The 288,358-nt window shown below is 39.0% G+C and overlaps 15 protein-coding genes across 18 annotated transcripts in view; 7 read left to right on the top strand and 8 right to left on the bottom strand.

The window, feature by feature from the left end:
- Positions 1-780: 780 nt before the first annotated feature.
- Positions 781-70,124, bottom strand: smyd3 (SET and MYND domain containing 3; the record flags this gene model as incomplete). The annotated part of the gene is made up of 12 exons (XM_083900461.1): positions 781-879; positions 980-1,088; positions 7,749-7,923; positions 8,841-8,928; positions 10,870-10,980; positions 11,746-11,848; positions 16,523-16,590; positions 49,370-49,524; positions 49,625-49,682; positions 49,967-50,074; positions 51,174-51,237; positions 69,964-70,124. The coding sequence occupies 12 exons, from the start codon at positions 70,122-70,124 to the stop codon at positions 781-783; spliced, it is 1,299 nt and encodes a 432-aa protein (XP_083756587.1).
- Positions 70,125-74,826: 4,702 nt separating this feature from the next.
- On the bottom strand, positions 74,827-96,247 carry cnsta (consortin, connexin sorting protein a; the record flags this gene model as incomplete). Its single annotated transcript, XM_083900589.1, has 12 exons — positions 74,827-76,052; positions 76,575-76,725; positions 78,593-78,781; positions 79,424-79,998; positions 81,910-81,976; positions 82,124-82,145; positions 83,553-83,634; positions 84,791-84,877; positions 86,915-86,945; positions 89,593-90,178; positions 91,562-91,901; positions 96,094-96,247. The coding sequence occupies 12 exons, from the start codon at positions 96,245-96,247 to the stop codon at positions 75,844-75,846; spliced, it is 2,493 nt and encodes an 830-aa protein (XP_083756715.1). The 3' UTR covers positions 74,827-75,843.
- Positions 96,248-96,803: 556 nt separating this feature from the next.
- tfb2m (transcription factor B2, mitochondrial) lies at positions 96,804-103,890 on the bottom strand. Of its 2 annotated transcripts, none has more exons than XM_083901196.1 (10): positions 103,752-103,890; positions 102,877-103,214; positions 101,826-102,009; positions 100,874-100,965; positions 100,018-100,171; positions 99,679-99,827; positions 99,436-99,525; positions 99,245-99,307; positions 98,212-98,360; positions 96,804-98,080 (listed from the first exon to the last, which is right to left on the bottom strand). In XM_083901196.1, the coding sequence occupies exons 2-10, from the start codon at positions 103,150-103,152 to the stop codon at positions 97,891-97,893; spliced, it is 1,347 nt and encodes a 448-aa protein (XP_083757322.1). In that variant the 5' UTR covers positions 103,153-103,214; positions 103,752-103,890; the 3' UTR covers positions 96,804-97,890. The 2 variants fall into 2 exon arrangements, with proteins under 2 accessions (XP_083757322.1, XP_083757321.1); XM_083901195.1 differs by having other exon boundaries at positions 102,877-103,218.
- Positions 103,891-104,871: 981 nt separating this feature from the next.
- LOC310936902 (saccharopine dehydrogenase-like oxidoreductase) lies at positions 104,872-114,556 on the top strand. The gene is made up of 12 exons (XM_083901063.1): positions 104,872-105,129; positions 106,606-106,718; positions 108,322-108,402; positions 108,971-109,100; positions 109,204-109,253; positions 109,401-109,531; positions 109,689-109,806; positions 110,008-110,127; positions 110,254-110,310; positions 110,982-111,093; positions 112,414-112,495; positions 113,197-114,556. The coding sequence occupies exons 1-12, from the start codon at positions 104,931-104,933 to the stop codon at positions 113,285-113,287; spliced, it is 1,284 nt and encodes a 427-aa protein (XP_083757189.1). The 5' UTR covers positions 104,872-104,930; the 3' UTR covers positions 113,288-114,556.
- A 636-nt stretch (positions 114,557-115,192) lies between these two features.
- On the bottom strand, positions 115,193-122,500 carry gcfc2 (GC-rich sequence DNA-binding factor 2; the record flags this gene model as incomplete). Of its 2 annotated transcripts, none has more annotated exons than XM_083900976.1 (18): positions 115,193-115,347; positions 115,818-115,954; positions 116,063-116,206; positions 116,299-116,365; positions 116,524-116,600; positions 116,930-117,051; positions 117,753-117,897; positions 117,986-118,185; positions 118,914-119,011; positions 119,126-119,177; positions 119,317-119,440; positions 119,686-119,869; positions 120,016-120,146; positions 120,317-120,417; positions 120,601-120,855; positions 120,994-121,206; positions 121,631-121,732; positions 122,173-122,500. In XM_083900976.1, the coding sequence occupies 18 exons, from the start codon at positions 122,498-122,500 to the stop codon at positions 115,215-115,217; spliced, it is 2,613 nt and encodes an 870-aa protein (XP_083757102.1). In that variant the 3' UTR covers positions 115,193-115,214. The 2 variants fall into 2 exon arrangements, with proteins under 2 accessions (XP_083757102.1, XP_083757101.1); XM_083900975.1 differs by having other exon boundaries at positions 119,248-119,440.
- A 1,666-nt stretch (positions 122,501-124,166) lies between these two features.
- Positions 124,167-156,126, top strand: itsn2b (intersectin 2b). Of its 2 annotated transcripts, none has more exons than XM_083900670.1 (40): positions 124,167-124,348; positions 131,267-131,342; positions 132,606-132,698; positions 132,866-132,929; positions 133,543-133,730; positions 134,185-134,421; positions 135,318-135,366; positions 135,506-135,642; positions 136,600-136,663; positions 137,048-137,185; positions 137,326-137,414; positions 137,953-138,215; positions 138,328-138,477; positions 138,574-138,714; positions 139,231-139,318; positions 139,436-139,575; positions 140,274-140,431; positions 140,539-141,386; positions 141,483-141,604; positions 141,787-142,065; positions 142,161-142,357; positions 144,094-144,146; positions 144,424-144,590; positions 144,730-144,760; positions 144,866-144,987; positions 145,366-145,462; positions 146,143-146,337; positions 149,789-149,910; positions 149,996-150,102; positions 150,898-151,081; positions 151,871-151,969; positions 152,071-152,154; positions 152,246-152,329; positions 152,419-152,481; positions 152,651-152,800; positions 152,898-153,016; positions 153,334-153,416; positions 153,500-153,583; positions 153,929-154,102; positions 154,186-156,126. In XM_083900670.1, the coding sequence occupies exons 2-40, from the start codon at positions 131,336-131,338 to the stop codon at positions 154,332-154,334; spliced, it is 5,619 nt and encodes a 1,872-aa protein (XP_083756796.1). In that variant the 5' UTR covers positions 124,167-124,348; positions 131,267-131,335; the 3' UTR covers positions 154,335-156,126. The 2 variants fall into 2 exon arrangements, with proteins under 2 accessions (XP_083756796.1, XP_083756797.1); XM_083900671.1 differs by having other exon boundaries at positions 142,164-142,357.
- Positions 156,127-168,269: 12,143 nt separating this feature from the next.
- On the top strand, positions 168,270-170,418 carry eva1ab (eva-1 homolog A, regulator of programmed cell death b; the record flags this gene model as incomplete). The annotated part of the gene is made up of 3 exons (XM_083900862.1): positions 168,270-168,342; positions 169,473-169,847; positions 170,306-170,418. 3 exons carry the CDS (start codon positions 168,270-168,272, stop codon positions 170,416-170,418), a joined length of 561 nt encoding a protein of 186 aa, XP_083756988.1.
- Positions 170,419-173,654: 3,236 nt separating this feature from the next.
- Positions 173,655-181,633, top strand: xkr5b (XK related 5b; the record flags this gene model as incomplete). Its single annotated transcript, XM_083900472.1, has 13 exons — positions 173,655-173,763; positions 174,680-174,769; positions 175,659-175,764; positions 176,256-176,422; positions 177,278-177,411; positions 177,509-177,587; positions 178,299-178,468; positions 178,581-178,692; positions 178,792-178,959; positions 179,298-179,488; positions 179,587-179,670; positions 180,597-180,780; positions 180,978-181,633. The coding sequence occupies 13 exons, from the start codon at positions 173,655-173,657 to the stop codon at positions 181,631-181,633; spliced, it is 2,250 nt and encodes a 749-aa protein (XP_083756598.1).
- Positions 181,634-185,866: 4,233 nt separating this feature from the next.
- ctsba (cathepsin Ba) lies at positions 185,867-196,502 on the top strand. Its single transcript, XM_083900487.1, has 11 exons — positions 185,867-186,110; positions 191,227-191,354; positions 191,448-191,533; positions 192,024-192,138; positions 192,384-192,499; positions 194,176-194,261; positions 194,352-194,498; positions 194,726-194,842; positions 194,983-195,111; positions 195,391-195,473; positions 195,957-196,502. The coding sequence occupies exons 2-10, from the start codon at positions 191,232-191,234 to the stop codon at positions 195,462-195,464; spliced, it is 993 nt and encodes a 330-aa protein (XP_083756613.1). The 5' UTR covers positions 185,867-186,110; positions 191,227-191,231; the 3' UTR covers positions 195,465-195,473; positions 195,957-196,502.
- A 1,055-nt stretch (positions 196,503-197,557) lies between these two features.
- adpgk2 (ADP-dependent glucokinase 2) lies at positions 197,558-201,758 on the top strand (the record flags this gene model as incomplete). Its single annotated transcript, XM_083901194.1, has 7 exons — positions 197,558-197,753; positions 198,991-199,150; positions 199,724-199,914; positions 200,082-200,178; positions 200,520-200,656; positions 200,828-200,964; positions 201,195-201,758. The coding sequence occupies 7 exons, from the start codon at positions 197,558-197,560 to the stop codon at positions 201,756-201,758; spliced, it is 1,482 nt and encodes a 493-aa protein (XP_083757320.1).
- A 3,171-nt stretch (positions 201,759-204,929) lies between these two features.
- Positions 204,930-226,569, bottom strand: drc8 (dynein regulatory complex subunit 8; the record flags this gene model as incomplete). The annotated part of the gene is made up of 7 exons (XM_083900590.1): positions 204,930-205,048; positions 205,187-205,253; positions 205,341-205,383; positions 205,673-205,745; positions 205,849-205,925; positions 226,321-226,417; positions 226,545-226,569. The coding sequence occupies 7 exons, from the start codon at positions 226,567-226,569 to the stop codon at positions 204,930-204,932; spliced, it is 501 nt and encodes a 166-aa protein (XP_083756716.1).
- Positions 226,570-227,968: 1,399 nt separating this feature from the next.
- Positions 227,969-234,324, bottom strand: cgref1 (cell growth regulator with EF-hand domain 1). The gene is made up of 7 exons (XM_083901259.1): positions 234,201-234,324; positions 231,987-232,092; positions 231,772-231,846; positions 230,793-230,863; positions 230,166-230,290; positions 229,934-230,035; positions 227,969-228,855 (listed from the first exon to the last, which is right to left on the bottom strand). The coding sequence occupies exons 1-7, from the start codon at positions 234,208-234,210 to the stop codon at positions 228,619-228,621; spliced, it is 726 nt and encodes a 241-aa protein (XP_083757385.1). The 5' UTR covers positions 234,211-234,324; the 3' UTR covers positions 227,969-228,618.
- A 12,669-nt stretch (positions 234,325-246,993) lies between these two features.
- On the top strand, positions 246,994-254,823 carry kcnk2a (potassium channel, subfamily K, member 2a; the record flags this gene model as incomplete). Its single annotated transcript, XM_083901103.1, has 8 exons — positions 246,994-247,095; positions 247,178-247,290; positions 248,406-248,496; positions 249,522-249,639; positions 250,200-250,360; positions 253,094-253,280; positions 253,367-253,506; positions 254,485-254,823. The coding sequence occupies exons 2-8, from the start codon at positions 247,193-247,195 to the stop codon at positions 254,821-254,823; spliced, it is 1,134 nt and encodes a 377-aa protein (XP_083757229.1). The 5' UTR covers positions 246,994-247,095; positions 247,178-247,192.
- Positions 254,824-261,661: 6,838 nt separating this feature from the next.
- cenpf (centromere protein F) lies at positions 261,662-277,421 on the bottom strand (the record flags this gene model as incomplete). The annotated part of the gene is made up of 37 exons (XM_083900591.1): positions 261,662-261,736; positions 262,696-262,817; positions 263,146-263,757; positions 264,358-264,487; positions 264,578-265,642; positions 265,817-265,858; positions 266,131-266,228; positions 266,319-266,508; positions 267,069-267,212; positions 267,341-267,559; positions 267,635-267,840; positions 267,954-268,062; positions 268,153-268,394; positions 268,683-268,773; positions 268,957-269,089; positions 269,189-269,327; positions 269,417-269,628; positions 269,776-270,680; positions 270,776-270,949; positions 271,139-271,726; positions 272,067-272,345; positions 272,495-272,624; positions 272,870-273,078; positions 273,220-273,426; positions 273,539-273,818; positions 273,908-274,037; positions 274,118-274,253; positions 274,374-274,496; positions 274,577-274,705; positions 274,827-274,952; positions 275,331-275,533; positions 275,650-275,923; positions 276,025-276,116; positions 276,212-276,348; positions 276,510-276,580; positions 277,040-277,165; positions 277,260-277,421. 37 exons carry the CDS (start codon positions 277,419-277,421, stop codon positions 261,662-261,664), a joined length of 8,310 nt encoding a protein of 2,769 aa, XP_083756717.1.
- A 2,024-nt stretch (positions 277,422-279,445) lies between these two features.
- Positions 279,446-288,358, bottom strand: part of smyd2a (SET and MYND domain containing 2a) — a 9,662-nt gene continuing 749 nt past the window's right edge. Inside the window, exons 2-12 of the mRNA XM_083900881.1 lie at positions 287,215-287,278; positions 286,586-286,696; positions 286,385-286,445; positions 284,809-284,936; positions 284,480-284,547; positions 283,214-283,316; positions 282,974-283,084; positions 282,374-282,494; positions 282,061-282,235; positions 281,824-281,932; positions 279,446-281,331 (exon numbers count right to left, since the gene is read on the bottom strand). Coding sequence (XP_083757007.1) covers positions 281,248-281,331; positions 281,824-281,932; positions 282,061-282,235; positions 282,374-282,494; positions 282,974-283,084; positions 283,214-283,316; positions 284,480-284,547; positions 284,809-284,936; positions 286,385-286,445; positions 286,586-286,696; positions 287,215-287,278 — 1,135 coding nt within the window. The 3' untranslated portion in view covers positions 279,446-281,247. The remainder of the gene's footprint in view (positions 281,332-281,823; positions 281,933-282,060; positions 282,236-282,373; positions 282,495-282,973; positions 283,085-283,213; positions 283,317-284,479; positions 284,548-284,808; positions 284,937-286,384; positions 286,446-286,585; positions 286,697-287,214; positions 287,279-288,358) is intronic.

Consider the following 288,358-nt stretch of genomic DNA (forward strand, 5'->3'; position numbering starts at 1 on the left):
ATGACAAACAAAAAATACAAAGGTTTAATGTGACAATAGCCGATTTGTTTCATTTAGATTTCCCAGAAAAATGTTGAAAATTTAAAGGGGACATATTATGCAATATCAACTTTTTAATCACTTTAATACTTATATTTGGGACTCTGGAGGCCCTATGAGTAGGCAAAGTGTGAAAAAAGATGACTCACTCATGTTTTTGTGGTCCGTCTCAGTCTAAGATAAAGGAAATAAAACATGCAATGTTGACTTCCGCACTAATCGCTACGTCACAATGAGACGTTCCTGGAATTGTTGCTCTGCTTTGTCCCTAAAAAAACGCAAGATTTCAGGCGAGGGCAATAGTATCCGAAAGAGTGGAAGTCCGTGAATTGTTCTATTCTTGGCTCCACAGTGCAGCACAGAGTTCTACACAAACTTCCAGCCTCAGAGGATTTACCACTTTGTCCAGTGGATACATTATAAATGACGGCAATGTGCCGGCTAGAGTGGGCATATGATGACTTTTCCAAATGCTAACTGCTGTAAGCTGCCGGAGCTTCAGTGACGCTGACGTAGTTTCCTGTGTCTCATTTGCATTTAAAGAGCGTTCTGAACAGGGCTGTTTTGGGAGGGTGATTGAACTGCTGTGGTGCTTCATCCTTAAGCTATTTTGACCAAAACATGTCACAGACATGTTCGGTAGGACACCAGGGGACTAGGTTAACTTGTAGAAATAGGGTATAGCGTACTCTGAGACATATGTACGAGGACAGGACAGTGAAGCAGAGCAGTATTTTTGTGTCAGTGATCCAGCTCTGTGCGACATTCTTCCATCTTCATCAACAAGTCAGTGGTTATCGGGTGATCTTCACCATGAGTGAACTTTATGATCTGAAAGGCCTGTGAAAGACGAGGAAAAAATCACACATTTACTGAGCAACATCTTAGCTGTTGGAACAACATGACAGCAATGTTGGACAAAACTTTCACCCCCCCACACCTGTTTGAACGTGTCCAAAGCTTCGTCGATATGTTCCAGGTAATGCTGCAATTTTCCCACTCTCATCAGCTGGACTCCGTGGACTGGATGAGGATCAGGGAAGTATTGTCTTTATGGAAGAGAGAGAGAATTATGACACAAAAATCTCCTTCTTACATCTCTATGTGTGTCTTCTCTTGACAGACTGTGTACATCAACATTTCAGGGATAGATTTTTACCAAACTTGATTCACTTTGATGATTAACTTTTGACACAAATAATAGGATTACAGACAAAACATGAAGCTGAAATGGATGAAAATAGAAAATAAAGACCTCTCAAAAATAGCATAAAACCATCACTGTGAAATTTCATTTTAAAGACTCAGGTTTTGCAGTTTCACCAGTACCATCTTGTTTGTGCTTGTATTCAAACAGAAAAGAAATGAGCTGGGGAAGATTTGAGAGTGTGAATACCATCATGTCATCCGCTGTCAATCAAACTATAACCTCCTTTTTTTATCTAACTGACTCTACACGAGACCATAGTTTACAAAACTGACACTATGCTGTATTACAGAAGACCTGAAACTAATGATTGAGACCATAAACTCAGGAAAAAGTTTACTGATGGTATAAATAAAACTTCCACATTGGCTTCACTTTCCTAACCTGGAGTCTCAAACAATTTCTGATACTCAGTCTATGGGATAAACCATTGATTCTTCATCATATGGAATGACTTACATCTTAATAATGTCATTATGAAATGACAACAGTTCCTTACCCATACATGAAAACGGCCTTTATACTGATCACACAAACACGCCACATAAAAACATACACACACGTGCTGTGAAGTTCAAACAAACACATTCATCACCCCCCATTCAAACAAATAAGTGGAACATTCCTGGCGCTGTAAACATGAGTGCACACCAGGGGATCTTAAGAAGCAGCTTTGTTGTAGGTAAACACCGGAGTTCTCAAAAAAACTCATTCATCCAACTCAGCTTGGCATTTATCCTCTTTTCTTCCTCTCTCTCCTAATCTCTCTGTTATCTTGCTATTTCACCTCCTCTGCTCCACTCCTACTTGTTTATGTTTGCATTTATTTTTATTTTTTCTAAACCCCAGGGATTAAAGCAGGTGATATCAGTCGATCAGTCAGCCAGGCGTCGTCTCTCCTTTCTCATTCGTCTTCACCTGCCCTTTTAATTCTCCCCTGCATTTCCTGTTCGCGCTTGTTTACCCACGTTCGTTTATTAATAACATAAAACCACTGTACGACGGCCCCTTAATGCTCAGTGTGCGAAGCACAAACCAATCTCCGCTTCCATCCTCTCACCTCATTTAAATGTCTTGTCTCATGCAGTTACTCTCCCTGACAAACACAAAGAGCTGTAAGTAAACACAGAATACACATGAATACACAATCAGCGCTGGACTGATGTCTGAGGATGCAGCGACACTGAGATAAGGTCAAATTGAATCCACTTCACCCTTCAAGTGTGCACAGACAAACAAGAGGGCTCGATATGCTCTCAATCCAATAAACTGTGAGCAGAGCCAGCGCTGCATCTGCTATCAACACTCTAATTATATTCTTCATGAACTAAAAACAGGGAGGAGCCTTGGTTAGCAGCAAGCAACAATATCACAGTCTTTTTCCTTCCTAATACTTATTCAGATAATTAAACTCTATACCATATAGCTACCAATCCAATATCGTAAATAAAAACAAGCTACATTTAACAGTTGTATGGAGGTGATTATTATTATTAGGTGTGGGTCAATATATAGATTTGGTGATATACGGTCGTCGTCCTTCCTCGTGCAATATGATAATAGATAAGCCAGGGAAAATATCCATATTTTAATTAACAAATGAAGGCGCTCTAAAGTAAACAGTCCCTGCCTGTTTCACTTCGCTACTTGATGTCTCCTCACGGTGGCGCTGCTCAAATGAATGAGGGAAACTTGGATGGAAGTTACCTGGCCGAAGAAGAAGAGGCATAATGATGGAGGAAGCTATGTTAAAAGATGCACTTTGTTCTCTTTGTTGTGAATAAACACAGATATCCTGCACTTTTTAACTTTTCACAGACATTGTTTTCTTCATTATTATGTATCGCTATACGATTGTCTTACAATATTGATAACAACAGAATTGCTGTATCATGATGTTATTGGTACTGTGGATCATGTATCGGGTATCCTAGTATTGTGAGTTACTCTGTGATTCCCACCCCTAATTATTATCAATGGCTCAGATAAAGCCCCGTGGAAATTAAACTCACAGTGTGTAATTTCTGCCACAACAGTTATGTTTTGATGACTTCAGGAAGCAGCGTGGGATCGTGGGAATTATTGTCTCGCTGTTTCGTTTGGTCCCTCATTTGTTCCTCATTTCATCTGCATTTGTGCTTCACAAAAGAGCTCTGACGGAAGCAGAACATGCAGAGGAGTCATGATCCATTAGTGACAAATACACACAATAACGTTAAAGAATATTTCCTTACTCACTCTGGCGTTCCATAGGAGGTTATAGCAGAGGCGGTAAAATGAATGAATATGTATTTCATATTGGTTTCATCATTTTGGGATATTTTAATGTAGAAATATGACATGAGATCACAGAGATCGACGTCATATAACTTATGTTCTTATCTAGTTTGAAAGTGTTTACTGAAGAACAACAGGTTTGGTCCCAAAAAAATAAAAGTCCCTCTTATTTTTAATTGAAAATAATAAGGTTTTCTGAATCGAGTGAAATCCAAGTCAATTAATTAACTCGTAGCGATGAGTAATTTAAACCTCTGTTTCTTCGCTGATCATTTTCCGGCTGCTTTCTCTCATTTAGCAGCTCATTTGTTCATACCTTCAAGCCTTAACTGAGTTACCAGATACAGCGATGGCCCCCATTTCTGTGGTTAAAATGGAATCATTCAAAAGAAAAGTTCAAGCACTAAATCAACAACATTAGTCCTCCATGAATAATAACAAGTTACAATATTGATTTAATTATCAGGCCACTGATTAAAGTAGCTGCAACATGCAAGCGCTCGCATCCAGACCACACACCAATTATATTTCCTCTTTACACATAAAACTGCACACAGCCATTAAAATAATTTCATTAACTTGCCGTCTCCTGGCATCCTACCTACTTTTCCCCCCAGAGAATGAACTGAAGAGAAATACAGACGAGCCGTACGTAGCTATTTACAAAGCCATAGCCATCAGCTATAAGTAGGAGAGATGGCATGAAGGGAAAAATTAATAGTTGTGGAAAAAAGCGGAACATTTCAAGACAAATGCTGTGAAACTAATGAGGGCCTTGTTTGGAACAAAAGATCCACAGCCTGCTGTTTGGTGAGGAGGAGACATGGATTATTTTACCATGCACAAAACCAAGGAAGGGGAACGAAAACAAGGGAGGAGAGATTAGTATTCGCCTTAATTGTATTTTGTTTTCTGTCAAATGCAACAGTTCAGCTCAGCACCACCACCATTAAGCAAACACAATCGCCCTTGCATATGTCACTATATAACGTTTAAAGATATAAATTATTGGACTGAACCCTCTTTGCAGAGACATGCTGGTTTTCAGTCCAATAAAATATGCGCGCTTACACTCGAGAAGAGTCGTCTAACCACCAAGCAAAATCCTCCACTTACTTAAAGAATTGCTTTTTCATTACGCCTCATCCTGGGTTTTATATATCAACCAAGGGGAGGGGGGTTGTGCTCCCATTTACAATATTCTACAAAATGAAACCTAAGACTGGAAAGAAACCTGATAGTTTTACGAAGGAGAAAGGCTATAAAATGGAGATATAAATACGGACTGAAAATACATAAATGCCCAAAGAACAATATGACATCTGTGATCCACAGATCCTTAAACCACTGATCCACACACCTGCCCTCTGACGACAGCTGACTTCAGCCTCTGAGTGCCAGCACATGAACGACAGGCAAATTGGCGACGGCTGCTTTAAGACACCAGAGGAAGTGCTGCACTAAATCTTTGCAGTAGTCAAGTGTCGGCCCAGCATGATGCCACCCGGGGGTTTGTGATTTGAGGTTTGATTAGCATCATCTAGACTTTTTATAAATCTAGAGGGTCCTCACAGGATTTAGATGAGCGGTTGGAGCTGGAGAGGAAGTGAGTAGCGCCTGTGAGGACGGGCAGGTCACCTTGTGTGCCACCTAAAGCAGAACCTGTTTTATCACCTATTTGACTCTAAATGGGGCCATAATTTTAAAAAATGGACATCGTGCTGTATTGAAGGGGACTTGAAACTAGTGATTGAGATGATAAACTCTACAGGAAAATGTTTATTAATACTATAAATCAAGAGGGAAATAGACAAATTTACTCATACACTTACATGCAAACCAATGGAGTCAGCCATTAGTCTTTTTTTAACCAGGTTAGTCCTGTTGAGAAATTTTACACAAAAGAAACCAGGCCAGGACAGCAGCACCAACAAATACATAGTGAAGACCTATTCACTTAAGAGCAGAACACACTAACTAGTTTGTAAAGGATCTCAAATCTTCACCTCAAGCTGCATTGGTAAGGTTTACTTAGCATTTTCTGAATTTATTTGATTTTTTTTAGGAGACATATTATGCAAAATCAAATTCTTTTTGACTCACTGATGTTTGTGTGGTCCTCCTCAGTTTAAGTACAGGAGATAGAGATTGAATTCCGCACTTATTGCTACGTCATAATGACACATTCCTGGAATTGTTGTCGAGGTGAGGACAATAGTATCAGGAAGAGTGGAAGTCCACAAAGTGTTCTATTCTTGGCTGCACAGTGCAGCACAGAGTTCTACACAAATTTCCAGCCTCAGAGGATTATGTGTCCAGTAGATACATTTTATATATGACTGTTAGTGTGGGCAAATAATGGCTTTTCCAAATGCTAACTGCTGTTATCTGCCGAAGCCTCAGTGACGCTGACGTAGTTTCCTGTGTCTCATCTGCATTTAAAGAGACAGGAACTCAAAACAGAGCATTCTGAACAGGGCTGTTTTGGCAGGGTGATTGAACTGCTGTGGTGCTTCATCCTTAAAATTTTGACCAAAGCATGTCACAGACATGTTCATTAGGACACCAGGGAACTAGGTTTACTTGGAAAAATAGGGTATAATATGTCATTTTTAAGATATTGTAGTTTTAGAAAATTGCACACTGGCTTCTCTCTCCAGACCAGAAACTGTGTCCAGTTTTGTTTTCTACAGCAGTGCCATTTTATCTGGTTGTGTCAGGCATTACACAGAATCCCTGTCATCTTTTATCAGATAAGGGAAACCAACAGTGATGAAACGATGCTGAGGATTTTTGGGCACCGACCACAAACTATGATGCCCCTGGTTCATTTCTGATGAAGGGGCCTTTGTTGCATGTCGACATTTCAAAGGACTGAAAAAGCCTTGACAATACTTTGCATTTCATGTGGTGAACACCAGCACGTTCACACAGCCTGACACTGTGGCTGCACTTCACTGATCTCCTGAGGACACAGTCCATGCAGAAACATCATGCAACAGACACTTTTTCCTCCGAAAACCCCCCGAAAATCCCAGAGAGATTAGTCTTGGCTCGTTTATTCAGCGGGAATAACACACAAAAAAACAATAAATCACTGATGCGGTGCAGCTCCGGAAAACTTTCAGTCCCCTACAACGCGCACATATATCTACATGATTTCATGAATACATTAACGTGCGCTCGTGTGTGAGCATAATTCTAGCGGTAAAATATGTTCAGCCCGGCGCTAGCGTAGGTGCAGGGAAAAGGTCCCTCTATACATCAGGAGCCGAGCAGTGAAACTGACAAATAAGAGCAGCAGAGAGAGCGAGAGAGAAGAAAGGAATAAAGAATGAGGGGAAGGACGAGAGAAAGAGACAGAGAGAACTCCTGCAGCTATCTTACTTCTTTGTGAAGAGCCCAGAGGAAGATAGCAGATGAATATGGAGGAACCTCCTCCCACTCTCTTACTTGTTTCTCCTCAACAATTTTCTCTCTCCGTCTCTTTGATTCTCCCTTCAATTGTTGTCTCCTCCATCACTAAGCTTCAGCCCCAGCGCTTTTCTCCACACCTCTTTTTCTACATTTTCCACACACTATTTCACTTTTCACTGCTCTCCTGTTTAATATAACCTCCTCCAACTCTTATTTTAATACCTGTCATACCTCCTCTCTTCTCTGTCAGGTTGTTGATGACCTTTCACCCCACTCTCTACTGCTCCTCCCTCCTCTTTCTTTTATCTCCTCCTCGATTCCCCCCAAAACCTTCACACTATTTCCTCACCTTGGTTTTCCTTGACACATTTTTCTCTTTTTTTTTTCTTCTTTCAACTGACACCCTCCTTCTAATCATCACCATCTCTCTCTTTCTGGTGCTCCGTGGCTATTTAATTATTGATAAGCTGTGTTTGCTGTTTCCCATACATATATTGCCAGTGTTTGTGTGCGTGTTCCTTGACCAACAGAGCTCTGAGCAGATCCATCCATCCCAACATCTCTTTCTCTCTCACACTCTCCCTCAGTTCAGTTTTCCTTAAGCGTCACAACACATTTGAACAAAAATAGAACTATAAGTAAAAATTGTATATCCTATCAAGTTCAAAATAACAACACTAAAAACTGCCTCCATTTGATGAAGACATTTAACTCAGTAGATGCTCAAGTATAATAGCACAATGTTTAATGCTGTGACGGTTTCAATAAAATACAATTGCAGTCTATAAATAATTGTATTAATATTCACCTGTATACTGGAAGAGTCTTCTCTCCATATGTCAGAGCTTCCTCCCAGCGTCCCAGTTGAACACAGGCATCCAAAGCCATGTCTGTCATTCTGAGCTTGTAGAGGTTTTCGTCAGGTACGTCGTCACCGACAGTTGATAACAAATGACTACAGCTTTTCAGCAGTGCTTCCCAATCTGGAGGATCACTTAAGGAGGACCAACATATACAGTATTGTGCAAAAGTTTCATGGCACCTGCAGCTCTGTTGTTTTTTCTGTCAAATTCTGTGATCATTCAATCATACGACTTAAAGCTGTTCTCATATATTAGCGAGTTGTCAATGAGTTTAACTGATGCAACATGTGTATGTGATGCTCAAGCATGTCTTGAATAAACCTGGCGTAATAGACGTTTTTTACAGTAGATATTTCTTTAACCTGAAATAGTCGGACAAACACAGGGTTTACCAGTAACATTAATTAAGGTTCCACTCCAGTATTAACAGAGCTGTGTTATTGTTCAAGTGTAAGGGTAGATCACGCTAAATACTTGACATCTGTAGAGGAAGAAAAACTTACTTTTATACATAATCTTTAGAATCAACTAAATGTAAAACAGAAAAACTGTCATGTATAGAGGTTCAACACACTATTAGTACACAGAAGAAAGATGAATGTTTATGTAATAAGACCTACATTACAGTACACACCTTACTGATTTTTAAGAGTAAAACAATATTGCTTTATTTTACCTATACTCATATGGGCAACCGAGTCAATAAACACCTGTTAACTCAAGCTTAGAGGGGTTATAAATGAGGATGATTACTCTTCTGTAATATTACAGAATATTTTTCATAGATATGTCACAAGGGTTCTAGCATAGAAACGAAGGAGGCAGCAGCCTACTACTTTAGTCGTGGTCTTGGCATATTTTCCGATATCCGATAATACATTTTAAAAGCCAATTTCTGCCAATGATATTCTGCATCCCTAGTTATAAATAAAATCCATAAATTCCTCACTCAGTCAACAGAAAATGTGCCAGTAACACAGAAAAGCAGACCATGGCTTATGATACTTCAACTGGTGGATTCTGGATGTCAAGGATACTGAACTCTGCTTTTTGCTCCTCCAGTTTGGGAAGAGCCTCCTTCAACAGACGCCACGTTGATTCTTCACCAGAGAGCATGAGGCCATCCTGGACAAAGAGCAAAGAAAAACAAAGACGACACTTAATCTGCTTTTTCAGACAAAATGATCTATGTGTGAAGGTGTGAAGGATCTAGCCAAGGCCTCGGGCCTTCGTTTGGAGATGAACATGTCTACGTTCCCCGACATTATATATGAACCGCAAACTCACAAGCAAGTCTGGACCCAAACGTCTGAGCACAGATGCATATGCGCACAGCAACACAAACACCATTACCTAGGTTTGTTGTCATCAGTCATCTGGCATCATCATGTGAAGATTAAAGAGAAAGAAGGATGACTGCACGTGTGTGCGCGTATAGAACAAAGGTGGACTGAATAAAGTGGTTGTCCCAGAGAATCAACTGAGTGCTTTCTTTTTCCGTCTCTCGCACGCAGACAGCTGCTGTTGTATTGAGTGTAACTAAGTGCAATATACAGGATATAGAGAACAAAGCAAGCGAATGAAGGCAGAGGGGAGAAAAAAATCAGCGAGAGACAGTGAGATAGTGGAAGTAAAACTGGAGTGGAAGAAGACGGACGGAAAAGAGAACCGCAGCTGATAGACGAGATGATTTTTCTCATTTTCGGTACGCAGTCAGACAGGAAGAGAGGTTCAGAGGTGGAGCGTGACAGAGTGACAGAGGAGGAAGAGCAGGAGATAAGGCAGACTGAGAGAGTGAAGGAGGCACGGGAGGTAGAGTAGGAGAGTACACAGTAACATGTTATGCACTACTGATACTCTGTGTAAGCAACGGTGGCACAGCAGACGTGTGTGTGTGTTTGAACTTCTGGTTGAACAGTTTTGGGAAGGGAGAGAGAGAAAGAAAGAGATAAATAAAGAAGAATAAGAGACATACACCACTGAAGCAGGGACGACAGTCAGAAGCTATCGTGTAGAGTGGGTCACGTCCCAAACTAAAGGTTGTGGGCTCAGTTTATGTGTGAAGGGAAAAAGCCCTGTATATACTGTAGATTTCCTGTCTGAATCTGGTAGTTCTTTGAGTAGTCATCAAGAAAAGAAAATCACTTTATAAATATAGAGCATTTATCAAAAATGGAAGAGCTGGTCAACCCATGGCCTAGAGGAAAGGAACTTAACTGAAAGGTCGATGGTTCAGTGACCACTGCTCCTGTGCCCAGCTTGTGTGTGTTCACTGCTGGTGTGTAATAAGATGATGAGATGACAAATTCACCATCGCTAATCACCAATTGGTTTGTGTGCACAAATGACTCATTTGAATTATAAATGTAGGAACTTTACAGCAGCTTTCCCATTTTGTATCACACTGCTGTGACCCAAATGCTTGACATTCATGTTTTGGCGCTTTTCCACTACACAGTTCCAACTCTACTTTTGTTGCTTTTCCATTAGGGAGAGTATCTGGTACCTGGTACTTTTTTTTAGTACCTGTTCTGGCGCGGTTCCACGTGAGCTGAGCCGATAGTAGTTTGTGTGTGTGGCGTATAAAACAATGTCACAGCAGCCGTGCTATGACGACTCCGCCTAAGTTGAGGAGGTACTATAGTAATGGAAACGAGACCAAACCGAGTAGAGTTGAGCTGTGCCATGCCGAGTCATGCTGGAACTGTATAGTGAAAAAGAGCCATTGGTACACTGGTAATGTTTTATTACAGACAAGTCTGTGTTGTTCTACATTCAGGATACAGTATAAAAAAACACAATATGTTACCAAACAAATGTTGCAAAAATATCTGGCATTTCCTGATGAATACAAATACTGAAACATAATATGGAGCTGTTGTTCTTCAGACACTACTGAGTTGAACACAGGAATACAGGTGGAATGTGATTTAAAAAAAACAAACAAACTGGTGAACATTTAAATCAAACTAATGTTTATAATGATTGTTGGTCATAGCTGGATCATTATGTGAAATTTTAAATAATGAATTTGGGTTTGAATTGATTTTTGTGTATGAATCTTACTTTATCTTTAGAGTTGCATCTCTGGCAGCAGCAGGTAAAAAGGTACTGCTCCTGCAGCTGTCTTTGTCGATCCTCAGTCAGAGACAAGGTCTCAATGTAGCTTATGGTGAGCTGGAAACAAACAATACAATGATCACGAACAACACCGACACCAGTAAAATGAACATCTTTGGACTGTTTACAAAAAGAGTTAATTCTGAACCATTTGATTACATTTATTTATTCACGGTAGAATTCTCACCCAGAGGTAAAGAGGACAGTGGAGGCGAGTAATAGTGGGTTAAAGGGAAAAAAGTGTAGGGCTGAATGATTGGGATCAAATATTTTATTGTGACTTTTCTAAACTATATTGGTAATGTGATTTGAATTCAATGTGCTTTTTATATCATTAACCTCATTAAGATCAAAAGCATTTAAATGGCGTATAGCATGTACAGCATAGGTAATGTCATTTTGGCACTTTGGCTTTGTGTGGATGCATCTCATCAAATACAGCCATGGGAGTGATGAAGTATGGAAAATTGTGGAAATCACGTTTGGGTTGCAGTGATATTTCACTTAGTGTTACTTATAACGTCCTCTAACGCCGTTAAATTCATTACACCATTAACATTTATTATCATCTCGGACAGTAACTGCAGAGATGTGATGTACATGGCTTTTAATATGGCCGGGTCTTAATAACACATCATTAAATGGCTCCTCCATCAATAACAATAGTGATTATAAAAAACATTCAGAACAATATTGCACATAAAAAAAACATGGACATAAAAGCAGAGGCTACTTCACAGTCATTAAAAACTGTTGCTGCTGCTGCTGCTATTAATGCTGTGAAAATGCAGTGTGAGCAGTTTCTTTTTCTCACATTCATACCTCCTCCTTAGGTTTGATATCTTGAACGGCTCGGAGCTGCAGGTTTGTTCCCTCAAACACCATCACACAGTTGGGCCTGCATTCATGGTTTAACAGAGATAGACTGAGAGAGAGAGAGAGAGAGAGGGAGAGAGAGAACAAAGCAAGGGGACGGAGGGAGAGAGGAGGAGATCAACGTGAAGGCCACAATCAGGCAAAGTCATGGAAGGTGGACATTGAGTGGGTACAGGGATAGAAAGCATATATGGGGCAGTAGCAGAGAGGAGAAGACGAGGGCTAGTATGCGACTTATATACACGTTAGTAAGCACCTAGTTAATGGTGAATATGTGTTCCCTAGTCTGAATTGTTACCGTGAATTCTACAGATCTGTAACTCCTTAAACCATAACGACTGGCAGATATTGAAGACAACATATTTTTGTCGCTACTGATCAATAAAAAAAGGCTTTCTGTGAGAGGAACTTGCATAACATAACAACAACAATATGAATACACGGCTTTCTCATTTTTAACGCCGCAGTGAATGTCAAAATGAATGAATAATTTAAGAAGAAACAGGTAACCTTTGTGGATTCATGTTGCCGTTGATGTTATTGTTCTGCTTCGTGAACAAAAAAACGATGTAACGTTAATTGTGGGCTGTGTAGTGTACTTCACGTGAAAATAGGCTCTGTCAATCAGGACTATGAGACCTGACGGTGGGAGTGTTTGTGTGTGTACAGCAGCAGAGCAGGGGGCGGACGGAACGAGAAGTGTCTATCCGTCAAACTACTGAAAAACTGGCTTTTTTGAGCAGTACGAATCACTTCTGAAACGACTCATGGGCACTTCTTTGTGTCTTTCAGTCGTTCTCCAACCTGTTTGCAGACGTCTCACTTTAACAGTGCAAAGTTGCTGTCGTGTCTGTCTGAACTGACATAAAACAAATCACTTCCTGAGTGTAGAATGTGTAAACACCGCTATAATGTTAGACACAATTGTTAATATAGTAAACAGATTTAAAAATGTACCATTATTATCATCACTTCCCGTTTTCTGTCAAATCTTTTTACACCAGGTACAAGCAGATATTCATAAATACAGTGTGGGCCAGGAATGTGCACTCTTATCACATAAACACACACACACAGCTCCACATGTCAGCACATGGCAGTGAGGGTAAACACAGATCATAGGAAGAACTGCTGCCTGCTACAGTATAATATACTGATATTATTGGACCCAGGTTTCAATGCCGAAGCCTAAATGTGATGTAATGTAGTGTTGTCATTGTGAGAAGTTAACCACACGCATACACACACACGCTCTCTGGGTGATTCCCCGGCAGCACACTAGGATAAAACGAGAACTCTGTTTCCATCATAACAAATGTCACTCTTCATTTCTGTTCTGTCTGTCACTCTTTGCTATCTATCTCTCAGTCTCTGCACACAGACACACACACACGCACACAGTTACACAACTCAATGTATACTCCACCTCCTCCTGAATCATTACAGAGACTCTTTACTCTTCTTCTATATTCATAATCCTCCCACACACATATTAATTCAGTATCACGACAGAACTTATTAGTATAATGATCTATAGCAACACAGGTGCAATAAAGTGGCCTATATTGAATGGACTAATCTAGTTTTTAAGACTGTACGCCTTAAAAACTAGAAGCATAATAAGCTCAGTCACCAGGATCACGTTGCTCACTTTACATTATTTATGTGCATGTCTACAGACTTGCAAAATTAACATGACAGTGTATATTGGCACAGCGAGTAACATATGTTTATGCAAAAAAGCAACAGAACAAAACAAAAGATCACGATTTTTCCTCACAGAGTCAACATCCTCTCCATAAAAACACACCTGCGTGAAGCGGTAAGCCCCTCAACCTCCTGATAAAGAATTATGTCTCCAATATTGAGAACTACTGTTTCCCATAGCCTGCAGAAAAGTAAACCCTGAACTCTTTTTAAAACCTTTCTGACCTGTAAAAAGTAAAAAAAACATTTGCTGTCGCTGCACACATGGCTGAGAAAAAAAATACTGAAGAGGTTCATCTGCTTTTATGACCCCTGCTTTAATGGTACTGTCGTATTCATGGAGTAAAAGAAGGGACGAAAGCGATAAAGTCTCTCTCTTTCTGTGTGTGTGCGTGTTTGTGTGTGTTTGTGTGTTGAGCCTCTGTAAAACCATCCGTTAGCCTCTGGCTCCAGTGGAGAAGCTGCAGGTTGAATATCAACTAGAAATCAAACCCTCAACACAGTGTTTTTTATCTGATGCAAGAAGCTCGTTAGCATACTAATTAGGTTAATTAACTAAACTACGTCTCACATTAAGAATATCTGCTCTACTAGCTGAGGCTAAGTACTGCTGGACATGGCAGGTTGAGAGGGAAATACTGAGCATTTATCTGACATGCAGTGAGAGAAAGGTTTAAATTATTTCCTCTTTGATATACAAACCAGGGTTATTATAATTAAAGGTGCATTATGGAATAAATCTAAAGCAACTGGCCATAAAACACCCCTAATATGTCACAGAGACTGAGGAATAATGTTCATATAACAAACTGAACTCACCAACAACAACAGTAAAGCCAAAATATTTGCATTAAAAAAAATATTTTGCAGACTGCAAATCATGTTTATGTTTTGAAATCATGTTTTGGCATGTGGCGCCACCTACCGCCATCTACCAATCATTGCAGTCAGTAGAGTCTCAGCTGCCGAGCAACCACGGGTTGCCAGTTACGTCAGAAAACGAACCTAAAAGACCTCGGTATATTGAATTTGAATGTAGTAACCGTTTTTGGCCACATTCTTACATATGGCACCTTTAATAAAACTAAACCTTAAACTAGCAGTGAAAAAATTAGTTAGATAACTGAAATCAATATAAAAACGACAATTTAAAATAAAATGCTACAATGAACTAACTCCATATATAATGATAATCCATATTTGGTGTCACACATTTTTTCATCCTTTTGAGCGTCTACAAGTCAAGGCTTTCTCTTAATACCTGAAAAACTAAGACCAGGACTGAAAATAAATAAAAACTAAAGTAAAACTACTAAATCATTTGTTGAATTAACTAAAACTAAACTGAAACAAATAAAAAAACAAAAAAACTGAAAAACTAAATAAAAATAAAAACTAATGAACATTTCAAAACTATAACAACCTTGATACTAACATGAAGTCTCACTTGTAGCTGAAGTCGGTACAATCGCAAGAAAAATGCAGCTGTTGACTGTTGTGAGAACATGGCAGCAGGTGTAACATTTCAGCAAGTGACTAAAAGATGAAGGCTATACATCCCGGAGAGAGAAAAGGATGTGGAGGAGGAAGACAGGAAAAAATGGGACAGAAAAAGAAAGAAGAAATTATGGGATAGGCCTTAAAAAACAGAGGGATCAAGAAAGAGAAGGAATGAGACAGAAAGGTAGACAGAGAGGAAAACAAAGAGGAGGATGAGACAGGGACGGCAGTAAACATTGGTCAAATGAGGAAAAGATGAGGGAGAGTGAGAGAAAGATGAACGTCTCCTTGAGTGAGATGGAGGTGTAGCCTCGCCACAGAAATCCCCCCCTCTGTTTAGCAAACCTATGGTTGCTAGGCAACCCAAAATATGAATAGGCAGGGGACCATCCTGCGAACAGCCCCATCATTTATGGATGAGTTACAACAAAAATCAATGGCACTCTCTCTCACACACACACACACACACACACTTACCTACACACACACACAAACACAGACAGGCATGGCTTTGGTAAAACCACAGTGACCATCTGACATCTCAGCACCAGCCAGATTAACTGGCCAGGATACCTGCACACTATGTACTGTATGTGTGTGTGTGTGTGAGAGAGAGTCGTTAACAACATGTGCAACAACCAGACCAAATCCTAGCCCTCACTCAGGATTTAGTGGTGGGATTACTGTGTTCACCACCCCGTTCATTCTAGTTGCTTTCACACCTGCACTGAAGCCCTGATCTTGTGTGAAGGGCCTCAATGTGAGAAGGCAATCGTCCACAAAAGTTGCCTCAGGCAATTTCCCGAACTTTTCCTGCCAGGTCCCCGGTCAAATCACAAATAAACGCGGCACAAAAAGCTCCCGATACTTCACAGCGAGTGAGTCTCCTGCTGCTCACGTCAGGCTCCACTGCTCGTCTGGGTGTGAATGACAAGACAATCTCCGTGTTCATCATAATGTGAAAGACAAACTCCTCAAAAAATGTCAGGGCCTAATCACAAAATGGCTTATGTGTATTTGATTTCTGCCAGAAGAATCAAACCTCATATTTCTCTCTGACACACACGCACACACACACACCATTTAAGTTTCCTGTCAACATCCTTTTTTTCAGGTTTTTGCCTCGCAGCCAAAATTTACGTCTCCCTTCTTCCTTGTACTTCAAAGACCTGTCAAGAGGAGAGAGGAGTATTTGGGTTGGAGCTTCAAAAGTAAAAGGTAAAGGATGGGGTGGGGTTGTTGGTCTACTCCACAGCTGCATCTACATTTTGTGGCATTTTATCCTCTACATAAGGGTTGCTGGTGCTAATCCCGGCTGACATAGGGCAAAAAGTGGGGGGCCAGTCCATCACAGGGCCACAGAGAGACAATCATCCACTCTCACACTAACACCTATGGTCAATGTGTGAGTGTCCAATTTCAGACAGGACACAATAAACCAAAAGAAAAATTAATGATGCTTTGTTTCACATTTTTATCTTCAGTGTGTGTATGTGTGTGTGCGCTTGTTTGTTACCTCGGATACAGGCCAACTCCAATCTCTTGCAGCTCTCCATCACAGATGGTGAAACAATTACATGTCACCTGACAAGGAGAAAAATATATAAGGTTAAAAAGGAGTGTGTGTGTGTGTGTGTGTGTGTGTGTGTGTGTGTGTGTGTGTGTGTGTGTGTGTGTGTGTGTGAGGGGGTGATTTTTGCCTGAGGGAAACGAAAACAAAACCTTTCATCATCTACGTTGAACATTAAATGCTGAAAATCTCTGGGGCACCTGCAGAAAAAAAAAACTACCCCAGCAGCTTTTTAATTGAAACACAACAGGCTCTGAGATAAAGAACATTAGGTTGAATGTGAAATTGGGGAAAACTTTCTGTTTACTAAGTTATAAGAGTAAATGGTTCTTTTTCTGTTTACCCTTTGTCGGATGGGATCAAGTGGAGGATAATGCAATTAAAAATGAATGGATGGCGATATATACAGTCATATACAATCACTTTTAATCTATGGATGTTTTTGTTTTCCTGATGATTGTCCATGAGATTACATTTTAAAACTGTAGTGTGTAACTTTTAAATAATAAAGTAGACATAATACCCTATTTCTGCAAGTTAACCTAGTTCCCTGGTGTCTTAATGAACATGTCTGTGACATACTCTGGTCAAAATTCCTTAAGGATGAAGCACCACAGCAGTTCTATCACCCTGTCAAAACAGCCCTGTTCAGAACGCTGTGTTTTGAGTGCCTGTCTCTTTAAATGCTCTTAAAATTGAGTTTGCATAATATGTCTACTTTAATAAAATAGATTATATTTTAAAGGTGGAGTCGATAACTTTTAAATATTCACAAATGTCCTTTAGATTCAAACCATTGTTAAATGAGTTTACACAGTGCCAATTAAACCCACATGACTCTTTCAAGATTTGTTTCATGTCATTACATTACACCTGGCTCACATTACAACAATAAAGTGAGACCGTTTGGACTATGAATGAAAACATTAAGACATGTGGCCATGAAATGCTTCAGAAGGGAATTCTCCTGCTCAAAAAAACCTTCTGGAGGCAACAGAATGTGAGACACAGCGAGATGTTTCCCATCCGGGACTAAAACTCATCAAAATGATTCAACTAAAATCTGCACTTGTATTAAACACAATAAAAGTCTGTCCTCATGGGAAATGAAGTTTTTCTTTTCTTTTTTTTTTAACTAAACTCATTGACTGTGAAGCTGGGTGGGAAATGTAATTACACAAAGACAATGAATCACTGCTTCTTTCTCTCCCACACACTTTCACACACTTCATTGTTATTCAGTTGTTCTCACACACATCCATCAACGGCACCATAAAACACGCATTAAAGTGCAGGGAGACAGATACATCATACACTACAGTGATATGTTGACAATTAATAAGAGTACATCAAGGCAGAGGCACAGTTTAGTTGTTTAATGTAATTTCTTTAAAAGCATTTATCATCCTTGGCAGGAACCCGTAGATGTTTGAGGTTATGAGTCCAGGCTCAAAGAGTTCCTGTTCCGTGAGAAATGTAAAACACTGTAAGAGTAAGTTGTTATCAGAGATAAATGAGAGCGATACGATGTAAACATTAACAATGAGATAAGGCATATGAGTAGTAGGACTGCACGACACAGTCGCTGTTTTAAGTTTGTCAATATACCTGAATGACTCTTTATTAGATTTATCAATAAAGATTAAAGAGAAAGATTAAGATGTAATCTTTATTAAGAAATGACTGATTTAATTTGACAGTTTGGGATCTAACATGTAAAGTTACCTTTCATTTTTCAAAATCAAAGTTTTTCTGTTGTTTCCTGTCCATACAGAATGTTAAAACCTTTCAAATTGTTCATCAGAGATACTGTATGATTAAAATGTATTATCTGAGATTTATTGGAATAATAATTAAATATCAAATGATGTCAACATTTTTATCATATTAGCCAACTTGGCTGTATCCCTCATGCCTGATGGAGGCCTGTAAACAGAGAATTGCTTTTAAAATAGCCTTAAATAATTAGTCAGTTATCACAATAGTTTAAGATTAGGATTTTTTTGCCAACTTTGGCAGACTGTCGGCGAGGAAAATCTTCCTATAGGCAAAAATGTTGGTCATCAAGTCAATAAAACTTATGGAGGAAGCCTTTCAGAGATGGAGATTTCTTTAGGTCATCTGTCTCATATGAAATGTGGGAGGGGCTTGGGACAGAGGGCTGCCATTCCAAAAAGTTGTTATTTAACAACCTGGACATGAGACTCATCAATCAACTCTGTAGGTGTCACCATTCAGTGACTCCTAAATCTGCACATCAGGGCGCACAAATCAGTGTATTAGGAAAAAACTCAGCATCGATTGATGACAGCAGGAATGCAGAGATGGCCGCGCAGAGAGGACAGATATTTGGGGGGAAGTGAAGGCAGCGTCTAAACAAACAGCGGTGAGACACTTAGCTGGGAGTAAATCTCACTCGATCACACACACGCAAACACATCGACCCCCTCGGGGGATTAGAACCAATCCACATCCTCAGAACTGACTGGTGGAAAAGTACACACAGAAATTACTTTTATGAAGGAATTCCTGTATGTTTCATCTCTGTCTTTCTTCCCCCGTTCTTTTCTTTCAGCTTCTACGTGAAGTCTGAGTCTGATTCCATCCACCAGAGAGCTTTCCCAAAAATGATAAATGAGAAGTGGACGTAAACTGACAGCTTCCCAACACTGAACGTGAAGTGTTATCTGGCGAGTATGTGGTGCTTATCAAACACGGTCTCTGGACAGTGGATGTCATCTGCACATCTGATTTACACTGCGTTTTGATGTAATAGAAAGGTGTTCTATTGCTTTTCAACAAGGTCTCTCTTGTAAAAGAGATTTCAACCTCAGTGTGACTTCTTTGTAAATATGACAAGGGACAACAAATGAAAAAAAAAATGATGCATCCTTACACAATAGCTGAAACAAGAAAATACTCTGAGATTATAGATATTGGCACTCTAGGGTACATATGCCTGATGTTTTTCATTTTCATTTAATTGCATGTGCAGAGAAATCTGTATAATCCTGCAAACAAACACATAGACAGACAAACTAACATAGAAATGGCACAGAAGACACTGTCTTGGTAAAGGTAAAAACTTAATCAACTGATTTTTAAGACAAATACCACAAAATGGTTGTAGCTTCTCAAACATCACTATAATTACAGCCTCTCCTGAACTATTATGATATTATCCATCTATCCTAAAACAGAGAAGAAAATGTAAATGGGTATTATTCACCATTAATGTCAAAAATAGGCAGAAAATGTGATGATGAAAATCCTCAGTTGCAGAGGATGTAGTGAGAATTTCACCTTTTTTTCCTCCTTAACCTCCTTGTATCTGTTCTTTGTATCAAGTGAATCAGTCCATGAACTCAAGTCTGCTTTGGAGAAGTTTACGACTCCATTACAGAGGAGCACAGCTGGACGAACAAATGATCCATCAGTCACCATGGTGATGATGTTCCTTCCTAAGAGCCTTACTTGAGCTAACCTGTATATTTTCAACCTCCCCATTCATAAAGAGATCACAGATGTGAGTATTAGTTAATGTAAGGTAGCACAATGGAATGGTTCAAGGATCACTTAGTCGTGTTCATGAAAGAGAGAAGAATAGACGTAGTCGTAATGCAGGTATTGTGCTGGTGGTGGTAAAAGGGAGCCGAGAAGTGTCCGTAAGCTTTAAAGAACGAGATCCCAAATACAAAAGGCCAAAATAAAACAGAGGTGTGTGAGATGTTTGGCTCCTTTATGTTGAATAAAGCCAGCTGAGGAGGTTCAGGTGTCTGTTTAGTGTCAGGATTTCTTCTACGGGAGGTTTTAATGGCTCCCCCAACAGGAAAGAAATCTTAGGGTATAGGATCTAGAACTTGTTGCAGGTAATAAATATTCCACCTGGCCTGGGAATGGCTCAGGATTCCTCAGGAGGAAAGCCTGGAATGTGATGGACACTGTATGTTATGTATATTGTCGCTTTTTCTGCTTTAAATTTCCATACTTATTTATCTTGTATTGGATTTTGCGTCTAACTCTTGTGCTGCTGTATCAATTATCGTATGGAACACATTGGTTAACATGCTGCCTCTGCAACTTGGCCTTGGAAAAGCAAAGTGGATGGATGGATGGATGGATGGATGGATGGATGTCCCTGCATCTATTAATTTTTCTGCTCATTAATTCCATTCAATCATTTTATTTGGGGGGTAATAATAGCATAAATCTTTCTGCCTGTTAGTCACAGTATTGTCAGATAGTTATATGTGGATGAAATGTGAGAGAACATGAGTGAAGGGTGTGAGCAGCCAGTGAAGTGGAAAATGAAAATGAGACCAAAAGCACACACTGTATCCCAACTGCCATCTTCTGCTCCGATTAAAACACAAATGACTGCAATCTTTCAAGCTAATGGTACATTTTAGATGCAATACTGGAACACTGGAAAAAAACTAAATGTTGTGAAATCCCTGGGCCGATACAATTTCAATTCATTTCAGCAGATACTGATGTTTTATTCTTGTTTTGTGCCAAGGACACAGAGAAAGTGTCTTCATACAAAAACAATAGAGCAGTTTTAAAGTCTTTCTGTCCTTCAGACTAGGTCTCTATTAAAATATATCAAAGTTTTAATCAAACTTTCAAAGATAAGTTAAAGGAAAATGTGCATTTATGTCCGTTTCCATCTACAGCCAATGTTGAACGTTAGTTCTTCAAGATAAGAAGTAGGTTGCACCAAATATAAAATCCAATTCACCTCAGAAGAAGGCAAAGGTTGATGACATTAATAAAGAGCAACAATAGCAGTTGATATCACATGTTCTGTTGATGCTTACATCTATTACTGTAGTAATATTTCCTTCTTATAGTTTCCACTACTTTTCCAGTGCAGCAAAATGCGGAGACGCAAAGGACATTTTAATCATGTGACTTCTAAACATCCTCTTTTAATCAGTAAAGATTTTTCTATTGCACTTCCCATTAACCTTTTAACCCATCTGATACCATCCTGTCCATGATAGGAGTTGGCATGCGTACTTCTCATGACCGGAACTCCTTGACCGTTTGTGATATCGAGGAAATTCAAAAACTACCGGAAAGCAGAAGAATAAAGCTTGATAAATGTATGAATAGATCTAGATCGTCGGAACGACTGTCCAATCACAGACAAAATTCACCAGCGCGTCACACGTTTGTGATGTCAGCTTCTCAATACTGTGATTCCAAAACGAATAACTGCCAAATATTGAAAGTGAACGTTATTTTGAAAAAAGGGGCAAAAGCACTCACTAATTTTACATTTTTTGACAATTCAATACAGCCATTAAATTAAAATAAATCCAGACGGCCTGAATATCATGATGGTCATAAGCGGGTTAACATTAAGACAATGTTTCCACCTCCCTCAAGGGTGAAACTTTAAAGTGATATTCTAAGGCTTCGGATTTTCTGTGTTTCCATGCACGTGTTCTTAAGAGCAAATCATTAATATGCTGAAAAAGCAGCTGATGCAAACCACCTCGAGTCCGTCTCTCCAATGTATAATTTGTTTCAAATCTTAAATATTGGTTACTGAGCAGTGAGCGTGTGCAGGCTCTGACACTCACAGTGAAAACATCATTATCGGTAAAACATCTCCGTTTTGGAAGTGATTAAACCAAAGCCATCAAGAGGAGAGAACTGTTAATCTGTTTGAAATATAAATCTGAGCTGCACGACTGCGTTGCGCTGACATTAAGTATTCATGCAGGGAGGGGCAGATCAAAATGATTCCAGTGACATTTTGGAAACATTTAGGGGGCGGCACAGTATCTAAAAGGATGGGTGGGTGAAGGGGGGGTGATAGGGACGGTGGGGAGTGGGAGGTCCTGTCATCTCCTATTGGAGCGATTGGATTGGTTTACTTTGTCCTGTCATGTCAGCGCAAAAACTTGTGACTGGATGGTTTATGTCTTTAATGTTCCTGGAACCACTTCAATTACTGTCAATCTGCTGGAAACTACAAAGGCCATCAGAAACAATCAAAGACCGCATCTGTGTATGTGTGTGTGTGTGTGTGCATTATATGAATGCAGTATTAATGCTTTGATAAAGTATTTATGAGCTAATCACGGTTCTTTCATCTCTCAACAGACAGGCAGACAAACAGAACGAGCAAGGAAATATGAACAAAATAATGAGGCTGAACATCATCTCTTTACCCATGTGCACTACTACACAGCTGCATTCACACACTTAAGTTAATTGTTATTAATAATAGCTCTCTCTGTGTCTCTCCTTTTAGTTGCAGTAAACATTACTTATTTCCAAAATGTGCACATCCCACAACAGTGGGAATAGAATAGTTTTGATGAACAATTATATGTAGAAAATATTTATTTCTCTGCAAAGCATTTCATACATTCTAGTATGGCAACAGATAATAAAAACCAATATAATTGATTGCCAGGAGCCTCCATAATCAGGACAATCAAAGAAGAAAAATGGGTAAACTTACTTCCAAGTAAAATATCTCTTCCTTGGGCAACATATCTAATAGTGATTTGTGTGCATGTTATTATTGCACTTTGATTCCCAATATAACATTTGGTTCAATACATTAGTTACCATATTTAAAATATGATCGGGCATTAATGGGTAAGATCGAAACCCACTCTATTTTGTCATGAAATGATGAGAATTGCATCGATTACTAAATAAATTGATAACTATTTTTTATAATTGATCACTTTGTTTTTTTTGTTTTTTACAATTAAAACAAGCTCTTTTTTCATGTTTTCAGTGTCATAAATGTGAATATGTTCTCACTTCTTTGCTCTATATTACAAAGAAATCATTAAAAGAGAATAGGAATCATCATCTTGACATTTGGGAAACATTGATCGAGATTTTCTGGACCAAACAACTAATTGATTAAACAAGAAAATAATATACAGATTATTGTGTTCTGAAGCCCTACTATACTGTATCTGCATTGAGCAGGAACTTGCAAATTCACTCCTGTAATACAGCATAAGCACCTCCAACAAAATGGTTTTGTCAACTTGCAAGTCAGCAACATGAGAGGCTTGAATGAACATCATACAAATGTTTGCCATCCACCACCCGCTCTCCCTAAAGCCAAGAGCAGAATTGTGTCAGCATGCTGATGGAATGTATATCTATCTATCTAGATACATAAGGTATACAACAGAAAATGCTTTTCCCAGATATTTCTCCAGCAGTCACTGGAGGCAGAGCAATGACGTAGGAGTTGATTCATTTCAAGGCTGAATTCAGCAAATAAAATGATTCCTTTCTTTCCCTGTTGCTTAGCAAAGGAGAGGCCCTGTCTGTGATGTGGATGAAATCCTCCTGAGGCTTGATCCGGCCCAGAGGCGCGATGCTGAGCTAGTATGAATGATTTACATCGCTTACTGTGAAGTACATGGTGTCGTTTTCTCATTTGTTGCTGCGGGTTTTCTTCTTAACTGTGAAATTGAATAGAGGAATAAAGAGATTTGTGTAATGATTAGAGCTGCAACTAACTATTACTTTCATGATCGATTAATCTGTCGATTATTTTCACGATTAATCCTTTGGTCCATAAAATGTCAGAAAATGCTGAAAAAAAAAAAAAACGTTGACCAAAATTATTCAGTTTTTAATGATTTCTTTGTTATGTGGAGCAAAGAAACAGAGACAATATTCACATTTAAGAAGCTAAAAAAATCAGAAAAATCTTGTTTTAATCAACCTCAAACTGATAAATCGATTATCAAAATAGTTGACCATTAATTTAGAAATCGATTAATAATCAATTAGTCCTTTCAGCTCTAGTAATGATTGAAAGTTTTCTGATGGCAGTGTTTGAGTTTTTTAATTAATTACTTGACAAGTCAAAGGTTTTGTGAGAGTGTAGCTCGAATTTTGGGTTTTGCACAAGGCTGTTCTGAGAAAGGGAGAGGAAGTATCAGGACCAAAAAAAGGAATACAATGAATTTAAATACAGGGGGAAAAATGTATTTCAATGAACCACTGCTCTACCTGATTCAGATTGTAAAACACCCAGTGGACTGAGCTCTACATCCGCCTGCTTTATATGCAGGAAGAATAACACTCAGAACGCTACGCTGACGACCAAGGAAAATCCTGTATGTGTCCTGAAATTCTGTGGACAGAAAGCTCCACAGATCCACAACATTACTTTATGGCCTGAGGTGAGAACTTAAGTTACAGTGCAATATGGAGGTCGAGGCCTGACTAAATCAGTGTGCAACTCCCTCGCTGACAAGAAAGCTGACACTGCACCTGACTTTATTACCATCACTACTATTCTGAGCCCGAGTGAATGTATTTGTTTTCCGTTGCCTGTGTGATAGCAAAAAAAAAAAAATGGCAGACACTATTTCTGCCTTCTGCTTATTCTTTTTGAAATAATTCTGAGAAACCCTTGTGGTTTCAGATCGGACTATCAACACTGGTCCATTCCACTTTTTCTTTTTCCTCCTCTCATTTCTATTCATCTCTTTATTGTTGGTTTAAGTTTAAATAACAGATTTGGTGCATAAAGAATTACACAATTACAACACAGCAACAATGGAAAAGGTAGACCTGAGAGCTGCTTGTTGTGATGTCTTTGACCTCCGATATTTTTGTACAGTAAAAAAGAAAGAAAGAAGCAAATGTTACATAAAGTACGAAAGCATGAAATAAAGGAAACTTAAATTAAAGTAAGGTTCAATCGGAGGGAAACGTTGTTTTCAGAGCAGAATTCTTTGTAGAAAATCAGTTTTTGCTGCTCGACTGCTCTCCTGTAGAACCAATTAAAAGGTGTTTCACAGAGAGGAGTAGCTCTTCCTTTCTTCTTCACTGTGTCATTTGCTGAACCCACAACTTCCCTCTCACACTAAAACATCCTCGACATCGACTATAACCTTGGACAAAATGTAAAGGTGATCACAAGCTGCTGAGCACTGGACTTCTGGTTTGAAAGGATGAAGCCACACTTTAGTGTTTCCTGCCTCTCGCCCAACATCAACTACATTTAGCTCTGGCATCTTCAGAACCCACAAAGGGTAAAACAATGTAGATATGTCAAGATAATGGGTGAGATTAATTGATGGATTTTAAAGCGGACCTAGACCGGAAGTTCCAATTAATGCTGTTTTTTAGTGTGTATCTGCGTCATTACCTTGTTTAAGAAGCCCTGAAGGTTCAAAACAAACAGTTCAGCCACTGCTGAGAACGCTGTGTTGTATTATAATCTCGGGCTCAGCGAGATCTCTAAAAAAAAACCCGGTCCGGTTACATAAACATCGGTTCTCCGGAACAGCAGATCGTCCTGCTCCGGGCACTAGTCCGGGCACATCCGGTTGCGTACATTGAACTGCAGAAAAAGAATAACGTCCGTTGTGGAGGTTTTTCACGAGCGACAGTGTCTTCTGACTCTGGGTCTGACTCTGGGTCAAAGTCATAAAAGGGACTGCGGGACGGGGAGTTGTGAAGAAGCTATTTGTTTAATTTTGATGATGAGTAGCAGTGCATCCACCGTTTCAGAGGGGGTAGCTGCGCTTCTGAGAGCGGGTGTGCTGAATATGTCACTTCCGGGCACTAGCCAATCACATGACAGTTAGGAAGGCTCTACTCTGGCTGGCCAATCACAACACAATCTGTCTTCTGGGGGTGAGAGTTCAGTCTGAAATATCGCGGCTCAGGAGAGCGTCAGAAAACACAGATTTCTATCCGCTCGTTTACAGCAATTAGGAGGTTTTTGACCATAAAAACAAGTTAATGTATGTAAGTAGACCTCCATAACTCACATATATGTGCAACAGGACCACTCTATGTGAGCTTTAATTAATGAACAGCAGAGCTCTGACTAAATATTAATCCACATTTAAAGCCATTGATAAACACTTGTGTTCCTGATATTGCATCTTCCTTTTGAAAATTGTGCTACCATACGACATTTGAATACTAACACATCAGATTGTGCTTGGAAAAATTGGATGAGTATGTCTGAATGATTCCAGGCCTACAGAACAAACACTTCTAAATAATCAAGAAGAGAATTGACAGATTACTTGAACCTGGGGTAAATGATGATGATTGTATCAATTCCCTTGGCAGAAAAAGCCACATAAATGGGAGTTTCGTCAGCCCCCACTCTAGAGGATAAATGGCCTTTCCGACAACCGTGGGTGTCTTCCAAATTTAGGCTGATTTAAAAAGATTATCTGGCCAAATTATCCTGTAGTGTGATTTTAACGTCATCAGGAGTAACTATTAAACATGTTTGATATTCATGACTGAACAGCAATTGGGGGAAAGAAGAACCAATAACCAATGAGAGCGAGTTGACCGGGGAACGGATGTTGCATACATTTCTTCAGGACCGTAATTTGTACAAGCCGAGTTGATTCCGTCTTCTCAGCCATGACTCCATCCAGAGTTTTTTTGTGTTTTCAGCAAAAAATATCGTACACACAACAGCTATTAACCAACGTCGACAACAGTCTGTTCTGGAGTCACAATTGTTTGATTAAACATCAAGTATGTGGTCCTGCGTCTTGACTGGATCGTTTAGGATTCAAACATTGAAAATTGTTTACAATCCGTTGTGTCTGTGGTCTCCCATGTGTTTTCATATCAACTCCAGTGAACAAGGAGCCATAGTGTGCGAGTAAAAATTTAGAAAATGACTATATTGTTATATTATGAGTTTTATTTGCAAAACTAAATATTTATTGCTTGCACCCCGGCAAAATCTGGCAGCAAACATGGGGAATCAACAAACTATTACTGCTGCATGTTTGACACATGTTGTGGACTCAGGAGACTCATAAGAGAGATGTCAGGAGGGTACTGGGATCAAGCTGCATACATTAGACAGTGAGCCTAAAGACATACAAATAGTCTGGACTAGTTTTTTTTTGCCGTTAGCAGTGTGACGATTGCCAAGTAACTTGTAATTCTCCTCTCATGCATTTTCAGCACTGCTTAACTCTATCCATGGCCGCTCAGGCAACTGTGGATCTCATCCTGATTAAATTCTATCTTGTGGGCTTTTTACAGCTTCTGTCATAGCAGAGAACTGTGTCAGTCACTTATCGTGGCATAGTTCACTCACACACTCGTCGCTGTATTTGTATCAGTCACAGTGTACTCAGCTATATGGTGTAATGAGGAATCAGTGGCCATTTACAGTTTAGCAGAAACACTGTAGATATCCAGGCCCATGACTTCAGCTTTCCAAATGCTGGTGACCAACATGACACACACACACACACACACACACATTGAGTTGTAATTAAGAGATGCCATCTACCATATTGTGGGTTAATCTCTAATCTATGTGCAAATACAGTAATTACATATAAATTAAAAAGCTGACAGCTGATGCATTTCAAATACACTCTCATATCGGTGGGCAAACAAAACCCCACTCAAACACGAACCAGAAGGCTTCTCGCCACCCTAAAGTCTAAAGTAAAGGATTTACATTAAAGCGGCTGTCAGTGATGCAGACTTCGCTGGTGTTAGTTGTCCTATACATCCTCACTATATCACCTAATACATGTCATTGAGCAGAGAGAGTTGCCTCTCTGTGAAGCTTTTCTGTTTTTTGATGAAGAAAAGAACAAATGTGATGTCATAGTTAGTGAATCTTTGAATATAAACATCAACCAAATCACTCTGATTGGTTGTTTGTATACATCTGCACTGTAATGCCGTTAAAGACATGTCTCAGTGAATTTTAAATTGAGTTTATCAAAACTATTGATTAAAAAAACTATTTATTTTAAGCATCCCATAAAATTCAAGAATATTAGCATTAAAAAATCAACTCTTAATAGTGACTTAATGTCCACCTTCTCTCTAGATACCAGGCAGATAGCCTGACGAATGCTTCTCACACACACATGCGCGCGCGCAATCCCTGAGGCTGTAAAACTACAATTACCTTCCACTCCAGGATGACTGAAGGTTATAGGTCAAATGTTTCATCCAATTATCTGTGTATACCTCTCTCTGCTTGCGTGCAAGTGTGTGTGTATAGGCATGTCCACCAATATCGCCGACACAACCTTGTGCATTTATATACTTATATGTGTGCTGCTGCATTTTTGAGTGGACCAGGTTGTAATGATAATGGTATTTTTATGGCACAGATAGTGTTAAATCAATAGCTGCCCTAATGACACCATATTACAGCTGTGTTTAAGTGTGTGTGCGTGCGTGCATGTGTGTGTCTGTCTGTGTATGTGTTTTTTGCAAGTCAAACAAGATTTAATGTGGGTTTTCTAATCTGGGAGGATGTTTTTACCATCTATTTTTACTGTTACCTTTTTGCGAGAATATGGGGCTTGCCGCCATTCTGTGTTAAAATATCACTCATGGCATCAGCAAGACAACCAAAAATACAGTCCATCAGTCAAATTTTCATCAACATGTAATTTTATTGTAAATGTTTATCCCTTATATACACTATTAAAAACTCATAAACTCCTAGATTTGACGCCAAAATTGTCTATTAAACCTCAAATCAGACAACACAGAATCAGTTAGGGTAAAATATATGGGGATTTGTTGATCTGTATAAATATGTAAATCCAGGAAAAACCTTCCCAAACATTTTATCCAATCAGGAATAAGCGATGATCCTCTCTGTCTGTACACGAGGTTAGGTAAATGTCTGTGAATTATCGCCCCACCTCAACACATTATGCGTTTATGAAGCCAAGTATGCAGGACAAAAACAGACTAGATGGCTGACAGCAGCTTTGAAGATGTGATTTTAAATTCCTATCATCAAAAAAAAAACATGTCTCCCATGCCAACCACAAGGCAGACTCGTGAATGTGCTAATGTGCTTTGACCTAAAGCCTTCACCCTGTTCTCGTCTCTATTAGCTGGAGTCAACTGGAGCTGCTGAAGGCTTTGATCAATTCAGTAGCATGATGGGAATCAAAGGGTTTACTTTACTGGATAAATGTATGCATGACTTATCATGGCAAATTTGGCAATGAGAGAGACACTTTCTGAAAATCTGTTGTTTTTTGCGTGGTTGAAGGATAGTATTCCGCATATTTCTGCATCTATGAGTGTGTGCGTGTGCAATGTGCATGCGTTAGTTACATCTTTGGGACCTTTCTGGCATTAACACTGACCTTTTCAGAACCAGTAGTCCTCATGGAGACCACAGCCTGCTCCTAATGAGGCTTTATGCTAAAGGTAAAATGTCAATCGTGGTTAGATTAAGGTGAGGGTCAGGCATTAACTGGTTATGTTTAAGGTTATAGGGATTAGGTCTTTGGTTAGACTGCCAAAATGGATTCAAATCAGTGCAGAGGCAAGGATAGCTGTGCAAATTTGTGCGAGTGGGTTTGTGTAAGTAGCATGTCTAGAGATGTAATGTAATCTGCGTTTGATTTGAAAACCTGTGTTTGCTTCTCATACCAATAAAGTAGTGCCTTGGGCCATGTACGTGTATTTTCACTTGGTGTGTGTGTGTGTGTGTGTGTGTGTGTGTGTGTGTGTGTGTGTGTGTGTGTGTGTGTGTGTGTGTAATATAGAGTACTAGAGGGGCCAATGAAAATTACCCTCATCCATCTCCTACTGCACACGACCGTGTGCATTCTCTCTCTCTCTCTCCTTCTCATACACACACATACGGAACAAGATAAACAACAGGATAAGGACACACGGATATAAAAGTGGACTGAATACAGTATGAAAGGTGTCAAGATTAAAAACAAACAAAAATAATAATAAAGGAGTTAAAGAAGCTCAGCCAAGAGATGCAGCCAGTTTACCGTACCCAAAATGACGGGTTTGGTTGGGCCACAATGACTTTGACATCAAAATTCATTCATCCTAAAGTCCAAGAAAATTCTAGTTCTTCAGATATCATGTTCACAAAAATGATGCAGAGTTTAAACCAGATCTATTAGGTTGTTGTCAACCCTTTTTTTTTTACCACTTTACCACAAATAATTTCAACAAAATTATCCTTTACAGTTCTTTAATTAAGGAGCTAAAGTTCATTATTCATTTATAATACGGAAGCAGGCTCCCATTTATAACTCAGTTTACTCAATAATTAACTCATTTATCCCCATTTACTTATTAAAGTCAACAGAACAAATACCATACAAAACCAACAAATAGATCTAACCTCATAGTAATGGAAACCATGGGAGTGAGGGCGTCAGCAAAACAACAAATGCAACACACGAAGTAAACAGTTCATTAGTGAAAGTCTACATATGATATTTATATCTCACTAACAGACCATGAGCCTGAGGAGCAGAGACAATAGTCTGGGTAGACTGGAGACATCACAAAAAGAAAACAAAGAGAGGGAAGGAGAAAAAAGATAATGAGAGAGAACAGAGGGAAGCCTGGTGTTGGTCAAACTGGATACATAAAAAGCAGTGGGCTGCTTTTAATCTGCTGCTAATCTGTTACCTATTTCCTTGATTAAGCAATGATTTGTTTTGTCTATAAAATGTTAGAAAATTTGGAAACAATGTAGATGGTTGTTTCCAAAACCTTGCAAGAATGTTTTCATTCTATTCACAATGAATAACAGACAATGACTATTAACCTATTTAACAAAAATTTGCAGACATAATGTCAACTTGACCTTTTGGAAATGCGATGAGAGCGCGTCATCATCAGCCTGTTCCAGCCAATCAGAGACCAGGGCTGAATTATGAACACAAAAACAACATCTTTCCACCAGAGAGGAGAAAAAACAATACATATTAAAATAGTGCTGGGCACGTTAACAACGGTTTACAACGGTTAACAACGTTAGCGGTGTGACTCGTTTCCCTGATGACTGACCAGAAAAAAGATGCGTGGTGTCATGTTTACGTGACTCCCATTAAAATGAGTCTCTAAAGTAACGCTAAACTTTAAAAACAGAGGCACACATACGCAGTACACAGGTACACGCGCGTACAAGCGCTAACGCAGCTAAAGCAGCTATCTGGTAAACGGTGCCTGGACTCCGGTGCTGAGGCACTAAACATGACGTCACGCGCGTCTTTTTCCGGCCAGTCGTCGTGCGTTAACTTTGATGCTGCTAACAGGTAAATCAGGTAAATTCTGAGTAAAAATAACTCTAATTTCACCTATCATTTTCTGTGGCCAAACATGGTTTTAAAAAAGTACTTATGTCAGTCAGGGGAGTGTGTGATCCCACCCAACAACATATAATTGTGTCTTAAACTAACAATCAATGAGTGAAGTCCTCTGGATTAAACACAAACCTTTTTTCATTAAATGTGAATTCTCCTACTAAAAAGGGTGAAATCAGACAACTTGTTTTATCCGAAAAAACAAATTAATCAATTAAAATAGTTTATATTGGGGCCAAATACTAATCAGATGATTGTCGCATGCCTGAAGAGCAGTACAGAGACTCAAGTGAACACAGACGTACACAATGTTAGAAACAACAATGGCAGTTTTGAGAGGTAAGTTTACCAGCAGCTCCATAAAGCAAGATAGAAAAATGTCACGTACACACACACACACACACACGGCAGGGAGGGTTAGCCGCTAAAGCTTCAACATGCAGTGGTCAGACAAATAACCCGTCAAGTCTGAGATTCCATCCTCTTCCAGAAAATAAGACCATAGATCTCTCTCTCTCTCTGCTGTCTTTCCTCACCATAATGAAAGAAGCTGTCAGCTGGTGAAGGCTTCACATGACTCTAGCACACATGTGTTGCTTTATATCACGTGGCAGAAAGTAGTCTTGGTCAAGTGTATACTGGGTTATTCATAATGCACCACTGTGTTTGTTACCTCCACTGAGAAGGTTATGTTTTCACGCGTGACCATCCATTCGTTAAGTTTGTCAACAGGATGAAGGGAAAAACTGCTTATGAGATTTTCCCCAAAAATGGGGGAAGGGCAAAGTGGAAACTATTAATATAGATACACGGGTAGAATTTAAAGGGAAAAAGGTTTTCTTTAAAAGGTGAAAAATGCAAATGTGTGTGCCAGAATGTCAGTTAGAGCTGAAACAATTAATCAACTACTAAATTAATCTTCAACATTTGGATAATTGGTTAATCGGTTTAAAGATTTTTTTTTTCATTATTAAAACAAGATTTCTGATCGTTTTAGCTTCTTAAATGTGACAATGTTCTTGGTTTCTTTGCTCCACATAACAAAGAAATCATTAAAAGTGAATAATTTTGGTTTGTGGACAAAACGAGACATTCTAGAACATCTTCATTTCCAGGTTTGACAAACACTGATGAACATCTTTATATTAATAATTGAGAAATGAATCAACAGATTACAAAAATAATCCTTAGTTGCAGCTCTACGCGGCATATTTATACACAGGCTCCATTGGATCTAAAAGTATCTAAGTGTAACAGCCAGACCAGCTACCAAAAAAGGCCCAAGGTCAACACACAAACTAGTGTGATGACACTTTCTGCTTCCCGACATCTATCATTGTAATGATGAAAGTCGCATATCTACATACATACATTAGAGTATAGATATTTTTGGCTCATGAGCCCAGGCTCGACCTGTGTATGAACATGTCTGTTTTTGTTGTGCAGTGTGCTGGAAGATTTTTCTGCTCAGTGAAGCTCAAACACACCAGCTGTACATGGCAACGAGGAAGCAGCACTGGCTCACCCTGTCGCCCGGGAATGCTGGGTCAGTGGCGAGCCTGGTAGTGCCCATGTTGACCAATAATTTTAAGGTTAAAGGGCGAGGAAATGCATTTCTTCACAAGACGGACAAGCACGAGACAGAGTGTGAGTGTGCGCATGTGTGTAACTCAGTTATTGATTCATAGATCCCCTAAAGCAATAGGATATTCACGGTGACCTCTACAGAAAAGGAGAGAGGGATGGAATGTGTGTGAAAGGTAAAATGGATGTGTGTGGGGAAAAGAGAGCAAACGGGAGCTACTGCAAGACAAGATGATGAAAGGCTGAGGAAAACACTCACCTTATCACTCTAAATCCCAATGTAATTTGGAACAAAAGATGATTAATTCTCACTCAGGCTACGCTCACTTTACTGGAATGTAAAATAGAGAATATGTTTAGCAGAATGACGCTAACCACAAACACAGGTCTCAGCTGCAGTCATCAAAACCACACTGAGGATGTGAATTAACTGATGAAAGGTGAGAGTGTTCACATAACTTATAAGTCTCCTTAAAAAAACTTAAAAAACGGCTTTATGCATAGTTAGTGTTGCTAGGTGACTTTGGTGACAGTGGGACAAGATGGTGTAAAATACTTCATTGACTCAACACTCTTATCCTGGTTGAGCCTCGTATACCATGTCCTCCAAAGGAAACAGCCCCTTGATCACCCTTCTCAACTCTTGTATCTGATCCCCACTTCCTCTTCCACTTTGTCTTCCCTCCCCCCCCCTCCCCCTCCCCATTCCTTCACTTATTTTACATCTTCTTCCCCTTTATCACGTTCCCCCCTCTTCCTCTTCATCAGCTCATTGCCCATTCCTTCAGAGAGGTGGTATCACCATCTGATATCGTACAACCACGGCAAGATGAAAGGATGAGGGAGTAAAAGAAGGCGGTGGCGGCAGGAGGAGGAGGAGGAGGAGGAGGAGGAGGAGGAGGGGGTAAGCAGTGAAAAGGGGTGTGGTGAGCAGAGATTGGGCTATGGAATAGAAGATCAAAAACCTCTTATCTCTGAAATGTCTGCTAAGTGGAGGGAAGCCGCCGTGAAACGCGCACGCACACACACACACACACACACGCACACACACAGGAGCGAGAGAGAGCACATTATTATCTTCAAATCGACTGTTATGGATTTTTTATAAAATCCTACATTATTGAAAATTTCAGTGCTACGTCTCAGTCAGAAATGAGGGAATGAAGCGCGATTGATCAGTTTGCCAGACAATCATTAAAAAGATGAGATTGTGGAGTATTATTGCACATCTTGTTCAAACCGTCTTCATGTGGCTGTGGTGGTACTTTTCCCACTTTATTATAGCAGTAATGGAACACTACAAATTCACTTCAGCAAGGTGAAATATTCGTTAGAGATTGTGTTATCCTTTCTTTTTTTTTCTTTAAGGATGGGGTGCTCTGGTTTAATGGCGGCTGCTATAATCTCCATTCTTTCTCCACTTTCCCTCACCCTCCTCTTATGGCCATGGCAGAAAATAGTCTGTGTTCTCTCACCTGTGAAACTAGGAGATGTCCTTGACTTACAAGGTCATTACTTCACTCTGTGTGTGTGTGTGTGTATGTGCATGTATGGGCCTTGTAAAAGGGAGTACATTGTATAAACAGAAGGCCTTCATCATTACACTGCTTTACAGCCATCTGTCATGTCGCTCTCTCAGTCTCGGACAAGTTTGTCAATATGACTGTGTTTATATCAGCACCCTAATGTGTTAAAAACTGGGTTCATGTCGCCCGAAGCTGACATTTACACGACTGATTATTGCCCATGAGCGATTTAATGTAACTTATGTACACACACACACAGCACACACACGTTAACCAATATTTTAAAAAACAGAGCGTGTTTGACATGATTTTAACTTGATTTAAGGCATGAGAAAGAGGACACACACACACACACACACGCGCGCACACGCACGCGCACACGCACACAGTGTCTCTAATGATGACCATTCATCAACCTCTCACATTCTTTAATCACACAGTAAGGACTGGTGCATCAGCATATATTGTACATTAACAGCTTATTAAAACACATTCGGAGATAAACAAGGTTGTTCATTCATTGCCACAACATTAATGACAGCGAACAACACTTTCTTCCATCCATCCATTCATCCATCTATCCATACACGCATGCATGCTTTGACATTTGAGTGGGGGAGCTGATACTAATCCCAGCTGATACTGTCAGACCAACAGAGTAAATAATGTTTTCATCTTTATGTAGAAAATACAGACGGACAGTGGACGCTCTTAAGATCACAAGATGGTTTGGTTGTGGAAAAGCTTCATAGCAACACATAGCAAGTCTTTTCTAACTATTGTTTAACGTCCATTTTAATGCTTTAGGGCGACCTTGAAAAAGAGAGCTTGAAGGTTTGGTATTTTCCTTGTACAACAAAAAAAAGAATGATGATAATGAGCTCCACACAGACGCACTGTATACGTATATATATATATATATATATATATATACCCTATATGTGCGTACACACAAGGTTTACTCTGTTATAACACCTCAGGAGTGACACCTACACAAACACCTTGCAAACTCAGGGGGTTTTCAGGAGGAATCAATTATAGAAGCTGCCCAAGGTAATTAGTCTAAATCAGATAAAGTGGCCTAGTGAGACATGGGTGTTTGTATGTTTGTCCTTCCTCCTCATGTCATCTTCCACTCCCACCGTTTTATAAACTCCTTATCTCTACCTGGCGATGTTTTACACAGAGGCTCATTAAATACTTACCCCCTTTTTGGTCTCGCTCTAAAAAAAAGAGAGAGGTAAGAAGTTAAATGCAGAGATTGTTCCATTGCTATTATGTTTTTAACTGAGTTTGAGAAGCTAAAAATAACAATCAGAGGACATAACAACTATGAAGCCTGAGCTGCAGTTGTAGCTTCCCTAAAGGCTTCTCTGTCATAAATAACAGTCATTTTACGTACTTAAAGCCCGACTGATTTGGATCAAGGAGGGCATTTCATGAGAGGAAGTCTGAGACCTGCTCTTTTGATGGCTTTAGATAAGAACGGCAGTAACAAGGTCAGTTGATACTTTACTACCATTTGCTGGTCTGTGTAACACCTACGCTTCAAAATGTCAGTTTTTCCAGAATCATTTCCAATATTTGGCAGTTATTTACAGTTTACTCTGTGTTAAAATCGTGTATTAACATTTTAAAATGAAGAAAAAGAAAAAGTTTTACATAGAAAAAACACTGTAGTTGTACATGAGCACCAGATTTGTCTCAATGTCCAAAAACAAGCCAAAAAAAAAGAGGAAACTATGTAAAGTTTGTCCAACTTTTTAATAATTACATGTTCGACGTTGGTTTGCGCAAACGTGTCGTCTGCGATACATTATGCTATGCGGTGTTATAGGGTTAAGCCACTCAGTAGACACATGCTGTTTTTTTCAAATAAAAAAAGGAGGGGTTTTACTGGTAATGGACCATCTTAATAGGCAGCTTTTTGAACTTAGATATGTGGATATACTTAAGGTGTTTGTTGAATTTTCTGTTATGTTTCAAGAATTTTCATTTATGTTGAAAATAATTCACTAATGTTGCACATCAACAGAAATGTCTTTGCTTTATTGGCCAATTACCTCACACTGCAACAAGATATCAGATAAGTGCAATCGGTGCTGAAAGAGAAAATCAGTGTGTGACACTTGTGGTGTGAGTTAAGTGTCACGATTAAGAGTCAACCTTTATATCCACGACAACATTAGCCAGTGGGAGATGAGCCGAATAAAGTAAATAAATATGTATTTATGATGCAGTAACAAATGTGATTTACACTGGCTTCTATGTGAGAAAATATCAAAACATCATATTTGGGTGTTTTTAGAGAGGAGGAGAGGAGAGGAGAGGAAAGACTGTGAGCAGTAAGGATGACACACTGTTTGACATTACAGAAAACAGCAAACGTGGGCAGATTCTACAAGATTTCACAGTGTGTGTGTGTGTGTGTGTGTGTGTGTGTGTGTGTGTGTGTGTGTGTGCATACTGTGTCCGTGCATGCGTATGTGCGTGTGTGCATTCATGCATGCGTGGTATTCTGTTGTGTTTGCACCAATTAACTGTTTCAATCCTTGACATTAATCCAAAGCTGAAATGTTCCATTCATGGTATAAAATGAATAGCAACAATAATTGTAAGCACTGTGACAAATTGTGTGACCTTTGCTTATTTTCAGAAGATTCCTTAATAAATAAATACATAAAAAGAATACTATTATACAATATGAAGTTACAGTCAGGAGCCTATTAGATTTGCCAAAACAGGTAAGTTGCCTTTGTACAAAGGTTAATAATCAACATATCATCAAGGGTGCATTAAGGACTTCAATCAACCCGTTTAACTGATTATTATGCTAGTTTATCAATTAAATTAGTAAACTTCAGAGTCGCTGGTTAACTTTTTGTTATCCTTATTTTTGAGGGAAAATCACTTTTTTTTTTTAATGAATACAACATTAAATGAATGATAAATACACTCTATACATTGTTAATGTGGTAAACAAATATTCTAGCTGCAATCGTCTGGTTTTCAATGGAATATGTACATGTTCTAATGGTACATTGTGTTTGCTAATCGCGTTAGAAGGCTATTGGATGATTAGAAAACCCTTGAAAACCCTTGTGCAATGATGTTAGCACAGCTGAAAACAGTTTTGCTGGTTCTTCGACAAAAGCAAAGTTTCAAGGGCAAAATGATTATTTTGACTAAAAATCATTATTTATAATCTTTTCAATGTCTTGACCCTTGGCATACTGAGGACCAGTGAGGGTTTTTAACCAACAAAATGAGGTCATTTTTACGGAGTGAGGACATTTTGGCTGGTCCTCACTTTGTTTTCATTGAAATCACTTCCTTAGGTTGCTATAACATGCTATACTCAATTTGTCAAGAAAAGAAAAAAAATCTAATTTTGGACGACATAGCATAGTATGACGTTTTTGTCAAATTTGGACCAAACATTTTGGGTCAATTTTTTTTTTTCAAATTTTGGACAACATTTTTTTTTTTGCATTTTGGACAAAAAAATTTTTTTTTCAAATTTTGGACAAAACTTTTTTTTTCAAATTTTGGACAAACTTTTTTTTCAAATTTTGGACAACTTTTTTTTTCAAATTTTGGACAACATATAGTATGACGTTTTTGTCAAATTTTGGACCAAAAATTTTGGGTCAATTTTTTTTTTCAAATTTTTGACAAACTTTTATTTTTCAAATTTTGGACAAAACATTTTTTTTTTTAATTTTGGACAAAAACATTTTTTTTTAAATTTTGGACACATTTTTTTTTTTCGAATTTTGGACAACATATCCTAGTACGACGTTTTTGTCAAATTTTGGACCAAAAATTTTGGGTCAACTTTTTTTTTTCAAATTTTGGACAACATTTTTTTTTTTTCAAATTTTGGACCAAAAATTAAAAAGAAAAAATGGTACCGCAACCAGTAGTTCTTTGTAGATGTCATTCATGAAGTAGATATTTGTAATTGTGTTGATTTATAAAGTGGAAATGCTGGTCCTCACTTTGTCAGCAACCCAGTCCTCAGTATGCAGCAAGTACAATAATGTGTGTGTGTGTGTGTGTGTAGAAGACATTTCTTGAAACAATGCCATGTTTACGGAAAACCTTGAGAAATGGAAATGAAAAAGTATAGCGAAAGTTTTTTTCTCCCTGTGGATAAGGCCTTAAGTTGGTCCTTGTGTGTGTGTGTGCCAGCGTCCACACTCACTCTCAGTATTATTTGTGTTCCTAATGAGCTCTTGTTAAACAAGAGGAAGCGCAGCACGAATGCCCATTAAATAGGAGAGAGCAGTAACCACAACTACAAAACACAACTGGGCTGTCTCATCTGTGCATGGCAATTCTGTACATAAATCACAAGCAGACTGTCATTCATTTTGTGGTTGCCGGGTCTAAAAAAAATAATCCTCTTCTCAACTTTATTCTGCATCTAATATGCTCTCGATATTTCCATTTTTTTGTAAACGCACATCTGCACTTGACAAAGGACGCACACGCGGATGACTTTAAAGTAATGAGGTGTGTCTGTCGATGGAGAGATGATTTCAGGCTTGTGTGGAGTTTAAAGAAGAGGATACGAGGGGGAGAGAGAATGAGGGAATGAACTCTGAGGAGACTCATTTATATTCAGGATGGACATAAAAGGATTGATGGTTAAGCATTCTTCAGCATGGAGACTTTAGAGGATTCTGTGTCTTTGTTTCACAAGACAGCATCAATGGGAGCTTTACATAACTCGCTAATGATATGCATAGAAAGACGGGAGGACAGAGGAGAGAGAACGGGTGAGTGGGTGAACGAGTGCATGCTTGAACCCGTGGTGACACCTTTACACTGGACTGGCTTTACCTCAACTCACCGAGGCACTGTCTGGCACCAGGGAAACAGGAACTGTACGGTCGTGTTGTGTTCATGTTCGTGCAGAGAAAGCAAACATCACGTGATCATTATTTGCATTTTGTCAAGGAATACAAAGATGGTTTGATTATTTCAGATGGCACTGATAGTTCTTCACGAATATCTCCGCTTCTTTCATGACAAGTAAGGCTAACTTTGCTCTCCCGTTTCAGGGAAATTAACTGTAAATACTACACATTTTCTGAAACAAACTATTCAATCAGTCCAGAAAATAATCAACAGATACTTTACTACTAGATATGTATGTAGATATGTGTGCGTGAGTGCACATATGGACATACGATGCAAACTATTTAATCTTAATCCCACTATAGCTACGCTCCATTTACGATATAAATACATATGTCCGTACAAAACAACAACGTGGCCAATATGGGAAACAATAATTTGGTAATCACCAAGACACAAGCTGTGAAATAAAACAAATAAGTGTGATTATCAGCGGCAGGGGTGGCCATCTGGAGCGCCTGCACTTTCCCCAATGGACCAGTCGAGCTGTTATGAGAAGATTAAAAATGTCTCATGCTGTGTGATCTCGCAGTAGTTTCAGACAGGTGTGTGTGTGTATAAGCACAGCATGGGTATAAATTAGAGGTCGACGTCATTCGAATCAAATCTACAGAATAATGTTTGGCAGTTATTTTGTGGAAAATTGCTTTTGACAAAATAATCCGATATACTTTGGATTTTAAAACATAATTTAAATTGCACATTATTGGCTGTGCACTGACCGAGTGTCATTGGTTTCCCTCCGCTCCTGGTCTCATTAAGTACAAGTGTCATTTCATGGGGTCTTTAACGGTTGCTTGGATACAATCGGGGGTTAATCACATGCACGTAGATTCAAATGATCGGTAATGGCCATTGGCTTATATTTATGGTTGACATAAATGACTTCATTCTACTGAGCAACAAACACATCACTTTCACATTTATTACGCTTGTAATAAAGGAATAACCTGATATACAAGTTTAACTTTCATTTAAAATGTGTTATCTTATCTCAGATACACAATTAAATTATTTTGACAGAGTGAAGCGAGACAAAGTTAATCTCTCATGATCCATCAACAGTGGAGGCAGATGTCAGACACAGTCACTGAACTAAAATACAACGGAAGGGGTTGTGATTTGGCTCACGATCAATGGCCTTCAGCAGTGCTGTTGCTAAATACACCAGACTCTTCTGTTAAATATTGAAATTTTAGACATTTTCCTTGCTAAATGTTGGAGATTAAGGCATGTTTTCAGGATTTTTAAGTCTTTTTAACTGAGCTACAGTTCAGCATTGTTCGCTTTGATTCCTGTGTCGGACGTCGCGCTCTAGACTCTTCCAGTGAAGACACTCTCTGACCAATCAGTGGCCGGCAGTCTGTTGACGTCACATTTTAGTATTGGCTCAGCTCACTGGGAACCTAGCTAGAACAGGTACCAAAGAAGTACCAGGTACAAGGTACTGGGACTGTCAACGAATATTCTAAATTTGACAGACGAGTGGGCGGCGAGCAGACGAGCAAGCTGGCGGACGGGCGGGTGTGTGCGAGGTCTACGGTCCGAAAAGTGTTACGTTATAGGTAATGTGTATCAGGCATTTTAAAACTGGAATAAAAATGCCTATACAAGTAGTTATGTCTCCTTGTATTAGTTTGTACACATGTTATCCATATAATGCGCAAATATAAATAGTTTAACTTCATGTTTTTTTTTTTTTAGAGGGAATAGTCGAGCGTCATTTTGGAGCAATTTTGACATCCCTACCGAGTACTATCGCTAGCGGAAAAGTAAAAACTTCGAGTAGAGTTGAGCCGTGCAGAGCTGTGCTAAAACTGTATAGTGAAAAAGCGCCATTTATGCTCACTTTGAAAGTGAATATGAAAGTGCTAGTTAAAACTTGGCCACTTTTTGCGATTTTACTGTCTTCTACAGTTAAATAATAATAATTGTTAATAACTCCTTGCATATCAATAGGGTCCTCTGCACCTTTGTGCGCTGGAAATTGCTGATTGACGACATTTGTGCCACAGGGTTGACCTCAGTGGACTAACGGCTAATGGATGAAGGAACTATGAATTGGCCTTTAGACATCACTTTAGACACAGCTTTGCTATTTTTATATTTTACTTTTCATCATACCAAAAAAAGGAAACAATAACATAAAAGACCGATTCCTCCGCTTTAACTTTTAAGTCTGAATGCAGTCAGTGTTTCAGTCCAAGTCCAACTTAACAGAGCGGAGGTCCAGGTCACGTCAGGAGTCCTGAAATTCAGGCACTATTTCTGTTAAAAAGAAAAAGAAGGGTTGATCTTGATGCAGCTGAGTTTCCTACTGTAATGAACACACAGCAGATTTAAAAACTCAGAAATCACAGAGGTATAAACTGAGATTACATGTCTAATATAATTAGAAATGCACCTCTAAATTTAATTTCAAAGTGTTTCCCATGTCACGGTGAGAGAGACATGGTTCGGAAATCTTAATTTCTGGAAAACGTCCCCTCTGGAATCCTTGAAGGAAATGAGATAAAAACCCACAAACACTCACAAATTTGTATGATACGAGCGTCTACCCCTGTTTTCATCAGTGCAGAGCCTCAAAAGACCAGTAATTACTGTGAATGCAGGAGCCACAGATAGGACAGAGCAGAGGAGACAGCAGGGAGGATAAAGGAGAGAGATAGTAACTGTCGCAGCTGGAGCCAAAAGCTGTTCATTTAGCCAAACCCAACCCCCAACTCACACTCACACACATGGCACTGCAACACCCGCCATCACTGCATCAATATAATGAACTGTATACAGTATCTGCTCAAATTAAGCATCATCATTTCTACTCAAATTATTCAAAATTCCAGTCACTTCATCCCCAGTCTTTGCTCGATTTTCCCTGTTTTTGTCTTTCTTCTTGCCATCAGTCCATTTCCCTCCACCCTCTCTTCTTCCTCACTCCTCATTCTTTAGCACTTTTTATGTCCATGCCTCTTAGATATTTTCCCCCCATACCCCTTTGTTTATCCATGATTGTTTCCGTCTTTCAGCTCCAATTCCCTTTTCCTCCGTCCTTCTTCTGCGTTCTACCCCCAGTTTGCTCGTTTCATCCCCCAGGAACCCACACACACACTCTGAGCTAAGTCAATTAAACGAATGTTGTTTTTATTCGCTCTTTCTATTATACTATCTGTGACGGCACTTGTGATGGACATGAAGTCATTAAACTGAGCCGAGTGTGTGTTTGCAAAGCCTAGGCTAATTAGTTAGCTCCAATGGCAGACCAGGGAAATTTTAGCAAGAAAAGGATTAACATCTGAACATACAAACATGTACGAGCACTGATTATCATTCAGACACGTTTGCTCAGAAAGGAGAAAATACAAATGTTATTTGCACTTTTCCTGCTCACAATTATATATATGGAGAATTTTTTTTTTTTTTTTTAATTATTATTTATTTATTTAAAAACTTGCAAACGTGCCATAATACTACACATAATAGCAACAGTATGCTATTAACGCAGAGCTTTGGTCATTTGAATGCATCGCACAGCTTACTTTCAAGATAAAAGCCTCAAGCTCGACACACGAAGCCACTGCTTTTTACAGAAGGAACGTAAGTCAGAGCCGTGGAAAATGCAACTCAGTGAAAACAGCCTACAATATATTTTATATGAATATTCAACAACTCCCACAGTATAAACATTATTATACATACAAGCAATTAGTACCTGCTACTGCAAACACAAAGAAAATCATGCCAACCATACTGAAGAATAATTTCAGTGCATTACTTACTTAATAGTCGAATTCCAACTAGAAAAACTCAAAATGCTGCTTTTACCATTTGCTGAAGTAAAAAATAATTGGTTGACTGTTATTGATTGACTGGCGTGTTGATGTGTATGGTGAGCTCTCAAATCACAAACAATCTTTGCGACATGTTTTATGAAATGGCCAAATTATGGTACATTTGGCCTTTTTTTGAAAATATTGATCGTACAAATTGTACAAATACGATGGTTATCGTACATCTGGCAACACTGGTGAAGACTCCCAGTCATCCAGGTCACGGTCATTGACTGTAGTTAGCCAGCTAGACTTTGAGTTGTGTTTGAGTTAGTCACCTACAGCTAACCCCTGATAATTTAGGGGTTGTTAAAGTTGAAATAATAAAATGGAAAGGTTTGTATTCATATAGAGCTTTTATTTTGATGACCACTGAAAGTGCTTTAGACTATAGCTTTGCCATTGACTCACTCACACTCATTCACTCACACATTGATATTGTTTCTATCACAAATCTGTCACAGATTAACCAATCACACGCTGCCAGCACAGCCACCGAGACACATGTCGACCAGCAGAGACCTGCAGACCTTGGGATCCAACCCCGATCTCTCATGCGGATGACAACCCACTCTACCACTAAACCCTTTAAAGACATTTTGTCTTAAACTTGACATTATGCCGTAAAAACTAATTTCCCAGTGTAACAGCCACAGAAAAACAACACCTCCCGTGTTTACATTAATCCCTTATAAACCCCTATAAACATTGCTTTCATTTTCTAATACCCTATTCCCAGTGGTCAAAAGAACCCATTAAATCCCACGTTTGAACGGGTTTTTCACTAATGGGAATGTGTTAAATCAGCATGCGCTCCTGGGTCTAATGGCACATGGGTTTTTTTTCCTCGACCTCAGCTCTGATTGGCATCACTGGGAACTTGACACCTTGTTGAACACCTTGTTTTTTTGTGCCATTTCCAGCACGACACTATGCACTTTTTCTGGCCACTAGCTTTGCCAATAGTATTGGGATATTACTCAATATCATTTATTTCATCAGTCAAATCATCTAAATGATTGATTTCGGCAGAGATCAAAGATACAAAATAATAACCAAGATAATATTATCACTGAGTGCTAGGGTGTTGTGATTTTGTATTATGTGGTGTTTTATTATGCAAAATCAACTTTTTAATCATTTGAATCCTTATAGTTGGGACTCTGAAAGCCCTATGGGTAGTCAAAGTGTGAAAAAAGATGACTCACTCATGTTTTTGTGGCCCACATCAGTCTGAGTAGAGGAGATAAAACATGGGATGTTGACTTCTGCACTCACTGTGACGTCACAAAGAGACATTCCTGGAATTGCTGTGTCGCGGAGCTCCTCTTTGACCCTAAAAAACGCAAGAGTGCAGGCGAGGGCAATAGTATCCGGAAGAACAGAATTCCACAAAGTGTTCTATTCTTGGCTGCACAGTGCAGCACAGAGTTCTACACAAACTTCCAGCCTCAGAGGATTTATGTGTCCAGTGGATACATTTTATATATGACAGGAATGTGCCGACTAGAGTCGGCAAATGATGGCTTTTCCAAATGCTAACTATTGTTAGCTGCTGGAGCCTCAGTGACACTGACATAGTTTCCTGTGTCTCATTTGCATTTAAAGAGACAGGCACTCAAAACCGATCGTTCTGAACAGGGCTGTTTTGGCAAGGTGACTGAACTGCTGTGGTGCTTCATCCTTAAGGTATTTTGACCAAAGCATGTCGCAGACATGTTCATTAGGACACCAGGGGACTAGGTTAACTTGTAGAAATAGGGTATAATATAAGTCCTTTAACTGATTTCTTGCACAACCCTGCACATCCATGATGTCATAATTCGTGCCCGAGTGATGCAGGGGTGAAGCAAAATCACCACCACAACTTTTGCACAAGAAAATAAACTCTGCGGTATTAACTATTCCATTTCGGTGGGCTGGATTGACATCTGGTCCCATTCAGTCAATCAACAGATGGGACGATAATTATAAAGGAAAGTCATAAGAATGTATTACTCGTACACACAAACAAGAAAGCTAGACCCACATGCATAAACAATGCCGCTAAGGATCACACCTACACACATGCAAACGCTGACAGACACAAACACTTGCAAATTATAATAACAGAAGAAAATCAGAGTCAGCATGCACAAATTGAAAGTTACACAGACACCCACACACAGAGAAACAATGCACTCATATTTGCTCATGTAAACAAAGCTAAAACTGTTTCCAGCAGGAGTACAGGGTATATTAAACGGCTCCTCACAATGTACGTGTGTGTGTGTGTGTGTGTGTGTGTGTGTGTGTGTGTGTGTGTGTGTGTGTGTGTGTGTGTGTGTGTGTGTGTGTGTGTGTGTGTGTGTGTGTGTGTGTGTGTGTGTGTGTGTATGTCTCAGTGCAGTCAGTGATAAATTGACTCCATACATAGGTAATAAACAATACAACATACTTTTCCATAGGGAGATTTGCTTCCAGCATGGTGTGTGTGTGTGCGTGTGTGTTCATGATCTCATCTTGCCAAACCCAGTTCAAGGTAACAAAAACCAAAAAAACTTTGGGACTCAAAGCTCTGACTGAAACAAAGACAGCATTTTCTCCGACATAAAACTAAACAGGAGAGTACACTGATCGAGTTTTATCCTGGACTAAATTAAGTATTTAGTCTGAAATCATCCGCACAATGAGAACTCACAATGCACACCTTGTTGAGCATGAAGCATGTTATTCTGCTCATAAGGCGGCTGTGGGTTTTTTCACTTTCTGATGAGTCCCACTTTGTCTCTGAAAAACAATTTCCTGTTACATGCTCAAACTGCATATCTTCCAATAATTACCGTGTCAGACCGCCCACTTCATTCTGTGCACCTACTGTGCTTATCATAAATGCAGGCACTGCAGGAATTTTATGAGAGTAAATCATGATCAAGTGCACATGTCATGTGCTTTTAATCCAGTGATGTTCACATCACTGCAGATTTTGAAATATAAAGGCTATTTAAACGGGGAATGTGTGGTGTCATTCAAATGCTACAGAGGATATAACACACAGTTTAAGGGTAAGAGCAAATGTGAAGAAGCAGTGACAGAGAGGCGGAGAAATGATCTTCAGACGGCAGAAAGCGAATGACCAGGGGCGAGGGAGGGAGTGAGAACGAGGCACAGGAGCAGGTTTAGAGCAGATAGAGCGGCGGTGTGTAAGTGTGTGTTTTAAGGAGCCGCACGGTGGTCGTGTAAGAGGCGCATGTGAGGAATGGGTCTCGGAGCAGCTTTGGTGGGAGCAGCAGGACACTGAGAATTCACACACTGAACAGGCATACTAATGAAGAGGACACGAACAGGTTGGGAATGTATATGTAGACAGGATCTCCCACAAACACATACACACACTCACTCTGGAGAGAGGAAGTTGCTTGAGGGAAGCAATAAAATGTGTCGTGGCAAGATCTCATCTGTCACTCCTTATTGCACCACTGCAGTCTGACCAACACACACACCAAAGAGACACACACTAGACCAGATCCTGGTCAGGAAACACAGACACACACCCACACAAGTACATATCCCACAGGAGTCTATTTACATTACTGCACAGTGCTGCTCAGACACACATGCACAAGCAGAAATGTATTTGCAGCATATACGCTCTCATTGTTTCCCATGAGTCTATTAAGAGCAGTAATGATGCTGTGGCATTACATTTGTGTGCGCGTGTGTGTGTGTGTGTGCATGATTGTGTGTTTGTGTAACATTACTGGTGTGGGGGCGGATAAAGTCGCCATTAACAAAAATAATGGTTTTATAACACAACACATGTACACAAACACACGCAGAGAAAACAATACACGTAGAGTAATGAGCTATTTTGTAAAACACAGCAGAAAATCTCCTGTATCATAATAAAGTCACTTTTGTGCATTAAGAAAGGAAAAAAGGACAGAGGAAGAAAGGACAAGAGAGGAGGAGGGGGAGCTAAGAAAGAGGGGGCAGGTGGAGAGAGAGTAGAATAACCACTAGGACAGAAAACAAGTCTTCAGAGACAGAGAGAGGACAGCAGAGAGAATAAAGACAGACAGAAAGTGAAATGAAGTACCTCTTGGCTTCTTTAAAAGCACAAATGCAGTACACTAGTCAATGCAATAACAGTGCCCCCGACTGGCAGCTCATGGAACAACCGTTTGATTGAGATTTGCATTTTTGTTTTAGATATGAAATTACGGACGTTGCTTTACCTGACAGAACCTTTACATCTGACAAATAAAACAAAAATGGCAGAACTTCAGGCTTTAAAACATACATTAATGGATGATTAAGAAGTGATTGTTGAGTCTCTGCTCATTTTGATTAAATCCTGTGCTTTTAGGATAGAGGATCATTGTCTAAGCTCCTCCCAATAGATGACAGATGACCTGAGGCAATTCCTCCATCTCTGTCAGGTTCTGCCGACATTGACACCTGTTTTATTGTGTTTATTGTCCAAAATTCATGAAGACTAATTTAGAATATTGACCTTTCCCCAAGGCTGGAAACAGAGCCCATAGCTCTGAAGTCTATTTATTTTCCCTCAACTTGCTCCTTCATAGGGATAATGTGAATGCAGGAGAAGTTCTTTCTCATTTAATTCACATTATGCAGAAAGGTCATTATGGAATTATTGATCTGTAACAACAAAATATGTTACCTACCCCTCTTTAATACAAATAAGTCAAATGAACTGGTTTACAAATACATATTTTATTATCTCTCATGGCTCTTCAGCAGTTTAGTGTCTGTCTCACATTTACCCTGCAGACATTCTGTCATTATTCCAACAGCTAAATGATTCCACAGGCTATTGTTCCTGAAAGGTATCATCCTGTGACAGATGATGTCAATTGACAAAGTATCTGAGACACTTTCTGTGCATTTCTTGTTCTCTATTAATCTCTCTCTCATACTCCATCAGTGTGACCCCCCCACCTCCCTACCTCCCTCCCTCCCTCCCTCCCTCCCTTCTCCATCTTTCCCTTTCTCTCACACGCTCTTTGTCCCTTTTCATCTCTTTAATCCATTCAAGTTGTTTTCTCCTCATCGCTTACAAACTGAGGCAGAATTCCCATTGGAATCTTGAAGTGCATTAAATCAGCACTTTTCCAAGCTTCAAATCCAATCCCACGCACAAAACACTCACACAGTCTCATGGATGCCCCGTGAAATGGTGGCATCCATGCAAATGTCTCCTACAGTAAACAATAAAAGTCTGTCTATCTTATCTTATCACTGAGTTTTAAGTCAATTGTAAATAATCAACATTTTAATAATTCAGTAATAAGTATTGGTAGTGCTAAACTACTAAGTACGTTCATTTATCGCTCATTTCCACATTTCTTCTAAAACAAACACTCTTGGCTCATTTGCCTGTCTGCTTTCAATTAATGCATACACACACACAAACACACACACAGTACTTAGAATGAGACAAACACAAAAACATACACACACTATTTGAAATTCAAATCCCCTCTGAGCCACAGAGTCTAAAAGTGGAGTCAGGCGTCAGATCACAGAAATAGAGAGAAATCCTGATAAACACAACACACACGCACACACACATACACAGACAAATGCCCTATAAGATTCTGGTGAAGGCAGCTGGTGTGATTTAAGAGGGTAAGACCTGAGGTTGTTCTGAGAATACACACAGACACACAGAGATGATCTTTAGACATATGTTGGGGGTCAGTCCAGACGCAGCAGGTCACACTTAAACAATAACACTTTTTCATGTGTGTCAGTCGTTGTCTGCACTGTAGGTGCAGTGTGTACTTCTGTAGTGTGTTTGCGTGTGTTCACCTTGGCAATAAGGCTGAGCGGTTCTCGACAAGAAGGCGGCAGCGCTGATGTCACTTCCTGTGCCAGGGCAGGAGCTTCCTGTTGCAGGTACAGCTCTAACATAGAGGCCAGCTGAGACAAACCCTGCTTCCTTTCCTCGGACATTAAACTAAGGTCTGTGAAGAAATGAAAGAAACAGAGGATTCGGATTTCTTAATCAATATCTATTTTCTGCTTCAACACGGACACAATAATACACACAGAGGAGAGACTTACGTGATTCATGCTCCTCTAAAGTGTACAGCTCCTCACTACTACCTGTAGATTGACTCAACTAGAAGAAAAAAGAGGGATGGGGAGGAGGGAATAAGCATTTTATCATTTAATTAATATTTCCAGAATAACAGTTGTAATATGTGTTGTCCTCCCTGAGGCATACCAATACCATAGCTATTAGATCAAATCACTGTAAAGAAAATCAGCTTTCACAAGTGCAGGGGTGGTGTTTTTAATAACAGATCAAATTCATAAAAATCAGTATAACATCTAATTCCAGTACAATACTTGACATTACTGCATCGTTCTTCGGGTTATTGAGAGAAACGGGAAGCAACGTACCAAAGCGAAGATGAGTCTCGCAGCCAGACGGACCGAGTCAGTGGGAATTCTGGGAATCAGGCTCTGCAGACATTTGCACTCTCTCTTATGGGCAGACCAGGCTTGTTTCTGCAGGGAAATGTTCATTTTAACCAACTGAAACACACACAGACGACCCAGTGCTGTAGGATAGGAACTCAGACTCAAGTTGAATTCTAGTCTAGATTCTCAGGACTTGTGATTCTCAGTGACTCAATTTGGACCCAAACGTTGAAGATGAGGACTCTTGTGAAAGGCTATGGTGTATTAATTTAACAAACAATATATAAATATTGCTGTATTAACACAGGTATGTGTGTTTACAGCCGTTGGTGTGATAAGACATAAAGATAGGCCCTGAATTTAACTTTATACCCGTCTTGTATAAAGTACTTGAAAGCGATACTTGAGCAAAAGTACAAATATCTTACCAGAAAATGACTTTGGTAGAAGTTTAAGTCACCTTTTAGAATATTACTTGTGTAAAAGTCTTAAAGTACCTGACATTTACTGTACACAACTAGTGACAACAAACAGACATTATGTCACCAACTCAACTTTTACTTTGTAGTAACGAAGATGGTTACGGGAAATCTATCGGAGTAAAAGTAGTACACATTTTATGTAGTGGAGTAAAAGTAAAAACTGTCAGAAATATAAATAATGATACATATATTACAACACTGCTTTATACACACTGGTTAGAGTAAATAAACTCTGTAATAGTGACTTGTGTTGAATATAAACCCTTAAATTCTATGTCAGCTGTAAGTGGAGAACTGGGGGCCATCTTAGAACTTGACTCAGAGTTAAACTTGGTGTTGAGGTTCAGTGGCTCAGCTTGAACCAAACACTTAAACAAGCTGCTTTCAGACCCGCAGTGAAGTTTTGATAGTTTCCTGAAATTGTCTGGAGGTTCTGTAGGTTAGAACACAAATATCCACAACAGTCACTGCGAACATTTACCAGATCTTCTTCGTGCAGCTCCATCGTCAAATCTCTGGCTAATGTCTGAGTGAGCCCATGTGAAAACACGGGTAAGTGGTTGAGTGAACCGTTTCCTGCGTTCTAAAGCCAGGCCCTTCCACTCAACTCAATCTCTTAAACTGCTGCAAACGCTGGACAAAGTTTCACAGTTATTTTCTTGAATCCAAGGTTGAAAATGGTACTAGACACACACACACTGTACCTGGCAAGCGGCATTGCAGTAGCGAGTAGTCTTACACTGGGAACATCTCATCAAGGTCTCGTGTCTAGACAGAAGTAGAGAGAGAAAGATTAGTTCAGTCTGCGCCGACCCTAACCTCAACTCCCACAAAATACAAAATGTAGTGATTCAGCAGTAATACAAAATAAAGTGACTCTGACGGTCTGAGTCGCTGTTATCAAAAAGCACTTCACGCTATGGTAGAAAAAGTATTACAACTTTTTTCTATGACGGGGAATGGGAGCAGAATTTCAGAGTCAGACTCACTTTCATCTCTGGCTGCAGCATTTTAGATTCTGAATAACAACTGTGATAGCACAGCTGCTACATTATTAAACTCATCCACATGCTCATACTCACCCAGGAATCCTTTGAATTCCCATCACTGACATGACCTTTTCACATTTAACAACTTGTTCTTGTCCTTTTCGCTGTATCTAGCTGACCTAGCATCCATTAGATACTTCTATCTACCTGCCCATCTTTAGATCGTCATCATAGAGCAATACATTAGTTTTAATCTACTTAATCATGTATGTACTGTATGATTCCTGCCTGCAAGGTCTGCTGTGTGTCTCAAAATGACACTGCTGCTGCTGCTGTCCTTTCCCGTTTGCCTGTCAGTCTGATAACAAGCTGGCGGCATTAGTCTGCTTCACACAATTAGAGCCAGTGGACAGTGCATCACCAAAACACACTCACATACTAAGATCTGAGTTGCAGATGTGTCTTAAACCAGTCACTGCATGACTTTCAGAGTTGCCTTGTGACCTGGCGTCTTTGCAGTCTCTGTGAGCTCACACTACATGAGTGAGAACAGGTGGGGGTCACACAGTACACGATCTCACAAGGTTAACCACCAGAAATCTAATCATTTCTTCCATGCTTCTCTCCTCTCTTTTTTTCTCTCCCTCATCCCGCACCTCTCCTGTATCCTCTATTTTCCTTTCACCTCAACCAGCTGAGGCAGATGCTGCACACCTTCGAGTCTAATTTATACCTGTAAAAAGGGAGCTTCTCGTCTCCATTGCCTAGTTTTTGCTCATTGTGCGAACTTCTTTTATTCTTATTGATTAGACGTGATTAATCTGTTAAGCACTTTGTAAGATTTGTTAAGGAAAGGGCTGAATAAATAAAGTTTCTTATTATCAAAGTGCATTATAACATAATCCCCAGAAAATGCAAATAAAATCCATCATTTGGTCATGGAATGAGTGAAATTCATGTTTGTTTATTCTTCTATCTCAATTTTTTTTTTTTTCACCATTATTTGAGCATTTATTATTTTATTATCTTGTTTTTGAAACATTTTATAGTCTTGCTCATTTGCATCGACTCTAAATAAATATTTATCTTTATTTCATTTATATAGTTATTGACTCATTTTATTCATTTATTTATTTGAGTGGATATATTGCGCATTAATGACAGTAATATGTAAATATGCCAGATTACTGCCATTGGCTAATTTACATATGTAGTCCCTAAACAGGTTGATGGAATAAGACAAAAAACTCAAGTATATACACTAAACATGACAAATACAACAATATCGACAAATAAGGGGAAGCAGCGAAGGCTGATTACTAACAATATAAACCAGGAAGTAAGGACCACAACTTTCAAGGTGATCGTGGGAACACGTGACCAAAAACATGACTCCTTCAGTGGCCGTAATAATCACAGAGGGAGCACAGCAGAGTCGGGGTTAGAGGAGAAGCTCGAGGCTTGTTTGATATTGGTTCATATCACTCTCTGTGGTTAATCGTGTGACAAAGAGAGGATGATAAATCATCGCTAATTCAATGTGACAACGTGTGGTATGATGCGCTAATACAGAAACATACGACAAAGTGATGGAGAACATCGTCTCATAATGGATGTAAATACATTAGCCCAGGGCTTATCGTACCGAGACATTAATTAAACTGGATGTAGTAATGAACACTGCAGATAAAAGAACCTTAAAGGCAAGAGCAGACATAACATTAACACACAGAGTGTGGGTCTGACAGAAGGCTGCAGCCTCTCAACATCAGTGACAGAAGTTAAGTGTTTCCTCTAAAACAATCTGTCCAGTGTGTGACCAGACAGGTCTGTTGTTTTTGGCTGGAAGTTTGCACAATTTTCTCAAACACGCTCCATTCTTTCTGTTCTCATCCTCTTCATTTCTTAGTGTACAACTTCCCGCTCCCTCTTTCTCACCTCGTCCTCCCTTTCCCCCTCACGCCGCTCTTGTTATTCCACCGTGTCGTGACCTTTTCAGTGCTGGAACCCTGCATTAAATTTATCATCCCTCCCCAGGACTATGGTTCAAGAAAACACAGATATTCTTGTCATGTTGAGACCGAGCAGAAACAGAGAAGCCACCCACAGCTTTTGAAACACATGCCTTCAGTGTGAGACACAGAGCAATAACAACAGATATGACCAGGTCAGACCAAAACACAGTCTGGTTCTGTGTAGTTTCAACATATCCACTGAGAACATAACTCACACACTAAAAGTCTGGCCACGTCACAAGCTGCAGCCTCTAGGAAGTTCATCCATCTTCCCTGACCCCAGACAGGAAGCCTGATACTGACCACGACCCCATTTTTACTTCTATAGTCATTCTTCATGTCCTGGGAAATGTTGCCCCATGGGAGGTGATCACAAACTTTATGAGCTGTTTTGTAATTTTACACGTCACATTGATATTAGATAGTTCTCCAGATCTCCCACAGTGGAAAAACTGCATCTAATAAGAAATAAATTCCATCATTAACACTAATTCATTATGGAAGTTATATGAATAGTTAAAGGAAACCCATCCTCTGAGGCCAACTCTGCCCAATGCCTGATTTTGAAGAATGCCAAGAAGTGGACTGAGAGCTGAGCTGAGGGAGAGAGGACAGCAGTGCAGTAGTCTGGTAGTGAAGTCGGATATTGAGTTGCAGCTGTGTGAGATGCTTAGTGAGAAGAGCTTCTCAAACGTTCACACTGCACTTCAAGCAACAAAGAGTCAAACTGAAAAACACTTGTATTACTTGTTACTGACATGGTTGTTGGCTTTATCGCTGCTAACTGACCCCGTCTTGATCAATGGTGCTTTCATACCTAGTTTGTTGTTGCGATACTTGCAATTGCACACTGTTCCAGCACAAATAGATCACTACATGTCTCCAGAACACGTCGTCTCCTTCAGAGCTGTCTGGATGCAGCAGCAGTTTGTCTTTTTATCATCATCAGATTTAGATATATGCCGTTGTTTTTTTGCCTAGTTGCTCGCTCAAACTGCGAATGTTCATATACATATGGTATATCACCATCCTAAAAGAGCGGAAATAAATGCTATCTCGCACGCTGCTGGTGGTAATCCATATTAGTCGAGTCTAGAATGCAGTGTGAAAACAAATCAAACTCAGGTTAAGTGCAACATATTACACCATGAATCGGAACACAATACAGGTATGAAAGCACCCCAAGTTTCATTTGTAAAAGATTTTTTGTTAATCTCAATCTGGCTTTCTAGTAAAATAAAGGTTAACAAAAAACCATTAACATCAGTTTATTGCTGTACTACATACTGTATGTAGTTACAAAGACGCATTGTGTACATTTGAACAAAAGCAAGCATCTGTTGTTATGGTGACCACGTACAGGCTGATAAGCTCTTTGTATTCAGTGTATTTTCTTTCTTTCTTTTTTTCTCTCTCACACACACACACACAGACACACAATCTATATGTTTATCCTTCACTTGATCCAACAGATACTTCAGCAGGACTACAGCCATATCTTAGCTGAACATAACATCTCTTCTTGCTTAATTGGCATTTAGCATTGAAAGAAGTTCCAGGTCTGTTGAAAGATGGGGAAAGTTCTGTATGCAAAACACGTTGCAGCCTAGTAACATGATTTGAAGGTTATTTGAAACATCCATGACACACTTTTTGTCATGTTGTCAGAGGAGTTGCTACATGCGGTATGATATAGTCTAAATATAGACGTGGACAGCAAGAAAACAACAAAAACGATCACAAAAAAGCAGGCCATGACAACAAAAGATGGAAACTTAGTTTTCTCGAGGTCATTAGTGGTACACCGACTCCCCTCCATCCTCATCTCTCTCCTCATCACCCTGCCTTTTTTCCTGCTGTCCATGTCTCTGTCACATGTTGTGTGACGTGATTGTCTTCTGGATGTCAGGACCATGCTTAGTCTGCTGGTGCAGTAGGAAAACTCATGAATAACATTAAAGGGTTTTCATTATGAGCACGCGAAAGACTGAATTAAAAGACAGACAAGACTCCTCGCTCTTTCTCAGAAACCCGTCCTCTTCCTCGCAATGTCATACTCCCTCTCTTACGTCTTCTGTTTCCAGTTTCCCCTTTAACAGTATGAGTGGGTCGCAGCTATGACACTATTAAGAATATCCACTAGCAATTTATCATTTATGTTGTGTATCTTGAAGAAATGTCAAACATTTGCCATTGTGAATGTTCATCTTTTGTCTGTTTAATATCATTTTAAAAATGAAGATCTCTGGATTTTTGATTGTGAATGCGAATTGACTATTTAATAATAAAGTGAGAAACAATGTGGGATTTCAACCTTCAATAATGCCTCCAAGATTATTTCGATGATGCATCAACTGGGTTGAATGGCACCTCTGTCAAAGCCTGAGCAGATCTGCATTTTCACCTCGCAAACACACACTCACTCATTGTCTACTGCTTAATCCCTCCATGTGGGTCGCGGGGCTGCTGGTGCCAATCCCAGCTGACATGGCAAAAGGCAGGGTACACCTTGCACAGGTCACCATTAATTCACAGGGCCAACGCATAGACAAACAACCGTCCTGTCCTGTTAGCAACTGTAGGGGAATACAGCAAATCCTACATTGTGTTACTTTAATTAATAAATATCAATGTTAAGAAACTCACTCACTGATTTATACTCTTTATAGTCTTTATATTGAATGTCTGTGCTCCTTACAACCTTATCCAAGGAGGTTGTACAGTACTGTTTGCCTGTCTGACTGTGAGCAGAACAACAGACAGATTTTGGGGATGTAGGTTATGGCCCAAAGGGGAATTGGAAAGAGGATTTTGGTGCTGATCTGGACATGGATTCAGAAGTGTCCTGTCATTTACCTCCATCTTGCCCTATCCCTTGTGTCAGTTATACTAACTGTCCTAATATCCATGAACCTTCTCAGTGCTCTTCCTCTTTTGCTCCTGTCCAGTAGCTCCATCTTTTGCTGCCCAAGAGAGTCAGAATACACCTCTTTGTATTTTGAATCCTTTTTATTTTCATGTTTAGTTGTACGAGTTTTGGATGGATGGAATTTCAATTTTTTTCCTATAGCTTCCATGTCATGGACCCACCGACTCCAAACCAATGCCGAATTGGTTTTACTACTCAATGAAAAAGGAACATCCCTTTGTATTTTGAGTGTGTCTTATGTTTTATAGGATTCGCATTTTAGCGTTTCTATCATTAGGTACAAAGGCTCCCTTGTTTTGCCAGCTGTTCTTAATAGTTGACTTTTCTGAGGAAATCCACCTTCCAATGCATGAACATAAACCAAACTTGGCACATGGGTCCAGTTCCATGTCAAACTACATCAAAGGGAGTCAATGTTTGTGCTCAGAGTAGCCATTCAATGTTCAAAAGTTTGAACAATTCCAAGCAAGACATTTGTACGTGCTAGGACTTTCATCAGAATGTGCCCACTTGTGAGGAAACCTTTGCACTTCACAAATTCATGGCCCACTCCTGAATTGTTTTTTTCAACGGTCAACAGGCGCCTCATGCAGAAGAGTAATTTTACAACCAAAATAAAGAGAATAAAAAAAGAAGTTTGGGTACATGAGGGCATAAAAGACACAGATAAATTCTCTGCTTTGATATTCAAGATGCCCTCATATGTGTGAAACTGCTGTGGGTCAATTTTGTTAAGACTATGCTATCAGGCACCTAATTAGGCCTACCTCAGCATATCCCAATTGGTGTTTGTGTGTGTGTAGCATGGTAATTAATTTCCCATGAGTATTGGCTGCCACTGGAGTTAGTTGTATGTTAGTGTGTGTATACGTGCGCATGTGCTTGTGTACGTTGATAATTTGTGGCGTCCTCTTTCCTGAGCTGCCCGGTCACGCCTGAGTGAATTTTCTCATTTCCAGGCCGAGTGGCCAACCCAGCATGGTCCCTCCACACTTGACAGGTAATGGTGTGTGATTGTACTTAAATATTAACAAAGATCAACAGCGAGATTTGCGACGCCTTCAACGTGGCTCGGCAATACCGACTAAAACCCAACGAGTTTTGACTGCGAAAACACGTCAGTTGTGACATCATGAAACAACTCCTTCTCAAGTACTTTGGACAAACAAGTTTTTCCTCCTGCATCAGAGCCAGTTAGCAAGTTAGAGCACAAACCTCCTCTCCGTGTGAGCACAGACTCTGCAGCTGACTACAAAATGAATGTGAAACAACGAAAGCTTGAACGTCGTTTCCTGGAGGGACACTACTGCCATCTAGTGCTAGAGAGGGCCTGACAAGTGTGGTGCCTACACAAAATCGATGCACTCAGTACAGCAGCAACGCAGACTGGTGACTGGCATGAGAATTGTTGCTGGCTCCCTCTGTGTGTTTTGTGTGTGTGTGTGTGTGTGTGTGTGTTCCTGTACTTGTGGCATACTGAGGACCAGTGAGGGTTTTTAACCAACAAAGTGAGGTCATTTTTACGGAGTGAGGACATTTTGGCCGGTCCTCACTTTGTTTTCATTGAAATCACTTCCTTAGGTTGCTATAACATGCTTTACTCAATTTGTCAAAAAAAAAAAAAAAAACCTTTTGGACGACATAGTATAGCATGACTTTTTCTCAAATTTTGGACCAACATTTTTTTTTCAAAAAAGTTTTTCACATTTTTTTTTCAAAAAAGTTTTTCACATTTTTTTTTCAAAAAAGTTTTTCACATTTTTTTTTCAAAAAAGTTTTTCACATTTTTTTTCAAAAAAGTTTTCCACATTTTTTTTCAAAAAAGTTTTCCACATTTTTTTTTCAAAAAAGTTTTCCACATTTTTTTTCAAAAACGTTTTTCTAATTTTTTTTGCAAAAGTTTTTCACATTTTTTTTTTCAATAATTTTTCTTCAAAAAAGATTTTCTAAAAAAACTTTCTTTTTTTTTTTTCAAAAAAATTTTTTCACATTTTTTTTCAAATTGTTTGTTTCAATTTTTTTGGGGATGACAGTATAGTATGACGTTTTTGTCAAATTTTGGACAAAAAAATTTGGGTCAAATTTTGGACAAAACATTTTGGGTCCAATTTTGGACAAAAACATTTTGTCCAAAAATTGATTTTTTTTTCAAATTTTGGTCAGCATAGTATAGTATGACGTTTTTGTAAAGTTTCGGACCAAAAAATTAAAACAAATAAAGAATCGAAAAAGTTTGCTATAGCATGCTATACTCAATTTTTCAAAAAAAAATTAAATTTTTTTTATTTTGGATGACAGTTTAGTATGACTTTTTTGTCAGATTTTGGACCAACATATTTGTTTCAAAATTTGGTCGACATAGTATAGTATGACAGTTTTTTAAATTTTGGACCAACATATTTGTTTCAAAATTTGGTCGACATAGTATAGTATGACAGTTTTTTAAATTTTGGACCAAAAGATTTGGGTCAATTTTTTTTTTCAAATTTTGGACGACATAATGCATTATTATTATTATATATTATAGCATGACGTTTATGTCAAATTTTGTACCAAAAAAAAAAGTTTTCCAGCCCTTCTTGCTCTGGGGCTCCACCTACAGACATTTTATGGTACTGCAACCAGTAGTTCTTTGTCATTCATGAAGTAGATATTTGTAATTGTGTTGATTTATGAAGTGAAAATGCTGGTCCTCACTTTGTCAGCAACCCGGTCCTCAGTATGCAGCAAGTACAAGAATGTGTGTGTGTGTGTGTGTGTGTGTGTGTGTGTGTGTGTGTGTGTGTGTGTGTGTGTGTGTGTGTGTGTGTGTGTGTGTGTGTGTGTGTGTGTGTGTGTGTGTGTGTGTGTGTGTGTGTGTGTGTGTCTAAGTGAGAGAGGGGGGGAGAGAGAGAGAGACAGATCCTTGAATCCTTGCAGATTTCTTAACGGTTGTTTGGATGAATCATTGACACCTGAGGGGAATCATATGGGCCACGTTTCCTTGTGGTTTTACCATCATGACGATATGAGTAAACGTTCACACACAACACGCACACACACACATACGTACACAACACGCACACACACACACAGACACACACAAATTATGACCCAAAGGGAAAAAACATCCACACATTCACCACACAGATTTTTCTTCATACCCTAAGCCTTTTCAGACAGCATTAGGTCACTTGATATAATGACTTCAATTTGTTTCCGCTTCATTAAGTAGAAGTGGAAGTGCAACATTAAAAAATAAAAAGAGAAAACATAAAAACTAATACGGCCATGTAATTTGATCAGGATCCTACAAAAGCTTAAACCTGAGACACAAATTGAACAAAAGACTTAATCCTGGGGTAGGAAAGATAGGTAAGTGGTTTTTGATCCACATAACCTTTCAGCATAGCATTATATTATGTAGGGCTGTAACAGCTAATCAAGTAATTGATCATTATTTGATATAATTACTAAATTATTCACCATCAGAGATGGAGAGATAACCTCAGGTCGTTGTATGAAACGCATGGAACCGTCTATGCTCATCTGGACAGAGAGCTTCCATCCCAAAATGTCACATTTAACCACCTGGTGATGAGTAGAAGCAGACAGATTAATTAGCTGAACAATTCTGTCTATCATTTGTTAAAATGAAACGGTTTGAATTTAATTAGATGGAGGACGAAAACACATTGGCCGGAACATTTTCATCACATCAGCCATCTGCTACCCTGGTTTCTAAAGATCGGCCTCAGTGATATTGGTCGATCTCTAGTGCAGAGGCTTGAATCATCTCACGGTGATGTCACCCATTAGTTTGTCATCTCCCATTTTAAAGCCAGGAGTTTAGTATTGTGACCAACCTCAATTAACCTCCACCATGTGGATAAACAATGGACGTCATGTTATACTATACTCGATTCTAGTAAATGCTACAAATTCATCTGACATTGTTTTGTAGTTCTGCAGCTCGTCCATGCAGCATAGTGTGATTATGAAAAGTCTGACAGTTACACATTCCAAAGTATATGAGGATTTAAATAGGCTGAATTATTTAAGTAGAAAGGGAATTTATCGTCTGAGTGCGCTGTGTAATGTCTCACATAAGGCATCATGGAACGAGCTGACGGATCTGAACTTGGCTGACTGAGACACTTTTGTAATGTGCTGATTGAAATGCAGATGAGAGTCCAAAAAGAATCCCAAAGCCCAGCAAATTTCAAAGAACTTCAAGGTTGAAATGAAGTCGTCTATCTCATCAATATTTAACAGAACGTTAGAAATCGCTTCTCGATTAGTCGTGAACGGCAGCAATCATTCTCAATAAGTAAAATGGATAGAAATTAATCCTGTACAGATAGGGTTTTATTTGGCCTTTTGTCTTGAGGCTTGGAGGAAACAGCTTTAATAAGTAACAGATGCAGTGTCTATGACTTTCATTAATGTTGCTGCATTGAGCCAAAGCAGCTCAGACAGTTTAAACATTCATCCCCATGAGGAAGGACACAGCATTTCTGTAAAGGAGTGTGGTACTAACAAGTTAAGATAAAAATGAGTAAATCCAGATGTTTCATTTGATGAATAGAATACCAAGCATTATCCTCCTTTACAGCTATAGAGCTATATACAGCTGTGTGTGTGTGTGTTGAAACACCTGGCTATTTAACTGCAGGAGGCAGGGGGAACTAGAGGGACATGGAGAACAGAGGGGAGAAGCATAAGCAAGCAGAATAATTCCACCTCAGAAATGAAGGGAGGAGAAGGAAGAGAGGCAGGTGGGATGGAAAAAAGTGTAGATGAACGTTGAGGAGATGCCGGGGAAAAATGAGGAGAGAGGGAAAGCAGATGGGAGGAAAATGGAGGACGGAGATGTTTGAAGCAGCAGATGGGAGGATAAAGGAGGAGTGCTGACTCACCTTTTCCCTCCATTCCTCCACCCTTCAATGTCTGAAGGCTACAGTTTAACAAGCAAGATTTTTGTCTAATTTAAATGGACATCATGCTGTATTGGAGAAGACCCAAAACTAGTGATTAAGACCATAAACTATTCAGGAAAAAGTTTATCAGTGGAGTTGCCGCCTGATGGCCGTTCAGGAGATTACAGGTGTCAGATACTTCCAGATTGGCTTCACTGTGCATAGCCGGAGACAACTAACTATTGTTGTGGGATTCGAGAAAGGTTTCTCCTAGATTTACTGTCCTGAACCTAATTTTGAAAGGGCCGGCGTGTTCTAACCGAAAAAGAATTGGTTTGTAAACTTAAAAGTTGGTTCTAAGCTGGAACAGAAAAAACAGCAGTTCTTCCTCGCAAACCCTGACATCATAGGTAGGTGTGTCCTATTCTGGGTTGTGAAGAAGAGGAAAGTAGAGGAAGTATGGAGATTCTGCCTGGGTAACACGGAGTAACGTCCTCCCACTTTGGTTTCGCTTAAACCGGTGTTTATCAGAAAGCATCAAGGATTCAAGGCTCCACACTCTTAGAAATAAGGGTTCTAAAAGTAAAAGGGATTTTCAAGGGTTCTTGGTAACACTAATGGTTCCAGTAAGAACCCATTGATCCAGAGAACCCTTTAAAACCCCTTCCCTATAAAGGGTTTAAAAGGGTTCTTGGTGGAACCCTCCAAACGGTAGAACCTAGAACCTTTTTATAAAGGTTCTACCTGGAGCCAAAAAGCGTTCTCCTACGAGGACAAGCCGAAGAACCCTATATGATTCTACCTAGCACTTTTATTTCTAAGAGTATAAGGAAACTTGCTGTGACAATCTCATCTTCTGAGCCTCCATCTCACTTTTAAAGGTTGTTTACGTTGCACACGGTTGAGCTAAATTAGACAAGGGCTGCATTTAATCCCAGTGCTCCAACATATTCAGCACTAAAGATCATTCACTGTTTCTGACATTTAAAAAGATGAAATTACAAGAAACCTCTCCAGTCGAACGTCTGTCAATATTTCCGATGTTTCTTTCAAATGACAATGATCCACTGGGAAGTGATCCAACTTAGAATCAAAAGTTTCCTGTGATTAATAAGACAAAAAGTTTGTTTGTTTTGGTGGCAGAATTGTTGTGTGTGTTTAGTCCAAAGAGACAGTCAGTGAGAGATTGGTGTCAAATACAAACACATAATTTGGCAGAAGTAATGATGCTATGTCCCGCTCCTTTCATCAAATACACACAACAAGAGACACATCTTCAAAGTTCTTCTTCGAGTTGTCAAAACCAAGAGAGACAATCATCAAAGCATGTGGGTGTTTGATGTGTCATCTCTCCATCTTCTTCTGGAACTTCCTCTTCCTCTTACCGCCTTAAGATAAATATTTACATGACACTGTGAAAGCGATTCTGTCTCTCATATCCATCCATCTTAGTATTTTCAGCTGATCTCAAGTGTAAATGCAACATGCTAGGAACTGCAGTTTTGTCTCGTCATAGCCCAGTTACGTCTGCCATCCTGCGCTAATCGTGTCAAATGTGTTGATTTATTTTAAAGAGAAAGAAATGATTGCGACATTTTAACATTTTTAAATAAACGACATATTAATCGATTACGAAAATAATCGTTAGTCGCAGCTCGAGTTGTGTTATTGACAGCTTAGCCATTTAAAAGGGGTAAATAGACTGATGCATTATTTCGGACAGCAAAGTAAAAGCTCTCTCTGTGCCAGAAAATACTTTTTTTTTTATTATTATTCACAGTCCAGATGCTATTGTAATTCAATCAAAATGAAGCATAAACCTTGAGGTCACTTTCTGCCTCTCATTATAATTTTATAGAAATCCTCATTAGCTGACTTTGCAGTGTTCACAAGTCTGGAGGGGGGGGGGCTTGTGTGTGTTTTGGAGAGCTTGCACATTTGAACACATCACTTTTGACTTTGAGTGTCAAAGTCAAGAGTTCAGCTCATTCTGCACAGTTTATCACAAGCTGAAAACCACAGTGCTGTGCAAACTTGTTTTTGGCCACCATTTGTTGTTTTAGCAATACCATAACCCCTAACCCAAGACAATACAGTATAATTTTAGAAAATGTGTTGCACATGTATGCAGTTTTAAAATAATACATTCAGCTTCTACAGGTTAAAGTGTCAACTATTTCGTGTGACCTATCCTCCTGACCCTTGAGCAATAGAATGACCCTGGTTCTCTTAAAACTGGAGTGGAGCCTTAATTAATGTTACTGGTAAAACCCCGTTTCATGGCGTTTTACAACAGGTTTATTCAAGACATGTTAGAGCATTACATACACATGTTGTAGGAGTTAAATTCACTCATATATCAAACCCTAATGCCAAAGATCACAGAATTTGACAGACATGAAAACAGCAAAGTGGGTGGTGCCCTGAGACTTTTTTTCATGAGACATCGAAACAATGACTTACATACAATAATAATTTTAAGCCCTCGGTTGTAAGAACACATTACTGCTTCAATAGCGACTGAGACAAAGTAGTTACATTTTAAAGGGGACAAAAAAATCAACTTTTTAATCATTTAAATCCTTATATTTGGGACTCTAGAGGTCCCATCAGTCGTGCAAAGTGTGAAAAAAAGATGACTCACTCATTTTTGTGGTCCTCTTACTCTTGGCTCCACAGTGCAGCACAGAGTTCTACACAAACTTCCAGCCTCAGATGATTTATCTGTCCAGTGGATACATGTTATATATGACGGCAATGAGCCTGCAAATTATCACTTTTCCAAATGCTAACTGCTGTTAGCTCCTAGTAGCCTCTGTGGCTGATGTAATTCCCTTTCCTTTACTTTGCATTTCTGCCATGTTGAGTACTTCAAATTCAAAATACAGGAAGTTGAGAACCTCTGAAAGCCGTTTGTTTGTTGACCTCTACCGGGTTGAGTTTGTGTGTGTGTGTGTGCTCAGCGTTTATCACTCACTACTTACACACAGCCTTTAAGGCCTGTAATTAACTTCAGCTTTGATGCCCCCCACATCCCCTCTAACCTGGTCATTTCCTGCACACACACACGGAAACATGTGCATTTAAGTTGATACAGTCACACAAATAAATAAATGCACTCGCAGATTCACAAACCCTACTCACTACTACTTTTCTACTCCTGGTCAAACTGAGGGTCTGATTGTAATTTGGTTTAAAATAAATAAATATATATATATATATATTTTATTATTTTATTTTATTTTTTTAATCTCTGGGACGAGGTCTGTAAAAATCAATTAGTGAGAAAATGATTAACAGGTTAATTGTAATTGTAAATTGTAAATAATGCCAGCAAGCACCCTGAAATTGAGGAAGCTAATTGCAATGTGTCCATCAATAATTGTATTACTTACACCTGTTTTCCATCAGAAATAATTAATATATTTGTTATGTGGACATTTTTAGGTTTAAACTGTTTAATCAATAATCAAAATAAGTTTATCGCAGCCGTACACGTGTGCGCGCCCATACCCCTGAAATGAACGGTTTCTGCGTCACCAATACAACATACACATCTCTTATTGATATCAAATCAATAAAATATGTACAGCAGACACTCAGACAATCAGGCTGACGACTGTTGGCCACAAGCCAAACAGATGTTGCCATGACACATGTTCGATATCTCAAAAACAGGATCATACAGCAAACAACACGGTCGCCGTGTTGTTCCACACACGGCCACTTTCAGGACTCCTGGCTACGAGCCTCAACATTGAAACTTGACATATATTCAATATCTCAAAAAGACATATTCACCTTCTCATGCAGGATGATAGAGGTATAACAAGAGAAATCAATAATGAATTAGAGTTTGTGCCACCACTAAACTGAGATCCATTATTTTTATATGAGCTGGGAGCGCATAGTTTCCGTGTGTCTGACACGTATCTTTTAACCTATGGGTGGACATTAAAATCATAAAGGCCTGAGTCTGCCCTTTCTCCCTCTCTCTTTGTAATAAGAGACACACTAATGGAATCACTCTGACTCTTGAAGCAGTAAAAGCTAATATAGTGCAACGCAAGGGCTAATTATAGATATTATTAACAGCCCTGCAAATTAAATATTACCATCAGCCGGCAAAATCACAATGAAGGTAGAAGTAACACACTGGCATCTACTGTATGTTGCTCAACCTCTCTAATTTCACTTCACATCACATTTAAACTTAGAAGTTCAGCAAAGTTATTTTAGCTTGTTAGCAGGCATGAGACAATATGAAAATGCCATGGTTTTGCCTCAGTCTCCACAATAAAGGCATCATTTCTGTCTAATTACAAATGCTGTCCTCACAACAGTCAAAACAGTAAAGCGTAGATATTCTGAATTAGCGTTTAAAATGTATGTAGTACTAAAGGAACATGGTTCTTTAAAAGACAAGGCATGATGTGCTTTTTTTTATCCTGAACAAAATAATTGCGATTTACAATCAATTTATTATTTCATATTTTCTTGAATTCCTTGAATTTCGTGTGGTGTCCGACAACTATTGTGTGATTGACCGGAAATGTTAAGTGGGCATGGTTAACGCGTAAATGTTGTCATTCCAGGAGTTCTGCACTTGAGTTTCTCGTGAAGTATGAAACGTCCTGGCCGCCAGAACTAACTTTGTTCCTGCCACCTCAAGAACAAGAACAAATGTCTCTACAGCTCTTGACGGTCGCGTTCGGGGCTAGAGCCAATCTCGACATGGGGCTAAAGGCAGCGTACACACTCTGCACAGGTCACCAGTCACGGAATACACGGAGACTAACAACCGTTCACTCTCACAGTCACACCTACTTTCAATTTAGAGCATGTTTTTGGACGGTCAGAGGAAAGCACCAGTGTACCCTAACAAAACCCATGCGCACACATGGAACACAAACTTGACAAAAAAAGCACCTCGGTCAGGCTGCAAATCAAACTGGCGATCTCAGTTGACATAGGGCGATTGGCGGGGTACAACCTGGACAGTTCGCCAGTCCATCACAGGGCCACATAGACAGATAACCACTCACATTCACATCTACGGTCAATTTAAAGTGACAAATTCAACCTAATCCCCATATTGCATGTTTTTGGACTGTGGGAGGAAACCAGAGAACCCGGATGGAGAAAACCCAAGCACACACGAGGTCATCTTGCTGCAAAGGCAGGCGTGCTAACCACTATGCCAACCGTGTGGCCCAGCCACTAGGTGCACCAGGTTAAAAAAAAAAGGTCTATTAGACGATGTTTATTCATGCTTGAGCATTACATACACGTTGTATGAGATAAAGTAATTGATAGCTTGCAAATAAATAAGACAAATAACTTTGTCGTCCATTCAGAGCAGGAACATGTTCTTACCACTGGCTATTAGAAATTTTGTTTGTTTAAAAAAATATGTATATATTTATATTTACATATAAATCCTGCTACGTTGCTGCCTCAGGTGATGTGGAAGTCAAATTTACAAAAGAGGGTATTTATTAAACACTTGGTATGGAAGCAGGAAATTCACTGCAAGGATATTTCTTCATACAATATTCAGCACAGACATTAACACACACACATAGCAGTGATGTTGTGGTGACCTTTTAAATCAATGTGCATTCACTACACATGCAGCTCAAGGTAAATATTTGCTGACTGAAAGATGTTTTCCAATCTGCTTTTAAATGAGAGGCATTGTGTGAAGGGGGGCACTCGAGGAAATATATTTAAATTAGATCAACTGAATAATAATAACATTAATATCCTGCTGCTACTACAAATTTCCACATTGATATTCCTGCAGGGCATTTGTTAGTGTTTTTTTTTCTTTGGCTACAAGTTCATGCCAGTAACCGAGAGAGAAAACAGCAGAGCACAGCGAAGGTTTTCTGCTGTTGTTCACTGAGCAGTTGTTGGGTGAAGCATCACGAGAACATTGAGAGTTGAGGGTTAATTATTACTAAACTGCAAGCTCATCAAATCTGCATAAACTCATTAGTGACTGTGGAGGGTGTTTAATATCTGGAGCCTGACATGCTGTGTCCTCAGCACACGTGTAATAAAAAGCCAGTGAAGGAACAGTTAAAATGGACCGGACTGATGTAACATTTTTGGGTGCTCTCCTGTGAGGATACATGCGAGAGTCTCATCACCAAGATTTTAAAATGCTGATGTTTTGGGATGCTCTCTGTCCTGAGCCCCACCTATTGGGCACTATTTTTTTCTCCCCAAAGGATTGCAAACTTTGAGGTACTAAACATTGGTGAAAATGAACAAAAATTAACACGCAAATCAGAACTGCAGAATTTCGTATGCGAACAAACTCCTCTATAACACACCAGACACATCAAATACGAAGAGTTATTAAAAGGTGACGCAGATTCAAAAGGTTGTGGCCACAGAAATCATATATGTATATGTATGCATGTATGCATGTATGCATGTGTGTGTGTGTGTGTGTGTGTGTGTGTGTGTGTGTGTGTGTGTGTGTGTGTGTGTGTGTGTGTGTGTGTGTGTGTGTGTGTGGATATATACACACAAACAAACATACATATGTATATGTATATACTGTATAGTATACCCGCATATAGTCATTTACCCTTGATTCACCTTGCATTCCTTGCACCGGAAATCTCCAGTCTCATTAACTTCACATACATCTGTTAAGTTTAATGAAGTGAGTTTGGCTGCAGGACAGAAAACAGCAGTGCCACAAAGCCTCCAGCTGAGCCAGTAAATCAGATTAATAATGAAACGGAAAGATAATAAACTGTGTATATACTGAATCACAAGAGAGAGTAAATTAAACCACACAAAAAACCCAACAAAGTAAATTAAATGAAATACCATATTGTGTCTTATTGTTGGAAGGGGGAAAGTCTCTGGGCATTTCTGTCTCTCAAAGAAATCTTAAAAATGAAAGATCATGTTTCAATCCATAACGGGGATATCAGAATTAAATATAAAATGGTTACATAATAAAATCATTCAGTCTATCAGAAAATCCTACATTTTCTCCCTCCTGAGTAGAGCTTTAAGGCCACATTATACTTCTCCGACTGCGTATGCGTTATCCGTCTGCGTCACCACGGAGACGCCTCGAGCATTTATACTTCTGCGTCGTGGTGACGGACACTCGCTGCAATTTCCCGCCCGATCAGTAGGGGTCGCTGCGCAAGGTTGTTGTGCTTCTGGCTACAGTGAGCAATGGCGTCCGAGAAAGAAAGAGAGCGAGAGACTGTTGTTGTTGAAACAGTGGCCGTTTCTCACTTTTCTGTGTGACGGAACGCAGTTTTAAGATAATTTGAGGCGAGAAATTGGCCATTTAGGGTCTAAACATGTGCTGTGTGTGTTAAGATGTGACGTATTTATAGTTCGGCAGCGGCGTTATCGGCGGGGATCAGCTCCGCCTCTGTCAGGACGCCCGGAGCGCACTGAGAGCCGGCACAGAGCAGCTTCGCTCAGCATGTCCTGAGGACCAATCGCAGCTCTTGCCGTCTCCGTAGTCCCTTGACGGAGTGACGGACACTTAAAAAATATTTCGTGCACCCGGAGACGACGCAGAGGCTCTACGACAGGTTCTGCGTCGACGCAGAGTCTCTCCGTAGCCTACGCAGAGCACTTTACGCAGAAGTATAAATTGGGCTTTACTCACATTCAAAATTCAGAAGTGTCACTTGCAGTATTCTCCCCACCTGTGAAATCAAAAAGAGCCATGCTGCCATCTAGTGGGCAGTGTAAGAACTGAATTGTATCCTTACATTCATCTCTTACATTCATTAACTTTGTATGAAGTCTATACAAGACCAGGGGGGATGCAGCAGGGCGGGCAGGGGAGGTAACTGCCTAGTGCCCATAAGAACGGTCGATTACGACAGTCCACAGGGTCAATTTTGTTAGAACCACTTCTTTACATGCATCACACGTGGCTGAGGGTCAGTGTAGAGTGGGTTGTCTTTCAATTTGAAGGTTGTGGGTTTGACACTTGACCCCAAGTTGCTCCTGGTGGCTGTCCTGATAGCATATGAATGGGTATGACAGATGTGTGACAGCAAAAGTGCTCCACAAAAAAAGCAATGTATGATAAGTGAATTGGTCTGAATGGGTAAATGGCAAAAAAAATGTAGTGTAGAGCAGCATAAATACAGACCATTTATCATTTACCATATACAGGAGACTCACTATATGAGGCCCCACACATTGACGCAGCAGAAAATCGGTTGCTTGGTTTTCGCTACACTACTTTCTATCTAAAAAGTTTTTGCACAACCGGCAGGTGCAGGGTTTGTATTTATAGATTATCTTTAATTAATTGCCTAAATTATGGCCAGCCATGTTTACATGTGCGGTTACATTGTGTGGTACTGTATTGTTATTATTGTTATTATTGTTATGTGTCCAATTTAAATCTGACTTAGTCATAGTTCAAGTTAAACATTTCTTCAATTCCCATGTGACACGACAGGTCAGAATTAAACTGTATCTCAAACTCAGCCATAAATATTTAATAAAACACACATAAATGAAAGCTTTTTGTATCTTTCCCAATGGAGGAATGTCCTTGTGGGTTTGCTTATTAAACTGTTTAATAAGCAAACAAGGAAGAAATAATTCACAAACGTAAATACATATCGAGACTAGCTAACAGCTTGTCGTCTCACCTGGAGAAGCAGCGGTGACAGACATCCTTCGTGAGTCTGTTGGACACACAACACGCCAGCGGCTCTGCGGAGTAAAGCAGTTGTCCTCTCCTGATTCCGACTGTTGCCCGCAGACCGTTGCCTTTCCCCGGGCTCACAAAACGCTCCAGCATTGGTGCCATATTCGCCTTTTCCCTCCACTTGAAACCGAACAGTGTTTACATCCGCATTGACGCACGGCCTGCGTCGTGACGTCACAAACACGTAGCTCGCAACATCGTGGTTCCGGGAGTAAAATATATATACATTTTCTTCTTAGAGATTTGTAATGTCCGTGGTCGATACACCATACACTATAATACTGACGGTGTTATATTCTTCTTACGAAGCCACAAGTTTTATTAAAAAGCCTCTTATTTGCGTCATCTCTAGGAACTACTACATTACCCACAATCCTCTGTAATAAAGACGGGTATCGCGTTCTAACTTGCTGGAAATACTGTATACATACATCATACAAATAAGACACAAACTACAGGTGTGTCTCAGTTCGACAATACGGTTACATTTAAGAAGAACTGTCGCTAGAGAAGGGATCATTCGCGGTGGTTTATGGGATGTGTAGTTCTGTTTAAAAAAAACTCACTTCCGGGAACTAGAGTTAATGTTTGATGTGATGTTATCATGGATGTATGTTATATGTACATGTTTGTACATAATACCAGCGAGATGTTTACAATTGACACCCCATGATTGAAAAATACAATTTTTTGAATACATTTATTAATAATTTTATTTAATGGATTTAATTCGAAACATACAACTATTAGGTACCGTATATATTAGAGACCTGAAGAACACACAATGTCTTATAAAACGTACAATCACAGCTATCTAGAACCAGGCCTGTTCAAATAACTCAAATGTAATGTTAAACAGCAGACAGGCAAAGTCATTTCCAAGCAATTTCAAATATGCATCTCATGAAAAAACTTCAGACTTGTTCTACAACTTAGAATCATCCAAACGCACTCTTGTGCTTCTTATCTAATCTTAATCACACATATTTCCGGTTTTAAAATAAATACATAAATGGATAAATAGATAAATAAATAAAATGTGTGACCGTATAGTGTGAAAGTGTCAGTCTTTTCCTAATGTCTTCTACATGTTGCTTTGGTTGAGTAATGTCACTGTAGACCACAGAGGAATCTTCTCTGTATCTCAAACACGACATGAACAATGGATAAAATGTTCACAACACATCACCTGTGCAACCGTTTGGAAGACACAATGTTCTTTTCCTTTAAAAAGAAACCCCACAATTATGTTATTACGTAATTAAAAATATTGTCCTAAAAACAACTACATTCATAGTGTGACCTACATGCAACCCTCATCAGTTTATTTTCAGCTGAGCATAATGAGGCGAGGAGTATTCATGTCAGCTTCAAAATATTCAAAAAATCATCTTAATGTGTGAACAACAACATACACGTCAGTCAGTGTTGGTGCCCTGGAGACAGAAATGAGTGGAGGCTCACAAACAATGTTTTTTTAAATGGCTTTAACAGGAGACATAACAGGACAAAGAAATCATTTTCTTATTACACTCTATAAGAACAGTGGAAAATTTGTGAAAAATCCATTAAACAATTCCTAAAACAATTATCAGTGAGTTGGTATCAGTGACACACAGCACTGATTCACACACAAAAACACATTTGTCAATCATTAGCTTCAGACATGCTGTTAAGAACCATTTGGGGGGGGGGGGTTACATGAGGCTTTTACCATCCGTGAGCAAAGAGGACATGACTGACAGCTGTAGCACAAACTGACCAGTCTTCAGGAATTCACCAAATCAATACGTGATTTAAAAAAAGAAAAATTAACATTCACAACAAGAAACAAAAGTGTTCAGCAATTATATAAAATAATACATGAAAATTCCTGACAAAGCCTCCTTACAAGCAACGGCTATATGAGATGAAAAACCTATGCGACGTATAATGATAACAATCAAGCAAAATCTTTTTTTTTTTTTAGCAGTATAAATAAGTAAAATGATCTAAAAGATTAAATAGGAGGTTTTCTGAGTGATAGTCATCTGAACCAGCCAGAGGACTTGTGCAAATAAAAACAAGACTCAACCTACCATTCCTACTTCCTAGGAAAACCTCATATCTCACTTTAATTTTTGAAACTTTGTGTTCCATCTTCATCTGGCAAAAATGCATAGTTAAGAGACTCTTTGTTTTGTTTTGTGACCTTTGCAAGATATGTGGTTTTTCTAGGGCACTTTTCTATGGCATCCACTTCAACACAGAAATGACAAGGGAAAACAAACAGGACATAAACAGGACACAAGACTTCAAAATGTCAGCAGATTTGAACACATATGTTTAAGACATGTGGTAACAGCAAACATACAGGCAGACAGACCTGGACTGACATCTCAACCCATGCTGTACTGATGAAGTACACTGAATAACTGTTTCTACCTACATTTATTCCACACCCAGAGCTGATCTGTGCATAGCAAATGTACAACAAAGAGATGGAATTATATCTCATAAGTTGATTGTGGTGGCTTTAATGGGGGACATCCTGAATATTTCATGTAGGGCTGAAACAATTACTCTATTATTGATCAATTACTAAATGAATGGTCAACTATTTTGAAAATCAATTGTTTCTCCGATTTTTAGGGCTTCTTAAATGTGAATATTGTCTTGTTTCTGTGCTCCATATAACAAAGAAGTAAATAAAACTGAATCATTTTTGGTTTGTGGACAAATCAAAACATTTGAGAAACACTGATCCAAATGTTCTGACATATTTCCAACCTAACAAGTGACAAGCGACTAACGATTGTGAAAGTAATCATTAATTGCAGCCCTAATTCACTTGAAACAGCTGTTTACTTCATCAACATACAGTAAAGGGATTTATTTTTTAGTGCCACAAGGGGGAGCCAGCATTTAATAATGATGCTACATAGAAGATTCTTGTTTTCCACTTTAGATGTTTATATCCTATTCATGATGCATTGAAACGCTATGTTTAGAGCCTTTCTTACGAGTTTAAGCATATTTAAAAAATTATCTTAACAGTAACGGGAATTGCAATTCTGTAGGAGGAGACTAATCATGACACAATAAAGATAAAGATAGACTTTTCACATTAAATTTGAATGCAGTTTGTGGATATTTTTTGCATTCAATCATGTAAAACCCACATTTAGTGCAAGACCAAAAAAAAAAATAAAGCCATGTGTTAACGTATTGCAATAATTTCTTCTTTGAAAAAAAAATAAAAATAAAAAATCGTACCAGTTCCATGTGCAACATGTAAATCATTCTTCTGCTAATATATACAGAGGTGCAGTTTGTTCCTGTTTATGTTGCATATGATACACAAAGCTAAGAAAAGCTCACTGAAAACTACAAACGGTTAGTTGGGCTCGTAGTCTCCAGTGGCGGCTATGTCAGCTCGCTGTAGATCTATCGTTAAGTAGCTACACAGCAAATGGCAGCAGCAGGACACGCATGTCAAACGTGTGCAGAGGGGAAAGTACATTGTTGACATTGAGAGAGCGGCCGTAACATCCCCTGTTACACAGTTTTGTGCCTGTTCCTGTTTCATTTAGAGAGTCAGCACCACAGAGTCTAATGCAAAGAAAAGCACTTATATGTCGATGGATGCCACCACAGCCACAGAGGAAGATTTTGTTGCGTTATATTTACTGTCTGGTTTTGTGGAATATCAAATGCCCCTGATATTGCTATAAAAGTGGTGGTTAAAGCTGAGGTAGGCGAGATAATTTAGTTGTTGTTGCTGAATAATTCCACAAAAACCTTCCAGCATAATGTTAATCGAGTGATCGGAGAGAGAACCTCCTTTGGACACTTTGACCTTTAAGTGGAAAAGACTGCTATTCTAGGTGGAAAGGGCTTTGGATGGAAAAGCTAGCATCACAGGAACATTAGTAAATAACCACCCAGAGATGAGAGTTAACAAACAACTATGTCTCTAACTATGAGTTAACTATGTCCCACAAACATTTGCAGTCTCACAGTACATTATCCAATCAGGAGCCAGAATTCCAAAAGGAGGCGGTGCTCTAGGCTCGTGAGGTTAGGTTTTCTGTCTCGTCTGTGAATAAATGCTCCGTCACAAAACATGTTCACAAATTACATGGACAGATTAAGTTTATATTTCACTATACAATTGTTACACAGTGTGCCTCTCAGCAAACCCAAACAAACTAGCTAACATAGACTGTTAGGTGTAAAGGTGTTTACAAAACAAACTAGCTAACAGTCTATGTTAGCTAGTTTGTTTTTATGCTGACTTCCTGTGACACAATGTACGTCAGGTTTTCCGAAATACAACGCAAGTGTGCCAGTGTTCAATTACGGGTGAATTCCGGATCAAGTAATACCAGAGGGGAGGAGTGTTCGCAACACATGGAGGTTGCCATAGAAATAAATTCACTTTTAGGTTGACTCTCATATGAACACAGAGCTACATGGAAACAAAGGCTGAAACGTGTTCTTGAATTCTTGAGCAACTGCTCACCGCCAATGCTACATATACTTAAAATCATAGCTGTTACATGCACTGCAATGTAACCTTCAATGTAACCTTCCCCCATGGGACACTTTTGATGTTCCTGCTGTCCACGAGCAGCACAGATTTGGAAAAAAAAACAAAAAAAAACCCCACAAAAACCTGTTAAATCAACAGTAGAAATGCCCTCCACATTACACAAAGCAAAGTTTAACAATGACCCCCCCCCCCCCCCCCCCGCCCAAACATTCATTCAAAAGTTTAAGACATTAACATTTCATTCTTTTAAATTTTCATTTGTGAGTTTTTAAAAAAATTAACAATAAAAGCTACACCAGTGGTTGCAGCAGTTTGTAAAATGACCGGTGGGCCACGTCCCATTTGTGCAATATGTGGGACAAGAGCAACTCTGTGCCCCACAGGTAACAAACTCTACTGTACATTATACATACATTTCATCTTTTTTTACTTTCTCATATTCTGTCCACGGCTGAGTTCAGCTTTTGTTCACTTGATTTAATGGTTGATTTACGCAACCAGTGTTTGTTTGTTTGTTTGTTTTAATCTTGAAAGAATAGTTATCTTTTGTAGTAGGGCTGCATGAGGTACTTAACCAGCCAGTGTGTTACATTCAGGTGATTGTGCTTTTTGTGCCTCCTATGCCAAGTTGCGGTTTCACTTTTTGCGACAGTAAAATGACGTTAGTAAAGTAAACTGGCAAAAACTAATAAATAGGACTCAGAAAATGCAGAAGATGTTGGTCTAATGGTACCTCCATCACTGAGTTAAGCAGCAGACTATTTCAGGACACTAAAGCTGATATATAGATTTCATTAGGTGAGTCATTTTAGTGGCTAAATGTTTTTTTTTATGCTGCCCGTGATTGCAGCCATGATCAATGAGCTTGTGCCCACTTGCCCTTTGCTGATTCTCGAGCACACAAGAGCACAGTCTGAACTATAATGACTATGTACATGTACCTCACACAGCTCTACTTCAAAAAATGACACTCGTTTTTTAGACAAATCTCAGCTCTTATTGTTGAGGGACATCTTATCTATGACTTTCAGTATCTGAGAATCCAAAAATTATATTTACAGTGCATTAAGAAATGCCAAAAAACAGGCTCATATATGATAACTGTGTCTGATCTTAAACCTTTGACAATTAGGCAGCAAAAAAAAGCCACTTACTCCAAACAGCAGGAGGGAACCTTCTGGCACCATTATCTCCCCAAAAACATTGTCCAAGTAAGCAGCAGAGGCAGCTGCAGTAGAAAAGAGTAAGGCCAGCAGAGGCGCTACAGTGCTAACTCACTGTCTGCTGCTACAACCCGGGGCCGAACCACTGCTGGATATGAGCCATTCCGCGCTGTATCTGCCCAATGTAGAAGTCTGCGTTTCTGGAGAAGTCCTGGCAGACGGAGGAGTGGGCATCACCCAGAGCACAGTACAGGGCAGTGCCACCTACACTGATCACTACAGTGACCAGACACAGCAGGAAGAGAAGCAGGCAGGAGTCACTACTGCCGACTTCTACAGAGAGAAAGAAGCAGAGGGAGTAGATTAGTAATGAGTTACAATCCAGTGTCTGTTCAAAATATTTGAATCATGATTTCTACACTTGGATGTAAAATGGAGAGATCTAAGTTTGGGGTCACGACTATTCTAGCTACAAATGTCTGGTTTTTGGTGGAATATGTACATAGGTGTATAGAGACCCATTTCCAGCAACCATCACTCAAGTGTCTTAATGGTACATTGTGTTTGCTAATCGCGTTAGAAGGCTATTGGATGAATAGAAAACCCTTGAAAACCCTTGTGCAATGAAGTTAGCACAGCTGAAAACAGTTTTGCTGGTTCTTTGACGAAAGCAAAGTTTGAAGAGCAAAATTAATATTTTGAATAAAAATCATTATTTCTAATTTTGTCAATGTCTTGACTATAGTTTCTATTCAGTTTGCAATTATTTTGATGTTTTCCATTAAAAAGTGTGGGTTTTAATGGAAAACAAAATTGTATAGGTGACCCCTAACTTTTGAATGGCAGTGTACACACCTTGGTCATCGTCCTCAGGAACTTTGAAGCGAACTCGTCTTTTGGCAGTGGATTTCTCCTGCTGGGGTTCTGAACGTGAAGACAAAGTCACAGTGTCCACACTCACACTCCTCTTCTTCAATATGGAGACCAGGCCAGAGGCAGGAGACATCTGCAAAGTAATAACCGCACCAAAGATGTATGAAAAGCAAGTAAGTCAATGGGCTGATGAACCTGCTCATCTGGGCCAACAATGGTGCACTTCAGCAGCCACGTGGTGTAATAAACACCAGACAGTCTGACGTATTGAACTTCAAACCTTGTCCTGATCACACCACTTCCCTATGATAGGAGTTATGCACATTAGACGCTGTCATCTACTATTTTTAAATTCCAACTTACAATAAAATCTAACTTTCGCCAAGTGGTAGCATTTAACAATAATAGCTACAACTGCATAGCCTCAAAGGGCTCCTGTCACAGACTTTATGAAAATAGACATAGTCTCTTGATTAATAAACTTATGTGAAACTGTCTGAAAATCTCTTGAAAAACATGAAGCATGAAGCAACTTAACTGGCCTGCATGTCAGTGTAAAGGAAAATGGGCCAACTTCTCATTTGATTTATAAAGTCAGTCAAACAGGTCCGCGTCAACACCTCATAATGTACATTTTTAAATTATGAGTCAAATAGAAGTGATGTCAGCTGATGTCATACACGATGACCACGGTTGCCAGTCCTCATACTCTCAGTAAGAGCCACTCTACTTTTGAAAAAAAAAAAAAAAAGATTGTGCTGGACAAAATGCAATATACAACATCATGGTGGAGTCACACTTCTATAAATCGAAATGAAAGAAAATTACTTCTCTGTGTACCATTCTACCTTAGTACCTGCTGTCTCCTTCATAATTTGAATTAACTGTAAAAAATAAAAAAAAAATAAAAAAAAAATAAAGCAATCACACGATTATTACCAAATAAATCAAAATCAAATATTTTTTAATCCTAATATTAAACACAGTGATGAAAGTAAACATAGGTATCCATCTACATCCAGGTTATAATATCATAAAAACAACACACTAATCCTCCTACATACTGACACTGCAAGCACATGACACACTCTGCAACACTTTCTGTCGTCCTACTTTTCTAGTCTGGCTCTAATTTTTAAAGTAGAGTGGAGTAGAAGAGTGAAATATCACATTTCCTTTCATGCCTGCAAAACAATTCTATCATCTGGGATGGACGATATCATTAGGTCTCATCAACAGGACACTGTGGTATATATTATTAAGGGCCTGGGTGAGCAGATACTGGCAGCAGCCGTAAAGAGTAGGCAACATATTTACGATGTTATTGATCAATAATTCCATAATAACCTCTCAGCATCACGTAAATCAAGTGATCTCAGACAGATCTAGACTCCTGCAACTGCTCTAAGTTTTGTTTCCAGCATTTAAGAGAATGACACCAAACTCTGACTAATCTCAATTCAGTGAGAGAAAGGGAGTTCCTACTGGCTGCTTTACAAAAGCAGTTACAGGTACACGTCCATTCAATGGAAAGGTCACACATTCAGGAACTGCCTACATTGCAAAGTAATTCTGAATATCTAGTCTGAATAGTCTGAAAGAGAGAGTCGGACAATAAACACAAGAAAACGTGTCAATATGGGCGGAGCCTTTTAGAGATGGAGAGCTTGCCTCAGATCATCTCTTGTCTGTGAAGCATGTTCATGTGTCTGTGCTCATCTTGTGGGAGGAGCTCAGGACAGAGAGACTTGTATTAAACCACCTGGGGCTGAGATTCAACAACCAGCTGTTTCTCTACACATCATACTGACAACAGATTACAGATGTTATTAAAGCCACATTTTGAATTTGATATTTGAACTGTTACATACGTATTAAGACTGGATAGCTGAATGTTGCCTATACTCTTAGCATCAGCTCATATCAGTCGTCACAGTGACTGAATGTGCTATAATTTACATCATTTCGGTCTATGTCTCTTATAATTTGGTTTGTCTCACCTCTTCTACAGTGATGAGTTTAGCCATGTCATCCAGTGAAGCAGCTTCTCTGATGATGTCAGCTGGCTCTTCTTCATATTCATACTCCTCCTCCTCCTCTTCCTCTCCTTCTTCCTCCTGCTCTGCCTGCTTGACATGAGCCTCCTGAGTGAGGTGGGCCTCCTGATGGAGGCAGGTTTCAGTGCTCTTCTGCAGCGATAACAGAATGCAATTAAATACAGTTGTGTTGGTGCTCTACTGGTCCTGTAGTCAGGAGGAGAGGAAGTGATGCATTTTGTAGAAAGTTTTGTCAAAATATACACAGGAAGTGTGTGGTTAGCATGAGCTGCAACATCCATAGTGACTTAAGAAACCAACAACACTGCATAAAGTGTAAAACAAATAATTCATTCACAAATTCATGAAGTTAATGACAAATTACTTTCAAATATTTACTGTATTTAGGCTCATTAAGTGTTTTTGGTTGAGCAGTAACAACAGCAGGCATTAATAGCTATAACGATTGGACAAAAACAGTTGCAAAGACACATGCAGGTAGTCGTAAATCCAGTGTTCACAAAATCTTTATCTTGCCATAATTTTAAAAGGAAGAATAATTAAGTTATCTACAGTGTTTACTGTGAAATTATAAACAAGAATAAAGTTATTATGAGAGCTCAACAGGCTGCACCTGCAGTGGAGGGAGCAGGTTTGCATTTGGGAAATCATGGTTCCGTTGTCGTGTATTGCGATTTGTGATTTATCATGGTTTATTCTTCATTTTCAAAATAATTTGACCATTAGTATTTTTATCATTTCAAAGCAGCCAACACATTTGAACATACAGTATACCTGGTTATCCTCATATAGTTTCTCTTCATCCCGGGCTTCCTGGTGCAGCTGCTGTCCCTCCACCTCTGTCCCACTGACCAAAGTATCCACGGGGAGAGCTTTCTGACAAAGCACAGAGTCTCTTCCCTTACACTCCTCATCTTCTTCCTCTCCCTCATCTTCCATCTCCAAAGCCTCTGCTGCTTCCTCCACGTCCCCCTGCTCCTCTCCCCTTTTTGCCTCCTTTTCCTCTGCGAGACCTAAATCTCCTCCCTGCTGCTCTGCGGGCTTGGTCTGATCCATTTCTCCAGCTGTAGAGGGGTGCAGACCATTGCCTTTGGCTGAAATGGTATGACCCACCCCTCTCCCTGCCTCTCCTCCCTCCTTGTCACTGCTCTGCTCTTCAGTCAGCTGACAGCCAGAGAGATCATCCCTCTCTTCTACCTCACTCTCTGGGTTTTCACTGTGCTGATGTGAAACGTCAGGGAAACTGAGCTTATCAGGCAAATTATCAAAGGTTATGACTGAGTCACTGATCTGACTACAGGAGGAGGAGTCTTTGGCTATCTGCTCTGCCCCTCTGTCAACCTGGTGGGCTGGATGAAAAAGAGAAATAGAGAGAGGGTTTGATCAAGAAGGAGAAAAAAGAAAAATAAGCTAAATTTAAAGAGTGCAATGCTGCCCTGCCTGGTGCAGTTTAATAGAAGTGACGCATTTAATCCATGTGGGCCATACTTTCTTTCTTTACATCATTCCTACTCAGTGAATCATACACTTGCACGACTTGGATGACAAACAGAAAGCTGCGCCCATCTGAGTTTCCACAAGCCTTACCATAATGATTGCTTGAAAACGGAGTCTGAAGTTGTATTGAATTTTCCTACAGTAAAATTGTACACACCAGTCAAGTCTACGCAATACTTGCATTAAAAGGCCATTCTGTTTCACAAAGACAACACTGGTCCATGAAGGTGCAGTGTGTGGTCTAGTCTGTATTTACGATGTGGTTTTCTAGTCTTAATAAACACTCACAGCCTTTTACATAATAGTTTTCATATTGCCAGCTATAGTTCAAGAGGAATGCTGGTCTGAGATCAGTTAAAAAAGACTTTCAGATTAGTCTGCTGTCATTTTGGTGTGTCTGATACAACAACAGCAGCACCTGACCTAATGTTTCAGTCAGTGAGTTTGGAAAGCAGTGTGACACATATCTGTGTATACATTAACCCTTATACTTATATAATTTATAATTAACACATATACTGTGTATACAACTCCACTCTGTTTTGGTTCATCTGAAACAATGGATCACATTAATCCCCACAGACTGAAATCATACTAACTCCATGTACTAACAGGTGCAAAAATGTACAATTATTTTTTTTATTTATAAAAAAAAGGGCTGGGTATTGATGACAAAATGTTGATAGGGTATATTTTAAGGTTGAACGATTTTGAATAAGTATATAATTGTGATTATTTTGACAGGAATTGCGAGGGAATGGTGAATCTTACTAATTTTAAAGGATTACTGTCTGATATTTGTGCAAATCTGTAAGAAACAAATATGTTCTCTTCAGTCTGTAGAATAAGATGTGTATAGATCAAGACAATAATGAATCTAAAATGAAATGTTGACACACATTTGGGCTTTAACAAATATCGCCCCTCCTGTGATTTGAAAATTGCAGTGGACTGCATTGCGATTTCGATATCATTTTGATTAATTCTTCAGCCCTAGTATATTCATGAATCTTAGATACAGCAATTTGATATTGAATGACAGCATATTTTCATTAGTTGATAAAGAGGAAGTTCAATACCCAGGTGATACCACAAAACTACTGAAGCGAAACGTATAAAGATACTGCATAAACTGCCAATAAAGGGCTAGCAAACTAAAAATATCATTGTAGATTACACCTATTACAAATTTTACCGTTTATATGACAATAAAGACTCCTGATCAATCTACTCCAACCCTCTAATCTTATCTATAATAAAGTAATTGACAGCATATGTATGTTGTGCTTCAGCTTGAAAAGTGACACATAATTAAACTAGAAAAGCACTCGGAGAGCGCAGACCTACAAAATAGCAATTAAAATAGTCATAGCGTCTACAGATCGCGCCCAACATTTAATCACTTGTTCCTGGTCCCATTGTGGGACCATTGACATTTCCTGAAAATTTAATCCAAATCCATCTGTGACTTTTCGAGTTATATTGCTAACAGACAGACAAACAAACATATACCTCCTCGGTGGAGGTCAATTATAAGAAAAACTAAAATACATAGAGGTTAAAACCAAACAAACTGCATATGAAATACATGGGAAACCCAGAGCAAGAATTACATGATATACGTGCAAACAGTTTACTGCACGTATCTGTTTTGTTAAAGTGAATGTTAATTCTATCTGTTTAGTGAGTTTGGTTTGTTGGCCAAGTTTAACAAACATGTAAATCACCATCACGAGTCACACTCACTTGTCCCATTAACTCACCTGAGGTACGGGAAGAAGGCAGTGAATCACTTTCTTCTGTTGGTCTCAGAAAGTCCAGAGATGAACACTGCATTCACAGACACACACAAAATATATGACAACATTTGCATACTCTGTACAGCTTAGTTTGAACATGCCTAAAAAACAGACACAAACTACTTTCTGTCTCACACAAACACACTCAACCATACAATAAAAATAAGGGTTGTCTTACCACAGCATCACAACCACTTGGCCTAAGAAGAGAAGAAAACGGAATTAGACTAGTCAAGTCTTTGGTTAATATGAGAAAGTTGTTTGACCCTTCTCTGCTACTCTTTCACTCTAATATTAGCACCAAGACATTTCCGAAGCTATTACAACGTGTGCGTGCGTGTGTGTGTGTGTGTGTGTGATTGTGGTGAAACCTTAGCAGTGTAAAGGCTCAAGTGTCTGAAACTGCAGCAGCAGCAAAGGACCATATGTTTTGACTATCAGTGCTGCAGTGTTCACCGGGGACCACACTGCACTGACCTCCATTAAACAACCTGTGTCCCTAACCTTAACCTTAACCAGTTCATGTTTAATCCTAACCTTAAACTAACCACAATTCAAAGACTGGCCCTAAACTTAACACAAATGAAGTTCTGCCTGGGACCAGGTTTTGGTCTCCATAAGGACTACTTGTCCTGACAAGGTCAGTTTTATGCTAGAAAACTTCCCAAAAAAGTAACAAACACAAGTACAAAGACAAAATACCACACACACAAACACATTATCTCATTATTTGCATCAGAGAAATGAATTAGGAGTCAATTTATCCTAGTGTTTTAAAATTAATGTTTTCTATATTATTGCAACAATTTATATCAAATGTCGCCACAGGTTCAGCAAATGGAACAGCTTGTTTATTTAAAGAAATACTAATACTACGACAAATCATAAACATCAAGTACAACTAAAAGAAATAATCTCACAGATTCCCTTACAGAGAAAACAAGGCAATCAGAGATGGCAGACTTCACCCCATTCCTGCAACAAGCCTTTGGCACCCTCTGTTGGTCATATTGGCAAGTGCAAGTGTGGAAGCACAGACAAACAGACACACAGAGCCACTAAAAACAATACTTCACTTCAACTCTCTGGGGTGACGTGAAAATGAATGCATTCCCTGGGTCCTGGAAGTGACGCCAATGCAGTGGTGCCTGAAGCCTGTATTTTCTTAAATGGCTATCAGGGGGCGACTCCACTGGTGTGTATACAAGTCTATAGGGAAACGTGTCTACTTCTTGGTTGATTTATCAAATCAATAATCACTTTCCTGCAAGGAATATGACATCAGTCACTAGTTTTGGAGGTTTCTTAAAAACAGCATAAAATAGAATAAAGGAGCCACTGCTTTAGGGCGTGGCTGTGATTAAAAACTGATGTCTGACTCTGGTAAGAGACAATACAAACAAATACTTTATAAGCAGCTGGACTGGTTTGTTGTTTAAAACCTCAAACTATGTTAAGGTCAATTCAACAGAGCAACAGTAATATACACAGAACACATTGCAAGTTATTTTTTAAAGCAATCATAAGCATGGACGCATCACTCAAAGCACAAAGATACAAGTACACACAAAGAGTACACAAACATATAGATGTGCATGCACACTGACCGACTGTGCGTCTGGCAGATATGTGAAAGAGAGTCCAGATGTTGTGTTGCCAGGTCTGACGAAGTCCTTTCACACTGGCTCTCTGAGAGAGAAACACATTGTTAAGAGCTTCCAGAGCTCAATTATAAGCTACACAAAACATAAATACAACATCATCATCATCAATATTTCCTGACGGAATTTACATTATATGTTCAACATTAAATATACATTAGTAAGATCAAATAGAGCGGAGACAGATGACACAGTCTTACTGCTGTGCAATTTTGGAATTTGATGGAAAATATAAAGTAACCATGACTCAATCTCTACGTGTGGATACCGCATATGAATATGCAAAATCTATAAGTGTGGGATAAGATTTTGGTTTGTGGTTTTATTTTAACAAGTCGTATTGAGCAGGCTTTTGGTTGTCCACGGGGAACTGGCCCGTGTGGACAACAAAGGTTGTGGAAAACATTGACAGAAATGCATCAGATGATGTCTGTGTGCATATGCAGAGAGCTGTTAGTAAAGATCGGCTGCTTGTCAGACTGTAAACAGTGTACAGAAATGAGTTTATCACATGGGTTTAGGCTTAAATTGACTTTTGACTTCCAATTAACAAGAACACTTTTAAGAGTGCAGTATTTTATGTTAAAACCACCCTTTGTCAGCTAGGATTGTCAGTAGCAACCCTTATGTGGAAGATAAAGCTGTTAGCATTTGCAGCAAGAATACAACCTGGTTTGCGACCAAGTTGGAACAAGGTCTGTATGGAATCTGCATGTTCTCCCCATGTGTTTGTGTGTTTGCTCCAGGTTCTCCGCTTTCCTCTCACAGTCCAAAAACATGCATATTTGGGGATCTGCAAGTTGGAACAAGGTCTGTATGGAATCTGCATGTTCTCCCCATGTGTTCGTGTGTTTTCTCCAGGTTTTCCGGTTTCCTCTCACAGTCCAAAAACATGCAGATTTGGGGATTAGGCAAATTGGACACTTTAAATTGACCGTAGGTGAGAGTGGATGGTTGTTTGGCTCTATGTATCCAGGGTGTATCCCGCCTATCGCCCGATGTCAGCTGAGATTGGCACCAGCGCCCCCCCACAATCCTCATGTGGAAGACAATCCTACTGTATCTCACAGGTCTGGACAATGATATTTTGCCATATCAATATTTTGTCCCACCACTAAAGTTAAGTATTCACTTTGGTTGAAAATGTGTGCGCTGTCTAATGTACTTGTGTTGTGATTGGTTACCCCACTGCTGCTGTAGTATATTCAGGTTGTCCAGTAGCCTCTGGTGATAGAGCCTCTCTAGTTGGATGCACCATAAGGCTCGCTGGTCTGAACAACACAGGTTAAGAAACACATTACCTTAAACACACGGCACAAAAGAGGCTCTACGCGGAACTGCTGGCTTTACAACTGCAGCTACTCTAAAACCCGGGTTTCTCATCAAAAGTAAAAGAAGAAAAACTGAGACAGACAAAAGAACACAAAGAGCAACAGAGGAGGGGCAGAGGAAATCTAATGAGCGCAATTGCTTCAGGATGGTGCTTCCCTCATGTTTATGGATAAGAGCAGCCTTCTCTGAAAAGCCCCAATGCTCTCTCTCTCTCTCTCTTCCTCGATCTCACATTCTATACATGCATAACATAACTAAGCGTGCTTTCTCCACTGTTGAACTCTTTCATTACTTTCATCCCACTCTCCCGTCTCCTCCCTCTGATAATACCGCTCACAATTTCCAGTTCTTTCTCGTGCTCGCTCTCCTTCCTTTTCCCATTCAAACATTCCCCTTCCCTCCCCTCCTCCTACTCTATGTTGTACTTTAGAATTTTTACTGTGTCTCAGACTGAAACTATACTGTAACTCCTGCTTAACCACACAGTCGCATGGATGACCAGATGTGCTGTGAGTGTAGTGGTTCACATACTTAATGTGTATGTTACTGTGTACAACAGACAGTTTCACTAAGAGGCACACCACAAAACTATAAATGTTAATTTAAAAAAACAACTGCTGGAGGAGATTAGCTGTAGCAGCAACAACAACCGTAACTCCTTTAGCAAGAACATGTGGCATGCTTCAATCAGCTTCAGTCAGTTAACTTACATTCATGTTATCCTTGATAATCGATTACCGGCGCCGATATTCAGCATTTTAACACATACCGGGATCTGCCTTTTTTTTTTAAAATCCCAGCTGATAAGAGATCTATTTATTTATGTATTTGTTTATTTATTTATTTAAAATTTAAGCCAACTTTATAAGAGATGTTGCTGACCATGGGAACTCCTTGAATGTTTTGTTTGAACTTAAAACAAAGATAAGTAAAAGATAAAATAACATTTCAGTTAGATTGAAATTTGGGAAATCTTTTACTTTACTGTAGAAAACTTTATGGAGCTATTTATTTGTTTAAATGGTCAGACACGCCGCTGAGTCTGTCAGCTTCTGGCACTGTTTGTTAGAATAGAACAAGATTGTCTAAGGGTTAGAAAACTTTTAACATGTTGCAAATCTGAAAAGCTGTTTCATAAACATATGCTTAAAGGCATTTAAATATTAAAGTTAAGTGTTGGTATTTGTATTATTCAAAATTTTGCCACCAATATTTTCACTTTTACTGCAAATTAATATTGGCTCTAAATATCAGTTATAGCCTCCTTGACTACTAATAATCGGCATCGGCCCTAAAAAAACATATCGGTCTAGCTCTAATCCTTGTTACTGTGATGAGTTATGAAGTGCATTGATAATCTCACGAATCAGGGTCAAGTATTTTGTCCTACTTTCCGTACAGAATTTATCTCAGAAAAAAACTTGCAAAACAATATACTGAGTAAATTAATCCCATGAATGGCTTTTATGAGTAGTGAATTGAAGTCATTTCTGTTTACTCACTGCAATCATTCATCACCTTTCAGGTGTGGCAGAAACACAGTGAAGTGTTAATATTGCCTGACATGTCAACAGAAATAAATGTTAATCCATCTACCTTCCCTACTTTTTCCTCTGCCTCAGTGTGTTTCACCTTCTGCAGTTCTCCGAAAATCAGTTCTCTTCCTTTTCTACTTTCTCTTTTCTGATATTTCCACCTCTATCTGCTTTTTAAATAAGTGTAAAGGCAGTCATATGTGACATAATCTTCTTTACTGCAGCAATCCCTTCAGCTGGTTTGGTGGAGTGTGTTAAATAATACAGAATCAAAAAAGAAAAAACACTTGTTCGGACAAGAATGAGGCTGCATGGTAAGAACACAGGAGATGGCAACTATGACATATTTTGCTTAAATTACAATAATTTAGCAATCTCAAACACACACACACACACACACACACACACACACACACATAGTAAGAATAGTGATAAGGATACAGTCTCTGTGAAGGACAAATGCCTCAGCAATCTGCAAAGACAAAAAGATCAGACATTTTAATTAAACATGTGCTTTTATCAACTATGACATCATGTAGAGCTAATTGATTATTAATCAGACAATAAATCAACTGTCAACAAATGATGTGACTTTAGCTTTTATGTTCTGGTGTCTCTTCTCCGTTTGGTTTATGGACAAAACAAGACTAGATCTGAGGACATCATCATTTTTAAGGTTTGGGAAAACAATTGTCCTTCCATCTGACATTTCACAGACCAAACCACCGAAATAATCGATAGTTAAAAAAATAACAAGTCGCAGCACATAAAACCAGTTATGTCATTGAAACTTTCAGGAGACTTGTGGCTAAAATCCCTGACTGAAACTCTATTCATGGCTGATTAAGATCATTCAAACACAGGCAGAATCTGACACCATCACGAGATCAAGAAACAACTCTAAACAGGGCTGAAACACAGTCACTCTAATCCCACTTTTACAGCATAATCAGTCACTGTGACTGAAAGCCTTAATATGATCTCAGAAACATAAAACCAAAGTAAAGCAAGGCCACTATATTTAGAGGAGAGCGACAAAACAAATAAGCGTGTACGATTGAAAATAAACGAAGAAAAACGAGAGACCGGGTTCGACACAATACCTCTATTCTGCAAGTGTAGCTGATCACAGGACAAGAGTCTGTGTGTGTGTGTGTGTGTGTGTGTGTGTGTGTGTGTGTGTGTGTGTGTGTGTGTGTGTGTGTGTGTGTGTGTGTGTGTGTGTGTGTGTGTGTGTGTGTGTGTGTGTGTGTGTGTGTGTGTGTGTGTGTGTGTGTGTGTGAGAAAGTGAGAACGAGTGAGAGGGGGAAAGGAGGGCGCACAGGGCTCTCACATTTCTAATGAAGTCAAGGCTACTATGACGTGCGAATCACCTCTTTAGAAAAATGTGGTTCAAATAAAAGTTGGGATAAAAGAGCTTAATTGTGTTTAGTTAGTGCAGTTACACATCTATCACATGACAGAGGAGATTTGTGATTATGAGACATTATAACTGTCCCTTTAAACTCTTATGAAAGTATTTTGTTTAATTAAGATTTCGTCTGGCTGTGACGGGCAAATGCTTCTGAAAATCAAAAATCCTTCTGGTAACTTTTGTGAGGCTTGGTCCAAGGTTCATGTACGTCAAGTTTCGTGAATATCGGAGAAAATATGTGACCTGTGAAAGTTTGGTTTCGTTTTCTATTCAATACAATATGGCGGAAGAACGATAAGGGTCAGTAACACTATCTTCAATTTCCACACTACACCGGTTCCAGCAGGACGTTCCAGAGTTGGACAGTGTGTGGACAATGTGTGTATTTCCATTTAGAAGTGTAAGCTTTCTGATCAAATGAAGACGAACATATAAAATCTTTTTTTGCTATACAAAGGCCACTGTAGTTGCCCGACACACTTAGGGAATAGAAGAGGAGTTTTCTGTTTGGAGATACTTTATCCTAGATGACTGGATGACAACATTTGGGGCAGGGTCCCATGCATAAGTTGTGATAATTTACCTGTATTTTATTTCTGATGACATTTCCCTAACTTGTATTGTTTGAGCACGGATGTGTACATGTGCAAGTACCAGAGGACTCGTTGTCTCTTTTGACTAAAGGAGGTGACCTTGAGTGTCATGAGTATTATTATTATTATTTTTATTATTATTATTATTATTATTATTATTATTATTATTATTATTAATAATAACACTCGGCACATATCACTGTCTTTCTTTCTTTCTTTTTCTCCTACACACACCTGTCTAACTGTAAATGAGCATCAGGTGTGCCTGGTCACAGCGTAAATAAATCAAGTTGACAGTTAATATTCACACACCCTGTAACATACATGCTCAGTCATGCAGGGGTGGGTGGGTGTGTGTGTGTGTGTGTGTGTGTGTGTGTGTGTGTGTGTGTGTGTGTGTGTGTGTGTGTGTGTGTGTGTGTGTGTGTGTGTGTCTGTGTGTGTGTCTGTGTGTGTCAGGGTGTGTGTGTGTGTGTGTGTGTGTGTGTGTGTGTGTGTGTGTGTGTGTGTGTGCGTGCTTTGGTGTGTGCGTGTGCGCCCATGTATTACTAATGTTGTGGGGACCTAAAACTGTCTACACAGTCACATTATGGGGTCTTCCTTGTGGGGCCAAAAAGCAAGTCCCCATAATGTAAATGACTACATTGTAAGGTGTAGCTATGTTTTAAAGTAAGATTGAGTGTAGGGTTAGGGTAAGGTTAGGGTCAGGGTTAGGATTGGGCCATTAGTAATTCTGGTTAAGGTTAGAGTAAGTCTCCAGGAAATGAATGTAAGTCAATGCAATGTCCTCTGAAGTCGTGTGTGTGTGTGTACGCGCGATAGAGAGCAAAACAAGAAACGCGACAGCATGTGATTTCCATGCAGTGTGCATATTTGAGTGCACATACCCTGCAGACACCCTTGCCCCAGGGTCCAAAGTGATCTGATGATAGCGTTGAGTGGATAACAGTGATTTAATGAATTGTGCCAAAACAAGGCTTTAAACAATGACTAATGACAGAATGATGCCAAAAATGCAATTCTGAGACACATTAAAACAAACAGTTTGTACGTTGTTGTGAGTGCAGAGACGCAGCTTGTAGTGCAGTGTGTGTGTTTGAGTGACAGCTGACCTGGTGAAGGTAATGAGGAAGGTGAGAGTCATCCCCTCTCTGTGCTAACTGCTCTAGAGCCTCCAGTAGAGCAGGGCTTGGAACAATCCCAGCTGGGCAGGTAGAAACTGACAAACAAGAGGAAGACATAGGTCCTGTGGTGAAGGTGGATTCTGTCCCAATAGATGTAGGCCCTGTTGTTGCACACACAGCCATGGAAGAGGTGGAGGTGTTGAGACTTGCGCCTGGGAATGTCTCTGCAGCAGAGGTGAAAGGTCCTACATGTGAAGGGTCAGGCTCATGGTTGCAAACAGGCTCTGTAGATGAGGTAACGTGTACTCCAGCTGAGTCTGTGCTTTTTGCTTCTGTGATACACGCCGGCTCCGTTGAACCGGTGGCCTCCGTGTCTGAGGTTGTAGTTAGTGGATTAGACTGTAAAGGCCCCGCGGTGAAGGCAACTGACACATCAGGGTCCATTTTGACGCCACTGCGACTGAAGTCCGCCGGAGTGATGGGATATGAGGATTCTGGGCTGATCACTGGAATGACAGGGGATGTGGGCTCTGGACTGGTCCCAGGGCTGAAGGGATATGGAGTCTCCAAGAGACTGCCTACAGAGCGAAAGAGAGGAAGAGGAGGATGTCAGTTATCCCTTTTTAAACAACTTAACTGTTCCTAAAAGGCTTCATATACTGTATGTATCAAATATTCTTCTCCCATAAAGGAAGAAATAAATCACCATAACATGACAAAACAGATACTTTTTATTCCCTCTTTTATCTTCACACAGCTGAAACAGTTACTGCAGTGGAACAGACATGTGTACTGGGCTCAGGAGTCAGGTGGTACTTTTTGAGTAATTCCACAACACTAAATCCAGTCAGGAGCCAGGAGCCATCTCTGCTATTGATGCACAGCAGCTCTAAGATCGGGTTAAGCAATTTAAATTAACAGCAATGTCTTTGTAATACTATAAATTAAATGAATCTTTAGATTTTGGAAAACACTCGGAGAGCACAAACCTGCACTTAGGCTGCTCAATTTCCCACAGTGTTGATACACACTCTCCTACCTCACAAGGCTAGCAATGGTTTAATAAATACATCCTTATTTGTGTCCAGATCACCACCAAGGCCATAACCTATAGTACAGCTGTACATCAAACATGTCCTTTATTTTATTTATGCCGTTCACAGACAGACAAAGGTGGCAGAAAACATAACCTCCTTGTCAGAGGTAATAAAATGAGTGGACTCTGCTATGAACATTTGCTGCCTGTTAAATCACACATGCAGGTATTACTTTAAAAATGAATGGAGAACAGCCGATGGGAAAACTCTACTTGTTTACAAAAAACATTCTCCGTTTGTGTGTAAGTATAACCATGTGTGTTTGTGTACAACATGGTTTTGTTTGTGTCTCACAAAAAGTCATGTGGTGTTGTGTTACAGGTTACAATGTCTGGGCAAAGACAACCACTTTTTTGTCTAGTTCCTTTAACTCATTTCCTCCGCCTTCACATTTTGTGTCCATCGAACAACTCTATTCACTTTGTTTTAAAGTCATGTGATCAGAATCCCCCTGTTGCGCTGACCTCAGTCTAAACTGCTGACCACTTAAGAACGCACAAAAGGTGCAGTGAGTCAGCCAAAGTTTGATTGAGTGTTAACCTTTAATTACACTGGTGCATCGGGAACTATCTCCATGTAACCCAATGTTTTCATTTGAAAAAAAAATAAATAAATTGAAGAATATTTAAAACAAAGTTGCTGAATTATGAAACAGCCAATGTTAATTAAAAGTAGTTATGTACATCACATCTGGCACCATCATCTCACTTCAATAGTATACTTGTTTGAGAATCTGAATTTTAAACATTAAAAAGCAACAGCATGGTGTGATGTCAACATGCATATATTACACATATATATATATATATATATATATATATAAGTTTAATGTTCAATGTTTGCATAAAGCATGAATGTACTTACCAGTTTCGGAATATGAAGAATCAGTCATGGGAGTGTCTGGAGACTGGCAGTGGATCAGACTGCTCGATTCCTCCTCCTCTTCATCTTTCATCATCTCATCAAAGTCTTCCTCCTCTGAGTATCCTTCCCTACCCTCGTCATCTTCCTCATTCTTCCCATTGTTGCTAAAGGAGTTTTTTTGGAGGAGCCTGCCCCCTCCCGCCTCCTCGCTCTGGTTCTGTGTGAGCGTCTTTGTGTCGTTGAGGTTTCCAGATTGAGCGTTGGGAAGGTTATCACAGCGGTCAACCCCGTCCACAGGCACTTGAGACATCACTCTGCCCTTTATCTCAAACTGACCTGGAGGTTAAAAAATATTGAAAGTTGAAATCACCACGAATTCGATCAGAAATGAAAAGTAATTTCTGAAACACTGCCAGCTCCACCGCTGCCCATTTACAATAAGCATTTACACAGTCACTCAGGTTTGGCCTTATTACTATCCAATAGCCCACAACACTTCATATTAATGTCTTCTTGTCCCTGCCAACTGCTCCCTGCATGAGAGAGAGCACTCTTCACCTTCTGCTGTGCAAGAAATTAGATTTTTGTTTAAAAGGTCTGCTACATGGCCCTGCGATGGACTGGGCAACTGTCCATGGTATACCCCGCCTATCCCACCTATGTCAACTGAGATTGGCACAGCACCCCTCACACACTCTTGTGGAGGATAAAGCAGTAGAAAATGAATGGATGGATGGATGGTCTGCTATATGTTGTAAATTCATCTTTTAACATTAGGGGGGAGTCAAAATATCGTCACCCTTCCTCAAGCAATATAATTCATATGCCAGGGCAAATATCGATATTTTAACCAACAAATTAAAGTACATTTTCCATCGCCAGACTATACTACGTGATGCCTTCTTCTCTCAAATGAATGAGGGAAACTTGGGCGGCAATTACCTGCCCAAAGAAGAGGGAGTTTACAGCGGGATAATGGCAGAGAGAGCTACAATAAGAGATGCACTTTGTTCTCTATGTTGTGAATAATTTGAAAAACTGGCATTTTGTTTTCTTCAGTTAGCCAGATATTGTGCTGCATTGCTATATTATTTTCTTGCAATTTATTGAATTAACCCAGAATCATTTTATTATTAGTATTGTGGACCATGTATCCCATAGAATATTGTGAGGTATCCTGTGATTCCCACCCCACAGTAAAGATAAAGATAACAAATAATAAACATACATTTCCAAGAAAGTGCAATATAGAAAGATACTAGCAAAAAAAGAATTTACCAATGACAGTTACCAGAATAGTATGGGCTTGATATTTACAGTATATACAGTATAAACAGGGAACGCTTGATTTGATAGCGTTCTTTTAGAGGCTTGTGCATTTTCAACAATGGACTATTACATTAATTTAATCGTGGCCAAAATATTAATCATGAAATATTATTGTGCAGCCCTACTGAGTGTCCATGTTTATTTTAATCTCGTCATGGGAACTGTATGCAGCCATTCTACTTCTGCCTTGCCTCCATCAGTCCTGGCAAAAAACATGCATCACTCTGTGCAGCACGGGAGAGTCGCTGAGCAACGCGACAGCCAAACACCACTATACTGAGAAACAGAGAGACAGCCATGTGGAGCTGTTGGTGTTAATAAGTATTGTGTGAACTCATTTGACAATAGTTGAAATGAAGCAGACATTTGTTTATATTTAAAAAGTTATGCACTACAGCTTTATATGCTCACCACCATGATCCATTGGACTCCACCCTCACAGTGTTTGACCTTTCAGGCTGAATGTCAGTCCTGGCTGTTTAACGAGCCCTGAGACAAAAGACACACAGATACAAACAACTGATCTAAAAGTATAGGAGACACAGATAAAGTCAAACCTCTTTCAAAGGGAGGGACACAAAACGGGTTAGGCATGATTCTCTCTCTGACAAACCTTGGGGCTTAAACAGATAACAGAAAATGCCATCTCTTCAGCTCTACCATGTTTACTTCAGCAGAATGGTTGGACAACAACAAACAGATTAATATATACTGTACAGTGTATACAGTATATAAAAACATATATATGGTAATTAGCGATTCTAAAGAAATCAAAGCACCAACTGGATTCAAAGATGTCAAAGCACTAAAGACATCAAATACATCCAAACAGATTCTAAAGACATCAGTACTAAATGTAAACCTGATGCATATTGGATAAAGATTACATTTCTTCATAAATGTTCTTAAAAAGCTTGCATGAACGTGCAAAAAACACTAACCGGTGAAGTACAAAACGATGCAGAGAGAAAAGAGAAACCATAAGAGACATGAGGAGCATTTATGACAGAGTAGAAAACAAAGAGTAAATACATGGCAATATACACTACTTTGATATAATAAACAAATAAATTGTAACACTAGAAACTGTGGCCTCGACAATTATTACAGAATTAAATCAACACATTCTCTGAAAGCACAAATTAATCTGTCAGGGACTAGATTTATTGCAGTTTGCATCAGACTGTCCAGACGTACAAACTGGTAAATCAGTGTACAGCATAAACCAGTGTTGTGCAATAAAGTGTGGTTACATTTTGCTGCCAAACATAAAGCCTGAAGCTTTCGGTCTGATCGTACTAACTGCTTTAGAACCCATTTCAGGATCGATCCAATTCAAACACAAGTGCATTCAGGTCTGTTCTTGGTATTCAGGTATATTTTGATAAATTGCAAATATGCAACACAAATGTTATTGTTACCAAAAAAGACCTTTATAATGCAAATAAGTGCTCCTCAAACACAGTTTTGCTGGCTGTATGCATGATTTGACATGTTTTAACATGTAACAAAAAACAAGTTAACTTTCACTTATTTTGGTGATATTTTGACAAACACACAAGTAGACAGGAGCTTTTTACTGGTTTTCCGTTTATCATTTCCCCTGACAGCCACAGTTCAACGTGGGAAAGAATAAAACCGGGATAAAGCACAAATTTGGTTGTTTGTGTACATTTTATTATCTATGTACTTGCAATTATTCCTATAAATAGCCACAGAAAAATACCTTGGGACTGAGCCTGCTGTCTCCTATGGGATGACGTAATCACCTTGCATCAGAATATGTGTCATACCCCAGTGGAGCTAAAACTCTGGTTTCCTAGATATTAACGTGTATTTGAGATGGAAATAGAACCAAGGACAAAGCCAGGGTCTAATTACTACACACTAGGGGTGTCCTTCTAGAAAAATAAGCAGTCCCTGTCCATGACAAACAAGAACCTCTTCCAGATTACATGCACAGGTGTGTGTGTGTGTGTGTGTGTGTGTGTGTGTGTGTGTGTGTGTGTGTGTGTCAAGACTTCTATATTATGCTCTTTTTAAATCTACTGTTTGGTTTTCCCCTCTACTGGGTCATCTGTCCTCACCTCTTTTTGTCTGTTCCCTACTCAACGGTGGGCCATGAATAATGAAAGATGGCAGGTTTTCAGCCAAAAGGACAAACACAAAGGTGGAAGAAACAGACCCTGTCCTCCTGTGAGAGAGGCCACATGACACGGACCGAATGAGACATGCTGAAGGACGAGCAGCTTCTGTTTACATGTGCATACCGAATACATAAGACATTAGAATGTAATATTGTAGTTTGTTATGTTACATTTTGACTGAATAATTGTTTTGGGTCTGGTTCAATGGAATTGTTCAAGTTTACAGAACGGAAGGAATACATTATTTAATTTTGGAATTTTGGGGAATCATTATTCAGCAGCAATCGGTGTGGCCTTAATGGGCAAAAAATACACTAGAGTAATTAATGGTATTTTAAGTGTTTTCTGTCATTTTTATCCATCAGAATAACGCTACAGATCTGAAGAAACAAAAACTAAAAAAAAGTTTGACATATTGTCAAAAATATTTCACGTCAAAGTATGAATGCAGCAAAATGACAGACAGTGGTTGACACTTCCTCCATAACAACCTTCACCTGATTAATTCACGTTTTTCAGTGTCACATATATGATTTACAGTCTTTTTAAAGAATCAATAACATTTTAAATGTATTATTATTAATGTGAACTAACTCAATTTTGAAATACGTACGTAGGGATTGCTGCTTTGTTGCTATCGATACGGTTCAGGTACACAGTCGGGTTTTTTTAAGAGGACGCTTCTTGACAGGTTGCTTTCGTGAGTGGCACTCTAACCTCTGAGCTAAGCTAAGCCATGCTATGCTGTGCTAAAAGAATACATATCCTAAAGCAAGTGTCATACAAACTACTACTGAATATAAGAAGCGCTATAACCATAACTCAACTGTCACACATTACTTAACGCTAAACATGAGTGAGTGACATGAGTGTTCTTGTGGCTAAGCTAACGTGAGCTAGCTGTGTGGATCACATCTGGGCAGTAGAACACCGCGGAGAGAAAACCTTCAAACACACGCTTTCGTTTGCTTGCCGTAGAACGCGACAGTTCTCGCGTCAGTGAAGCTTTTCGAGGTTCCCGCGATTCACATTAACAACGAGAAGATACTCACGGCTGAAGGTCTTGTGTGAAGGTAAAAGCTCGGGCATCTCACACCACACACCTTGCTGTGGATGATGTTGTTGTGCTGTCTGTAAATCTGGCCGCCAGGGGGCAGCGTTGCTGCTAGAGCTGTCACTTGACCTACACTGTGCTGCTGTCGCCATCTTGTGTCGCTTCATTGGTAGTACCTGGATTTTGTTCCACAATAGCATGTTTCTTTTAAATAGTATACAAATTCTATGGCACAAATGCTTTAGGGGAAGACTTTTTAAACATTAAATCGCCACGTTTGACAGGTTTGGAACAGGGCCGTAGCGGAAAAAAAATGTTTTGGGGGGGGGGCTTCCACCACATCCGAGTAGCCAGTGTTTGACGATTATTGTTACAAATTAAACACTTAAAGTTGCATTAATTATAGCTGTACACCATTTTTTAACATTAAAGGGCAGTAAATTCACAAAAGGTGCCTCGTATTAATTTAGCCCTATCCTATACTTTCTATGGTACACGTTGCTTCCTCCACACAACCTAAGCTAGTCCTATGTGATGCTAACAAATCTATTGGACTGAACAGTTTCAAACGTGGAGGCAAATCTGCCGTCAAATACATTTTTTCGACAACTATAAATATACAGGTACAAAAATATGGGACCACACATTTAAATGAAAACACATTGAACATTGAAATCAATCCCAACACTGACTTGACAGTCAAAACTCTTGATTTATTCATTTGTTTAAATATTACACAGACACACAGTTTATACTCTTCTTTAGGACATACCGTTTTAAACATATACAAAGATTACGCATTCACATGGAAAATGCAAAAATTACACAAATCTATACAGTGAAAAACTTGAATTCTTTGAACAATCCTGCCAGTGGTACAGTTACTGCACTACTACTACTTCTCCCCTCGAGATGTAAGCTTGGAAAATAACCATGATATACATGTTAAATTATGTGAAGCATTTTTTAGCCTCCTTGGACATGCTGCCATTTTCTGTTTAATGATTTAGCTACTTGACAACCTTTATTTCTTTCTCATGATAAAAAGTGGATAGTTTCCAAAAGGGAACCCTTACAGAAGAGAAAGTTTTCAAAGAATCCCCCCCTGCCGTGTTGTGTTTTTTCATCTTTCATTAACACACACCAGGCCGCTGCATTACTTTAACCTAATACAACAGTGCGTCATGGTCAAGCATCCATCTCCCTGGAGAGTTGATAAAACAGACTTTATTAATTCATAAAATAAACTGCAGTCACAGCTGAGATCAAAACAATGAAAAGTATCTGTTTCCTGATACACTGTGTAGCAATAATATTCGGGTTGGCTTTATCCATGCGGGCAGCCCCACTCTCATCATCACCATCAGGACAAACAGCCCCACATTTTTCCCAACTCGGTCTCACTTTCAGTCATGAAATAATCCAGAACTCTGAATATTTCCTTCTCCGTTGTTCTCCCCGATCAGGCAACATAAACATAATTTATTGCAAATGTTTTCACAGACTGCCAAGCTATGGGTCGCAGACCCCCAGGGTTCTCTTGATGTGAAGTCCAAAAATAAACCTTGGATATAGTCTTTGACTCAAATCTCGACTCAGGGGAATCCTAGTTCATTTGAAGCTGTTTCTTCATCATCAAAAGGTTTTTTCGTGATTTCAGTAACAAAAATATTTCTGCAGTCAAGCTGTGTCAAATTACTATGCATGTCCCGACGATTATACTGTTGTTATACATATGAGTTGGTATGTAACTTTTTACGATGTAATTTCATGATTCTCTTCATGTAAATGAATTTTAGCCCCAACCTTCCCTCATTGTGTTCTCCAGGATCTCCTCATAGAGCCAGCTCTGTCTAAACTCCTGGCTCTTGTCCATTAACTGGAAGAGACGGAGGTATTCCTCTGGATAAACGTAACCCGTCAGAATGTCATCCGGCATTCCCATTTCAGGCAACAGCTTACTCCCACTATCCGGTGACCACTGGCTATGGAGGGGGGAAAGCACCAAAGAGAGAGAAGTTCAGTTTATATGACAGTGGTTACTCACTTAATTTAATTACTGCTATCAGGAAATGACACTTTTTTTTGTCTGTGTGTGTGTGTGTCTACTACTTACTTCAACCTGTCAATGAGCTTGACCGTCCTCTTAGCCAGACACTGTTTGACCATGACCATCAGAGTTGAAGCATTAGAGGGAGTGAGTCCTCCAGTGAACAGATCAGCCCGTGGACGCAGACGCACCAGGCACATGTGATCATTGGGAGTCTGAGGGGAGAAACATGTAAAGTATGGAGGCACAAGACATTGTATTACACCAATTATACCACTTCAGAATACATTCGTTTTTTTCCCCCACATTCTGACAGGATAGCATGTATTCATTTTGTGCACATCCTCTGAAAACTTTCAGATATGGACCAAACAGACAAAAGGGAGCAGAACTAATACCAGACACATAGTTATCATACGCCAAGAGGAAGAAAATTCAACAATAGCATGACTTCTCGAGGAGAGAGTTTGCTAAGTGGGGACAAAAATGAGAGTGCAATTGCTTCTGTTTTCAGCAGTGGTGGTAAATTATTTTAGTTGATATCGATGATCATGTAAGATTTTAGCACTGGTGCTCAACAGTCGAGCAGCGGTAGTGTCACTGCTAAATTAAATTTGGGGAAACAATGGGTCAATTATTACAACTTCCTCCACTGTCACTGTGTCATAAACATGAACGCCACCCTGCACTGGATGCATGAAAGAATATGATCGGTAATGTTGCATCATTTGAATCAGAGTTCATTCAGACACTTTGCTATGACACTTGAAATTTAGGTGAGATGGATTTCTCTTTGTAATATCTGACATTTAAAAATGTAAAGAGAGACCACATAATATATTTTAAAGTGAACTTGACAGATGACAACAAATATGCCATTAAGCTGAAGGAACAATCTGTAGAGTCGGAGGTATTAGACCTGGGAAAGTCTACAAACACATTTCATGGTGTCCTCTTAAACACTAAAGGAAGTTGACCAAGTTTATCAACCAGATTTTATATTTTAGCACAAGGCTGCAAAAGTGAGGGGTCTGAAAACTTTCCACATGAACTGTCCCAGTAGGAGAGTACGAAATATTGTATGATCTCTCTTCCTTACCTTTCCTTTCTGACTCGGTTTTCTCTTTGACAGCTTTGTCATCACAAATGACTCCCATGGCTCCTGCAAAGACAACAATGGAGAGATTCATGAAATGTTGAAAAGAGTGTAGTAGCATGGAATTTTAAGCTCAGCAATTGAAATCCCAGACTTACTGGTTTTAACACTTTTTTTGCCAACCTCTCTCATACCTTGTGTAATAGTTCAACATCACAGGACATCTGCCAGAGGACAGAGAAGGCTCTGTAGTTCATCATGTTACCTGGAGGTGCCGTCAATTTCTGAAAGAGACATAACAGATAGTTTGATAAAGAAGTGTACATCTGAGCCGACAGATTGTGTGAGAATAGATGTTACAACGTTATCGGTTTTCCTGTTAGAAAAGACAGTTTAACAACCCCACTTAAAAATGTAAGCGGCGGTCACTCTTTTACCTGGTATTCTCTCTCACTGATGAAGAGATTTAGCTCTATTCTTCCGAATCTGTAGGCAAACAGCCTTTCAAACAAAGCGTAGACCGTCTTGAGCAGGATGCTGCGCTCCTGATTCTGGGGCAGGATACCAAACACCTTCACTGGGATGTCTAGAAAGAGTCACACACACACACACACACTTTAGAAGAACGACACATGAGACAACACACATCATTAATTGTCTTTTTTCCCGGTGTGGTTATATGAGGTACACATAATTAATTTAGTTATGTACTATTCTTATTCTCAACCTATTTAAATGCTTGAAACAAACTTGTGTGCGTGTTCCCTTTTTCTTACCATCTGTCCAGCTGCTTTCTGATATTCCCAGATCAGTGAACAATGTGTCAGAGAGCATGACAGGGGGCTTCAAGATCCCTTGGCCAAAAGGATCCATTTTGAAGTAGTCACAGTGAACCACCTCCAGCTGACCACTGAGACGACCCTCTAACTCCTGAAAAATGAGAACATCTTTTATTTGTCTAATATCAAATATAAACACAGCTGATTGGTTGAGCTGTGCCTAAAAGCCTCTACAGATAATAGCCGTAATATTTCTTTTCTAACCAAGTTTGTTGGTTTGTTTGTTGTTGGGGGTTTTTACTGAACCAGAATGCCGTTTGTTGGCCAGAAGCAAGTGTATTCATTGAAACTGTCCCACAGCAAGCCTGAATTCCACTCTGTAGTGGTGAAGTAGATGAGTTTAATCAGTAAAATTATCACCAGCTCATCTATCTGTCCCTTACTGTGATATGTGTTTTTTTTTCCTGGTCTTTACAATATATTTGCTTAATAGCATGTAGCTGTCCACTTTTAAAACGCATCTTAAACCCCATTTTTACTCTTTGGCTTTTGACCCAGTATGAGACGTTGGTTTTTAACTTCTTTAAAGTTTTATTGTACGACCTGTGTATTTGCGTTGTTTTTATATTTTCAGTATTTTGTATTTTTGTATTGTTTGTTCTTAGGTCTATTAGGTCACACATTTGTATGTTTTATTTAGAATAAAGTTTGATTGGGTTGGACATTGACAAGGTGTTGAAATTCACCACCAAATTGCTCACAATTACATGCCATTGTTTTTCCCATGTTGCTATCGATATTCAAACACATTAGGAATAAAATAAATAGTTTGATTATTTGAAATATCTGATACCTCTAGATCATGAAGGAAGGACTTGTCTCCTTCAAGGGCCACAACTCTCTGAGCTCCAGCATTTAACAGTGTCTTTGTCAACACCCCAGGACCTGAGGACAGATGAAAACACAGCATTTTATATTTGATGTTTCACTGGCAATATGTATGTATATATGTCATATTGTGGACAAACAATCTATAATAAAAATACATACATCTTATGTGTGATAATGGCAAATTTGTTTATCAAATTGTATGAAAGTTGTCCAATAAATGAACAAAAACGCACTCAACAGAAGCATAGTTTAAGTTTTTTTAAAGTGTGGTGGAATGAGTTACTGACACAAAGTGAGTGTGACTGAGCTGTGCTCCCCCTGTACCACAAACCAGCCTGATGTCCAGGACATGGGGGAAAAACAGATTTCAGCCACTTCACTAAAGTCTCACCTAAGCGGGTGATCAGTGCACTCCAGTTTTGAGTCTGGGAAGGTTGTCTAACACTGAGTTAAAGCTGCAAACATATTCATTAATAAGATATTGCAGACTTATTGCAGCCAATGTTGATTTTATTAGGAGAGCCTTTTGTTAAAGGGGCTTAAGAAAAAGTTCTGCACTCGCTGCTCGCTACTTCAGTAACAACGTGTGGAAGTAAAGCCAGCCCACTACTGTTTTCCCTGAGGCATATAGGAGCACGAAAATCCAACCAAAATCAAATTCCTCCAGATCTACAGGTCGCTGTAGACTACCTGTAGTCATTATGCCATGACCTGTTCATTCACTGACATAAAAATTATAAATTAATTAATAATACTGCATATAACTCCCTTATAAGTGGCTAAACATGTCTTTCCGTGTGGTCTAGAAGGCAACCATGTTTTCAGTGAGAGCAAGCCTTTGTGACTCAGGCTGAACCTACATATCAAAAAACCTGAACTATGCCTTTAAACATTGTAAACAAATAAATACATACCTGGATTACATTCCAAGATAACACATTTAGCATCCTCTGGTTCTAGATGTTGGGCTACCAGTTGAGCCAGGTGTGGATCCAAAATAAAGCAACCGTTTCTTTTAGTGGACCGAGCAAGGCGCACATTCTCATCAGCCTCCCCCAAATCCAGAAGGTCATACTGACACAACCGACGACTTTGACCCTAAACAAAGACATAAACAAAACACCACACAATATATTGAGGAAAAACTTAAACATTCAGTGACGATTGAAAATGGATCCTGTGGTGTGGTGGGAACCAATGGAGGGAAGCCAGTTTATGCTTTTGAGTTCTTGTGAGAAGGCGTGGAGCAGCATTTTGAACATAGAGGAGCAATGGAAGCCAGGCTAATCCCAAAATAAAGGGCAACACTTTATTTTGGGAATCCAGTTAATCCTGCACTTCTCCTTCTTAGATGTTTTAGGACTATTTAATAATTGATTATCACAGAATCTCACCATTGGCCATGTATCACATATTGTATTGTGATATTCCCACCCCTAGACTCAGGGGTTGTTATAGGCACAAATGTTTAGAACATGTTTATTAAAATTAGGGGTAGGTCCAAATGTCGATATATCCTTGTTCTTCTTGCAATACATAATCGCTACGCCAGGGCAAATCAAGATTTTAATTCATAAATGAAGGCGCTCTAAAGTAAACGGTCCCTGCCAGCTTCACTCACGTTGTATAGGTACTTCATTACTCCTTGTGGCGGCACTGCTCAAATGAATGAAGGAAACTTGGGGCAGAAGTTACCTGGCTGAAGAAGAGGGAGTTTACAGCGGGATAACAGTGGCTAAAGCTACATTAAGAGATGCACCATCCGCGTTCAATACAAAGACTTTATGCACTTTGTTCTCTATGTTGTGAATAAATAGAGAAATCCTGCATTTTTAACGTTTTGGGTTCTTCAGTTAGATGGATATTGAGACTATCGCTGATGAATCATGATATTACTGGTATCGTCGACCATGTATCGTATCATGAGGTGCCCTGTGATTCCCACCACAAATTAAAATTGCCTACCTGTACAGCCACGGCCGACAGATTCCTGTGTGTGAGTGCAGCAGATGGGGACGTCCTCTCCGTGTACGACTGCTGTGAACTGGTAACATGTGTGGGCCGACCAGGACCAGAAGAAAGGGAGTCCAGGCTGTAAGCCCTTCTTTGAAGCGCGAGCGCTGCAGGAACACAGAAGCTAGAGAGACCCCTGTGGGCAAATGTTGCTTTGTGCAAACAGGATCTGCTTCTGATGCTGTGGCAGCATACAGGGCGCATCACCAGCACCAGAGTTCTGTACATCTTGAAACTACGCAAGAGAAAGGTCGCAGGAGATTTAAGAACTGCCCCCAAGACGTCTCAGGCTACCTGGAAGAAATGGGATGGCTTAAGTTTAGATGAAAATTAATTCACTTTGACAAAACAGCACAATAATAAAATGTTTCAGTTGTTTCAATTATGACAGAATTTGTCTCCCTCAGTTTCAGGCTGATACACTGTTAAACTGCCTCAACTTACATAATCTGAACACAGCAAACATAACTAATGTTATATCAGTGATTAATTTGCTTTTCTTGCTAAAAACATGTCCAAGTGGATCCGCATTCAATTATATGAGGAAAAACCTAAAAGTCACAGTTGAATAGTACAACTGTCTGAAATGTTAGCACGTGGGCAGGTAAAGTCCTTAATATCGTACAGTTGAGCCGTTCACTGTTCTTCATTTTGCAACTGGGACTTGTCCATAAATGTGCAAACAAAAAGTCACTCTTAATGGTGCAATAAAAGTGTTCGTTTGCGGAGACTAATACATAATCACTGTTGCTAGCCTTAGCGGCTAGCCGTGCGCTAACCTCCTCTACAAATTGTGTGGTTTCGCGGAAATAAACGTATACCCGCACCTTGCAGAATATCGCTAATGTCCTTATCTCACGACTGTTGTGGTTTCATGGTGATTCTCCGCAGTCTGCTGGCGTGTAACACTCCGTGACATTGAGCTCCGATCATCCTGACCCTTCGCTGCTTGTTTTCACAACCCTGCGCGCTCGTGCCGTCTGCTGCTGCTGCTGGCGCGTGTGATTGTCGTCACTGACACACGACATCCGCTACGACCAATCAAACGAGAAGGGTCGAGAAAACAACTGGAGGGACGTGCGCTAATGTCATGGGCGTGTGCCATGGACAACAAAAACTACTCATGGGGCCCAAAAAGCAATTTTCCCATTGACCACAATAGGTCTCCAGGTCTCCACAGGACACCTGGAGACATAGACAGGGGCTTTTATAAATCTATACATCCTATATTTTTAATTCATGGAGTTTCATATTTCAATCAAAATCTTCCTAAATGCCATAAAAAGTCTAGACAAATCTTCTTTCCGAGAGTGACGTCACAGCTGTGTACGAGCACAGTAAAGCGCGGGCATGTGGCGTCTCGGGAACGCGTACGATATGAAAACTGTATGAGAAATGTGAATAAATGAAGGCAATGAGGGGTTTTAGTTCTTCTTTTTTTTCTCAAATATTGCGAAAAAGCAGTTTTGAGTTATGTGTTTGTCGCTCATACGCATTTATTTTCAAACGTATTACCGATGTATTTTACGAGCTGCTGTGTTCATTGAGGAGACACTGATGTGTGGACTGTGGAAATAATCTGATTTTTAACGTTTTATTTTGAAAACCGGATGTTGGTAAACCTGCATGTGCACTGGATGTGAGCTGTTGTGTAATAATAATAAAAAAATAATAATAATATGTTTTATTTTTTATCAATAATTGTGAGGGCAGATCAAAGACAGTAAAGATAAGTCATACACAGATCAAAGATAACGTCACAAAATGTAAAATATCCATATACAGAAACACCGTGGACACACACACACACATACAGAGCATTCCCAACGACAGTCTTGTGTTCATATTTATTTCGTCCTCATGGTGGAGCCGGTGAGAGCGGAAGTGAGCCACACACACTGATCCCAGTGCGGGCTTACAAAGACACAATCGCACACTGTCTCTCAGTCCTCCCGCAGAGAAGTGTCGTCTGTCTCCGTCCTCCTGTCCTCTTCTAGTCTGTCACCATGGCGTGTGTTGAGACGTCCTCCAGCAGACCCTACCACCTGGTTATCTTCGGAGCTTCCGGCTTCACGGGCCAGTTTGTAGTGGAGGAAGTGGCCCGCACCGTGTCCGAGGGTCCTAAGGGGAACCTGAAGTGGGCCGTAGCGGGCAGGAGCAAGCAGAAGCTGGAGAAAGTTGTGGAGCAGGCCGCCGGAGTCCTCGGTACGTGTACATGTCCGCGTAATAGAGATAACGCCAAGTGCGCCGATGCTTAGCGGAACTTACTGTTTGTTACAGAGGGACATATTTAACGTGACACGTTGAAGATGAGCGTGAATGTTTGACCTGCTGATAATGATCAGTTTGACACGTCTTTGACCCTAAACTCTGACTCAACACATGAGGCTGCACTTGTTAAAAAGAAGACATTGCTCACATACTGCAAATGTATAAGATTTTAGGGTCCATACACACAAGAAAGAGGATTTTCAGTGGCGGTGGGAATCGCCAGAGACACCACGATACGATATTATCATGATATTTAAGTCAATATCACATGATATTGCGCATCTGCGAAATCATATATCGCGATATACACACATTACACTCACTTTCACGGTCAAAGTGAGTACTTGGTGTCTCAAAAATATATTTTGTGTAGATACAAAACACGAAATATCGCAATTTGAAGCAATTTTTTCCAGATGCAATAAAATGTTCCAACTTCAAAACGTTTATCTTCACATATAAATACAACTGCATTATTATTATGTAGCCATTATTGTTGTTGTTGCATTTAAAAAAATATATATTTATTAACATAAGCCTTTAATGTGAAACAGTTCTTAGACCACTTTCTAAAAAAAAGAAAAAAAAAGCGTGTTTTCCAACTAAACGTCACATTTGACATCAATATTGTAGGCCAAAATGAGCCATTTCAGGTTATAACAACGCACAAACAATACAATCTGGTAAGTAAATGACTAAAGATGAATTAAAGAAACATAAATCAGGATAATCAGACTCATTCTTGTCCTGGTGCAGCATGACTCGTACTAAAGTATGTGCTGGAAAAAATAAAATTGTGAAATATGTGGATTATGTAATTTACTTAGTGTCAGGCCATTTTTCCAGTATAACAATTTGTATCTAAGCAACGCTGTAAATATGGAAAATAAAGCCCATGGCCTGATCAGGGACAGCGAGCTGAGCTGTTCTGCTGCTCCTGTCAGTAAAGTGACTTTCCACAGGATTAGATGGTTATTCTGTTGTCACCCTCCTCTTTGGCTGTGCTTTCAGGGAGTGGACAACAGCTGATGGAACATACCGACTCGACTGACTGATATGTCATTACCCTCACTAACCTTCTTTTGATCCAGTTTATACTTGATGTCAAATATTTTACCTCTTCTTTTGAGGCCAGCTGAATGCAGTCATCTCAAATATTTGTTGAGACGCAGAGAATGTGTTTTAAAGATATTAAACCAATCCATCAAATCAACTTTGAAACAAGTTCTGTTTAAAACTAGGCTCTCCCTTTCCTCCCTGTGTCACCTGTTGTTTTCGCTTCCTCTGAGTCGGGGAAAAACTCATGTGACTGTTTTTGATCAACTGCTTTGCATGTGTATTTTTGGATACATATTTTAATCGTCGTGGCAATAATTGTTGCACTGTGTGTGTGTGTGTGCTCACATACAGGTAAACCTGAGCTGAGGACAGAGGTAGACATCATTGTGGCAGATGTAGCCGATCCAGATTCCTTGGCCGCCATGTGCAAACAGGCGGTGATTGTGCTCAACTGTGTGGGGCCTGTAAGTTATTTTACATTCCACTGACATTTTTGTGTGTTTTTAAGTTGTTTTTCCACAAATCAAACTCGTTTTTCTCTCTTTATCATCTCATGACACTGTCACATTGGTGTCCAGTTCAACTTATCACCATCTCTCTCTCTCACACACACACACACACACACACACACACACACACACACACACACAGTATTTTTGTTTTACACAATGAAGGCCACTGACTTGCAGCGCACAGTAAATCTCATTGTCCCAAAGCCAGAATGAGCAGCAGTTTTACAGCAGCGCTGCTTCACGTCCTGGTAGTCCGGATAAAGGCACCTTGCTTCAGACAGCGACACATGCTGATGTTATCTCATTTGTTATGGTGCAGTGCAGCAGCTGGGGTCAAAGTTTCATTCATTTGATCTTTGACTGCAGCGTGCAGTTGATAGTCTATGAAGATGAAAAAAAAAAAAGTAGAAAAAAAATTTAACATTTGTCCCAATTGATCAAACCTTGGACTTTCAACAAGGATAAGGAGTCACCAGCCAGAAAACTTATCCAGCCATCGGGGTCGAGGGCATGGCCACACCACATTTTACTGCCACTCATTTATCCTATTCACTGATCTTAATGCTCACATATTTTAATTTGTTTCTATTAGTGAATTGTTGCAAAGATAGATTACAAAAATGAAGAGTTAAAGGTACAGCTCAATGTGTAAAATGTATGTGAAATCATTTGGCAGAAATTTAGCATAAAAATAATTGCATTTAATTTTTAATAAGTGTTGGGATGATACCACTTTATTGTGTGCGATACTGAACAAAAACTAGAATATCGACCGATATTAGTCCGATACAGTCATTTTAGACCATTTTAGAGATGAACTATGAAGCTGCTAACGACACATTTGTGCTGAGTCATTTCAAAGACACAATTCTCCAACTGTGTAACAAATATTGCTCTCCTAAAAAGAAGAATATGAACTGAACTGCCCAAACATGACTCGGCTAAAATGCTTTTGCTAGTTTTATTACATATTTACAGCCTGTGCATAGTGAAGAATGCGATATATATATGATTTTTGAAATGTATCAGATTTTAATTATTGTCCGATATCCGATCCAGAATCAGAATCCGCTTTATTGGCAACGTATGAGAACACATACAAGGAATTTGCACACGCTGTACACATGACATAACATGACAAAAGAACAAGGACAACAAAGAACAATAAGTTAAAAAAGAGTGATACATATAAAGTGCAATATTGTAATTATAAAGTCTGTGGGTGGTTGGACCAATTCTGGCTGATACCGATTCTAATCCCTAGTGCAATCACTTGATTGTATGTTTTTCTTGACCCTAGAATGAGCCTTTTATATTTACAGTATATCATGTTAGATCGCCATTTTTATCCGCAATGGACAAATTAAACATCTTTTGAGTTTTGATGCTGAATAACAGCTCTGTAGGTTCAACTGCAACATGCATCTTCACCAATAAATGTTGCTAAATTGTACACACTGTAACTTAAGAATTAATATTTTTAATATTTTTTTAGTTACACACTTAAAAAAGTTAAATGTAACACCGTTCTCTCTCTCTCTCTCTGTGTATATAGTATAGATTCTATGGTGAGCCGGTTGTCAAAGCCTGTGTGGAGAATGGCGCTCACCAGCTTGACATCTCTGGAGAACCACAGGTATGAATATAGTACTGTATTTCTGTATTGTGTGTATTCATTTATTAGTTGCTTTTAATTTGAAGGTACTTGAGTGCCACTAGTTGCCGTAGTTGAACTCGCATTTCAGACCAAAGCAAAATCCATCATGAAAGCTTATGCCAGTAAGCTAACAGGTTACTGATGAGTGAGGAGGAGAAGGGTGGACTTATTTAGTTATTCTCTCATGTGATGGGCGTCTGATGCCTTTTGACCACAAATAGGGTTTTTTAAGGTTTAATTTGAATTATTTCCCTCAACTCTACTGTTAAATTGCACTGTGATCCAGCCGTCTATAATATATTTAATAAAAATGTGTGTTAATGCAACTACTTTTTTTGGGGGGTCCTTATTTTGATGTAAATATTATCATTTTAAATAATGCACCAGGTTAGAGAGATGTAAAATCCCTACAACTTGCAGAAATGAAAAAGCGGAAACTAAAATGTCTCTCATCAGATCTAATGGCGACCTTTTGACCTGGAATGTAATTGATTCAGGAAGTCGGTGAAATTGAGTGTTGCCGCTTTGTTTGTGTGGCTATGGACAGTTTCTGGAGGGCATGCAGCTGAACTACGACAGCCAGGCAGCGGACAAAGGTGTGTACATCATTGGCAGCTGTGGATTTGACTCCATACCAGCAGACATGGGAGTCATCTACACCAGAGACCAGTTCAAGGGTATGTGCTGTCTCACGTCGACACTTACGCTCACAAACAAACTGGGTTCTATAACAAATTATAGCAATACATGGTGTGTGTGTGTGTGTGTGTTCATCCACAGGTACGCTGTCTGCGGTGGAGAGCTATCTGACGTTTGGCTCAGGACCTGAGGTATGTTACTGCTTGTCTGGCTCAGTTTCTTCACCTTGTTTTTTGCAGTTTTTCTTGTTTGTGTCATCACATATTTTTCTCATCATGTAAAGTATTTTTTATGTTAATATTATCCGTCTTTGTAATATGTGTGCGTGTGTTTCTCAGGGTACGTGTATCCACGATGGCACATGGCAATCAGCTGTCTATGGGTTTGCTGACGGCCAGAAGCTCCAGAGTCTGAGGAGGAAGTTTAACTACAAACCTCTGCCATTTGTTGGCTCTAGGCTTAAACGCAGGTATGTTGTTGTTGTTGTTTTGTAGTTGTTTAGCTTCAACTTGTAATTGTTTTCTGGTGGAAAAACATGACTACCATATAGTGAGGTTCAGGTCACAGTATCAGCTAATACATAGTGGTACAATATGAAAGTAACCTCTGTGTGTGTGTGTTTACAGGGGAACGCTGTTCTTCAGTGATGATATCCAGCAGTACACGGTGCCCTTCATGGGCTCCGATCCGTCCGTTGTAAAGAGAACTCAGCGCTTCCTGGTAGACGAACATAAGGAAACACCGGTCAGTTTCCCACTAATGATCCACATGATAATTTAAAGCTAATATAGGTGTTGTTTTTTCGAGGTATCTTAGAGATATGTGGCACTGATGCCACGTCAAGAGAACACAAGTTTTGTGCATTTCTACATTGGCTGACTGTCTGTACCTGGAGACTATGTTAAGTTTTGTTTACACTCGATGATCTGTTGTTGTCAACTTTAGGTTCAGTATGGAGCGTATGCGGGAATTGGAGGCGTCGGCAACCTCATCAAGCTGATGTTCACTGGCATGATTTTCTGGTTCTTAGTCAAGTTCAGTTTTGGGCGCAACCTGCTTATCAAGGTAAACCGACATGAAACACACACACAACACAACACAACACAGTGACATAGTACAGAAAGTTTCACATTTCACAACTGACTATAACTGAATATTCCACCAATGTCTGTCTGTGTTCCCTCTTCTCAGCACCCTGAGCTCTTCTCCTTTGGGCTCTTCTCTAAAGCCGGACCAACTAGAAAGCAGGTATGTGAAACATTTTAAATTCTTCTTAAAACCCACCTCTTTTCTTTGGCTTTTAACACAACGTAGATCGTTGATTTTATGTGTTTTATGTGTTTTATGTTTTTTTGTTGTGTCACATTTTCTATTTTATCTTTCTATTTTATATCTGTTTTTATTTTTATCTCTATTTTACCTATTGTGCAGCACTTTGGAAACAGTTTGTTTGTTTAAACTCGTGCTTTATAAATAAAGTGGATTGGATTGGATAGGTAAAGTTTTGGCAGAACAGAAAATTAGAGACTTATGGATAAAATGATAGTTTTTGTTGTTTGAATTACTGACACATAGTCGGTGCTGAAAGTGCTGCATTGTATACGGTGGCCCAGTAAGTGCAAAACAATATTACAAAGTTTAATATACATTTTAAACTAAGCTTGAGACAAATTTAAATTCAAGACACAAAAAAAAACATGTACTGCAAATTTACAAAAGTTTGATCCCTCGCAGGTGGCGCTATGCTCTTGACTGAGTTTTGTGTGCTGATGTTTGGTCTTTTGTCTTACGTGAAAAAAAAAAAAATTGCAATAGGTTCTTGCACCACTGTGAGTGCTCATGCACTAAAAATGTAAAACACTTTTACAAATCCAGAAATGTATACACATACAAATCATTCACCGTGTGTACGTTTTTAGATGGAAGGCTCATCGTTCCGGTTTGCCTTCTATGGAGAGGGATACACTGAAAGCGAGGACCCTTCGCAGGGGAAACCAACCGGAAAGATCCGCACACTGGTTCAGGGACCAGGTAAGTCAAGATCCAAGTTAATTCAGGATTTGTGCTTCATTTAAATTGACTATTATGTGATGGAAAGTAGTGGCTGTGGAGCAGTGGTGTAGTGTGGGCTACTGTAGTGGGTATAATGTCAGCATGGGTTGCCAGACCAGCAGCACAATAAGCTACAAAAAGAGTATGCACATATTTAGTGTTTTTAATGAAAACGACCGTCATCATTACTCTTTATTTGCAAAAACAAATTACATGAGTATAATTTCTGTCAAAAAACAGAGTTGATATGTATGAATGCCCATTTTTTTAAGTGGTAATACTAAAATCCTGACCTTTTTGTAGTGGGTATGCTCCGTAAACCTGCAGGTTACATAGACTACACCACTGCTGTGGAGTAAAGACTGTGTGGATTTTCTTAATCGTGTCTAAAAATGTGTGACTCGCTGTTAGCACAGTTAGCAGAACTCCTCCTCAAACACTGTAGTGATATAAACACCCTCAACAGGCTTTACCTTTTAATTTATTTTTGATTGTTTTTCATCACTTTACAGCGGAGGTTAGATGGATTCATTTTGCATCATAAATACATCATTTTGGAACTATATATCGTTCCCTTTCAGCACAGGCACTTTTATTTTGAAATATCTATCATTGCAATATTGTGATGGAATATATGTGATATAATTCTTTCATGTTTTTCATTTGACTGGCCCCCCATACTGGCCAGACCCAGGGTCGCTTGAGTTTGACTCTCCTGCTTTACGGGGACTTTAACAACTAGTTTATACAGCAGTTTAAAAAATAATATATTTTAAAAAGACGCGCATAACGCCATCTCTACGTGACTCACGATTGTTAAAATGAGTCTCTAAAGTAACGCTGAACTTTAAAAACAGAGGCACACATACGCAGTACACGGGTACGCTGGTTATTTGTAGCGCTGCTGTTTTCGTTTAATTAACAGACCACTCCACTTAGACACTAGGCGCGCTAACGGCGCTAAAGGAGCTAACGCAGCTAATGGCGCTAACTGATAAACAGTGCCGCGGCACGAAAAACTGCGTCACTTTGGAGACTCGTGGGGAGTCACGTAAACATGTCGTCACGTGAGTCGTCATGGAAACGCGTCATTCGCGAATGTTGATGCCGTTGACGTGCCCAGCACTAATTTTAGTAAAGCCTTAATTAAGACAGGGACAAAACATCACAGCACCACACGTACGTGCCTCTGTCCTTTCTAGGTTGGATATTTACAGTAAATATTCGTTAGCCAGTTTGGCTGGTTTAACGCGTTCCTTCGTGTGTTTAATGAATTATTGTCTGTCTGGCTTTATTTAGAGTGTGGATATGTGGCCACACCCATTGCCATGGTACAAGCTGCCCTCACCATACTCGGTGAACCTTCAGCTTTGCCCAAGAGGTGAGTTATCGCCGTATCACAGACTGAATCTACTACAGCTCGTAGCAGCTGTACGTCGTCACAAATACGGAAACGTCGTGAATGCTGATGTAGCTATTGTACAATTAATTGTTCCAGCTTTGCTTCTGTGCAGTGTTTTGGCATTGTTTTATTGACGGTACAGTAGTTTAAAGTGATCGTTCAGGTTTTTTTTGTTTGAGGTACTGCCACATAGTCGGTACTGACTGTCGTGCCTGCCCAGTGCAATCGGCACATGTTTTGTATCAGCACTAGAGCTGAACGATTTTTTAATAAATATCTAATTTACATTATTTTTGACTGATATTGTGACTGTGGTATGATTTGTGATATTAGAGGAAATGGTAAGTTTACATAATTTACATAAACAATATTCAGTATAAAAATGGTATTTATAAATGTTTTGCATTTTTGGCTTGAATGAACATGAATTGCACCTCTTAGTTAAATTAGTCGTTCAGCCCTAGTTCAGAACCTCTTACAAGCACACTTCAAATAAAACCAAACTAGTTTATTTTTTAATTAAATAGATCAATAGCAGGATAAATATGTGCTTCAGCCATGCTGTGTTCATCATTTCAGTACATGAGTGATTTCTTTGTATGACAAAATCTTGCAGATGTTTAGTAATAGTATTAATAGTAGTATCAATTAATATTTTTTATTTCCTCCTTCATTTCCAGGGGAGGAGTGTACACTCCTGGAGCGGTTTTTGCAAAAACCACTCTCGTCGACCGCCTGAACAAACATGGCATCCAGTTCTCCGTCCTCTAAAATGTGTCCTCTCCGCGATGCTGTACTCCCAGGTTTTCTGAGCACTAACAGTAATATAATCACAAACAGTTAGGAGTAGTAACTGAGTGCACATTCAGACTTAGTTATAATGTTGTTATTATGCTTTGTAGTTGGTCTACTGTTTGCTTGAATGTATTAACCTTCTGCTTGTGAGATAAACAGCACAATGGTGGCAGCGTTTGAAAGCCGAGGACAGTTTGTCTCCATTTACATGATTATATTCTGCTTATGACAAGAAAACATTATTTTATGGCAAACATCCACACAAAAAACAGCCCAAATAAGTTTACACTTCAATGTTGAAAGTTGTGGTTTTGTAAATCATGTAAACCCTCCTAAGAACCAGTGCCTGATTTGTCCATTCTGGGCTACTGTAGACCTGTGCATAAAGGACTCTTTCTAAATTAAATAGAAATATAATGTCTCATTTTTATATATATATTTGTACACAACACAACATAGGGCTTCTAAGTTATGACCAAAACCGTAATCATAGTTGGTTTGATTAATATTGAGATTGTGATTTATTGATGAGTAATTCTAACATCTAACATATCTGTTTAATTCAATGTTGGGCTTCATTCTTGTGTACACATTTTGGGGGCATTTTGCACACTGTTCATGCTTGGAGGGTTAGATTAAATCACAACTGTATAGAAAATGTGTTGTAAGAGTAAAAAAAAAACAGCTGTAATTGTGTAAGAAAAATAACTCCTAATGTCTGTAGCTGTGTATCTTGTAGCCTACAGTCGCTCTCCAGCTGTACAAGGATATATTCATCCAGTGGAGTGAAAAACTCAATTACTATTGTGTTATTCTGCACGTATGTGTTTGCATTTCCTGGCCTGGCACTTAAAATCCTGATTATTTGTTTTGTTTCTATTAATATTTAATCATCTTTCTGTAGCTGAACACCACAGCACTTCCACAGAGTTGCTTCAGAGCTTTATCAAAAAAATGCCTCCAGCTTTTTGTGCACATCGGCACGAGTTATTCTATGAAACTGGACACGAGTATGTGTGAGAGTGTGTGTGTGAAGTGTGCTTTGTCTCTGTGGGTTTCTATCGGCTGGAATATTTTCACCCGTGAAGTGAAATGATCGCTGTCCAGACTGGTTTGTAAGTGTTCTTGGGAGTTTGAGTGTTATGTGCACGTGACAGACATGTTTGACCCTAAGTTCCAGGGTTTCGTTTTTGTGTGCTTTGCTTTGGATGGGCTCCCCAAATAAAGTCAATGCTGCTACAGAAACAGTTTGTTTTGAGTTTTTTTTTTTTTCATACATCTATGGAAAATAATGAAGTAAGCAGGGTTCCCACAGGTCCTTGAAATCCTTGAAATGTTGTGCAAGAAAGAAGATGATATTTAATCTCCCTTGTTTGCAGAGCAAATGCCGAGTGCATACAAGTTGCTAATCCAACAACTGCTCTGCAAAGAAACTGAAAAAAGAAAAGGAGTCTAAAAGAGTCACACATTAGATGAGTGCTTCTCTCAATCCAGCAGGTTAAACTTAGTATACTTTTTTGCAGAGATACCGTCTACTGCAGCTTTTAAGTTCCAGAGCAGAGTGTGGACGTCTGGGTAAAAGGTTGCATTCCTGATTTGACCTAGTTGTTCTCTCTCACTTCCACACATACACACAGAGAGAGAGAGAGAGTACCATGACGTAATGATGCCAGTGAGTGTTTAAAATATCCATAATTGGCAACTGAACAAAGGTAGAGTATTGTTCCACCTCTGCCCTGTGAAATTATCACAACTTGCATGTAAAATTCTAAATAAAATTCCAGATATTTAAAACAAACAAAAGTTTATTCATAAAAAATACATTTATCTCCAGTACAAAAATGACAAAAATATTTCTGACGAAAACATTCCTTGGTTGTAAGTTATTTGCACTGTTTGTCGTTCACTCCGTGTCTTGGTTTAGCAGCTGGTGAGCGTAGATGACGTCTTGGTAGTGATATTTCTCTGCGATGGTCATGATGGAGTCGTTGCACCGGATTCTGCTCAGAACCTGCAGCAGTTCAACCACAGCAGACCTGCAGCAAAAAGCATATACACCTGGATTAGATAATTATGCTCATATTGATGCTTTTGAATTGAGTAATATATACATTTTTACCAAAATAAAGTTTTATTCCAAAGAAAATAAAGTTGTTTATTTTATGTTAAAGCAGAGACGGGGTTGGAACAGATGGAATAAACTACACCCCTTTAGTGGTATGTTCCATCTCCCCAGTGTCTCCCACAGAGACAATTCTGATGACCACCATTACTACAGTGGCAGGTCACAGTGCCATGGAAAGATGGCCAGAATATACGGGAGAAAAATGACACCACCACTGTGTAATAGAATGACAGGACTGTAACTTTTCAAAAGCTTTACAAAAAAATGCATATCACAGAGCAGATGAAGTAAAGATCTGTTTCTTTGTTTTTTCCCACTATGTTGAATTGTATTACAGCCATTTCTTTCTTATGGCAACATAACATGTCATCTTGTTATTACCTGGCGTTTGGATCTTGAGGAGAATGCTGCTTGCAGATTGAATGCACTCTCTGAATCAGGTGGTTTCTAAAGTTCTGGAGCTGAGGCAAACAAGCGTTCAATCCTTTGAACCAGGAAAGCGGGAGACTCTCTGCTATCTGGAGAGAGAGAGGCAGAGATGGTTTTATATATTTTCCAAACACATGCAGAGACTAAAGCATGAACACACTGTATATTTCAGGACAAAAAACACTGAATTAAAATACCCTTTTGCATGTCCGGTCAGAGTTATCCAGAGTCTGACTGCTCAGAGTGATCACCACGTATCGGTTCAGCAGTTTGTCCAACACCAGCTCCTTCAGTAGAGTGTCGGGAAGCAGCAGATCCCATTTGCACATGTTACCTAGAAGCTAATACAAAGACAAAAAATGGCTTAAACAAACAGATCAAAAAACAACGAGACTGAGAAAAGATGAGCAACATTAGATGGAGAGAGCAGTACCTTTATGGCCATCCACAACTGCTGCTCCCTGAAGCGACTCTGTGGACACAACTTGTCCTCGAGGACCCTGTATTTGGCAGAAAGACAAACAAATAGATGAGAACACCGTTATATTTTATAAGATATAACATGAAACATTAACTTCTTGCTTTTGCACAATACTGTGCATAATAACTTTATGGTAAATATTTACATGATTATAAAGGCTCAAACAGAAAAACTCACTGTTTGGGGTAAAGAGGGATGAAGACATCTTCGTCGACACAGCTCTTTAGTCTCCTGACCACAGCCTCTGTAAACGTCTGCACACAATAGAAACACACATGTTCATGTACTGTGCATCTGATATGTACATTTTTGTTTATTCATACATGTACTGCAGGTTTGTGTTTTGTTTTTCATATTTCTCATTGATATATTAGGAATTTGATTTAAACTTGTTGTTTATATAGTACTAGAGTTTGTTCTACTCGGTGTCTTAAGCATTTACAAGTAGACATTTCCATGGTAACAGTGAGCTCTAACATTCAGAGTGATGTAGTTGGATGTTTCAATATTATGGCTGATAATCAAGCTCTCACACATTCGCAACATAACAAATGAAACTGATCAGCATCACTATCGGCTTCACCTTGACTGGTTTACTCTGCTCCCCTTCAAAGATGGAATAGTCCTCCTTCAGTTTGTGACAGACTTCAGACAGACCGACCGACTGTTGGCAGGACAACGGATCCCAAATCAGATCCACAAATACTAAAAGCAGCAGAGTGGGGGGGAAAAGACAGACAGAGTAAGATGCATCTGTATTTTTTTCCTGTATTCCTCCAAGAAATAATGTAAAATCTGCCTAAAATGACCCCTGCCTTCAAAGATTAAACATGTAATGAGACATGTAATCCTTGTGTTTTCTCTCGCCGATTAAAAAGCCCATTTAGAAACAGACATTTGTTTCATTTTAATCTTAAATATTACCTTTAAAAAAAAAAAAAAAAAAACAAGGAAGATTCTGGAATTCATAAATTATTATTATTATTACCTTGGTTTAATATTATTTTTATGATATATATTTGCTGATCCCAGCCCTAATAATAATAATAATAATTGTATAATTTATTTCTTCATCATTTTACAAAGATCTGCATCTAGATTCACATTTTAGCTGTTATCAGAAGCCAATTGAATCCACCATAACAGACTTAAAAAAATATGTCACATCCACATAAACAAGGCATGCGTGTGTCGGTGTAAAACCAAACCTCTCCATTTTCGGAGTTCTAATCTGCTTGGGTAATATGGACAGAGGGTGCCATAGTGTACAGTGGATGTGGCCTTACATAAGCACTTGCCGTGTTGCCTTAATGTGTTTTGTAATGTGTGATTTATTCAATAAATACATTTTTAAAATAGCAAAAGACCAGAGAACCATAAAGGTAAAAGAAATGTGTGTGTGTTACCTGTCATTTTGGGTAGGACAGTCTTTTCAATGACATTAGACAACGTCTGTCTGTCTATGTGATCAAGTTCTTCGTGACCATGTCCATAACAGAACGTCTCCAGTGCTGTGAACCATGGGAGGTTTTCAAAGTCCCCGCTGGCATCCTGAAAGAAAAGACATGTTGTGTAATGACAGCTGTGTGTCTGTACAACTAATCCCCTGTGGTGTTTTATAGTGTGTGTGTACACACACCTTTAGTGGGTTCCACGCCAGCAGCTGAAGTCTAATGATCGGATTCAACAACTTGGGCAGACAGAGAGAGATGTAGGCACTGTGGTAGGACTCGGAGTAAGATCGTCTCCATTCTTCAAAGCGACTCAGGATCTTTTTAACGTCACAGAAATCGTCCTGAACGTCGGAAAACACTGCCTGGGACTTCAGCACGATGTCAGCTGGACGGGAGGAAAAGTGAGGGAGAGAAAAACAACAAACAGATCACGAGTCAAATTTTTTTTTTTTTTTTTTTTTTAAGATTCCCTGCATTTCTCTGTAAAACACATTTAAGTGTTAAAGCTACACTGTTAAAGCTCAAGTAGTTAATTTCTATCACCAAAACACTGATTGGCTTAATCAGCTTTGTGCAAAACTCATCTGACACCGTTTTTTTATGAATCGCTGGGGGTTAAATGTTTTCAATTGCAAACATTCAATTACAGTGAAATTATTTTTTGAAAATCTGTGCTGAAGAGTAACATGGGTTTCTCAGGGATCTGTCAGTAAATCAAGGGGAAGTTTTTCTAGTATCTACAAAATTTTTAATTTTTATCCAATCAGGACCAAGAACTCCACAAAGAAGCGGTCCACTCCGCTCTTTAGGTTACGCAGTTTGTCATAAGACCATATTTAGACCATCTTGAGCAATCACATTCAGATCAAGCCATGTACAGGTCTGAACACTTCCTGAATGTCTCCTCAGGTCTGAACAGAAAAAAACACATTCACAGGTGGTTTGACCTGACCTTTGATCTGACCTCAGAACAGAGGAGAGCCTAAACTGTTTCACGATGTGACTAAGGAGAGTAATGCCAACGGCAGCAACAGACAGCATGGTTGACGGCAGCTTTAAGCTCCCATTGTAAGCAGAATGGAGCTGAACTAAGCTAATAGGATTCATCCCTACCTATCTTTTTCTGCAGCTGCTCCTCTTCTTCGGCTGAAGGTGTCGAGTCTTCAGGAAGATCCATGTTGTCCTCAGCTTTAGCAGCGGTGCTTTCGACCCTGCAGCACACACAAGAGACACAGTAAAACATTACCTCAGAGCCCCAAAACTCTGGTCACAGAATGTTACCAGGTGTGAAGGCATAAAAAGTATATATATTTTTTTATACTTACTCTTGAGTTTCTGATCCATTGGTTGAGGTTTCTCTCTGTTCATCTGTGCTATCTAAGGAAAAAAGGGAAGACAAAATGAACTAGTAAACAAAGTAAATGAACTTGCACATGGAGAGTACAACCTTCTTGCTGTGAGGCAATCACATGTCCACTGCACCGCCCTCCACATAGACTCAAAAGGGCAAACTCACAGCTGAGCTGCTGCAGACCCTCAGCCTGTTCCTTGACCATCTGTCTTCTCTGAGCCAGCAGCGCCTCCATCTGGTCAGACAGCAGAGAGTGGAGGTCCAGCTCTAAGGAGTTGATCTCCACAACCTAGAGTTAACAGATTTTCAGATCAGTCAGATGTTCTTGCCCTGGGACACATCAGCATGTTGACTAGCCCGGATCAAGCCTACACACTTCCTGACCTGCTCTAACACTGATCCACAGCCTTCAGCAGAAAATATGCTATTCTAGCATTGGCAATAACTGCCTACTCTGCAAAGCGACTTAAAATATGGGAGAAAAAACAGGATTAAACAGAGGAAATAATCTCAGCAGACATATTCATTTCTTACCTTTTCCCGCAGACATTCCACCAAGTTGTGGACATAGAGGGCCATGCTCCTGTAAAACTTCAGCTGGCTCTCAGAGGAACTTTCAGTCAGAGACTCCACTGCGGTTGTGGCACCTTCAACGTCCCCCTCCATCCTCCTGAGCTCTGCCTGCCGAGCTCTGTGCACCTCCGACAGGGACTCCAGTCTTCAATTAAGAAAAGTCAGGGAAAAAGATTCAAGATATGTTTCTTTTTTATTACAACACAAGGGTTCTTTGCATCATGGAGTAACAAATACAAAATCCTACCCTAACTATCACTTTAAGGCAGACAAAGCTAGAGGAAAACTTACTTTGCTCTGATCCTCTTCTTGACCATTGACACACTGATAGGAGGAAGAGTTTTTGGAAATGTTACCGATCTCTTCTTCCGTCTTCCTTTGTCTCGTCTACTGCTGCTGGAGCTGCTCGACTCACTGTCGGACTGAGGAGAAGAGAACAAGAGGTTTGAGGATGTGAACGCTGCAACACAAGGAAGAGAAGCTTACACCGTTTAAAGGCTGAAGATTTAAAGGTTCTGCCAACATTGGACCTTTAGCATCCATCCAGAGACAAAGTAAAAAGAGTGTGTGGGGTGTAAATGCACCTTCCTACCTGTTCTCTCTGCTGTCTCTTGACTCCCTTTCCAATTTGCATCTCCTCCCATAGTTCCTGCTCCTCCTCTTCACTCCCCGACAGGCTGCCTTCACTTCCTCCTAGATTTCACAAAAACACATCAGCATTCTGTCAATTTTTTTTTTACCTTTATACAACAGATAATTTTAGTTTAATCCTGCTGATACAGTAGTTTAGTCTTTGTGCTAATTCATGTTATTAAGGAAAAGAAAACATTGGATGTCAAATTCCATTTTTGATACACAAATCAAACACATACGTACCCAGCTTCTCTGCAATCCTCTCTCGAATGCTCTTCAGTCTTGGTGCAAACTCAATTCTTCTCTCATGATCATCTGGCTCATCATCATCATCAAGTACATCTTCTTCTTCTTCGTCATTGTCCTTGCTGTAGTGATCTGGTGTGCTACCAGCAGAGCTCCGTCCGTCTCTGTCCAGGGCAATAAACTCAGTCTGGGCTCGAGTGGCACGGCGCTTCCTCTTGGCTGCTAGGATCTCCTCAGCGTTAGGGATAACCACTGTAAAGATCAATTCAGAGACATAAAAATGCAGGAACCTGCACACACACCCAATCACACAGCTCCAACATTCAGCCAAAACACCCTGACACATAATCTCTCTGTCACACACAGGAAAGTCGAACAAAAAACACAAACCTTTTTTGACATTGGAGTAGCTAGAGTCTGAGCTGGCAGAAGGCGACATTGCACCACCTTCATCACTGTCGCTGTCATCAGTGTTGATTCCGTCATCATCCTCACTATCATTATCATCATCGTCATCATCAGAGTACAGACCATTTGGTGAAGACTGACTGTCGGAATCTTGCCTCGGAGACAAAGATGGCGGGACATCGACCACAGCTGGTGCTGGAAGGAGAGGGAGACATTTGGATGTATAATGATGTTAGCCAACACTATTGAATTATCATCAAGATCATTTCAGAAATTAGTTGAACATTTAAATTGGTTTAAAGGTTTTCAAGATTCAAGAATATAAGTATGGTCCAAGAGGGAAATTTGCGGCAGCAGACAACCCTGATACCCTGAGGTGTTCTGGTAAACATTGAAGAAAAACATACATTGTACATTTCATTTGCAAGGGGTTAAGGCAGGGCTGTATTGTATTGTTATGTAGTTATGGACACATTCCTTATCCACACTAACTGTGGAGACACACGCCTGCTCATGCAAACATGCATTTGGTGCATGTATACTGTGCAAATGTGAGTAACATTACATTTATCATGCTAGTCTGTTTGGGTCTGTATGGAGCATCTGTTCAGACACATACCTGCGTTGTAAGGCATCCTGGCAGATGAAGTTCCCTTCTTTTGGACTTGAAAAAGCACAGCTTTATCAGAAGACTTCTTCACTTTAAACGCCAATTCTTCCGCTAAAATGGGGTCAAGAAAACCAGAGACCCATGATGAGCAAAATCTAGCTGGTGACCACAAACATCCTCCAGTGACTACCCTCAGACGGTTCGCTCTTATTTAATTACAATTGCTATATGTAAGCATATGAATGAAAACCTAGAATTGTTCTTTGACAGATTTGCAATTAATTTACTCAAACTAAGATGGGGAGGAAAAGGGAAAACAAAGAAGAAGGCAGAGATTACAGCTCAGCTAAATGCTTTCAAACACCAAGAACAAACAAACTAAAGTTGAAGTGCTATCAACCTGAGGCTTATTGTGTAAATTAAGGTGATTATCACACATTAACTTTCTAACCGACTTTATATTTGTTTACATGTTATGTTCTGATGATTGTGTTGGTAGTTTTATACTAGAATATCATTCCACATTGAACAGCATAAACACGCCATGTTACCTTCTCTGTCGTCAGAGAAACTGAGGACAGTACTCGTTTTCTTTTCCCCTGAATCGCTCTCTTTCTTCACGTCTTCCATCAGACTCTCGCTGTCCTCTTCGTCACCTTTGGTCGGCTTCTTCTTCTCGGCCGTCGACTCCTGTTTGGAGCTGCAGGAGATGCCACGGCCCTGGTTCACTGTGACCTGTTGTTTGTTCACCACAGCAGAAGATATCGTAACGTCGCCTCCATCTCCTCCACTCCCCTGCTGCTGCTGCTGCTGCTCCTCGTCGTCGCTGGAGCTCTGTTTTCTCTGCCGAAAGTTTCGCCTGGGCTTCTTGTTGAACATTTTCGTTCCACAGACGACGAGGTGACAGGAACATCAACGACAGACGCTTTACGGCCAGCCGGAAATTGCTTGCAGATGTCGCAAAGAACAGTTGTTGTCAATCATCTTCTTCTTCTTTTTTGTTTTACGGCGGTTGGCATCCAGCTGTAGGCGCATTACCGCCCCCTTCTGCTCTGGAGTGTGAACCAGAAAATAGGCCACACTCTTTTCCCCAATTCTATCCTAACTTATATCCTATAACATAGCCCGGTACCCCTTAAGAAACACCCCAAAAGCACATGTTCCACAGATTCCTCCTCTTCCTTACACGTCTGATGATGCTTCCCTACCAATTTCAGTGACTTATTCAGTGCACAGTGCCCTAGCCTTAACATCATTACCACTACCTTTGCTCTCCTGTGTCTCATACCTGCCCTGTTTACCCTGACGCTGTTTTGTATTTGATATAAATGCCTTACTGACACTCACTTCCACCTCTACTCTTCCTTTCCTTAATGCCCTCTTTGCCAATTCATCTGCCCTCTCATTCCCCCTCACCCTTACATGCACTGGAACCCACATAAATCTAACTTGACCTCCTCTCTTCATTATTCTATTAACTGACTGCAGAATTTCATACAACACGTCCTGACGGCTATTAGAATGAAATGAATTCACGCAACTGTTCACAATATTGCATCGTGGTATCACACATATACTTTATGTAATACTATTTATGATGTAAAATTAATGTATTTATATCGAAAAAACAGACATTTATGTTAAATTGCATTAATAATAGTGTGGACAACTGTATTTCAAATTCATACCAGGAGCCGTTTCGGCCACTGCCATTCGTGGCTCAGGCCCTAACAAGTGTATTTATATATGTAATTGAATGTTTTATATGTTACATTTAATAATAGTATAATTATGACCAAATGTCTTATTACTACCGTGATAAAAAAAACATAGCTTGCAAACATATATTCTATCACCTCGCTGGCAGCTGTGCCTCAGCTACACACTGTGTTTAAAAGACGGTGAGGTCATGTTTTCATTATAACATGATATTAAGTGGGGGGCCGCATGTAATAGATTGTGGGGCTGCATGTGGCCCCTGGGCCGCCAGTTTGAGACCCCTGCTCTAAGGAGCGGCACACAATTTCCTAGACACACATGGAGAATGAAAATGTGATATATCTACCTTGGCTTTTAGATGTCATTTTTTTTACTACTTTGTTTTTTTTTTTTGTAATTTTACACTTTTCCTATTTATTTATTTATTTGACAATTTTCTCACGTTTGCTTATTTATTTATTTATTTATTATGCCATTATTATTTAATGAATTGAATTGAACTAATTGACAAATCGAATTGGACTGAATGGTTGAACTGAGCTTTTTCCGATTTATTTTTTTGACACGTTTTTTTTATTTTATTTATTTATTTAATGATTAACTAATGTATCTATTGATGTATTATGTCATTATTATTTAATAAATTGAATTGAATATTTAATTGAAGTGAATTGAACTTATCGACGAATCGAATTGGAGTGAATGGTTGAACTGAGCTCGTCCCTGTGTCTCTCTCTCTCTCTCTCTCCTCCCACTCCGTGGACTCACAGTAGGACGCTCTCTCGGCGTCAGCCATGTTGTTGGTGTGACACACTGAACTGTCAGCAACAGGTCCTGCTCAGACCAAGTGCCGCAGCTCAACTTTAACATTTCCGCAGCATTTCACTGCTCTGCGTAGGTCACCAAACATATAAAGCGGCTCCTGGAAACCTCCCATGTGTGGCGTGGAGGAACTTAAGGGCCCTCGAAAGCTCAGAAGTGGACATATTTTTGGCCGCGGTCATTGAGGTAAGTAACCGAAACTGCCTATCTAAGCACGCGCACAAGTTTGATATTGTAGTGTTGTTGTTTCTATACACGACCCCAATATAACACGGTAACTTTTATTGTTGGTTATTAACATGACAATGATTGTTTGGTTTGTCGACTTTAATTTAAGGGACGCGAAATAAAAACTACGTTTGCTGGAGGAGGCTGAAGCCTCTGCCCTGGTCTGGTATAAGGTTAGCTAGCTAACTTATTCATTAGAGGTTGGTTATGATCAATACAGAGATGTGAGTCATTTGTGTTGCAGCAGATTTTCAGAGTTTCTTCTCAGTTTAAACTAGTTGAGCAGGTTGCAGGTAAAGGCTGAGGCTGGCTGCTGACAAGTGACCAGGGAATGCTACTCTATCAGTTCATCTCACTGACAGAGAGGGGAGAGGTATGAGTTATAGGCTTTATTGTAGTCCTCAGTACAGCAACATGTTGAGTTATTTGTTTTAAACTGGGACACACTACGCAATGTTTTGCCCAGTTTTACCCACAATTCACAGTTGGGCAGAGTCTGCACCAGTCAGCACTAGTTGGGTACAGTCAGCATTGCCAGTTGGCACAGAAATCTGGTAAAGACTCAAATCAGCAAGTGTGTGAGGGTAACAGACCTGACCCGGCCTTAGTCGAAGTCAATCAAAGCTGACTTTTGGACACAATGAAAAGAAGGGGGGAAAAAGCAGTTGAGGGCCAGGAAATGGCGTCAGAAGACGACAGGAAGTAGGCGGAACATCAAAACTGTTGCTCTCGTAGACATGGTCGCTCTCGCAAGAGTTTGATGCATAAACAAAGAAGAACAATCCCCCATCCCCTGCATTGCAAATATTATGGTTTAGCAGTTAGTTACCATCTGACACCATTTATTCATGAAGCCTACACAGATAGCCTAACCTCACAAGCAGAGAGGGCCACCTGCTGTGGAGTTCTGGCTCCTGATTGGATACACTGTTGTGTAATACTTGTTTCTCTTAAGATTTACAGAATGACTGCTGACAGTGAGTGACCCATGACATTGTGCAAACATTCAAGATCAATGATCTCTGTCAGAATGTAGAGCTATTCAACACAGATTTTAACTATAGGCCTCCTTTACACCTGGCATTAAAAACTGCCATGCTGTAGCTTAGTTTGTGGGTTGAAGGCTACTGTAATTGGCTTTTTTTGTCTTGCTGGCATCCTTTATGTCTTGCCGTTTGTCATTTAAATGCCAAAACGGTGTCTCTCTTCACTGGCTTTCGTTTAACCTCCATGTTTGTCAATGTCCACTGGGCTCATGCGTCCTGAAGGCAAAACAGTCGCTACCAGCCTACCAGCTGCTGAAGTGCTTTCTCAGAGTGACATTTTACTCCACCGAAGATCATTATTGTAGCACTGTTAACATAATCATGTGGCTATAATAAGCTTTACTGCACGTGTTCTTGATCATGCCACTTGAGATCATTGCACTTACACACAGTACATAACATAGTATGTCATTAACCTCAAGACATGCCCCACGCTGAAGTAATAATGGATGCAGCAGCTGTAAGGTTTAACCAACCTTTAGACTCCTTTTGTCTCCCTTTTTTTTTTTTCAAACTTTGATTTAAATCTTGATGATGATGAAGATGATGTCGTTATAGGACTGTACAACAGGAGTGAGCCAGTCCTGCCACATCCTGATTTATTTACATTTCTGGGTGGGTCAAAGCAGACCAACAAGGGAGGGGCAGGGTTTGCAATGCAAACGGCAAATCACATCTGAGACACTCCAAAAAGCCTTAGCAACACTTTCTAAATGTGTGAATCTCACTGTTGGATGTAGCGTTTATGGCAATGTGGGTGGGTGATATGCTGAAGTATTGCTTTATCAAGACCAGCACAATAGTAAGCTCTAGAGTTGGAAAGAGAGGGGACTGGGTGATAAAAGGAGATGAACAGCCAAGGGAGCATAAGTCATTTTACTGTCTATTCTGTATAAACTAACAACTGCACAGGGTTAGAGAGAGAGAGATTTAGGATCATGAATGAAAAATGATAAAGAGAGTATAAAAATAGTCAGAGAACGAGGGAAATGTTGGATTAAGAGAGAAAGAAGAAAAGGTTGATTGTGTAACATCAGGGAATTCTTTCCTAATACTCTATCTCTGTCTAGCTCTTTGTGTTTGTAAAGTACACTCTACAGAGTTACAAACTATCTTCATCCGGTACAGGTTAACACAACAATAAATACTTACATTTTAATTGCACTTGCTAGATGCACTTGGAAAGTATTGTTCTCCAAATGTCTGGAGTCACTGTGTCCTCTGTCTGAGTGGCGGCTATAGTATTAAACTAAGCAGATCATTAGGGATGAACAGACGCAGACAAGAAGACACACATTGTTCAAAGGTTTGTACCGTAGCTGCTAAGGTCACGGTCAGCTCGGCTATTTATCCAACACCTTTCAGTGTTGTATATACTAACTGATAGACGGTAATGTCCTAGTCTTTCAACAGGGGCCGATGCAGAACTAACACAGGTGAGATGTGAACCAACAGAAAGACCAAACTCTTAGGAAATGGTGTTTTTTCTTTAACCACCATAACCACTGTGTCAGTCCATAATAGCACATTATGTGTAAAAAATTGAGAACTGGGTAGTATAGATGTAATTGTTCTAAGGACATTTGAGCTTTCTGTTTTAGTAATCAGGGTAGTAAATTCCAACTAGTCAGTTTGGATCAAAATGCTAAATTTAATACAATATGGCCTTCGCTCTATGTAGCTTCGCTGAGTTCAGAATCATGCTTCCATACATCCATTTATACAGTATCTATGCACATTTTGAATATTTGCAAAAGTAATCCTGGATGATTATCTTGCATCAACTCCAAAACTTTGTGTCATGAATGTACTGTACGAGCTTGCCAGAGGTAGATCAAGAGATGAATCTCATAAAACAAAATGCAATTAAAGCTGAATATTTCGGCTGCTGTTCAAAGTGAAACAACAGACCCTCAGTGCCATCCAGCAAATGTGAAGCAATGTTAAGTGGGGTGTGTTCTAGCTGTCACAAAGGCAGTGTTATTATTTTTTTCCCTAAAGCTGGTGAAAATAACCCAGCCTGTTTGAAACCATACAAATCTTGATTGGAAAAACAAAAACTGTTTTCTGGTAATGTGTTGCTTATCCTTTCAGGCTTATTCTCACGACTGCTTTACTGTAACATTACGACGTTTTGATAGCTTTTGCATCATTAGGAAGTACAAGGTGGAGTTCATTTTTAGGGTATAGGTGGAGCCCTGCTAGTCGACATACACCCCACTCAGTGGGTTTATCACTATGTAAATACTGAAGCTGCCGTTTTCATTTTGCAGCTCAAGGCTACTACTGAGACAGAGACTACTGTGTGTGAGTGTGCTTATGTGAGTGTATGTGGAAGGCAGATTCACACAGGATTTGTGAAGGAGAAGGCTGTCTAATAGCAGGATTGAGTGACAAACCCATTATTAGATATCATAGACTTAAGCAGGATTTTATAATATTTTATAAGGTGAGCCTTTTAAGTGTCGAAAATCCAGTTCGCAGATGCCAGTTCTCAGCAAAGGGGGCACACTTTTGTGTCAGTACCCCATCCAACCAGACTTCAAAAGACCTGAACTATCGCTTTAAGAAACACTCACTTTCGTCCATGTGCTTGGCTGCTGTGAATGGTAACCTGATTCTATGTGTTTCTAAAGGACTGGGGTCTCACTATCATTTGGGATGTCAGAAGTGTCTTTAGCAGTTTTTGTGTAGTAATTATTATTATTCATATGTGCACTGACTACTCAAACTCCAGGAAACAAAGTGTAAACACAAAGAAGAATAAGGATTGAAAAGGGGAAGAATAACAGAAGAGGCTGGAGGAAAAGAGGACTTAAATTGGGAGGAATAAAGGAGCGAGGGAGAGTGACAGATGGCAGGCAGTAGATTATTAGTGCTCCCTTGCTGTTTTCTGCTCCTTTGAGAGTATCAACCATGTCACTTTCACAGAAAATACACCCTCATTCTGTTTCTCTCATCCATCATTCAGGGCCTCTTCCACAAAGCCATTTCTAATGTTATTTTCTTTTTAATTAAAATGTTCCTAAAAGCTACTGTATTTCTCATATTCCCTTGTTCTTAACCGAGCTCTGGTGCTATTATGTTTTCTGGACGGTCAAAGCTGCCTCTCTCTTTCCAAAATCAGCCATCACTTCCTGATTCCTGTTGCATGAGGGAATGGTTTTGTCTGTGGGTTACTGGGCAGGAAGTGTGTGTAGAGAGACTGGAATTTCTCTCCTCCTTTTCCTGCTTTAACTTCATCATGTGAGTCAGCCTGACTGACTGATGACAGACAGATAATCACGATGGTAGCAGGTGTTCAATCAGCACAGCTGTAATGAAGCGATGATCTGATTCAGCGCAACATGTGAATGGGGCTGTGCCTTATCATATTGTTCTACTAATAATACTGGTATAAAGATGTGATTTTTATAAAAATGTCTCATAATGAAGCATGGATGAGTCAAAGCAGCTCACAGGACACATGAGTGGCTGGTCTGCTGCTGCCTTTTTTTGCTAATTGTGCTACTTTTGTTAATTCGAAGGAAGGATTTTAAAAGTCAAAATACAACACAATTAAGATTAAATTAACATAAAGTGGCGAAATGGCTAAAAAAACAGGAAAGGATTATTGTTTTTATTTTGCAGATCAAGCAACTTTATGGGGAAAGAGCTCAGGTCAACAGCTATGACATGCATTCATGGAACCCCATAAGCCTTATCACTTCTGTAAACACATTTAATTTGATTGCACTAATAAATGCTGTTGCCTCCAGTCACTGATAAAATATTGTTCACTTTTGTATGTTTCAAAATTAATGTATATTGATATTGCAAATTTGGAATATATGAATATTCTACTAAATGTGTATTTGTACAAAAACAATCGGTCTTTTTTTTTTCTTCAACCTTTTCCCATTTTTATGCCACAATTCTGATTATTTGGTTGAATAAAATAAATCAGAGCTATTCGATAATATATCAGCATCATCCATGTGCTGGCAATGGTTTTGTTATTGTAGTAAACCCAACAAATAAACTTGACACAGAATGTTAAAACCATGGACTTGTTCCTCCAGCTCCACAAAACAGGTTTAAATGTAACAGCAGCTCAGTTTCCTCACATGATGTGCATGATTCAACAAGAACTGAAGTGTGATGTAATAGACATTGCAAAATACGCGTGGTTGACTGAAAGGCCTTTGTAAATCTTTGGGAATGTGGAATTGGCACACAATCAATCAATATGACTTAACATATACAGCACTTTTCATACACTTAGAAATTGTACTTAATGAATCCTGACACCGTCTTCCACAAAAAGTTGAATTTGTAATTGTTTTTGACAACTTGCAAACTGCATGTCACTCCCACTGACCTCAGCTATACTAATTGACAGAATTTAAATAGTGAACAATATGCTAATGATATGTTTAAATTCAACCTCACAAGGCTGGTAGTCCAGCTGTAGATTATTATATTATAGCTTTATTACAGTAATTGGGGAGATTGCTGTAATGTGGGTGTATCTAAATCCACTTTGCCTTGTTTCATGGCAGAAGAAATGGTTGCTGTACCAGTCATTCTTAATCATTCATTTGCTGTTGCATGCAACAAAACAATTAGTGCCAGATGCATTTATCATTGCAGGTTGCAGTAATCATAGCAGATACTGTATCTTACGATTATAATCTCACCACTAGACAGTCTTTTCTGATTGGAAACATTAGCTCACAGGGTCACGAGTGTTCATTTAATAAGTTTGTGTTGCTTAAGTTAACATGAAGGAAGGATTTCAAACACTAAGGTTTGAACTTGATGTAGGGAGTTGTGGATTACAAAGTAATTTAAGTGTCAGTTTGATGAAATCAAATGGCAAATATATCCTTAGCTATTGCAGATGTCATCTTGCATAGATTTAATTTGGTGAGATTTTGTTAAATAACCAAGAAAATCGTTTTTTGTTATCGTTTAAAACTGTATAAGCAAAGGGTCAGCAGGGGTCATCCACAGCTCAGGCAGGGCTGACGTTGATGTGTTAGCACCTGATAAAACTACACTTCAATAAAACCTGAACTATCCTTTTAAGATGTAAAATTAACACCACTTTGCTGGTCAAAAGCTTGATCACTTCCACTGCCTTAAAATAGACTTGTGCCAAGAATAAGCTTGACCACACCTCATTTTAAAATCCAACAAGCCCATGGAAAGCCAGATGGGTGGAAGTGCATTGTCAGGGACACTTAATTGCAGGTTTTGCCAGGTGTAACATCACTCATAAGAAACTGCCATTTTGAAGCCTCCAGAAGTTCAGTTCAGAGGCGTCGCCTCCAAGCAGGCTCCTATTGGAATGATACCAGCTGTCAGTCACACTGATGTCCACTCATGCGCCATATTGTATTGTCTATTTTGGAAATAGAGAGCAAAGCTTTAAGGATAAATATGAATGCAGCAACTGCAGAGGATTCTTGGGCAGCTGTGCAAAGAACTGGTAACACCAGGACATTTCAGGCCATTTGTCAGCACACTGATGCAGCCTGTTCCTGAGCCAACTTTGACTCTACACCGAACAGAACAGAGAAATTGACTGGACAGTGAGTGTAAGGTTTGACAGACAAGCCTGTGTAGTAGGTAGTGCACTGATCTCTAGCCACTACAGAGCCTGTGTGGATGATGTTGGAACACGTCCCGGTGGTTTAAAAGGGTTGAGATGTAGCCAGAGCGCAGAGAACAGGAAGAGCCCTGTTTGACTCTGCTGACGGACTACATCTCTCTCTCTCTCTCTCTCTCTCCCTCCCTCTCTCAGCTGCAGTACTGACTGACTGGCCTGTGACTGTGTGTTTTGCAGATGGCTGCGAGCAGTAGCTGAGATCGCCACCAGGAGTTTCCCCTCTGTCTTTCTCTACCACCGGCAAATATGAATGGTAAGACTATGTGTTGTAAGACTTCAAGTGTGTGAGTGTGCACGAGAGAGAGGGAGAGAAAGTGGGTTGGTGTGTAAAGGAGGGTGGCATACCACAAGTGTTTATCTGTGTGAAGGGAGAGGTGTGTGTGGGTGTGTGTGTGTGTGTGGATCAGAAAACATCTAAAGCTAAAATTGTGCTTGTTCTGAGTAATCCCGAGTTAAATGTGTGATGCTTATGTAAACAGTTTATTTCTTTTCATATCTGTCTCATATTTGTGTGTGATGACTTGATTCTAACATCCCTCCCTTGAACTGCTTACTTTCAGTCCTACTTCTCCTGCATTTGTCTTCAATGTATTTTTCCATATTTTGACAGCAGCTTTGTTTGTAGTGTCAGCTGCAGGACCAAAGAGCCAGGAAGTGTTGATGTAGTGAACTGACCGTTCAGAGTGACTGCTCATCTGACTGTAGAGTAAACACTGATGTGTAGCCAGCCTTTCATGGGTAAACAGTAGTGAAAGTGTTAGCTCCCCTGTCTGAACAAAGTGACACAGCACCACTGGTGATTAAGAGTTTAATCACCTTTGTCAATATCAGTGCATTTCTATCTCTCACCTGCCACTGATGCTCACCTTGGTACTCTCTCTTATTTCATATCACAATGACATAGTATTGATAGAGCAAAATGACGTTGTCCTGACTTGTGATATTCAATTATGTTTCTAACTCGTCTGACTGTACTTGTATTTGTTAGGACCCTTTTTGGCATTAACACTGACCATGTCAGGGCCTGTGCTGTGTGTGTGTTTTTGAATGTATAGCTTTGTGAGGACCAACAATTACTGTATATAATACATACGGAGTGAGGACATTTTGTCTGGCCCTCACATGAAGGCTTTTTCAGGGTTAAGATCAGAATTGGGTTTTGATTAGGGTTGAGTTAGGGGCTTGGGAATGTATTAAGTCTATAAGGGTCCTCACTTCGAAAACTACGCAAACGTGTGTGTTTGTGTGTGTATAAACAAGAAGAGAGGTCTTGAATGCATCTTCTAGATGGATGTGTGTCAACCGTAAAAGAATGTAACCACATGTGTCCTAGAGAACCCTGTCAATGCAGTATGATCAGATCTCCAAATGCATTCTGGACACAATGTGGGAGTGCTAGCATCTGAACTTCTGAACGCTTTTAATCAGATCAGTCGGGATGGTTGTAATGGCTGAATTCCACATCTGATGCATGCACATTTATCCTTACCTTTGACCTGTGTCTTTTTCCCTCTAGGTGGTCAGAGTATGTGGGCAGTCACTCCAGAGGAGAGGAACAAACATGATCAGAAGTTTGACACCCTCTCCCCGTCAATGGGCTATGTCTCAGGTACACACATAAACACACCACTGTTGGTACACCTCATTTACATTGCATATTTTCCATCTACTAAGTGTCAATACCAAGAAAATTGTGCGTGGGTGCGTGTGCACGCCCATTCAGTTTTGTGTCCACCACAACTATTTTCCTCACACCTCTTTCTCCTCTTTCTTTAGGGGAACAGGCGAAGAAGTTTTTCCTCCAGTCAGGGCTGCCTGCTTCAGTTTTGGCTGAGATATGGTGAGAAACACAAGCCATCACATATTCACACACACAATACTATCGATTGAATGGTGACTAAACTGGAACTATTCACTGAAATCTTTACCTGAATGGGTTAAAACTAGTGTAGGCAAGATTTTTTGGGGGGACATTATTGATTAATAATAACAGAATTACATTATAGAGCACAATTTAAATCAGGTTATTTAAGTGAGATTGTCAAGGAAATCTGGGCTGTGGCAGGAGATTTTTAACAATCACAGGGCAGTTCAGTGAGAGAGGTCTCTCCTAATGGTTGTTCAGCTGCATGAACACGTTGCTTCAGGTCACTATTCCAGAATATGTAACCAGCTGCGTATGCTGCAAATCAACCTGAAAAAGGAACAACAGTCTCAAAGGCAAGTGTAATAAAACATATGTTATTGGGGGCCGAGCCTTGATGAAATTGCCTCAGGTATCTGCTATGTGTGAAGTGAGTGTCAGTAAATATCTGGTAGGAGAGGCTCAAGACTGATAGCCTCATCTCAAAATGTTATACATTGATATTTAACCACCTGGATAAGAGACTATTTCAATAATGATCCTGCTTCCTGCAGCCTTAACACTTGTCAATCTCCTCTCTGTCTTCCAGGGCATTGGCTGATATGAATAAAGATGGGAAGATGGACAGACTGGAGTTTTCCGTAGCTATGAAGCTCATTAAGCTAAAACTCCAGGGAACACCACTCCCCTCAGCTCTGCCAATCATAATGAAACAACCACCTGTGCCTGTTCCCAGCCTCATTAACCCAACCTCAACCATGACCAGCTCACCCTATGGTATAGAAGAGCACATTTTTTTATTTAAACTATCTGACAAAATGTGTTTTTGGCTGTAAATGTGTATACAAATAAGTATAGTTTTTGGATTTTGTCCACTGTTTAACTGGTTTGATATTTTGATTTATTTGATATTTATTGGCATGTTATCTACAGCCCAATTCTTAATCCATCTGACATATTGAAGAAGGAGAAAAATGTCCCTCAGCACTATTTTCATGTCACCCACCTGTCAAGCAGTGACCAAAACACATTCTTCAACTATTTAAATATAAAACTAGCACAAATATAGACACAAATAAACAACGTTAATAAGGGATATACCAAGCGGGATGCAACACTTGAACTTAAACAACCGCCTGGGGGATAGTGTAGTTACCATTGATAAGGTGATAAGGTAAGGACAAAGTATAAATGAATCTTAATGGATGTATTTTGCGTCTGTCTGTCCCAGGTATTGGTTCTGTGCCTAGCATGTCTATGATGTCTGGAACAAGCTACTCCATGTTGACCCCTATCTCCATGGCAACCCCTGGACTCTCACCAATGAGAGGCCCCACCCCTTTGGTTCCTGTAGCCTCAGGTCTGAGCCCTCTACTCATCGCCACAAACACCAGGCCCATGATGTCCACTATGGGAAACCCTTCACTCCCAAATGGCACCATAGGATTTCTGCAACCCATCCCAGCTGGTACATGTAGTTCTCATTTGTATTTGTTTCTTTTCTTGCTTCATGTCTGTCGCCACTATCAAATAAATCATATTAGAAGATTAAATACAATAATCTGCCAAAATCTTCTAAATGCTTTTTTTCAATTTGTTGTAGTTTATTAATTATGTATGAGGAATAACCTAAGAATATTATACAGTATAGTGTATAATAATACTGTATGATATTATACAGTATACTGTATAATATTGTAGCAGATAGGGTTGGACAGATGATGCCACACCCTTTGTCTTCCACAAACACAAAATGTGTCTTATAATATATAAATTCTTCATTGTATGTTGATCTGCTCTGCTTCTTTTCAACACCAGGTACAGAGCAGCTGCAGCATTTTCATATGCAAACAGCCTGATTTGATGCAAAGTGAATCTGTGATTCGCAAACAAAATTCTCTAATACAGTGAACAGATGTTTGAAAGTTGCTATTATGTAACAGCAAAAAAAATAAAATAATATTTTGTAACCTAGACGTCCCCTAGCACAGATCATGTGTGATGATTCCATCGTCCCTCACAATGTTTTACAAAAAGTCAAGTGGACATTGCTCAACCCCAGCAGCAGAGTGAAAATGATGAAATATTGCCAGGTGTTTCTGTCTTATTTCCAAACAAACAGCCTCCCTGGCCTTAACAGGACACCATTCTGAGCCTCTTCAGGGCTCCCCTTGTAAATTCTATTAATGTTGGGAGGAAAATATGTCACTGCTGTGGTTGGATTTTACACAGAGACAATTAAATTGACTAATTGTATAAATGTACACCAGTCAGGCATAACATTAAAACCATTTCTGTTTTTAAGTTGTGTCTGATAATGGCTTTTCAGTCTTTCTCTCTCTTTGTCCACTACTTCTCCTATAGGAATGTCCTTATCTCCGGCTTCATCATTGCTGGACCTGGGATCTAGCAGGTAAAACACATCAGGACTACCATTGCAACAACACATCATCAGTAGGGTAAAATCCCAGCTCATGTTCCCTATAAGTGGGTGACTAATGGGTGACTAATTGATGACTTTTGTTGTTTTTGCATCTTTGTTTTTATTGCAGTTCTGCCTCCTCATCCCCCTCTATGATGTCACCCATGGTTGGTGTTCCCAGCGACTGGGCAGTGCCACATGCCTCCAGACTGAAATACAGACAGCTGTTCAATGGCCTGGATAAACAGATGACTGGATACCTCACTGGTACATTGTGTTTGTGTGTGTGTGTGTTCTGTATAGATTATACCAAAACGCATGGAATGCAGGTGTGGATGTTCATGAAAGTTTGAAGCTTTAGTAAACTCAAAGGTAGTGATGGCTGCCTGCACTGGCTATGGGTGTGTTGAGACACGGGGGCAGTTTCTTAACACACACACAAACAGGTTTGGACAGTTTAAAAAAAGCTTTATCCATAAACTGTTCATGCTTAACCTTAACCTAACCACAATTGAAAGTGTAGCCCTAAACTGGCTCATTTTGACCAGGTTTTAGTCTCCATGAGGATATGTCAGTAATAATAGTAGATAATGTCAGTGTTTATGCCACAAAAGGTTCCAAAGAGGTAACAAATACACAGCCAGGTATGCACTGCATTTTGAGTGCCTTGCTGGACCTGTTTTTTCTCCATCTATCCATACATACTGTACATAACTGTATACACACTGCACATAACTTTGTTATTGCCAAATCACTTCACATATTTACGAGTTATACATTGCACACATTACAATTTTTGCACATAATACAAGACACCATGACATGTATGTATAGTTTGAATAATGTACAATCAGTGACTTTGAGTCCCTCAGGCTTTGTCAGGCAGATCACATACTGTATTCAGCAGTAAGAGCAGCTACTGTGCCTTCACCAAAAACAACTGAAGTTTTATTTATTCTAATAAATGTTAGGAAGTTTGGTATTTTTGTCTATGTTGATGGCAGCCATGTTTTCAGTGAGGGTGAGGGTCTGCGTCAGGCAGGCAGCACACATATCCAGAAGTCAACACTCGCTATGTGTCAGTACCTCACAACTAAAAAAAAAACTGAACTATCACTTAATCGTGTCCCACTCAACATCCATGTGACATACCAGCTGTTACACACTCATCCACACATCCATGCTTTACATGTGTTCTGACCTCTCTCTCTTTTTTGTTGCCAGGCCAGCAGGTGAGAGGTGCCATGGCAGCTACAATGCTTACTCAGACACAGCTGGCCTCAATCTGGTGCGTGTGCATGTACTTGTTTGATTCATACCTATCTCTGTGAGGACATTTTTCTGGTTCTTACAACTTTAAAGGGCTCTTTTAGGGTTTTAGGTTCGAGTTAGTTTAAGAGCTAGTGAATGGCATCCAGTGGTGGTGGTTAAGGTAGGGTAAGGGGCTAGGTAATGCATTATGTCTTTGACTGTCCTCACTAGGAATGCTGTACAATAATGTGTAAGTCTCTGAACATATCTTGTGATTGCTACTTTGTTGGACATGAGACCTTGTAAAACTGAAACACTTCACTCTGTAACTTATGAAAGGGTTTTATGCAAATTCATCTGAGACATCACACCGCCATATATTGTGGTTTAATTTGTGTAACTTCTTCTAAACCTTCTTCAGGACCTTAGCAGATGTAGATAAGGATGGTAAGCTAAAAGCAGAGGAGTTCATTCTGGCAATGCATTTGGTTGACTTGGCGAAGACTGGGATGCCACTGCCACTAACACTGCCAACTGAGCTGATACCACCCTCACAAAGGTATGTGAACACATATATGCCTCAACTTCAACAAAAAGTAGTTAAAAATTTTTTTTAAAAGTTAAAAAAAAAAGTGAAATGTTGATTTTTCACATTGGAATAATGATTAATGTGTGTATTTGTTGTTTTTACTGTTGCAGGGGTGCCGTAAATGGATCCAGCTCTTCTCTCTATGCATCTCTGACTGATGACTTTGACATTGAACCTCCGCAGAAAACCAGGCCTAACCGTTAGTACTCACATTCACACATTAACAAAGAGAGAGTTGTTTTGTTTAACTGCAGGCACTATATTAAAATTCTCCTTCCTGTTATCCTATTATCTACATTATTAAGAACGAGAGGGACAGACCAGGCTCTGACAAATATTTAAGAGCTATATATAGTCCTGTGCAAAAGTATTAGGCCATTAGGTCACCATTATATTTGTTGTTTTAGCAATGCTATAATGACTAATAATTATTTCTTTCACGTTTTTGGAACACACCCACGTCTGCAGTTTTAAAATGAATTTTTCAGAAAAACAGCAGCCTCTACAGGTTAAAGTGTGACCGACCCTTGCACTTACAATAGCATGACCCTAGGTTAGAACTGGAGTGAAACTCTGGTTAATGTTATTGGTAAAACGTGTGTTTGTCCTACTATTTCATGATGTGAAAAGGGTCTTTTATACCAGTCAAGACTCACTGAATTTAACTGAAAACCCCTAACCAGTATTTTTAAATAATCCTGTCTCTTGTAAAAACGTTTGGCCTGTTTTTTTGGTAGTATCCTTTGAGGACAAATTCAAAGCCAATCTGGAGCGAGGTAACGCAGAACTGGAGAAAAGACGGCTTGCCTTGAAGGAGGTGGAGAACAGGGAGCTGGAGCGTCGTGCACAAAAGGAGAGAGAGCTGCGAGAACAGAGAGAGAAGGAGGCCAGAGAGGCCGAGGAGAGGAGGAGGAAAGAAGAGGAGAGGAGGCTCGAGCGACAGCGGGAGCTCGAAAGGCAGAAGGAAGAAGAGCGACAGAGAGAGATAGAGAGAAAAGAGGTGGGTGACAGTTTTACACTGAATGAATACTGTAAATATCTCCTCCTTATATTGTTGAAATGTTTTACATTTGCATTCATATGCTGTATTTACTTGTGCTGGTTTATTCCAGGCTGCACAGCGGGAGCTTGAGCGCCAGAGGAAGGAGGAGTGGGAGAGGAGGAGACGAGGAGAGCTCCAGATAAAGAAGGAGCAGGAGCGCGATGATATCATCCAACTGAAAGCTAAGAAGAGGAGTCTGGAGATGGAACTGGAGGCAGTGGTGAGTGTTGAAAGACATTTTGTCCATATATCCTTTCATTTCTTTCATCATCAGCTTCATCTAAAGTCTCTCTCTTTCTGTCTCACTCATCCTCAGGGCAACAAGCATCGTCAGATCTCAGACCGGCTGCGTGATATTCATAATAAGAAGAAGCATCAGAAGACAGAGCTGGATCTGATCAATCAGAGGAAAGAGACACATCAACAAGATGTTAACAACTTGCACAAACAATATGAGGTGAGTTTGTGTTATTATATATGCCATGCAACAGCCAATAGCCTTAGACATTAAGTTTTCAGGTTGTTCATGTCATCGCTTTCTTTATAACATGATTTCTCAAGAACTTACTTGGATTGGTGGATGACCTGATTTATATTTTAGTAGTTAATGGTTGATACCAATCTAACCTTACAAAAATGTAGTTATTTTATGAATATAGCATTTTGGGGGCTTCATTTTTCACTGAAGTAGATCCAGTAGACCAAGCTTACAGTGACGTATTTCATGATCATGATTCCTTCAGAACCCTTAAACGAAATTTAAATTGCATTATATTCACTGGGACTCGGTCACCTCTGACCGTTGTGGCAGCACAAAAAAGTTCATTTTTCTTTTCCACGTTTGTTTTGTATCTATGGCTGTAAAAGTTGTGACTTATTTGTCCAAGTCTTTGTTTTATGACAAAGTGAGTGTTGGTGTATTGTGCCAAATATTTCCTGTCTTGTTGCTTATGATTCATGTCCTCTTTGTCAGGAGTCCCAGAGGAAGTTCTCGCAGCTGACTCCAGATAAGAACAGACTCTCGGACAAACTCAAAAACATGTCACTGAATAACTTACCTGGTTAGTAGTGACAAGTTAATGTTAAAAAAAAAATCTGTATGAAAACTGACCTGAGTAAGATTTTAAGACCTCTTTGTCTCTCTTAATATGCCTTTAAACCTGCCTGTGTGTTTGCAGTGTCCACCATGTCCACGCTGACGGGGACACTTTCAGAGAAAAGAGGGGCATGTTTGAAACTGCAGGAGAAGCTGGCAGCTCTGGAGAAAGAGACTGCAGCCAAACTGGCTGAGATGGATCAGTATAACAAAAACATGCAGGTGGGAATTATTTACACACACAGCATTGTTAGAGTAGCCTAATAAAATGACTAACAACTAACTTCTCTTAACATTTGACCTAGAATGTTCACGCAGGGCTATATCAATGATAAATAACATGAATTACAGCTCCTTTAATGAGTCTCTGCATGTCTTGTACAATCTAAACCAAAGAGAGAAAGTTAACAATTTTAGGGTTCTACTACACAGACTACGTACCTCTTACTGCTGCTTTGCCCTGATGTTTCTTTTTCTCCACCACTTCCTCCTCATGCTGGTTGTATTAATTTTGTCATCTTCATCTTGTGCTTCCTTCTTCCCTTACTTTTCTTCCTTCCTCCTCTTTTGAAAATCCTCCATCCTGCCCATTTACTGGATTCTGTTCCTTTCTTTCTTCTCGCCTGTCTCACATTTCCTCCTCCCCATCTTTTCAGTATGTGGGAACTGAGGACTCAATGCTTCAGGCTGTCTTCTGTCTGCTGGCCTGCCTCCGTAACCTCTTCTACCTACTAAAGGTTTTCTCCAAGACTTGTTCTCAGTCTTCTCTATTGTTCTTTTTTTCTCCCATATTTCTCAGTCAATCCTATCTAACCAACATTTTTTTTACATGCAGTGTATGTAGCATTTAACTAATTCATCATCTTATTTTAATGTCGGCTACATTTCAGCTATTATTTATTTATTTATTTTTATGACAGGATCTCAGAGAGGGCCACACAAATCAGCTGGCAGCATTAGAAAAACTTCGAAGCATCAAAGAGGAAAAGCGGCGTGAATTGATTCGAAGAAAGGAGCAAGAAGAGGAGAGGAAGCAACAAGAGGAAATGAGGAGGAAAGAGGAGGAGGAAGCTCAAAGGTATTGTATTCAACTTATACATTAACTCACTATAGACCAGAAACTAAAACTTAATGTGAACACTTCATCTTTTATGTTTATTTCCAATGTCTGCTTCATTTTTTCAGACACATTATGATGGAAAAGGAGCGTCAGTGGCAGGAGAAGCTGAGGAGGGATGAGGAGGAGCAACAGAGGAGGCTCCAGGAGGAGAGAGAGGCCAAAAAGAGGGAGGAAGAGGAGAAAGAGAGACGAGCTCTCATCCAGGCTTCAAAGGATCAGGCCGAACGAGAGCTCAGAGCAAAAGAGGAGGCAGAGAGGAAGAAAAGAGAGGAAGACGAGCGTCAGAGGCTGGTGGAGAAACGAAGGCAGGAGGAAGAGAGGAGAAGGCTGGAGGAGGAAAGGAGGCAGCTAGAGGAAGAGAGGAGGAAACTGGAGGAGGATCGTAGGAAAGAAGAGAAAAGGAAGAAAGACGAAGAGGAGCAACGTAAAAGAGAAGATGAGAGGAAGAGGTTGGAGGAGGAGAGGAGACAGCTGGAGGAAGAGAGGAGGAAACTGGAGGAGGAGCGCAGGAAAGAGGAGAAAAGGAAGAAAGAACAAGAGGAGAACCGCAGGAGAGAGGAAGATAGGAAGAGGTTAGAGGAGTCGAGGAGAGAGGAGCAGCGCATGAGGGAGAAGGAGGAGGAAGAGAGGAGGAGACAGAGGGCGGCTGATGCTGCCATCCGAGATACAGAGGAGAGGAGAAAGCAAGAGGAGGACGACAGGAGAAGGAGGGACCAGGAGAGGAGGAAGCATGAGGAGGAAAGGATGCAAGAGGAGAGGAAGAAGAAGGAGGAAGAGGATAGGAGGAAAGCCGAGGAGGAGAGAAAGAGGAAAGAGGAGGCATCTCGTCAGCAGCAGCAGCCGAGTGGAGGAGGGAAAGTGGATATTCAGGAAAAACTGACGGCTCTGCTCAGAGGACTGGAGGAGAGGAAAGGTAAGACACATCTTTACTTCTCTGTAGCATCTTCCTGACGTTAAACCAGTATTTCTGGTAAAACCACATTGTGATGGTTGTGTCGTCTTTCTTCAGGTGGTCAACCTAGAGTCAAACAACACAGGAAGTCAGCTGCTCTCACTTCCTTCAAAGCGCTCTACCCCTTCACTGCACGCAACAGTGAGGAGCTCACTTTCAATGCAGATGATACGATTGAGGTAAGAATTAGGTCTGGCCTTAATGATGACCTTGATTACTCAAAGACTGAAAATAGTTTTGTGGACCATGTTGAATATTCATTTGTATTCTGGACAAATTAGAGCTCTTTTCACCCTCATTTACATTGGTCCATTTCCTTCATACATACACACCTCTAAGACTTGCCTGACTCTTCTTTCAGGTTGATGAGACAGCAGAGCGGGAGGAAGGCTGGCTGTATGGCAGCAAACAAGGGAAGATGGGTTGGTTTCCAGAGAGCTATGTCGAGAAAGTGGCCCCATCTTCCAATAATGCTCCTCTTCCTATTCTTGCTGCTGCTGCTCCTCCTCCAACTCCAGCTAAAGTGCCACTCCAGTCACAGCTTTCCAATGCTCTTGAGGCTGCCAAGGTCGCAGGCACCAAGTCTGCCTTCACACCAACACACTCTCCAAACCTTGCACCCTTAGAGACGCACGGACAGGTAATATTCAACGTAATGCGCCTGGACAAGCTGCTACCGTAGTATGATTACTGTGAGCGCTCACTGTGCTGTCTTTATGTCTGTGCTTCTGTTAGCAGGTGGTGGGGAACCTGCTCGCTCAGGCCCTGTGTTCGTGGACAGCAAAGACGGACAACCATCTGAACTTCAACAAGGATGATGTGATTCAGGTGCTGGAGCAGCAGGAGAACTGGTGGCTGGGAGAACTGAACGGTGAAAGGGGCTGGTTCCCCAAGACATATGTGACACTGTTGGGAGAAGAAGAGAGTTCTGAGTAAGTTTTTTTCTTTTCATTAAAACAGAAGATCAAAGTGGTTCAGAAATCCCTCCAGAGAATCCTTTGAAATTTGGTATACACTTCCACCTGAGCTCACAGTTGAGCTGATTTAATTATACCAATTTTATTAGTCCCAAAAGGGGCGACTACATAAAGACTCAATCATGGCTCTTGCGTGCTAGTAGCTTCCACATGATCACATTATGATGATGAGGAGGAGGAAGAGAAGGAGGGAGTATACTAATTCCCATCCAATCAAGCACTGTGCCATCCCTGCCTGACACAGCATATAAATGTATCAGCTCCATCTCGCCCTCAATTGTATCATATATGGACTCACTCTAGACATTTTCTAGTCATCATCATCCTCCTCAGAAACTCTCAGTTTCCCTTAATACTTAATACTGCATACGCTGGAGACAGCTGTGGTGAGACATCCTCCACAACAGAGAGTAGACTGTCTTCCTTGTCTTACTTGTGTCACCACACACTACAGTTCGAAATGCCAACCAAAATGGCGACAAGACTTTTCCTTCCTCGCACCTCTGGAAATTTGTAAACATGTGGAAGCCCAAGAGCCATTTAATGAGGACTTTAAGAGCAGGTCAAACAGATTGACCTATCATTAAGTGGATGACATGGCAGAGGCAGCACAAAAACTGATGAGGGTTAAATAGACGGATAGAATATGAGGCTGAAGGTAGACATAGAGATACTTGAATGAGGGCAACCTGGTCCTGCTTGTCATCGGCATCTCATGTGTTTGAACTTGCCTTGCTTCAGGCCGTGTTATTGAAGTCTTCTTGCCCGTCTCATTCATAAATCAAGTGAATGTGCATACAATGAGCAATAAGTTAAATAAGTATGTATTGAAAAATAAGATATCAGCTACTGCACCTGATCTGAAGACATGGTTATTTGTATATTAGAAGTCCTGCTTCAGCGTTCCAAAGCTGATTAAAGGTGTGACATAAATGTCCAAACAATTAGATCATTTTTGTTGTTGTATTACAGTTCTAACTTGTATAAACTCAGTGGTTCAAAGCACTTCCCTGTCAAAACCAGCTCCAGTCACATGGTAATGGGAATGAGTTGGTGAGTGTGTGTAGGTGTGGTAACACTTCTAGTATGACAAGAATTCCGGCCACACAAAGAAAAAGTTCTCAAGCCCTCAGTCACGAGAAATCTGCTGTCTCACTGTTACATGTACAGTTCACTCTGCAGACCAATCCAGCTACTTATGTGTGTGTGTTTCACCCTTGAGTGGAGCTGACATTAACTTGATTACATCTTTAAATAATAGTTTCAACCATTGTGACAGTAACCCTTCAACCACATTTTTAATATTAAGTGCTGTGTTACATACTAACATGACTGTAACTTGCCAACAGAAATGGTCAGGAAAGTAAATGATATTACAGACCAGTTGTCAGCATTCAGTTTGTATGCATATTTTATTTTATATTTTCTCTTCAGACCTTGTCCCATTGACCCGCAGTACATCACCAGCCAAAAAGTTCCTCACCGATGAACTTAATGCAATCAAGGCCTTGTGTATTTTACAGTTTTATTTGTTTATTTATTTGTGTTATGATGTGACCGGATTCATCTGTGTGTGAATACGCACAGCTACAGCATCTGAGAGTGATGGATTAAAAGATGGATGCAACACATCCTATCAAGATTATTGTTAATAAGTCCTGTAATAAGATGTTGTCATTGTGTGTTTACAGCATGAAGAGCTCCCCTCCTAACGCAGAGTCAAGCGACAGCCAGCAGCTTGAAGGTGCGCTGAAATTTTATTTTCATGTGTTAAATGCCTCGTAGACTCGCACTGTTTGTTGCACTAAGTGCTTATCTGAACCTTTATTTCCTGTTGAAATGATTTGTTTATCTACCGTCTGCCTGTGAACATTAAATTCTTGCTCTCAAGAGACAGGCAGGTGAAATGAACCTTTTTATAGGTAAAATCTTGAGCTCATTTGGATCATTATTCTGATATATTTGCAACCATTGTGTTAAGTATATTTTATTTATTCTTCATGTGTCCTTTCCCCTTACAGAATTTGTGGCACTATATACCTACGAGTCTCCAGAACCCACTGATTTGACGTTTGGAGAAGGCGATGTGATCTTGGTGAGCAAGAGAGATGGAGAGTGGTGGAGCGGCTCGATCGGTGACCGGACTGGCACGTTCCCCAATAACTATGTCAAACCTAAAGAGGCAGATGTAAGGACTCTTTGTGCACACACAGAATAAACAAGCACAATTCAATATTTTGTATTCCTCTATTTGTGTGTAGTGTTGTTAATTAATTTAATATATATTACAAATTCTGTTGGAATTAATAAATGATACATTATTTCAGACGGCGAGCATGTCAGGAAAGAAGAAGCAAGGTTAGCATTGACTTCTTGTACCCCTCTCTGATTCACTTCTAACAACACACGTTATGGTTTGTATTTTAATGCTGTTTTAAATATGACTTTGTGTCTCATGTGTAGAAGTCTGCCAGGTCATTAGAGCCTACTCCTCTACTGGAAATGAGCAGCTAAATCTGGAAAATGGTCAACTCATCCTCATCCTTGGCAAGAACGCCTCTGGGTGGTGGCTCGGAGAACTGCAGGTCAGTGTTTAGTGGTGCAGTGTTTCCTGCTGTTGAAATATTAGTGCTATAGCTAACATTCCACATGATCATTAATATCAACAGGCCCACAGTGTTGCTCCCTAGTGTTCATTTGAGGTGTTTAAACTTCGATTGGTCAGTAGTATGTTTCACTGTCTTTGACGAGTGCATTTTCCCATTAGTTCACCATTTCATCATGAACATGACAAGGTAAATTATACTATTCACATTCTGCATAGTAACCTTGGAAACGCTGCTATTTGTAGTGTTCTGTACAAAAAACAGCTCTCCCTCCATCTGTGGATCTAGCAGTTTTCACTGTTCCCTGTTTTCTGGTCAAAACCTAATTTTCCATGATGGTTTGTTTTCTAACTCTAGGCCCGAGGTAAAAGGCGACAAAAAGGCTGGTTCCCTGCTTCTCATGTCAAAATGTTGGGACCCAACAGTGGCAAGTCCACACCAGCGCCTCAGCCAGGTAAAACTGAGGCACACACACACACACACACACACACACACACCATCTAGTAATCCATCTTGACACTTAGTGATGTAATGACTTTCTCTTGATGTTTCCCATTCTTTATCTAGACTCTGCAGACATACCATATTCTAATTTGCCCCACCACAGTTTTATAATTGAACTTCTCATAACATAAAAGATCCCTGACTTGTTGTTTTCACTATTTGAGTTTGCCTTGTGTTTGCTTGGCACGTACTATAACACTGTCATTTGCTTACAGCATTGTCAATAAAGCCAATATCCTCCACAGAGGGTTTCATGCAATGCATTTGCAATGCAGCTTGTATTTTTTACTCAGTTGTGCATGTGAGTGGACTGTACTGCCATAGACTGAATAAGTGTATATGTGGAATACACCGCCAACCAATACTCTAACGGCAAGAAGTTGTTGTGCCTGTTTTTCTTCTTCTTCCTCCTTCCTTCTTCTTCCTCCTTCTTCTTCCTGTTCTATCTTCATATCCTTTTGTGCTTTATGACAATTGGCATCCATAATTGCTTGCTTTACTTCCTCCTTCTGGATTTGGAAAAGCTGTACTAGGATACCCAACCAAGGCAGGGCCTTAGTACTGGATACACACTTTAAAGCCAGTTAAAACGACAAAAACAACAGGTATTCACACTTTGTCCTCTTTCAGTCTGTCAGGTGATCGCCATATATGACTACGCTGCTGCCAATGAGGATGAAATGAGCTTCTCCAAAGGTCAGCTGATCAACGTTTTTGACAAGAATGACCCTGATTGGTGGAAAGGAGAGGTCAATGGGGTTTCTGGCCTGTTCCCCACCAACTACGTTAAGATGACCACTGCGGACTGCGACCCCAGCCAGCAGTGTAAGAAAACCTCCTAATCATAACAAACGTGATTGTACTGATGCACTTTGACAATGAGGTGACTATATTAAAAAAAACAAGAGGTATCTTGAAATGACTTGAGGTTTTCTATAATAATAGTCAGCATCACACTGAACAAGGATCAATTGAAAATATTTGCAAACCGCTTAAGGAATAATTTTAATGAATTTTTGAAATTAAGGAAATTATCCATTTGCCCGGATGCACTTTGACAGTGAGGTGACTTTATTCAAAAAAACAAAAGGTATCTTGAAATGACTTTAAATGTTTTAATAATAGTCAGCATGAAAACAAACTTTGCTTTAATGTTCCTTCCAAACCTTTGTTACTAATTCTTATCATGCAATTCAATCACTGCAGTCACCATCTGCCATCAATGATGTTTCTTCCACACACGTCTTCGTCCCTCCTTTTCACTGACTCTTTCACCTGTATTTTCCCCTCCTTCCCTTCTCTCTCTCCATTCCTTGGCTTTTGTCTCTTTGTCCCTCTAGGGTGGTAGAATGTCCTCTTCCTCCTCCATCTCTTCTTCCTCTCCTCCTCCTGACTTCAGAGAGACACACTATTACACTCTGTCTGAAGAGAAGTGTCTGGACTCCCTGTCAACTTCTCATCTCCCACTGACCTTGTGTTCTTATAATAGAAAAGAAAAAAGAAAAACAGTCCAAATTGTGATACCTGTGAATGAAGCAGGACCAGGACAAATCTCTCTTTTTATGCTTTTTGTGATTTTGAAAACAAAAGTGAAAACGTGTGTGTAGCAAAGGAATAGTGGGTCTCTCTGTGGCTTCTCTCTTCTTTCCCTTATTTACCCTCATGTCACATTGTCATTTTTGCCTCCTCTTTTTTTACCCCCCCACTTTATTTTCATTTCCAGTCCAACTCTCCCCTGTATCTCCAGAATTCATATCACATATAGTGTCATAGTATCACGCATTGCACTCGAGCTGAATGGAAAAATAACGAAACTGGCAGAGTTTCCTCCTCTGAGAGGAGAGAGCAAAAACTTACAGTATGCTGCTGTTTTCAGGCAAAGTCAGGACAGTTTTCAGAGTATTTGGGCTGCATACTCTCCAAAGTTTACCAATATCATGAATGCAGCGAGAGATAGTGTTTCACAACTGCAGGGGAATCGCAGTGAGATGTAGCCCCTGAGTCGCAGTAGGGAGGAGGGAGGAGGGAATGAGTGAGTGACCAGCCCTCAGGCCTGTGAGCGAATTTGAATATACCAATCTTATTATTGATTATGATATTCATACATTTAAATACTTTGAAAAATAAATATTTAAAATGTAATCAACTGTAGTTTTGCTCACAAACAATTTTAAAGTTCCTCCCTTTTCTTCCTTATCTGAATGTCATCCCTTGTTCAGGTGTTACTTCAAACAGGGACAGGATTAGTTTCTTCTGTCAAAGACAGTTTTTGGCTGCAGTTATTTGTGAGCAGAATAACACAAAATGTCAAGGAAGAAGACATTTCTGACCATTTACAAGAATAACGGTTGCTTATGGTGATGATATTAACTGCTGCTGCTGCTAAATTAACTTAATGCCGTTTTGCTGCTACAGTTAAATAGATAACAGTTGAAGTCCAAACAAGGTACACACACACACACACACACATTCTTGTACTTGCTGCATACTGAGGACTGGGTTGCTGACAAAGTGAGGACCAGCATTTCCACTTTATAAATCAACACAATTACAAATATCTACTTCATGAATGACATCTATAAAGAACTACTGGTTGCAGTACCATAAAATGTCTGCAGGTGGAGCCCCAGAGCAAAAAGGGCTGGGAAACTTTCTCGATTTTTTTAAATTTTTGGTCCAAAATTTTACAAAAACATCATACTTATACTATGTCGACCAAAATAAAAGAAAAATTTGACCAAAAATTTTGGGTCCAAAATTTTACAAAAACATCATACTTATACTATGCCGACCAAAATTTAAAAAAAAATTTGACCAAAAATTTTTGGTCCAAAATTTAAAAAAAACATCATACTTATACTATGTCGACCAAAATTTAAAAAAAAATTTGACCAAAAATTTTTGGTCCAAAATTTTACAAAATCATACTATACTATGTCGACCAAAATAAAAAGAAATTGGACCAAAAAAACGTCATACTATACTGTCGTCCAAAATTTGTAAAAAAATTTGCCAAAAAACAATTGAGTATAGCATGTGCAACCTAAGGAAGTGATTTCAATGAAAACAAAGGGAGGACCGGCCAAAATGTCCTCACTCCATAAAAATGACCTCACTTTGTTGGTTAAAAACCCTCACTGGTCCTCAGTATGCTGCAAGTACAAGAACACACACACACACACCAAGTAAACGAGCCATAAATAAATATAGTTTAAAGATGAACTAAAGCAAACTGCTGCTATTCATGCGTTTTCTTTTCAATTGTAATTCATTATCACTCAAATTATCCCAAACTTAAATTTTAAGTGAAAAACTATAGGAAAAGTGTGTGAAGCTGCATTAAGAGTTGTTTTTTGGGCTCCATGAAGGCAATTTATTTCAGACCAGATGGTGTGAAAGTTTTGAATGAAAATATTTTATGATTCTGAATTAAAACATAGAAAGTATTAAGATTGGTTTGGGATTAAAAGTGTTTCATTATTGTTCAGTGAAATGTGTGTGTTTTACAAAGTTATTGTTTTGCCACCAAAATGAATTACAACACAAAGGAACCATATTATTCATCATTTTTTATATGCTGCAGAGAATCTTGTTTACCTCAGTGACAAACAAGGAAAAGTTGTGTGTTGCTCTTTGATCTACAATCTTTCTGTGCAGTTTATGATTGTTTTTTTTTTTTTACATTTTTGTGAAGTCTTCCTTTCCTTTCGACTAAATTATTTTTACTGTGGTGAGATTCTTTATCTGAGCTACGTGTAATTGTTTTGGGCTCATTTCAAGGACAGAAATTGTAGGTTAAAAAACATTGACATGCAGAGAGGGAGAGAAAATGAATCCCACCTTCCTGTTTTGGTACAAACAGATTTGGTCTCAATGAAGTTTTAGTCTGACACCAGACATGAGAAGATAACAGCACTGAGGAAGAAAAATACAAGAGAGACGGGACGAAACTTTAAGACGGTACACTACAGAAATATTCAATCAGATTTAGTCAAAGCAATGACTTTACGGAGCAGATTTCACTTTTTAAACCTTTGGGATGAGAGAAATATTGAAGGTGAAGGAGGAGAGGGAGAAGAACATGAAAGGTCAGTTTGTAAAGGAGCCTCAGAGTGGGCTCATGAGCATCCTGTATCAGGTATGTGTGTGTGCGTGCTCTTTCTTTTCTCTTTAAAGCGTCTCTAATGTGTCCTGGGACTTTGTTGTTTGGCGGTAAATGCAGCTCTGATGTGTTGTTGTGGTTTAACTGTGTTGTGTGTCCCTCTTCCTCATGAAGGGTGTGCAGACCTGAACAGCCTGGACTCCATGAGCCCGCTGGAGAAGAAGCGACAGGGTTACATCCACGAGCTGATCGAGACTGAGGAGAGATACGTGGAAGATTTGAGCGTCGTGTTGGAGGTAATGTGTCCCTCGGAATAAGATGAGACGTGTCCGTCTGATCACTTACCTGACATCCCATTTTGTTATGTTTGTGTGTGTGTAGGTTTTCTACAGGCCCATGTCGGAGTCTGGTCGGCTGAGCAATGCAGAGATGGTCATGATCTTTGTTAACTGGAAAGAACTGCTGGCCTGCAACACCAAATTTCTCAAGTAACTACCACACATACTATTATTTTTGCACTGGAGCCAAATATCAATATTTTAATGACCCTCTAATGTCACTACTTCATGACTCCTTGAGGTGGCTATTATCATAAGAATGAGTGTAATATGAAGTAGGGCTAAATAATTCATCAAAATCTTATAGAAATCACCAAAATGTGTCTTGATCTATGCAAATCCACAGACTGAGAGAACCTCTTTGTTTCTCATAGATCCACACAAATATAACACAGTAATCATTTTATGTTTTTCTTATGGAAATGAGAATCATAATGTAAAAGTAACTATTTCCTCTGATATCGCAATTCAGCCCTAATATGAAGTGAACAAATCGCTGTCCAAAAAAGTTGACGATAGAATAACTCCTCCAAATCATACATTTAATTTGTTCAGGGGTAATTCATATTTAGTTGGACATATGTCATTTAATGTATAAATAATCACTGTATTGTGATATTAATATTATAGTGGGCCATGTACCATATTGTGAGTTACCCTGCAGTTCCTTGTGCGTCAGTGTTGGCTGACATTCACCTTCGTCTTGTATGTTAACTAAAATATATATAAATAGCATGACATTCACTGATACAGACACTAATGTTGTTTTTGGATTATTTTTCTGAAGTTATTCTTCTAATTGAACGGGTAGTTAAATAAAAAGCTCTAAAAGAAGACGAAAAGAAAAGAAAGAATTTGTATCGGTACCAGCTATCGGCCAAATTCTTATTTTTTTTAATATTGGTATTAACCCTAAAGATACTTATTGAATATTAATTTTTGCAGGTCACTGCGTGATCGTAAGAAGATGGGTGGCGACAAAATGGCAGTGCAGAAGATTGGAGACATCCTGGCTGCAGAGCTGTCTCACATGCAGCCTTACATTCGGTTCTGCTCCTGCCAGATCAACGGCGCCACGCTGCTGCAGAACCGCACCGACAATGAGCCAGACTTCAAGACCTTCCTCAAGGTAGGAAGGAGAGAAGAGAGTGATGGAGGTGGAGAAAAAGCTGGCGTTCATTATGTTTCCAGGATTCTGTTTTTTTTTTGTTTTTTTTAAAATATTACAGACATCTGTCGGACATTTTTTTTGCACACTCCCTTGGACTTGTTTTATATTTTTATGTCAAAGGGTTATATAGGGATATTTTGCACTTTAACACAAGATTTGTCATTCCGGGGCAAATATTTAGGCATTTGAAAAGAAAATAATATCTAGACTGTAGTTGAGTTTAGAGCTGCAATTAACGATTATATTCGTAATCGATTAATCTGTAGATTATTTTTTAGATTAATCGTTTGGTCCATAAAATGTCGGAAAATGTTAAGAAGCGTTGATCAGTGTTTGTCAAACCTGTATATGATGATGTTCTCTAATGTCTTGTTTTGTCCACAAACAAAAATGAAAAATGTTTTAATGAAAATATTCACATTTAAGAAGCTAAAACATTCAGAATCACAATCTTATTTTAATAATGAAAAAAATCATCAAACTGATTAATAGATTATAAAAATAGTGGACGATTCATTTAGTAATTGATTAATTGTTTCAGTTCTAGTTGAGTTCAACAGAGGAGGTAGACAAACCTGCTTTACTCTTATTTTATTTATTGTTATTTTACTATTATGTTATTTTCTTTTCATTTTTAAAATGGTCTTAAAATTTCACCCAAATCTATCTGCATGTAATGTTTTAGAAGTCTGATAAACTGCTTGATGTGTTTGTTTATATTGTTGTTATTTTTTTTCCTCTCATCAGAAAATCGCCACAGACTACAGGTGTAAGGGAATGCCACTGTCCAGCTTCCTGCTGAAACCCATGCAGAGGATCACACGATACCCACTGCACATCAAAAACGTAGGCCGTCTTGTGTTTGAGTTAACCCCGCTGTCTTGTTCAAATACTGACCTTTGTGTGTGCAGTGAAAAATTAAAACTCTTTGTGTGTGTGTGTTATAGATCCTGGAGTGCACTGCAGAAGGCCATGCTGACCGGGATCCTCTGAGAGAAGCTCTGGAAAGAGCAGAGGAACTCTGCAAACAGGTTCATTTCCCACTGAGACACTGAATTTATTCTCATTTTATTATTATGTTTTCTCTTTTTATTGAACGTGTTTATTCTCACTGTTTCACAGGTGAACGAGGGTGTAAGGGAGAAGGAGAACTCAGACAGACTGGAGTGGATTCAGAGCCACGTGCAGTGTGATGGTACCACTGAGGTAATAATCTGATGAGTTGGCATAAACTGCAGTTTTCTAAATTCCTGAAGGTACACGTATGAATATGCTTCTTCTTCTCTTCTCCACAGAACCTGGTCTTTAACTCTCTAACCAACTGTTTAGGCCCCAGGAAACTGCTCCACAGTGGGAAGGTGAGTAACGCCACAGTGTTCTTCATTAAGAATCTAGAGAATCTGTTTCATGATAAGCGAAAAAGATTTTAACAGGTCTCATAATAATAACCTAAGAGTCAGTAACGTTGGCAGTAATTCTTCCATCTACTCTGACAATTTGTAATTACTTTGATTTTTTTCTTCCTAGATGTACAAGGTAAAGAGCAACAAGGAATTGTGGGTGTTCCTCTTCAATGACTTCCTGCTTCTGACTTATGCAGCCAAACAGTTCACTTCTTCTGGGCCTGATAAACTGTTCAGCAAAAAGAACAACGTACAACTCAAGATATACAAACCAGTAAGAGAGAGAGAGCGAGAGACACACACACACATTTTTTAAAAACTTTTTTTTTTTGCTGTTATTGTGTTATTTTCATGACCTGTTGTCCCTGTAGCCTGTGCTGTTGAATGAAGTCCTGGTGAAGTTGCCGGATCCTTCCAGTGACGAGCCCACTTTCCATATCTCACACATCGACAGAGTCTACATACTCAGGACTGACAACATCAATGAGAGGTAGCGGCTTAAGCATGGTCACACAAATACTGTATGTGTGTGTATGTACTTGTATTGTTTCTCTCTTTGGGACCTTTACTAGCATTAACCCTGACCTTGTCAGACCCAGTAGTCCTGTCCTTATTGCTGATGAGCTGGTTAAGTTGAGGGCTATGATTTTAATTGTTGTTAGCTAGGTCAGGGTGAGGCATTGTGGTTAAGGTTTGGGGTAATGCTTTGTTTAGACTGTCCAAACGCATGGAATACAACACAGTGTCCTAAGAAAAATAGTCGTGCAAACCTGTATATGTGTGTGTTATAATTGTGTGTGATTTCAGGACGTCGTGGGTCCAGAAGATCAAGGTTGCATCAGAGGAATCTATCGAGACTGAAAAGAAAAAAAGGGAAAAGGTTTATCAGGGTAAGTTGTGACTCACAAAGTTGTACTCGTGTCAGAAAAATATGACATCTCTGTTTAATGTGTGTGTGTGTGTGTGTTTCCAGGTCGATCGGTTAAGTCCAGTGGAATTGGGAGACTCCTTGTCACCATCTTAGAAGCCACTGAGCTTAAGGCAGGAAAATCCAATGGTGAGCTTGAATAAACTCATGTTATTTTTCAGTTGATTAAAAAAAAAAAACACTATTGGAATCCAGCCTTCACTCGCTGATGTATCGATTTCTCATGAGGCCAAAATGGCTCAGAAGCCACACGGTGAAGCAGTGAATCAATATCAAGATAAAAAAGTGTTTTCAGAACAAATTATAGACCTGAGCTTAACTTAATCCTCCACATGAGGGAGGGTCACTGGAGCCAATCCCAGCTGACATAGGGCCAAAGGCAGGGTTGACCCTGGACAGGTCGGTAGTCCATCACAGGGCCAACACACAGAGACCAACAACTGCTCACGTGTCCTCCTCCTTCTCCTGTTCCAGGTAAAAGTAACCCTTACTGTGAAGTGACCATGGGAGCTCAGATCTTCACGTCCAGGACACTCAACGACACGCTGAACCCTAAGTGGAACTTCAACTGCCAGTTTCACATCAAAGACATCTACCAGGACGTTCTCTCTATCACCATCTTTGAAAGAGACCCATTTTCACCCGACGGTCAGTTATATACATACTTTCTTCTCACACTTTCAGTTCATTCAACCTCAGTCTAACCTCTTTTCTGTCTTTTCTCGTATCAGTCTTCCTTGGTCGGACAGAGGTTCCCGTGGCAACGATAAAAAAGGAGCTGGAGAACAAGGGACCGGTGACCCGACGTCTTCTGCTGCACGAAGTTCCCACAGGGGAAGTGTGGGTCCGCCTTGACCTGCAGCTCTTCCCTGGCAAATAGTCACAGAGCGTGAGCAGAAATAAGAACCAACATAATCCGTCATGTCTTACAAATGAGGAGAATCAACCAAATAAGAGAAGCTGCTTCTTTTTTTCCTTTTTTTTTTTTACAAACTCGAACTAGGACACACCGGAACCGTGTTTCACACAGAGGCCTTAATACTTTAATATTAACCAGCACTAATAATAATAATAATACCTCTTCTTATCCCACCTGTGTATTTTCGTCCCAATTGTGGCGTCAGATTTGCACCTTTGCAATAATTAGAGCCACTAAAGTCTGTCTCTAATACTTAACGTCCTTCAGAAGAAGATAATAGGAATATTAACTAAGCAATAAAACTGTAAATATGGAGCTCCTTCTCCTTCTAAATGTTGAAGATGCATATATTTTTAATGAGAATATGGTGACCTGGTGGTTTCTCTTCTAAGCTGTCTGGTCTGGGTAACTAGGGGAGTTATTAGGGGAGCGTCAGTAACAGTAGATGAAGATGTTTCGGTTCAGTTTACTACTGTTAGATCTCAGGATGTTTTCCTCTTGTTTGAGTCACTGTAACAATACTTATTTTTGTTTATCTGCTGTGCGTGTGTGTGTGTGTGTTGATTTAATGTTAATTCAGAAATGTAAGCACGTCCGAGATGCAAAATCATACAAATATAAAGATGCTGCTGCAGACAGTTTGGGTTTTATTAGAGTGAGAGTGTATGAGGTGCAGAGTCGGCGTGTCAGAAAACTGCTACGTGATTCACACAATGGTTTAGTGTGAATGGGGGAACTTAACTCGTACTAAACTCTATACTTCGTTTTAAACGGTTTCAGTTTAGTTAAAACTAAGAACACGTTTTCACCATGACGATGGTCACAATCATCTGTGTGCTCTTCATTTCTCTTCAGTGTGTGTGTGTGTGAGGTGAACAAATGCCGGTGTGGCAGCGTCCCTGTTCCTCGCCTTCTTCCACTTGACTCATCTGTTTGTTTTCGAGGATGTCAGTATTTTGAGGTGACGCCGATCGGCCAGTTTTTCAGCAATAATGAACAGTGTTTCTTCTTCTTTACGTTTTTAGCTTGATTTGAAGTGTCATTCTCCCAGCTCTGGTATCATTAGGAAATCGTTGTTGGTGTCTTCATCTTAGTCTCTATCTTTCTGTCTGTTTCATCCAGACAGTTTTCTTACTCGTGTGTGTGTGTGTGTTTGTGAACCTACTGGTGTTCTGACGATTAACAAATTGTGTTGTATTTATTTCTTAATTTATGCGTGTGACTATCCAAAGGCTTGGAGCAGCTTGGCTTGCTGTGTCCTCTTGGGTTATCAGTTGGTATCCACTGGGTTTGTTTTGAATATGTGTGTGTGTCTGTGTGTGTGTGAGGGCAAATATTAAAAATGTACTTTAATGAGTTTTACTGTAAGTTGACCAGGTCACTAGTCGTTTGGTTTCGTCAGGCCTGTGGTTTTGTGCTCTCGTGTTCTGTTCATTTGTCCGACTCGATCATCAAATCTCTTTTAATCTTGTTGATTTTCATGTTTTTTTTTCTTTATTTCTTTCTTTTTTAAATCATTGAAAATGTGTCAAGAGACTGGACGACCTTCTTCATCCTCGAAAGGTTGTTCAAGTCTTCGGTTTGACTTTTAATATTTCTGCAGCCTTCTGCATGGACTGCTGCTGCTGTGCTCACCCGAGTTTATAACCTCTCTGCCTGGAGCCTGTAACCTGCTGTTTGTACTCACTCTGGCCTCTAGATGGTGCTCTCTGATTCAGGGTTTCTTAATTCATATTAAAGGAATAAAGATCTAATGAACTGGCAAAATTATTGGCTTATAACGACAACAGAAAAGTGTGTCATATAACATTATACAATAATAGTATGTTAATATAATGTGTTATTACCATGTTATTGCAAAGTTATGTCTCATCTTATTACTTCACTATTACATTTGCTGCCGCTAGGGGCGTCTAGATTTCTAGGCTATCACAATTAACCATTTTTATTCAGAAAAAAACGGAAATTGCATTATAAATGATATGTTATTAAGCAGAATTTCCTCCATTAGCATACTGTTACCATGTCGTTACTGTGCTGTAAGTCTAAATTATTAAATGAATGGACTTTGTTACTTTGTAAGTTACTTCAAGCCTTCGTACTCGATCAGCTCTACCAGAAGATGCTGTGTTAATTAATGTAAAGTAATTTTAAAGAAAAAAATGCAATCACTGTACTGTACAGATTCTTAGATTATTGGCATCTGAAAGGACTTGGGCTAAAAACATGTAGTGTGAGGCCTCCATGACCTTTGACCTAAATCTTAACAACCTTAATCTCTGACCTGTGAGTCCTAAGTCAACATTTGCCCCATATGTAAATGGTCTGTTTCCTCCCACAATTGGACACTAAATTGACCGTAGGTCCAAGTAAACAGTTGTACCAAGTTGGAAGAATTTGATGGAATTTCTCAGAACCCCCATGTTTTTGTGTATGCAGATGCCACGTGTGGGAATGAATGTCCAGTTGTCCAAAGAATCGGTACATTTTTGCCGTCCAGTTGTGGAGTAGTCGGTGCGCACCAATGGTCTTCATTAGGTCGTTCTTCATCCTCCATTGACTCCACGTTATGTAACGTCAGTGAGTGGCTCTGTGAGCGCAGCAAAAAAAAAACACGAAAACATATATATCTTGGAAATCTTTCAAAAACTTGTTTGAAACTAAAAATGTTATTGTTATTTATTTGGCAAATAACAAACTGAATTCACCTTTTTATACCCAAATTCTAGCTGGCTCACTGGGCTTCTTCTCAGAGAAGTCAGAAATGTATCAAACGGAACATTCAACCACTAAAAGTGTTAAGGAACGCAAGTAAATAACTTATATTTGATATTTTAATAAGTTATAATAATGTGCCTTACTAGTCTTTTCAGTTTTTTTGTAAAACAGTACTTTTGAAAATTCATGGATAATAATACTTATGATATTTTAGCATTAAAAACAGAATTTTGGTTAGAGAGCTTCTACATACTGGTGTATTAACCATTACAGAAGCATAAATATATGATTTTGATAATGACCAATGCTGTTCATTTAGGAGAGTTGTGGCATAAACCTTACGATGGGTGGTGGTTTACTACATTTGTGAAGTACTGCATACATACAGTATATGTGTAGTATATGAAAGAAAGGAAGAACACATGTACACACAGAGAGAGAGAGAGGGACATGTGCATTCAGGCCTTCGGTTCTTCTTGATTCAGTCATGAGAATAATTTGATTATGGCCACATGAACAGCTGACTTATGTAACACACAAACACACACACACCAAGACATAGCAACCCAAAAATAATGAGGTTCTGGACTCTGACACTAAAAGTGGCCTTTGGCTATAGAGAGAAAAATATCTGGCAATAACGGGAAACATTTTGAGAAAAAATAAATAAAGACACAACACGTTACATCCTTATCCTATCCTTCTTCAGCAGTGAAAGATTTGTCTTTGTCTCGTTGTGAAGACTCTGGTCATGTGACAGAAGAGGAAGGACAAAGTTGCGTGCAGGTCGGCGGCAGGTTCATTCTTTAAATGATTCTGTCAGTCATGAGATGCTCATTATCCTGAACTGTTCCAGGAAGTGTTTAAATGTTAACTTCCTATGGTACTCAAATGCAACAGAGTTATATAGTTAGTTCGTTTTTAGCTAGCTGCTAGCTAGCAAGCTAAGTAAGTTAGTTAGTTAGTTAGCTAGTTAGTTAGTTGGTAAGCTAGCAACCAAGGTAATTTGGTTAGTTTGTAAGGTAGCCAAGGAAGTAATTAAGTTAGTTAGTTGCTAGCTAGTGAGCAAAGTAAGTTAGATTATTAGTAAGTTAGTTAGCTGGCAAGCAAAGTTAGTAAGTAAGTTAGTTAGAAAGCTAGCAACCAAGGTAAGTTGGTTAGTTAGTAAGCTAGCCAAGAAAGTAGCAAGAGGAGTTAGTTGCTAGCTAGCAAGCAAATTAAGTCAATTAATTAATTAGTAAGTAAGCTAGCTAAGTAAGTTAGTTAGCTAGCAAGCAAAGTTAGTAAGTAAGTTAGTTAGCTTGTTAGAAAGCTAGCAACCAAGGTAAGTTGGTTAGTTAGTAAGCTAGCCAAGAAAGTAGCAAGTTAGTTGCGTTAGCAATTAAATTACGGTTGTGCTTTAGTGAGCGTAAGTTAGTTAGCTAGAAAGCAAAGTTAATTAGTTAGTTAGTGCCCATTACGGTCACTGGTGTTTAGGGCAGCAACAAAGAGCCTCCACTGCTGTCGGTCCTTGGAAAACCTCCCGAGAGATGACCATGTGTGGCCGAGGTCTTTCATCTCCTCTTCCACAATTCTCTGCCAGGTCTTCTTGCGTCATCTGCTCTTCCTCTTATCCTCTGATGTCCAGCAGAGAGCCACGCTGGTCATGTATACAGGGTCCATCCACAGAATATGACCGATCCATCTCCACTGCACCTTCTCCTGGTAATGAGGTTCTCTAAGACTTCCGTGTGACACTGTTGTAGGAGGTCACAGTTGCAGATCATCTGGAGGGGGCAGAAGATCCCTCTGATACATGTGGAATGCAGACAGCTTGGCAGTATCGCACTTGGTAATGTGCCAGAATCTGATCTGTAGAGACGGGATGACAGTTCATATAATTTGAGTTTGGTGTGGAGGGTGGACTGAGTCAAACAAACATTGTCCATGGATTTCTTGACATTCCTGGCTTTGTTCAGTCTGCTCTTGATGTCATTCTCAGCTGCTCCATCCCAGTCTGACGGGGTGAGGTCTGTGCCATTAGCTGTTCCCATAGCAGGCTCATGAGGTTCATGACCTCAGGCTTCTTCTGGATTACTTTGCAACAACAGAGGCCTTGATAAAAGCACTCAGGGAAGAAGTGTGACGTCCCCTTCCGCTGAAGTAGTCAGCCCTCTACTGTTTATTCACATGGGTGATGTTGCATATTGGACCTTTATAGTGCAGCTGGCAGTAGTCTCAAACAAACACACTTGGACTGACGCTCCAATTAAAACTCTAAATTATGAGAAGTTCTGGAAAGCACTGAACCAAAGCAGTCGTGACAAAAGAGAACTTCTCTGTCTAACCACTCTATTCCATTAGAAGCCGACCCAGTTTTATTTGGATGCCGTGCTGACCTGGAACTTCATGAATAATGAAGTGACACGGCGGCGGAGCAAACGGTGAACGGTTGAGCAGCAGGTCCAGAGTTTCCACACACAGCGTGTGAGACACACAACTGACAGAAATCCCTCACAGAACACGCTGTACAAAGTTAAAACAGTTAATATTTCATCACGCTGACAAGAAGGTGCAGAAACAGATGCATTATGGATGGTAAGTGGTGCGTATGTTGTACATTCTCTGTGTAGAACAAGGTTTAGATATGTGCATTTTTTTAATTTATCATTAACAGTAACGGTGTGATAAAAGTGGCCCCATATCAGAGGTGACAATGTAAATTTAGCTTTTTCCCAAGCAAGTCTATTTTTTTTTTTATCATTCATGTCGAGGTGGATGTCCTTAAATGTCCAGTGTGTGACATTTAGGACGATGTATTCGCAGACATTGAAGATTCTACCCATAAGTCTGTATAAGACATAATGGCTTTGACATAAAAGTTCTTAAGCTTTAGGATAAGCATTTTATTTGTACTTTAGACAAGGGTTTTGTTTCTTGGAGGTCACCACCTTGCACCGCCATGTTTCTACAGCAGCCTGAATGGACAAACCAGCCAGAGCATGTGTTTTGTATTTTGAAGCATAAAAAGAGTGACATCCTTTCTGATATGCAAAGGCCACCGTAGTTCCCTGACGTTTTGGAAAGGGAGGGTTTATTGCAGTCTCACCATTAGATGTCACTAGTAGTGGCAGTTTTTTTTTCACTGTACAGATCTAACTTGTTTTTTTTCTTTTCCATTAGTGATAGTACCTGGTACCTGGTGCTTTTTTAGTACCTGCTCTGGCACGGTTCCAAGTGAGCTGAGCCTGATTATAAAATATAACCTCAACAGACTGCGCTCAGGGAAGGGAGGGGGTGAGCAGAGGAGCAGTTCTTTGTTGTAAATTTCAGCGTCTCCTCTAGATGGCACTATAAACTACTTACTTCACCTTTAAGGTACTCCTGTAGTAATTTCAGCTATATTAGTGATACAATTACTTGTCAATGGGGATGGATGAGAATTAGAGACACCTTCCACATGATGGAGACACAGAGTAGCAGAAGGAGAGGTTGTCCTGACAGATGAGAAGGATATTTTCTCACTTGTCTTTTCTAGCAGGACTCATTACAGACAATAACAAAGCAGAAAGTGATTACTACTCTCATGGCTTTTAATGCTCCCTCCCTCCCTGTTGCATGTGTGTGTGTGTGTGTGTGCGCATGTGCCGTCCATCACACAGAGACGAGAAGTCCAAATGAGCGTTCAGATTGTGCAGACTAAAACACACAAGGGATCACATACAAACATCATGATGTCTCATAAACAGGTTATTGTGAGTGTTTATGAGGTCTATGGAAACGTGTGTCAACACGCGTTGATTGTAAGAACTGAAATGTGCACAATATAATTTTTCGGGTGGAAAATGATTATTAATCAATGACTAAATGAATCGTCTACTATTCTGATCATCAATTTATCAGGTTGACAGTTTTTTTTTCCCGATAATTAAAACAAGCTGATTTTTCAGCTTCTTAAACATGAATATTGTCTGGTTTCTTTGCTCCATGTAACAAAGAAATCATCACATCAAATTACAGATTAATTGATTATGAACATGATACTTAATTGCAGCCCTAAATTGAAATATTTTCACACATTTTCCTTTTTTTGTGTGTGTTTGTGTTCATCAGTTTGTTTGCGTTCTTGTCACTGTTGTCCCTCCTTCCTTCTTTTCTCTCTGTGCAAACATGAACACAGGAGTCAGAGAGAGAGAGAGGGAGACAGAGAGAGAGGGAGAAGGGGGATGATTCACTTTTCTTGTCAGGGTCTCTTTCGTCAGCAGCTGACCTCTGGAAAATAACCTGGAAATCTAAAATGGATGATCTGGAAATTCTTGGGAAAATAGACAGAGAGCAACATCTCTCTTTCTCCTCCACCTCCTCCTGATGCTGCTGCTGCTGTTGCCTTAAAAAAAAGAAGAAAAAGAAAAAGAATGACTAAAGAACATTTTGCATCATGTCTGTGTGAGAAAGTAAAGAGGCGACGGAGGCTCGTTCACTCTGACTTATCCAGCGACTGTGGGAGAACACAGGAGATTTATACATATAATTCTACTGAGGAGAGAGGAGAGAGGACAGTTGTAGCGTTTTTGACTCTCAATTGAGGGTGGAGAAAGGGACAGGAGGGAGTGAAGAGAGAGGAAGAAGAAGAGTTGGAGGAGGAAGATGAGGAGCAGATTGACTCCAGATGGACTCTTGATTCATTAATGAAATGTGAGTACAAATGTTGTGTATTATACATCTGCTGCTGCTGCTCCTGCTGTTATTTTACTGTGTGTATCTGTGTCCATTCCTTCTCTTCTCTTCATTTGTCTCATTCATAGTTTTTCCTCACATTTCTCAAACCATCTGTAATATTTGCAAAGCAGCGAGTCACTTAATCTTCTCATATGACCTACACCGGTATAATATTATAGTACAGGATATACATTTATAGTTGAATGTGATTCTGTCAACAAAAGTATTTGGTATTAAGACTGTCAAATAAATCACATAGAGTGTAATATAATGCAGCGCAGTCTACACAGTGTGTAGAAATACTTCCTTCCTTCCATCCTTTATCTCTGTGAGCTGCACAGAGTCATGATTTATGCTTCTGCTTGGCCACAGGAAATGTTCAGAATTGAAATTGAGCTGTGGTATTCCATGGTTTGGCAATAGCAATGGCAAGAGTTCTTGACTCAAAAACATACCTATCTACACTGCAGTGTCCTTATATGACATAGAACAGAATCAACTTTTTTGTCAACAAAAAGTAACAAAAGTTTGGATGTTACACATAATAACAGTGCATTGGGGAACACCAGGCTCACAACATATAAAGTAAAAAGGTAAAATACTAAATTAAAATTATGTATAAACTGAATATTATATACATGCAATAATGTGTTATTGGCAGATTGATTGGCTGATGTGGATTGATTGTTTAAAAAAAAGGGCAAATATTGTCACAGTTAATCAGACCATCAGGAGAAATGTACAAAAGAAACAATCTGTAAAACAAACATCTGCCTTCATATGTTTTCCACTTTGTCTTTACAGAAGAAAAAAAGACCAGTTTCACAATGCAATGCATTAACTTTTAGGGATATCGATACGATATCAAAAATTTGAGTCTTGTATCTACCGATACCAATATTTTTTATAATATACTATATTAAGTGGAGAGTATCTTGTGTGTGTGAGTGAGAGTGAGTGTGTATTCTTCTTCTTCTTCACAGCACAGATAAAGACAAAGAGCAGTTGTGTGACACAATACTTAGGCAAGACTAGACGAGCACAGAGACACGAGAGAAGATCAGTAGGAAGCATCCTTACTTGACATGTTGCCTCCAAGACATTTGTGCCACACTGAGGAAAACATCACGCACGTCAATCTGCTCCAATGAAAACTGATCCACGCTGTCACTCAGCAAGTTTAAAGGAATAGTTCGCGAGACAGACAGATAGATAGATAGATAGATAGATAGATAGATAGATAGATAGATAGATAGATAGATAGATAGATAGATAGATAGATAGATAGATAGATAGATAGATAGATAGATAGATAGATAGATAGATTTCCCAAATCTGAAGGAAAAAGAGGGAGTAAGTAGGAGAGCAGGAGGAAGAAGGTCAGTCGTGTCCTACAGCGTTCACACATGACATCACAGAGTGACCCTGACAGCCAGTGAATTTACAAGTGCTTGGAGGTTGTGTTATGTTTGGGTATTATTGTTGTCTTCCCTCGTGCTCTTGCTGTGTTGTTGAATTGCTTTTGACAGTTTTGCTAATAATTACAGGCCCACGGTGTGGTTTTAATGCTCATTATCGCATCAGCGTGTATTTTGGGAGTCACTGGCTTTCTGAAATGTGACAGACTGTGTGCAGACTTGTTCTTTGGTCTGTTTTTACTGTCAGGTCAACAGTTTTTATAGCCGAAAGCCTCATCGGAAATTAGGCCAAACCACTTTGATGATATGTGAGACCATCACTTATTTGTAATTATCTGTTCAAGTTCAAACTTCAGCCATGTCTGTATCAATTCAACATGGGAGAAAAATGGCAGAGTTGGCTGTCATTCCCATCTGTGTGATCACAAAATCTCAATCACACCTTCAGAGCAGAGTCTTTAAATTTAGTGCAAATTTTCACTTAGACTCAAAAATTAATTAAGTTGAATTTGGTGGTCACAGGTGAAGGTCATGGGACCTCAAGAGACTGACAAACTAACTATAGGAAACTGAAGTAGTTGAGGAAACATTAGTGTAGTGGTAGAGTGTAGAGCAGGGGTGTCAAACTCAAATACAGCGTGGGCCAAAATTTAAAACTGAACAAAGCCGCGGGCCAAGGTTGAACAAATTAACCTTTTAATAGGGACCCAAACAAGTTTTGCATTGAATATTGAACAAGCAAGGCTTATATAACTTTATAGTGACATGCAAAATCAAGTTTCAAATAATAATAATAATAATAAAAAAATATCAATGGCATATCAAATAAAATCTAAATAAAAATTGAATGCACCCTAAATACAGGATAAGCGGTAGATAATGGATGGAAAAAATGTAATGCCTCTTTTCTATTTGCACCCTTCTGAGGTAAATATCAAAATAAACTTTGCTACACTGATTTGCTTTAACACTGAATATGGAACAAGCAACGCTTATATAACTTAAAAGTGCAAAATCAACTTTCAAAAAACAAACGAAAAACATCAATGGCATATTAAATAAAATTTAAATAAAAAATTGAATGCCTCTTTTCTATTTGCAGCCTTCTGAGGTAAATATCAACATGAACTTTTTCCACAAGCTAATAAATTTGAAAATAAAATAAATCAACCATTCAGGCCTTTTTACTGCTCAGTTTGCGACACACTGATCTAATCTGATGTGCCCAAGACAGATACCTGGCATCTTTTCTTGGATGCTAGTTCATTAATGTCGGGGTTCAGGCTTTGAGCTGAGGCAACCTTCATTATTGAACAAAGGTGTTCATCAGTCAGACGTGCCGCTGTATAATACCTGCGGGCCAGCTCTAATGTTAATTTGATATTGCCTCAAGGGCCAAATGAAATTACACGGCGGGCAAAATTTGGCCCGCGGGCCAGAGTTTGACACCCATGGTGTAGAGTGATCGCGGATCACGCAACTCTGGTGCAATGAAGAGGCCAAACTGATCTTCTTCCTTCTGCCCGGGCATCCTAATGCAGTGGGACAATGTGAAGAAACCTCTGCACCCTAAACCATATCCTCACTGGTTCTCCCAAAGCACCAGGAGAACACAGATGCAGGTGAAGACATGACAATGTCTGACAGAAACCACCTAATGGATTGTCCGGCAGAGTGTCAAAGCAGACAAACATCAGGTATCATCACCCAAAGGACACAGAGACGAGTCTCCTCACTCTTTATGAAGTGGAAAGATATGTAGTTGAAATCTTTCCAGAAGAAGTGGTGATGACATCTCTCCAACTGGTTGATTTATCTACAAGCACAAAGAATGTCACGTAGTCGCTGATATCACGGTGTCTTGGAAGGACAGATTTGCACTCTCTCACACACTAAAGCCAGTCAAGCACCAGGACTTAACCTTACTCTCCACTGGAGTCAGCTCTCACAGTTTTCCCAGCATTATTGATATGTTATTTCTTGCAGAAGGTGCCCAAAGAATAGAAGCAAGCCACTGAAGAGTCAGTTATGGTGAGAATCCACCAAAGAATCCATCATGAAGAGATGTTCTTTCCTCAAGTAGCTCCTGTAGTTCCTGCTTGTAGCACAGCTTCTCTCATGTTTACTACACTGAACCTGCTTTGGTCAGCAGAGTCACACAAACACTGCATGGCAATTAGACTTCAAAGATGGTGTTTCATAGCCAGAAACACCAGCCGCTGTTGGTCATTAAGTGTGGTGAGTCTTTGTGAAGTGTTTCCAGTCATTAATACAAGGTTTAATGAAGCCTTGGTGTTGTGTTACAAGTTGTCCCCGGGGAAATCATAACAGGTTTGTGGAATTAAAACAGTTCTGCAAAAACCCACACTGTGTTTACACACAATCAAGCTTCACTGATATCTACTGATCAAATATTTTTATAGATAGATAGATAGATAGATAGATAGATAGATAGATAGATAGATAGATAGATAGATAGATAGATAGATAGATAGATAGATAGATAGATAGATAGATAGATAGATAGATAGATAGATAGATAGATAGATAGATAGATAGATAGATAGATAGGTTAGCAGGTCGGTCGGTAAGTAGGTAGGTAGCAAGGAATGAAGGTTGGTAGGTATGTAGGTGGGTAGGTTGGTCGGTCAGTTGGTTGGTTGGTTGATTGGAAGGAAGTTTGGTAGGTAGGTAGGTGGGTAGGTTGGTTAGTCGGTGGGTTGGTAGGTTATTTTTCGGCACAGATTTTAGACTTGATTTTAGATATTCTCAGATGACTGAGAGCTTTCCTGTGCTGGATGTGATGATATAGACAGTTTCATTTCTGGAATAAAGTAACTCAGCCAGTTGTGAATGACAACGTGATGTTTTACATTTTATAACAACACGATTTACTGTACGTTCGTTTGTATTTTTCTTTTCAATTGAAAAAAAAAAGTTAAATTCTTCCCTTTTCCTGACTTGCTTATTGTGTTGTTAATCTGTGCCTCCAAATGTAATCTGTGTTAAATACCCAAAGCAGCATGAAAACCATTCAGATAAGCTTTCAGGAGTCAACAGATCACTTGTGTGTCTCTGGTGGTTCAGTGTGTGTTATTGTGTTGTTACTGTCGTCAAGACGCTGCTGTAACAGCATGTACTTTTGTTTAGTAGTGTCATAAGAAAAACCCCTGCATAAAAACCAGGTAAATACTGTTCTCTTAATTGTTTTGGATACAGCACAGTTCCTTTGTGTCACAAACCGATTTGTCTGCAAAAACTGCATCCCAGTAGCAAAGATAATAACATGGTTAAAAACACAGAAGCAATATAAATATGGACGGTGTTATGTTTTTAATCACGGTTAATCACAGTGTAATCAGCTCTGACATCATAATGACAAGACCAAAAAGCGTCTTTAAAATAAAACAGTTTTAGACTTATCACATGTGCTTGTTGATTTAAAAGAAACCAACAACATGTGAACACTTTATTCTTGAGTCTCAGTGAACATTTGTGCCACATGTGGAGGAATTCATACTCGGGCTAAAACGATTACTTGATTATCAAAAAAAAATAAAAAAATCAACAGATTAATCAGTTCTTTCTTGACTGGATTCTATGAAATTCACCCACAGCATTCTTGATAGACAGACAGACAGACAGAAAATGTGAAAATATTAAGCTTCCGACCTCTGGCTGTTGCGTCTCATGAGATGAAGAGGCATAAATACTAATCAGATCCTTCCTTTAATTGCCCCAGGAGCCTTTTATTTGAGCAGATCAGATCTCTTTTTCCTCTGGATCTCCTCCAGGATTTCATCTGTGTGAGGATAATTATCCTGACATGTTCTCTCTCCCTCTGGCATCTCCGTCTAACGGTCTGGCCTCTACATTACTGTGCGTTTAGGAATCAAAACAATAAAATCACCAACACGAACACACACTGAGGGTATAATTCTCACTCCTTTTGAGGGGAATTCCAGGGCCGGAGCGTCTAGACGATGCGATTTAGAAATATTTGTCTGTGTGCTTCATTTTAAGTGCCACTTCAGGCAATAAACACTTTTTATACGCTGTATATCCCTGACTGATACTGTCAGAGAAACAAAACTGAGTGTGTGTTCTTGTATTTGTTGCTTTGTGAGGACCAACAATCATTCACATCACACAAAGTGAGGACATTTTGGGAAAGTGAGGACATTTTGTCTGGTCCTCTCATCTTTAAAGGGCTTTTTAGGTATGAATACTTGGTTTTAGGGTTAGGGTAAGGTGCATTATGTCTATGAGTGTCCTCACTTTGAGTGCTGTATGTGTATTCATTGAATTAATTGCCTTAAATGCAGATCTTGTCAATAGTCCTCATGGGGGCCAAAACCCGGTCTTAATCAGGCAGAACATTAATTCTGAGGAACTGGTTTAAGTTTAGGGGTAAGATTTGAATTGTGTTCAGGTTATTGTTAGACTTTGGGTTAGGGTTAGGTATGTCTGCATGTTTTTGTTACCCTTTCTTACTGCTTTATGGCCTTTTCTGGTACAAACACTGATGTTTTCAGGACCAGTAGTCCCCAGTGGACCAGAACCTGGTCCCAGTTACGCAGAACCCAATTTCTGAAGCTATTAGTTGGAGGTAAGATGGGGATTGGGGTTAAGTTAAGGTTAAAGATAGGGATAAGTCTTTGTTTAGGCTGTCGAAATGAATGGAAGCCAATGAAGTCTCCATATCTAATAGCTGTGCTTGTTCGTGGCAATGGCTATTTGTTGCCACCTAGTGGTAGCCTTTTTTCCCTTTAATTGATACCTAATTCATTTACTCAAAACAAAAAAAAACAAGTCCAGTGAAATTGTGAGTTTATTTGAGTGTTTACTCATGATACTCTGTATCATTTCCCTCCCAAGAATAATGGTGTGCAACTTTTTATCTCCATGAAACACTAGACTAAAAGGCTAAAAGACATCAGCCACAACTTAAATGTGAAATTATACAGATTTTAATTATCAGATTCTGTGTGTCATATTTCTGCTTTTCTTTCTTTCATACAAGATGTGCAAGTCTCAGTAATTCACAACAGGAAGCCCAAATATGGAGGTGAAGGTGGTCTCCCAGGAAATGGCATTGCTTAGCAACATACTGGCAGCTTACACCTTTGTTGCAGGTAGGTCCAGTCAGAATGAATGTCATGTACTGCATGTGTGTTTGACCAGACAATAAAACACATCTGCTGTCTATGAGGACACAACATGTGGCACCAAACCATACTGTGGTTTGTCTTTTTCCTGCAATTGCGAGCAATGACGCCAAATCATCTTTTTTTTTAACTCTCACGACCCAAACATCATTTTAGGGTTTGAAGAGATCAGTTTGAGATAAACGCAGACAGTATATTATTGTCACCAATTCTGGAAAAACAAAGTAGGGACCATACCACAGGTCCTGAAAGTGAAACCAGTGCAGAAGTGTCTGAAACCTATATTCTCATGAGTGGCCATCAGGGGGCAACCTCACTGGTTTGTAAGTCTGTAAGTTTGTTCAAGTTCTCAATTGATTTATAGCGTAATGCTCATTCGTTTCAGGCCTTATTTATTTCAGCATGTGTCTATTTTTTGTTATGGTCCTTTTAAAGGTACAGTGTGTAGTATTTATGGGTTTATATAACCCAAAATCCACTTTTTTATACATATTATGTGCTCCTGCATTGTCTAGTCGCTGTATAATAGTTTTTGTTTAATTTTCGTAGTGTTTCAAAAAGTCATGTAAAATAACATGACCGCGGACCGTGGTTGCATAGCCACTGTTAGCAGCGAGACGCCATGTTTCTACCGGAGCCTGTAAGGACAAACGCGAGAGAACAAAACAAGCGTCTCTTTACTTGTAGCGGAAGTCCCGCCTCCTCTCTCTCCGCTTCGTCTGCTACGGCCGCGGTAGCTCGCCCTCTCCCTCGCCTCACGAACCTCATCTGCTGACACGGAGAAAGACGACGAGGACGACATTTGACCTGCTGAGGATACCGTAGCGCTCAGGGAAGGGAGGGGGTGAGCAGAGGAGCAGTTCTTTGTTGTAAATTTCAGCCTCTCCTCTAGATGTCACTTTAAACTACTTACTTCCCCTTTAAAGCAAGTCAGCGATGTTGGTTGTGCTCTTTGTATCACCGATTCCTCAGTACCTTAATTTAAGTTTAAATGAACTTCATTTGCTGTCCTCTTTACTCATTGTGATGTCTCTCTCTCTCTCTCTCTCTCTCTCTCTCTCTCTCTCTCTCTCTCTCTCTCTCTCTCTCTCTCTCAGACCAGCCCGAACTGACAGCACTGGTGTTCCTGGGTGGTGTGAGCGTTGGCCTCCTGGTCACGCTCTGCGCCATCGTCTTCCAGATCCACTGTCGAGCAGACTGCAACTACGGAAACAGCGGTCACAACCCTCGCCACCATCGTCACAGGCACGGGCCTCATCGTCGGCATCACCATCATCACCACAGCTGTCCCCGCCATCGGCCCGAGGACAGTCGTCCAGACAGCACCGCTGCTGTCGTCGTGTCGGATGGAACGAGGCCTGCTGGCGACAGCGAGTCACAGGACTGGGATGACGGTGCTGACCTGTCATCGCGGCGACGCAGGCGCTTCGAGAGGGCTCTGCTTCACGCCACCGCGTTCACATCAGCTGAGGGTACACACACACACACACACACACACACACACACACACACACACAATGACACATGCAACGGTCATGGTTCATTTAAAGCTTGGGTCTGTAACTCCTGAAACACTTTTTATCTCATTGTCTACTCAAGTGGTGGAAACGACAGGAGGGTAACTTATAATAATATAATATGCAATACATGGCCAAAAATAACAATAGTAATGATATATAGTTGTGAATATATATAGTTATAATATATCTTCATATGTTTCAAGATGATCACATAACAAAGCACATGACAATATCTGTCAAATCAAAGAAAACAAAAATGTGACTAAAGAGTGCAAATGTCAAAGTTTCTCATTGTTTGAAATAGAAAATCCTGCCAGCAATGAAGTGAAATTGAACGAATATGTGAACGGACAGTGTGGACAATCCTTGAACTGCTCTCTCGCTCTCTGTGTCTCTGTCTGTCTGATCAGATTTGGACCAATCCCAGCGGCTGGAGGAGCGGGAGAGGATTCTCAGAGAGATCTGGATGAACGGGCAGCCAGACATCAACACTGTCACTCAGAGCCTCAACAGATATTACTGACACGTGTCCCTGAGATTCAGGGAGGCGGGTTGTCAGAGACACATGAAGATGAACGAAAGATGAAATAACAGGCAAATTAAATAAATAAGTAATGAACTTTAACCGCTGGGAACCCTGTGTGCACTGCACTGTGACTGAGGATGACCTGGGCCTGGAACAGTCTGGTCTACAGTGTAAACAACAAGGAAAACACATGAGCTGTGATGGTTCAGTCCTGATGTTGGTGGAATACTCCAGTGGTGACCTACAGAGCACGGATTTTCATTTCTGAAGTTGTACAAAGACTGGACCGGACTGAGACATAAAAGCTATTTGCAACAACTCCTTTAACATTATTTTTGGTTAAAAAAACAAACAAAAAAACTGTACAAGGGATTTTATATTTTTATTCACTGAGGCTGCAGCTCTGGATTCTAATATTGATGATGTTTGCACTTTTCTTACACTTTTAAAAATACTATGATTCACTTTAAATACTCCTTTTTTTTAGATTAATATTTATTAAAATACTAATTTCACCAACCCAAAAATAGAACTAGGGAAAGTGGGGGTATAAATATATCCCTGTGGTAAATAATGTGCAATTGTCTGAAAAAAGTAAGATATAACCTTAAATTTGAGCCTAAAGGTGAATCTAACCATTTTTAACCTGGTTTTGGTTAAAAAATACCAACATGTCAAACCTCTGGACAACGTTTTCAGGACGTTCTCTTTTAGTTGTTAACAAAAAATACCAAAATACAACCAAATGGGAACGTTGTGTGAAGACCGTAGAAGAGCATTTCAGTTATTGTTTCCCTCAACATTTAGGGAACATCTACACAACCCTGAGGCAACATTCTCTAAACGTTTGTTTTTGGTTTGTGTCTAACTAACCTAAGGAGAACCATGGGCTAACATTCTTTTAACGTTCTTGTGTTAGTAGGGTTAGCACATTTAAGTTCTGGTTCAAGTGTGACCTTCCTGTGTGAAGTTTGGATGTTCTCCTTGTGTGTCAGTGGATTTTCTCCCACTTCCTCCCACAGTGATGTGCAGAGTTTGTACTGACCTTATGTCTGTATGTTGGCCGCTGTTATCGACACAGATCCATGTCCAGGTTTTCCTTTGCCTTGTCTAAAGTCAGCTGACACCGGCTCCAGTTCCTCGAGTGACCTTCGACGGATGGGCGGCATCAGGAGCCAAGAACTAGAACCACTTTATAAGATTAAATAGAAGGGAAGACAAACATTATTTTGGAGAGACATATGGTGCTTTTATTGCTGCAACTTTACTTCACTAAATCGAACAGATGATTGAGTGATGGTGGCTGTTGAGAAAACATGGGATTAACCAGTCCAAAGCTTCTACTGTACTTGGGTTCTTTCTGTAGGCTGGAATCAGGAGGTTATTGTAGCTGAAATGCTGATGCACCTGATATCAGGTCATCTGAGCGGTCAGTGCTGCCTTACTTTGTTTTGGCTCCCATGGTAAATGAATAAATCTTTATTCCACGTTTTACTTATGAGTTCCTGACTATAATTGGTAGTTTATGGGCTATGGAAAAGGCCGTATGTGGAGATAGTGATTCTGCTGGTGGACAACATTAACATTGAACTTTGAATTGACCTAAATAAAGCCTAAACATGTCCAGACTGTGTGGTGTTTCAGCCTAAAGCAAAGGTCAAGGTGGACAGGAAAACGGCAAAACCTGGCACTGTGAATCCAGTATGCAGTCCTTTTTGTATTCAGACATTTATAACATTTATTATACACACACACACACACTCGCGCACACACACTCACACACCTCTGACTAATGAAGACAAACAGCAATCATGCCAGTGACCCACGATAGATACGACTTTTCACGACAGAAACAGTCCTGATTGGATGTTGTCCCAGGCCTTGATTGGTTGCTATAGTAACAGGGAATGAGTTATTAGGCATCTCATAATTACTTTGGGATTGGCTATTAGCACAGTGCAGGAACATTTGTATATCCGCTCCAAATTGAAATGTTCTGTATAAACTGTAACTTACAGGTGGAGTCAGACTGCCCCCTGGTGTCCAAACGAAGCGTCATCATATAATTTTAACCATCACAGTGTTTACACACAGCTAGTAATGGTGATTCGTGAGGGAAAGAGAGATACCAACAATAGCAGTAACAGCAATAATTATATCAATATCATCACAATCATTAGCAGCAAAAGCAGGGATGGGATGATACCGATATCACAAACTTGAGTATCAAGTTGAAGAGATGGTAAAATCGAAGAAATAAACAGCCGAAACATGACTCAGCAAAAATGCTTTTGCTGGTTTTTTATTGACATTTTTTAACAGTAAATTTTCAGTCAAACAGATTTTTGTATCGGTTTCTACATTTTTATCTGTCCAATTTTGACTGATACTGATTCCAATCCACAAAACAGTTACCAACAGATAGCAGCAACAATAACCTTTATGATCGGATTATTTTAAAGGTGCCATATGTAAGAAAGTGGCCAAAAACGGTTGCTGCATTCAAATTCAAAATACCGAGGTCTTTTAGGTTTCCTCACGTAACTGGCAACCCGTGGTTGCTCGGCAGCTGAGACTCTACCGACTGCAATGATTGGTAGACGGCGGTAGGTGGCGCCACATGCCAAAACATGATTTCAAAACATAAACATGATTTGCAGTCTGCAAAATATTTTTTTTATGCAAATATTTTGTCTGTACTGTTGTTGTTGGTGAGTTCAGTTTGTTATATGAACATTATTCCTGAGTCTCTGTGACATATTAGGAGGATTTTATGGCCAGTTGCTTTAGATTTATTACATAATGCACCTTTAAGAATAGCTGCTAATCTAAACTCTTCTCTAATCCAAGTTTGTTTTGGAGTTTTTTAGAGAATAAAACATGAATTCAATCTCCAAAGTCATACGTTGCCACACATAGATGAAGCATAATCTTATTTAGTTTATATGAACTAAAATTTTCCACAAATATAAGTTTGCTTTCGCTCTCTTCAGCCATCAACGGTGCTGCTGTCGCTTTAACGGGACGGGCAGTGAGTGACGCTGGGTCGGGCTCACGGAGCAGAGAAAGCGGGCTGCAGTTGCAGCTGGACCGAGCCTCCCTCCTCCTCCTCCTCCCTCCTCCTCCCTCCTCCGTCAGTCTGTCTGTCCCCACCGGGACCAGAGCAACCTCACATCCCGCAGACTGATGAAGACTCCTCGGTGTGAGACAGGGACACTGTGCTCACAGCAGTCATGAGACACTACACGGCGACCCCGAGCCACGCAGGCTCCTGCGTGCCCTGCTGTCAAGTTTGCGTGTTCGCCTTTACCGCATTTCTCATCGTTGCAGAGAGGACGGCGCGTGAGTCCATTACCTGGGACACACACACACACACACACACACACACACACACACACACACACACACACACACACACACACACACACACACACACACACACACACACACACACACACACTCACACACCTCTGACTGAAATGTGACAGTTGTCCTCGTGCACAGTCCTGCAGTGTGTTATTTTGTATGTTTTACTTAATTGCATGCGTGTGCGCGTGCTTCATTGGCCACAAAGTGCGTGTGTGTGTGTGGACATACAGTACACATGATGTCCACACACGCACGCGCGCGCACACACACACACACACACACACACACACACACACACACACACACACACACACACACACACACACACACACACACACAGTGTGGGGTTGGCTCATGTCTGTTTTCAAATGAGTCAAAGTTGTACATTTGTCTTTAATGCATCGTCATTAAAAACACAGAGATGAGTCTGCAGTTTTTGCGCTGCAGTGATTTTTCTATTTTTATAGGCTACATGTTCTATGCGGCAGAACTGCAGACTCACGGTGCCGCAGTAGTTCACATGAGTTCTCGTCTTTAAAAACAGCCGCAGCAGCATCATCTCCCGAGGTCCTGAACACACGCAAAAAAACACACGCTTGTTGTCGTATTTCAGCGCCTTTTTTTTTGGAGGTGCATGAATGGACAGATGGATATGGGTGGACCCGGGGACAGGGGCCTAGTCTGTCCGGACAGCCCGCCTGTGAGGCAGCCGAAATGGGTTCAGATTACAAGTGTGGAGGGAGGGATGGAGGGATTTAGGGAGGGGACCCAACTGCAGAGCAGTGTGATGATGGGATGTTACCTTGTTGTAATGGATGGATAATGATGACACATTTACCATCCACTGTAGTCCAGGGTCATGTATTTGTGTGTTTGTGTGTTTCCACAGTGATCTACTGCTTCGTCTATTATCTGTGGATAGGTCACAACTACTGCTATGCTTATCTGGCTGGATTCACTGCTCTGTTCCTTCTGCCAGGTGAGACCACAACTCAAATGACCTGAAAAAAACCCTGAGTTCAAATAAAATTTATAACACAATGTTCCATCGTGATGCTGCAATAACAATTTTCATAATGATGTTTCACAGAAATGTCAAGTAAACGTGTTTGTTGATGTCTAGTTCACAATAATAATATAAAAAAACACATTTATGATGCTAAATGAATCTATAAGTAACAAAAACAGAATCAAAGCACTTAAAACACTATACAAGCTTATATATGTCTTAATGATGAACCAAATGTGTTATTATTGTGATAAAATTATTGCTCACAAACACATTTAGAATTCTGTCTATAGTCTACCACCTCTACTGTGTTTACAAGGAAGAACAAGTCACAGGCCTTGCTCTCATTATAACATAAATCATGTAATTGATGGGGGGGGGGGGGCGCAGGTTTGAGACCTCTCATCTATAACCTGATTGATCAGTGTTTCCCAAAGCCAGTTTTTGAAGAAGACAAACCATTGTGGGACCCGAATTACGATTTTTCTATCACTTTCTATATGGCATGATATTATTTTTAGTTGGTAAACAAACTGCATGGAGTTTGCATGTCCCCATGTGAGTGGGTTTTCTCCAGGTTCTCTGGTTTCCTCCCACAGTCCAAAAATATGCAGATTTGGGGATTAGTCAAATGTGACACTCTAAATTGACCGTGAGAGTGGATGGTTGTTTGTCTCTATTTGGTCCTGCTATGGGCTTTCATGTCCAGGTTGTACGCCGCCTTTTGCCCTATGTCAGCTGGGATTGGCACCAGCGACCCTCATGTGGAGGATAAAGTGGTAGAAGATGAATGGATGGTGTCAAACATATATGCGATAGACAGACTGGTGTTAAGTTTTTATCATTCTGTGCTTCTCAGGTTGGGCTCCTCAGTGGCTCAGTTACCTGTGGTACCTGTCAGATGGACGCATCCGGAGGAAGTCTCTGAGCTGGACTCACATTCTGCACCTGGGTATCTTCAAAAGGTTGGCCGTCTCTTCTTCCATAGCTGCTTTCAGACGTGCGCTGAAGTCCGGATGTGCACAAAATATGCACATCCATCCACATATTTGTGCAAATCTTCATAAAGCACATGTATGTGAGGCAAAGGGAAGTAGAGCATGGACAAAAGGATCCGCTCGTCCCCCTTTAAGACATGATACGAAGTTTTCATATCGTCCCTGGCCTTGTATGCACAAACTTTGCTCTGGATATTTTCTGGAGCTTCTCCTTCCAGTGATGTATATTTTCAGAGATTGGACATGGACTTCTGCCAAAAGCGTCATTAGGACCAATTTTTTGTTAATTGGTCACTGATCAATAATTCACAAAGCATCAGTAATAATGGACCACAGGCTGGAGTGGGACTGAGAATCTATGCAGTGCATTTGTCAAAGTTTGATGAATTATGGCTACAATGTTGTGTCTTTCTCTTTCTTCCCTTCTTCTTCATCCACCTCCGCCGACACTCGTCCAGGCTGTTTGAGTGTATGCAGCTGCCAGATGAGGATGTGTACTGTGAGATCATGCAGCAGGCCGATGTGTCCGCCCTGCGTTTGTTCGAAGCCTTGGTGGTCACGCTCCCTGAGACGCTGCTGCATGCCTATGTGCTCATTTGCACTGATATAGGACTCAAATCTCCAGGTAAAGGGAAACACTGATTATGTGTACGACGTGTTTGATAAATGGATAAAGAAATAAGGTATTTTATTTACCTACACCCAGGATGTTTTTATTTGTGAGCAGCATAACTTAAAGACTGTTCTAAGGACATTAAATGTATATATTTTGTGTTTGTGCTCTTCTGGTTTGGGGCCGATGCAAATTGGCCTACTTTTCCAATTATTACTCAGCACAAAACTACAAAGAAAAGTAATTGGATTTCTTACAGTAGGACTCTTCCTCAGGAATTGGAGGCCAAAACAGAGCCCCTGAAATAATTCAGCATATTTATATGTCAGGGAGACAGAAACAGGCTCCACAAAAACCATAACCACACCCTAAAGCATAACTCTGCTTGATTGTATATTTTGCCTCAGGAAAATGACATTATACATCAAGTAAGAAGTAGGATCGTTATCTCGTTGATTTGGCAACACACACGAAACTTGTGTGTTGCCTTTTGGTTGTTTTCTACTGGCAGTGGAAAGGAGTCAGTCATCTTCTGTCTGTTTTCGTTTGTAACTTTACTGTTTTAATTAGTGTTTTATGTTGAATACTAAAGATGAGCTGCTAAACTGATTGCATTTTTTTATTTTTTACAAAGACAAATAAAGATCTATTCTAATCTACAGTTGAATAGCTGAAACTCTTTCAGATATTTTATGTCAGATATTTTTCTTGCAACCTATTCTGCTGTTATGGCCAAAAATGGCCTTTAATTTTAACTACTGTGTCTGCCATGTATATCCAGTGTGCGTCTGCATCAGCGTTAGACACAGTAACATACCAAAGTACTTGCTCTCTGTCCTCTCCTGTTTCCTCACCTCTCCCCTCCAGCCTCGGTGTGTTTCGTGGTGTGTTTGTTGTCGCTCTCCTGGGCTCTGGTCCTCTATGCCAGAGCCTGTTCCCTCATCAGACCAGGTCACCTACATATGACCCCCGCTGCCATTCTCTGTCGATTGGTGTGGAGGGTGAGCACATTTAAAAAAATAAAAATAAAATAAAATACTCAGTTTAACAGTATATATATCAGTATTTACAGGCTGTGTCTGTTGCTTCTGTCTGCAGGTCGGCATGCTGGGGTCTCGATTTGCTGTTCTCATGCTCTTCACACGAATCTTCAAGCAATGGATCCTCGGCGTCATTGGCAAGTTGTATTTTAATCAGACAACCCGCATTTAAAATGTTTATTGTAGCTGGAAAACATATGGAGGTTTGGTGCCGAGTCAGCTCTGATGTTGTTAATCCCTGCAGATTATACTACATGCGATATGAGGAGTGAGAGAGGAGAGTGAATTACTAAATCAGTTGCCAACTATTGCTACTTCACTGACTTCTAGGCTTGTGTCCTTTCCAACCCTTATTTTCGGGTGTTTTTTAGATGAGAATGCAAACTGATGTGTCAATTTCACTATAGAAGAGATCGAATTTCCTTTGGGACAAACGTGTATATATATATATGTATATCAGTGTCAACAATTTGATAAAACATTGCAATATCGTGCATTCCTAATTGGAAGTGTAGCAGTGTAAGTCGATCAGCAGATCTGCATCACAGTGAGTGAGCTACCAGGCTTCTCTGCATTTCTTGTATTGAAAGTGTGTTTTTTGCTGTGTATGGACATCTTTGTCAGGTAATAATAATAATAATGCATTCTCTTTATTAGAGTCTTTCATACACTCAAGGACACTTTACAGAGACAAACAATAACAATAAAAGACAGTAAACAGCAGTAAAAAGTTATTTTGAACATCCTATTCACTGTATATTATTTCATATTATTTCATATTCTGTTGTTGGACACAATTTGGCTCCAAATAATTGTGTATATATGCGTGTGTGTGTGTGTGTTGTCAGGTGTGCACTGGTTGGGCGCAACCTTCTGGATGGTGTCTCAGCAGACTGACATCATACGATCAACCACTCGATGGAGAATCTTCAACCTTGTTCTCGGAGCCATTCACATCTTCCTCTTCCTCAACGTCAAGTACGGCCAATCCAGATTTCGCATGGCTGGGTTCTACCTGGTAGGTTTGGGTTCATGTGTTTGAATGATCCTCGAGACTTGGGGCCGTCTATGTTGCAACTTGCGTCATGTGTCTCTTTCTGTGTCTTCTTCTTCTTCTTCTTCTTCTTCAGGCCATGTTCTTAGAGAATGCTTTTCTTCTTCTGGCCTCCTCCTGGTTGTTTACCATGGTGTCCTGGGATACTGTCGGCATCCCAGCTGCAGTCTTCTGCAGCTTCCTCATTGGTTAGAAGCTCAGTCAAATATTGTTTAAGATTAAAACCTTCACAGTGAACAGTTTATGTCATGGCTGCAATAACTCTTTGTCTGTTTTTCTCTCTTCAGGAGTGATAGCGTTGGTCCTGTACTATCGTTTCCTCCACCCTAAATCCTTTGAGATTTTCCAGAGTATTCGCCACAGAGGGATAGGGGACGCCTGCATGGAGCGGGGGTCTACGCTCTCATTGGAGGAGAAAGTTACGCCTTCTTTCCATCGTCAAGCAACACTGTCTGGTCAGTTTAGAGATCAACTCTACCTACCTACCTACCTACCTACCTACCTACCTACCTACCTACCTACCTACCTACCTACCTACCTACCTACCTACCTACCTACCTACCTACCTACCTACCTACCTACCTACCCACCTACCTACCTACCTAACTACCTAACTACCTAACTACCTACCTACCTACCTAACTAACTAACTACCTAACTAACTAACTAACTGCCTAAATAACAATAAACATGTTTTACTCATGAAAAAATAGTTTCCCCTACAGAGACAATAACGTTTCTATCTACATACCTTTAACTACCTACCTATAATAACTGTGGTCAATATAATTAGGAGGTGGGACTCTGATGGACCTTCCTGTCCAATGGGAGGGCTGGAAACATCACCACTGGCTGCTGATTCGCTTGGCCCTGAAGACGGGGGATATAGGAAAGATCTGGTCAGCATATGGCGATGGGGGCCTGGCAGGACTGATGGGTCTGTCTGAAGAATTTCACTCCCCAGATGACCCTTACATGCACCGGGTTTGTGTCACTGAGAGAGTCTTGCAAATTTGAAGATAATCTTAAACCATTTTTTTTTTTTAAAGTTCTGTAAGGGAATTTCGATTCTTATTTGTCAGGTTCCTCCTGTTCAACCACAGGTTCCTCAAATGTCACATCCAGCTCCTCAACCATCTCCACCACAGGTGACCCAGGCTCCACAGGTAAGAGCTTTGTGGAAGTTATACATATTATAAAGATGGTCTGTATTTATAAAGCCCGTTTCTAGCGTTGATGACTAGAAAAGGCAGTCAGGAGCAGGGCTTAAATGTCTTGTCCAAGGACACATTGGCACGTAGACTAGCAGAGCTGGGAATTGAATACGCAACCTTTGAGTTGATGGATTTAACACTCTACCTTCACCCTAGTGTCTCACCAGAAGCTCACTGTCAGTAACTCTCACAGACTAGGCAGAGATACACAGCGTTCTCTTAGCAGAGGATGGTTTCGATCCATCGACCTCTGGGTTATGGGCCCAGCACGCTTCCGCTGCGCCACTCTGCTCTGATTACTAATGATGGTACTCTTTTATTGGAAACTGGTGACCATGAGAATAATGCAATACTTAAAGGGGACCAATATAAGCACATGAGATATCATTCTTTTCCATCACAATGTACAACACGGCAATCAGAGATAGCAGACTTCACCCCATTCATGCAACAAGCCTCTGGCGGCCTCTGTTGGTCATATTGGCAAGTGCGCAAGTACTTCACAAGTAATTATAATGAAAACTTCAAGCAAAATTCCATACGTAATCTATAGGGATTATTAAGAATACAAAACAGAAATGGGCATAGTCTCAGGGTCATGAAAGTGAACCTAATATGGAAGTACATTACCGTTAAAAAGTTTGGGGTCACTTAGAAATTACTTATTTTGGAAGGAAAAGCAAAACATTTTTGGTAAATAACTATTCTAGCTGCAAATGTCTGTTTTTTAATGGAATATGTACATAGGTGTATAGATAGATACATTGTGTTTGCTAATCCCCAAACCGTTGAACGGTAGTGCACCTGCAACCTGTATTAGGCACTAATACTTACTTCTAGTCTTTCAGAGACTCAGCTGTGTGTCTTCTTGTCCCCAGTTGACAGAGGTGGTCGAACCACAACAGCCGCCTCCCTCCACTGTTGTGGCCAGACCAGTGAGAAGAGCTCCGCCCACGTCAATCCAGGATATGCGAAGGTTTCCAGAGATTATTCCGGTCCAGGAGGTCATTCTTGAAGAGACTGCAGAGGAGGAGTCCAGTGCTCCACTGTCAGATGAAAGAGGTCGGATGCCACAAAACACCCATATACTGTTGGTGTATGGTCACCTGATGTTAAAATAGACAGCAGTGCTTCCTGCTTAAGACAGATATGTGGACGTTTGTTCCAAGTAATCACAAATATTTCAGATTGATGGAAGTGTCTTGATAGGAAATATGTCAGTTATTTAAAAATACTTTATGTGATTCCTTTTTTCAAAGGCGATGACGAGTTTCAGAGTGCGGTGTATGGCTCACCCTCGCTCTCATCCCCGCCTCAGCCAGGGAGCCTCCGCCACATCGACAGCAACCCTGCAACCCTGACCGAAGCCTCGTCCTCTGTGTGTTCTCTGGACATCAAGACGCCCGGCTGGTCACCTGAGCGGCGTTCCCCTCTCCTGATTGGTTCCCCTGAGAAGAAACTAGGGATCCCTGGAGACACTACGCTGTATTTTAGTGCAGGTGTCCAGTCTCCCTCCAGTGGCAGCTATCTCGGCTGGGGCTCCGAGCTGTCGCCCATCTCCACCTACCGAAGTCCGTACCGGATCAGGGAGGCTCGTTTTGTCACATCCACCCCACGAGTGGAACCCCGAAGTGGGCCTGAAATGTCAGGCCCAGCCTCTGTTGTTGTGATTCCTGCCACTCCGGGTACAACACCTGGTCCTTCAACCCCAGCTGCTTCTTCATCGGCTGCTTCTACACCTGCGGCTTCTTCATCTGTGGCTTCTACACCTGCAGCTTCTACACCTGCAGCCTCCACACCTGCCACCCCCAGTGCCACTACACCCGTCACTCCAGTGGTTCCACTCACTCCAGTCATCGCCCACGCTCGTAAACAAATAGTTCAGTTTGTGGACAGTAGAGAGAGGGGTGTGTGAGCTTTTTCAGATCAGCATTTGAAGATACGCCCGACTTCAATTACTAGGGAAAGGCTTTGTCGGTTGAGTTTGGGGGGATTTTCAGTTCATTTATACCAGTTGTTGAAGAAGAATATAGAACATTTAGAATACCTTGTCATTGCTTTTTACCCTGATACCCTGGGGTTAATGGGATTCTTTGAAGTGTGGTTGTATGAGGTACTGACACCGTTTAGACCGCGATATCTTCAGGAAATGTTCACCACTTTTTCTCACCATTAGACAACCTTTACCAACTTGAAAATTAAGTTTTGTAAACCTCTCATCCTGCCATACCAAAGTCCTTAGAGAAACTCAGCAAGTTTGCATTACGGCACACAGGAGTTGGTGTTGGTCCCCTGCTGCCTCCATCATAAAAGTGTTGTGTTTCCAATCACTTCATTTGGATTTACCTCGATGACAATAATAAGAGAAGTAGAACAGCAGCTCCTGAGTCCCTGACAGCTAAAATGGTTTATTTTCTCTGTGGACTTCAGTGTTGCAGAGGTGTAGGGTTGACAGACTTTACTTTTCAGTTGAGACTGGCTCTGTAACACTGAGATAAAGCTGCAAACACATTCTTAAGATATCATAGACTTGAAAACCAGGCGTACATTTTATCAGTCCTCTGGCAGCAAACATCCATGTGGGTTCACAGAGATGTGTCACTACTCTATTTTATAACCACACTTCAACAAAAACCTGACTTAACATTTTCCAGCTCACACATGTAGCAGCGTTTCAGGTCCTCTGGTGAGAAGTCATGTAGGGGGGTATTTAGAGAGTTTGGGGTCCTGGGGAACAGGGACATGGGGGGGGGGGCATACACGGCATTTAGATACAATTCATAGTTTTTAAGGCATCAACTGTCCCCTCAGGGCGTTAAGCAGTCTACGTTGCCTACCCTGTTTCAAGGACCCTGCTCAACAGCATGAACCTCCTGAACAATTAGTGCTGACTCTGATAATGTGTGCTGCCATCGTCAGGAACCAGCCTGAGACACAGACACTAAAAGAAACGACACCTTCCCCTTACAGTCACTGTACAGTATTATACTTTACATCAAACTACACATACACGACACGATGTGATTTCTTGTATATAATATGGCATGTGTATTGTTTATTTATAATAACACTAGTGGCTGCTCTCCGTTCAAAACTAGAGAGGAAATGGTTTATTAAGATTAGTGCCTGAAAAAAGATGAGAGAATTTCACAGGTGCTAATAAATGTGGAGCAAAAATACTTCTTTTTTTTTTTTTAAATCAGAGAAACTGGTGCAGTCAGCTGAGGTCACCTCTTCTGTGATTCACCTCTTGAAATGATGGGGGTTAAAATGATAAAACTCGTTGTAATTGAGGCAAAGTTTCTGAAAATATCTACAAACAAAAGTTTCTAATATCCTCACTTTTCCAGGCAGCCACGCTCACTTATTTAGAAAACATTCAGCTCACTGAGTTTATTGTGCACTTCCACATATTTTCTAACACATTAAGTTTCTACACTCACTGTAGAGTCTGATTAGTAATGAGTCTGCGTTCAGTTTAAATTCCAGCGAACAGATGATAAGAAGCAAAGAATTGAAGCAAAGCTATCTCATAAATTATGTGCTTCATTTTTTTTTTTGCTAATTGTAACCGTGACCATGTCAGCACTTTACAGCAACGATGGCATCTATATAGACATATTAGTCTATATAGATAGGCTTTAGATGTAGATCAATTACACAGCTATACATATACTATGTACAGTGAATATGACGTGTGTGTGTTGTGATGTGGGGTATGTGATAATGAAATGCAGCAGTTAATGATAATGTAAATTACAGTGTTAACAAACTTCAGACTGATAAGCTTTTGTCCAAAATACACTACAGTAATACATTACAGTTTTATTTTAAATTTGCCAGAACAGTTCACAAAATGCAGGGAAGATGTTTGTACCTGGTGAGGAAAAATTAAACATGGGCTTGAGCTAAATGTAATGGTGACTGAAAAGATGGAATATGCTTGTATTGTCCTGAATTGTTTGTCACTCCTTCTGTCATTTAAACTATTATATCTCAGGAAAAGTGACCTTCTAAGGGACAATTTGTGAGAAAATGATAACGTATAATAAAAAAGTCTTGTTAGGCAGTACTTTTGTTTTTAAGAATATAAACACTATTATCAATTTCAATATTCTATGTTAATCACAGAATGTGATGTTTACAAATACCCGTCTTCCATGTATAGGCTCTGTCTTTACTATTTTTCTAGTTTTTCTAGAACTACGCTGTTTTATTTTACTTCATGCCTTTGTTCCTTGGACAGAATAATAGACATATAAATGAAAAAAGGGTAACGAAAGAGTTGAATTGCCCGTGTTTAAAGCTGTTGAGACACTTTGAGAATGTACCGTGGATGAAGGAGTAAAGACAAAAGTCCATGTATCTGAGTCACTGCATGTTTCTCATGAACACAGCTGCATCTGCTCCCATACGTAGACAAAACTCCACACTGTGACGCGCGTGCATTACTGTAGTTAACACAGGCTTGAATGTGTGTGTATCCAGACGCAATAAGCAAGTTAATAAAAATGAGAAAAAAAATATCTAAAAGCTCATGCTTTAGACTGCAGTGATGCCTTGGCTTGATCATCATGACTCAGCACTTTGTTTTGTAGAGAGAGAGATAGCTTTAAATGCTTTGCTTTGTGTCCCCTGGTGTGTGTTTTAATATTTCTGTTTGAATTTTATATATATTTTTAAATGTTCTTATTTTATATTTGATCATCTTTAATGTGATGAGATGAAGTGAATGTTTTACGGATAGTAGAAAGGAGAAAATGTAACGTGACCTTGTCGCTGGGCGGCCTCCGCTTTTCAACATGCAGCACCTCATGTAGAGCTATTGATGTGACAAGAAATAAACTAATTCATCATGGATTGTTGTTGTACTCTATTTTACTCTATTTTTCGGATTTTCCGTTAGGGAGGAAAGTGATTCTTCATCTATAAATAGAGATTATAAGAGGTGGTATGGCCACAAAAAGGTAACCAAATAACGTTTATTTATTATTATATTTAAAGATTAATAACAAAGGAGTTGATTTGTGGTTTTAAACTTTACAGACAGAGGACAACGACACTTGATAAAAGGTGAGGTAACATTCAATTATACTGTATGTAAATGAAAAATGGTGTGTATTTATATAGCACTTTTCTAGTCTGGATGACCACTCAAAAAAAGCTGATTATCTCCTTTATAACCTTTGAGTTGAAAGACGACTCAATGTGCTATATCTCAAGGTATGTTTGCACAATCTATAAACATATTCATACACAGAACCAGACTTAAATTAATATTTAATCACACTGAATCTGTTGAAAGAAGATTGTGGTCATGGTCAGGCCAGATCATTTGGTGACTTGTGCTCTTTCACAACTTTCTTGTCAAAAACAAGAGTTTTGTGCTGCGATTACAGTATTTTCCCCACATGTCATTTTTAAAGTCATAAGACATTCAGACAAGAGGAAGAGAAAGTACTTACACAATCTGTAACGATCTTTGCAGACAGCACGAGGCAATAAAAAAAAAGAAATGAAAGTAATTTAATGCAAAGCATGCATTATTGAAAATGTCCTCAGTAATTAAATCTTGTGTGTTTTAGACCATTATTGTCAAATAAGAAACACAACCACAATACAGTAATAATAACTAAAGGGGCATATTGTGAATTTAGCAGTAACTAATCTCTTCCAACTGGAGTGAATCCCTTGTTAATGTTATGGGTAAAACCTTGTGGTGTCTCGTTCCATGTCATAACAAACACTTTTACTGAAAAATAAAAAATCTGTGAATATCATCATGATATCATCACCGGATTGTTGATCTACGTTGAACAAGACCACAAACAAACATGAGAGAAGTGGTGTTTGATGTCAGCAGTGCTGTCGCTAAATACACCAGACTCATCTATTAAATATTTTAGACATTTCCTTGGTAATTGTTGGAGATTAACCCACGTTTTTAGGATTGTTAAGTCGTTTTTAACTGATCTCCAGTTCGTCATTGTTCGCCTTGATTCTTGTGTCGGACTTTAGTTCATGTCTCTTCCTGTGACGGCACTCTGACCAATCAGTGGCCGGCAGTCTCTCGTGACGTCACGTCACGCACAGCGTCGCCTCAGCTCGCCTGGAACGTCGCCAGAGCAGGTACTAAAAATAAATGTACCTGGTACTAGGTACTATCGCTAGCGGAAAAGCAAAATAACCGCACCGAGGCGAGTCGAGCCGGAGGAAGCTCGTCATTTTTGGTTTCCTCACAGATCACATGAGCTGCATTCATGTGACCGCGTCACGTGGTTTCGGGAATAAACGTTAGATCGCCAGTTCACTCACACATCACACAGGTCAGTGACTCAGGAGAAGACGTCAAGTCACGTCCACAATCACAGCTGAAACACAACCAACCACGGGTGAGTGCCTTTATACTGTTGTTGTCATGTTTGTACACATTCAATCGGCTTCTGTTTGTTTGTAGTTCGTTTTTTTACACGTTTTTGCTAAATCACAGTTTACCACAGACAACAGGTTCGGCGGTGTGTGCATCAGTGTTTTTGGCCCGACGTTGTTTACTCAAGGAACAAAAAATACCTGAAGTCTTCACCGTCTCTGTTTTTTGAACCTTGTGGGGAGAAGCGTGAGAAAAATAATCGGCTACTTTGAAAATATGAATGAAATCTAATCCATAACTGGATATCTGAAGTAAAGTGAACATGATACATGACACTGGAGACTCGACCTCAGTGAAACGGGGTAGCGGAAAGTGAAAGTGAGTGGGAGACCGTTTCTCTGAGCAGGGGTGTTTCAAGGGAATTATGGTGACAACGGGGCCCCGCATGAGACCCACAATGCAGTTCAGGAATGCATGAAGTTGCTCCATTTGATGTGAATGACAAGCATTTAGCTGATTGATATTAACATACATTACATGTGGCATTAAATAGGACAGAATGTGAAATAATGTATTATATATATCAGTAGGAGGAACACGGGTCACAAAGCTGTTTCCGCCCAGAGTGAGGAAGGTGCACACGTCTTCTCATACCGGTTTGTGTTCCTGTCTGGTTGAAGGCGGCTGGTATTTGATAGAAAAGTAAATCAGGTGTAACATTAGCTGCTCTTGTCTGGGGACTTTCTGGTTTCATTTTGTTTTGTTTGTTTAGTTTGTCCTGGCAAGAGAGCTGGTAGTGGGCAAAGAGATAAAGGATATGCCCTTGTTTTCTTTTCTTTATATTTAGTTTCTTTGTTTGTCTTTTTCTGTATTTTATATTAGGGATGGGCATTCCATGCAGAAACACTATACAAAAAAATCAGATCTAATTATGTGAATAATCATCACACAATCAGTTCCTTAGACAGTGGTTAATTTGAATAGGAAATGATGAGGTTACACTGCTCTGAGCCAGACACTGTGAGCACCTCTGACAACGTCACTCCAATGTCATATCTGGATACATAAACCACATTTTAAAATTCTAAATGACAAATTTTTCACTTCTAATTATCTAAAAAGTATGTGCAGTGACATGATTATTCAATAATCCTATTTTATAGGCTCATCTCCCCATTCGTAACAGGCTCAAATCAAATTGCGGTGTGGTGTTCACAACAAGGTGAAGATATGTGCTGGGGACTTGCTGGGAAAATGTAGTATAAGTTGAATCGTTCTAATTTACATAGTTTGCAATACTCACTATTACTTGGAATTGAATCCCTGTCGGGTGTGTGAAGTAGGGGATCATTAAAGGCAGATCTGACATAGTAAATTGATTTATTGTCATTAATTACACCAACCCCCTGGCAATGGGTGTAACACTGAACCGGTTTTACTCTTGATGACAACTCTCCCTGTGAGGGACACATCAGGAGGTAGAAGAGCTGGGTATAAAAACCCCAGACCTTTTAGGTTAAAGACAACTGGCTCTACTCACTGATCAACAACCACTTTTACCTATAAATGAAGACGGTCTGGGATTCAGCAGACAGATAGCGACTCCAAACAACATAAACCTTATGAATTATTCATTGCTTTGCTATCTAAATTGCAATATGAAACCTTTCTATTGGCAAGTCACAAAGTATGCAGTGTACTGTAAATATTGAACCAATGCTTGGCTCTAAGGAATGTATCACAACTCAAACCACAATTATACAAAAAAACAATTCAATATCCCCTCATGGGTTTATTTTAAATGACGTGACCATATATTGAGCCACAACACCGTTGTATTCCAGAATTTCCTCAGTCAGAACAAAACTAAGGAGAAATAGAGTAAATGGAAAACACTTCAGGCCTTTTATTCAATGATTTAGTAAATCCGACTTGTCATTGGCTCTGTGACAAGGAAGGAGGAAATCTTGTTTTTCATTTTCCTGTTAGTCAACAATAAGAGATCACAGTCGCACCAGAGATTTCTAGGGAACTATTACAGTCTTATCAGCTTTAATGTCCACTGAGGTGAGATTCACGTCACAGACTTTCACTTCCCTAGAGTGAGGTGCGCAGAACACCACAAACTGTTTGCATTGTTCTTTTTATAGTACATTATTTAACCGAAACTGAAGAAGAATCCATGTAGTTTAATGGGTAGTAGTTACAAATAATAGTAATTTAACTTCCCAGGTTCACGACCCAGTTGGAACAAGGGCCTTTCTGTCTCTTTCAAATCGGAGTAGCACTTATATAGTTTGGCATGTTTGAAACACTGGCAACGTCCTAGTGTCTTTTGCCCTACAGTTCCCCCTACAACCATCATGTGGAAGATAAAGCAGTAGAGGATGAGTGTTTAAAATCAAGAAAAAAAATCTCATCCCTTGGGGACGAGGGGCATTTTGACATTTGGGGGGTCCAGAGACAAAAATGTATCTCGGGGCCTCTGGGTCAGTTCATATACTGTGTGGTCTGTGTAGGTATGAGAAGATAAGATGGGTATACAATGGCAACAGAATGAAGGAATAAGTCAGGTTGTGGCTATGATGGCTGAAGAAGGTAGCATTTTATTTGCAATACAGTGATAATGTGGTATTTTTGCTTTCGCTTATTATATCTTCAGAATCTCCTACTCAAGCCTTGGTCTGTGGCGCACAAACGCCATCTTCCATCCGTGTCCACAAAGGTGCGCATGGACCCCCAAGACACAGATGCCATTTTCAGTATGAATGGAACCATGAACATGTACATGTGACTGGAAAAGATCAGCAATTTTCTGTGGACAGAAGCAACTAATGGTCCTTGATTCCCACCATGTTGTCTTTTTTTGTTTCTCACACATAGTTGATTATAGAGTTTTTCGTAAAGTTGTCCTGGTCATATCAGCTGTTGCTTGACCTGTGTTAAAGGGCAAATGTTATGTTCAGGTGCTGACTCATCTCGTTCCACTGACTTGATCTGAAACTTCTTACTCAGGATGTTTCCACCTCCCACATAAAGCTCTTTAAAACACAATGCTTAAAAGTCAGAAACAACAAGTCACACGTGTAAAAGCATCTTCCAGATTAGATAGATTCTGACATTTAGGCCATTATGACTCAGCAACTTATCACAGCCAGTGTGAGAAGATGTATCACAGATGTTTTAAAGTAAGTCTTGTGATCATTGAGGGGGAGGGGCGGCGTTGTTATTTCACTTCCCCAAATCATTTCCATATTCCAGTTTAAACTGTGAACCGTCTCTGCAAAGAAATCTGCTTTAAGAGCACTTTGGTGTCTTCATTTGCACCTATCTTGACATTACTGTTGTAGAGAGTATAATTCCTGCTGGGTTAAACTTCCCCTTTTTCTATTAATGTTTAATGTTATGTCATTTTTTGACAAAATCTCAACATTAATCACATTTTCATTTGAATTGTAACATCTTACATTTGCAGTGCGAAATGCAAATGTTTGAAAATTGCTGTGTAAATAAAGATTGATTAATAATAAGCTTTTATAGTCTGATTACAGTTAAAGGCTTTGCAATATGTAGATGATGAATAGACACATAAATCATATAAACATGCTCTTAAACCCTTAAGACTCAGAAATCTGTAAACAACTGACACGTGTGGAGATAAAAAAAAATTCATTTACATTTATGTCAGGTGTTTTCTCTTGTTTTCTCTGTAAAGAGGAACTTTCTGTTTTTTCCCTCCACGTCTGTGTAATTTCCAGTCATCTTACTTCAGTCAGGTGATATCAAACCTGTTTCACTTGAGATGTTTTCCTCGAATTATTTTTTCCACGATAGAGACGGGGACATGTCCCAACACATGCGCTGACTGTACACACCCCTCACATGACTGTCTCTGTGTCTTTCAGTGCAAAATGCAAAATTAAAAATCAGTGTTGTTGGCTGTGAACCAATTGCATTCATGTACTAATAAAAACAATCACTGAGTTTGTTTTGTGGCCAAATATTCTGATATAATCCAGATTGAGATGGAATGTAACACATATAACACAAGTTATAATCAGACTATGCTCTGTAAAATGATAGGACAATTAATGTGAACAACATAATTTGATTATTGTCCTATAAGGTCAATGGTTAGTTGAATTATTTGGATGGCAGTGGCTCTGCTATCCTTCTTGAAGGTTGGTAGTTTGATTAAGATTCTTTGAGGACGCTGTCAATTTGAGGTTTGGGGAAACATTGACATTTTATGGACCAAACAGCTTAAGAAAACAATCATTAGTTGTGGCGGCGGCGCCACTGAAAAGTGTCTACAGTCCATTTCTTATGTGCGTTTAGTGAATTGGTTGAAATCAGTGGTCCATGTTTGCTGACGCTGTGTTTAACCACTGGAAAAACTCTTGACTTGCATGACTGAGGGAGGATAAGAGGTTTTTCTGTACGTAGTTTGTCTAATCCAATGTATGTTCCACTTGTGTCTGCAACCACAGTGACACTGTCTGGTCATCTGTGAAGTGTGTTTTTGTTGGTTAAGTGTGTGTAAGTGGAGCAAAACTTTCATAAACATCACATTTTCTATCTGATTGGCTACAAACATGAAAGATTTCACATTTCACATCCCATTGTTCAGTTTGTATAAAGGCTTTTTTTTCCAATATATTTTATATCCCAGTATGTTATTATGTTGGTCTTTAAACTGCAGACTCTGGTCAAATGCAGGAAGTTTCCTAACTGAATGAATTGACGTATAGTTATGTCAGCCATGATAAGAGCCAGTCAAATTCTTTCAGTGATAAAGAAAAAAACCTTCAATACATCCCATCTTATCTGCATATCTGCCACAAGTCATTGCAGACTTAAAAGGTGACACAACATTTATGACCTATGCAAATGTAAAGGACTGTTTGTTGTGACACATTCAGAAACTGAGCTCCATGAATCTCCATAAATACAGATTTATTCTTGTAATATCTGGTTCTAGAGGCTTTTTTCCAGATAATGCATTTGGTTTTGAAAGAAAAGTCTGGTTTAAGAGCACTCAAATTGTCTTAGGAGAAAAGGAGATGAAATCATCTCTCAGTTTTTGTGATGTGATGTGATGTGTGATGTGAATAACCAATTTACTTTGTGTTTTTCAGCCAGAATGTGGCGTGCAACCTTCCTGATTCTGGCTGCCGGCTTGTCAGTGAGCCTGGCCAGACCCTACCTCGAACCACTGTCCAGTGAGATGATCAACTACATCAACAAGATGAACTCTACATGGAAAGTGAGTTTGTTCTTCTTTTTCTCTCACCTCCTCTCTCCTCTCTCCTCTGTCCATGTGTATGAGTTGTGACTGAATGGCCCTTCTCTACTGCAGGCCGGTCATAACTTCCATAATGTTGACTACAGTTACATCAAGAGACTCTGTGGTACCATGCTGAAGGGACCTAAACTGCCAATCATGTGAGTCTAATTTGTTTTCATAATCTGCCGTGTACATTTGTTTAGCTCCAATTTCTACAGAATTTTCAGGTAATGTTATACACAACAGAAGAAGGATAAGGAAGCACAACTTGACGTTAATAAAAGCACCACTAGCAGTCGATATTAGGGATGTGCATGAATATCAGGTTATTATTATTAAGTATATTATAAAGATGAATTATTTTCACAGTCACATAGTGTAGCTTTGCTCTGAGTTGAGGTCCACGTAGTCACATTTTATTGCTGCTTTGCATCTAATATTGTAGTAATATTTACGCTAAGTCGAATAATGTTATGTTTCCACACTTAACTCCTCTTGTCTGAGATTTTTGCCAATTTTCAGTGAAACTCGATTGATGTTTCAGTTGCATGATTTCTAAATATTGTCTTTTATTTGCTGAACTCTTCCAATCTGTCACACAATTGCACATACTAATACTTAAGCCTTTGCTTCACTGTTCATCTGCAGGGTCCAACATGCTGGAGATATGAAGTTGCCTGATGAATTTGACTCCAGAGAGAATTGGCCAAACTGTCCCACACTGAAGGAGATCAGAGACCAGGGCTCCTGTGGATCCTGCTGGGTGAGAGGCAATACCGCTCACAGGGACTACATGAAACTGAGATATTTGTCTTGAAATGCTTTGTAACATGCAAAGTTCTGTCTTTTTTCAAATTTGCTTATTATAAAGGGGTTATAGGGCATTTCTTGCTATGTATGCTAAAGTGTAATTGGCTGTAATTGTCACTTAAATCAAATCTATGCTTTTTCCTTGTTGTAATGGTGAGTATCTGTGATTGTGACATTTCTTGTCTTCCCTGACTTCAGGCATTTGGCGCTGCAGAGGCCATCTCTGACCGTGTGTGTATCCACAGTAATAGCAAAATCACTGTGGAGATCTCCTCTGAGGATCTGCTGACCTGCTGCGACGCCTGTGGTATGGGGTAAGTCACAGCTGTTTTCACTGCTTTTGTTGTGCTCGACTGTGACTTACTGTGTGAGGACCATAATCCAAAGCTCAGTAATAGTTGGGACTGGGCAATAAAACTCATTTCATCCATGTTTTGATTGGACAACTCGAACAGCCAATGACAATGAGAGCAATGAGAGAAACGGTGTGTTGAACCAACCATGTGGCAGGGAATACCTTCAGCCATGTCATGTTAGGTTGATGTACACAGTGTAAACACAGTGTGGAGGCTTGTGTGGTAATGTTTTTATGACTGCAGCCATGTGCACTGAAACACAAGAGTGAGAGCGAGTCAAAAGAGTAAAAATGTAAATTCTAACAAACTCTTGAGAGACATCTGAAGCAGTGCCATCCCCTGGAGAAAACACACTTTACAGTCGGAGACCCTGTAGTCTGTACTGGTGGCTCTCCCTTTAAAGCTAATGTGATGTTTGCAACACAGCGGCAGACCATAATGTCTACTCTGTTGCCAAAGGTGCGATTAAGCATACAAAGATTACAGATTTAAGCAACTGATAAAAGTAATTGACCCTTGTTACCGACTCACTGGCCGTGAACATTTCCCTCAAACAGATGAAGAGAATTGAATAAGTGTGTCATCAGATTGGTCAGAAGTCACATATGTGTTTGTTTGTTTTTTGCTGTGTTTATTTGGCAAACATGTAACCTGTTTTGAGCCCTTGAAAGAAAAAGACACATGAAGGTAGTTCCTGGTATTTAATTTTTTATTTAGAACTGATCTCCTCTAACACTTGAAGCTTTGAACCTGTAACGATTAAGAAGTTAATAAGTTTTATTTATCTAAAGGAATTTGCAAAATGTGCTACAGTTGTCATGTTCAACTTGTACAAAAAGAAACAACATTTAATATTTAACATCAGTGTAAAGGGGAAATGTTGCACTTGACAGAAATATTGATGTGATTTATATTGAAAATGATGAGTATATTTGCTCAGCCCTAGTAATAGTATTCTTTTTGAAATGTGAATTATTTGGTGTTTAATATGAGGGAGAAAATGATATGGTTCAGTGCAAGCTCCACGTGATGAGGAGAACAGGTCTAATGTTCTCTGAACCAAATCAATAGGCAGGATTAGTATCTGACCAAATTAATCTCCTTTGGTTTAACCTAAAAACTCTGTTCTTTGTGCTCTACCAAGGGCTCACTCACACATTAGCTACATATCTGACTTATGGAGCTGGAAGGAGAAGGAGCCGTTTCAGAGAAACAATTACAGACATCTGTGTTCTCCTGTCTCCGGATTTCAAGAACTTGTCAGGATTTAAGTTCATGTTAAAATAGAAAAAACTGTTCTCTCCTTGTGTACCACTGTGCACGCTAGAGAAGTCACATCTGACACATTGTGACCTCTGAATGTTTGTAATTATTTTGCACACTGTGTGAACAATGAAGGCTTCAGAGGGAAAACCGGCTGAACAGACTTGTGTTTATAAGCAACTTTTTAGACCCGAGAGGCAATCACATGTTGTGGAGAGTTTTTTTTTGTTTTGTTATTAACAAAGTAGCACAGGGAAGAAGTCAGATGAACTGTATCAAACACTGTTTGAGACACTGAGGCTTTTACTCAAAAAAGTGATTCACTGTAAGCATGAGAAGTACTGGTTGACCTTCACCTCATTTTCTCCTAGCTGTAATGGTGGTTACCCCTCTGCTGCCTGGGCGTTCTGGACTGAGGAGGGACTGGTCTCTGGAGGTCTCTATGACTCCCACATAGGTGAGTTCTGTGTTTGTGAGACTTCCACAGAGAATACGTGGACGTGTGGATGATGTCATCGACTCTGAATCCAATCTTTGCGTTCAACAGGTTGCCGCCCTTACACCATCGCCCCCTGTGAGCACCATGTGAATGGCAGCAGACCTTCCTGCTCTGGAGAAGGTGGAGACACACCAAAGTGCGAGTACAAGTGCGAGGCTGGATACACCCCCGGCTACAAAGAGGACAAGCATTATGGTAAGAGATAAAGAAGAAGAGCACATTAATCTCTATGAATAAGCACTTGTGCAACATTAACACTATGTCTTGGTATTTACTCAGTCCAACAATTTTACTGTATAATTCCAGGCATGTTTATGTTGAGTGAAGAAACATCATGCCATGTGATGTTATGTAAAGTGATATATAAATAATACTATTAAATATTATTCATCACAGAAACCTAACTGAAAACTGTGTTGCAGGTAAAACGTCTTACAACGTGGAGGCAAGTGAGAAGCAGATTCAAGCTGAGATTTATAAGAACGGTCCAGTAGAGGGAGCCTTCACCGTCTATGCAGACTTTGTCCTGTATAAGTCTGGTAAGAACACAAGCATGGAATGCTACTGAATACTTGTTGACCTCTGATTGCAGATTTTGCTCAGTGACTCTATCAAATGTGTCTGACTTTCTCAAACTCTGGGTTGACCCTCTTTTTTATCGTGTTCCCCGTCACTGCAGGTGTCTATCAGCACATGACTGGATCTGCTCTTGGTGGCCATGCCATCAAAGTCCTGGGTTGGGGAGTGGAGGATAACATCCCCTACTGGCTGTGTGCCAACTCCTGGAACACCGACTGGGGTGATAATGGTGAGCACAGGCACAGTTTGCTTTGAGTGCATTTAAATCACAATTGCTTTGATGCTTCACAAGATATAATGCATTTGTCATAGCTGAAGAAAGAAAATATTTTATTTGCAAACCATGCAATAGATAAGGTCATGCTTTGTTATGTAAAAACGCATTGTATTGTAAACCTAGCCTAACGGGTATGAACCAAGCTTTTCTTGCACTGACAACATGAAGATCTTTATCTGTTTAATGTGTAAACTGTCCCTAAACTGTCTCTTTGTTGTGTCTGTGCCACAGGATTCTTTAAAATCTTGCGTGGATCTGATCACTGTGGAATTGAGTCTGAGATTGTGGCAGGTATTCCCAAATAAGACAAAAAGGTAGGACAACAGAACGTAATCGCCTCAAACAAAGCTTATATTTACTAAATGCCTTCCTATAAAGTAAATCAAGCCATTCTTTTGCAGCTTTCCACATGTAATCTCATTACACAGACTGGAATGCATGGATTAGTGTTTGTACACTAGATGCCCTTGTTTAAATGTATAGATTTGGCAACTCAGTATATCACATCTCAAATCTGAGAGGTGGTTGTATTTGGCTGTGTTCATATCTGGTAAACATTGTGAGAGATCTAATCACACCTGGTATTAAAATGCAATGTCTGCTCTATACACACCAGTGGCAGTTACTGTAAAATTGTGAAACCTCTGTCGGTTGGAGGATTTTGGCTGAAGAGGCGGTGTCTCGTGTCCTGAGGACAGATTTACCTTAAACCACCTCTAAACGTTGAATGAGTGATGTTGAAAGAGTAGTAATTTGAATGTGGCTTCATTGACTCTGTTTTGTTTTGTGTCTTACAGGTTTTTAGCTGTGATGGCCATTTTCAATCAGTAGAGGGTAACACCCCTGCTTTTAGTTGTACATTTTAAAGCACCTTGCTCATGTGGTGTGTGGATCATTCCACAGCAGATTTTTTGGGAAAAACTCATTACCATCATGTCACTGGATTAGTAGTAGCGGCATCACCACAACTGTGCCTGATGAGGAAAAGTAAACATCTAATCTAAATGTCGCACAGGGGGAGACTCATTTAACATAATACTGCATTTCATTTTATCTCAGGTGAATTTAAGCAGACGATCACAGTTGAACAAAGAGCTGAATTTGTTTTTATGCACTGGGAAAAACACTTTTACAACTGTAGCTTTCATATTTCTTTCCATTTTATTCTATGTTTTTTATTTTAGTGTGATCAATACCACTCCAAATATCTGGATATACTAATTTTATCTAGTGCCTGTTAGTGTTTTTAAAATTTGTCAGATGAATTTTTTTTTTATCTGTCTGTATTCATTGAAATTATTGACATAGATCAGCTCTGAATTAAATAAAACAAATTTGTTCCTGATTTATATCAATTTGTTGTGTGGTTTCTGTTGCATTCAATCTCAGGAAATGCACTTCTGTCTTGGCCTATGATAGCAGTGTAATTACTCATTTGGATACCGGGCTTAATGTTTCCCTGAATATAACTCTGCAAAGGGACAATTAAACCAAATGTAACGTGGCTTATTCCTATAGTTAACTTGAGATTGATGAATGGAGTAGAAGTTAGTTTAGTATTTGAATTGGTGGAGGATTAAAGTACTACTTTACAGTAACACTCAAGCACATCTACCTAAATGTGTGCTTGCAGAACTTGAGTTTAAGGTCCATTGAGCAAAATGTAGGTGAAATTATCTTAATTTGGCAGAAATTGGTGTTTATTGTTTTTTATTTTAGTGTACAATCAGCTCACTATATTGATTGTTTTTCATTATCATGGAAATCCGCCTTTTATATATATATTTTTATTTGGGTCAGCTGTACAGAGGCGTATTTAATTCACTAATTTGCTTTCAATCATCGATTATAAATGAGCGTACAGTGACACACGCTAATAAGCATTGTTTTTACTTTCAGTTCAAACTGTAAGTAAACAAAAATAAACGCTTAAATATGTTAAAAATACATAATTATAAAAAGCAGAGTACACGCTTCAAACTTTGACACTTCCGCCTTGGTGTCAGCAAAACAAACACTCCCCTCCGTAGTAGATTACAGAAATGTGCTTGTTTTAGACATCGGCGTCCACCTATTTTCCAAACTGGAGGGCGGCGCTTCGGTTACAAAGGCAAGAGAAAGAAGCCTCTGTAGCGGTTGCTTAAATAATATGCTGTGCTTAAAAGAAAAGTATAGTCTCTACAGTAGGTGCTTATTTGAGACATTTTAATGACGGTTTTATTACATAGCTGAATTCTCGGATTCTGCACAGTTCCCATTCATGCCGAGGGACACGCCGCTTCACAAAACTAACCGACCCCTTAAAGCGCGGCTCTTGTTTTCAGAAGGAGGCGGTGGCCAGCATCTGCTCATACAACGAGCAGCAGCAGCAGCAGCAGCAATTGCATGCAGACTACAGATGGAGGTGGGCGGCAGGGTTTCGTGGGTGAAATACGGGCCCCTTTTGTCCCTGCTCGTGGTCCTTTTGGCCGTGTGGTTCCGCTCACCACAGAATGAGGTGCTGGACGACCGGCTGGACACGGTCCTGACCTCACTGCTCCGGGCTGAACAGAAAGTCGGGGTAAACGACGTCGCCAGACCGAGAGTGGCTGTCGGTAAGTGGGGAACTAGCTAACTGCTAGCTTCGCTGAGCTAACGTGGGTTCATCAGGGACTCACGGCGACTCTGGATGTTGTCAAAGAATATTCTAGAAACAGAACGCATCTTTGCTGTCAAAGTTAATTAACAGGGCAGTATGCAATGTAGATAATTAGCTCTTAATACTGTTACTTTACCATACACTGTATAGTTGAAGTGGCTGCACATTAACATTTAATTCATTTGAAATAGCATCTTCATCTCTAAGTTAGCCTCATAACGATGTGTTTATATTTATTGTGGGCTACAATTGTGGAATATTTCACAAATTATTACTCAGTTGATGCATTCTTAGTTCTTTCATTATTCTTTTGCTTAGTTTATTTAATTATTTGGTCCACAGCATGCTAGAAAATACTGGGGGGAAAATGACAACGTGAGGTAAAAAAAAATGTTTTAATCGTTGGTGATTAGTTTAGACATTAATAATTACGGAGGAGCCATACCAATCTGAAAACCATGTAAAAAAAAAAAATGAAATGTCATATAATTACTATTCGAGACACGGACTGTCAATGAATAATGAATACTGTTTTGAATAATAAGCAGCATCAACATTTTTACGGACATCAGCATGACTCGGCAGAATACTTGGGCACTGTGTTTTTATAAAGACTGGTGAGGAACAGATGGTAAATGTATCACTACCATTAACTGTTTCATAGTTAAATAGTAGCCGTCAGCAGATACTGACGGTTGTGATATTGGTACTGACTAAAGAAAGGTGGTATTAAGCCATCTGTACTGATTATTTATCAATTCTGAAACCTGCATTTTGTAAATTATATTTAACCCCCCCCCCCCCCATGGGTCCCTGGCATAAAAAAAACTGACGACTGGATAAACACCAAGTCCCTTCTTTCACTGAAGTGAAAAAGAAAACATTAAATATTGATAAAAGGTGTGAAGGCTCATCAGCAAACATGTTTGTCAGAGTGATCAGTCTGCAACATGACTGTCATTATCTTATCATAAAATCCTGTCCTTTGGGACCATGAGACAATCGTACAACAAACGTGGTCCTCATTATTGTAGAACTCAGTTCAGCAAGAATCTCAGCCTTGTAGCCTGTTACTGGAACAGTGTTTTTCCCCCCCTCCCTTTCATGTGTAAGTCTCTCTTATTGATGTTTGACTGTGAAAATGCCTGATTTTATGTTTTCTTTTTCTCTCTGCCCCTCTCCTTCATGCCCAGGTTTTGGAGGCTGTGTTGACTTGCTAGTGGATGGGGTATCATTGCTCAATAAGATTGGCCTCTCTCCCACAAACCAGCCCCTGCACCATGACTATATAGAAAACACAGAACAGTTGGCTCAGAGCTTTGCCTATTTCTTTGCACCCGGAGCTGCCGCAGAGTAAGTGGTGATTACAAGGAGTACTGGTGTAATTTATCGTCTTTGCAGTTGACCAAATATAGTACTGTGTGTTCATATGAATATTTGAATACTTGAGTTTAGGACCGGTTTGCTGAGTTTTCCTCTTTACATGCAGGATGTATCTTGTTTGTTCCCAAACATGATGCATGTTTCATACATGAATGGCAGCCAAGTAAAAGCTTTGCATAAATTTATGATTAATTTAGTTACAGGCATTCTTAGTACCTGTTGTGACACATATGACTGTTTGTTCACCGTGTGAAAGTAGAACCCGAGACGATTTGCTATGTCTTGTGTGTGTGTTTTGAAATGTGTTAGAAACACTTTCTAACAGGAGAAGGAAGAGGGAGCCAACTTGCCAGTGCTCAAATCCAAAAAAAGTGTGTGAATAGAGTCTAGAGGAGGGGAATAAATACAGTTCTCTCTGACACCACTACCTTTATATGATGCTGAAAAGTTATTTCAAAATGATTGATTAATAATAAGAAAGAAAAAGACAAGTATAAGTTGCTGCTTTTTTCCTCTCCATGTTGTAATTTCTTTTTGTTGCAGGCGTTTTATATCAAATGACACCCTCTTCAATGAGCTGGTCGAGGCATCCCGTGACCTACCTGGTAACAGATGGTCCGTAGGTGGCAATGCTCCGGTCATGGCTGGTCGCATGGCAACAGAAGGATGTGATGTGTTGCTCGGGGGAAGCTTTAGCACTGACTTTGCTGATGTCCTGTCCCAGCATATCACAGGTAAACACACACTCACTAACAGTTTCCATGTATTTATTTTCCTGTGAACATGAATTCCTCTCATTTTCGTCTTTTGCACTCAGCATTGAGCTTAAATGTTTATTGAGATTCAGCCTATTTCTCACTCTTGTTATCTCCACTTTCATTACCTGCCCCTGTCTCTGCAGTCACAGGAAATACCGTAGATGAGCCAGACATCCATCTGATCCTCGAGTATCCTTCAGGAGCCAACTGGGGTCACTATACCTCACGTAGAGCCAACAGGTGCGTTAATAACCTTGGGGATCATGTGTCCACCCATGTTGTCACAGGAGACTCATTCAGCATGCATGTTCATGCCTGGTGTGAACAGTCATACTTGGTGCTGATCCTGGCCACGCATCGTCACATTAATTTTCATAAATTTCCCTGGACAAATGCAAATAATCCTGCAGGAACCTGATGGTTCCTTAAAAGAATGTCCTGACTTAAAGATACATGGCAATACAAGTAAAACTCTGTATACATGAGTGTTTCCATTTAACTGTGTTCATAGATCTGTATAGACTCAATTTAAGGCTCTAAAGGTGTCTGTTTTTGGTTTTGCATGTGTCCGTGCTCTGTAGATACATCGTCCACAGCGATGACCACAACCCCTACCTAGCCTCCATGGAGGATTTTGCCAAGAAACTTGAAGACTTCTCACCAGATCTGTTGGTGGTGGGCGGGCTGCAGATGATGGACAACTTCCCCTTCCAGTCAGGTAAGAGGAAACTAATGAAAGCTTTCAGTTTCAACACAATGTGGAAAATGTGGTATTTAGAGAATGGTGTTTTGTGTTATTCATTGTTTTACAATTGATTTTGCTTATGTTTGCTGAGAAGGTCTTGGAATATGAGTTGATTTTCTGTTTCCTGTTTTTTGATCATTTCAGGTGAGAGAGACGCTCTCTTCTCCCGCCTGGCTGACCTGCTGTCCTCCTCGTCCCCACAGATCGGCGTCCATTTTGAGATGGCTAGTTTTGTAGAAGAGAGTATCATGGAAGACTTGCTTCACTATGTCATTCCTCATGTATGTATGACTGAGCAGTTACATTAATCATCACATTAGTTGACAAAAATTTGTCTCGAAGGAGACGCCACCTGCAGTGATGGAGCCTTGCTTACCTCTGGTACTTTGCCATATTCATGTGTATTGTACATACCATATAACTTGCAATGAAAGAGTAGTATCAGCTATCATCGTGTTTGTGTGTCTGAGAAATTTAAGTCGTCATCATCATTCTGCTGCTGTTTTCTCAGGCTGACTCTATGGGGATGAATGAACAGGAGTTGCCCAACCTGCTCAGTCTGCTGAAAGGCTCCAACATCACTGTGCTATCTGACCCAAACCCTCGTGTAGCCACGGTCCTGGACCAGATGAGGGAGGTCTATCGCATTCTTAACAAGCGCAACAAGGATACGCACGATGCCAGTGACGCAAGCGGCACCACGGCCGAGGGTAAGTCACTGACCCGACTCCACGTCCATACGCTGGCCTTTCAGGCTATGATCGTGACCCGTGGCTCTAAGTGGAAGAACACCATGTCCGCTACAGCCAAGGCGTCTCTCACAGCTAACCGCCATGTCTGTGGCTCAAATGACATTGACCCCAGCAAGGCAAGGCTCATCATGGACGACTCATTCTCTGTGAGCCGGCGAGAAGGCAGCCAGCGTATGCCCCTGCAGGAGACCAAGCCCGTCAGCTGCTGGTACGAGGAAGATTATGAGATCTGCGTGGCACCTGTGCTTGTTTGCACTGACGTGTATCAAACCGCAGGAGGAGGGGACAACGTCTCGGCCGCAGGGCTTGTGCTGCAGATCTAGACAGGGACATGAAACTTTCTGTCTGTGTGTTGTGTTGATTAGAGGCGTGCATCAACTTGACCTAACATGACTGCAACTTGATGTAGTTGAGATGCAAATTAAGGTGTTGATTGTTAAATGTACCAGGCTAGTGCTGTCACACTTGCAGCTAATGGCCCAGGTGGACCATAATGAAAACTCGTTATCACTCCTACAGGTAAAATGATGGAAAACCGTAGTTATTGGTGGGGTTAAACTGCCTTATTTTAAGTATTTGTTCCCATTTTAGATTTTTGATGGATCTATAGAAAAAAAAATAACTGGTGAACTGGGTTAAGTCTGTTAACGCTTTCTTCAGTTAACGGCATCTCTAGTGTCTCTGCCGGAGTGCAGAGTCCTCAGGTTTCAAGTTTATTTGTTTTTACAAACCAAAACTTTGAGCAGACACTGCCCTATTCTTTCACTGTAGCCAATATGTGACTCCAGTGATTTTAAGAAGCCTGTCCTCTATATCTCAAAGGCCTTTCGTGACTTGACCATTAATCAGGATGAGGTGTGGATAAACTCTTGGTAGCTTCTAACGTGGTATTTATTCATATGTGTGAATTGAGACTTTGAATTCACCATGGGTCTGCTCTGTTTACAGAGCATAAATTATGTTCTCAGTTAAAATGTCTACTTTTTGTCGTGTAAAGCCGTGAATCTGCTATGCAGTAGACATGATCAGAGTTGAGTGATTATTGGAAATGGCTGAATGTTAAGGTCAACCATTAAGCAAGCCCTTGATCTCACCTGCCTCACAGCAAATATAAGGCAGGTTCAGTGAAACTGAAAACCTCAGTTTTATTCTTTCACTACACACACATATACACTATACATAAATAATGTGAATTTGATTGGTTGAGATTATCTTTCCTCTGAGTGTCGACGGCTGTGCAATAATGGGAAATCGAGACAAAGTGACCACTGTTGGTAGCTGGATATGATGTCAGAAATTTCTTCTCTACCTCTGTGCTGTTTCTGTCTCACCTCCTGCTTTTGCCTGATTCTTAGTGCTGCCTCTTTCTTGTCATGTTTTTCTATTATCTGTAAAACTTCTTCCTTTGTTTGTTTGTTTTTTTTTTTTCCTCTTGTGTTTGTTTATGACTCAAAGGACCAAATAAGTGTGTACTGACCACTGATCATGAATCTTTATTAAAGCTGTAGTACACAGGTTTACCAGAGAAACAGTCTCATCTCCTGGTTGTTTAGTTAATATTCCTGTTTTTGGGCTTGCTTTGATTTGGGGGCGATAAGAGATTATTACGTTTAAACAGTGCTTAACACATTTATTAGCCCACCACCCAATGTAAGAATCAGCATTAGTAATGATCAAATTCTGTAATGGTTAATATTACAGTATAACGACAGTCTTTAATTGAAATAATTATTGTTATCCATGAATTATATTGCCAAATGATAGTTATTTACTTGCATCCCTGAACAGAAAAAATTGTTTTAGTGGTTGAATGTTGTGCTTGATTAATTTATTACTTTGCAGATAAGCTCAGTGATCCAGCTTAAATTTGGGTATTTGAAGGTGAATTCAGTTTATTTGTCAAATAAATAAATTGTTTTGTTTTAAACTAGTTTTTGAAAGATTTATAAAATATTTGTTTTCTAATTTTATATGACAGGTGGTCTAATACATTTGTTAAGCACTGTGTGTATATATATAATTAACTGAAGTAATTGGTTTCTCATAATTGTTGATTATATCTCAATGCCGTGTGCATTTCAGATAATCTGCAATAATTGGTGGTTGATAATAATGCAATATTAGTAGTAATTGTGCAATTCAAGAAATCCTAGATTAAAACTAAACTTTATGATGAGAAGCCTTAGTTTTATTCCATTTTTTTTTTTAGCTTGCTTTGCAAAGTAGGCAGTTATTTAGTGACCTTTCTCCAAGGCTGGTGAAGGTGCAGAGATGATTCTCTCTGGGATCACTTGAGAGATAAAGCTGACTAACATATAATTTATTATCATCTTTTAGGATGTAAATCACTTTCAAAGTCCAAATAAAAAAAACTGGACTTTGAGTCATTTGTTTAAATCAAACATTCCACCGAAGACAAAACTGCAGTTACTCTTTCCTTTTACGTTGATGGGTTTCACATTAATACACATTATCATTTTTATTTCCCCTTTGAGACGGTTATTTATGTTACAAATGCAAACTATGAATCCAAGGGTAAAGGAATCACTTTAATTGTACTGTACTGATTTGTTGACGCTGAAGGTGAATGAATGAGTCATACTTGTGTTAACGGGTGTTTTAGTGAAAAGGGAACTTTTCCTATTTCCTATGTTTTATTTTCTCACGGTTTCGTCTCGCGCAATGTCTGGACGCTGAGAGTAACAGGTCACATTATTACTGTGAAATGAGCGCTATGCGGGTTCAAGTTTCATCGCAGAAGAAAAGTGGAGTTTACAGCCGAACGTAAATGGAGGAATCTGCCACTTTTTTTCCCTGAAACATTCTTTTCAAAGGTCAGTTTAAGAAAATTGAAAAGGCTGATTCCTCAGTTTATTGATTGATGAACCATTTTCATGTGTTCATGCTTAAAACACAGAGCTGCATGCGTTTGTGACCACATCATCATTTTCAGGCTTATGTCACCCATCCAGAGCTGTGCTTGACTGTTTCATGCATGTTGATTATTCTATGCAGGATCATAAGAGATAAAAAATGCTGTGCTGATAAAGCAATCATTGTGTTGTTTGTTTTTTCATTCATTTTTTATACTTTGGTTGTTCATTGACACAAAATTGTTGTTGTACTTTTGTGGCAGAGACACAAAAATCTTCATTATAAAAAAATAACTGATGTTTTGTCACAATTTCAGATTATTAACTAACTTCTTATAAGAGTGAATCAATATGGAGACAAACACCATTAAAGTTGCTGCCAGTGAAGTCCATATTCTGACAGCCATCACTGAGACGGATCTCCCCACAGAGAGTGCTCTGTGCTTGTAGTTTTAGGCAAATCATGAGCTGACAGAGAGAAGGAAGGGGAAAAATAATGCAAATGCCACTGACAGCAGCGACAAAATCGCAACAGACTGAAAATGAAAAAAACAGAATGTTGTCTGTGAAACATCAATGTGAACACAAACCATTGGTGTGCACAGCACACACTAACCCTGGTTACATGTCTGGGTCAAAGGTCAACTGGCTGATTGCGTCATTGTAATAGATTCTCTTGTCCTCATTATCAGCGAGAGCTGTCAGCATCTCCGTCATCTCCTCCTGCGTGAAGGCGTCACCTTTTTCAAAGACAACCGGCAACAACAACAAACAAACAAAGAAGTAGTTTGATGGACACACAAAATGATCATGCCTTTAAAATAATTATCTTCCGCTTTTCACTGCAGAAACAAACAAAAAAAAAACATTTGTTTTACCTTCTTTAGTCATGAGCTCAGTCATATCCTCAGAATTCATGTATCCTTTCTCGTCTTTGTCCAGAACCTGGTGAGACAGATTGAGTGTCTAGCTACAAACGTGTTGCACAGTGCTCATACTAATCTAAAACCACAACAACGCAACAAAGCCCACCTCAAAGGCTTGAAGCAGAACGTCCTCAGGTATAGGAGGAAACCTAGCACACACAGAAAATGCATTGTCAGAACTGCCTCTGTTCATCATAAATAAAACAGATAAATTGCACCTTTTCCAATCAGCATTTTCACGCGTTCACATTTAACCATTGGCTCTGCTTCAGCATTGTAATTAATTATTGGATGTGTTTCAGCAACAGCTACAGTCACAGGCTTTATTCTATTTTTTTTCCCGCCCAGACAATTTCATTAATTGATGGCTATCCATGCTTGAAATTAAATCAATAACAAACACGATTCAAAGTGTTTCAGAAACAAGGTGTGTCTTACTTGTGCTCTAGCAGTACTTGGGTCATGGCTGGGAGAAACTTGTCCAGGTGGACACATCCTGTGTGACTGTCTTCTACCTGGTTGGATTGGACAACATTTCTGGGTTGAAGATGATTGATTTCATCCAAAATATTATATATACAAAATATATATATAAACATAAATTAGGACTGTACTGACCTCAGCTATGAACTCATGTATGTCCTTCTGAGTGGGAAAGCAACCCAGCGAATAGATGATGGTGCCAATCTCCCTAAAACACAACACATGACAGAAAAGAAAACTGAGAAACTGAGCTTCCTTTGCATCGCATGGTTCTGATGGATTTACTTCATCAACATGTAAAGTCAACCATTTGTCACAAATTGTTTGGGGTAACATTTTGGACAACATGCTATAGTATGACTTTTTTGTCAAATTTTTTTGGACACATTTAAAAAAAAAATTGGGGGGTCAAATTTTGGACTACATGCAAAGTATGACTCTTTGGTCAGATTTTGGATGACATGCTATAGTATGACTTTCTGGTCAAATTTTGGACAAATTATTTTTCAAATTTTTTGGTCAAATTTTGGATGACATTCAAAGTATGACTTTTTTGTTAAATTTTAGACGACATGCTATAGTATGAGTTTTTGGTCAAATTTTGGACAATTTTTATTCAAATTTTTTTTGGTCAAGTTTTGGACGACATGCTATGGTATGACTTTTTGTCCCAATTTTGGTCAAAATTTTTATGGTCAAATTTTGGACGACATGCTATAGTATGACTTTTTGGTCAATTTTGGACAATTTTTCTTTCAAATTATTTTGGGTCAAATTTTGGATTACATGCTATAGTATGACTTTTTGGTAAATTTTGGACGACATGCTATAGTATGACTTCTTTGTAAAATATTGGACAACATTTTTTTCAAATGTTTTTTGGTCAAATTTTGGATGACATGCTATAGTATGACTTTTTGGTAAATTTTGGACGACATGCTATAGTATGACTTTTTGGTCAAATCTTGGACAAAATAAAAAAAAAAAATGTCATCAAATTTTAGACGACATCCTATCGTATGACCTTTTGGTCGAATTTTGGACAAAATTCTTTATGGACTTTTTTTGTCAAATTTTGGACGATGTTCTATGGTATGACTTTTTGGTCAGATTTTTGACAGAAAAATGATTTTCCCTTTTTTGTCAAATTTTGGACAACATACTATAGTACGTCTTTTTTGGTCAAATTTTGAACAAAATTCTTTTTGGAGTTTTTTTGGTAAAATTTTGGACGACATGCTATAGTATGACTTTTTGGTTAAAATTTTGGACGACACGCTATAGTATGACTTATTGGTCAAATTTTGGACGACACGCTATAGTATGACTTTTTGGTCAAATTTTGGACGACACGCTATAGTATGACTTTTTGGACAAAATTATTTTCTGACTTTTTTTGGTCAAATTTTGGACGACATTCTATAGTATGACTTTTTGGTCAAATTTTGGACGACATTCTATATTATGACTTTTTGGTCAATTTTTGGATGACATGCTATAGTATGACTTTTTGGTCAAATTTTGGACGACATTCTATATTATGACTTTTTGGTCAAATTTTGGATGACATGCTATAGTATGACTTTTTGGTCAAATTTTGGACCACATTCTATATTATGACTTTTTGGTCAAATTTTGGATGACATGCTATAATATAACTTTTTGGTCAAATTTTGGACAATTTTTCTTTCAAATTATTTTGGGTCAAATTTTGGATGACATGCTATAGTATGACTTTTTGGACAAAATTATTTTCTGACTTTTTTTTGGTAAAATTTTGGACGACATGCTATAGTATGACTTTTTGTCCCAATTTTGGTCAAAATTTTTATGGTCAAATTTTGGACGACATGCGATAGTATGACTTTTTGGTCAAATTTTGGACGACACGCTATAGTATGACTTTTTGGACAAAATTATTTTCTGACTTTTTTTTGGTCAAATTTTGGACGACATTCTATAGTATGACTTTTTGGTCAAATTTTGGACGACATTCTATATTATGACTTTTTGGTCAAATTTTGGATGACATGCTATAGTATGACTTTTTGGTCAAATTTTGGACGACATTCTATATTATGACTTTTTGGTCAGATTTTGGATGACATGCTATAGTATGACTTTTTGGTCAAATTTTGGACGACATTCTATATTATGACTTTTTGGTCAAATTTTGGATGACATGCTATAGTATGACTTTTTGGTCAAATTTTGGACGACATTCTATATTATGACTTTTTGGTCAAATTTTGGATGACATGCTATAATATAACTTTTTGGTCAATTTTGGACAATTTTTCTTTCAAATTATTTTGGGTCAATTTTTGGATGACATGCTATAGTATGACTTTTTGGTCAAATTTTGGACGACATTCTATATTATGACTTTTTGGTCAAATTTTGGATGACATGCTATAGTATGACTTTTTGGTCAAATTTTGGACGACATTCTATATTATGACTTTTTGGTCAAATTTTGGATGACATGCTATAATATAACTTTTTGGTCAGATTCTGGACAATTTTTCTTTCAAATTATTTTTGGTAAAATTTTGGACGACATGCTATAGTAAGAGTTTTTGTCCCAATTTTGGTCAAAATTTTTATGGTCAAATTTTGGACGACATGCGATAGTATGACTTTTTGGTCAAATTTTGGACGAAATTCTATATTATGACTTTTTGGACAAAATTATTTTCTGACTTTTTTTTGGTCAAATTTTGGACGACATTCTATAGTATGACTTTTTGGTCAAATTTTGGACGAAATTCTATATTATGACTTTTTGGACAAAATTATTTTCTGACTTTTTTTTGGTCAAATTTTGGACGACATTCTATAGTATGACTTTTTGGTCAAATTTTGGACGACATTCTATATTATGACTTTTTGGTCAAATTTTGGATGACATGCTTTAGTATGACTTTTTGGTCAAATTTTGGACGACATTCTATATTATGACTTTTTGGTCAAATTTTGGATGACATGCTATAGTATGACTTTTTGGTCAAATTTTGGACAACATTCTATATTATGACTTTTTGGTCAAATTTTGGATGACATGCTATAGTATGACTTTTTGGTCAATTTTGGACAATTTTTCTTTCAAATTATTTTGGGTCAAATTTTGGATGACATGCTATAGTATGACTTTTTGGACAAAATTATTTTCTGACTTTTTTTTGGTAAAATTTTGGACGACATGCTATAGTATGACTTCTTTGTAAAATATTGGACAACATTTTTTTCAAATGTTTTTTGGTCAAATTTTGGATGACATGCTATAGTATGACTTTTTGGTCAAATCTTGGACAAAATTAAAAAAAAAAAAATGTCATCAAATTCTAGACGACATCCTATCGTATGACCTTTTGGTCGAATTTTGGACAAAATTCTTTTCTGACTTTTTTTTGGTCAAATTTTGGACAACATGCTATAGTATGACTTTTTGCTCAAATTTTGGATGACATGCTATAGTATGACTTTTTGGTCAATTTTAGACAAAAAAAATCAAATTATTTTGGGTCAAAGTTTGGATGACATGCTATAGTATGACTTTTTGGTCAAATTTTGGACTACATTCTATATTATGACTTTTTGGTCAAATTTTGGATGACATGCTATAGTATGACTTTTTGGTCAAATTTTGGACGACATTCTATATTATGACTTTTTGGTCAAATTTTGGATGACATGCTATAATATAACTTTTTGGTCAATTTTGGACAATTTTTCTTTCAAATTATTTTAACATTTTTTTCAAATGTTTTTTGGTCAAATTTTGGATGACATGCTATAGTATGACTTTTTGGTAAATTTTGGACGACATGCTATAGTATGACTTTTTGGTCAAATCTTGGACAAAAAAAAAAAAAGAAATGTCATAAAATTTTAGACGACATCCTATCGTATGACCTTTTGGTCGAATTTTGGACAAAATTCTTTTCTGACTTTTTTTTGGTCAAATTTTGGACAACATGCTATAGTATGACTTTTTGTTCAAATTTTGGATGACATGCTATAGTATGACTTTTTGGTCAATTTTAGACAAAAAAAAATCAAATTATTTTGGGTCAAAGTTTGGACGACATGCTATAGTATGACTTTTTGGTAAATTTTAGACAAAAAAAATCAAATTATTTTGGGTCAAAGTTTGGACAACATGCTATAGTATGACTTTCTGGCAAATTTTGGACAAAATTCTTTACGGACTTTTTTTTGTAAAATTTTGGACGATGTTCTATGGTATGACTTTTTGGTCAGATTTTTGACAGAAAAATTATTTTCCCTTTTTTGTCAAATTTTGGACAACATACTATAGTACGTCTTTTTTGGTCAAATTTTGAACAAAATTCTTTTTGGAGTCTTTTTGGTAAAATTTTGGACGACATGCTATAGTATGACTTTTTGGTCAAATTTTGGACGACACGCTATAGTATGACTTTTTGGTCAAATTTTGGACGACACGCTATAGTATGACTTTTTGGTCATATTTTGGACAACACGCTATAGTATGACTTTTTGGACAAAATTATTTTCTGACTTTTTTTTGGTCAAATTTTGGACGACATTCTATAGTATGACTTTTTGGTCAAATTTTGGACGACATTCTATATTATGACTTTTTGGTCAAATTTTGGATGACATGCTATAGTATGACTTTCTGGTCAAATTTTGGACGACATTCTATATTATGACTTTTTGGTCAAATTTTGGACGACATTCTATATTATGACTTTTTGGTCAAATTTTGGATGACATGCTATAGTATGACTTTTTGGTCAATTTTGGACAATTTTTCATTCAAATTATTTTGGGTCAAATTTTGGATGACATGCTATAGTATGACTTTTTGGACAAAATTATTTTCTGACTTTTTTTTTGGTAAAATTTTGGACGACATGCTATAGTATGACTTCTTTGTAAAATATTGGACAACATTTTTTTCAAATGTTTTTTGGTCAAATTTTGGACGAAATTCTATATTATGACTTTTTGGACAAAATTATTTTCTGACTTTTTTTTGGTCAAATTTTGGACGACATTCTATAGTATGACTTTTTGGTCAAATTTTGGACGACATTCTATATTATGACTTTTTGGTCAAATTTTGGATGACATGCTTTAGTATGACTTTTTGGTCAAATTTTGGACGACATTCTATATTATGACTTTTTGGTCAAATTTTGGATGACATGCTATAGTATGACTTTTTGGTCAAATTTTGGACAACATTCTATATTATGACTTTTTGGTCAAATTTTGGATGACATGCTATAGTATGACTTTCTGGTCAAATTTTGGACGACATTCTATATTATGACTTTTTGGACAAAATTATTTTCTGACTTTTTTTTGGTAAAATTTTGGACGACATGCTATAGTATGACTTCTTTGTAAAATATTGGACAACATTTTTTTCAAATGTTTTTTGGTCAAATTTTGGATGACATGCTATAGTATGACTTTTTGGTCAAATCTTGGACAAAATTAAAAAAAAAAAAATGTCATCAAATTCTAGACGACATCCTATCGTATGACCTTTTGGTCGAATTTTGGACAAAATTCTTTTCTGACTTTTTTTTGGTCAAATTTTGGACAACATGCTATAGTATGACTTTTTGCTCAAATTTTGGATGACATGCTATAGTATGACTTTTTGGTCAATTTTAGACAAAAAAAAATCAAATTATTTTGGGTCAAAGTTTGGATGACATGCTATAGTATGACTTTTTGGTCAAATTTTGGACTACATTCTATATTATGACTTTTTGGTCAAATTTTGGATGACATGCTATAGTATGACTCTTTGGTCAAATTTTGGACGACATTCTATATTATGACTTTTTGGTCAAATTTTGGATGACATGCTATAATATAACTTTTTGGTCAATTTTGGACAATTTTTCTTTCAAATTATTTTGGGTAAATTTTTGGATGATATGCTATAGTATGACTTTTTGGACAAAATTTTCTGACTTTTTTTTGGTAAAATTTTGGACGACATGCTATAGTAAGAGTTTTTGGTCAAATTTTGGACGACATTCTATATTATGACTTTTTGGTCAAATTTTGGATGACATGCTATAGTATGACTTTTTGGTCAAATTTTGGACAACATTCTATATTATGACTTTTTGGTCAAATTTTGGATGACATGCTATAGTATGACTTTTTGGTCAATTTTGGACAATTTTTCTTTCAAATTATTTTGGGTCAAATTTTGGATGACATGCTATAGTATGACTTTTTGGACAAAATTATTTTCTGACTTTTTTTTGGTAAAATTTTGGACGACATGCTATAGTATGACTTCTTTGTAAAATATTGGACAACATTTTTTTCAAATGTTTTTTGGTCAAATTTTGGATGACATGCTATAGTATGACTTTTTGGTCAAATCTTGGACAAAATTAAAAAAAAAAAAATGTCATCAAATTCTAGACGACATCCTATCGTATGACCTTTTGGTCGAATTTTGGACAAAATTCTTTTCTGACTTTTTTTTGGTCAAATTTTGGACAACATGCTATAGTATGACTTTTTGCTCAAATTTTGGATGACATGCTATAGTATGACTTTTTGGTCAATTTTAGACAAAAAAAATCAAATTATTTTGGGTCAAAGTTTGGATGACATGCTATAGTATGACTTTTTGGTCAAATTTTGGACTACATTCTATATTATGACTTTTTGGTCAAATTTTGGATGACATGCTATAGTATGACTTTTTGGTCAAATTTTGGACGACATTCTATATTATGACTTTTTGGTCAAATTTTGGATGACATGCTATAATATAACTTTTTGGTCAATTTTGGACAATTTTTCTTTCAAATTATTTTAACATTTTTTTCAAATGTTTTTTGGTCAAATTTTGGATGACATGCTATAGTATGACTTTTTGGTAAATTTTGGACGACATGCTATAGTATGACTTTTTGGTCAAATCTTGGACAAAAAAAAAAAAAGAAATGTCATAAAATTTTAGACGACATCCTATCGTATGACCTTTTGGTCGAATTTTGGACAAAATTCTTTTCTGACTTTTTTTTGGTCAAATTTTGGACAACATGCTATAGTATGACTTTTTGTTCAAATTTTGGATGACATGCTATAGTATGACTTTTTGGTCAATTTTAGACAAAAAAAAATCTAATTATTTTGGGTCAAAGTTTGGACGACATGCTATAGTATGACTTTTTGGTAAATTTTAGACAAAAAAAATCAAATTATTTTGGGTCAAAGTTTGGACAACATGCTATAGTATGACTTTCTGGCAAATTTTGGACAAAATTCTTTACGGACTTTTTTTTGTAAAATTTTGGACGATGTTCTATGGTATGACTTTTTGGTCAGATTTTTGACAGAAAAATTATTTTCCCTTTTTTGTCAAATTTTGGACAACATACTATAGTACGTCTTTTTTGGTAAAATTTTGAACAAAATTCTTTTTGGAGTCTTTTTGGTAAAATTTTGGACGACATGCTATAGTATGACTTTTTGGTCAAATTTTGGACGACACGCTATAGTATGACTTTTTGGTCAAATTTTGGACGACACGCTATAGTATGACTTTTTGGTCATATTTTGGACGACACGCTATAGTATGACTTTTTGGACAAAATTATTTTCTGACTTTTTTTTGGTCAAATTTTGGACGACATTCTATAGTATGACTTTTTGGTCAAATTTTGGACGACATTCTATATTATGACTTTTTGGTCAAATTTTGGATGACATGCTATAGTATGACTTTCTGGTCAAATTTTGGACGACATTCTATATTATGACTTTTTGGTCAAATTTTGGATGACATGCTATAATATAACTTTTTGGTCAATTTTGGACAATTTTTCTTTCAAATTATTTTGGGTAAATTTTTGGATGATATGCTATAGTATGACTTTTTGGACAAAATTTTCTGACTTTTTTTTGGTAAAATTTTGGACGACATGCTATAGTAAGAGTTTTTGGTCAAATTTTGGACGACATTCTATATTATGACTTTTTGGTCAAATTTTGGATGACATGCTATAGTATGACTTTTTGGTCAAATTTTGGACGACATTCTATATTATGACTTTTTGGTCAAATTTTGGATGACATGCTATAGTATGACTTTTTGGTCAAATTTTGGACGACATTCTTTATTATGACTTTTTGGTCAAATTTTGGATGACATGCTATAATATAACTTTTTGGTCAATTTTGGACAATTTTTCTTTCAAATTATTTTAACATTTTTTTCAAATGTTTTTTGGTCAAATTTTGGATGACATGCTATAGTATGACTTTTTGGTAAATTTTGGACGACATGCTATAGTATGACTTTTTGGTCAAATCTTGGACAAAAAAAAAAAAAAAAAATGTCATCAAATTCTAGACGACATCCTATCGTATGACCTTTTGGTCGAATTTTGGACAAAATTCTTTTCTGACTTTTTTTTGGTCAAATTTTGGACAACATGCTATAGTATGACTTTTTGCTCAAATTTTGGATGACATGCTATAGTATGACTTTTTGGTCAATTTTAGACAAAAAAAAATCAAATTATTTTGGGTCAAAGTTTGGACGACATGCTATAGTATGACTTTTTGGTAAATTTTAGACAAAAAAAATCAAATTATTTTGGGTCAAAGTTTGGACAACATGCTATAGTATGACTTTCTGGCAAATTTTGGACAAAATTCTTTACGGACTTTTTTTTGTAAAATTTTGGACGATGTTCTATGGTATGACTTTTTGGTCAGATTTTTGACAGAAAAATTATTTTCCCTTTTTTGTCAAATTTTGGACAACATACTATAGTACGTCTTTTTTGGTAAAATTTTGAACAAAATTCTTTTTGGAGTCTTTTTGGTAAAATTTTGGACGACATGCTATAGTATGACTTTTTGGTCAAATTTTGGACGACACGCTATAGTATGACTTTTTGGTCATATTTTGGACAACACGCTATAGTATGACTTTTTGGACAAAATTATTTTCTGACTTTTTTTTGGTCAAATTTTGGACGACATTCTATAGTATGACTTTTTGGTCAAATTTTGGACGACATTCTATATTATGACTTTTTGGTCAAATTTTGGATGACATGCTATAGTATGACTTTCTGGTCAAATTTTGGACGACATTCTATATTATGACTTTTTGGTCAAATTTTGGACGACATTCTATATTATGACTTTTTGGTCAAATTTTGGATGACATGCTATAGTATGACTTTTTGGTCAATTTTGGACAATTTTTCATTCAAATTATTTTGGGTCAAATTTTGGATGACATGCTATAGTATGACTTTTTGGACAAAATTATTTTCTGACTTTTGTTTTGGTAAAATTTTGGACGACATGCTATAGTATGACTTCTTTGTAAAATATTGGACAACATTTTTTTCAAATGTTTTTGGTCAAATTTTGGATGACATGCTATAGTATGACTTTTTGGTAAATTTTGGACGACATGCTATAGTATGACTTTTTGGTCAAATCTTGGAAAAAATTTAAAAAAAAAAATGTCATCAAATTTTAGACGACATCCTATCGTATGACCTTTTGGTCAAATTTTGGACAATTCTTTTCTGACTTTTTTTTTTTCAAATTTTGGACAAACTGCTATAGTATGACTTTTTGCTCAAATTTTGGATGACATGCTATAGTATGACTTTTTGGTCAATTTTAGACAAAAAAAAATTAAATTATTTTGGGTCAAAGTTTGGACGACATTCTTTATTATGACTTTTTGGTCAAATTTTGGATGACATGCTATAGTATGACTTTTTGGTCAAATTTTGGATGACATTCTATATTATGACTTTTTGGTCAAACTTTGGATGACATGCTATAGTATGACTTTTTGGTCAAATTTTGGACGACATTCTATATTATGACTTTTTTGTCAAATTTTGGATGACATGCTTTAATATAACTTTTTGGTCAATTTTGGACAATATTTCTTTCAAATTATTTTGGGTCAAATTTTGGATGACATGCTATAGTATGACTTTTTGGACAAAATTATTTTCTGACTTTTTTTGGTAAAATTTTGGACGACATGCTATAGTATGACTTTTTGTCCCAATTTTGGTCAAAATGTGTATGGTCAAATTTTGGACGACATGCTATAGTATGACTTTTTGGTCAAATTTTGGACGACACGCTATAGTATGACTTTTTGGTCAAATTTTGGACGACACGCTATAGTATGACTTTTTGGTCAAATTTTGGACGACATTCTATATTATGACTTTTTGGTCAAATTTTGGATGACATGCTATAGTATGACTTTTTGGTAAAATTTTGGACGACATGCTATAGTATGACTTTCTGGTCAAATTTTGGACGACATTCTATATTATGACTTTTTGGTCAAATTTTGGACGACATTCTATATTATGACTTTTTGGTCAAATTTTGGATGACATGCTATAGTATGACTTTTCGGTCAATTTTGGACAATCTTTCTTTCAAATTATTTTGGGTCAAATTTTGGATGACATGCTATAGTATGACTTTTTGGACAAAATTATTTTCTGACTTTTTTTTGGTAAAATTTTGGACGACATGCTATAGTATGACTTCCTTTTAAAATATTGGACAACATTTTTTTCAAATGTTTTTTGTTCAAATTTTGGATGACATGCTATAGTATGACTTTTTGGTCAAATTTTGGACGACATTCCATATTATGACTTTTTGGTCAAATTTTGGATGACATGCTATAGTATGACTTTTTGGTCAAATTTTGGACGACATTCTATATTATGACTTTTTGGTCAAATTTTGGATGACATGCTATAGTATGACTTTTTGGTCAATTTTGGACAATTTTTCTTTCAAATTATTTTGGGTCAAATTTTGGATGACATGCTATAGTATGACTTTTTGGACAAAATTATTTTCTGACTTTTTTTTGGTAAAATTTTGGACGACATGCTATAGTATGACTTTTTGTCCCAATTTTGGTCAAATTTTTTTATGTCAAATTTTGGACGACACGCTATAGTATGACTTTTTGGTCAAATTTTGGACGACACGCTATAGTATGAATTTTTGGTCAAATTTTGGATGACATTCTATATTATGACTTTTTGGTCAAATTTTGGATGACATTCTATATTATGACTTTTTGGTCAAATTTTGGATGACATGCTATAGTATGACTCTTTGGTCAAATTTTGGACGACATTCTATATTATGACTTTTTGATCAAATTTTGGATGACATGCTATAGTATGACTTTTTGGTCAAATTTTGGACGACAATCTATATTATGACTTTTTGGTCAAATTTTGGATGACATGCTATAATATAACTTTTTGGTAAATTTTGGACAATTTTTCTTTCAAATAATTTTAGGTCAAATTTTGGATGACATGCTATAGTATGACTTTTTGGTCAAATTTTGGATGACATTCTATATTATGACTTTTTGGTCAAATTTTGGATGACATGCTATAGTATGACTTTTTGGTCAAATTTTGGACGACATTCTATATTATGACTTTTTGGTCAAATTTTGGATGACATGCTATAGTATGACTTTTTGGTCAAATTTTGGACGACATTCTTTATTATGACTTTTTGGTCAAATTTTGGATGACATGCTATAATATAACTTTTTGGTCAATTTTGGACAATTTTTCTTTCAAATTATTTTAACATTTTTTTCAAATGTTTTTTGGTCAAATTTTGGATGACATGCTATAGTATGACTTTTTGGTAAATTTTGGACGACATGCTATAGTATGACTTTTTGATCAAATCTTGGACAAAATAAAAAAAAAAAGAAATGTCATAAAATTTTAGACGACATCCTATCGTATGACCTTTTGGTCGAATTTTGGACAAAATTCTTTTCTGACTTTTTTTTGGTCAAATTTTGGACAACATGCTATAGTATGACTTTTTGGTCAAATTTTGGATGACATGCTATAGTATGACTTTTTGGTCAAATTTTGGACGACAATCTATATTATGACTTTTTGGTCAAATTTTGGATGACATGCTATAATATAACTTTTTGGTAAATTTTGGACAATTTTTCTTTCAAATAATTTTAGGTCAAATTTTGGATGACATGCTATAGTATGACTTTTTGGTCAAATTTTGGATGACATTCTATATTATGACTTTTTGGTCAAATTTTGGATGACATGCTATAGTATGACTTTTTGGTCAAATTTTGGACGACATTCTATATTATGACTTTTTGGTCAAATTTTGGATGACATGCTATAGTATGACTTTTTGGTCAAATTTTGGACGACATTCTTTATTATGACTTTTTGGTCAAATTTTGGATGACATGCTATAATATAACTTTTTGGTCAATTTTGGACAATTTTTCTTTCAAATTATTTTAACATTTTTTTCAAATGTTTTTTGGTCAAATTTTGGATGACATGCTATAGTATGACTTTTTGGTAAATTTTGGACGACATGCTATAGTATGACTTTTTGATCAAATCTTGGACAAAAAAAAAAAAAAAAGAAATGTCATAAAATTTTAGACGACATCCTATCGTATGACCTTTTGGTCGAATTTTGGACAAAATTCTTTTCTGACTTTTTTTTGGTCAAATTTTGGACAACATGCTATAGTATGACTTTTTGCTCAAATTTTGGATGACATGCTATAGAATGACTTTTTGGTCAATTTTAGACAAAAAAAAATCAAATTATTTTGGGTCAAAGTTTGGACGACATGCTATAGTATGACTTTTTGGTAAATTTTAGACAAAAAAAAATCAAATTATTTTGGGTCAAAGTTTGGACGACATGCTATTGTATGACTTTCTGGCAAATTTTGGACAAAATTCTTTACGGACTTTTTTTTGTAAAATTTTGGACGATGTTCTATGGTATGACTTTTTGGTCAGATTTTTGACAGAAAAATTATTTTCCCTTTTTTGTCAAATTTTGGACAACATACTATAGTACGTCTTTTTTGGTCAAATTTTGTACAAAATTCTTTTTGGAGTCTTTTTGGTAAAATTTTGGACGACATGCTATAGTATGACTTTTTGGTCAAATTTTGGACGACACGCTATAGTATGACTTTTTGGTCAAATTTTGGACGACACGCTATAGTATGACTTTTTGGTCAAATTTTGGACGACACGCTATAGTATGACTTTTTGGACAAAATTATTTTCTGAGTTTTTTTTGGTCAAATTTTGGACGACATTCTATAGTATGACTTTTTGGTCAAATTTTGGACGACATTCTATATTATGACTTTTTGGTCAAATTTTGGATGACATGCTATAGTATGACTTTTTGGTCAAATTTTGGACGACATTCTATATTATGACTTTTTGGTCAAATTTTGGATGACATGCTATAGTATGACTTTTTGGTCAAATTTTGGACGACATTCTATATTATGACTTTTTGGCAAATTTTGGACAAAATTCTTTACGGACTTTTTCTTGTAAAATTTTGGACGATGTTCTATGGTATGACTTTTTGGTCAGATTTTTGACAGAAAAATTATTTTCCCTTTTTTGTCAAATTTTTGACAACATACTATAGTACGTCTTTTTTGGTCAAATTTTGAACAAAATTCTTTTTGGAGTCTTTTTGGTAAAATTTTGGACGACATGCTATAGTATGACTTTTTGGTCAAATTTTGGACGACACGCTATAGTATGACTTTTTGGTCAAATTTTGGACGACACGCTATAGTATGACTTTTTGGTCAAATTTTGGACGACACGCTATAGTATGACTTTTTGGACAAAATTATTTTCTGACTTTTTTTTGGTCAAATTTTGGACGACATTCTATAGTATGACTTTTTGGTCAAATTTTGGACGACATTCTATATTATGACTTTTTGGTCAAATTTTGGATGACATGCTATAGTATGACTTTCTGGTCAAATTTTGGACGACATTCTATATTATGACTTCTTGGTCAAATTTTGGACGACATTCTATATTATGACTTTTTGGTCAAATTTTGGATGACATGCTATAGTATGACTTTTTGGTCAATTTTGGACAATTTTTCATTCAAATTATTTTGGGTCAAATTTTGGATGACATGCTATAGTATGACTTTTTGGACAAAATTATTTTCTGACTTTTTTTTGGTAAAATTTTGGACGACATGCTATAGTATGACTTCTTTGTAAAATATTGGACAACATTTTTTTCAAATGTTTTTTGGTCAAATTTTGGATGACATGCTATAGTATGACTTTTTGGTAAATTTTGGACGACATGCTATAGTATGACTTTTTGGTCAAATCTTGAACAAAATTAAAAAAAAAAAAATGTCATCAAATTTTAGACGACATCCTATCGTATGACCTTTTGGTCGAATTTTGGACAAAATTCTTTTCTGACTTTTTTTTGGTCAAATTTTGGACAAACTGCTATAGTATGACTTTTTGCTCAAATTTTGGATGACATGCTATAGTATGACTTTTTGGTCAATTTTAGACAAAAAAAAATTAAATTATTTTGGGTCAAAGTTTGGACGACATTCTTTATGATGACTTTTTGGTCAAATTTTGGATGACATGCTATAGTATGACTTTTTGGTCAAATTTTGGATGAAATTCTTTATTATGACTTTTTGGTCAAACTTTGGATGACATGCTATAGTATGACTTTTTGGTCAAATTTTGGACGACATTCTATATTATGACTTTTTGGTCAAATTTTGGATGACATGCTTTAATATAACTTTTTGGTCAATTTTGGACAATTTTTCTTTCAAATTATTTTTGGTAAAATTTTGGACGACATGCTATAGTATGACTTTTTGTCCCAATTTTGGTCAAAATGTTTATGGTCAAATTTTGGACGACATGCTATAGTATGACTTTTTGGTCAAATTTTGGACGACACGCTATAGTATGACTTTTTGGTCAAATTTTGGACGACACGCTATAGTATGACTTTTTGGTCAAATTTTGGACGACATTCTATATTATGACTTTTTGGTCAAATTTTGGATGACATGCTATAGTATGACTTTTCGGTCAATTTTGGACAATTTTTCTTTCAAATTATTTTGGGTCAAATTTTGGATGACATGCTATAGTATGACTTTTTGGACAAAATTATTTTCTGACTTTTTTTTGGTAAAATTTTGGACGACATGCTATAGTATGACTTCCTTGTAAAATATTGGACAACATTTTTTTCAAATGTTTTTTGTTCAAATTTTGGATGACATGCTATAGTATGACTTTTTGGTCAAATCTTGGACAAAATTAAAAAAAAAAAAATGTCATCAAATTCTAGACGACATCCTATCGTATGACCTTTTGGTCGAATTTTGGACAAAATTCTTTTCTGACTTTTTTTTGGTAAAATTTTGGACGACATGCTATAGTATGACTTTTTGGTCAAATTTTGGACGACACGCTATAGTATGACTTTTTGGTCAAATTTTGGACGACACGCTATAGTATGACTTTTAGGACAAAATTATTTTCTGATTTTTTTTTGGTCAAATTTTGGACGACATTCTATAGTATGACTTTTTGGTCAAATTTTGGATGACATGCTGTAGTATGACTTTTTGGTCAAATTTTGGACGACATTCCATATTATGACTTTTTGGTCAAATTTTGGATGACATGCTGTAGTATGACTTTTTGGTCAAATTTTGGACGACATTCCATATTATGACTTTTTGGTCAAATTTTGGATGACATGCTATAGTATGACTTTTTGGTCAAATTTTGGACGACATTCTATATTATGACTTTTTGGTCAAATTTTGGATGACATGCTATAGTATGACTTTTTGGTCAATTTTGGACAATTTTTCTTTCAAATTATTTTGGGTCAAATTTTGGATGACATGCTATAGTATGACTTTTTGGACAAAATTATTTTCTGACTTTTTTTTGGTAAAATTTTGGACGACATGCTATAGTATGACTTCTTTGTAAAATATTGGACAACATTTTTTTCAAATGTTTTTTGGTAAAATTTTGGATGACATGCTATAGTATGACTTTTTGGTAAATTTTGGATGACATGCTATAGTATGACTTTTTGGTCAAATCTTGGATGACATGCTATAGTATGACTTTTTGGTCAATTTTGGACAATTTTTCTCTCAAATTATTTTGAGTCAAATTTTGGATGACATGCTATAGTATGACTTTTTGGACAAAATTATTTTCTGACTTTTTTTGGTAAAATTTTGGACGACATGCTATAGTATGACTTTTTGTCCCAATTTTGGTCAAAATATTTTTGGTCAAATTTTGGACGACACGCTATAGTATGACTTTTTGGTCAAATTTTGGACGACACGCTATAGTATGACTTTTTGGTCAAATTTTGGATGACATTCTATATTATGACTTTTTGGTCAAATTTTGGATGACATTCTATATTATGACTTTTTGGTCAAATTTTGGATGACATGCTATAGTATGACTTTTTGGTCAAATTTTGGACGACATTCTATATTATGACTTTTTGGTCAAATTTTGGATGACATGCTATAGTATGACTTTTTGGTCAAATTTTGGACGACATTCCATATTATGACTTTTTGGTCAAATTTTGGATGACATGCTTTAGTATGACTTTCTGGTCAAATTTTGGACGACATTCTATATTATGACTTTTTGGTCAAATTTTGGACGACATTCTATATTTTGACTTTTTGGTCAAATTTTGGATGACATGCTATAGTATGACTTTTTGGTCAAATTTTGGACGACATTCTATATTATGACTTTTTGGTCAAATTTTGGACGACATTCTATATTTTGACTTTTTGGTAAAACTTTGGACGACATGCTATAGTATGACTTCTTTGTAAAATATTGGACAACATTTTTTTCAAATGTTTTTTGGTCAAATTTTGGATGACATGCTATAGTATGACTTTTTGGTAAATTTTGGACGACATGCTATAGTATGACTTTTTGGTCAAATCTTGGACAAAATTTAAAAAAAAAAATGTCATCAAATTTTAGACGACATCCTATCGTATGACCTTTTGGTCGAATTTTGGACAAAATTCTTTTCTGACTTTTTTTTGGTCAAATTTTGGACAAACTGCTATAGTATGACTTTTTGCTCAAATTTTGGATGACATGCTATAGTATGACTTTTTGGTCAATTTTAGACAAAAAAAAATTAAATTATTTTGGGTCAAAGTTTGGACGACATTCTTTATGATGACTTTTTGGTCAAATTTTGGATGACATGCTATAGTATGACTTTTTGGTCAAATTTTGGATGAAATTCTTTATTATGACTTTTTGGTCAAACTTTGGATGACATGCTATAGTATGACTTTTTGGTCAAATTTTGGACGACATTCTATATTATGACTTTTTGGTCAAATTTTGGATGACATGCTTTAATATAACTTTTTGGTCAATTTTGGACAATTTTTCTTTCAAATTATTTTTGGTAAAATTTTGGACGACATGCTATAGTATGACTTTTTGTCCCAATTTTGGTCAAAATGTTTATGGTCAAATTTTGGACGACATGCTATAGTATGACTTTTTGGTCAAATTTTGGACGACACGCTATAGTATGACTTTTTGGTCAAATTTTGGACGACACGCTATAGTATGACTTTTTGGTCAAATTTTGGACGACATTCTATATTATGACTTTTTGGTCAAATTTTGGATGACATGCTATAGTATGACTTTTCGGTCAATTTTGGACAATTTTTCTTTCAAATTATTTTGGGTCAAATTTTGGATGACATGCTATAGTATGACTTTTTGGACAAAATTATTTTCTGACTTTTTTTTGGTAAAATTTTGGACGACATGCTATAGTATGACTTCCTTGTAAAATATTGGACAACATTTTTTTCAAATGTTTTTTGTTCAAATTTTGGATGACATGCTATAGTATGACTTTTTGGTCAAATCTTGGACAAAATTAAAAAAAAAAAAATGTCATCAAATTCTAGACGACATCCTATCGTATGACCTTTTGGTCGAATTTTGGACAAAATTCTTTTCTGACTTTTTTTTGGTAAAATTTTGGACGACATGCTATAGTATGACTTTTTGGTCAAATTTTGGACGACACGCTATAGTATGACTTTTTGGTCAAATTTTGGACGACACGCTATAGTATGACTTTTAGGACAAAATTATTTTCTGATTTTTTTTTGGTCAAATTTTGGACGACATTCTATAGTATGACTTTTTGGTCAAATTTTGGATGACATGCTGTAGTATGACTTTTTGGTCAAATTTTGGACGACATTCCATATTATGACTTTTTGGTCAAATTTTGGATGACATGCTGTAGTATGACTTTTTGGTCAAATTTTGGACGACATTCCATATTATGACTTTTTGGTCAAATTTTGGATGACATGCTATAGTATGACTTTTTGGTCAAATTTTGGACGACATTCTATATTATGACTTTTTGGTCAAATTTTGGATGACATGCTATAGTATGACTTTTTGGTCAATTTTGGACAATTTTTCTTTCAAATTATTTTGGGTCAAATTTTGGATGACATGCTATAGTATGACTTTTTGGACAAAATTATTTTCTGACTTTTTTTTGGTAAAATTTTGGACGACATGCTATAGTATGACTTCTTTGTAAAATATTGGACAACATTTTTTTCAAATGTTTTTTGGTCAAATTTTGGATGACATGCTATAGTATGACTTTTTGGTAAATTTTGGATGACATGCTATAGTATGACTTTTTGGTCAAATCTTGGATGACATGCTATAGTATGACTTTTTGGTCAATTTTGGACAATTTTTCTTTCAAATTATTTTGAGTCAAATTTTGGATGACATGCTATAGTATGACTTTTTGGACAAAATTATTTTCTGACTTTTTTTGGTAAAATTTTGGACGACATGCTATAGTATGACTTTTTGTCCCAATTTTGGTCAAAATATTTTTGGTCAAATTTTGGACGACACGCTATAGTATGACTTTTTGGTCAAATTTTGGACGACACGCTATAGTATGACTTTTTGGTCAAATTTTGGATGACATTCTATATTATGACTTTTTGGTCAAATTTTGGATGACATTCTATATTATGACTTTTTGGTCAAATTTTGGATGACATGCTATAGTATGACTTTTTGGTCAAATTTTGGACGACATTCTATATTATGACTTTTTGGTCAAATTTTGGATGACATGCTATAGTATGACTTTTTGGTCAAATTTTGGACGACATTCCATATTATGACTTTTTGGTCAAATTTTGGATGACATGCTATAGTATGACTTTCTGGTCAAATTTTGGACGACATTCTATATTATGACTTTTTGGTCAAATTTTGGACGACATTCTATATTTTGACTTTTTGGTCAAATTTTGGATGACATGCTATAGTATGACTTTTTGGTCAAATTTTGGACGACATTCTATATTATGACTTTTTGGTCAAATTTTGGACGACATTCTATATTTTGACTTTTTGGTAAAACTTTGGACGACATGCTATAGTATGACTTCTTTGTAAAATATTGGACAACATTTTTTTCAAATGTTTTTTGGTCAAATTTTGGATGACATGCTATAGTATGACTTTTTGGTAAATTTTGGACGACATGCTATAGTATGACTTTTTGGTCAAATCTTGGACAAAATTTAAAAAAAAAAATGTCATCAAATTTTAGACGACATCCTATCGTATGACCTTTTGGTCGAATTTTGGACAAAATTCTTTTCTGACTTTTTTTTGGTCAAATTTTGGACAACATGCTATAGTATGACTTTTTGCTCAAATTATGGATGACATGCTATAGTATGACTTTTTGGTCAATTTTAGACAAAATTCTTTTTGGAGTTTTTTTGGTAAAATTTTGGATGACATGCTATAGTATGACTTTCATGTCCGATTTTCGACAAAGAAATATAGTATAGTTTAGTCCGTCCTCCAAATTTTGACAAAAAAGTGCTACTTTAGTATTTCGTCCACAACTTCGCCTTTTAAGTCTTTCTCTTACAGATGGAGCCACTTTCACTGAGCTGCAGAAAACAATTTCAATGAGGATTTCAACTTCATCATCAACAAATGCGATAATGGGAGGGAAAAGTTCACTTTGAATAGGTTTGAAAAAGCCTCAAAGGTGCTAGCTGGCATTTTTTGTTGACTAATGTCAGCAAATACAATGTGTTAACTATGACTTTTATTAGTATCCAAAAGTCATCCAAAACGCAACAAAAAAGTTGTGGTTCAGTGTATATTAACATTTTTGTACATTCCGATATAAAAGGGTAATCAATTTTAAATCTGACACTACAGAAAAACGAATGATGCATCAAAGTAAGTAATTAGGCGAATCTTTGACATGTCCAAGACTGATTAAAAAAAAAAGAAAAAAAAATCCATCAGCCACCCACGTTTGTTTATTAAAAGGGTTCAAATCCTTTGGTCATTTTGAGTAGGGCTAAAGTTGTTTAAGAGATTTATGCAGAAGAAAACTGGATTTTTTTTCTTTTTAGTAAAAACAGTAAAAGTAGTAAGTATCTGTAATGTTTCTGTATCAGTTTTTTAGAGGGTAGTGAATTCATGTGAAGCCTGAGGGTCAACTCTGTTGATTCATGTGCGGCAGAAAAGGCACGTGAACGCATCACCGTGTGCAGCCGCTTACCGCACATCCACCGCGCTGCTCGTGTTGTAGTCAAACGCCTCAAAAGCAGCTGTGATCTTCTTGTGGAGAATGAGGACGTCAGGCGCCATGACGTCATCTGACTCAGGACAGAGACAAAACAAAACAAAAACACACGAGGACGTTAATGAAGCTGTGACTCCACAGGTAAATACGAGAGAAGTAGTTTCTCTTTTTGGTGTTTGAACATGAACATTTCAACTAACCCGTGCTCTGCATGCTCTCCGCCATGTTTGCGTCCTGTTCCGTTGCCTAGTAACAAGACGCGAGGGGGCGGGGTTTCAAACTGTTTGACTCCATACTTGGTGGATATTTATATTATATTGATTATTATATTGATTATTAATTTAAATCAATTTAAATCCCATAGATTGTCATGGATGTATGGGATTATAGTTCAGGGATATGACAGTTTGTGGGATTTTACATTTTTTCCAATTTTTTAGAGTAATACTAAGGGTCTTTTATCCTTATACATGTCATAAAACACTATATATCAAGTAATTTTTCACTTTTTATTATTTTAACCAATATCAGCACTAATCTTTTTTTTAAGCAAACCACAAAAAGTGCTTTCAACTGTATCTGATGCTACATTAAATACACTCAAGAGAACAATTTAAATATCAACCATGAGTTCAAATGACGAGAGAACAGACAAACTAATACGTTTGATTTTTATTTTCTTCATATATCTTCAATGGATTATCAGGACATACATGTTCAAACCAAAAACACTAACTAACACAACTAACCTCCACCCACACACCCAAAAGGGGGTGAACAATAAATATAAAAAAGAGAAAAGGAAAAAAAATAATTTAGAGGAGCAATCTACAAACTTTGAAATAAACAAAAACATAATTGATAATTTGTGTATGTTGTGGCTGCAGTTTGACAACTACATCTCCAGACCAAAGAAAATAACTGTCTTCTTTTAGAAATGTGACTGAACAAAGGGGTTACATCTGATGTTTACCCCAATCAGATCCAACCAGCTAATCATTTAAGGAAAGAATGGGATTCCAAGTTTTAGAAGTGTTATCAAAACACCCCCTTACTTAATTTGTGTAAAATGTAAGAAAAACAATATATCTTTTCGCCAAAAATGACAAAAGGGAGGTTTTTTTTAATCCTTCCAGTGAAGTCAAATACTACATCTGCGAGCCAAAATATACAAAAGCAAGAGATGTTTTTCAAGTTAAAGGACTGCAAATGCATTATTATTAAAGTACAGATATCATAAGTTTTATTTTAAAGAAGCATCATTCTCTCACAAACTGAGTCTTTTGTACATTACCCTTCATGTTTCCCTGATCCAACACATCTGATCTGAAACATACAGGCCAGTCAGGATTGAGAAACCCCTGATGTAAAGCACATACGAACAGAGGTCAGAACTAAAAAAAATCCATTGGACATGAACTTTGTATCTTTTTTTGTCTGTGAGCCTTTGCACATTTTATTGGCAGTATAATAGTACACAGCGTGTGTTTGTATTGGATTTGGGGTAATTTCTTTCAGACTGAACCTGAGGAAGAATGACAGAGCGAGAGGGGAGGGGTAATATTTGCTTTATTTTCTCTAATTGTATAAATCCACAAAAGACAAACGACATAAAGTAGTGTGAACCTGTCAGACTGCAAACATATCATACATAGCTTGTAGCCTGATGGTTGTAGCCTGTAGTAGTAGTAGTAAACTGTAGTTACAGTAAGGCTTGTTCATTTGGAATACAGTACTGTTCTGCAATTTCATCATTTCTTACACACTCAACATTGTAATACTTGTCAAAATAAAATAATACATCCAAATAATGTGAGGCTTGGCCACTATGATACAATGATGTGCAATTTAAAGTTCTTCTTTTTTTAATATTACCGACGACCTGTGTTGTCCGTAATCATTTGTAACAGTGCCTACAAAAAGACCTAAAACATAATAAAAAACCTTTCAGAGTATATAAATAGCATACTAAACATTCAAAATGAAGTACAATAGCTTTCATAATTACGTTGCTGGCTTTCATTCGACTAATAAGGAATATATTGCATCTCAAATTCAGGAAGTTTGTCCCTCGAGCAACTCTGAATATGTTTGTATCAGTAAAGAATTTGATTAGTTGACAGGAAGACTTCTGCTTGTGATCAATCGTCACATTATATGTTTAACAAAAAACATCAGTAAAATCTCAGTTCAATTCAGATCCATTTGAGGAGATGAACATTTTATTCTCCATGGTTATAGTGATTAATCCATCGTGTGTGCGTGTGTGAGCATTCATATCTCCTGTTGCCCATGATGTACAGGAACATCCAGGTGATGATCACTCTGATCAGCTGCTGGAGCGTGTCCATTATCTTCATTTAATTCCTTCACGGGTTCATCTTCCTCTGTCCTAACTTCATGTTGAGGTTGAATGTTGTCTTCCTCTTTCTCATCAGTGCCGTTGTTCGACAGCTTCTCCTCCGCTGCCTCCTCGTGCTCCTGATGATCTACGTTGTTGGTGTCGGAGTCCTTTGAGGATTAAAGTGGAATGTAATGTTACTGCAGTCAGCCACTAATGATGCTGTGAGTTGAACCAGTAACAGCTCACTGAACTGAAACAACATGAGCACTTCAAAAACAAAATGGCAACTTGGATTAAATGTCTTATTATGATGTTAAAACTGATTGTGAAGTGTAATGTCACCATCCATACCATATTATTTGTTCTTGGACACAGACTTAAAGGGATACTTCACCGATTTGAATGTGGCTTTGTATTTCTAGAATAGCAGTAGTATTTTTTAGAAAGTGCTTCCCTCCCTCAGTTTTTCCCTGAGTTGTAAAAAAATCTGTTTTCCCTTATCCAAATGTGCCCTACTGTGAGTCAAATGATGCGTTTTGCATCACAGTAGGGCACATTTTGAAAATGGAAAACAGATTTTTTTTACAACTAAGTGAAAAACTGAGGGAGGGAAGCACATTTTCTAAAAAATACTACTGCTATTCTAGCAATACAAAGCCACATTCAAATCGGTGAAGTATCCCTTTAATGGACCATTTGACAGGTCACAGTAAAACATTACAGGTGTAAATTATCAGATTAAAGATACAGTACGTCTTCTTCTTTTTCTTCTTTAGTGGTCGCCACAGCGGATATTGCTAATTTTTGTTGTTGATAAATTCGATCATTCTTTTCTACAGTACAGTTGTAGCATGACTCGACTCGGCACAGCTCGAATTTACTTATTTTGCTTTTCCATCAGAGATAGTGCCTGGTACCTGGTGCTTTTTTTTAGTACCTGCTCTGGCGAGGTTCCAAGCTATATTTTAGGAAGGACATGTCTAAAATCTGGTCTGGTGTATTTAGCGACAGCATTGTAGTTATTCCATCAAACAGCTGAACGGCCAGGTTTCTTTTCTTTGAGAAGTAGAATCCACTTTTTGTGGGCGCTTCTTTATGTTTTCACTGCTTGCAGCTGTCTCACTTTAATAGCACAATGTTGCTGTTGTCTCCAACATTAGGAAAATAATCACTATCCCACGCTTTACTTGGACTGTTCAAATGACTGGAAGTCAGTGCTGGATGAAAGTGTTTGTGTGTGTGTACCTGTGTGTAAGGTAATGGGGGAGACAGCAGCTCTGAAGGTGCTAATAGACCGTCCTGGTTGAGATCCTGAGTCTGAAGTAAGTAATCTACCATGGACACCACCTGAGCTCAGAGAACACACACACACACACACACATAGGGAGAGGGAGAGAGATACACAAGTCACATACACTGGATATTCATTAACGTCAACGTTAATATGCTCCTGCCACTACACACAGCCACTTCTCACCATCTCATTGTGCCGTTTCCCTGCTGCATGATGGGAGTTATAGTCCGAGAGTAGCTTCATTATCTCCAGGCCGTCCAGCAGCCCGCTGCGATCGTAGTCATAGAGATGACACAAGAAGAACACCTCTGACACAAAACAGGACATGTGTGCCACGCAGTAAGAAAATGTACACACAAACATGGTTTTTATGTTGTGACAAAAATGTGCTATCACAGAATCACACAATGAAAAACAACTTTAAAGAGTCTTTGTCGCCTTAAAGGTCCAGTGTGTAACATTTAGGAGTGTTTGTTGTTGGCAGACATTGGATATATTAGCCATAACATACCTGTATAGGCGTATGATTGCTTTAAAAGCCTAAGAATAAGCTTTTTATTTGTCTTATGCCACCATGTTTCTACAGCGGTTCTAAAGGACAATGAAGACAGTGCATGCATTTTGCATTCTAAGCAGGAGCTAACAACACAAAAGAAGACAAACAACATCCTTTCTGGTTCTGGACACATACTTCATTACAAAATGAATTGAAAATGAAAGTGTGTGTATTTGATGATTGGAGCATACATCCGTATATACTGTGTCAATATATACAGATGTCACACCAGCAGGTGGCGATACTGTGTCTACCTTGTTCCCTGGAGTTGATTTCAGGTCTTCCTTGGCCATCAGCCTTCATCATGGACTGAATGTAACTCAACCTGTGGTCAGAAATACACCGGGAGTCAATTTATAAAGGACTGAGGTACTTCATAGTCAGTCAGTATGTTCACATGTTTAATCAAGCTAAGGTCTAGGATATTAGTCTGACTAAGTCAGGCAACCGGATAATTTGCAGAGTCAGAGTATACATGAGGAGGAGAAAATCGTCCGTTTACGCCTGTTACGTCTGTATCTCTCTATATGCTAATGAGTAATGAATCAGTTTCCTGTTGACCTTAACGTTACAGAAAAACAACTCTTGTGGTTGCTGTGAAAAGAGTATTACGACAGTTTATACGTCCCCTCCTTCAGGGTCAAAAACCGGGGCGGACTTTTTGGTGCATGGGCAGAACGGCAAGTCTGACTGCAGTCTGACTAAGCATATAGATCAGACTGATCAGTAATCAGACTAACCCCAACCCTAACCCTATCCAGGTATGTTAGTCTGACTAAGACTAGCTTGATTTTAGTTGGACTAACGTGTTGACATGACACGAAAACAGAATTAATGTCTTAGTCTGACTAAAATAGGACTTTTAACATGCATGTTAACGTGTCAGTCAATTCATTTATATTACATAAAAAAAAATACTTTTAATACAAATAAAGACACCTACATGATATGACTGGTAGTCAATGTGGCTCATTGCATGTCAGTGAACGAAGTATAGTCGATAAATCACAAAAAAAAGTCTTGTCATATTATCGTCAAATGTGGGCTGGAAAAAATTCAATAACAAAGAAATGAAGGGATTCTCACAGTTCAGTTTGGAAACTGTTATTGCTCATGTAATCTTATCGGCAAGTAGTTCATTCCCCAATCGTTCCAACAACACAGCAGCCAAAGTCCACACACTGATAATTGACATTAGCTGCTTCCCCCATAACAACAGACTGCATTACTCACCTGTGTTCCTCCTCCCCAGAGGCGAAGGGGTTGCGTAGTGCTGCAGGAGGAGAGTGGAGCGCTACTGCTTCATCTCTGTGAGATTTAGAAATAACAAAAGATATTATAGCACAAATATGTGAAAAAGCCTCTTTTATTTTACAATCACATTTGTTTTTTGACAAAGCAACAATAGAGGTGAAAGAATAATTTGTCGACATGATTGTAGGGTTCACCTTTGTGTTCCTGGTAGACCTGGTGCACACAGGCACAGGTGTATGAGCAGAAAGAGGCGTATGATAAACTGGACAAACTTGTCCAGGTGAGACTCCATGAACACACCTAACAGGAAACACATGTTATGAGCTCAACACGTGTACATATAGGAAATATAAGCACATGTATTATAAATGTACCACATATAGACATAGACACATATAGATAAAAGAGAGGAGAATATTAGCACTAACACATTTGGAGGTACCTCTTCTAATCTAAAAGGGCAACATAATTAAATAACAATGTAACATAGCATAGTATTATATATAGTATTCTTCTGCCAAAACACATTACTGTGCAAACATCTCACACCACCATTAGATTTGTTGTTTTAGCAATGTTTGAATGACCAAACAGTATAATAATTACACAATCACTTAACTAGAGCACAGAGAAAACACGGCAAACACATATGCATGTGTTCAAAATGACAACGCTTTCAGAAAAAAAACAGCTCCTACAGGTTAACGTTCCAAGTATTTAGTGTGACTTATCCTTACACTTGAACAATAGCACTGGTTAAACCTGTGTTTTCGTGTATAAAAACAGCTGCTGTGAAATAGGTCTATTCAAGACACGCTTGAGCATCACATACACGTTTTGTATGAGTTAAACTCAATTGTATATTCTTACGCACAATAGCAAGATATAAAACCAACTTCCAGTCACATCATTCCAATCCAAAGTGACCACAGACTTTGACCTAAAAACAACACAAGTGTGCCCGACCTGTGCCCTGAGACTTTTACACAGTACAGTACATCCACGTAAACCACCTATAATAACCTTGTAATCATTTGTGCTATCAAACTACAAATAAATATATGATTTTATCAAGCATCTCAATAAAAAATTTTCCCGCATAAAATATATTTCTATTTCCATTACTGGGATCTTCATTAATGGGTGAATGTTTGAAATGCCCCCTGGGAGAGCCTCATGCCAGACCTCATGATTTATTCATAATGATCTCAAGGATTCTTTGTTTTTCACTTTGAAATGTTCAAACATGATGAATGTATGAGAAGATTATATTTACATATTTTGCGCAAGTATATTACGTTCCTGTAACATTAGTACATCTGTTATTTTTATATCTATAACCTCGTAGAAAATGTGCACAAATACAGATGAATGATCCACATCAAATGAAGGTCAAGTGTCAATAGAAGGCACCACATGTTTATGCTTACAAATTAAAATCAGTTTAACATATTTTAACAGTTTAACACGCAAATATCATGATAATAATGATAATATCATGATAATGATTTCTACCTTAGTCTAAAAGCTGTGCTGCAGCCCCAGAGGCTGCACAGTAAAATCTAAATAAAATGTAAAATCTAAATAAAAATCAGCAAAAGCATTTCAGCTGAGTCATGTTTGGGCTGTTGTTTTGGGAGAACAATATCTGTTACACAGCTGGAGAATTATGTCTTTGAAATGACTCAGCACAAATGTGTTGTTAATGGATCCATAGTTCATAAATGGTCTAAAATGACTGTATAGGAATAATATTAATAATATTGGTATCGGTATTGGACACAAAAAAGTATCATCCCATCGCTGGATGATACCACTTTTTTTGTGTCTGATACTGATACTGATATCTACCCATACAGTCAAGTTAGACAATTATGAACTGTGAAATAAACAGCTGTGAAATAAACAGCCCAAACATGACTCACCTAAAACGCTTTTGCTGGTTCTCATTTACATTTATAGTCTGTGCAGAGTGAAGCATGAGACAGACCAGTATCAGTAAATCCCATCACTAATTGTAGCCTGAAGTAAAACCTCTGTACTGGCTTCTATGTACAGTATAGCACATCCACACTGTCCCACTGTCTCCAGTCCACTGAGACAACTCTGTGTTTCATTTGTGCTGTGGGCAGTGCACAGTCACAGTGAGCTGCTTTATGCCAAAGACAGAAGAAGAAGAAGAAGAATAGGGTTTTACTGCAGCTTCAGTAGCCTCACGTGACCCACAGCTGCAGCCTGAGCAGCAGCCTCACATTAACACTCACACATACACAGTCGTGTGTTGACGCACACAAACACACAAGTGGAACAATGATTAGTGAGGTTGTTTATCACATTATTATTAGTATTATTATTATTATTAGACACTGACGAAGAAACACTGTATGAGATGGACACGGTGAGCCTACCTGTGTGCATGGTGAGCGCGTGTGTGGGGGATTCAGGAAGGATTCGTGTTCACACAGGTTCACATCTGGATCAGCCTCCACACTTCTGTCCCTCCCGCACTGTCCTGACTCCTGTGAGCTGCCTGCGCTGCGCACCTCCCAGTCTGCACTGCGCAACAGCGGCGGCGCGCGCACACACAAACACACACACACACACACACACACACACACACACACACACACACACACACACACACACACACACACACACACACACACGCACACTTTACGCCGCCCCCGTCTGCTCTGCCCCCTCCGCTCCGGCTGCCACGGAGACCGGAGCGTGTTGTGGTCGATGACAGGTTCCACGTGGAAGAGCGGAGCCGCTGCTGTGTCTGCGGAGGAGGAGGCGCCTGCGTCTCCGCGCTCCTCTCTCCGTGTTTTCCGCATTGCCACGTCCACAGTGTCAGTCAGACTCAGGACAGGAAGAGGATATGTTTTTAATGCATGTCAGCAGCTCTAGTGCAGTTACTCAGATACTATGAACATAGCAGTGTCTCTCTAAAGCTGCTCTTAGATTATATTCACATAAAGTGCATTTAAATTATTATGTTTATTAGTATTCGAAAGTTATCAAAAAACATTTCCTTATTGGCTTGTAAACGTATGATCTATTTTAAAGGTACAGTGTGTACAGGGCCGGTCCAAGACTTTATGGGGCCCTAAGTTGAAATTGATTTCAGCCCCCCCCCCCCCGCTATATTGCATTCAAGGGGAGGCCCTTGTGGTGGTGATACTGACCGGTTTAATGAGTTTAGTTCTTAAAACATGCAAATGTGCACTAAATGAGCAAATCTTCAACTACAAAATTAAACCAAATAACTTAAACTCACTTAAACTATTTATATATCTAAATATAGCTAAGATATCTAGATTTCTTTATTGATGTGTTAAAATATTTTGTGGCAAAGTCAGTGTTAATTATGTGTCAAAAAGCCTGAAATTTCCCTTAAAGTATAAACAAAGCAACAACTCTAAAAGTACAGAATTACATTTTAAAAAATGAAATAAGCACACTAAAGTACAGTGTTATATTCAACGATCACATTAATTATTTGCAGTTGTGATGGTTTTGTCCTCTGCACTGTAATGCAGGTATTTGACCATTAGATGTCGCGGTAACTCTTTATTTTTAAGACCGTCACACTCCTTTGAGCACAAATCAGAATCAGTCATTCATTCATTCATTGTCAACCACTTTAACCTCCACAATGAGGGTCATGGAGGCCGCTGGTGCCAATCCCAGCTCTCATGAGGTAAAAAGTGAGGTACAACCTGGACAGATCACAAGTCCATCACAGGGTGAACATATAGAGAAAAACAACCATTCACTCTCAATTTGTCCATTTGACCTCTGCATGTTTTTGGACTGTGAGCTGAAACAGGAGAACCCAGAGGAAACCTACAGGAGAAGAACATGCAAACTCCACACAGTCATTCATCATGTGGCCGCAGAATATAATATCAAGTATAACAGGGGACACCGCTGTGGTCATACAGCACAACTTTTATTTTTACTGTCTTTATTACTTGTTACTACCAAGAAATAATCAGAAGAAGAAGAGCTGGTAACAGTCTGTATTTATAGAGAGCTTCACTAGTCTTGATGAACTGCTTCATACTGCAGTTTTGCCACTCAAACATCCTTCATACCCATTCACACACTGCAGCATGGGGTGAAGTGTCTTGCTCAAGGGCACACATAAACTAACAGAGCCAGGAATTGAACCCACAACCTTCTAGTTGAAAGACAACTCACCCTACCACTGAGCTACCATGGCTCAAGGCTAAGTCCTAACTTTTTTAATAGGTTTACTTCTATAACTTAGGTAGATTTTATATCAGAAAATAACTTTTGATACTTAAATACAATAAATGTCATATACTTTAAGACTTTTTCGTAGGTAATATTATTAAAAGTGACTTAAACTCCCCTTTAAGGTACTTTATAGACAGATGTACAATACAGTACACTGTACAGTATATACAATACTCAATAAAGTTAGGGTTGTTTGGCTTTTGGATTCAATTTCAGCATGCACCTAAAATGCACCATAACCTTTACAGGTGAACTTAAGTTAACCTTCTCTAAACTTTTGATGTTCCAGTACTTACTTACTTGAATACTCAATTGAATAACATGCTGTTCTCTAACAAGGTGATTAACAAACATCACAACTGTCTGATGTAGTGGTTCAATAGTTATTGAAAAGTTCTGGTTCAATGACAATTTGTATTCAAACAGTCGTCTTCATCATCGTGATGTTCACATTTTGACATCATGAGACCAAGACAACACTTTAAAATTGTGTTGTGGCGCTTCTTTATCTCAGCTTGTTTGAGATAAAGAAATTCCCATTGCATCCTTCCACTTAAATGCCCTCCTTTCATGGTAGAATATCACTGTAGCATGAACTTTTCATTGTGAGTAGTATATATATATATGTATATATATATGTGTGTGTGTGAACAGGAGGTACATATTTATTTATAATTTCACAAAGTTCCTTGCTGCTGCACATCTATCTTTCCTGCTTTTTCCACTTCCCAGCACCATATCACACAAGCGACCGGCTCTGTTTGTCTTTAGCATAGCCCAAGTGCATGTTCACATGCATATTAACACACACACACACACACACATTCTTGTACTTGCTGCATACTGAGGACCGAGTAAAAGTGCTAACAAAGTGAGGACCAGCATTTCCACTTTATAAATCAACACAATTACAAATATCTACTTCATGAATGACATCTACAAATAACTAATGGGTGCAGTACCATAACATGTCTGCAGGTGGAGCCCCAGAGCAAAAAGGGCTGGAAAACTTTTTTGATCTTTTTTTTTTTTTGGTCCAAAATTTGACAAAAAACGTCATACTAAACTTTGTTGAACAAAATTTAAAAAAAAAAAATTTGACCCAAAATTGTTGGTCCAAAATTTGACAAAAACGTTATACTATACTATGTTGAACAAAAAAAAGAAAAAAAATTTGCCCAAAAATTTTTGTTCCAAAATTTGACAAAAATGTCATGCTAAACTATGTTGAACAAAAAAAAACAAAAAAAAAAATTTGACCCAAAATTGTTGGTCCAAAATTTGACAAAAATGTTATACTAAACTATGTTGAACAAAAAAACAAACAAAAAAATTTGACCCAAAATTGTTGGTCCAAAATTTGACAAAAATGTTATACTAAACTATGTTGAACAAAAATACAAAAAAAAATTTGACCCAAAATTGTTGGTCCAAAATTTGACAAAAACGTTATACTATACTATGTTGAACAAAAAAAAGAAAAAAAATTTGCCCAAAAATTTTTGTTCCAAAATTTGACAAAAATGTCATACTAAACTATGTTGAACAAAATAAAAAAAAAATTGGGACCAAAAATGTTTGATCCAAAATTTGACAAAAACGTCATAGTATACTATGACGTCCACATTTTTTTTGACAAATTGAGTATAGCATGTTAGCATGATAGCAACCTAAGGAAGTGATTTCAATGAAAACAAAGTGAGGACCGGCCAAAATGTCCTCACTCCGTAAAATGACCTAACTTTGTTGGCTCACTGGTCCTCAGTATGGTGCAAGTACAAGAACACACACACACACACACACACACACACACACACACACACACACACACACACACACACACACACACACACACACACACACACACACACACACACACACACACACACACACACACACACTCAGTTATGTAACATGGATTAGGTTTCACTATTTGGTGGCCTCAACAGTCAAAACTATGCAAGCTATTTTTAGCCCTGTACCCCAATATAATATCAACAGATCACACAGCCTGTGCCACTGCACAGACACAACGGAGGGAGTTTTCATGTCCATTTCCGCCCAGAAAATTTTCCTCTCACTGGATATTTTCACAATTCCAGATCATTCTTTGTAAACTCACAACTGTGAGATGACTGTGTATGAAAACCTCTGTTAGATCAGAAGTTTCTGAAAGACTCAGAGGCTCCAACAACCATATTCAAAGTCATTCTGATGCTCAGTTTGAACTTCAGCAGCTCGTCTTCATGATGTATGTCTTCTTGCTCTGATTCACTGAGCTGCCATGTGATTGGCTGATTTTTATATGAGATATTTGCAAGTATATCAACAAGTAACTGAACAATTTCACTAAATAAGTTTCCAGTGAGTGTGGAATAATTGTTGAGATACTGTATCTATCTAATTAAAACAACCATGATCGGGTATGTGTGTGTGTTTCAGAGATAAATGGATATAAATACAGCTGCACACTATTTAAAAATGACCGCTGCGCCATATCTGCCACAATACTCAGGCTACACAATTCTGAAAATTGTAAAACTAACAATATTTAATGACTTAACTTATTAGGTGAGTTACTAGTGACCTGTTTTTTCCAGGAGAATGTTTGCATTTGAATTATTTTTACTCTTCAAACAGACTGCGTAACAGCGATAACGAACGATGGGAAAATAAAGCTAAAGTGAGGGCTCTGTATTTGGTCACTGCCGTCTGTGTAAATTGACTGTGACTAAGTATCAGCATCATTGAGTCTCATACACCAGACGCACTGCTATCATTAAGCAATCAGCTGCTAAATTAGCTGATGCAGACACAGTCACGTAAATCAGCAGGGAAATAATCTCAGTGTTTTTGTTTGTTTTCATCCTGTGTATGAAGCAGACTCAGAAAATATATAAATATATATTTTTATATAATATTTCCTTTTATGAATCTGAACTGGCAAGAAATGATAATAATAATAGTCAGCATTACCCTGAACAAGGATCTGTTGAAAATATTCGCAAAACCTCTTCAGGAATAATTTTAATGAATTTTTGAAATTCAAGAAATAATCTATTTGCCCTGATGCACTTTGACAGAGAGGTGACGTTCTTCAAAAATACAAAAAGTATCTTGGAATGACTGGAAATTTGTGTGAAGATATGTTTTTGAGTAAAATACGTTGTTGTCTTTGTGTGTGTTGCTTTGTGAGGACCAGAAATTGGGTAAACCATACGAAGTGAGAACACTTTGTCTGGTCCTGACATTATTATTATTACTTAAAAGGCTTTTTCAGGGTTAAGATATGGTTTTAGGGTTAGGGTTAGAATTGAGTTTAGGTTAGGGTTTGGGATTAGGCATTTAGTTGCGGTGGTAAAGGTTAGGGTAAGGGTCCACACTACGAATGCTATACAACCACACGTGTGTTTTGTGTACAGTCTATACAGTACACGTGTATGTGGGTGTATTTCAACAGCACTTTTGCTCTCTCAGGTAATTGGTCCTAAAACTCTTGTGCCCCCTTAGACGCCTGTGGAGAAATAACCCTGCAACCTGCAGAAAAAACCTGCAATTAGACACCCGTGAAGCGGAACTACCCCGTGTGTGTGTGTGTGTGAAACACTGAACAACAGATTTAGTGCTTCCTCTGGTTTTCTAGTAGTCAAGAATGTGAGAGGAATTAGCTTGTGGAATGTGACAGCCACCACTTCAAACAAGCTTATATGCAACTGTCCCATGTGTGTGTGTGTGTGTGTGTGTGTGTGTGTGTGTGTGTGTGTGTGTGTGTGTGTGTGTGTTCTTGTACTTGCGCCATACTGAGGACCAGTGAGGGTTTTTTTGTTGGTTACAAAGTGAGGACATTTTTACGGAGTGAGGACATTTTGGTCGGTCCTCACATTGTTTTCATTGAAATCACTTCCTTAGGTTGCTATAACATGCTATATTGTTTGTCAAAAAAAAAAAAAATCAAATTTTGGACGACATTTTGCGTCAATTTTTTTGTCAAATTTTTGACCAAACATTTTGGGTCCAATTTTTTTTTCAAATTTTGGACCAAAAATGTTGCATCAATTTTTTTTTCAATTTTTTTTTCAAATTTTGGACCAAACTTTTTGGGTCCAAATTTTTTTTTATTATTATTTTGGACCAAAAATTTTGCGTCAAATTTTTTTTCAAATTTTGGACCAAAAATTGTGGGTCAAATTTTTTTTCAAATTTTGGATGACAGTATAGTATGACGTTTTTGTCAAATTTTGGGTCAAATTTTTTTTTCAAATTTTGGACCAAACATTTTGGGTCAAATTTTATATATAAGTAGATATTTGTAATTGTGTTGATTTATAAAGTGGAAATGCTGGTCCTCACTTTGTCAGCTCTTTTACCCGGTCCTCAGTATGCAGCAAGTACAAGAATATGTGTGTGTGTGTGTGTGTGTGTGTGTGTGTGTGTGTGTGTGTGTGTGTGTGTGTGTGTGTGTGTGTGTGTGTGTGTGTGTGTGTGTGTGTGTGTGTGTGTGTGTGTGTGTGTACTTGTATTTGTTACCTCTGGCATAAACACTGACCTTGTCAGGGCCAGTAGTCCTCGTGGAGACCAAAACATGGTCCTAATGAGGCAGAATCTCATTCCAGAGGAGCTGATTAAGTTAAGGGATATGATATGAATTATGGTTAGGTCAAGGTTAGGGATAAGGCTTTGGTTAAATAAATGGTAGTCGATGTAGAGTCTTCCAAATGATAGCTCTGTGCATGTGTGTATCCCAGTCTGACTAGTGTTGCGCGACAGTTGTTGAATATTTGATCACAGCACTGTGGAAGGATATGCACATTTCATTCAGCAATTACCCTGATCAAAAACAATAACACTTTTATGAAATCAGCTTTAAACTCTTTAAAATGTCAGTGAAATTAATTTGCCTGACATTTTCTTTCTCTGAAAGTCATAGATTTAGCATCACAGATAGGACACATATTTTCAGTAAACATTTCCCAGTGAAAAACAAGAACCCTTTCATTAATAAGATCATGGAAAAATGGAGGCTCCACATGAAATGACAGAAAATAAATCACTACAGGACTGTTTGAACAGCTGCCCGATGATGTACAACCTACTGTAGTTGCATGACTTTTTGATAACTGAGAGTTCACAGATGAGTGAAGAAATAAAGAAAGCAGAACTGTGTTGTGTCCATCCATCTTTGAGGGCTACTGTTCACACTCACATTTACATCTATGGTCATTTAGACTCACCACTTGATCTCATTCTGCAGGTCTTTGCACTGTGGAAACAAACTAGAGCAGATGGGTCCACAACCCCTCAGGGGTCCGTGAAATTGTTGGTTGATTATATAAATTCTTTTTTACATCGTTGATATTGGCAATGGTATCAGGTAACAATGATCTGGCCTTTTTTTCAAAGCACGGATTTCCGTGTAAGGTTCTGGTAATGCCAACCATAATGGACATAGACTTGTGGGTTCAAAAATGATACAGTTAATTTGGTCAGTCACTTTCCAGGCACTGGTTTATAATCTCAGAAAACATTTTCCAGATGAGTCTGTGATCTAAATGTCTAGTTCCAGGACTTCTTCAAGAGGACATCATCTCAAATAGACATGGTACATCTGAGTGCGAGCGTGATTGACAGCTGGTACCATCCAGTAGGTGTCTGGTTGCCGATAGATGTCCATGAACTTCTGACATTGCAGAGGTCAAATCTCACACATCGTCACACTGGCAGGTTCCCAGTTCCATTTTTATACAAAGCCTCACGCACAGTAACTATTTCTGGCTGTACAAATAGGGCGTTTAATTAACGTTTAGATGATGGAGTCATGAGGTGGAAACATGAACATTTAAACTATTAGTTTCTCATCAGGGGTTGGGGAGACGGGAAGAGGCATGAGGGAGAGAGAGAGAGATGGAAAGTGGGAGGGAAAGAAAAGAAAGAGACCAGAACAAAAACCACTGGAGCATGAGAGATGGATGAGAGCAGATTGTGTTCATTAGTGAGCATCCACAACACAGGAAGCTTCATTTCTTTTCAGTGATTGTGGGAGTTTGAAAGCTTCTCTGAAGTGTGGTTGTATGAGGTTCTGCTCACTCCCTGCTCCAAATTCCATAAAGAAAATCAATGATTTTACATTAAAGCACACTGTGTTTGCTTATCCACAGGACTGGAAGAAGCAAGGAAGAAGCCGAGACAACCTTTTAAAGGGTCCCAGTTCATCACCTTCCTCTTATATTGGCTTCCTTATATATTGGCTAAAGCGAGTGACTGGGAGATGTGGGTAAAATCAGCTCAAATTCCCAGGGGAAATAACTGCCACGAGCATTAGACCTTGTACGGTCCTCTGGTCAAAAGGTACCAAACAACTCATCCTGGAGTGCCATCAGAAGGGGATGGAAGACCTGGAACCTTTCTGTGGAGGTTACTTTGGTGAAGCCTGGGGCAGCTGGGTATCGAGGGTGTGGCTGAGAGGTTGGTAGTCAGCATCACCAGGCAGGTGGAAGTGGCATGTAATCTGGCTTAACCACAACACACAACAGTGGCAGAATGGGACAATGAAGCAGCTTGTAAAGCAGCCACTGAGTCGAGTGGTGGAAAGTGGAAGTAGTTCCAGGACGTTGGCTCTGCCGCAGATCCCCCCTGTAAGTGTCGTGGGCTTAATTTGGCGAATCAACTCCACACCTTCGCTTCTCATCTCGTATAAGGGTTAATATCCTTGAGCAAATACAGCATCTTGTGATTACAGTTTGGTAATAAATGAGCTGTTTACTGTACCTATACGGGTTAAATATTAAGAGAACATTTCCATTGCATAAGTCCCATGCTACAGTACAAACACATGGAGTCGTCTTCAGCAGTGCAGTAACAGCAGTGAAGAAACACCTTCATTCGGTTTTTCCACATCAAACTTTATGTTTTGTCCAACTTCAGCTGCAACATAACTATTGGATGTCGCTCACTGGTGCATACCCTGCATTTATCTATTGGATCTAGTAAGAAGTTGGCCCATGCATTTTCTTAGTGATTTACATACAAACCAGTGGAGCTGCCCTCAGATCAGATGGTCATTCAAGAGAAAACATGTTTCAGACACTTCAAGCGTTGAGGCTCGGTCACCGTTCACTGTCTCAGTTTACAAACTAACAAAACTAGAGCAAAAAGAGAGGTTACATTTTTGACCCAGACAGTGGCGTTTCGAACAGTGGTTAACGCGTCCATTTTGTCAAAAGATTCATTAAAAAGTCTGACAAATGACTTATGACTAATGATTTATCCAAATGAAATGAGAGCCTTTGTGATATGATATCAAATCTGATAAGGGTGTTGATAAGGGGTCCATATTTATTGTATTTTTTTCAATTCAATTGGAATTCAACTGTTAATCTCAACAAACCATTGAGCCGTGAGATTGGATTCAGACTTTCATGCAATTGCAATAATATATTTCCTCAGAGTTACTGAAATAAGCATCCGTTTACATGTCTTCACACTTCACTTTTTTTAAATCCTCATTTGTTTGTCTTTTAGCACCTGCCAAAGGGAATGTAAACCTGCTATCTGCTTACTTCAGCACTAATGTATTATATCCATGAATGTGCAGTGTCCCTTTTTAAATAAAACGATTAAAAAATATGGGAAAGCGCATCCAGTATCATAATTGTGATCATCGTGATTTGTGTGCATAAGAATTGTGTTTGTTGTTGTTTACACTAAGAATCCAGTAAACTTTTATGAACTTGATGATTTGTTTTTCCTCTTTGCATTTGGATAATGAAATAACACAGATGTTTACATTGTTCTTTCTAAGATGTGGTAAATTAAACATGCAGTCAAATGAGATGGGCTCGCCTGAGACCTCCCTGCCTGTGCCCTGCACCTCCACCCCCCTCTCCTCCTCCTGCACCTCCACCCTGTGCGCTCAAAAACCCAGTGCGCACTCGGCGCGCAGTGGATGAGAGAGAACTGTTGGAGGAGGACAAACAGACCGGAGACATCTTCCTCTCTAACGCTCTGTCCAAACACGTGGAGACAATAGAGTTTTTAACAGCATATAATCGGTGTCCGATCATCATCATCATCAGCAGAAGAAGAAGAAGAAGAAAAAGAAGAGAGGAGCGACATAAACACGGAGCGCCTGTTCTCTTCACCGCCTCGGCGACGCAGGGAGGAGACACGCAGGAGAGGAAAGATTCCCCCAAACGCAGTGAGAGCCTCGGATGAGGAGGAGAAGAGGAGAGCGGAGGGCATCGGATAGACGACGACAAGGAGTGAGTACAGAGAGGAAAGTTCCACTGAAACTCATTCAATTCAAACTTTATGTGTAAATTCAGTCTGAACAAGTGGAAGGTATAAAATACAGAAAGATCCAAGTGCGAGGAAAAAGAATATGGAAGAAGTTGAAGTTGATCATCTAAAAAAGACGACAATAATTTAAGAAATTACAGCTACCATTTCAAAAATAATCATTAATAAATATTCCAGAAGGAATTATATGAAGTGTAGGAGGCCAGGCCCTAAGATCACTCCTCCCTCCTCTCCTTCTCTCTGTCTGTGTGTCCACTATGATCTTTGTCCAGTCAAAGGTGATGTGTCCACAGTTGGAGAAAAGCTGTATCCAACAGTTAAACCAGGGTTAAGTGGAACACATGTAAGTCTATGACTATATAAATGATATGCCTGCACAACAATAATCTGATAATATCCAGATTCAGACAATAGTCTGAACAGGACACTTCGATTACCAGAATGAGGTTATACTTATATAAGCCATAATCAGATTAAGGCTTGTGGAGAATTGTGATCTTGCACTATTTAGACATGCATGTATGTTTTAATGAGATTATAAAAGCCTGTTTGAGGTTTTTACAGTATAGTGGGAGTAAAGTAGATATAAATTGTAACTGGACTACAGTAGGCAACATGTCAACAGCAACGTTCCTGTAAATATGAATAATGATCTGAAGAAAGTCAGTAGTCAGATTATTGGTGTACACAGTGTCTCAGATTCCTTCTCTAAACATCTGAATTCCTCTCTTTCACTGTTTCATCTTCATTTCTTACATGATTTGAATTTAATTCTGAATTCATGTGAAGTTCATTGTCTCTTGCTGCTGGGATTGAGAGATTGTTTCATTCAGACAACCAGTTCATTCAGTTGAGTGTGTATAATCTGGACTAACCTTTATCCATGTAGACGATGTGGGAAAAATGTATCTATATCTGTAACATATTGCAACAAATGTCCGTTACTTAGAGCTTTATCTTTGTTCATGATTTGAAAAAACAGAACTAGGAAATGACATTGTAGTATGTATTTCTGCCAATGACCTTTTTCCATTCCATTATAGAATACAGCACAGAGTCTGAAGTGATCTCTCAGTTTGTTAAAATAACAGGGAGTGATGCTTCCTCTGTCTTTAAAAGGCCTCACCTTCATTCACATCCCTGACTGTCTGAGTGATGCTGAGCAGACTCCACCTCCACACCCTCCCGTATCCGCTCCTTCATAGTTACTGCTCTTTTTTCTCTTGAATTAAATTGAAGCCTGTGCTCAGTCATCACACACACACACACACACACACACACACACACACACACACACACACACACACACACACACACACACACACACACACACACACACACACACACACACACACACACACACACACACACACACACACACACACACACACACACACACAGACACACACACACACACACACACACACAGTCACAGGTTCATAATCAGACCGCACAACACAGAGACAAAACATTATACACTTGTATTTTATACAACTTTGACAACTTAAAGTGTGTCTGATAGTGTTTAAATTCATGTTACTGAACTGAATGAACAGGGATCTGAACTGGTGACCATCTCATTTTTAAATTATTGATAAATGAACAACAAATAAACTGAGTCTTATCACACTTGTAATTTCACCCCTTTCACTGGAAAAAAAAGACATTTGATTTTAATAAATGATCCAAATTCAGGTGACAACTGTAAATCTGCAGGGCTGCAACAATTACTTGATCTGGTTTGTTTGCTCCTCTATTTTTTTTTAAATTTGGGGAACACCTATTGTCATTTCTCACAGATAGACATCCTTATTACATCCAATATTATATGTTTTATTGAGTGTATACTATATTACTATATCACAAACACAGAGATTTGTATTTTCATTCAAAGTGGTGGACTGTTTCATTTTAATGAAATTTTAATGCAGTAACTCGTGTGGCAAGACCTCAGTGTGAGGATGGAAATATTTGGTGCTCGTGAGCCTGTGTATTGTCTTCTGTTTGGTTTTAATTTGTCATTAATAAATGATGACGACTCTGCTGTTTTCTGCGAGATCTGGCGCCAAAGCTCTCTCCAAGTACAACACAAATACACAGAGGAACCAAATAGGATAAGACAACATTTCCCATGACCCCAAGCTGCTGGCCAACATCAGCTAACTAAGTTCTGTTAACAGCAGAAACTACACACTGCATATTTAAGGCTGTTTAAAGGAATTAGAGCCGAAACACTTCATCGATTAATGGATTATTAATTTTTCATTATTAAAACAAGATTTCTGATTGTTTTAGCTTCTTAAATGTGAATATTTTCTTTGTTTCTTTGCTTCACAAAACAAAGAAATCATTAAAACTGAATCATTTTGGTTTGTGGAGAAAACAAGACATTCGAGAACATCCTCATTTCCAGGTTTGACAAACACTGATCAACGTTTTTTAACATTTTATGGACCAAACAATTAATTGAGAAAAGAATTGACAGATTAATCGATTACAAAAATACTTGTTGTAGTCATAAGTACTTATTTAGAACAAAATGGCTTAACGTATGCACTGAGGTCAAGCTACCAGAGGCAGGGAAGCAAAGAAGAGTGACATTTAATGACATTTTCAACCTTGTTTCCTTCAACAGTGGCAGCTCCGGACTTATTGGACCCTAAATCTGCCACTCACAACACTAAGCCCCGCCTCTCGTTCTCCACGAAGCCAATCACGTTGACTCCCCGTGAGGAGAGCGAGGTGAGAGACAGACAAAACAAATGAAGGAAGTCCAGATTACATGGACGTGTCTTGACTGACCTGATGAGTTTAAATGTCGTAGGTTGCTGCCACAGTCATGAAGTGGAAGACGGTGTCGGCCATCTTTCTGTTGGTGGTTCTGTACCTGGTGATGGGAGCGGCAGTCTTCAGGATTCTGGAACAGCCTCACGAGAGGTAAACACATGTGTGAAATATGTGTCTCCTGTCTGATTCACAGCCTGACGACTGAAACTCCCCCCCCCATCCTGAGTCCACTCATCCATACCTTTACGACGACAGTGTATTTAAGAGGTGTGAGCTGCAGAATCTTATCAGCCTGTTCTCTTCTGAACCTGAGAGTATCATGTTTGTAGCTTATACTGGTACAGAACTGTTCAAAACGACTATAATTCAACACATTTATTGATTATTGATATCAACTTGATGTTTCCATTATGGAACAAAATAGGCATACAAGTGCAAATAACCACCTTCAAATAATTAATGGAAAATTATTATTTCCAACAGTTTGTGTCTGAGCTTCAAACAATTAAATAAAATGAATTTATCTTAAAGTCTTTTCATTTGAAGAGGTGTGTATATACCAGGGTACGTGACCGGAGTGGAGCTGAGGAATTGTGAGTGGAGTGTGAAGAAAATGAACAATAATAATAATAATTGGAGTCACCTTATCACTCACTCCATCTTCATCTAATTTAACTATACCAGTGTATGTGAGGAAGAGGATAATGATGAGAAAGCAAATTATTCTATTATTTAAACCTCCTCTCAGCCTATTTATACCACTGTACTTTAACGGTAATGGTGTTACTTCAAGGGCTCCTTATTTACTTAGGTGATATAAAAAGTTTCAGAACCACTGGTTTAGACTGTTGTAGATCTGATTTGTGCAGATAGAAATATAGAGTTTTAATATTTGATTTGTTGAGATCCTTCTCCTTCAAGTCCAAATAGCCATAAATAAATGAAGTTGTCTGGGGGGAAAAACAAATACCTTTAGTGTGGCAGAAAATGTCTGGAGATGTTTGTGATAGCAGGCAACACTGTCACTGATGAAACATCTGCTCTCTCATCGAAGCTCCACCTTCAACATACGCGATCTGTACAACAACAAAAAACAGCTTTATTTTGGAGAGGAGAAGAGGATTTTAACCAATAAGATACAAAACATTTTGAGATCAATTATGGACTGTAGCTTTAAATCTTCTGAACTCTTTACCTTTACTCCTTTAACAAGTCCTCACACTGTGATCAGCAAATATGAAGTGAATTCCATTTTTCTCTCCCAGTGCCCAGCGCTTGGCCATCCTCACCCAGAAGCTGGAGTTCCTGTCGAGACACACCTGTGTGAACCACAGTCAGCTGGAGGAGCTGGTCAAGGTGAGGTGGACTTTACCTTTACCAAACATGTGTACCAAACTTCAGTATTTTGCACAGTGCTGTGTTAGTTTTTAAACATGAACTAACTATATTTGAAAGAGCTGGGATGGAGTTGACTGACAGCTCGTCCAATACACACACAATCATGCACCTATTGGACAATACTAGCCTGAATCCTGGTTCCTTTTGCTTTGAATGGGAAAATCCTTTACAACATGAACATCATACTGTATTGACCTGAACATTTTGATTGAGAGCAGAAACACCTCAGGAAAATGTTTACTGACATTCTGAATCAGCTGAGAAATAGGCTAATTTTGAGTGGCCCCTTAAAGAATCCTGCTTTGGCTTTAATTTCTGGGTCTGTGGTTTCAGAACCATGGACAGATCCCAACTTCCCTGAGACTCAGCTCTAGATTTCCTAAAGCCTTATTTTTGTCTTTTCTGCATCTCAGTGTTTGCATATTCATCCATTCATTCATTCATCTTCTACCACTTTATCCTCCACATGAGGGTTACGGGGGTTGCTGGTGCCAATCCCAGCTGACATAGGGCAAAAGGCGGAGTACACCCTGGACAGGCCATCAGTCCATCACAGGGCCACATAGAGACAACCATTCAATCTCACACACTTGCCTAATCCTCAAATCTGTATGTTTTTGGACTGTGGGAGGAAACCAGAGAACACAGAGAAAACCCAAACACATACACAGGGAGAATATGCAAGCTCCTTATATAAAGGCCCTTGTTCTGACCAGGTCACAAACCTGGGTCGTGTTGCTGCAAAGGCAAGAGTGCTAACCACTACTCCAACTGTGCGGCCAAAAGTTTTGTTTATTCCGTCTTTAATTTATTGGAAAGACCATCTCAAATGTCTGCCTGCACCACAACTACAAACACACCTCCAAAGCACCTGCTCTGTCATATTCTGACGACATTATTGACAGAACGAAGTAACATAATTGTGTTGTTTTTCGAAGGATGGCATCATTTTTGTTTCTCTCTCTCTCTCTCTTCGCTTCCAGCAAGTTGTGTCTGCTGTCCGCTCAGGAGTGAACCCTGCAGCGACACTGACCAACCACAGCAGCCTGTGGGACCTGAACTCTGCCTTTTTCTTTGCAGGAACTGTCATCACAACCATAGGTATGATGTGTGTGCACACACACACACACACACACACACACACACACACACACACACACACACGGCCTGCAGATACATCTCATTCATTATACCACTTTTATTCACTCTGTTTCCCTTTTAATCCATCATTTGCTGCTATGTTTTACATAAACCTAAACTCTTGAACACTAAATTATCCTCTGTACTCCGTAAAATGCAGAAAATGAGTGGCTTTACTTTGAAACCGCTACAGGAAGTAGAGGTGCAGGTGAGATTCTGCTCTCCAATAGTGAGTGGAGAGAGAGTGAGGGACGAAAGGGGAAGTGAGTTTGTTGGAAAGAAATCTAAATCACTGTGTCGTATAAGCAGCTGGAATAAAAAGTGAACTGAAGCTAAGCTCGTCATTAAACGTCATTAAACTTGATTGAGAGAGAGAGAGAGAGAGAGAGAGAGACCCCTAGTGGCAGTAATTGCAATGACTAGTGGCGCTCAAGTGTCGCCTATTGGATCTTTAACAGGGAGCGTTATATGAAATCATTGTTCCTGTCTCCTGTCTCAGCCTCTCTCTGTCCTCTCTGCAGGTTTCGGGAACATCTCTCCTCACACAGACGGAGGTAGAATATTCTGCATCATCTACGCGCTGCTCGGAATCCCTCTGTTCGGCTTCCTTCTGGCTGGTGTGGGAGATCAGCTCGGCACCATATTTGGCAAAGGGATCGCCCGAGTGGAGAAAATGTTTGTGGTGAGTGTGAGCTGCAGAATTATTCACTCTTCATTCATTATTTCACTCTCTCTTTCTCACAAACAAACAAACAAACAAACACAAACACACAAACACACACACACACACACACACACACAGAGAGAGAGAAGAATTAACTACAGGCAGCAACGTAAAATCAGCTGAATAATTCACATCATCTCATAATATCCTCACACTCACAGACACCAGCTCTTTTAATACAATACAAGAATGTATCTACTTTGCTTGGTGTGTATTACAGTAAATATTTATACAGTATTAACTGAATGTACTTTTTTTGTACCAAAATTAACAACTTATGGCCTTTTAGACAGTGATGGAGGCTGAAATGGTACAAACCAATGGTGTCGAACTCTGGTCTAGAGAAGAAAGGGAAAGAAAAGTGGGGGAAAAAACAGTGTTCAGTAGCAGGTGGCGCCAATATGATAACACAGTTTTCCATCATGATATCACAATAAAGATATATTTGACAGAATTTCAAGCAAAAGTAAAAGTAAAAGTGCTTTTTTTCCACATGGAACGATGTATACTTCACAATAAAAACACATCTATGATGCAAAATAAATCTATTAATATCAAAACAGAGAGATAAGTCAAAAACTAAGTAAATAATAATGTGGACAAGTGTAATTAGAATCCTCAGATTAGTTGAAGTTATAACCGAAGTTATTTGCAGCTACAGAAAATGTGCTGGTGTCGACGATGTGACTAAATCATTCCCCCTCATTTACATTCTGATGAATAATTCTCCTTCTCAGTGATGTCGTCTACTGATTGAATGTCTATACATCAGGACTTGATTCTAATCTAAACTGAAAACAATCAATTAACTCAGGTTTGAAGCCACAAGAGGTCGATGTTTAAAGACCAGAACTCACGCTGAATAAATAACTCTTTCTATTGTGTTTATAAATTAACAATACCACGTTTCATGACAGGTGTTCAGGTTGATTCAATCATTCCTCATGTTGTCCGGTACATTATTGTTAATATCGGTATTAACTAAACAGATACGGGACGATGTGAAGTTAAGGTTGCAAGTAATTTGCTTTGTCATCTTGAAATGAAATGAAGCAGATCTGTGAATCCATGTCGTAATTGAGAAAGATTTGCTCCCTCTGTTGCTCTCAGGCCCTCGAGGGAGTCAGTAATGATTAAGGCCGAGGACAGGGGACAAAAGTTCAATTCAGTGTGTGTGTGTGTGTGTAAGACTAATTGCTTTGTGTGACACTGCAGCATTTTCCTCAGTGAATATTGTGACTGATTTTTTTTCTCGACTGCACCCAAAGGAACAATATCACTTCAGCATCTGGCTTTTTTTTCTCTTCAAATGTAAAAGCTGTTTGCTGATGAATTGTAAAAAAATATATATACGTATCTTGTACGTTGTTCCCACGTAGCTCCTCCAGTCAACCAGAGATGTTATCATCACTATGGCAACCTTTGCGATCGTTGATGAGTCGTGAAAGTCCTTCCCTTTGATATTTTCAGCCCAGACTTTGCCTAATGTACACTGAAAACATTTGAAATTTCTTTCTTCTTTTCTTTAATACAATAAATCAATGTAAAATCAATGCAAACAATGTATTTTTACCAACAAAGTCAGAGCAATAGATATTATACTATACTGTAATATACAATGATCCCATGGTTCTCAAACTGTGGTACGTGTACCACCTGTGGTACGCAAGCTTCCACTGGTGGTACTTGGAGGAAAATAAGAAAAACTGTTCTACTGTACCAGGGTGTGTGATCAGAGTGGATCTGATCAGACTGCATAGAAAACAAAAGAAATCACTAAATAATAACAATTAGAGACACCTTATCTCTCGTTCAATCTTAATCTAAATCTGCCTCCTGTGACTCTGCTCTGCATTTTTTACACCACTGTATTTTAACGTTAATGGTAATAAATGGTGTCATTTTCTCAGGTGGTGCTGGGATGCATTTCTGTGTGTTGGCAGGTGGATATGAAACACAATCACAGACACAACATTTGCACGAGCGATGCATCCACTTCAAAAGACATGCCATTTAGGTTGTTGTTAGGCTGTGCTTCCATGAGAGCACGTGTCAAACTCAAGGCCCGGGGGCCAGATGTGGCCCGCCACGTCATTTTATGTGGCCCGCGAGTGATTAATTAGTCTTAAAAATCTGTGTTAAAATAGGTCTATGCTGCTTTAAGGTGTGCATTGGCCATAAACTACATTTCCCACAATGCATGCCGATTGTGTTACCCGCAAAGTGACGGCACGGCCACTAGATCACAGTGTATCATTGTATATGCATCATGCGACGAGTGAAATTGAATAAGTAATAAATACAGAAAGTTATTTAGCAATATGTTACAGAGTAGTTACCTTTACTTTACATTATATTTGGTTACATTTAGTTAAATTTATTCTGTATGACAGTTACATTTGGCCCTTTGAGGGTAACCATTATGCTGATGTGACCCTCAGTGAAAATGAGTTTGACACCCCTGCACTAGAGAGCAGCGCAGTGCACGTCTACAACGTCCTTAAAAGAGAAAAAGTTAAAATATGGCTCGTCGTCATTGTTGCAAAATTTCCTCCTCAAAAAAGGTCTTTCATTGGCTACACTGCCCCCGGTGATTTCCAGTGGTACTGCTATGTTTCTGTCTGTTCCATACGTGCATGAGTTTAAATGAATATGAATGAGTACAAACCAAAAGCTCTGTTTGACCCACAGCACTGGGACATCAGTCAGACAAAGATCCGGGTCATCTCCACCCTGCTCTTCGTCTTGTTTGGCTGTTTGCTGTTCGTAGCTCTCCCAGCAGCCATATTTAAATACATCGAGGGTTGGTCCGCACTGGAGTCGCTTTACTTTGTGGTCATCACCCTGACGACCATCGGCTTTGGAGACTTTGTAGCAGGTACAGACATTTGAACGTCTTTTTTTAAACCATTCACATCAGTCACATCAAATATTTAAAACGTGTGTTATTTTCTCTGTGTCCAGGTGGGTCAGAGATCGAGTACTTGGATTATTATAAACCAGTTGTATGGTTCTGGATCCTGGTGGGACTGGCCTACTTCGCTGCCATCCTCAGCATGATCGGAGACTGGCTCAGAGTCATCTCTAAGAGGACCAAAGAAGAGGTATGAGACACACAGATGACACAACACCCCACCTGTCCTCACCTGAACTCTTGCCCCGCACTTAACCTAATATTCATGATAAGACTGTTTTCTAATCTAATTGACTGTCCACCACCCAGGCTCATAGTCAATGCCTTGCATACATCAGAGATATTATTAGAACAGTGTGTGATTAGACAGTGTCGTTATCAGTTAATTTATCGAGAAATATACCAATAAATTAAGACAAATATGAGAGGATTAAAATGACAGAGGCTCTGCACAAACATTCATTATAGTAGGATATTAAACATGTTTCTGATTAAACCGGTTAGGCCTGATTTATACTCCATTACGCAACACTTTTAAATGTGCAGAGTGAAAGAAATGGACCTTTAACTAACACTTTCCTTTCATCTTCAACTTTGGGACCTCGTTGTCTTCCGACTCTCCTTAATTCACTGGGGAGTTTCACGTTAAACAGGGACGAAGAGTAAAAATAGACAAACTGATCATCCCTGAAGGAATAATGTGATTTGGTTATTGACTGGTTTCGGACGTCCTTCAACGCACCAACAAGATTCAATCAGTCACAGAGGCCTCGTGAACATACGAGTCTCTTTTAGCTGAGTCATGTTTGGGCTGTTTGTGACATCATTTGTTACACTCAGCATGACTCAGCATAAATGTGTTGTTAACAGCTTCATAGTTCGTAAATGGTCTAAGAATGACTTCATCGGTCAAACATCGGTTATATACCGAGTTTATATCGGACACAAAAAAGTGGTATCATCCCATCCCTCGTACAAATCGCTCAGAATCTGATCTCACCTTCACATCCTGGTTCACCTTCATCTCTGTGAAAGACAAATCAAAGCTGCATGGCATTAGTGAAACACAGAAAACCGAGAGAAAACGGACAGAAAACACGTCAGAACGATCACTGATAGCAGCTTTAAACCTGATTTTTGTGCGTTTCCCTCTGTCACGTTCCCTCAGGTGGGTGAGATCCGTGCTCACGCTGCCGAGTGGACGGCTAACGTCTCAGCAGAGTTCAAGGAGACCCGTCGACGCGTTAGTGTCGAGATCTACGATAAGTTCCAGCGCGCGGCCTCAATTAAGCGCAAGCTGTCCACGGACCTTGGATTTAGCCCCACCCCCGAGTTCACGCTGCCAAAGAGGACGGTGTCAGTCAATTTCAATGATGAACGGGACCGGAAGGAGAAGGAGGCCGGCCTGCAGGGCTTGACCACACCTCTGGCCAGAAATGGGAGTTTGCTCATGAACGGTTTGGACCCAGAGAGAGGGAATTTTACAATCATTGAACACCTCAAGTAGAAACTCGATGGACAAAACACCTTTCAGGATCCTTGTGAGACTTTTCAAACAGCTATCATGGACGGTGTCAATGCTGAGAACAGAGATGCTCAACCAAATGAACACTTTCTATTTAGTAATAATGACTGTGAGGTTTGAAGTGGACAAAGTGCGAATCTGTCTGACTGTAGATGTCCTTTTTAAAGAACAACGAGCTCAGATTGGCTCAGTGAGGAGATTTGTTAAACCATTGTTGTGCCTTAAACTTTTTACTTTGCCGACAAAACCAAGCACAACACACGTGATTTAACGTAAGTGGTTATTAGCAGTGGTGCTCACGTGTATCTACATGTTTATAATAAACCCATCAATCACATCAGTGGTTTTACACTAATGATATGCTTTTGAATTAGACCAGCAACAATTAATCATCAATAACTCAACACACTACAGTTTTGCCATTCACCCTCATTCAGTCACACAGTGCTAAATTCACACATATATCAGATCTAACCTTCAGGTTGGAAGGTCACCCACTGAGCTACAGCCACCACTAATTAATGACCACTAAATCACTGTAAATGCCAAGTTGCTCTTTTACAACAGGAAAAATATTATCTTTGATTTGGGAAACATTGGTCAACATTGTCACAGTTTTGATTTTAATGGATTAATCCCCTAATGATAACAACTACGCTTGGTGTTCTTTAGTCGAGAGCTTGGGCTTTTTTTTGTGGACTGAAGGTGACAAACGTTGTGTCATGATGAAGTCATGCATCACTCTCTCTCTGCTGCCACTGTACGACATCTGTGATTTTAACCAGCACACGAGGGATTGTTTTTTTCGGCCACCGAGTTGCCGTCGTACCTTGAGTTGTCAAAGTGTCACACATCTGTTCTTAAAACTGCACACAACATTTAAACCCAGTTATTATATTAACCCAGGTTTCCCAATGCTGGTCTTCAAGGACCACTGTCACTGTCCCTGAGGACCAGGATTGACCTTAACCTGAAACCATTTCTACACTCTTAGAAATAAGGGTTCCAAAAGGGTCCTTCTACAAGGGCTGAGGTTCTACCTGGAACCATTTGCTTCTGAAATATCCTTTTCAGAAGAAAGGGTTCTTGGTAACACTAATGGTTCCAGTAAGAACCATTTTGATCCAGAGAACCCTTTAAAACCCCTTTCCTGAATAAAGGGTTTAAAAAGGGTTCTTGTTGGAACCCTCCAAAAGGGTTCCAGGTGGAGCCTTTATAAAAAGGTTCTACCTTGAGCCAAAAAGTGTAGTAGTAGCTAGTAGTGGAGTGTAACCCAAGCCTGAAAACCAGGTCTCTTAATCATTTTGCCAAAATGTCTCTGACTCTGTATGGTTTATACGATTCATGGTCCTCAACAACTATAAGAACACACACACACACACGTTGCCTTCCTTAAAGCCTCACCATAAAGGTTTTAAGTAAATACACAACTCTAACAATAGAGGCATGAATGTCCTCACAACACACACACACACAATGCCTGCTGTTGTAAAAGCACTTTGATTTGACCACAACAACATGCTTCACTTAGCACAGATCACCAGTCCATTCATGTGTGGTTGTTACGTGGCATCAGTGGCGAGTGCTCACTTGAAACTCATTTTTATGCCTTAGAGGTTTGCACACACACACACACACACACATACACACATCGATTGTAAAACATTTACTCTTGTGATTCTTTTAATGAAGCTGAAACCAGATGTTTTTGTTTGTTAAATTTGCTGCTGCCTCTTTTATCGTGTAAAATAGATTCTTAATTTCCTGTATGTAAGGAATGTTGTTGTTGTATTAATGGACAAAATGACCACAATGTGTCATCAGAGATGAAGGAAACACGTGTTATTGTCTTCACTGCCAGTATATTCACAGTTTTTATGTTGCGTCAAAAGGGTTAGGAGTTAAGTGTAGCCTCAAACTACCTTATACGTATACCTGTTTTAATCTCTAGTCGCATATCGTAGATCAAGCACCCTTAAATCAAGTTTTTAAGATGTGTCAGATTATTGATTTGTGATCTTTGACAGGTGACACAGAATCAAACTAACAAGTCTTTTTAAAGCGGCATTGTTCAATATTATTACTGAATGGAAAAGCAGTGGCATTACACTGTGTTTTACACATCGTTGGCTTTTGGAGAAGTTAATCTCTGAATACAGAGTGTATTTTTCTACATTATACACCGTGTGTTTCTACACTCACGTCAGTTTGTGAGAACATTTTGAAATAACGTCGTCTTTAGGTAAACTAAACACAGCATAACAAAGTTTTTCTTTGTACAATATGACTTGAATAAACCAAATCTCAATTCTTGCACAGTTGGTTGGATGTCTGAAAGTGTTTCTGTTGGTTGTGAAGCTCCAGGATTCTTTTTATTATGACTTTATTTCAATAAATCTGTCCTCTGAAAATGTGCCAAAGATCCCAATAAGATAGATACTAAACATCTCTGTGTTCATATTAATAATTAAATCTACTTTCAGCTTGAATTAATGTGATCTGAAAGAGAATTAGACTTTTGCAGAGACCACAGACAAGGTTTTGAATGATCATGATTTAACTTCAGGTTAAGAAGGGTTTTCTTACTTCTTTCTTTTATATAAATGATATTTTATCGATTACTTCAACCTCCATTTCCTGGGTATAAAAACTCAAAGTCTGTATAATTCAAATAAAAAGACTGTTGCTCTTCCTCAGTATTATTGTCTCTGACATCCTCCTTCACATGGAGGTCATTCTTCAATGTCAGTCTTTCAAAGTAAAAGTCCCTGAGGGAGTTTTAATGTCTCAAAACATTGTAACCACATATACGTCGGACGAACTGAAGCCTCCACTGGCTTTTATGTTGATTCTAATGACTCTAATGGTTTCTATTTTTAGCTTCTATGCGTGTGGCAGCAATTCTTTGGCAGTAAATTGCTTTAGAAAACGTAGCCTGGGGACACTGATTCATAAAAATAGCATGTGCTGTGTGAAAATGGACATTATATTAACATCCAAGATGAGGCAGAGTGATGCAACAACTATATATATATATATATATATTTATGATGCAAAACAAATGTATTACAAAAAGCCAAACACTTAATAAAATAACTTGAGTTAGTGACGTCTGTTCGAAGTTCTCAAATTAATGTACTACTTTGAAAACGGTAGCCTGATGTTACTAAGCCTCTCTGAAACTATTACCATAGATTAATCAATTCATTTTATTATGTGAAAAAGTTGACACCTGATCATCAATAGATTTGATCAGGTTTTGTTTTTCATCAATTTTTTTTATGTGTAAATATTTGCATTTTTACACTAATCTCTCTTTTTTATACTGACATGAATTTAGAACAGGGGCCTCAAATTAGTTTGACTCTGGGGCGAGTGAACTTCTAGGCTGGTCACGAGGGGGCAGTGGGACCGTGGGGCCGTGGGGCGCCGGTCAAAGTGAAAAAATTTCAACGCTTTGGGTAAAAATTAACTGTTCAGTGATTTGAAATTAATATATTGCAAGTTAAAAATATCCAGGATGATATTTCACACCATTTCAAAGTAAAAGCCTCAATATATAGTTCACAAAAAATGAACACATTTATGAAAAATGAATCTGTAAATAAAAAGCAGTTGATAATAACATGTAGACAATTGTTAACGCTAGACAAGCTTATATGTAATTAAATGTTGAATTTAATACATTTAACTGTGATAAATGTAATCTAATGTATTATTGTTATGAAATTATTGCTGACAGGCCATTATAAGTAGTGCAAGTGTAAGGCCACAGGGACCTCTGTTCTAATACTATATGATTCAAAGTGATTATACTCTTATACAAACACACTCACGGGTTTCCAATTTCCGCCAATGACGCCTCCTAAATGTTACACAATTAACGTAGCTAAAATCGTCCCTGATTCGCCGTCCTGTTCATTCAAAACTGTGTGACACTTCCTCCTCTGGCCCAGAGAACTGCTGCTTATACAGCGATGGCGGCTAAAGAAAAGGACAATTCATGCATACAGCGGGGAACTGACAGTCGGTCGGACTGTCACTTACTCACACACACACCCACACACACGTCTGAGTGCCAGTGATAACATAGATCAGCGGATCCATCTCTCCATTTCCCATACTCTCAGCCAGAGTTGGTTCTGGCACTGCGGCTTCCGCTAACAGAGCTCCAGCCAGAGAGACACCAGCACATACTGTCTGTGTCCACTCACTTCTGTTCCCACATCCCAGCATGCACTGCCGCATACTCACCTACAGCCATGCGGGGAGACACTGTAATGTAGTAGAACAACTCCAAAAACTCTCCCGGGTTCTCTGACATGAAACACATGACTCATGTGTCCTTTCTAGGACTTTGTAAGACAAGAGGTCAGAAGGTCGGCGCACGTCAATACTTCTAATTCTATCGCGTCTACACTACTTGAGGAGAAAAGCAATAATTATTGATCCCAGTCAATGCTCCTTTTAAACATTCTGGTTTAGGTTTCCTAATGCGTTCTTCCTGTGTTAAAAATAGTGTAAGCTATTTTTTTACTACTACTTAGGTGGTGAAAGAGTGTGTAAAGGTACTTAAGAATAAAAAGAGGTTTGGTTTATGTAGCCATATAATTATGTGTACTTTAGGCCTGGTTGTAGGTGACATCTGTGTCTACATATATGTCTATTTTTGTTTAAATGGGAACATGATTCACAAAATTGACATCACGTGGTATTGAAGACCTGGAACTAGTGATAAAGACCATTTACTCCTCAGGAAAATGTTTACTGATGTTATAAATAAAGTAATAGGCTCATTTCCCCATAAACTTCCATTCAGAAGAGTTCTATATGCAACCTGCCGTCACCTGCTGGCCATTCCACACAAGTTTCTTTCTACCAGCTGATCAGAAACATGTCCACTTAATGTCAGATCTGTGGTTTTAACGGCAACAGCAGAGGACAAACCAGCCAGAGTGTACTGTTCACATTCTGAAGAAAAGGCTTATGATGGAAAACAAAGAACGAGATCCTTTCTGTTACACACAAAGGCCACAATAACTCCCTAGAGTCCTCGTGCCACTAATTCTCTTTAAAATGTTGGGTTCACTGAATAGAAATAGCTGCACTGCAGTAAGTAAACAGAATTGTATCTATTGTTTTCAGTGTTACAGTTAAGTGTATTAATATTTGCTGTAGAGCTCAGATTAGTGAGTGTATACTGTATGTTGTGATTTGTGGCAGTTGCCAGTTGACCACTTTAACATCGTATGAAGTCAAAGTGCATTCATTACCACTCACTACAACAAGGAAATTTGTTTTCCTATCACCTCTTGGTTGTAGTTAAGCATGCAAGCTGCTGGTGTGTCCTTACAACAGCATGTTGTGATGTGATGAAATGCCCTGAAACTGATGAAAGTGATCCCCCCCCCCTCCTTCATCTGGTGGATGAAAGATATGTGAAGCCGATCTCTCACTGACAGGTGTGTGTAGACAGTTACTGCCTGACACATTCAAACATCGCTGCACATCCACTCATTTGCGCTGCAATAAAGGTCAGTGCAGTTTGAGCTTCACAAGGCTCAGGGTCTCCACCATGTGGTGACATGTTGCAGTCACTTGCAGTTAACTCAGGCTCAACTAATTAAAACTGCTCAGAAATTTTTAAGCATTAATATAAAATAAACAGCACTTTCTGAAGTCTGATAACACTCACTCTCCTGTAAAGCCAGCTGAGAAAATCTGCAATTTTAGCAGGAACACAGGAGCTGCTGATCTTCTGTTGTTCCATGTTTGATATGATTGTCACTTTTGAAAACCTGAATTTGGGATTTTGAACACAGAAGTTACAAAATAACACACCGAACTTGTGTGCTGTGATGAAAAGTCACCCATTTTACAGTGGATCTTGGTGCAGAGAGTAGGCAGTTTACAAAACGAACAAATTTCAGTTTCCATTGAGAAATTACTTAGATATCATAGACTAAAGCAGGAGAGCACCTTAATGTATTAATTAAAATGTCAATATTTGCCCTGGTGTATTGATTATCGTATTGCACGGGGAAGGACGACGATATATCACTAAATCGAAATTTTGACCCACCACTGGAATTTAATGTTCAGGAGAGCTTCTTACACTTAAATCTAAATTGTAAATCTTTGGACAGACAACAACAACAAACCACGGAGACATAACTGCAGCAAAGAGGAGACGGAGTTAAAAGAACTTTGAAGCTTTAGTTAAAAACAGGCTCATTCATTAACTATTTACAATGACCAAAACAATTAGTCTTTATCTGAATAAAAATGGATGGAGCTCAGTCATATATTTGCTACAAACAGAAAAGAAATAAAAATGTCTAAGGATCTACATTAGCTGCCATTAGCATTAAGCTGATAAGTTTAGATGGATGAAGCCGTTAGTGCATCATGTAGAGATACTCCAGAAAGAAAGGGACAGTAAAAAAAGAGACCTAAGTTAGATCAAGTGGTAAAAATAAAGAGACTCTTACAGAGTGAAGACACATTCAAAGGATTCTGGCAGCTTCATTCATTCAATGATATTTTAAAGGTAAAATGCGTGTCTGATGTTTTCCAGTCAAAAGGAAAATGAAAAATAATTGGAGAGAAGAAATGTGGCTTCAGCAGTGCAATGAGTAAGTGATTATGATGGTGATAGACACACTTGAACACACGTGTCTCTGTGAGGACACAAGTTAACATTATGTATCACCTCCTCAATACAGAAGACAGAAGTGTGCAAAGACACACTCACTAAACTGTTGTGTATTTAGGAATGTGGGTGTATTTCACATGGGCAAGACTGTGTGTTAACATTTGTCTACTGAACATGACAGTTGTCTCCTTGTTTCTCCTCGCCGCTCGGGGAAAGACACTTCCTGTCTGCAGAGGGACTCTGAAGGGGAGGAACCAAAGAACAAAAGAAGAGATTAGGGAAAAAGAACAACTGAGTCTGAAATGGGACATTTATATAAATCAAAGCAACACGTTATAACACAGCAGGATTCAGACTAATAAGGGACAGTTGGGTTTTTTTCCCTTCTTGACCTGAAAATTTAGATTTTCATCACTGCATTTGTTTCAGCAGACCTGACACGAGAAAGAAGTAAATCTGAAGTGACTACAAGGTGTGAGGGTTCAGATGTCCTTCTGTGTGAGTGAGGGAACAGACGAGGGGAGCCTGGGTAAATCAACGCTCTCCTCGCACTGAAAAATGATTAAACCATTAGAAAAAAGGAAATGACGTGGTGATCACATCAGTGTTAATATTTTGGAGGAGGCTGCAAATAGAAGGAACATATGAGCCCTGATTGGTGTTGTAATGCTGTGAAACTATCACTGATCAGATGACCTCAGTTGAGGAGCAGGTCTCTAATTGGTCCTAAGGATGTACTGCATTCATGTAGCTCAGGAATGTGGACAATGTGTCCTCAAACCACCGTGATTTAATCTGAGGAAACACTGAGACCATTCACAGCAGCCTGGTGCTAGTGAAGGAAGCAGCCATCACTTTCAGGGTCAAGTACAAGTAAAACAAGGTGAAATCCTTAAACTATGAGGTCAACGTCCTGATGTTTCTCCCCTGGGATTGGACAACTTCATCCTCCTGGTGAGTCTGTCCAAGTGAAGTATGATCAGAAAGACACCGACTCAAATCAGTTACAAATATGCTGAGGGATTATATTTACATCTATTCTTGTATTTTCTATCTTGTACCATTTGTACGGTCCTTTTCAAAGAGGTGGCTGCTTGAATTTCCAGCCTGTACATAATAAAGTGTTCACCGTCTACGTTTGCTTCGTTTAACTGACTAATGACGGACAAGTACTTCACTCTGTGTGTGTAGGTGCTCACCTGGCCGTCAGGTGCAGCTATAAGACTTGTCTGTTTAGCTGCCAACCGTGGACTAGAGCGCTTCACTGTGGTTCTCCTCATGATGAAAGGACTCATCTCCCCCAGAGGAATATCGGCAAAACCTGAGGTACACAGACAATGACTTCATTTTTAACAAGTCATGATGAAGCCGACCGTAGTGCTTTCTTTTGCCAACTACAGATTCACACTCCTTTGATAGAAACTTTGTATGCATTTACATACAAATTTGCACGAAGTAAAAAATGTAAAAAACTATTTAATTTTCAAAAGTACTTGTTCATAGCTAGTGAATGTGTCTGCCTTTATAGCTTATTTTAAAACACCACAGAATAAATTTAACAATAAAAAAACTAAATCAAAGACCTAAAGATATTTAGTTTTTCCAAAAATTCTATAATGTGGTAGAGGGAACTACCACCTGACACAAACCTCTCTGCACCAGTTCTGGAAGTCCTTCTGGTTTGAACTCCTCCTCTTGTCCAGACCTTGCATTGGGTGTGGCCACAGTATTGGCTTTGATCTTCTTTGTCAGGTTGTGCAGGGCTTCCTGAGCGCTGTCTTGGTGACCCCTTTTCCCTGGACTTGAGCCCTGAGGAGACCTCTGAGGAGTTACAGGAACCATGTTCTCTGTGTTGTCGTGTATCTTTTCTGCCCCGTGTTTGGAGGAAGACTTCCTTCCTGAGCGCCGGGAGCGAGCAGCACCAGTGTTGACAGAGGGTGTGTTAGATTCATTGGCACGTTGGCTCGCAGTAATCTGTGTTGTCAGTGCATTGTTAGCCTCCTCAAGTTTGTGGACTTGAACCATCAGGCTGCAGTATTTATCCATGCTCTCATCAGCCTCTGTGCTTTTCTCCTCCATAAGCTTTGTCACTTCTTCCAGCTCACTCTTCATCTCCTCCAACTCCTTTTCCCTCTCTTCTAATTTCCTTGTCTTTACTTCAAGGTCTGCCCTCAGTTCTTCCAGCTCCTTGGCTTTTTCCTGTGACTCGGGCTTCAGCTGGTTTGCATCCATCTGAACGTCCTCACTGTTTTTTGTATTTTCTGAAACGAAACGTGGCTAAAGTTAAGAACACAGCACAAGGTTCTCTTTGGCTACATTCACATTACCAGCCACATTGTTCAAATTCGACTAATGTGTAACTCTTTACAGATCACTGGCAGATATGCATGCATGTATGTATGGATATAGATGTGCATTCTGATTTGTTTTTATTTTATTTTGATTCATGCTGCCATCTGATGTAAACACAAACCACAGAGTAAGAATCAAAAGAACAGTTTAAGTTTGTTTAAACACAAAATTATTATTATTTAAATGTGAATTTGTTGTGTAAATGTGTCTTTTCTTCTCATGTTAATATATTCACATTGTTAAGTTGATTCATTGTTCAATGTGATGTTTATATTTGCTACAACTACAATCACTGTCCAGGGCTTAAATGTCTTCACAGGCCATTGCAATTTCAGTCCACATTATTTTGATCCAGACTCAAAATGTGTTTGTTGACAAATTGTTATGTTCCTCAGGCCAAAAACAGCCAGTAAGCAAAATGACTCTGGGCCGTGGTAATTGGTGTTAGGTATGCTATTAAGATTCAAACAATTCCCAGGCCCAGTTAAATCTGCTGATGGTGTAACTACCTGAACTGTCCAACACCTGCTTCTTCTCCTGCTCAAGCCGTTTGTAGTTTTTCATCCAGAGATTCATTTTGCTCAGAGCAGAGTCTCTCTCCTTGGTCAGACGAGCTGTGTGGGACGTTAGCTCTGACACCTACAGGAGAAGGACAGAGATGTTAAGACCACAGAATCAGATCTTCTCATTTTGAGGATAGAAGTGACTGTGGGAAATTTGAGTGTGTACCTGTTCATTCAACTGTACAATGGACAATTTGTGTGTTTCCAGCTCTTTTTCCATTGAGGTGACGATAGAGCGAAGGCTCTCTTGTTCCTCTGTGAGTTTCTTTCTCTCTTCTTCTGCTTTTTGTTTCTCTTCCTCAAGTGCAGTCAGAGCTGAGCGCAGGTTCTCCTTCTCCTGTTCAATCACAGTAATCGACGACTGCAATTCCTGCTTTTCAACATCCAACATTTGTTTCTCCTCGTCCACTCTCTCTTTCTCCTGTCTAAATAAAGAAAGCGTTTGTTGCAGCTCAAGTTTCTCCTTTTCTGTCAGAGCAACATGAGACTGAAGTGTCTGGTTTTCATTAATGGCCGTCTTCTTCTCTTGCTCTCGTCTTTCTTTCTCTTCTTCTGCAGATGTAAGAGTACAGCGCAGGTCATCTCTCTCTTTTTCCACTGACATTAAGGTGCATCGCAGCTTCTCTTGTTCCTCTACCAGTTGTTCATTTTTCCCCTCCAACTGTTCTTTCTCTGTCATAAGAGCTGAGATAGATTCTACCAATTCTTGCCTCTTATCCGTCGCCTCCCTCCATTTCTCTTCCAAAGACTTAACACAGCTCCTCAGGTCGTCTATCTCTTTCTTCCACGCATCTCCCTGAGAGCAGTGCCTCTCTCCTTCTGTCTGTAGAATATGTTTTTCCTTCTCTAGCTCGACCAGCAGAGATTGCACTATGTCTTTCTCCTCTTCTGTTTCTGTGATCCTTTGGTTGAGTGAGAGCTCCCTTAGCCGAGAGCTTTCCAGCTGAGTCTGGAGGTCCTCCATCTTTTTGATTTGTTGCTCTGCTTCTTCATTTTCCCTTTTCTCAAGCTCTTCAACCATGGTTTTCTGTCGCTCTTCTTCCTGTCGTCTGTCTACTTCTGCCTTCTCCAGTTTTTGCTCGAGCTCCTCCTTAGTGGCCCTGAGTTCCTCCAACTCCTTGTTTTTGGTTTCCAGCTCTCTCTCCATGTGTTCTTTCTCAGATCGTAGGTTTTCCAGCATGGCAGAGAGCTCTGACAGATTCTCACTGAGCTCTCTCTTCTCCTCCTCCACCTAAGAGTTGTGAGGGTTCAAGGCAGAAGAAAGTGGAAAAGAAAGTGAGAGCAGGACAGAAAGAAAGAATAAAATAATACATTTCAACAAAGGCCTATTAAACCATAATTATATTACAACATGGCAGATGTGAGACAGGGTGTGAAACGGTCAAACACATTAATATAAACGTACCTTTCTTCTTTCTTCCTCCAACTCAGCTTTAGCCATCTCCGCCTGTGTATGACAATACCACAACATAAATATGATGAGGGAAATTTAAACCCGTATATTTAAATTAGTTTTGTAAATAAAAAAAAGGCTGTGTATAAAGCTTGTAATTTGTTTTTGAAACACTTTTCTTAGTTGTTGAAGTTCCCTTCACATCAACTTCAGACTAGTTCACACTACAAGATCTTCAGCTTGGTTTTGTGGTTGCTATACATGTGTGTGATAATATACACTTTACAGGCGCTACATTTGTTGTAAGAAACATTTTAACAGAATACCTGTATAACAGCTTCCTCTAGACTTTGTTCTGTATCTTCCTTCTCTCGCTCCAAGGTTTCAATGCGATCCTGCAGTGAGTCAGACTTTCTCTGGGCAGCTACAAAGATACATGGTCACATCGCAATTAGGGCAACAACATTTCACACAACTGAAGAGGATATTTAAGTCCAAAGACATGAGGAATCACCTTTGAGCAGCTCTCCCATCTTCCTTTTCTTCCTCTCATCTGACTCAATGCGGACCTGAAGTTTTTCAATGCCAGTCCTCATCTGCTGGACCTCGTCTTGAGTGGAGTTCAGACGAGAAGCAATCTCTCCTTTCTCCAGAAGAGAGGACTCCAGAGACTGTGAGAGACGATTCACCTCTCCCTCTAAAGCCTTCGCAGGTGGGGAATAAGAGAGAAACAAACAACGTGGAGGACTTTAATTCCAATACCCTCAAAGTGACACCAAATGTGTCAAAAAGGACAAGATGCAATTGGAATTTCTGTTACATTCAACTACAGTGTTAACAAAACACCAAGTTAAAATATAAAAGTTAAATTAACCATGCAATGTTTGTAAGTCTCAAATAATAAATAAATGTAAACAATTACATTTACTACAGCCTTACAAACGGTGAGGCTATGAACAACCTATGAAAAGCTCCGAAGCGTATCAGTATTTAAACGACAACAAGGTTGTTGGTCGTGTTTTGTTAAGGGAGGTGAGACACAATCTTATTTATCTAAAGGCAGACAAAGAGCTAAGGAGAGCTTCGTCTCACATGGCCAAGTCTGGGTTTTAGTTTCAGGTGACATACAAACTGTAGGCCGCTCATGCATTGCAGGAACAGCACGATCCTGCAGGAGATGCTGCAGTCAGAGCGTTTTGCCACTGTAAAGTAGTTTACCCCCAGATAAAAAACAACATGCTTTTGTTTCAAACTTCCCTCTCACCTGTATCTTGCTGACCATGCTCTCAGTGTTTTGATTTGCAGAAGTGTGGTCTTCTTTGACCTGGTTAAGATGACCAATTAGCTCGTCTTTCTCTCCAATCTGTTCAGAGATCGCCTGCTCCAGCATATTAATCTTCTCCAACAGCTTTACAAGGAGAGAAAAAATTTAAGTATGAAACAAATAGTCTTAATATACCATAATCAAACGTGAGATTTGGCCTAGAAATCAGGCCACAGGCTCACACCAACCTCCTGATTTTCCATGAACCTCACCTGCTGCTTCTCTGTCCTCAGTTTCTCCTCTGTGCCTTGCAGGGCTTCATACTCTTTCTTCCCTGCTCTGATATCATCCTCCAGAATGGATATCAGGTGTCTGGTGTCACAGTTCGTCTTCTCCAGACTGTTAACTTTATCTTTCCATTGTCCCAAAGTCTGGTGCAGCTCATCTCGCTCCTCGGTGCAGGAGACAAGCTCAGATCTCAGTTGACTCGTCTGGGGAAAAGAGCAGAGCTAAAGAGTTCTGTCTAACCACACTTGTTAAAACTGTGAAAAGTTGTTAAAAATCACCTCTGTCCTGAATGTTTCTATCTGCTGGGTCTTGCTTGAACAAGTTCTTTTCTGTGTCTCCATCTCATCTTTCAGTCTGTTACTCTCCTCCTGCAGCGTCTCCAGCTCACTCTCCATGCCCAGGATGTGCTGCTCCAGGTTAGCTTTCTCAGAGCGAACCCTCTTCAGTTCACTCTCCTGCTGGAGGAACTTCTCATCCCATCCACCTACACAAGCAACAAACAATCAGATCAATCATAAAATAGTGCAGACTATTAAACTACCATATACTGAAGCTGTGAAAAGGTTAAATGACTCAGGAACCAGAAAAACTATTTACCTTTGGCCATCTCCAGTCCTTCCAGCATCTCTATGACATCAGCCAGTTGGCATTTAGATGTTTGTAGCTGTAGTGTGAATGTCTCCTTCTCCTCCGACAGCTGCGCCAACTAAACATGAGCACAATGCTTTAACTTTTGAACTCAAATAACAAATATATTATTTCATATAACATTTGTGATTGTGCTTTTCCTTCCTACCTGGTCAGAAAGATCCTTCTTCTCCTCCAGAGCAGCATTTAGTTTAAGTGCAGCACTGTGTGCCGCCTCCTCTGCTGCACCAACTTTTCCCCCTAAGTTTTGAATTTGAACTTCCAGGTCAGAGGTCAGCTCCTTCCTGAGTGTCAGTTCAGAGTTTAGGAGGTCAAAGTCTGTACGCAACGTCTGGAGTTCGCTTTGTTGTTTGATGATCATTTCCTTGTATTCCTGTGATGCATCTGTTGCTGTGAGATACAATAAATAACGGTTATTTTAACACACTCAAACATAACAATAACAATTCATGCAAGTTAAAATATGAATACATTACATCTGAATGCATTCTTATTTTAACTAGTTCTGTGTTTACCAAAATCTAAAGCCCAGTGTTTATATCAGCAAACAAAATGTGTTATAAGTTACAGGGAAAGAAAATCCTGCTGAACTCATATCTAGAAACACAATTGGTCCCTAGTATGTGCTAACATACTGTGACAATTAAAAAGCAAGTAGTGCAAAATTTAATTCCTCACCACATGCTGTTAATTCTTTGGTTTGAGACACTTCACAGACAACATGTTCATTATTGGGAACATCTCTGGGAATATTGCCGTCTTCAGAAGCCTGAAAAACAAACATCATAGAAATTTACACTCAAGCACTGTTATGATTAAACATTACGGTTAGTGCGAAGGAAATGCTCTTATATAATGTAGATGTTAAAATTTGTGACCTGTATCCTCAACCTTTCGTTAAACCAATACTAAGGAGTGACAACAACATCTTGACTGTTGTTTTATATTATACCTGATCTAAGGATTGATGCTGTGGCCGCTCCTCCTCCTCAGACACATGAGCCTGACCTTCCTCCTTCTCTGGTTGTTCCTCCTGCATCATCTCCTGATCAAAATTGTCTTCCTTGAAGAGCAACTGTACATCACTATCAGAGAACAGAGGGATTAGATTTACTGTTCACATGATGAAACACATAACATATTACATTGTATCCATGCAGTTGCAGTGTATTTGTTTTTATTACCTGAAATCCTCCTCTGACTGGTGGGAGAGCTCATGCAGGTCAAACACCACAGGGCTCAGAGGTTCCTTTACTGAGAGAGACTCAGCATTTGTACTTGACTCAAGCGTTGGCTCGTCATCGATCTGTTCTGCTAATTCCTCTGAGGTAACTGGAACATTAAAGGATGACGTTATAGAAATGTATGCATTCAGATTAAAGAAGCTGCACTGTTTCATGACATTCACTCACCACCAGTTTCTGTTCGCTCAGACTCAGTGAAGCTGACGTTTTCCCCAGGTCTCTGGGTTTCCGCTGGTGCTGACAGTTGCTGAATGAGGCTCTGTTGGTGGTCCACCTGCACCAGCAGTGACTCGTACCGCTCTCTCAACAGAGTCAGCTCCGTCTGTAAGCCAGTGAGTTTCTGATGCAGTGTGGTCTGCTCTGCCGCAAACTGGTGGCTCCTGTAACAAAACGCATCATTATAGCAGGAGAAAAGAAAGAAAGATTGAAAGCAACTGTTGAAGCACACATTCTTGTAGTCCCACACGGTTAAACTGTGGAAGTTTCCTAACAAACTACATTTCAGAGAGGACAAAAATGTACTGTACCTCTCTCTGCTCTCCTCCTCCATCCTCTTCTCCCTCAGGTTGAATTGCTCCTGAAGCTTTTGGTGCTTCTCCTCTGAAACCTGCAGTGAGTGCTGGTTGCACTCATTCTTCTCTTTGAGTAAAGCCACCTCCTTCTCATGCCTCTCACTGCTTTCCTGTAACTGCAGCTTTTCTTCAGCTATTTGAGTCAAGCTAGTCTGTAGGTTAATGTTCTCCTCAGTCAGCTGATTATAATTCATTTCCAGCTGGAGCTTTTCCTCGACTACTTGAGTCATTTTGGAAACCAAATCATTTTTCTCAGAAGTGAATTCACTCAGTTTTGTCTCAAGTTTGATCTTCTCTTCATTGATCAGGTGGAGGGCGACATCTAGATGTGCTTTCTCCTCAGTGACCTGACAAACAGTTGACTCGGCTTCAAGTTTTTCAGCAGCCATTTGATGGAGCTTTGCTTCCATTTGCTGCCCGTCGTCAGTTAAATGCTGAACACTGGTCTGTAATTGTTTATTCTCCTCAGATAGTTTGTCTAAACTGACTTCCAGCCGTTTCTTCTCAGCGTCAACTTGAATTATTTCATTCATTACTTGGTCTTTGTCATCTGTTAACTCTTTTAAATGAGACTCAAGGCTGTTTTTCTCTTGGAGAAACAGGTTAAGATTGTTCTCTTTGTCTTCAGCCATCTGCCCAAGGGTTGTCTCTAACCTTATATTTTCCTCTGTGATCTGATTAAGTTTAGACTCTAATGCAACAACATTTTCTTCTAACTGGGTTCGTTTAGCAGCATCATCTTCTAGTCGAGATATTTCGCAGGTCCTCTCAAATAAATCCTCTTTAGCTGTGATGTACTGTGACTCCAGCACCGAGTTCTGGGACTGGACCTCATCTAGACGGGATTCCAAAACAGAAACCTGAAAAAGCAACAGCATTAAATTAAATATCAGCTCAACATCTGATATAGATGATGCCAAATTTATGATGCTTTAGTTTCATTTTAGAAAACTACCTGGGCTTTGCTGTCCTCCAGCCTGACCTCCATGTCAGACATCAGGCTCTGGTTTTGCTCGAGGTGAGCCTCCAGCGACGCTATAGTCGCCTTCAGTTCCTCCACCTGACTGTCAAAAGAGTTCATGGCTGTCTCGTTGTCCTCCAGGTCCATTTGTAGCATCTCCAACTGGACCTTTATGTGAATTAATAAGTACTAAACTCAATGACTCTTTATTTCCTTTATTTGTCAAAATCGTCGGTTTGGATATCAGAAAAGGATAACCGTAAAATCCAAAACAAACTGAGAACCCTAAATATTAATAGTTCAATAAGCACAGATAATGTAAAGCGAAAAACATAGACCAATATATTGGAGACCAACCTTGATTTTGTTCATGGCGACCATCTTCTCCTTCAGCTGCTCTGAGGTTTTGGCATGTGCTGCCTCTGCTTTGTTCAGCCTATCCTTTAGACTCTTTATTGTGTTGTCTCTTTCCTCCAATCCACAGGAAGCTGCAGACAGAGTCGTCTTCATGGTTTTTATCTCTTCTCGACACAAACTGGATTCTGCTTTAGCAGCAGCCATTGATTTCTTCGCAGTGCCAAGCTTCTCTTTGTAGCTCTTCTCTTTGTGGAGGAAATTTTGGATCGCTAAAGTGTGACTCTCCGACTCTTTCATCATCTTCTCAGTGACATCTTTGACTTCTTGTTCCATAGCAGACACCAGGCTACTTTTCTCAGTCAATGTGTTCTCCAGGTTGGTCTTGATTTCAACAATGGATGAGTGACTCTTCTCAAGAGCTTCTAGAGAATTTTTAAGATCAGCATGGGATTGGTTCATCGCATCCAGTTCATTTTTCAGGACTATGACAAGCTTCTCCGTTGCATCTTTTGCAGCTACCAATTCTTCAAATGAAGATATTTGTGCCAAAAGATGGCCGATCCTCTCACTTTGACCATGCTGAAAGATCTGAACAAAAAGCAGAATATGGATGGAATTATACCTGGGCTTCACACGATGTGAAGCATCTGTTCACACGGAGAGTGTCAGCTTGGTTTTACAGGTATGCCAACATATAAGACAAATAAATAGCCTACTGTTCATCTGTTGGTGTTCTTTACATTTTAATGTGTGTGACATCCCACATATATAGACAACTGTGGTCAACAATCATGTTCACTCGTTCACATTCACTTTCAGCAGGAAAATGTATATGATAGTGACTATAGTGCATGTACAAATAAAGATGGCATATGTGCTCTTGTAGATGCATTAAAATGACAAAATCAACATAAAAAATACTTCCTACCTCTGCTTCCTTCTTCAACTCTTGTGCAGCATTTTCCAGCTCATCTCTTTGTTTCTCCACAGATGAAATCTGAGCTTCTGCCTCTTTGAGCTGCTTTTCCCGCTCATCTGTCTGGCCCATCTGAACCGTTAGCTCGTCTTCCAATAGTTTGAGGTCTTCTGATTTCTTATCCAACATCTTTTTGTGTTCCACTTCATTTTCTGCCAGTGTCTTTATTTGTTTCTTTAGCTCGGCTCCCAGTTGTTCCTGAACCTTAAGGAACTGCTCCGTGGATCTGACCTGAAACAGAAGATATTTCATTTAGTTATATGATTTTTTTCATCCACCATAAACCCTATAAAGTTGTATCAACTCCAAAGGAAACGACAGAACATGCAAACAAAATATCTAATCGTTAAATAATTATGTTACAGAGTAGTATAACAAACCTGGTTTTTGGTGAGCAGCAGCGCTTGCTGAGTCTCCTCCAACTGCAGCTTTATCAGCTCCATCTCTTCAGCCTTTGCTGAAACGGTCTCTTCACACTGCTGCAGCAAAGCTGCCTTCTCCTCTGTCCACCTGGGAGAGACATGACAGAAGCACAAGTTTTCAGACATTCAGTTCAACCATTTTGTAGTTTGCTGCAGCTACTTTCAGGGTAAGTTGTGCTAACTAAAGCAGGAACAGTTCCAGAAATGTAAATGTTTTGTCTGTATTCTCACATGGGCTCATTCTGACATTTTATGGAAATTTGTCTCAGAAAAAGCCCCAACCAACATATAAAGGTAGGCTGATGCCGAAAATTATGAAGTAAAAAAACTCACCTGAGACTTTGTGCCTCCAGCTGTGCAGTGGACTGATCGAGGCTCTCTCTCATCTGACTGATCTCAGCCTGGCCCAGTTCAACCAGCTGGTCTTTAGAGGTAACCAGGTCGCAGGCTGCCTGGTGCTCTTCCTGGAGCTCTGAGTTTCTCCTCTCAGCTTGTTCTGCTCGAGTCATTTCTTTCTGCAATTGTAACTCCAGATCTTTCACCTGTAAATAAATAACATTTCAGGTTTTTTATGACTGCCGTATTCCATGTATGATAAATTTTGCTTCCACATTTTCAACACGTAAAACATCTTTAAATCTAGAAAGTGCAGTAAAAATGACATAATCAATTCAAAAAGTCACCTGAGCTTGGAGCTGAGTCACTTGGACACCAATATTCTCCAGATCTTTGCCGTGTTTCTGTCCAGCCTCAGACAGTTGAGACTGGAGCTGACTGTGCTCGTGCTCTTTTTGCTCCAGCTCTGTGCACTTGTTGAGGAGTTCTCCCTTCAGGGAGTCAACGTGAGCAGACAGACTGGACTTATCTCCCTCTACCCCCACAAGCTGCTTCTACGATGACAACGGGAAATAATACTTTTGATTTGAATTTTGAATCTCATCATGTTTCATGTTGTTAGACGGTTTATGACTTGATCTGCATGTAGAAGCCAATACACCTTACCTTAAGTTCATCATTAGATTGATTCAGCGAGTGAAGACTCTCTTCCAAGCTGCTAATTTTGTCTGTGAGCTCCTTTTGCATGGCTTCACTTCCATTGATCAACGACTCCTTCTCTTTCTTCCACTGCAGCAGAGCCTCGTGTTCTTGTTTTACTTCATTCAACTCGCTCTGACTCGCAGTTAGATTCGATTTCAGGTCTTGGCTTTCTTTCTCTAGTACAGTCAACCTGTTGGTCAGCCTCTCCACCTCCTGCTTCTGTTTCTGCAGTTCACTCTGTAATCTACAGTGGGATTAAAATATATTCCCAGTTATTCAATCACAGATTAATAAAAGTCTTATAAAAGTGCTCTAAACTAATGCTATACTGACCGGTTATTTGTGGTTTCTGCATCAGAAAGCGTCTTTCTCAGGTTTTCCAGCTCACAAGCTGAAGCCTGAGTCTGCTGCTCCAGTTTGGACTGAAGTTTTTTCAGCTCTTCCACTTGTCCCTCCGATTTAGCTGAAAAACAAAAACCCAGGTTTAATAACTCCATATATTTTTTCCTCAAATAACTGTCAGTGTCATCCCTACATCTTTACCTCTGAGGTCATCCAGTTGTCCGTGAGTGCGTTTGAGATTTTGGTCGGCAGTTTTCTTCTCATCCTCCAGCTGAGACAGACGTCTGCTGCTTTGGTCAAACTGGGCAGTTAAAGTGTTCTTGTCTCTTTGCAGCTCCTGGCGGGAGAAAGAGATTGTTCAATCATTATATAAATGAGATAGCATTATCTGCAAACTCACTGGGAGGATGTTAATACACCATTACAGTACATTTATGTTTTATTAAGAGCAACAAACCTCCATCTTCTTGCGGACGTCCTGCTCTCTGGTCTGGGTGGCCTGCAGGCTCTGCTCTGACCGCAGCAGTTTTTGTTTCTGCTCCTCCAACTCCTTCTCCATCTGACTCTTCTGGAAGGACATCTGAAAAGAAGGAATGAAGGGGAAGATTCAAGCACAGGAACAAGAAGTAAATAAAAGAACAATGGAGGGAGGGGGCATACCTTTTCCACGCTGGCCTGCAGGACATTGTAGTCTTTCTTGGCCTGTTGGACCTCCTGCGTTAACTTGGTTCGGGTCTGGTTCAGCTGCTGATCCAAAGCGTGATGTGAACTCTGGAGCTGGGCAAGCTCCTATACGGAACAGAACATTTATCAAACCCTTTGATTAAAATATAAAGGCGTGTTTTTATGTGTAGTGTCTGATCAAAAACTAAAAACACCGAAAGCCTAATGATGATGAAACTTGTAGCACCTTCTGACTGTCTCTCTCTTGGTCCTTGAGTTTCTGCTCCAGGGAACGTCGGCAGATTTCGGCGTTGTGCCTCTGGCAGCTCATCTCCTCCGAGACTTGTTTCAGCCTCTGCTCAACTGAGCAACACTGAGAACAATTCATTCGTTTTTGTCAGTTATTTATATCTCAGTCAATGTGTACCTCTCCTGTGAGCCATGTAACTGAGCAGACGTACATAATAAACAATCTCCCACAAAATATGTCTCTATGTCTGTTTGATAGACAATGATCTCTGTGATTGATGATGTCAGTACAAACGTCAAAAACATGAACATGATATTAGACTTACAATAGTTTAACAATAATGTATTAAAGAGAGCAATTGTGTAAAGTTTGTAGTAAGACTGAGAGGAAAGTATTCAAATTAACTGAAACACTGCACATTCCCTTTGTAACTGTACTGCAGTTCATACATTATTCTACTTCCGGATCAAAGAGTGAGTGCACACTGTAATGGAAAACTACCTTGGACTCTGCCTGCTGGTGTTTGTCTGTGACCTGACTCAGCTCGTGGCTCCTTTTGGACAGGTCTCTGTCCCGTTCAGTCAGGTCTTTGCGGGCCTGGTTCAGTTGTGTTTGCAGTTCCTGCAGTTTGGAGGCCTGAACACGAATGTCCTTCTCATGACTGGACAGATTCCTCTCCAGATCAGACACACGGCCACGGAGTTCTGTTCAAAAAAAAGAAGAAAAAAAAGTACTGTAAATCCCCACTGCTGTAGATGATCAGGACACAATTTCACATAAAAAACTAGCAACCCTCAGAAGTATGTTATATATAGCTCACCTTGGTTGAGAGTCTTTAGTTGCTCCATCTGTTGGGAGGATCCACTTGGACTCTGCAATGCTTTGGAAGAGCTCATTCTCTGGCTGGATTTGATAGGCGTCTCCTCATGAGCGTTCCACAGTGACGTCCCTCGCCTCTTCAAAGGTGTTTCCATTGCATCCTGAGACTGGCGGCTCTGAGACTGATTTTGCTGTTGCCATGGGAATATGGATGATCCAGTTTGGCGGGCAGCAATGTCCTTGTGGCTTACACTGACTGATGACTGATTCAACAACTAGAAAATAACAAGTAATTAAAGACAGAATGTTTATATGTGTATAGAATGAATCAATGTTACTACAAAGAAACAAAGACATAGTCATGTTATTTACTCACTTTGACCTGCAACACTTTGAGTTCAGTCTCTAGCCTTTTCCTCTCTTCTACCTCCTGGCTGTATTTCTCCTGAAGCTCCTCCAGTTTATTATCTATAAAATGAACACAGTATATAAGACAGAATACAATTGATCTTTCCTCACACAGTCCCATATAGATGAAAACACTTTAAAATAAACTGAAGTACCCTGCTGCCTGTAGGCTGCCACTGGAGCAGGGGTGGAGAAACTTTTCTGTGGAGTCACATAAGACTGCAGCTCAGAGGAGGAGGATGACAGTGAAGACGAGCCAGCAGGCTGAGAACGATCCAGTTCACTTTTGTACCTGAGCAGAGAAACCATTTAAGCATTTGATTGTTATATTTTCATCACAAAGGATAATTCATTATAGTATTATAGTATAGTATAGTATAATAATTTGAGATGGTGTTTATAAGGACTTAACAAGTCACAGGATCTACAAGTACATAAATTAATAGAACCCACTTCTTGAGCTCCTGCTCCAGTCTATCTATGGTCTTCTTGCAGGAGTTCAGCTGACCCTCCAGGTAGTTGACCTAGATTCAAGAGCATCACAAAAATGTAAAAATGTGGGTTTCTGCATCATCTTTCTTTTTGCCATCACAGTTGGGTCTTAGTAATTTTTGTCCAAATCATCCATCCATATTTAGCAACACCAGAAAGCCATTGAAACCAAGTGAAAGTATTGTTGGTCATGTGATACCAGTCAACCAATCACTGCAACTGAAATCAGTGAGTGAGGCACAAACATCAAATACAGTGGATAAAGACAGGCAGGCAGAAAAGATGAAAGACTTAAAGAAATAAGTGGATGAGTGACATGGACAGAAAGAGAAAATTGAGTTAAAGTTGTTACATGTGATGAGATGTTGATTATATGAAAAGAAAAATCCTTTTATTTATTTAACTTTTCATGCATATTTTGTATAATTATCATTATTGGTAGTAGCAGTAGCAACAGTTTATGTTTATGTATTCCTTCAATCTTAACTTACCTGCTGCTCTTTGATTCCAAGTTCGTGAGCAACCTTCTGACGAGCTTTCTCAAGAGAGTCACATGACTCTACCATAGACTGGTTCTCTCTTTTCAATGCAGAGGTTTCTGTACGCTCACTGTCCACCTGGAAAAAGAGAGGCAGATAATGGATTTATGTTTGGAAAGGCTTCTTCAGCTCATCGCGCTGAATTCCATCTTTCTCTTGAGGACTCTCTGACCTTTTGTTTCTGCTTTTGCAGCGCAGCCTCTAAGGATTCCAGCTGAAACTGTTTCTGGGTCCTTTCCTTCTTTGCTTTATCCAGCTGAGATTCCATCTCCTGGATCTTCTGCAGGGCTTTCGCCGGAAGTCCATCCTTCCACTCCTCCACCGCCCAGCTCATGTTTTAAAATCTGAATGGACAGACATCAGTTTATTACCAGGGAAAGCACAACAACAATGCTGTTACATGAACAGAGTACTACATTATTGACTGCAGAGGTTTCATGCAATTTTGACCGCAGAGGTTTCATGCAATTTTGACCAATCTCTTGAAATAATAAAAAGTACAGGGACACATATATTACTTAACTGTGATATATAGCATATTATGACAATGAATGGTGCAAACCTGTGTGTGCATGCGTCTCTGTTCCTGCTCTGTCATTATTTTCAGAAATAATTTAACTTGACAATTCAATTGTCTACCGTTTGTGGCACTGTTCAATACTCTCAGGTGATGTATGTCACATGTTGAAGTGATGGTAAGTATGTTGATGTGATGTGTGTAGGACCAACACTGATACTTTGATAGAAATAAAGTGCATGGTTCAAATTATTATTATTTTAATTATTATGTATGGTATTGCATATCTATTAGAATTAAAGTTCAGGAACAATAGTTCACTAATCCTCCCTCTCTCTCACACACACACAGCATTGACTTCTATTCACTGGAAAACCCTAACAAACCCTAAGAAGTGATGATCTGGCTCGTAAGGACCCGACGTTTGTGGTCCCGAAAAAGGGCAATATGTACGTACATATATACACAAGGAAATGTGCTTAAAAATATAACAAAAATTAGTAATTAGTCAATTAACGATGATACCAACATCAGTGCTTCGTAAACTGACAGTAACGCAAGATAAATAAACGTAAGGTAAACAACGAAGTTAGCCGATAAACACATGAGTTGTTTATAAAGTCGAGAGTTGTTATTTTCGTTCATGTTAACTTTCTGTGTAAACAGTTAATGCTGGCTAACGTGGCTGTTAGCTAACATGCTAGCTGGATCTGTTGTCATTTGGAGGACAAATAACTCATCTGAAATATTACGAATGTTGATAAATAAGCGATATAACTTAAATATTACGCTGTCAAATATAAAGAGTAGCTCTATAACTAGACACGTCGCCGATATTTACAGTGAAGTGTTTCTGTTCAGTGTTGACGTAGTTTTTTAATGTTGACGTAGTTATGCCAAATATGAGGATACGTAACGTTATACAACGACACAGCTGGTTTAAATACATAATAAGTATAACTCAATCGTTATGGAAATTACACATATTAACGCTTAATTACGACAAATGTGGCTGAAAACAGTTCACTTACTTTCGGCGCTCACGCTCCTCTTTCACACACAATCGCAAATGAAGCTCGTCGTTTGAAAAATTCAAATTCCACCAAAAAAACCGCAACTCCGGCAGCTGCACGCTGATTGGCTGATTTATGAGACGTCAGCGAATGGACGGACGTGATTGGCTTTCGCCTGCATCTGCTCAGCAGTGCCACCACGTGGTAAGAATGAATGTTAATACCAAAAAGACGTCCTGAACTCTTTCACATAATTAAATAAATATAAAAATTAAATAATATAATAACACATAACATTTTAAACCGTCACAGGGAAGTATTGGGCATAATAAACAGGTACATTTATTTTGAATAGATAAACCGGCCATTTCCAAGAGATGCATGTTTGATAAATAGAATAAATAAACATCATTTCATACATTGCATTTAAAAAATATACACACAAATATGCATCTGCTCTATGGGATTTATATATATATATGTATATATATATATATATATATATACACACATATATATACATATACACACATATATATACATATACACATATATATATATATATACATATATATACATAGACACACACACACACAGATAATTCCGTTCTTCTTGGTCAAAATGACATTTCAGAAAACAATTGGACTTTACGTGCACATCAATTTTCTGATGCCAACCTCTGAATAAAAACCCTGCATTTTTTTTATGACATGCTGATTAATTTTACCAGAATAAGGTCAGACTCATGAGATAAAATACTGAAAATGAAACACCACTGATTGGAAACCTCATCTTAACAGAAACATATAACGTGACACAATTGAGCATTTATAACAAAGCAAATGCTGTGCTATTATTTATTGAGTTCCACTAACATGGTACATTAAGAATCGAAGGCTCAGACTTAAGTTATGCATATCGTCAGTTTAACATTCATGCCTGCATAAAGTAACAGAGGACACAGACAACACAATGAGCGTGACCTGTTAAGTCTGCATCTTGCTTTTCACATGCAGCAGCATCAGAATGGAACAAAGTTGACAATTCACATGTGCAGCGAGATAAGAAATGTAAATCCCAAATGTGGAAAAACTGTGTTTAGCTGATAAAATAATGTACTTTGGATTGAATTATCTATTCAAAGCGGTAAGGCAGGCAACTCTAGATACATATTTGCAGGCAAGTCACCTGTGCAGGGGTTGCTACCACCCTTCAGTAACACACATGCCTCCATATGAAAAAAAGGGGGTGCTACAGGTGATGACAAAAAAAGATCCAACTTTCATTCCTGTCTGCAGTGAGGTGAACTGTCCACTGACAAACACCAGTTGAAAAAATGTGCTTACAGATTCTGACATTTTGTCTCAAAAATTGTATAAAATTTGAGTGCAAGAATTAAGGCTCAGGGGATGATCTTTGTATTGCCTTAAAGTTCTTCTCTTTCTTATTTTTCCATCAACACACTTTGTAAAATATTAACAAACGATAGTGAGTCTTAGTTGCTTGTATTTCTGGTCTTTCTCTGATAAACAATTCAGGGATGCAATTATGTTTAGCAATTAAATGTGCTATAAAAAAACTTCTTAAAAGTTAAAGGGACCTGCGTTGCGCTTTTTAATAAACATTCATGCTGATTATTACATTTATAAATATATAGCCTTATTTTGCTTTATTAAAATGCATCCCATATCATGTCATGCTGAAAATGTATATTGTGTTATTTAGTTGAATACATTCCCATGATAGATACAATCTGAACTGATGGTAATCATGAGAAAACACAAAAAAATATGGAGTGACATTAATGCCGACATGACCTACAGTGTTTTTTCCTGAGAGCAAAAGGGGCTCTGATCCAGGGTTACTGGTCAGGTTATGGTACCAACTGGTCTCAGATCTGCAGCCCTTGGCTTAAGGGAAACACCTGTAACAAAGACCTGGTTCTCAAGAACCATAATGGTAAACCCAGAAATCAAAACACTGATGAAACGTTCAGGAAAACCTCCTTGTATTCTCTTCTGCACTGCTACAGAGAACCTGACAAATGGTCAGTCAGTTTTTTCCCCAGTTTAAACAAAAACGATGCTAAAAACTGTGCTGCTGGATATTTCATTGGCTCCCAGGATGTCACAAATTCCTCTCTCGGTTACTCAAACTTTCAGATCATGAGCAGCTGCTCTGCTGCCACATGGTTCATCAATGAGTCCACAAAACACGAAGATACTTATTCAGACTCCAGGGAACGAAAACAGGGAAAACTTCACTTCAGACAATAAACGCCACCATGGAAGCTTTGTGATGCTAAATGAGTCATTGATATTTTCAAATAACGTTTGACTTTTTTTTTTTTTAATCAGTCCATAAACGTTATCCTAATCTGTTTGTGTCCAGGTGTGACAGATCCAAAACACGGTCATCCTCCAGCTGAACACATTGACAGCAGACATGTATGACGATGAAACATAACCTTTTTAAGAGAGGACAAAAAGTACAAAAAATAAAATAACAAAAATCAGAAGTAAGATGCATGCAGATGCCATGCAGATATGATTTGATTGTTGGTGTTGCTTTTCAAGAGGTCCCTCATCTAGGTGCTTTTATTTCTCACTCCGCCTCTTTTTGCTTCTTCTTTACTTCTGCTCCTCGACTTCATTTTTGACTTCTGCTACATAATGGTGATCTTTCCCATGAGCAACCTCCATGATGGCAATAGCCTGCAAATAAAGACAATGCACTGACCTTTACACCAAGATTAGCAAGTATACGCTGTTTTTTGTTTAAGACAGGTGAACCCACTGTGTGATTGATTTGTTTCGCATTGCCAGTCGAGTAGTTTGTGCTTTTATGTGTCCAAAAATGTTGCCGAACAAAAGTTTTGTTTAAGATAAACTAGAAATATAGCAGTGCAACAAAGCATATACAATGGAACTTTTTTCTCATACAGCATTGTCAGAAGAAATTACAATAAAAAGGGGGAAAAAAGACTCATCTCCATCATCATATTCAAAACAACAGATGTGTTTCAAGAAGGAGCAGGAAGAATCACAATGCCATACTATTAATTTAATACCATTTTATTCTTATTTAAAGTGCTTTGGTAAACCGTGGCCACTTCGATAAATAAATATGCGTACAAATGTATCTAATCATACTAAATTGAACAAATCTAATATAGTGCAGCTTTATTGAAGTGTGTACTCAAATACCTTCTTTAGAGCTTTCACTCCTTGCGTCTTCTTTTCCAATCCCAAATATAGACGGCCCAATTTCAGATACATTGACGCCACATTCAGAGAGTAGGCAGGGTAGTATACGCTGCAGAGAGAATATACTGTTATGAATACATCATCCTTAGTAGTGAGCGTAAACCTATTCAAATAAATGTATTTTTATTTTAAAAAAGTAACTGAACATAGAACTGGCTATCACATAGATCCATTTACCTGTATGGCTGAATGATCTTTTCTCCGTAGCTCATAGCTCCGTCCCAGTCTTGCATGTAAAGACAGACACCCATGGCCTGATACATCATGTGCAGCATGTAGACATTTGTGTCCCCAAATACAGTCCCCATTTTCTCCAGGCTGAGCTCGCACATTTCAAGCAGCTCACTGGGAGGTGTCGCATTGTCAAGGAATAGTAAAAATAGCAACAGAGAGACAGAGCGTTAAGTAGAAGGGGAAGAGGATGCAGAGATGTGAAAAGGTTGCCAAGAGATGGGAAGCGGAGTGAGTTCTAGTCAGAGAAAGAGGATATTTTTGTAGTGTTTGGCTCTCCTGAACTCCTCGATGACATTCTTGGCGTAGTGGAGCATAGACTGGATTTCCTCTGGCTCTGGTGGAGAGCTTAGCTTCCTGGTTGCCATTTTTGCTTTGTCCTAGAGAGAAATGACATGACATTAATTAAAGTCACCACCCAGTTATTGCATGCTTCTGCTGGAAAATGCAATTTTAGGCACACAATTTGGTTTACAGACTCATATAGAGCTCTGGGCATCACGTGACTTCCAGCTTCCTTCTGCAAAAATTGACTGCCACCAGTGCCAGTTTCAAGCTGTCAGAGCTCACTGTGCTCATTTAAATCCAGAGACTAAGTACGGCACTTCTGTTTCCAGTGTGGCTCAGCAAATGCATCACCAAATTCTAACCATGTCATCTTAACAGTCCAATTGAAGGTTTGAACCAATTTTAAGAAAATTCCATAAATGCATTCAACAGATATCACGTTCACGTCCTGTACAGGATCACCAGCTGAGCAAATATCACTAAGTATTTCTTAAACACTGCTGCATTTATCTACAAACAAAAGACTCATGGTGTAATGAAGATTAAGAAATGAATTCATCATCATCAGTACCTTAGACTTTGAGGTGCACTCTTTACACTGGCATACGAAGAAGTACGACTCCAACAACCTCTCTTTCCTGTCCTCTGTTGGATAGAGCAGGTCAATGTAACTGTTAAAGATCTGAGAGAGGGCGAGAGAGAGAGAATATTGAGGCAAGGACAGACATAAATAACTGGTCATTTTACACTGAACAGAAATAATTACTGTACTTCAGCACCTTGAAAGTACACAAGTGGTGAGTTTTCTTACCTCCTCTCCAGGGTTTATCTCTTGAACAGCTCTGACTTCAGCCACTGTGCCTTTATAGGTCACTATGACATTAGGGCTGCAGCTGTGATTCATCAGTGCTACACTGGAGGGAACAAAGAAAGAACACAATAAAGAAATTGGAGAATGCTGATAAACATCAAAACAATTAGCAGAGGTGACCAAAGGAAGTTCAAAGATGGACTCCTACTACTACGTCTGTGAGTGTCAATTGTTTGCTGTATTGGTTAAAGCTGGTGCTGTGCAGGGTTTGCCATATAAAATGGTCAGAAATATGATTAATTGAATATGCCTATATCTACACAACTAAATGGGCTCCAAGATATAAAGCTGGGTCTTATGTGTCAAATATTTCACAGTAAAAGCCTTGGTGAAAAACTTTTCACCTCTATTATTATCCATTTTGCTGTGAGAGATTGGCACACTGAGAAAATAGGTGAGACTATATATATATATATATATATATATATGTAATATTTTATTTTTTTAAATCAGTGTGCTAGCAATTCACAAAGTCTCCAAAGGCTGTGAATAAACATTATGCACGCTTCTGTGCTTGCAGGTTCACATATATCAATATCATGTGCAATATTTCAACATTGTACAGAATATGAATATGGACAATTACAAAAACTCACAAGTCCTGGAAATCATAGCTTGGACAATATCAATAATAAGTGAGCATGCATCCATGCTAACACACATGAAAACACATCACATGACCGTTGAACACATTGAGCAGCATGTGTTTGACAGTGTAAAAGAATCAAATCAAAAGTTATCCTCTGCGGTCGTTTGCTTAGTTTAACAAAGTAAAACTAATGAGAAAAAACAATGGTGACAGCGAGGATGTTTTTTTTTGTTATGTGCACGGTTCATTTACCGCCGATTCTCAAAAGGAGAGGGACAAAAACCAATCAGGAAGGTAACTGCATCATTGATTTCAAGGGCCTGTCCTGACTAAAAGGTAGACCTGAAGTTTCCACACTTAAACAGCAACTTCAAACCTCTAAAACACCAGGGCAGTGTGGATGGCAGGTCGAGCCAAAGAAGAGTTTATGCATTAAAATATTAATGGATGGGTGTGGATGTAGCTTCAGAGCACTACAACACTGCCTCGACTAAAAAGACTGAAACAGCTGTGATGTAACATGTTTGAAAATAAACTACTAATTATATATATATATATATATTTATTTTTTTTAATCACTGGACGGACTCTAAAATGATGAGCGATGGACGACTTACTCGGGAAAAACAGCTGATCCCAAATGAGACAGTTCCTCGTCCTCAATGGTAAAACCATTGCAGTTAACCTGGACGAACACAGGGAGGGACAGAGCAAGACAGCAGGTGTGAAGAGTAAAAAACACAACTTGCGCACCCCCCCCCCCCCCTTCTGCTCTACTGTGATTTAACACATCCTTTAACAGAGTGGGAGGAGACAAAATGGTCTCAAAGGTCCAGACTCTCAATCCAAGTCGCTGGACCCTTCAGCAGCACATTCACTACTTCCTAAATATATGCATATGTTTCTTTGTGAAGTGTTACACTCCCAAGTAGTATATTAATGTTACCTGTGCAAAGAGCTCAGTGAGAGCCTGGTCATCTGGGAGGTCACTGATGTGTCTGGAGTAAAAGTGATGCAGTGATGCGATGCCCGACTGGTTCATCTCATCCTTCTCGCCGTCCGTCTTATCTAAATCTGGAGGAGACAACGACACGGACAAGACACAGAGAGAGGACATGACAGGAGAAAGAGCAAAGACAAAAGAAAGACGGGTGAATGAACGTCATTAACATCAACACTACAAACACACTTCTGTTTAAAATAATGTGTGTTTAGTTTGCTTTAACACGCAGTGGAGGATGAAACTGCAAAGCTCTGAGGTCTAAACTCTGGGTGTCCCCCAGTCATCAAGGAAGGGATGAATAGTTTTCACTGATAAGAGAAACCAGATGGTTTGAAGGAAGTTGTAAAAAAAAAAGGCATCAGCATGAATTATTTTGTTGTTAACCACCATGGATTATTAGCATATTGAGGAGCCACTTAAGTGTGTGACATGCTACTGCTCTAGGCCATGTGTCACTGTCTTTCACACAGACTCAGGCATAGACAGGTGGCAACTGCACAGCTGCACACTGCTTTGCTTTGTATGGGAGAGAGACGGAGAGACTGAAAGAGAAAGCGAGGGAACAGGTGCGCGGGTTAATTCAGTGACAATCCTCCGATGACACATCTGAGCCTCCAACAACAACGCAAATTAAATGACAAAAGCAAATGAGCACTTAGTGGTTTCTAAGTGTCAGCCCACCGCGATGGCATCAACTGGGTTGTGAGCTGCTGTTTTAACGCCTTGAGTTTTGCCGTTTGTCCAGAACCAGAGGACACTATTTGGATGAAAGGCTAAAAGTATCCACATTCACACATATTCAGTCAATACAGCATTTTATCCATTTCGCTAATTATATTTTATTTATCCCTGCTGTGTGCAGCCAGAACTGCAGATCACAGAGAGACAACAAATATCCTGATCTGAAATTAAATCAGTTTTAGGTCTGGTTCTGTCACATTGGCTGTGCCTTTCGACACTTAATATGGCTGTGATCAGGGAAAATGAGCAATGACCACCATGGAACAGCACGCTGGGGAAACTCAATCCAGCTTATATCAGCCATATGGCATTGTTGAAGCAGTGACAATGGCTTTACACGTTTTTTTTGCAATGAGAAAAATCAATGCCGTTACAGCCTTAGTGAGAAACAGGCTCATTATTTCATAGACTTGCATAGTAACCAGCAGAATCACCCCCTCACTTACTCGACCTGAGCTCATTTCTTAATATACGGTCTATGGAAAGTTGTGAGATAGGACAGTCTTGTTGGTTTGTGCGTTTTGGCTAATACACACACACTGTGTGTGCCAAGTGATCATGAAATTACAGCAGTCAGGAGCTTGGGACTTGAGTCCCAGTGCTGCTGCAGATTTAGTGTAAGAAAGAGATGAAACCAGGACTGGAGGCTACAGCAGAGGATATAAATAAAGATCTACTGCAAAGACACAGGAAAAGCTCTTTCTCTCTTTCCCTCACACATAAAGCACCATTAACTAAAAGTTCACATGTGTAATTAATGAATTGGATTTTCACTTACGGGCTTCAAACTCTGTGAGCAGGAGCAGCCTCTCCGACGGGGTGCGCTCTGTTGTAACTCTCTGCCATAATGACACACACATTTTAGTGAAAAACTGAATGTGTTTGTGGACATAACAGGTCATTTGAGGATGTCACCATTATTATTACAAGCCAAACAACAAATTAATTATTTGACAATATTCTCCTCCTGTTGCTTTACCTGTTTCATGATGATTCTAGCCACCAGTCTGACCGTCTCTGATGGACACCAGTTCTCCCCTAAGGCAGACATGGATGCGCACTCCAGCTTGTGCATGGGCCAATCACCTCTCTGTACAAATACATACATAAAACTATGATACAACAATTGCCATTCCGTTTTACAGGAGCATATATGAAATTATTCTACTCTAGGGTTCTGGTGAGAAAAAAAAGCCAATGTTTTAGTATGACAAAGGGTCAAAGTCAACTGCAAAACAATCAAATTGCCATTTGAAGGATAGTGATTTGTGACACATTTCTATTGATTCATCCATCATTTAAACCGCTTATTGTTCGAGGAATACAGGGAGAGCTGGAGCCTCTAACCCACCCTGGACGGGTAACCAGACTTTCACAAGGCCCAGTGTACAGAAGTAAACAAGCGTCTCCAATTAATCTAAATATCTATGGACTGTGTAAGGTAGGCGAGTACACGGTGACACTCAAATCAACAGAAAATCAAATTGTGAGGCACAAGGACTAGCCACATTACCTCACACAATTCTACAGCAGTAAATCGTATTGATTATTCATATAAACTGTTATTCTATATGAAAAGGTGCAGACAAGAACAGGTGAAGAACTCACCTGACAGTCCACATTGCAGTAGTACGCCTGCTTACATTTACCACACTTAAAAAGGTCTTCTCTCCTGTAAAGACAAACACACCACACTGTTTGACACTGACTCAGCGTTGGCACTTATTCAGGATTAACATGTGAAGCACTATGTGAAATAACTGGGGTTGCAAAGGGATGGAAAATTCACAGTACATTTCTTGAACAGTTGGTCATTCATTTAGAGGTTGATTACTAATCAATTGTTGCAGCCCAACAGTTTTGCAGGACCTACGGAATTTAGATTCTGCTGCCAAAGATATTATATGCAAAAATATTTAAGCTTTCGCATTGTTTTAAGAATGTGAATTTAGAGCAAGAGAGAACTGAATGTTAAAACTCACTATAGAGAATTCAATCTGCACACACACACACCCACATCTCTTAGCTCCTCCTCTCTTTGGACAAATGGACACCTATATTTAGCACTTTAACCTTTTACTGCTTCACCAGCCTTAACTTGAGACAGACATGTGCATGTGTGAAAGACTGGAGTTCATTTAACACTTAAGATATAATGCACTATAACACCCTAAGAAAAATGAAGGCAAGTCAGAGGGAATCAGAGTAGGGCACTAAATGTTCAAGTTGTATTGTCATTGCACAAAATAGTTTGAGATTTGCTGTGTAACACCCAAAAAAACACTAGATTATGATCATTATAAAGACGCAGAAGTGGCCTTTTAGTTGAATGGGCTGGAAATGAAATATCATAATGCTTTTGCTTATGGCAAACACATAAAAATACAAAAGCCAGAGTGTGAAATCACAGAGATGGTTTTTAGTGATGGCTTGATGCAACAATTTTTTTTTGTGTGTCCAATGCTGAGATCACAACACAGTCATTTTAAAACAAGCCATTTATACTGAAAACGTGAAATGTATCAGATTTAGGTCCAACAGCTACACACAGTATCAGTGTATACATACTCTTGGGGGAATAGCGATGACTGATCCAGACAGACCAATTATAACATTATCTTTAAGTAGGAGTATCACATCACTAATATTTTGTACTGAAATACTAACAGGTTAAAACTGAGACTACAGGTAAGTATTAGTTTTAAAAGGTGCAATTACTGTTTCATTCATTTGCCAATTAGTACTTACTAAT

Source organism: Microchirus variegatus, assembly GCF_963457635.1.
Source record: "Microchirus variegatus genome assembly, chromosome: 14".
In the NCBI taxonomy this organism is placed as follows: Eukaryota; Metazoa; Chordata; class Actinopteri; order Pleuronectiformes; family Soleidae; genus Microchirus; species Microchirus variegatus.

What these genes read in the sequence shown, in the direction of transcription:
- itsn2b (XM_083900670.1), top strand. An exon ending in AGGACTGGAGGAGAGGAAAG is followed by an intron (nt 141,387 to 141,482) that starts GTAAGACACATC and finishes GTCTTTCTTCAG; the next exon opens with GTGGTCAACCTAGAGTCAAA. An exon ending in TGCAACACCAAATTTCTCAA is followed by an intron (nt 150,103 to 150,897) that starts GTAACTACCACA and finishes TAATTTTTGCAG; the next exon opens with GTCACTGCGTGATCGTAAGA.
- tfb2m (XM_083901196.1), bottom strand. Translation starts at nt 103,152, where the DNA reads ATGTACAGAACTCTGGTGCTGGTGATGCGCCCTGTATGCTGCCACAGC. An exon ending in ATGTTGAACTATTACACAAG is followed by an intron (nt 99,308 to 99,435) that starts GTATGAGAGAGG and finishes TTGTCTTTGCAG; the next exon opens with GAGCCATGGGAGTCATTTGT. An exon ending in AAGCTCATTGACAGGTTGAA is followed by an intron (nt 98,081 to 98,211) that starts GTAAGTAGTAGA and finishes CCCCCTCCATAG; the next exon opens with CCAGTGGTCACCGGATAGTG.
- ctsba (XM_083900487.1), top strand. Translation starts at nt 191,232, where the DNA reads ATGTGGCGTGCAACCTTCCTGATTCTGGCTGCCGGCTTGTCAGTGAGC. An exon ending in AGATGAACTCTACATGGAAA is followed by an intron (nt 191,355 to 191,447) that starts GTGAGTTTGTTC and finishes TCTCTACTGCAG; the next exon opens with GCCGGTCATAACTTCCATAA. An exon ending in GGACCTAAACTGCCAATCAT is followed by an intron (nt 191,534 to 192,023) that starts GTGAGTCTAATT and finishes GTTCATCTGCAG; the next exon opens with GGTCCAACATGCTGGAGATA.
- cgref1 (XM_083901259.1), bottom strand. An exon ending in GGTCTACCAGGAACACAAAG is followed by an intron (nt 231,847 to 231,986) that starts GTGAACCCTACA and finishes TAAATCTCACAG; the next exon opens with AGATGAAGCAGTAGCGCTCC. An exon ending in CCCCATTACCTTACACACAG is followed by an intron (nt 228,856 to 229,933) that starts GTACACACACAC and finishes TAATCCTCAAAG; the next exon opens with GACTCCGACACCAACAACGT.
- LOC310936902 (XM_083901063.1), top strand. Translation starts at nt 104,931, where the DNA reads ATGGCGTGTGTTGAGACGTCCTCCAGCAGACCCTACCACCTGGTTATC. An exon ending in CCGGACCAACTAGAAAGCAG is followed by an intron (nt 110,311 to 110,981) that starts GTATGTGAAACA and finishes GTACGTTTTTAG; the next exon opens with ATGGAAGGCTCATCGTTCCG. An exon ending in CACACTGGTTCAGGGACCAG is followed by an intron (nt 111,094 to 112,413) that starts GTAAGTCAAGAT and finishes GGCTTTATTTAG; the next exon opens with AGTGTGGATATGTGGCCACA.